The sequence below is a fragment of the Quercus lobata genome, chromosome 5 (assembly GCF_001633185.2).
Source record: "Quercus lobata isolate SW786 chromosome 5, ValleyOak3.0 Primary Assembly, whole genome shotgun sequence".
NCBI lineage: Eukaryota > Viridiplantae > Streptophyta > Magnoliopsida > Fagales > Fagaceae > Quercus > Quercus lobata.
The window spans coordinates 87,955,202-88,183,011 of NC_044908.1; the positions used below are offsets into that span (position 1 = coordinate 87,955,202).

Below are 227,810 nucleotides of genomic sequence, written 5' to 3' on the forward strand. Positions count from 1 at the left end.
TTCTTTGTGCCTGAAGGGATCCGCGCCTATTGATGGTTCCTGAGGCTCTTTGCTTCTCATCCTTTGTCGTGGTCCTCTCTTTCTTTTGGATGCTTCTCTCTTTTTTTTTTTCTGGGCTTCAAGATCCTTTGGGCCTTTCTCTTATTCCCTCATGGGTCTCCTGTATCGACTACTTTGGGCTTAGCTTGAATTTTTCTTTTGGGTTTGACTTATTCTTTTTGGGCTTATTTCACTATGACCCTTTTTAGACCTCAACAGTGATCAAAAGATTAACAACAAGAGAGTAACCCGCTCTGATACCACTTGATGGTTTTTAGACCCCTTAAAAACACAATTGGATTAACCTAGGTAATTAGCCAAGTTGTTACTTAGTTCAATTTTAACAAAACTAGGTTATCACAATCAAACAATCATATCATGCATAGCAGTGGAAAGATAAATAACACAAAGATATGATCACCCAGGAAACCAAACCGGTAAAAACCTGGGAAAGATTTAACCTAACTATCCTTAAGGTAAACTTGAATCCACTATCTTGAAAGAATCAAAGTTCATACAATAAGACTTACAAGTCCCCACGCTCAACTTCTTATTACTACCCACCAGTAAAACTTACTGACATGACCATGTGCGAGCTCTGAATCCACAGACTTCTTCTTTCTTGGATTCACCACCAGATACAAGCACACCTACTTGTGTTTCTTTAAACTTCAGTAGCAACAACTGAATTGATTATCAAGGTGTAGATAATATCTCCTCCTTGAAAACCCTAAGTTTGTGTAAAGGAAAGCTCCTCTATGATAGGCCACAATCTGAATGAGCCCTTGTGATAGAAATTAATTAATTAAATAGCCAAGTTATTAATTAATCAATTTATCATGCAAACGCGCGATAGCACAAACAAATCACCAATAAACTAAATACGCAGTGGAAAATAAATGACACAGTGATTTGTTTACGAACGGGGAAAACCTAATGGCAAAAACCTCACGGGGTGATTTTCAGGTCACCACTCCCGAAACTCCACTATTATCACAACAAGTGGTTACAAGTAAAGGAATCCAAGTACCTTACCAACCTATAGTTGAACCCTTACCCCAATACCCAATTGAACTTGTTCTGTAGTGACAGTTTCCCTTTCAGATGCACGACTCCCAGTATGTGACCAACCAATTGCGCGGATCCCAGTACGCGACTTCAATCACCAACTAAGAAGGTTGTTGGTTGCAAAGTTCTTCAGTTCATCCACACGATGAAGATCAAGAAGATGTTTGGTCATAAAACCCTTTGGTGCACATACACAACAACTTCTTCAAGAGAAAGAGATGAACTAGGGCAGGAACTTCGTCTCCAGTCACAATTTGCTTGAACAGAGTTTTCTCAAAACTTGTACAACTTGTAAACACTTTGACGGCCCTAAAACTGATCCTTTTATATGTCTAGGTTTAGGAGAAAAGAAGGCCCAAAGACATATTCATGGATCCCAAGAAAATCATATTGAAATTCTGAAAATCTTAAACCGCGACAGATAGCAGGTGTCAAGCACACCGAATATAGAACAGCTTCCTTAAGCTCGATAGATGCAGCTGTCGACCAGCTGTTGAGCTTTAATGATTTTGCACTCTAAACTTGTTTTCTTGAACAGACTTGAAAGCTTCAATACTTCATCTTGAAACAAGGTTTCTTGAAGTATTTAAAACATCCTAAATCTACCCAAATACAAGTAAAGTGCATTTTGTCAAAGGATAAGCCAATTACATAAAATCATGGCATATGTTCTTAACAAGTGAAACACATATGTCCTAACACTCTAGATCTCACAAAAGATTTACACAAACAGCAATATGAGCAACACTAAAATGTGGCTAATGTTTTCCTTTTATACTTAGGACAAATTAGAAAACTCTAAACGTTTTAAACAAACTAGGGCTAAGATGGAAATCTGCAAAAAAATGCATTCTGCCCGAGATTCATTCAATCGATCTGGCCTAAGCTTCGATCGATCGAGCCAAGCCGAAATGCACAGTAACTTCTGCATTAGCTCGATTCCAACTTTACATAAAAGATACAACTTTGAGCAAGTCTAAACACGACTAAACATATTGTTTTGATCATGGTTTGCCAACAATGGTAATGAAACCAATATCAGTGTACCCGCTCTGATACCAATTGTAAGTTCAAAAAACGTGTACAAAAACACCTTTGAACGTTTAGACCCCCAAATTACAACTTAATCAATTCAAGCAATATGTCAAACAACTAGTGTGCGGAAACTTAACATATGCTATCATACGAAATTGATTAAATACTATCTAAGCCACAACAGATTAAAATCCACAGCAGATAAATAAAAGGCAAAGATAGAGAGGAAGGAAGATGCAAACACAAAGACAACACACGATGTGTTATCGAAGAGGAAACCGAAGCCCTCGGCGAAAAACCTCTCCGCCGCCCTCCAAGCGGTAATCAATCCACTAGAAAATATAGTTGGGATACAAGGACAGCAATAGACCCTCCAAGCCTAATCTACCCAGTGCACCTAAGCCTTCCAAGCTTCTTGCTCCAACGAGGTTGCGCCGAACCTTTTTCTTTTCTAGCTTTCCGGATTCCGCTACTAGACCGTAGCATCAACCAATGAAGATTGGCTCCTTCCTAACTGCTTCCCAGAAATCCAAACAGCAGTCTCACAATGATGATGATGGTGAGAACCTGGTTTGGTATAATGCCTCTCAAGGATTTGACAATGGAGAGGAAGAGAGTTGAGGAATTTGAAGAGTCTCTAAGGTATAGATTGTGTGTGAATCAATCTAGTTTTTCTTTAGGGTTTCTCTCTCAAAATTCTCTCTGGAAGCTCTCCTTCAATCGTGGGTAATAGGGGTATTTATACTGGAGTGGAGAGGAATGTGAAACGTCAGGTTTTTACAAAACAGGGGTGGCTCGCGGCTTGACCTCGCGGCTTGACTAAGTCGCGAGATAACCGTATGGCCAGTTGTCCTGTTTTGTCCTGTAGTGCTCCAGCTAGCATGACTGTTCATCTTCCAGCATGCTTGGCACGTGTGCTGCTTCTGGCGGCTTGCAGCCGCGAGTCACCCGCGAGTCCCAGCCGCGAGTCTCTGTTTTCTTGCACACTCTTGAGCAATCTTCACTCTATCTCACTCACTACCCTTACATCAAACACACCTAAATACAGGGTTACTAAATGCTGATTTACAAGCAAATTTGGCACGGAATAAAGCCAATTAGATGGTTGAATAAATTCAACCTTACAATCTCCCCCTTTGGCTATTCCGTGACAAAACCCTAAAACAGACTCTAGACTTAACATGTGAGTTAGGAACAATTGAACAAAACTCACTCACACCTAACTCTAGAAGCTGTGATGCACTTGAATCATATGAACATAATACTCCTGAAACACAACAATACACCATGATCATTGTAAGCAGAAAATTATAAATACATATGAAACAGGCAATATGTGATTAAGCAAAGATGGAGTTAAGACACAAACCATGGCTTGATCAACCAAGTGAACACCACAAGGTAGTGATCACAGTGCTCATTCACACTTGGAATGAACACAAGGACATACAAGTTAACAAGCACAAGGCAAGACACTTGTATGCTCAACACTCAACCAATGCATATCACACAAGGCATATGCATCTAGGAACAATCCTACAAGGGCACAAGAGTGACAGTACATAAACCAAAATGCATACCATTTAGATTAAAGTACTGAATTCAACATAGCATAAAGGCTGCAATAAGCAAGGTACATACCATAAAGCCTACAAACTATGCAAAAGACATAAACCCTAAAAGCTTACACAAGCACATGGGTACAAAACACAAACATCCTGAATAACAACATCAAAATATTTTAAACAAAAACATTAAATAGTACCCAACAAGCATAAACCTAAAACCATAAGTTTAGAGGATAAGACTAAAAACAAAAGTATGACAGAAGTATGTGTGTATGTGTGTACTCCCCGTGTATGTGTGTACTCCCCCTATCACTATGCACACTTCCCTTTGAACTTTTCTCCCCCTTACTGAATGCTCTCCCCCTTTTTGTCACGAATAGCTAAAGGCTCTCGTCCAACTTTCGTTGAATATCATCTAGCTGATTCTCCATAGTCTCGAGACGCATTTGAACATGGTTGTTTGTGGAGTAGAGAAGTGCCACAAGCTCATCAACGCGTTTCTGAATATGCTCAAGTACACTGCCGACTCTATCAGTATGAGGAGCAGTCGGTGCTTGCGGAATATTAGCCGGTGAAGCTTCAGGAACAGCACGTGATGTAGATGTGGTATGTGCAGGTGTCTCTGAGTCAGGGGCAGATGGAGTAGCCGGAGAGATGTGAGCACTCCTTGGTGATTTAGAGGAGTGACTTCTGCTAGCTTGAAGAGTGAACAAGGAAATGGGACATTGACGAGTCAACATTTTTCCATCTGCAGGAGGAATAATGCCTTCACGAAGAATGAGCCTCATGATGAGACTGCAAAATGGAATAACTCCTCGAGCTGCAGATCGACATGCGGTCTTCCTCAAGATGTAGTAGATGTGAGCACATATGTCAATGGGAGCTCCTGTAATAAGGTCACAAAGAAATAGAGCTCTCCCAAGATTGATGAATGTAGTGTTGGACAATGGGTAGAGATTGGTGAGCATGATCAACTTCAGTGTGGTCAGCTCGGGTGCAAACTTTGCGGTGCTGATGGAGGTTCCTACACTGGATACTTTATGATCGTATCCTAGGATTTGTAAAATTTCTCCAACTTCTGGATTTCGTTCATCGTAAGTAGTCATATTCACATTCTGAGGTCTGGTGATGTTGAGAAGATCTGCGATGGAGTTTGGGGTAACACAAAACTCTGTTCCTCTCACCCAGAAAATGAGTTCAGGTCCAAGATCAGTTGCATTGGAGAAGCATTCTTTGACCAGCTCATCCATTGGATCATCAAAGTTCCCGAACAAGTTTGCTCAATCTCGTTTCTCAAAGATTCGAGGGATGAAAGTGGTCCCTAAGGTATTAAACTCTACCACCCGTTCCACTATAGTGGTTGACTTGTCAAACACGTTTGAGTAGGCGTGTGAGTTCAGAGGAAGTCTGAACCTATCCTCATTGGGGTCTTGAGAAGCCTGAGATGATAGACGTGTCCTTTTGGCAACTGGTGTTGCTGGTTCATCAGCAACAATGTCTTTACCCCTGGAAGATCGACGAGACATCTGCAAGAGAACAGGCCCACAGCAAAGAACCAAACAACAATACCACACAAGATAAATGTCAACAAGATTCAGAGTAAACAAAATTTCAATATTTAAACACAAATTGGAGATATTGCAGTCTCAACCCAACTACCAACAATACACAGGAGCACAAAATGATAGGTGCAGCAATATGGTGATAGTGCACAAAGACATAGATGGACAAAACAACTAACAACTGTCACTGAGACAGGTTATCAAGACCATGATATGCAAACAGATACAACATTCGAACATTTAGAGCAGATAACATAAAATACTCCACCAGAGATATGAGCAAGGAAAAATATTTCAACATGAAGAACCCAATCAACCATACTAGAGTACAAGGTTGAGATACAAACACCCAAAAAAAATTCAGTAACCAATATCATTATCAGAAACAATGCTTAAGCAAGTGAAATGAGTAAGTCAAATAGACACCAAACCCATTTAACAAAAGATTTTCAGACTCAATAATAGGCAAATATCAGAACAATGAAAATCACATTTTGACCGTTCAACATGAAAACAGATGAGAACAATATCAAACAAGACCCGCCATACCCATTTCATAAGAGAGAAGTATTTCGTACACAATATCAACCCAAACAACAGCAAGAAAAACCAGGAAAAGAGAAAATGAGATTGAGAAAGCAAAAACCCTTACCTTTTCTTGATGATTTGGATAAGAAATGAAGCACCAATGAGGTTTGAAAATGGATTCACAGAGTGTTTGGAAAGGAGGAAGTTTAGAGAGAAGATGAACAGTTACAAATGTTCGAGGGAAAACTGAAACAAGTTTTAAAACTGCTCCTGTTTCTGCCAAACACGCGAATTTCGCGACTGGATTAAATCGCCACACAGTCGCCAACTCAAGCCGCCAAAGCACTCAAGAACAAAATTTTGAAAATTTTTCTAAGTGTTTTTCGCGACTGGAAGGTCTACCCGCGAGTAAGTCGCGAGCTGAGCCGCGAAAATCTCTGAGTGAACCTCGCGACTGGACCTTCCACTCGCGAACAAGTCGCCAAAAATGACCAGCGAAGATGCGACTGAGGCTCGCGACTTGACATACCCGCGACTGAGCCGCCAAAACAGGGCAAAACTGGATTTTTGAAATTTTCAGATTTTTCAAACAAAATACTTTCCAAAAACACCTAAAACACTCAAAAAATTTTTTGTGCTTGAATTAACAAAGATTGAGCATGTGAAAACACATTTCATCAAGTACAATCACACAAATGAATATGGCATTTATTGAACATAAACTTGTGTGTTGTGTGTGGATATCAACAATGAGATAGTCCTTCGTCTAATGTGAAGCTTCAATGATCAATTCAACCAAGGCATACACAATTAGCACTAGATCATATGACCCATCTCAATTATAGAAATATGTATATATGACCTCCCACAAAACTTGATAACATGATTTGGAGCTTTACATTTGACTCCACTTTCAATCATAACAATTGATCTTTTTGATCTTTTGAGTCAATCACCTCTCATTGTGAGAGTGATATATGATATTTCACTTTAAGGAATAAGCCTTTGGCTTTTTGAATAAACATTCACTTCAATATAAGGTCGCTTACCCTTTTTCCTAGTCAAATACTAGAATGTGCGACAGGCTTTTGCAGCTCAATATCTCTTTTCATTTGGAGATTTACATTTGGTGAGCTCTTTTTAACAAAACAAAAATAAAGAGTGGGAAGATATATAGACACAAGTCTATGCAAGTCTCAAGATCAACAAAACCATTCACTAATTATTCATGACAAGTTTGAAGATCTATTTACAACAATCACAAAGATTTCAAGATTTTTCCCACAGAGATATAAGTGCATGAAAACAAGCAATGCTCGAAAATGCACAAAGCCATTAGCACAAAGGTACAAGGCAAAACAAGTTTTGAGACAAAAACTCAACAAAGTCAATCAAGCTTTTTGATTTTCTAATTTTTATGTGGTTTTTGGATTTTTGACACAATAAACAAAAAGATTGATACGACAAAATTAAATATATTCACAAGTAGACAAGCAAACAATCAAACAGCAAAAATAGCAAGCAAAACAAACAAACATAGTCACAAAGCATAGGAAGTATTAATGCATCGACATGTTGTAATGCTTATGCATGAGTACCCTTATTCACCCTCACGTCACTTGCGTTTGGGGTGATTTCCTTATAGGATTGGGTACGGGAGTTAGGGCTTTCAAACCTTCGTGAGAAGCTTTCCAAGCAGTTGGTGAATGCACCAATCATCTTCATCACGTTCATCATTCCGGGATCACCATTCTGATCTCTAGATTGATCTCCAGCCCAAATTCTTCTATCATTTCTAGGTCCTCCTGACCTTTGAGGAGTTGCACTATTCTTTGCTCTCAGCTTTTGGCAATTTGGTCGAGTATGCCCTTGAAGTCCGCAATAGTGGCACACATAAGTTCCTCTAGGACCTCTTTGTGGTCGAGGACGTGACTTGGCACGAGATTCAGATCTGCCTACAAACTGATTGCGAGGATTTAACATCCGTTGGTTCACCAAATTCTTCTTCTCCTCCACCTCGAGCTTCTCACCAGTAAGGTTAGCTACAACTGGAGCTTTAGCCTTTACAAACTTCACTTCTTTATTGACATTTCCAGACGAACTACCTCCTCCGGTATATCCCAATCCGGATTTGTCTGAAAAGCTCTTTTGAGATGAGATAACATCATCTAGCTTCTTGGTGGTGACCCTCTCTACTCTAGCATTTGCCTGCACAACCTCACTCTCAAGAAATCTTACTTTTGTGTAAGCTTCGGACAACTCTCCATTCAGAGTTTCTATCTCACATTTGGCCTCCCTATATCGGATTAGGAGACTTTTGTAGTCCTCCTCAGCCTTCTTCATTTTTCTGACAGCAGCCTTGGCCACCCTTGTGTATTCCCCGGACTTCTCCAAGAGTGAGTTATAATTCTTCTGAAGATTCGCTGTGCTTCCATCTTCTTCAGCATCCGATTCTTCAACAAGTCCTAGTGATTCATCATCACTATGTTCTCCAAGGTCTCGCACAAGCAAATACAGCTCATCTGAAGACTCAACATGAGCAATAGTCATAAAAGCCGAATAGTTCCCCTCTCCATCACAGCTCTCTTCAGACTCTGAGTCAGACGAATCCGAGTCACTCAAGGTCGTGGCATACACTTTACCTTTCGATTTCAAATAATTCGGACATTCCTTCTTGAAGTGTCCATGCCCGTTACATTCGAAACAAGTGACACCTTGTGTAGGTTGGGATTCTTTTCCATCTTTCCTTTTGAATTCCCTTTTCTCCCTTCCAGAAATTTGGAATTTTCTTTTATCATCAAATTTGCCATTATTTTTGAATTTCAAAAACTTTTTGAAATTTTTGACAAGGTATGCAACATCTTTGTCAACCACATCTTCTCCCGATGAGTTTTGATCTTCCACCTTCTCATTAATGGTCTTTAGAGCAAGAGATTTACTCTTCCGTTGATTGGGCAGCGACATCTCATAAGTCTGCAGAGAACCAACCAGCTCTTGCACTTTGATGTCATCGAGGTCCTTGCTCTCTTCAATTGCTGTCACTTTAGCTCGAAAACTTTCCGGCAATGATCGAAGGATCTTCCTTACAATCTTCGAGTCCTCCGTTTTCTCCCCCAAGTTGAACTTGCTGACAACCACTTCATTTAACTTCCCATAGAAAGAGTCAAAAGACTCATCCACACTCATTTTGAGCTCCTCAAACCGAGTGGTCAGCATTTGTAACTTGGTGTCTTTCACTTTCTTCGTGCCTTCATAGGTAGTTTCCAAAATCTCCCATGCTTCTTTGGCCACGGTAATATGAGAAATCCTGTAAAATTCATCTGGAGACACACCACAGAAAATAGCATTGAGTGCTTTACTGTTAGCATTAGATGCAGCAAGTGCTGCCTTATCCCATGTGGATTTGGCTGCCTCTGGTTTGGTCCAACCAATCTCAACAGCATCCCAAACAGATTCATCAATAGAACACAGAAAAGCTCTCATTCGAACCTTCCAAAAAGCATAATTACTACCATCAAAATATGGAGGTGCATTTAGGGATTGAGACCTATCCATCTCAAAAGGGAGTCAAGGATCACACAATGGTAATGAAACCAATATCAGTGTACCCGCTCTGATACCAATTGTAAGTTCAAAAAACGTGTACAAAAACACCTTTGAACGTTTAGACCCCCAAATTACAACTTAATCAATTCAAGCAATATGTCAAACAACTAGTGTGCGGAAACTTAACATATGCTATCATACGAAATTGATTAAATACTATCTAAGCCACAACAGATTAAAATCCACAGCAGATAAATAAAAGGCAAAGATAGAGAGGAAGGAAGATGCAAACACAAAGACAACACGCGATGTGTTATCGAAGAGGAAACCGAAGCCCTCGGCGAAAAACCTCTCCGCCGCCCTCCAAGCGGTAATTAATCCACTAGAAAATATAGTTGGGATACAAGGACAGCAATAGACCCTCCAAGCCTAATCTACCCAGTGCACCTAAGCCCTCCAAGCTTCTTGCTCCAACGAGGTTGCGCCGAACCTTTTTCTTTTCTAGCTTCCCGGATTCCGCTACTAGACCGTAGCATCAACCAATGAAGATTGGCTCCTTCCTAACTGCTTCCCAGAAATCCAAACAGCAGTCTCACAATGATGATGATGGTGAGAACCTGGTTTGGTATAATGCCTCTCAAGGATTTGACAATGGAGAGGAAGAGAGTTGAGGAATTTGAAGAGTCTCTAAGGTATAGATTGTGTGTGAATCAATCTAGTTTTTCTTTAGGGTTTCTCCCTCAAAATTCTCTCTGGAAGCTCTCTTTCAATCGTGGGTAATAGGGGTATTTATACTGGAGTGGAGAGGAATGTGAAACGTCAGGTTTTTACAAAACAGGGGTGGCTCGCGGCTTGACCTCGCGGCTTGACTAAGTCGCGAGATCCAGTCGCGAGATAACCGTATGGCCAGTTGTCCTGTTTTGTCCTGTAGTGCTCCAGCTAGCATGACTGTTCATCTTCCAGCATGCTTGGCACGTGTGCTGCTTCTAGCGGCTTGCAGCCGCGAGTCACCCGCGAGTCCCAGTCGCGAGTCTCTGTTTTCTTGCACACTCTTGAGCAAACTTCACTCTATCTCACTCACTACCCTTACATCAAACCCACCTAAATACAGGGTTACTAAATGCTGAATTACAAGCAAATTTGGCACGGAATAAAGCCAATTAGATGGTTGAATAAATTCAACTTTACAATTTAAAACATCCTAAATCTACCCAAATACAAGTAAAGTGCATTTTGTCAAAGGATAAGCCAATTACATAAAATCATGGCATATGTTCTTAACAAGTGAAACACATATGTCCTAACACTCTAGATCTCACAAAAGATTTACACAAATAGCAATATGAGCAACACTAAAATGTGGCTAATGTTTTCCTTTTATACTTAGGACAAATTAGAAAACTCTAAACGTTTTAAACAAACTAGGGCTAAGATGGAAATCTGCAAAAAAACGCATTCTGCCCGAGATTCATTCAATCGATCTAGCCTAAGCTTCGATCGATCGAGCCAAGCCGAAATGCACAGTAACTTCTGCATTAGCTCGATTCCAACTTTATATAAAAGATACAACTTTGAGCAAGTCTAAACACGACTAAACATATTGTTTTGATCATGGTTTGCCAACAATACATATTAGAGTTCTAAATACATAAAAACCTAAGTCTTTAGAACCTAACAGGTTTTTTCGATTAAAACACTGGATTTTATGGTTTTTATTGGACCAGTTGAAGGTCCAGTTCCTGTTTCCTCTTTGGTAGCCTGCTACTAATTTTGGTCATGCCCTTCATTAAAAAATCTATAATTGTTTGTTATTACAGGTGATGAATTTCAGTAATTAATTTGATTGGAATCTTAATAAGAAGTTCTTATTTACAAGATTTGTGATTTATTGTCTTTGGATAACTTATATATTATATATATTTAAAAAAAAAAACTCAAACCCACAAGATTATAAACACCAAGACTACTTCAGTTTAGTTCCCCTATATTTGATAGCTAAAATTATGAATATGCACAATCCTTTTATGAAGGACAAGGTTTGTATATTTTATATTACCCTTTGCTCATAATAAGTAATATATAACAGTGTATCGTATATGTTAAAGTAATTTCAAAAGTACGTAAATTGCTTGGATTAGAGGAAAAATTATGTATTACTAGATGACTTATAAGATAATATTTCTCAAGTGTTAATAATCTTCTCCCGGTAACTGTAAGCTTGCTTAATATATGTCATAATATCAATAAGTTCACTTTGAGAAGCAGTTGTTACAACATTTTAAGTTTTCATGTTTGTCCGGACCTATAACCAAATCATCATAGCTTAAATTAAATGACTGGTGCAACTAAAATTGAAGTGTTGTTTGTTGGTCCAGCTTCATTCCCTATTCATGAAAATTAATGCCCTTCAACTTTGTACAATTGTGTCTATTTCTGTAGCCTAAATGCATGGTCCCGTCACCCATGCACGTTTTTGTAGAGAAACACTTTTTCAGGAAGAGAAGCACATTAGCCATGGTCCATGACTTCTTTTGCTGCAAAGGTGCGTAATTCATAGGCATTTGTCCAGCACTGCATTGATATAAAAAATAATAATGATATTGCTCGTTATAAATATAACAAATTAGCAACATCAAATGCTACGCTTCCATTTTTATACAATAAATATATAGATTGTGCATGATCATAATAAATATTTGATACCAAAACTTATGAATATGCATAATCTTTTTTGAAGGACACTGTTTGTATATTTGATATGGACAAAATCTAGTTACAAAATTGTTTGTAGAACCTTACTCAATATCTTTTTATTAGAGGTGAATTTTGACAAATCCACCATTGAATTACATATTCTTCTTATATCCTCTATACTTGTAAATTTCAAGAAAATTAAAGATCGCTAGCTATGTCATCAATAAATTTTTTAAATTACAAATTTTTATAATTTAAAATTATGTATAAAATATAAGTTTATAGATAATATAGTAAATAATATCCAATTGACACAAAATTTGACATGTGTATTAAGAGCGTAAAGAACATGCAACTCGATGATTAGATTTTCAAAATATATAGTAACATTATTTTATTGAGTGAGTTTGTAACCTTAAGCTACAATCAATTTTGTAACTAAACTTTCTCCATTTGATATTACCCTTTGCTTATATTATAATGGTGTACAGTATATGTCAAGTGGTTTCAAAAGTATGTAAATTGCTTGGGTTAGTGGCAAAATTGTGGATAATATTGCTCAATTGTTAATAATCTTCACCCAGAGAGCTTGCTTAATATCATATCAATGAATTCACTTTGAGAAGAATTGTTTCAATATTTAAATTTTCATGTTTGTAACTACTTTGTGTGGATCTGTAAAAAACATCATCATAGCTTGAATGGCTAGTGCAACTAAAATTGAAGTGTTGTTGCTCCTGCTTCCCTGTTCGATCTTGTGTGGACCAACAACGCTTTTTTTTTTTTTTTTTAAGTAGTAATGGTTTTGGTAAGCAGAATATGGACTGGTAGAAGTTGGAAACTATGAGTCTATGAACATGATGAGCTATCCTCATTCCACAATACAGGCTGTAAAATATAAATTCTAATTAAAATTGATATGGATATTACCATCACATTGGAATACTTCATGGCCCACATATTCTTAAGATTTTGTTAACAGATATTCTTACCACATTTTTTAGTAAACTATTTTAGTAAATTTTTTAATTATCAAAAAAAAAAAAAAATCAAGTGCAATACTTAATGACCAATATTTTCTTTTTACTCGAATAAATAAAGACCAATAATAACATTTAAGATGACGTACCAAGTTAACGATACCATATATCATATCCTCAGTAAAGACAGAAATTATCTTAATAAATAAATATTAAATGTTTTCATTATTCATTGAGACTGCAAGTTCGTTATAAAAGCCAAATAATATGAGTGAAGCAGCACAAGCACACCTGCTATTGAGGATTGTATAAATTTAATTTACTCATTAGTCATTGTTCTTAGGCAATAAGGGTTGTCCATTACTAAAAAGTGAAACATCCCGCAGACCCACACTATTAGAACATTGGCCTGTCACCATCAATGAGCTATTCTAACATCTAAATCCATAAGCTACTTAGATAAAGTTCTATCATATTCATAAATGCACAAGTCTATATTAATACTTAAACACAATTGCTACTAATCAACAAGTTTCATTCACATTTGCAAAAAATTAAAAACACTCCCAATATGAATTTAACCCACCTTATAACACCTTGCAAGCCACCCGCTTGCTCCAACACAACAACTCATCACAAAACAAATTTTCAACATCACAACTATAATGCTTACAAGTATTGAAATTGAATAAAGGAACACAATTGCTACTAATCAACAAGTTTCATTCATATTTGCAAGAAATTAAAAATACTCCCAATATGATTTTAAACCACCTTATAACACCATGCAAGCCACCCGCTTGCTCCAACACAACAACCCACCACAAAACAAATTTTCAATATCATAACTATAATGCTTACAAGTATTGAAATTGAATAAAGGAACACAATTACTACTAATCAACAAGTTTCATTCACATTTGCAGAAAATTGAAAACACTCCCAATATGAATTTAAACCACCTTATAACACCATGCAAGCCACCCGCTTGTTCCAACATAACAACCCACCACAAAACAAATTTCCAACATCACAAGTATATATAGAGTTTTATAAGTTTTTAACTAAAATATACTTACTTTGCTTAATCATTTATTCAAGGATTGGAAACATGGACTCATGCGGATCAATCAATAGTCCCAGCAATACAATATGCTGACTCAAAATTCAATTAACTAATATTTAGAGAAGACAAAATATAAGGAATTTTACATATACTTTATTATATTTTATTAGATCAAAAAACTTGTATCAAAATATATTTTGTAAAAAATAATGCGAGAATAAATTTTTAAAAAATTATATAAAAATCAAACAATTTAAATAAAGTTTTAAAAAATGGACAAACAATCAATACATAATCAAACATTTGAACTGCTCCAGAATAAAAAAACAACAATATTCTAATATGATAAAGGAAATTAGTTATCTGTCAAAAGCTCCACTCAAATTGAATAGTCAAAAATCAGAATCCATATTCACATTAAAAAATAATTTTTCTGTAGTAATCAACACTCTAGTATAAAAGATAACACACAAAATACCATAGGTTGAAATTACACACAAAATAACCATGTTCCTTCTGAAAATTGTTAAAATAAATCGCATAAAAACTTTGCAATTCCACTAATTTGACACAAAAATCAGATTATAAAAAAAAAAAATATATATATATATATATATATATATATATATATATATTTTTGAACGTTGAAGAAAGGAAATTACCGATTCGAGAATGAAGCAACGAAGTCGAAGTTCGGTGAACGGTCTAAGGAGAGAGTGCTGTGAAGGCGAACAGTCGCCGATTCGAAGGAAGGCGAACGGTCGCCGGGAAGGCGAATGGTCGCCGATTTGAAGGAAGGCAAACGGTCGCTGGGATGAAGGAAGGCGAACGGTCGCCGGGAATGCGAATGGTCGCCGTTGAGCTTAATCGGCGATGGTTGGCTCTTAATGGAGCTTCATCGGCGACGGTTTGAGCTTCATCGGCGACGGCTAAGCTTAATCGTGACGGTGGGAGTTCAACGGCGACGGTGGGAGCTTAATCGCGACGGCGCCGTTGAGCTTAATCGCGACGGTTTGGCTCTTTGTTTTTTTTTTTTTTTTTGACTGAAATATGGCTTTGAAAACTTTGACGGGGTGTGTGTATCACTGCTTAACCCATTTGAAAACTTCGTTTTCGCTGTGGAAACGTGGAAGGCATTTCTAAGTTTTTGGTAGCTAAGGTTCTGAGATGGCCAAGCAGAGAAATGAAGGGTTGAGTGGGGTCTATTTGAAAAATTGAAAGATTTGATTTTGTTTTGTTTTATGGTTTTTTTTTTTTTTTTTGGTTATAATGTGATTGGTGGAAATTAAGGCATATTCTATTATAAGATTCAAGAGAGTTCTTTTTTTTATACGTGGGGTGGGCAGGTAGAGTTTGTTGAGAGTACGTGAATTACGAGAATGGTGTTGTGGTGAGGGGACTTTTGATTTTGTGAGTGAGGGTAGATTTGTCAACTACTTAGATATAGTGCTCTGTTGAAAAAAAAAAAAAACTCTAAAAGCTTTTGGTGCATGTGCTGGGTATTTAAATTGGGATTTGAAGTCTTTAGTGACGAATTTCAGTTTCGTCACTAAAGATTGGGCTTTGTTAAGATATTTAGAGACGAAATTCATATTTCGTCACTAAATTATACTTTTAGTGACGAATTATGATTTCGTCACTAAAAACATATAAGTGCACAACTATTATTATTTTTAGTGACGAAAAGATTTTCGTCACTAATTCTTCCTTATAGTGACGAAAGGATTTTCGTCACTAATACTATCTATAGTAATACCTACAGTGACGAAATATTTCGTCACTAAAAATTTCAATTTTTAGTGACGAAATATTTCGTCACTATAGATTAATTAAATTTGCGCCAAAATTTCCCTCTATTGGCGCCCATTTTTCAGAACACAATAGTGACGAAATTTATTTTTCGTCACTAAATATTATAATTTTTTTCATTATCAGTGACGAAATTCATATTTCGTCACTAAAGCTGTATTTTTAGTGACGAAAAATATTTCCTCACGAATTTTCGTCACTAAAAATACATTTTGTTGTAGTGCCTACTCTCTAGCAGGTAGAAATCACACATCTATTTGTGCAGATGATCAGTGATATGTATAGGGAGACCCCAGGTCTTTTAATTGTCTTCTTCCCTTGCTTGTCCCCACATGTACATGATTTATTCGATGGCAAAGATTTTCCAAAAAAGTTGTCCCTACAAAATACCTATTAGATAGGGAACTGTCGGCTTAATTGGTTCGTGGGAAATGGATGCCCTTCAAGTTTTAATTTGTCATTCATGAGAAATCACACTCATCTAATATAACTAGTTAATCATATTAAGTGGCTGAGTCGAATTATTCTTTGGAAGGAATATTCAAACTCTAAAACTCTCACTTGATATACTAAAAAGCATAAATTGACTTAAAAATTATTGACAAATAAATTAAATTTAGATTTTATCATATAAGACCACTTTAAGAGAAGAGTTCTAAAATGACCATTACAAAATGTTACAGCATTGTTAGAGCAAGTGAAGTGTCAATCTAGCAAGTGAAACTCTCTCAAAAAACAAAAAAAAAAAAAAAAAAAAAAAAAATCTACCATAGATCAACATAAAATAAAATAAGATTATATTGAAATAATACAAAAATTGGCATAGAGCTTTCAATCAATTAAAGCCAACATGTACATTTCAATTAGCTTAATTGGTAAAGTTTCTGATAATTGAATAAGAAATCTAGAGTTCAATCCCCCCTTACACCAAAAACCGATTGGTATCTTGGTTTGATGATAAAGAACTATTATTAGAAGCGGACACCATATATTGAAACTCTCTAAAAATAAAAATAATAATAATAAAGTCAGCGTGCAACTCGTTGGCTTGAAATTTGAACCCCAGTCCTTACCCCCAACCTCACAATAACTAATACTTGTGAAGTGATCATCACGCTAATGATATATGGTTGATGAACATTGCCATTATTGATACCAAGATGAACTTTCCGCCTAAAGAAAAGTTTGGCTAAAATATAAATTTGGTCTCTAAAGTTTACCAAAAAATCGTGTTTCTTTGCTAAACTTTAAAAAATTCTTTTTTTATTCTTAAACTATTAAAAATGTTTCACTTTTTGTTCATAAATTTTTATAAAAAAAAATTAAAATTTTTTTATTACTAAACTATTAAAAAAAAATTCCTAGTTTTACTTCTAAACTATTGATTTTTTTTTTTTTTTTTTTACGAACTTTAGGAGGAAAAAGACTTTATAAAGATTAGAGAAAGAAAAAAACTTTTAATAAAGTTTAGAGACTTTAGTCGGTACTTTTGCTTTTTAACTCTAGTTTTTTCACTCAATTATTTTGAGCCACTTCGTAGACTTTAGTAGCACTAGCACAGCCACTACTTTTAATAAAGGAATCCAAAGCTGTCCTAATAATGGAACTCATCAATTTTTTTTTTTTATGATAAACAACAATCTATATATAAATATATATATATAATAGATGGAATTGAGAGAAACTCAAATTAAAATTTCAAATTAGAGTTCTAATTTTGCACCATATGTCCTAAATGATTTATTCTTAAAGAGTTTTATTTCTTAATTTTGGAATCAAATATGGGACCATATCACAAATATTCATCCAAATGAGTTATTGTTGAGGACCATTTTTTTGGCCCATGTGGCATTACTTCATTGGCAACTCATGTCACATCAACATATTATTGATTTTTTGGGTAAATCTATTTAAAGCCCAAAATAATCTCATACCTCATTCAACTACATGGATTGGGCTCACATGGCGCGCAAGATCCTTACTTCAAAATGTGGATTCATGGTCCACATTTCCTCTTCATCAATTGGGATCATAACCCCACGACATTATCAACATCAACATATAGATTGGGCTTAGGCAATGAATCAAAGCTCACGGCCTATATTACCTCTCTTACACTCATGGTAAGCGGCTTCTTCAACAAGAGCCCATATTTACACAAAATAACAACAAAACCCAAGGTATGTCATCTCATTTTCGGCTTATGACCCAAGCTCATAAGTCTTTTTGGGGAAATTTTGGGAGTCATGGTTTGGAGGGCCAAGAGGTATGTTCAGTAAAGCTCCTGCGGTTTAAAGTTGATAAAAGAAACATGTTGCTTGGCATGTCTTCTCCAACTCCCTAAACTCTGACGAGTCCGTGTGTAGCAAGTAACATATGGTAAGCATCTCTTATCACATAGTACCTTAAATGATAAAATTCTCCATTGCTCTTTTCCTAAAACTTAATATTCATCATGTGATAAATACTCAATATCTCCAGCCATCTAATTGCTGGGTAACTGTTCATTCAATCCGCAACTGTTGTTATACAAATTTAGAAACTTCATTATATTATTCTACATAAATCTCATTACTTCTTTCAGCTAAAATCCAACTCAAACACATGGCCTAATCTAATTGGCTATCTTTAATCTCCAACTATATACAAAATATTCATGATATCTCTCATACCCAGCTGCTGTCTGCCATAATCAGACCATATATTTCTCTGCCAGCTACCAGAGCAGAGCATTAAATACTCTTCTTGCTCAGCAAGATTATGTCACAACACAATAAGGCCCTGACCAAATCTCTAAAGCTTCCTTAGCCATCAACCAATCCTTCTATTACTTGCTAGAAATGTGTTATAATGGAACCTTGCACCAAAAACACAAACACCCGAAAAGGAAACATTTCCAACTAACCCCAGCAATGCACAGCACTTGACACCTACCTGGAAGTGATATAATTAGTCATTTAATGTTGAAATCCCAGCAACCAGCTATTATACCCAAAATAGCAAGATACTCTTGAAAGAGATCTTACCATTTTTCAGTTAAATCCATGAAATGACCTCCTCAGCAGTCTAAAATCACCCATCTGACCTCATTGGCTTCTACCTAAAGCAAACAACAGTCTTATGACAGCTGTGGTAGCTGTCTCATGATAACTATTACAGCTTTTCCTGACAGCTGGGCCAGCTTTTTCATGATAACTATCACAACTTTTCCTGACAATTGGGACAGCCTTTTTCAGAATAGCTATGACAGCTGACCCAGCAGCATGAACATTACTAATTTTTCCACATTTGGCTAAAACTAAAACCAACTATTAAAACTACCTTTCTCTTGCTAAAATACCTTCCTTTTCTATTGCTTTTTCCCCAGTAGCTCTTACCCGAAATAGCCAAAATACCTTAAAACTAAACATACCTTTTTCAGCCAAATCTTAAGATGGATTCTTTGAAGATTCATTGCTATTTGGGATAGATTTTGGCTGATATTATTTGTTTAAATACTCCTTTAAACTCAGCTAAATGGGACCCTTCATCAACACCTCAAAGGGGACACCAATGGAAGAGAACTCTATGAAAAACTTCTCTATTCTCTCTCCCTCTAAGGATCTTCTTAAGCTCTTAATGAAGTACTGAGCTTCTAGGTTTTTAGTTCCCAATTTAGAAACTAAACTCTCTAGCCTTTAACCCATAAATGCCCTTCATAAGTCCTCATACAATCCCAGCAGAAAATTCCAGCAGCTTTGCTAAACACACTACAACACTATTACCCTCTTAGACTCATGATCTCACTCTCCATATTTTGAAGATACATATGTCTTTCTGCTTATATCTCTAAACATCTCTTTCTTCATTTCTCTTATACAATCTCATACACACTTACTACACCATTACATATTACACACCACAACTCTTCTAAGCTCCACTCTCATACTCTCTCACTTTGAAATTCTATTGTTTTGCTACCTATAAACACATCTCGATACACTTCTACATCTATCTTACTACTCCTATCTCCAAATACCTAAACACATCTTCATACTCTTCTCTTACAAAATCTTTCCTCTTGGAAAGCAATCTCTACAACTTCTCCAGTGGTTATAATCTCATATTTTTACTATCTTTAACCTCCATATCTCTCATACTTCCATATATCATACATATTACAAATACTACATCCCACAAAACATCTATATCTTTTACCATCTCCACACTTCTCAAGAGATATCAAACACTCATACTAAAAGCCCTTCTCATGGAAGGCATGAACTTCTATTACTAAAGCCCTTCGCCTAGAAGGCACCAAGATCTCATATCAAATCCCTTCTCTTAGAAGGCACAACTACTTCTTACAAAAGCTCTTCTCTTAGAAGGCACAAACTACTTCTTACAAAAGCCCTTCTCTTAGAAGGCACAAACTACATCTTACAAAAGCGCTTCCCATGGAAGGCAACACTATTCATAACTTCACAACAATTAAAAGAGCATTGTCAAAGGTGAAAACTTATTTAAGTGCATGATAAGAGGGGCAAGCTTAACCAGCCCTTACACACAGCTGGACATACTCTCTCTCCCTCCAGTTGCACCCATCTTTCCCTCTCAATCTTGAAGTTATCATGGCAAACTGCCTCTCTACCGCTAGCGTCACTTTGCTGGGATATTATTAGCTCACTAATGCTACACAGCTAGAGCTATAAACCATACAAAGATAAATGACTTTGCTTCCTTATCTTTAAATTTATATCATTAAGTACATGATTACTTTACTTTTGAATAAATACTATATTTCAACTGTTATTACAACTACTAATCAAAGCTATCATATCAAACACATATTACATATTTACTCAACATTTATCGTGATTCTTAGATTTTGGCCTTAATAATTTTGTAGGCTTAAAAATACGTTGGTAGCCATTGGACCACATGGCCCAATGTTGAGTCTTAGAGGCAACTCCCCAAAAAGAACCCAGGCCTAGTAAAGTCACCCTCCAATAGACCACATGTGGCTGGGAAACTGAAAAAGGCCTCCGAACAGTTATTAACTACAAAAACCAAAGAGTCTAAAATAAATGAATCTTAAAAAAAAGTGTTTGACAATAATTAATATATATATATATATAGATGTACACACTCAATTTTCCACCAATGATTTAATCAAGGAAAATGGCTAGAATGATCATCCATGTACGCCAAAAATCATGATTGCATTACATGCATCAATTTGTTCTTGCATTACATGCATTAAATCATTCATTGCATATCACCAAAATGATCTTGAGATTCTAACGATCGTAACGGTGTGTTCGGTTTCCAAATTGGACCATCAGATCGAAAGATATCGCATGATCAAGTTTGCACAGTCAGCATGTATTGTGTCTAGATAGAGTTGACCACGCATAATTTGTAAGGTTGAATTTAATCAACCATCTTGTTAGCTTTATTCCATGCCAAATTTGCTTGTATTTCAGCAATTAGTAACCTTGTATTTAGGTGGGTTTGTTGTAAAGGTAGTGAGCGAGATAGAGTGTTGAATACTCAAGAGTTTGCAAGAAAACAGAGTCTCGCAGCTAGATCTCGCAGGTGTCTCACGGCTGCAAGCTGCCAAAAGCAGCACACATGCCAAGCATGCCAGAAGTTGAAGCGTCATGCTAGCTGGAGCACTACAGGACAAAATAGGACAACTGGTCATTCGGTAATCTCACAGCTGGATCTTGCGCTCAGTCAAGTCGCGAGGCTGCCAAGCCGCGAGCCAACCCTGTTTTTAAAAACCTGACGTTTCACATTCCTTTTTCACCCTAGTATAAATATCCTTTATACCCACAAAAGAAAGAGAACTTCCAGAGAGAATTTTGAGAGAGAAACCCTAGAGTAGAACAAGATTGATTCATCCACAATCTTTACATTGGAGACTTTTCAAATTCCTCAACTCTCTTCCTCTCTATTGTTAAATCCTTGAGAGGCATTTTACCAAAACTTTTTCTCATCATATCCATTACTGTGAGAGGGCTGTTTGGTGTTCTGGGAAGCAGTTAGAAAGGAACCAATTTACATTGGTTGATACTATGGTCAAGTAGCGGAATCCGGGAAGCTAGAAAAGAAATAGGTTCGGCGCAACCACATTGGAGCAAGAAGCTTGGAGGGCTTAGGTACACTGGGTAGATTAGACTTGGAGGGTCTATTGTTGTTCATGTATCCCAACTACATTTTCTAGTGGATTGATTACCACTTGGAAGGCGGCGGAGAGGTTTTACACCGAAGGCTTCAGTTTTCTCTTCGATAACACATCGTGTGCTATCCTTGTGTTTGCATCTCTCTTCCCTTTATCTTTGCCTTTTATTTCCTGCTGTGGATGTGATTTTAATTAGCATAAATTGTTTACCAATTCTGTATTAAGCTTTTTTTCATGTTCCGCACATTAATTGTTTGATTTAAAGCTTGAATTGGTAATTTGTAAATTGGGTGTCTAAACGTTCAAGGGTGTTTTTACACTATTTGAACTTTCACAATTAATTTAAATTAATTATGATTGGTTAAGCAATTAAAATTAATTAAATAATTTTGTGATTGGTTAATAATTAGTGTCTAAAATAGGATTGCTTGCATGGGAATAAAGGGATAGTTGGATAACAATAAAATTGTGGATAATCTGAACTTTATCAAGATTTATTTTAGGGTATTTATTTACAAGATAATTGTTCCTGAAAAAGCTTGAATTATCTAGAAAAGAGATAATAATAAATAAATAAATAAAAATCTTAGACTAAGGATGAAAACACGTCTAGGTGCAAGGATCGAATCAAAAAACCCTAAAATAAGAGTCCAAAATACACCCAAACACGAAAATGCAATCAGCACTCAAAAGTGCCATTTGACACTTTTGGAGTGCCAACATTTGGCACTTTAAAAGTGCTGAATTGCACTCTTTTCGGCTTTGACCCAAATTTTTTCGGTTGTCAATAAGGCACATCTTTTTCGACCTTTTTGCAGAAGGACGAGTCCTGATTCGCATTCTAAATGTCTGAGCTATTTTTTAGAGATTTCTAGCCTCTATAAATAAAGACTGGATCTCATAATTCAACACACTTTTTTTTACACTCTAAGAGGCACACTCTTTTAGGCTCTCAAATTGATCATGCTTTCTGATCCCCTCTCTGATATTTTCTATTGAAATTAGGGATTTAAGGTTTCAAAGATAATTGAATAAATTTCTTTGAACCCTAAAATATACTCTCAAAAACAAGAAGAGTGGTCCATGCAAGAGGTTGTTTCTGATAACCCTTTTTCTTTATGCTTTTCTTTTAAGATGAGGCATGTTTTTTATCCATAATCATTGTTTTATTTAAAGCATGATCTTGATTTCTTTTATATAATTGTTATGATCTCTTTCTTAATTTCAATAATCTGCATATAACCAATTCTTTTTCTTTAATTAAAAAACAAATCTACATCTTCCTTAGATGTAAATATGAATTTTTCTCAAATTAAAAACTGATTCGTATCTTCCTTAGACACAAATCTGATTTTTTAACATATGCAGATTTTGAAACAAAGAAAAAGATTATGCATGATTGTGTTTATGGTTGTTTGCTTTGTTAGGTTCATATAGCATAAATTTTTGTTATGAATGAAATTCTCTTCAAAAAAATCTTTTTCATATTTTTAAACATATAAAAACAAATCTGATTTTCTCTGTTATCAAAAACCTTTTTTTTTTGTCATCACAAAACAAATCTTATCTTTTACAAAGTTAAAACCATTTTTTTTTAATTCTCAAAAATAGATCTGATTTTTTACAAACCAAAATCAATTTCTTTTAATCACCAAAACAGATCTAAATTTTCTCTCCAAAAGCCACTTTTTTATTATTGCAAAACAGATCTAGTATTTTTAATGAATCAAATCAATTTTTTTTTCATCACTAAAACAGATCTGAATTTTTCTAAATAAAGAAGAGGATACATTCATAGATAAACTTATGTGATTTAATTTTTGTTTCACAAGTTCAACATATCATTCATAGCATGCATAAAAAAGGTACATAGGTTACAAGAGTCTAGAAAACTAGACTCTGACTGGGCGGCATGGGTGCTTATCCCATTCTATAACCTAGCCCTCGAATTTAGGTCTTTGGATAAGTAGTTCTAAGCCTTTTCTTTTTATTTTTATTTTGGGTAGAATGTAACTAGGACAAAAAGCTATGTATTTTTGGTATATTGTAATTAGGACCCAAAGTCATGTAATTTTCAATTTTTCAAACATGTATTTTTTATTCAATCAATGAAAAGAAACTATTCATTCATGTATTTTGTAATTAGTATTTTTTTTCTTATTTTTTTGTATAAAAAAATAAGTGGTGACTTCACACTACTTACCCAAAAAAGAGAGGTACCCTAAAAAAGCACACCTAAAATCTCTCTTTTTTTAGAGGCACTTTTGCGGTCTCTCACAGTAGACAATTTACATTTTATTTCTAATAATATCCTTACAATTTTTTTTTTTAAGATTTAACAAAATATAAAAATGACTATTAATAGTATTTAAATTATATATATAAGAATTATATTATGCATTTTATTGTATATCTTTAAGTGTATCCATGTATATTTATATATATATATATATATAACTAGTGTGTAACCCCGTGCATATGCACAGATACATTTAAAAACAAAACATATATCTCATTTAGAATCTAATTACATCTAAACTCTTCTATTTTTGCACTCAATAATTTAATTGCCACAAAAATCAAAAAATTAGATGGAACACATGCACAAAATTGAACTCCAATTAAAATTCAATTTAGAATCTAATTGGATTTATATTTTTTAATTTTTGCACCTAATAATTCACTTGAAACACAAATTTAAAAATTATATGAGACACGTGGTGCAAAATTAGACTTCAGTTTAGAATTTAATTGGATTTTCTCTTAACTTTGGCTATTAATATATATATATATATATATGACTTATAAACTTGAATTGTTTTTAGTTATACAAAAAAAGGCCCATAAATATAAAATCATTCAAAAATTATATTTTTATGGTTTACTTATATTGGACTCCTCATTTTTTACACTAAGTTAACTCATTTGACACAAAAATTAAAAAACTTAGATTAGATGGGACACATAGTACAAAATTAAACTTTAATTGAAATCCAATTTTTACATTGAATTAACTCACTTGACACAAAAATTTAAAGACTTAGATTAGATAGGACACATGGCGTAAAATTAGACTCTAATTTAATTCCAATTTGAAATCTAATTAGATTTTCTCTCAGCTTTATCTATTATTATTTATAGATAATGGATGAAGTTGAGAGAAACTCAAATTAGAGTTCCAATTTTGCGCCACATGTCCTAAATTATTTATTCTTAAAGAGTTTTATTTCTTAATTTTAGAATCAAATGTGGGACCATATTATAAATATTCATCCAGATGAGTTATTAAGTACAAAAACCAAAGAGTTTAAAATAAATTAATCGTAAAAAATATGTTTCACAATAATTAAAAATATATATATATATATATGGACAATTTACATTTTATACCTAATAATATCCTTACAAATTTTTTTTAAATATTTAACAAAATATAAAAATGACTATCAATAATATTTAAATTATATAGATAAGAATTATATTATGCACCTTATTGTATATCTTTAAGTGTATCGATGCATATGCATGAGGTTACAAGCTAGTTTTTATTAAAAAAAGAACCCGAAAATAGTAGTTAAGAAACCAAAATTCTAACATGCTCAATAGTTAATACATCGCAAAAAACCAGAAGGGGTAGAACCAATAACAAAACAACCTGAATAATTGTTTTTTAAAAATCATGAGACCAAAATATGAGTAAGTGTATCGATGCATATGCATGAGGTTACAAGCTAGTTTTTATTAAAAAAAGAACCCGAAAATAGCAGTTAAGAAACCAAAATTATAACATGCTCAATAGTTAATACATCACAAAAAACCAGAAGGGGTAGAGCCAATAACAAAACAACCTGAATAATTGTTTTTTAAAAATCATGAAACCAAAACATGAGTAGTTTGATTTGCCTTTCTTGAAGCTCATTTTAAACTGAATAAATTGAAAAAAAGCAACCAACTTGGTAGTGTCGAAACTCATCAATTGTTAAATCTTGTCAATTAGAAGTAGTATATATACGTACATGTACATTTTTTATCAGCATGGACAAAGCGTAATATACTATGGGGCTTTTTCTTTCAAAGTGCAAAAGGTAATCAAAAAGTCTCTTTTTAAATTTTTTTTTTTTTTTTTTTTTTTTTTTTAAGTTAGCACTAATACTAGAAGCATAATATACTATCAAGAAAGTAAGCAATGCTTATAATCTTTCGTAACAAACATTAAAACCTCCTCTAGTTCTTTTTTATTTTTGACGAAAATATTATTTTAGTCCCTACATTTTAAGGTTAGAGGCAATTTAGTCTCTATATTTTGGTAATAGTCAATTTAGTTTCTACTATTTTCAAGTTGTAGTCAATTTGATTCCTATCGTTAACTCATTAACATAAAATGCTTATGTGGCAAACGGTGTGCATAGTTGGCACATTTAATACTGACGTGGCAAATAAAATAATTATAAAAATTCAATAAATATATTAAAAATTCTACATCAGCCCTAAATTTCAATTTTTAATTTTAAAGATTAAAAAAAAAATAGAATCTCAAATTTTCTTTGCATTGCACTTTCTCAACAACCAAACACAAAAATACAAATATCATATTCGATTTTAGATTGACAAAAAAAATTGATATACACAATCAGTCAATACATCGACACAAACACCCATTTCTTAAGCCACACCACAATATTCATAACCCATTAAACTTGTTGCTTATCCCTATCACAATCTCAATCACAAATGAAAACAACCAAAACTATAGCTAACAACCCACACTTCTTAAATCACCAAACCAACCCCAGTTTGTTAATCTTGAACCCACGTGTCTCCATAGATTACCAGATTGAAGAGAGATAGAAAAAGCTTAGTATTTGGAATCAAGTTATAGGTTTTCCGATTGAGTTCACTGGTGTTGCATCCGGCTGCCGCTAGCCACACTGTGCCATCAACCTAATTCAAAACACCATCGGTTTGGTGTTTTGAATTGGGTTTTTGGGGTTTTGATTTCGGTTTTGGTTTTGTTTAGAAATTTGGCCACCCTTACAATCTGAGATTTGTCCCCATCAAAGCCATTGGATTGGACTGAACACAAAGACACCAACCTGACTCATTCTGGGTTTGTTCTTTTTTCTTTTTTTGTTTTCGTTTGGTTATCGGGAAAAATTTGCTAAATCTTTTTGTGTTCTAAAATTTCATGTTCTTATTGGTTATTTATGATCTTCTCAATTGTATAAAGGTGAGATGTCGTTGAATGTATTTGTGAATTCAATGATTTAAAGATAGAAAATCAAGAAAATGTTTTTGTGTTTGGCTGCTAAGAAAATCTGGGATTGCAATTTTCTTTTCATTTTTAACACTATGAAATAAAAATAAAAAATTGTCTTTTTTCCAAATTAAATGCTAACACGGCATTTAAAAATATTTATTAAATGTTATTTTGATTATTTTATTTGTCACGTTATCATTAAATATGCTAATTGTGCACACTATTTGTCACGTAAGTATTTTTCATTTATAAATTAATAGTAGAGACTAAATTGACTCAAAAAAAATTTGACTACTACCAAAATGTAAGGACTATCCAATAAAAAAAAAAATGTAGGGACTAAATTGATCTTAAATATAAGGATCAAAATGAAGTTTTTGTTTTGTTTTTTTTTTTTTTTTTCTTTGCTGTCTCTCTCAACGATAATTATCTCATGGACATAGAGGGGGCCCACTATATTGTTGAGCTGGAGCCTTTGTCTTACAAATTGACAAAAGCTCCATAGGCAAAGCTCCATATATGCCAAAACAACGAAGTGTTGGTAAGTGTCGGCGGCTTTAAGGACTTTGGTCAGTTTTGAAAAGAATAGCCTAAATACGTGAATAGAATTTACCCAAAAATAGAATAAGGTAGTAAAATATTTTCCAAATCCTAGCAAGAATAAAGCCTAAATTTGAAGCTAGGGAGACAGTTTTGTTGTTGGTTGTGTGCGGCGGCTTTAGCTTTCAGCTCAGTTGCTTGGCAGTTAATGGTTTTTTTTTTTTTTTTTGTTTTTTATGTGTGCATCCAGGTATGGACAAAATTATTTTGTTTTAAATTTTTTTAAGAGCTAGGTTGTTTGTTTTGAGTAAAATTAGTTGGTTGAGTTTAATTGTTTTTAGCTTTACTATTGGTAATTTTTGTTGTTGGATAATATTTTTGGGCTTGTTTATTTTGTTTTAGGTTTTAGATTTTAGATTTTAGATTTTAGATATGTCCTTTAAAAGAAGGAAAATGCTAGCATTACTAACTTTTTTACAAATTATTAATGTGATGAGTGGTTAATTAGTAAGTAAAAATGTGATATAAGCGATGGGCTTATATGCAAACCAAATAAAAATTTACTACTTCAACAGTTTGTAAAAATGTTATAGAAAATTTTGTGGCTATGGTAGCACTCTTAAAAGAATCAATGATAATGTTAAGGGGACAAAGTGTGATTTTATAGAACAGAATTGCTAAAATTGGTGCCTATGCATATATTAATTTTTAAAAAAAAAATTAGGGGGGCCATTGCCCCCTTTGTCCAAGTCTCTCTCCGTCCCTAAATCCTAACCATCATTGGTACATTTGTATTTTACTTTACTTTTTGATTGACTCAATTAATATGAGGCCCTCAATAACACAACAATCTGTATTTTCTAGTATAATTACATCATCTTCCTATGGTTTTATAAACTAAAATGGCTAAAACAATCTAAAAAGGTTTGGTATTCAGTTTTTATCGGTTGAATTGACGATTTCTATGGTTAAACCATCGGATTTTATGATTTTTCTTGGACCAATTGAAGGTCCGGTTCCTGTTTCCTCTTTGGAAGACTGCTACTGATTTTGGTCATGCCTTTCATTATAAAAATATAATTGTTTGTTATTATAGGTGATGAATTTTGGTAATTAATTTAATTAGAATCTTAATAAGAAGCTCTTATTTACAAGATTTGTGATTTCTTGTCTTTAGATATTTTTTTTATTATATATAAAAAAAAAATACTCAAATGGTATCAAAGCTTTTGTTAGGCCTCTAGACAATATCTACACAATTAGGGTGTGGTCATTACAAATGGTATCAAAGTTATGCCCCAACTAGAAGTGTGGGCCCCAAATGCGAGGACTTATGTGCCCGTAAGGGGGGTGGATTGTGAATGACCAAAGAGAGAAGCAATTTTGCTAAGTCTCAAATCGCTTAGGAAAGCACATCGGGATGTGCTAAGTGTTGGGTTACACGTGTGAGTGAAGTCCCACATTGAATAAAGATGAGAAGAATGAGTGGTTAATATAACATAATTGAGTACATACCCATTGGGCTTAGGCCTTTTGGGTTAAAGTGTGTCTCTATATGTTATATTAATTACTCAAGGAAGCTCCCCAAGGACGTGCGGGGTTCCCATGGATGTGCGTGCGGGGTTGACACGTGGTTCCCATGGATGGCGTACGAGAGACTCATGGATGATGCATTGATGAAGTGAAAAGCCCATTAGGCAAGGGGGAGTAAGTAGGACTTGTTCATGGCCCATAGAGAGGTCTTGAAGCCCACAAAGAGGCAGAGACTCACACGTGAGGGGGAGATTGTTGGGTTACACGTGTGAGTGAAGTCCCACATTGAATAAAGATGAGAAGAATGAGTGGTTAATATAACATAATTGAGTACATACCCATTGGGCTTAGGCCTTTTGGGTTAAAGTGTGTCTCTATATGTTATATTAATTACTCAAGGAAGCTCCCCAAGGTGTTTATCTCCCCGACACTAAGGAGTGATCTCCCTTTTAATTTGTAGAGGTCTTTTCTCCACTCTATGGTTCAGCTTGAAATTTTGAAACTTTAGTTTTCATTTTTTTATTTTTTTTTAGCATTTCTCTCTCAATTTCAAATTTCTATCAAGCTAAGCAATTGAATAATTGAATATCAAATATCCTAGCCATTGAAGCAATTGAATATCTAGTAAAAAAATAATTTCGATGCAAATTTAAAATATCAATAAGAGCAAGACCTTATTGAAGATTTACTTATATTTCACCTATGCTGATAAGGAAAGATTTACAAATTTTAGAATTTAAAAGGGATTACAAATTGGAAGAGCAGAAAGGACTACGAATAGGAAATTCATTTGGTCACATTTGCTTTCTTGGTGAATCACATGTTTACTACTGTTTTTGTCTTCTTGTGTCGGCAGAATCATGTTTGTCAAATTTACCTTGGTGAAATGTTTTCACCTTTTGTCAATCGTGGACTTTTGTCACATACTTTTGAAGCTTTGTCATACCACTTGTCTTTTTATAATTTTTTTAAAGTAATTCTTAAAAAATGATTAATTCTTATGGGAAGTAGAAGATAAATTTTTAATTTTTTTTTATTTTATATATCTTAATTTTTAAGTGGGGAATGAATATTCTAACTCTAAAACTCTCAATTGATATATTAAAAAGCATGAATTGACTTAAAAAATATTGACAAATGAATTAATTTAGAGTTGATCATATAAGACTGCTTTAAGAGAAGAGTTCTCAAACCGCCATAACAAAATGTTACATTGTTTTTTGCTAAACATATAATGAGATTTTGTTGTATTACTAGATTTCCTCACGAAGACTTGTTTCACTCATTGGTTAGTTAGGTGAGTGGTGAGGAACCAAAAAATAAAAATATAAATGGGATGGAGCTTTCAATCAATCAAAGCCAACGTGCAACTCGTTGGCTTGGAATTTGGAAGCAGCTAGCCGCGACAAATTTCCATTGCATAATGGCCATGGCCTTCAATTATTGTGAGTAAAATTTTTACCTTAGCGTTCCAAAAAAAAAAAAAATATATATATATATATATATATATATGATACTTTTTACTAAGAAAAGATCTTCCAAATCCTAACCATCATTAGTACTTTTTGTTTTTTTACTCTACTTTTTGCATGACTCGATTATTATGAGGCCCTCTATAGATTACTCACAGACTTTAGTAGCACAGCCAATCTGCATTTTCTAGTATGTATGTGGTTTCTTCTTTTGTCAATAAATCACATGGTTTTAAAAACTTAAATAATTAAAATGTTGAAAAAATTTCTGATATTTATTTTTTACCATTTGAACTGACGGTTTTTTCGGCTAAAACATTGGGTTTTTTATGGTTTTTGTCGGACCAGTAGAAGGTTCAGTTCCAGTTTCCTCTTTGGCAGTCTGCTACTGAATTAGGTCAAGCCCTTCATTAAAAAATCTATAATTGTTTGTTATTACAGGTGATGAATTTCGGTAATTAATTTAATTGGAATCTTAATAAGAAGTTCTTATTTACAAGATTTGTGATTTATTGTCATTAGATAATTTTTATATAATATATATTTAAAAAAAAAAAAAAAAACTCAAACCCACAATATTATAAACACGCAGACTACTTTAGTTTAGTTCCCCTATATTTGACAGCTAAAATTATGAACATGCACAATCTTTTTATGAAGGACATGGTTTGTATATTTTATATTACCCTTTGCTCATAATAAGTAATATATAACGGTGTATCGTATATGTTAAAGTGATTTCAAAAGTACATAAATTGCCGGAGTTAAAGGAAAAATTGTTTATAAGTAAATGACTTATAAGATAATATTTCCCTAGTGTTAATAATTATTAATCTTCTCCCGGTAACTATACGTAAAGCTTATTATATATCATAATATCAATAAGTTCACTTTGAGAAGCAGTTGTTTCAATATTTTAAGTTTTCATGTTTGTCCGGACCTGTAACGAAATCATCATTATTGATGATGCCATAAAATCACCAGTAAGCTACACGATACTCGCACTCTTGAAATAGCGACCTGCAAGAAGAAAGAAGTGATCTAATAGAGGGCCCCAGTGTAGTGCCAGCCAAATACCCTCCGAAGGTCAAGTTAGAACTATTTTCAACTCTAGAGTGTTAGAGAAGGGTAAATTATACGTACCTTGATTTGTGAGGGTATTGGGGCTTTTATAGTAGTAGAAGGTTGGCCTCTCTTCCTTGATGTAGATGTCTTTTCCTTATAGGAATCCTCTTGAATAATCCCAAACGTGATGGACAAGACTTTTCCTTGTAGAGAGGGTCTTTCATTAATGCGCGTATCTTCCGGAATTCTTCTTGTACTAGGATTCCTATTTCCTTTGGGATTCTACCGGGATTCAGGCATGTGTAGCAAGTATTTTAAGTTGGGGTTTATGCTATGCCCTAGGCTCACCCATTGTCGGCCCATGGGCTAGGATTCGTCAAGCTCAACATAATAAAGGTCCGTCATGCCAATTTTTACCCCTTCAGTTGCCCCTTTCACCCTTTGGTTCGTCATGCTTGAGTGGGCAGACCAATAGGGTGACGGTTCAATATTCTTGGGGTTGATGGTTTAAGGTTCTTGGAGTTGACAGTTCTCCAAGAGGACGACGAGGACTGCGATCATTTGTTGACAGGTTGTCAAGCATTTATGAGGTCCGACATGTGTCACTTTTTGATTGGATTTTCCCCCAGATCGAAGCGTCGCTTTGTCTTCCGTGCACTTCACATATATATATCACACTTCTCCTCTTTCATTTCTCCACTTTTCAGATAAAACATATTGACAGAGCACCATCATCAACCTTGTCAGAGAGCGATCCGTCGAATATTTGTATCCGTCATCTATACAACCGTCGACCTTCAGTTACTCAGACTTGGTGAGTATTATTATTTTTTACAAGTCCTACATTTGTACTTTCATTTTTCTAGACTTTTATACACACCCGTCATCAATCCTAGATCCGTCAGTCTTGGGTTTTGTCATAACTTGTAGGCAATGTCTAGTGCGTCAAGTAATCAGTCAGTAGTTCGTGACAGGGCGGATTACGAGGAAGTATACCCGTCTAGTCATAAAGACCAAGAGAGTCCAAGCGAAGAGAGGAGTCCGTCCGCCTCTTCCTCGTCCTCAACAAATAAGGATATGGAGATGGCTGAACCAGAAGATACTTCTGATGACAGGGAGGATCAACCATTGAGATCTGTCATTGGTGCTAATGGACTTAGAGAGTTCATCATGCTACTAGAGTAGACGGTGCATAAATTCACTTCCATCATCAACAAGAAACACTTGAACACATTCAGAGCTAATTTTCAAATTCCAAACTACATTCCAATCCGTCTACCCTACATATCAGAGAAATGTTATTACAAGAGGGTAGAAGATGTCGAAGTGTACAAACAGATGCTGAAGGCGGGACTTAGGTTTCCGCTAAGTACCCTGCATAGAGAGCTTCTAAAGTGTTTGGGTATGTTCGCACCTAGATATCCTCGAATACCTAGAGGGTCTTCATAGCAATGGAGATTCTTTATGGTGCTATGATAGATGGTGCGTGAATTCCTTCATTGCTACCGTCCAAATGAAATTGACAAGTCAAGGGGAATGTATAGTTTTGCTAGTAGGAGTCCGTTGTTGAAGGTCATATATGAAACAACCGACTCAAATAGAGACTGGAAGAGTCGTTACTTCTTCTTAGAGGGTGACAGGTGGATGGGTCGTCCAAGGGAGACAAAATATATGCCCGTCGACACAACCTAGGGAGTATTAAATCCATCCCATATGCATTCGTCCTAATTTGTAGATTCTTTTCATATTCACTCAGTTATGATTTCTCTATCTCTTTTGACCGTCCATTTCTTCTGCAGTTAAACGGCGTCCACAAGTTAGTATTGAGGAGTTTAGTTTTCTTGAGAAGATTTTTTCAAAGACCAAGCCAGAGGAAAGGACTTAGGCGAAGTTGGTAAATCCAGATACCATCCATTGGAATTGTAACGGTCCTGAACCCACACCGGAAGCCGTCAGATATAATGCCAAAATTAATAGACATAAGTCCGTCAATCCTCATCTTGCATAAAAGGCTTTAACCTTTTTAGTTGATAACTTCATCCGTCCTTCTTTACAGAGATGGAGGACGCTAAGAGGAGGACGCTGATCAAATCTCAGGCTACAAAAAGGAAGGAGTCTAGCGAAGTGGCTCCTAAGGGAATGGTTCCGTCCATTAAAAGGAAGCAGCAACCATCCAAATGGGACCGTCCCCATAAGCAACAAAAGGTCTCTTTGGAACCCATCGTGGGGTTAATGGTTGAAGGTACGAAGACCATCACCCGAGCAAAGCATGGGTCAAGCAAGGGATTAATGAAGGCCTCGTCCACTAACCAAGAGAAGCCACCTCCTCTCCTTCATGACAACTAGATATGCCCTAGAGAAACTTTCATCTATTATGATGTCAGAGGACTACGAGGATTTGAGCAATCACTCGATGAAGGCAATGGGGGAGAAGAGTCTTTTTGTTGTCGCACAGGTAATCTTTTGTCCGTCAACTTACGCCCGTCTACTCCATCTAGTTTTTTGTCTAACCCTTCTAATTTATTTGTTCCAGTCCCTGATTATGATGAAGGGCCTAATGGATGGGTGCCTTAACTGTGAGACGGCTCTGGAACATGTGCAAGTAAAGGCAGAGCAGACAGAGGACGAACTGGGTTAACTTAACAAGTGGAAGTCCACTATGGAGAAGAAGTTTGACCTTTCAAAGCAGGTGAGGAAGGATCTTGAGCAAAAGATGGATGAAGCAAGGAAGGCCCTAGAGGTCAAAGATAAGGAGATCCAAGACCTGAAGGAAAAGCTCCGTTAAGCCAAGGAGGCAACAGTCCGAGAATATCATGACTCCGATGCCTTATTGTCCCAGCTGGGAGAATCATACCTACAAGGTTTTGATGACACGATCTGTCAATTTAAAAAAGCCTATCCTACCCTAGATGTGTCCATGATAAAAGTTGACGACCAAGTCCAGACGTCTGTTATGCCCGTCGCCTCAAAGAATACGGACAACCTTTTTGTTGAGGATGCAACCCCAAGCGACAGAGAGTCAGCCCAAGCTCAGAATGCCCAAGATGCCGGCCCTAAAGAGTAGAAAGAAGACCCTTTTTTTTGTATATTTGAAAATGACCCATCATTAATTTTGTGTATTGAACAATTGCCCTTCGAGGGTTTTACCTGTCATTAATTTTGTGTATTGAACAATTGCTCTTTGAGGGTTTTACCCGTCAATGTTGTTTTATTTCTCAACTTTTATGCCTGCTTCATATATCTTTATTATTTGTATAAATCTCCGTCCTCTCCAGTTATCCATTATACGGAGAACTGACCATCTTTATGGACATGTATAATTTTAGTTTTTGGATGAACTGTCCTCCTTGAATACCTAAGTAGTTTATCCCACTCTTCCTTGTGGACTTGGAAATTTTCACCTTATAGGATGACTCGTGCAGTTGATGGGCTTGTATCCGTCCACTTATGTTAACTTAGAACTCGTCATTATCTGTCCATTTTATGGACTAGTTGTCATCCATCTGGATTGCTCCGTCCAACTGGTGGACTTCGCTATTTTTACAGGCTTAGGGGTTTCATCTGTCCGGGACTACCCGTTCAGTTTGTGATTTTGTTCTAACTGTCATTTTTATTGACTAAAGGAGTTTTCACTCGTCAGGGATGATTCACCTACTTAGTATACTTTATTTATCATCCATCCATTTTTATGGACTTTGACTATCACCTGTCTAGGATGATCCATCCGTCTTTGTGGATTTTGATAATAGTTTCTAATCTATGGATGGTCCGTCCATTTTGTGGACATGGTGAATATTTCCACCCTATAGGTGATCCGTCCACTTTGTGGACTTTATAACATTTCCACCCTATGAGTGATCCTTCCACTTTGTGGACTAACATTTCCACCCTATGGGTGATCCGTCCACTTTGTGGACTTTATGACATTTCAACCCTATGGGTGATCCGTCTACTTTGTGGGCTTGGTAGATATTTTCACCCTATGGGTGATCCGTCCACTTTGTGGACTAACATTTCCACCCTATGGGTGATCCGTCCACTTTGTAGACTTTATGACATTTCCACCCTATGGGTGATCCTTCCACTTTATGGACTTTATAACATTTCCACCCTATTGGTGGCCCGTCCACTTTGTGGGCTTGGTAGATATTTCCACCCTATGGGTGATCCGTCCAATTTGTGGGCTTGGTGAATATTTCCACCCTATGGGTGATTCGTCCACTTTGTGGACTTGGTAATAATTCCCACCCTATGAGTGGTCCATCCACTTTTTGGGCGTTGTTTTCTCTTGTTCACTTTTGAACTTTGTGAGAATTCAAATAGAAAAACACGGTTGTGTCTGAATAATTCCTCTTTAAAATAAAAAACATTTGTAGGGAAAAAGTACCTGCCCCCTTCGGCTTAAAAAGGTACAAAATATTGTAGCAAAAATTGTTAAAAGAAAACTAGTAAATATAGCTAAAATTAATAAACTGGGAAATTAGGGATCATCGCTGCTCTTCATATTATCTCTGCTGGTAGTATTTTCGTAGGTGCTCCGTGTTCCATGGGTGTTGTAACTTTTGTCCGTCCATCGTCTCGAGATGGTAGGTGCCCTTCCTCTGCCATGACGAGATCCTGTATGGTCCTTCCCAATTGGGGCCGAGCTTTCCTTGTGAAGGATCTCTAATGGCGCCTATTACTTTCCGTAGTATAAGATTTCCGACCTGAAAGTCCTTATGCCTCACATTGGAGTTGTAGTGTTTCGCCATGAGATTCTGATAACGTGCCAACCTTTACTCTGCTGCTGCTCTGACTTTGTCCACTAGGGGAGGCACATGGCCTCTTCATTCTTATCCTTGTCGTAGCTCTCCACCCAGTAGCTTGTGAGCCCCACTTCTGCGGGAATGACAGCTTCACTTCCATATGCTAGTCGAAATGGTGTTTCTCCAATGGGTGTTCTTGCTGTGGTCCAGTATGCCCATAGGATGCTTGGTAGTTCGTCTGGCTAGATACCCTTTACCCCCTCGAGCCGGGTCTTGATTATCTTGAGCAAGGACCGATTTGTGACTTCAACTTACCCATTAGCCTGCGGGTGTGCAGGCGACGAGTAGTGATTCTTGATCCCTAGCTCCGAGCAGAAGTCTCTGAATGCGATGTTGTCGAATTGCTTACCGTTGTCAGAGACCAGCACTCTGGGTATCCCGTACCTACATATGATATTTCTCTAGACAAAACTTCGGATGTTCTTCTCCGTGATGGTGGCTAAGGCTTTTGCTTCTACCCACTTAGTGAAGTGGACTATGCCAACTACCAGGAACTTTTGCTGCCTGACTGCCATCGAGAATGGGCCCATGATATCTAGTCCCCATTGTGCGAACGGCCAGGGTGCCGTCATGGGGGTCAGTTCTTCGGACGGTTTTCTAATGAAATTGTTGAACCTTTGTCACTTGTCGCAGGACTTGACATAAGCTTGCCCGTCCTTCAGCATTGTAGGCCAGTCATATCCTGCTCGGATCAACTTGTGTACTAATGATCGTGCGCCTGAGTGGTTTTCGTAGATACCCTCGTGGACTTCTCTCATTACGTAATTTGCTTCCTCGTGGCCTAAACACATTAGGTACGGTCGAGAGAACCCTCTTTTATATAAGACATCTTTCATCAGCACAAACCGTGATGCCTGGACTTCAACTTTCTTATGGCGCCCTTCTCGTCTGGTAGCACGCCGGTTTTCAGATAGGATATCAATGGCGTAGTCAAATTGCATTCAGAGTCTACTTCCTGCACACTTATTCTGTCATCGATAAGTGAGGAGAGTTGAATGAATGATAATACCTGTTCGGGGATAAGCATAAATTCGGTTGAGGCAACTTTTACTAGATGGTCGGCACATTCATTTTCTTCCCTTGGGATTTGAACGAATTTGATTTCGAGGTCACTGATTTGGTATTTTACTTCTTCTAGATACCTCTTCATTCTATCGTTCTTACACTCGTAGTCGCCATTGATCTGACTCGTTACCACCTGTGAGTCACAATGTATGACCACGTTTTTCACACCTACAGCCTTTACGAGGTCTAGCCCTGCCACCAAGAGTTCATATTCTGCCTCGTTGTTGGTTATGGAGAAATCTAGCTGGATCATACACTAGATCTTATCTCCCTCCGAGGTTTGGATCACCACTCTGGCTCCTCCGACTCGTTTGTTTGAAGATCCGTCTGTATAAATATTCCATTGTTTCTTCTCCTCTACCCCCTGGCCGTCCACGATGGTGAATTCGACGATAAAGTCAGCCACTACCTGCCCTTTCATAGCCGTTCGTGGACGGTATTGTATGTCAAAATCGCTAAGTTCTACTGCCCATAAAGCCATTCTTCCTACTGCCTCTGGACTACACATAGCTTTTCTCAAGGGCTTGTCTATCAAGACAATGATAGTATGCGCTTGGAAGTATGGCTTAAGTCTTCACACCGTGATTATCAACGCGAAAGCCAGCTTCTCCGTCTAAACCTCTCTTTTGTCCCTCAGAGCGCTCAGTTAGTAAAGTAAACTAGTTTTTGAGATCCATCTTCCTCTCTTACCAAGGCTGCGTTTACCATGAAATGGCTAAATATAGGTAAAGCTCTTCTCCTGGCTTAGATGGACTGAGCAACGATGGGGATGAAAGATATGCCTTTAAGTCGTTAAATGCCATCTGGTATTCATCCTTCCATTCGAATGATTTCTTTAGAGTGCGAAAGAAGGGTAGACATCTGTCCGTCGCTCTTGAGACGAACTTGTTCAGGGCTACGACTTTTCCATTCAAACTCTGGACCTCCTTAACCGTCCTTGGTGGCTCTAACTCCATTATGGCTCGTACCTTCTCTGGGATGACCTCTATACCTCTTTAGGACACCATGAATCCCAAGAATTTCCCCGCTGTCACTTCAAATGCGCACTTGTTTGGGTTCAGCTTCATGTTGAATGATCGGAGTGTGTCAAAGGTCTCCCTGAGGTCATCTAGGTGATCAACTTCACACGGACTCTTTACCAACATGTCGTCAACATAAACTTATACGTTCCTGCCAATCTGGTGCGCAAAAATATTTTTCATTAACCTTTGGTATGTTGCCCCAGCATTTTTTAGTCCAAAAAGCAACACCTTGTAGCAAAATAATCCCTAGCTTGTAACAAATGAGGTCTTCTCTTGATCAGATTTGTCCATCTTGATCTGGTTGTAGCCAGAGAAAGCATTCATGAAACTTAGGAGTTGGTGTCTCACAGTTGAATCTACCAAGGTATCTATCCGTGGGAGCGGGTAGCTGTCTTTAGGGCAAGCCTTGTTGAGCTCTGTGAAATCTATGCATATCCTCTAGTTTTTGTTGGCCTTTTTAATCATGACGATGTTTGCCAACCAGTTGGGGTAATATACTTCCCAGATGAAATCTGCCTCTAGTAATTTTCGAACTTCCTCAGCTATGGCCTTGTCCCGCTCTTGGGCGAACACTCGTTTCTTTTGTCGGATTGGAGGGAATGAGGGCGGTATATTTAACTTGTAGACCATGACTGAGGGGTCAATTCCTGGCATGTCTTCGTGACTCCAGGTGAACACATCTTGGTTATCTCTGAGGAAAGTCATGAGCGTTTGGCGCACCAGCCAACTAGCTAGTGTGCCAATTCTAGTCGTTCGTTCCGGCCGTGTGTCATCAAGGCTCACCTCTACCAGTTCTTCAACTGGCTCTACTAGTGCTCGTTGCTCTCCGATACACATCATTTGTTGTTGATCCTCCATCTCTAACATGACAATATAGTATTCTCGTGCTGCTATTTGATTTCCTCGCAGTTCTCCTACCCCATACTCCGTCGGGAATATAATCATCAAGTGGTATGTTGAAGTCACCGCCTTCCAAGAATTAAGAGTGGGTCGTCCGAGAATGGCATTGTAGGTGGACTAGCAGTCCACTACGAGAAACGTTACCTCCTTAGTGATCTACTGAGAATAGTCACCTGCCGTCACAAATAGTGTAATTACACCCAAGGGGAACACCTTCGTTCCCCCAAATCCTACGAGTGGGGCATTTGTTTGGGTTAACTGTTCCTTGTCAATCCTTATTTGCTGGAATACTGGGTAGTATAGGATGTTTGCTGAGCTGCCATTGTCGACGAGGACCCGATGCATGTTATAATCCCCTATTTGCAAGCTGGCCACAAATGCATCGTCATGAGGATGGTGAAGTCTCCGAGCATCATCCTTTGAAAATTCGATAACGGGGTTATCTATTCATGGCATCTTAGATATAGATCCTGTAAGTTGGACGCTATGGACCATTCTGAGGTAGGTTTTGCGGGCTTTTTTGGAAGATCCGGCAGCGGTTATACCCCCTACAATCATTCTTATGTCCCCTATAGGTGGTCTAGGGCATTCATTCTCCCGTCATGGGGCCTACTCTTGGGGCGGATCGGTTCTTTCCTTATTGATGAACCTCTGTAGCTTCCCTTGTTTAATAAGGGCCTCAATCTACTATTTCAGATCATAGCAATTGGCTATGTCGTGCTCGTGGTCACGGTGGAAGTAGCAATACTTATCCCTTGGCCTCTTGTTGGGATCTCCCTTTAGTTTACCAGGGAACGTCAATGCTCCTTCATCTTTGATCTACATCAAGACTTGATCTATCGGGGCGGTTAATGGGGTGAAGTTGGTGAACTTCCCAGTGGGGGGTCTAGGGCGCCTTTTATCTCGTTGATCTCCGGTTCTAGCAATCTTTCGCCCTCTATCCTGTCGTGTGTCCTCCTGTCTTTCCCTTTTCCTGGGCTTCTTCTCGCATGCCAGCAATGCATCTTCCACGTTCATGTATTTGGTGGCTCTGTAGAGTACGTTCGAAATGGTCTTTGGGTCATTCTTGTATAAAGAAAACAAAAACTTACCCTTCTGCAATCCGTTAGTGAATGTAGCTACGAGTATTTTATCATCCTCTTCGTCAATTGAAAGGGCCTCCTTGTTGAAACGAGTTATTTAGGACCGCAGCGTCTCATCTTCTCGCTGCTTGATGCTCATTAAGCATGCAGTGAACCTTTTGTAGCTATGTCCTCCAATAAAGTGCGAGGCGAACTGGGTGCTCAACTCCTTGAAAGTATTGATAGAGCTTAGTGTTAATCTACTGAACCAAATTCTTGCAGGGCCCTTCAGCGTCGTCAGGAAGGCCCTACACATGATCTTGTTTGGTACCCCTTGAAGGTGCATCAGGGTCTTGAAAGTCTCTAGATGATCGAGGGGATCCTTGACCCCGTCGTAGCTTTCAATCTAGGGCATGCGAGATTTTTGTGGCAGGGGGAATGAGTTGACCGAGGTAGTGAACGGCGAGTCGGTTCTGTTTACTAGGTCATCAAGATCATTGGACACTCGTCCCTTCAGGGCATTCATCATGACCTCCATCTGTTCCTTCATCGCCTGCATCTCTGCAACAATAGGTGGAGGGGCCGAATCCATAAGGGATGGAAGGCTCATGTTTTGCCGCTCTGGTCTGCTTGGGGTTGCTGCACTCTAGCTTCTCTTGGTCCCGTCGTTCGGCACTGGTACCTTCTTGGTTTTCCTCCTGAACATTATGTCCTACATCCCTTTGGCGTAGCTACTCCTCCAGATCATGGTTCTGTTTTGTGAGACGTTCTACTGCTGCCATGAGAGTTTGGACCTGCCTCTCTAATGCAGTAGATCTTGGCAGCTAGTCTCCTTGAACGTTGTTGGTGGTAACCATCGAGCGAGTAATTACCATGCAACTCTTATGTCCGGGAAGTGATAGTCTGGCTAAACTCGACGTTTCCCACAGACGACACCAACTGATGATGCCGTAAAATCACCAATGAGCTACACGATCCTCACACTCTTGAAATAGCGACCTGTAAGAAGAAAGAAGTGATCTAACAGAGAGCACTGGTGTGATGCCGGCCAAATACCCTTCGAAAGTCAAGTTAGAACTATTCTCAACTCTAGAGTGCTAGAGAGGGGTAAATTATGCGTATCTTGATTTGTGAGGGTATTGAGGTTTTTATAGTAGTAGAAGGTTGGTCTCTCTTCCTTGATGTAGAAGTCTTTTCCTTATAGGAATCCTCTTGAATAATCCCAAACGTGATGGACAAAACTTTTCCTTGTAGAGAGGGTCTTTCATTAATGCGCGTATCTTCCGAAATTCTTCTTGTACTAAGATTCCTATTTCCTTTGGGATTCTACCAGGATTCAGTCGTGTGTAGCAAGTATTTTAAGTCAAGGTTTCTGCTATGCCTTGGGCTCACCCATTGTCAGCCCATGGGCTAGGATCCGTCAGGCCCAACATAATGAAGATCCGTCATGCCAATTTTTACCCCTTCAATTACTTAAATTAAATGACTAGTGCAACTAAAATTGAAGTTTTGTTTGTTGGTCTTGCTTCATTCCCTTTTCCTGTGTGGACGGTGGACCTGCTGCTTTCTCTATGTTCAGGAAAATTAATGCCCTTCAACTTTGTACAACTGTATCTATTTCTATAGCCTAGAAGCATGGCCCCATCACCCATGCATGTTTTTGTAGGGAAACACTTTTCTAGAAGAGAAGGCACACTAGCCATGGCCCATGACTTCTTTTCCTGCAAAGGTGCATGATTCATAAATAGGCATTAGTCCAGTACTATAATTATATAAAAAATAATAATGATATTGCTCAATATAAATATAACAAATTAGCAACATTAAAGGCTATACTTCTATTTTTATATAATAAATATATACATTGTACAGGATCATACTATCAAACCTTGAACATAATTGGAACAATTAAGCTATTTGGTTTAATGTTCGAACATGTTACCATGCAATCACTTTTCCTAGAATAAGATTAAACAAAGAAAAAAAAATTGACTGTGTTCGAAAAAGTTTTAGTCAATCCGTTGATGCTAGATTGCCATTCTTTAAGGGAATAAATTTGCACCCTTACCATCAACCATAACTTTTGGTGTAATGGATAAGTGATTGGTCCTATCAATTGGTATTAGAGCTAGGTCATGAGTTTGACTCCCTTGTTGTGCATGTGTAGATGTTGGGTTTGGGGGTAGGATTGTTGGGTAGAGACCTAATGGATCAAGTCTAACATCCTACAAAGGCAGAGGCTAGATTGTGCCAAGTCTCAGTCGATCCGTTGATGTTGGGCTACCACCTCTTAAGGGAATAAAATTGCACCCTTATCATTAGCTATAGCTTTTGGTGTAGTGGGTAAGCGCTTAATCCTATCAGACTGGATCATTGGTTTTATGCCAAAAATCAAGGTTAACGACTTTCTATCCTTATCCTTTACATTTGATTTTTTTAATGCTTGATTTATATTGAGACCATCACAACTCAAATAAAGATATTACTAAAATGTTGTAAGCTTTTTTTTTTTTTTTTTTTTTTTTTTTTGGAATTGACCTTTTCCTATACTAAATTCTACTTGACGGGTCCTATAAATAAGATGGTTACCCCTAAGTATATATTTATTATCCTCTACAGATCTTTAGAAATTTTTTTATTTTTTTTTAAGAACTGTTACATGTCTTAATTTAAGTATTGAATTTCTTATATTTTCTATTAAAAAAAAAAAAAAGGAAAGAAACGAAAGAAACAAAAACAATTTCACTGAGGAAGCTAGAAGGACTATGGTGGAACTGAATTTTAGTGTCCATCTTGGCATAAATCCTATTCCTATTCATTTTTGTAAAAAATGAAGCTAGAAGGACTAGGATTTAAAATGTAGTTTCACTTTTAGTTTTCATTTAAGTATATATTGAACCACATTATTGGGGCATGCGCCTATTACCATATTGCAACCCGATCGTTAACTATTTTATAAGAAAAGTCAAATAAATACAAGACATATTATAATTTGTGGAATAGAAATTGGAACATAAAAAAAATGTATTGGAAGTTTGGAACACAAAAGATAGTACAAAGTATTTGTATTCGTTAAGTGCCAGTAATTTAAAATGTTCCAACATGTAACCACTTGACCACTTAGTAGCTTAGAAAAAATTTTGTGGGTTACAAGAAGCTCAACTGATATTTCTAATAATTGCATAGATTTGTGACTAGTTGACTTAAAAATTATTGACAAATAAATTAAACTAGAGTTGATCATATAAGATGGCTTTAAGAGAAGAGTTTTCAAACGAAGAAAACAAAATGTTATAGCATTTTTATAGCAAGTGAAGTGACAATCTACCATAGATCAACATAAAATAAAATTATATTGATATACACTACAACTCAAATAAAAAATATTTTAAAATTATAATGAGATTTGGTTGTTACTAGATTTCTTCTTGAACTACCGTTCTTGAGTACTTGCTTCACTCGTTTTTTTTTTTTTTAATGAACACTCATTGGTTAGTTAACTTTAAGACCTTCAATTATTTTAAGGCCCAGTCTATGGACATTATTATTACCAGTACCACTCTATGAGCGCTTTACTTTTTTAAAAATAAAGTAGTGGCTGGCAGGTGCTTTCAATTAAGATCAGTCAACGTTATGTGGCCCAACTCTGTCCTCGTAATTTGTAGGGTTTTAAATTTTATTGTGAATAAAATTTTTACCATAGCAGGGTTAAAAAAAAATAGGGGGTAAATATTTTTTACAAATCTTGAGGTTTAGGCTAATATCAACCAAGTTTAAAATTTTTAAAAACTTATTAATTTAGTTCTTAAAGCTAATTTATTCCCTTAAAATTGTTAGGCTATTTTGTTATTTTTCTCAACTATTTTAGGAACTAAGTTAACTTTAAGAACTAAATTGATGAGTTCTAAAAAGTTTTAAACCTGATTAAAATTAGCTCAAATCTCAATTGATGTAAATAAGATTTACCCAAAAATATCCAAAAATAAAATATGATACTTTTCACCAAGAAAAGATTTTCCAAATCCTAACCATCATTGGTACTTTTTTTTTTCTACTTTTTACATGACTCAATTATTATGAGGCCTTCTATTAGATAATGCTACTATAGACCCAGATGGACCTATCGCCATGATTCTACAGCAACGTTTTATAATGCCGCTATAGAATACACCACAATAACTCATATGGATTTATAGTAGCGTTTTTAGGATCTATAGTGACGTTTTTCAAATGCCACTATAATCCTCGTTTTTTGTAATGCTAAGCTCATTGTCACTTCTTTATCATTAATCAAAGATTACCGCCTAGGAGTTCAACTGTTGGTCTAAACACCCATCTCTATAAATTAATTATGCGATGTACCTTGATCCAAGCCTAATTATCTTTTGGGCCTCGGATTTACACCCCATACACATAGTTTATAGTAATTTTAAATCTCAAAAAGCAAGAAAAAATATATTTTTTAAATGAAAAAGGTAACATAAAATATAAATAAGGTAAACTACATATTTGAGTCTCTCTCTGTGTGCATGCATGGCTATGCTTTTTCTTTGTATAGACAAAGCAGTAAGCTTAATTTATTATTTACTTAGGTATTCAAAATATCCAACAGTTTTTACACCAAATCCTTATTAAATTTCAAATATCATGGTAAATTCATGTTAAAGTACGATTATAAACTTTTAATTTAAGTTGTGATTATGTGAAATAGCAAGTTATATTTTTGGTAGAGTTGATTTTTATTTTTTATTTTTTTAAAATTTGGAAGGGGAGGGAATGAGTGTGGGTCTAACGCTGAGTAGCAAATACAATACCGTTGGAGTGGAGTGTAGAGTTAAAATAATATATCTTACAGAATACTGTTGTTCCCACTTCTCATGTAAATGTTCATTACATAAGATTATTGACTACATAAAATGTTGTGACATGTTACCCTCATGACTTTGCCTTAAAATGGTCAAAATAGATTTTTTTTTTTTTTTTTTTAAAGTAGTATATGATATAGAGAATTATTAAAAAGTAGCTGGTAGAATTATGTTAATTTTCAATTTTCTATGTAAACGTTCCTTACATAAAGACCAATGACTATATATAATGTTGTGACTAGGGATGGCAATGGAGCGGGGCGGGTTTGAAGGATGGGGTCTTCGCCCTTGCCCCACATGCATTTGTCTTACCCCATCTCCGCCTTGCCCTGCATGACGGGGGAAATTTTCTCGCCCCATTCCTACCCTTTGGGGCCCCGCAAAGCCCCGCCTCACCCTGTAAAATGCTACTTCTTGTTAATTTGCCTAAAACTATTACAATTGTTTTTAACAAAACCTATTTTAATAATAAAAATATACTTGAAATTACAAATAAATTTATCCCACCAAATCAAACTAATTTTTAGCAAAAATTGAATAATATTATTAAAGTGGTTAACAAGACAATATCATAACAAAAACAAAAATCTCATAATACAAAATTAATGATTCAACAGTATATAAATTTGTTTATAATAAAGACAAAAGCAAATATTAAAATTGGTACCTTATTTCCAACCTTTTTAGAGAAAAAAAAGAGGTAGAAAGCCTTGTTGGTTAGAATAAAATAAGATAATGATATGTTTGTTTAAATAGTAGGGTTTTAGGGTATGAAAAATTTACAATTTAACCCTTATCAATGGGGGGGGGGGGATGTGGAGGGGCGCTTTGGGTTGTGTCTAAAAAGTCTAAACCCATTCCTGCTCTGGCCCATGGTGCGGGGCTAAAATCTCACCGCATCCTAGCCCCACCACCTTTGCAGGGCGGGAAAAATCTGCATGTGGCGAAGCAGGGAGGGACGAGTCAAGCGAGGTGGGGCAAAATTGCCATCCCTAGTTATGACATGTTAGCCTTGTGACTTTGCCTCAAAATGGTAAATAAAAAGTAATATATGATAGCAAGAATTATTAAAAAGTAGCCAATAGAATATATTAATTCTCAATGTTCTATGTAAAAAAGTTCCTTAGTTTTTTATTTATTTGAACTTAACATATATCTTATTGTACTTATTGTTTCAGAAACATGATGAATGAGGCTTGTAATTGGGGCCACAAGTAACAAGCTTATAATCAAAAGTTCATTAAATGAGTTATTTAAACTGAGGCAAGAGCATATTGGTTTTATTAATGACAACTAGCCAGTAATTAATATATAATAACATGGATTTGTTTTCTCATTTTGTGTGTGCAGCTGGTGATATATTGAGAAACAAGAACCCTCCACCATCTACGCATCAACAGCTCTAACCCAATGCAAAAGGAAAGTGAAAACTCATTTAGTGTGTAAAACACTTATGAATGTTTAGACCCTCAAATACAAAATTTCTAAAACAAGCTTATATTCAAACAATATATGTATGGAATATGAAATATAAGCAATACCCAAATATGCAAACTACTCTAAGCCATATTTTAATCACAGCTCAGCAGTAATTAAAAGTAAAGAGTAAGGGATAGAAAGAAGCAAACACAAGATAACATCGGCACGTGTTATCGAAGAGGAAACTGAAGAAATCAGCGAAAAACCTCTCCGCTGCCCTCTAAGTGGTAAAATGATCCACTAGAAATTCAGTTGGGATATATGAATAGCAATAGACCCTCCAAACCTAATCCACCTAATGCACCTAAGCCCTCTGTGAAGATCCTTTTTGGATAGTACCCAGGCCCAAGTAGAAACAAGGATCCTGGGCCCTTTAACAAGGATCCTGGGCCCTTTACTTGCTGTTTTGGTGGATTGGGCTTGGTTCACCGCAGCTAAATGGGGCTAATTACAAACCAAGTTGTGCGCAAGTCACATAAAGCTCCTCAAGACTAAAATGTGATTCCTTCTAAGTAATAAAAAATACCATTATAAGTGTTTTAGTGTCATAAAATGACCATTTACTCTTACAAAATGAGTAAAATAAATATTCATAATATTCACATTGAGAAAGAGATTGAAATAGAATATTTAAGGTTTACCTTTTATTGTATAAACATTTAAAAGAGTTCCTTCACTTGGTACCCCGAACGTACTGTCATGGGTCCCGGGGTGTACTAGGCCTGTAAGAACCCAGAATCTCTGGTTTTATGAACTATATGATCTTTCTCCATGCTTATTATGCAATAGAGTTTTGTCCTTTCCCTTTACCTCTATAGGTCCTACATAAAAAAACACACTATACAATACACATATCTTCAAATAATTGTTAGTTTCTTAAATTAGGATATACATTTTAATATATATACATATATGTAAATAAATTTCATGAGAATGATTCAGCCACGAGGATCTTGACCCCAATTCTCACAGACTTAGTGCTTTTGCACAAGACTTATGGGATTCGAAACTCAAGTCCGAGTGACTTTACTTGGGCATTGTCTTCCAAGATAGTTAAGTGAGAAGGATTTTTATGGGAGAGAGTGATATTTGATGTGTGCATGTTTTGGCATATGTTTCTTTGGAGGCTAAGTGTGTCCAAGGCCCAAAGTTGAAGTGAGGACCCCAGTAAAAAGACTCAGCTTTTGGCTAAGTAAAAGGAAAACTAGCAAGCTAGAATATATGTATTGAACAGCAAGAAAGTAGCAAAGGAAAATAATGTAATAAAGAAACACACGAAATAACTATTAAGGATCCTCCAATCACTATGAAATATTTCATTATTTTTCTTAATTATGGATTACAATGTGCTCACTAAGACGTGTTACAAGGTCCAAATAAGCTCAAAAATTACAGACTTAGATTGCTATCTAAGCCTCTAAGACTTGCAAAATTTGAATCTCTTTGGATCCAAGTATGTTCTATAGTTGCTGTTTCTAGGATACCGGGCGTTATTTTCTACTTTTTTTGAGTTTTTGACAGAGTTTTCTCAACGATTCTTGTTGTAATTCCCTCTTACTGAATTCCCCTTTTAATGTTAGCTGTCTTCCCCTTTTATAGTGTCATTTTAGGGTTCAGGATACCATTGATTCTCCCCTTTTGGCTCCCTGAGTACTAGAGCCACCGTTATGTCAGCCACTTTAATGGTTGGTTCTTTCCCTGTTTCCGATAGTTTTCATTCTTTAGTATTGTTTCTCTAAAAGTCACTTGCTGACTTTCCATTCGGGGCATCCTTGTGCAGCTAACCTTCAATCTCTCTTCTTTCAAGGCTTCTTACTTTTCAAACTCAGCTTTTGGTTATCTTTCCTTGCTGTCATTTTTCTCAGGTGAGCGGAATCCATTTTTGCGGGGTTAAAGTTTTTACCGGCCACTTCCCCTTATAGTTCTTCATTTTGGGTTCCCCGAGGTACCAGCCTTTTGTTCATAAATTGTCACTTTCCAAGCTCTCTAGTTCTTTGTTGCACCACTGGGTGCTTAAGAATGACATATCTGTTCTTCGTTTCTTGTATTTTGTGGTACCCCTCTTGAGCTGTCTCAATCCCACGCTATGCTACACGTCCCGAGGATCCCGAGCCTCTGGGTATCCTAACCCAATTCTTTCACTGGATTTTGCTGGATTTTTAACAGCCTTTTTGCTAGAAATCTGAACATACATAAGGCCTTGATGTTGATTCTTCTTGCTGCATATCCTTCGGCCTAGCTGAGATCCTTACTGCATGTCCTTTGGTCTTACCCGAGATCCTTATTGCATGTCTTCTAGTATTGCCTGAGACCTTTGCTGCATGTCCTTCAACCGAGATCCTCTTCTTTTTTCTTTATTATTTCTTTCTTTTTCCTTCTTTTTGGTACTTTGGGCCTTCATGGTCCTTCTTAATTTCATGAATTGGGCCTTCTTTTGTTAAGGCCCATGATATTTCCTTACTTTTCATGAAATGGGCTTTCTTGTGAAATTTTGGCCCTCAACACCCTCCAAGCTTTTTGCTCCAATAGGGTTACGCCTAACCTTATCTTCTCTAGCTTACCAAATCCCATAATTAGCCCATTGCATCAACCAATATGAATTGGTTCTCTCTTGAACTGCTTCCCAAACACCAAGAACCTTCTCACTGCTATGAATTTGGTGAGGTAAGGATTTGGCTTAAGATCCTCTCATGGGTATGACAATAGAGAGGGTGAGAGTGGAGGAATTCGGAGAATCATATGTATAAGATGGTGGATGAATCAATCTTGTTGTTTTCTAGGGAGAACTCAAAATTCTCTCTGGAAGCTTTCTACATTTTGTAGGTATAGGGGTATTTATAGTAGGGTATGAGATGGAATGTAAAAAGAAATTTTTCAGCAAAACAGGGTACACTGGTGAGTCACTCACGATTGGGATGAGTCGCGAGTTCCAGTCACCAGATAACAGAATGGCCAGACTATACCTTTTGTCCTGTAGTGATCCAGCTATCCTGACCCTTCAACTTCCTACATGCTCCACACGTGTGCTACATTCTGGCGAGTCACCACTCGCGACTCAATCATGAGATCCAGTTGTGAGTTACCTCTTGATGCACACACTTGATCAATTCTTCACACTCTCTCACACATAACCCTTATATTATTCCTACCTAAATACAAGGTTTCTAAATGTTGAATTACAAGCAAATTTAGCACGGAATAAAGCCAACACATAATTGAATAAATTCAACTTTACAATCTCTCCTTTTGGCTATTCCATGACAAAACCCTAAAATAGGCTCTAGAATTAAAAATGTGAGTTAGGAACAGTTGCCAAAACTCACTCACACTAATTCTAGATCTGTGAAGCTCTTGAACCATATGAACAAGTCTCCTAAAAACAATATCACAAAATGCACTCATTAAGTTTATTATAAGCGGAAAACTTAGAATGCATATGGAGCAAGCACAATACGATCAAGCACAATACGATCAAGCAAGAATGAATATGACAATGAAGCATAACTTGACTATACAAGAACAACCACTATTAATAGTGACTACAATGAACATTCACACAGTGAATGAACATCCGGACATGCAAGCAAATAAGCTAAATGCAAAGTATCATTTGCATGTCCAACACTCAACTGATGCAAGAACACTAAAGCAATTGCATCAAGGATACAAGATCCAACAAAAGCACAAGAGTACTAAAGAAAGTGCAAAATATTAACTAAAAGTACTAAGCTACATAAGCAAAGGTACATAAAAATATAGTCAAGTACACAACATAAGCTTAAACTATGAAATATGAATGTAGACTAGTAATAGCATCAAAAAGATTAGAAAAGCTTGTTGTTTGATTTGCTTGCTCCCCTTTTGATTTAGCTCTCTCCCCCTACCATGAACACCGTCTTTGTCTTTTTGTCATGAAATAGCTAGTCATCATCTTCTTCTAGCTTTTTTTGGATTTGATCCAATTGAGTTTGGAGAGAGGTAAACTTTGTTTCAAATCGGGTGTGTTGAGAGTGCATGATAGTTGTGAGGTGACAATTTCGTGTTGATGTCTTGCATGGAAGCCATGATGTTATCCAACTTCTCATCATAGAAGTGTGAGCTAGAGCTTGTATCACCTTGAGGAGCATTGCTCTCTTGCTTGACCTTCTTTCAGCTATGGCCTATTATAGCATTGAGAGTGCTAATGTTGATTGGTCTTTGCTTAGGTTGAGGATACTCATCTTCCAATGTGGATACTCCTTTTAGCTTCAATATCTTTGTGATGAGGCAACAAAATGGAAGATAATTCCTAAAGGCCGTCCTTTCAGCAGTTTTGACCAAAATGTGAAAGATATGAGAGCATACATCAATCTCTTCATCTGTAATCAAGTCATGAAGAAATAGAGCCCGACCAAGATTCATGTGACCAGTGCTCGAGAAAGGATACAGATTATGAAACATGATTGTTGTGAGCAACTTCAACTAGGGAAATAAAGGTGACAGACTAATTGATTTTCCATTTGAAGACACATCCAAATTTTCTCCAAAAATGTCGCAAAAAAATTCAGGGTCCAGGTCCATATCATCATACACTGGTGGTTTTGCAAACATTGGTCGGTTGATGTTCAGAATGTGAGCAAGATATGAAGGCATTATAGTGAAGTCCTTTCCTCTTACCCAACATCATAGCTCGTCCCCATCAAAGATAGCATTCACATAAAACTCTTTCACAAGCTCTTCATAAGGATCTTCAAGATTCGATAGAATTTAATTCCAATCCTTAGAAGTGAACCATTTTGGAATGTTTGTATGAAGAGTAGCTTGCTCAACAACCCGTTCAATCACCATGGGGGCATTTTTGAAGCAGTTCCAATATGCTTGATATGCGGTGTATGATCTGAATCAGGTGTCATTGAAAACTCCAGTTGAAGATCGAGTTTTCTTTGACTTAGGGGAAAAACTACTGAGGTCAATGACTGGTTCCTTCCCTTTGTTGCTGCTTCCTTTCACTTCTGACCTTTTGAAAGGAGACATCTTTAAGCAAAGATCATGAAATAGCAAAGAGCAAGATGAAAACAAATGGCAACAAACTTGATTAGCAACAAGTTAGTACCAAAAACATAAACTACTAATTAAACCCTAAAAACTGAAAGTTAAAGAGCAATTCAAAAAAAAAAAAAAAAAATTTGACATGTGAAGATGCTAAACATTAAAGCATGATATAATCATGACATTAGTCACTCAACATGTCAAAGATTGTGTGTGTGCGCATCATATGAAAAAGTGTGCATATAATAGGCATGAAAACATGCAAGGGGCAAAGTGTGAAACACATAATCATTAGTTGTTCCAAATAAGGAAACATGATTATCCCTAAATTTTGTACTCAATGGAGTCCAAAACTACACACAAAAACATATAAATAGACATTTTATCAACAAAATGGTATGCACATTATAAGGTTGAATTTAATCAACCATTTTATTGGCTTTATTCCATGCCAAATTTGCTTGTATTTCAGCATTTAATAACCCTGTATTTAGGTGGGTTTGTTGTAAGGGTAGTGAGTGAAATAGAGTGTTGATTGCTCAAGAGTGTGCAAGAAAATAGAGACTCGCGGCTTGTTCTTGCGGGTGGCTCGCAGCTTCAAGCCGCCAGACACAGCACACATGCCAAGCATGCCAGAAGGTGAACAGCCATGCTAGCTGGAGCACTACAGGACAAAACAGTACAACTAGCCATACAGTTATCTCGCGACTGGATCTCGCGACTCAGTCAAGTCGCGAGGTCAAGCCGCGAGCCACCCCTGTTTTGTGAATCCTGACGTTTCACATTCTCTTCTCACCCCAGTATAAATACCCTTTATACCCACAAATAAGAAAGAGCTTCCAGAGAGAATTTTGAGAGAGAAACCTTAAAGAAAAACAAGATTGATTCACCTACAATCTATACATTAGAGTCTCTTCAAATTCCTCAACTCTCTTCCTTTCCATTGTCAAATCCTTGAGAGGCATTTTACCAAAACCTTGTTCTCACCATATTCATTACTGTGAGAGGGCTGTTTGGTTTGCTGGGAAGCAGTTAGGAAGGAACCAATCTACATTGGTTGATGCTATGGTCTAGTAGCGGAATCCGGGAAGCTAGAAAAGAAAAAGGTTTGGCGCAACCTCGTTAGAGCAAGAAGCTTGGAAGGCTTAGGTGCACTGGGTAAATTAGGCTTGAAGGGTCTATTGTTGTTCATGTATCCCAATTACATTTTCTAGTGGATTGTTTACCGCTTGGAGAGTGGCGTAAAGGTTTTACGCCGAGGGCTTTGGTTTCCTTTTCGATAACACATCGCATGTTGTCCTTGTGTTTGCATCTTCCTTCCCTTTTATCTTTGCCTTTTATTATCTGCTGTGGGTTATGATTTTAATTTGGCTTAGATAGTTTATCCAATTCTATATTATAACTTGTGTTCATTTTCCGCACACTAGTTGTTTGACATAAAGTTTGAATTGGTTAATTTGTAAATTGGGGGTCTAAACGTTCAAGGGTGTTTATACACATATTTGAACTTTCAATTGGTATCAGAGCGGGTACACTTGTTGTGGTTTTATTACCATTGTGTGATCCTTGACTCCCTTTTGAGATGGATCGGTCTCATTCCCTAAATGCACCTCCATATTTTGATGGTAGTAATTATGCTTTTTGGAAGGTTTGCATGAGAGATTTTCTGTGTTTTATTGATGAATCTGTTTGGGATGCTATTGAAATAGGTTGGACCAGGCCTAAGGAAGCTAAATCTACATGGGATAAGGCAGCACTTGCTGCATCTAATGTTAACAGTAAAGCACTCAATGCTATTTTCTATGGTGTGTCTTCAGATGAATTTCACAGGATCTCTCACATTACCGTTGCTAAAGAAGCATGGAAGATATTGGAGACCACTTACGAAGGCACGAAGAAGGTAAAAGACACCAAGCTGCAGATGCTAACCACTCGGTTTGAGGAATTAAAAATGAGTGAGGATGATTCCTTTGACTCTTTCTATAGCAAGCTGAATGAGGTGATTGTCAACAAGTTCAATTTGGGAGAGAAAACAAAGGACTCTAAAATTGTAAGGAAGATCCTTCGATCATTGCCGAAAAGTTTTCGTGCTAAAGTCACAGCGATTGAAGAGAGCAAGGACCTTGATGACATCAAAGTCCAGGAGCTGGTTGGTTCTCTTCAGACCTTTGAGATGTCGCTGCCCAATCAATGGAAGAGTAAATCTCTTGCTCTTAAGACCATTAATGAGAAGGTGGAGGATCATGACTCATCGGGAGAAGATGTGGTTAACAAAGATGTTGCTTACCTTGTAAAAAATTTCAGAAAATTCTTGAAATTCAAAAATAATGGCAAATTTGATAATAAAGGAAAATTCCAAAGTTCAAGAAGGGAGAAAAGGGAATTCAAAAAGAAAGATGGAAAAGAATCCCAACCTACACAAGGTGTCACTTGTTTCGAATGTAACGGGCATGGACACTTTAAGAAAGAATGTCCGAATTATTTGAAATTGAAAGTCAAAGTGTATGCCACGACATTGAGTGACTCGGATTCATCCGACTCAGAATCTAAAGAAAGCTGTTATGGAAAGGGGAACTACTCAGCTTTTATGACTATTGCTCATGTTGAGTCTTCAGACGAGTTGAATCTGCTTGTATAAGACCTTGGAGAACATAGTGATGAAGAATCAGATGCTGAAGAAGATGAAAACACAGCCAATCTTCAAGAGAATTATAACTCACTTCTGGAGAAGTCGGGTGAGTACACAAGGGTGGCCAAGGCAGCTGTGAGAAAAATGAAGAAGGCAGAGGAGGATTATAAAAGTCTCCTAATCCGATATAGGGAGACCAAATGTGAGATAAAAACACTAAATGGTGAGCTGTCAGAAGCTTACACAAAAGTGAGATTTCTTAAGCAAGAGGTTGTGCAAGCAAATACTAAAATTGAGAGGTTTACAACCAAGAAGCTAGATGATGTTATTTCATTGCAAAAGTGCTTTTCAGACAAATCTGGGTTGGGATATACCGGAGGAAATAGCTCATCTGGAAATGTCACTAAAGAAGTGAAGTTTATAAAGGCCAAAGAATCAGCTGATGTTGGTCCTACTACTGAGAAGCCCAAGATAGAGGAGAAGAGAAATGTGGGGAACAAACGGTTGTTGAATTCCCGTATTCAATCTGTGGGCAGGTCTGAATCTCGAGCCAATTCTCGTCCACGACCACAAAGAGGTTCTAGATCAACTTATGTGTGTCATCATTGCGGACTTCAAGGGCATACTCGACCAAATTGTCAAAAGCTGAGAGCAAATAATAGTGCAACTCCTCAAAGGTCACGAGGACCCAGAAATGATAGAAGAAATTGGGCAGGAGAACCATCGAGAGATCAAAATGGTGATCTCGGAATGATGAACGTGATGAAGATGATTGGTGCATTCACCAATTGCTTGGAAAGCTTCTCACGAAGGTTTGAAAGCCCTAACTTCCATACCCAATCCTATAAGGAAATCACCCCAAATGCAAGTGACGTGTGGATGAAAAAGGGTACTTATACATAAGCATTACAATATGTCCATGCATTAATACTTCCTATGCTTTGTGACAATATTTGATTGATTGCTTATTGTTTATGTTGATGGTTGTTTGTTTGTCTATTTGTGCATATTTTTGGTTTTTGTTTTTGTTTTTGATCAATCCTTTTCTTCGTGTGTCAAAAATCCAAAAATTACATAAAAATCAGAAAATCAAAAAGTTTGATTAACATTGTTGAGTTTTTGTCTCAAAACGTGTTTTGCCTTGTACTTTTGTGCTAATAGCTTTGTGTGCATTTTCGATCATAGCTTGTTTCATTGCACTCATATCACTGTGGGAGAAATCTTGAAATCTATGTGATTGTTGTAAATAGATCTTCAAACTTGTCATGAATGATTAGTGAATAGTTATGATAATCTTGAGACATGCATAGACTTGTGTCTATATATCTTCCCACTCTTTATTTTTGTTTTTGCTAAAAAGAGCTCACCAAATGTAAATCTCCAAATGAAAAGAGATATTGAGCTGCAAAAGCCTGTCGCACATTCTAGTATTCGACTAGGAAAAAGGGTAAGCGACCTGAAATTAAAGTGAATGTTTATTCAAAAAGCCAAAGGCTAGTTCATTAAAGTGAAATATCAAATATCACTCTCACAATGAGAGGTGATTGTCTCAAAAAGGATCAAAAAGATCAAATGTTATGATTGAAAGTGGAGTCAAATGTAAAGCTCCAAGATATGTTATCAAGTTTTGTGGGAAGTCATATATACATATTTCTATAATTGAGATGGATCACATGATCTAGTGCTAATTGTGTATGCCTTGGTTGAATTGATCATTGAAACTTCGCATTAGACTAAGGACTATCTCATTGTTGATATCCACACACAACACACAAGTTTATGTTCAATAAATGCAATATTCATTTGTGTGATTATACTTGATGAAATGTGTTTTCACATGCTCAATCTTTGTTAATTCAAGCACAAAAAGATTTTTGAGTGTTTTAGGTATTTTTGGAAAGTATTTTGTTAGAAAAATCTGAAAATTTCAAAAATCCATTTTTGCCCTATTTTGGCGACTCAGTCGCGGGTAAGTCAAGTCACGAGACTCAGTCGCGTGTTTACGGGTCATTTTTGGTGACTTGTTCGCGAGTGGAAAGTCCAGTTGCGAGGGTTACTCAGAGATTTTCATGGCTCAGCTCGCGACTCTCTCGCGGGTAGACCTTCCAATCGTGAAAAACACTTAGAAAAGTTTTTCAAAATTCTGTCTTTGAATGTTTTGGCGGCTTAACCTGGCGACTTGGTGGCGACTCACTTCAGTCGCAAATAACGCATGTTTGGCAAAAATAGGGGCAATTTTTAAATCTTTTTCAGTTTTCCCTCGAAATTTTGTGACTGTTCATCTTCTTTCTCAACTGTCTCCTTCCCAAACACTCCGTGTACCCATTTTCAAACTCCATTGTTGCTTGATTTCTGCTCAAAATCTTCAAGTAACAGGTATGGGTTTTCTTTCTTAAACTCTTTTTTACTTAATTTTGTGTTTTTCCCTCTTGATTATTCGCGTTTGTTTATGTTTCTAAGATGGGTTTATGTTTCGGCTACTTCTCTATGTTCATGCTTAGCTTGTGGATGCCATTGCTTGAGTTTGAATTTAATTAAGTTGTTGGTTTTGTTCTTCATCGGGTGCTTAGCTAGGGTTTGTTATTTATTGGTTACTCATTTTATCTGATCTAATGTTGATGAGTTGATTCAAAATGTTCCTATTGTAGATGTGGGGTTTACTGTGCTGAATGTGCCTGCTCTATTGTGTGCATCTATTGGGAGCATTTGTGAGTTTTACTATGCTGATTATGAGTCATGTCACTCTCATCATATTGTATGTCTCATTGACATATATCTGTCTTTAGGATGTTTTATGTCTCTACTTCTTTAATACTCCCCTGCATTTTCCCTGTTGTTCTTGTGTTTCCTCTTTTAGGCTTGTTTATCCGTGTGGTTGATTTAAGTAGCATTAAGTTTAAGTGTTTAAGTTTATCTGTGTGGTTGCATTTTCTTTTGTTAACTATATAGTACTGATTTGTTCTTCACATGTATTGCTCTATGTTGTTGTGGCCTCTTCTAGTTGTTCACAGATGGCATCTTCATCCCTAAAGAAGAAAACACTTGCAAAGAAGGCAGATAAGAGAATGAAAATGGACCCTAACTTGTTCAGGTCTGTTTCCCACTTTGAGAGATACAAGAACTTCTTCTTAAAATCATGAATTATTCAAGAAAGCTTTATGGATTTGGAGGATTTAAGGAACACTTTTATCCCCAGTTGTTTTGAAGGGAGAGGATGGGAAAAGCTTCTGAGTGATCTCCATGTTGTGTGTGAACCCCTGATTAGGGAGTTTTATTCAAATGCTATGATAAGGGAGGATGATCTAACCTGCTGGGTTAGAGGTAAAGAGTTCACTTTGGATGCACATGACATTGATGATGTGCTAGGTCTTAAAGGATTAGAAGATCAGGAGTTTGTCAATTACAAATATAGGATTGTGTCTATTGAAACTATTCAACAGAGGATAGGTGGACAAAAAGAAGGGAAATGTCTGAATACCATAGCTTTTCCAGTGGACATGAGATGTCTAACTATAATCATGATGTTCAACCTATATCCCATAAGGAAGTTGACTACAATCAACTATGCAAGAGTAATTTTTCTGATGGATCTTAAAGAAAAGACATTCATTGACATCAGTTCCCACATATATGACACTATTGTGGATGAGACTAGAACCACTTCTAGGCCAAAACTGATCTTCCCTAGTTTGCTGATGAGGATCTTTAGAAAGAAAGGTGTTCCAATCCCTCGAGACATCAGTCCCATGTCTACACCCTCTGCAATTAACAAGTTAACCTTCAAAAGGATAAGTGTTCGGCTTCCAAGTGAAGAAGATGAAGGTGATGAAGGAGAAGGTGTCCCAATGGAAACTAAGGTAGAAGAAGTAGGGCATGCATCAACCTCAACACCCAGGAGGAGTGGCAAAAGGACTAAAGCATCAACTTCTTCAAATACACCTCTAGATGCATTTCAAGTCGTTCTGGAACGACTTGATGGAATCAGAGGGGTCCAGACTGAGCACTCTGAGAGGATGAGAGCCATGCAGAACTAGATTGATATTTTATCTGCAAAACTTGACAGCTTCACCACCCAGCATGGACAGTGACCCTTTGGCCATTCCGGTCAAAAAGGGGGAGATATTATTTTTGTTGATGAGACAGAAAAGCAGCTTAGCTCTTAAGGGGGAGTAATATGTTGAGGGGGAGCAGTCAAAATCAGACATTATCTTTCTATGGTTATATTTCTTTGGTTATTTAGTTTTTTTTTTATGGGCTTGATACACTGTGGTTTTTGGTGTATTTTTGTTTCTAACTCTTATCTCATATACTTGGTTTACTCTTTATATATATTGTTGATGTTATTCAGCTTATGTTGTTATATTGTGTTTTGTACCTGTTTTGTACCCATGTTGCTTATGTAAGCTTTTAAGGTTATGTTTTTATGCATAATTTGTAGGCTTTATGATTTGTACCTTGCTTAATGCAGCCTTTTATGCTTTGTTGAAATTAGTACTTCTATCTAAATGTCTTGCATTTTGTTTTAAGTACTGTCACTCTTGTGCCCTTGTAGGATTGTTCCTAGATGCATATACTTAGTGTATTATGCATTGGTTGAGTGTTGGGCATACAAGTATCTTGCTTTGTTCTTGTTAACTTATATGTTCAAGTGTTCGTTCCAAGTGTGAATGAGCACTGTGATCACTACCTTGTGGTGATTACTTGGTTAATCAAGCCATGATTTGAAACTTCACTTCATCTTTGCTTGATCACCTTAAGCTTGTTCCATATGCATTTCATGCTTTTCTACATACAACGATCATGGTGTATTGTTGTGTTTCAGGAGTTTCATGATCTTATGATCCAAGTGCTTCACAGCTTCTAGAGTTAGGTGTGAGTGAGTTTTGTTCAACTGTTCCCAACTTACATGTTAAGTCTAGAGTCTGTTTTAGGGTTTTGTCACGGAATAACCAAAAGGGGAGATTGTAAGGTTGAATTTAATCAACCATTTTATTGGATTTATTCCGTGCCAAATTTGCTTGTATTTCAGCATTTAGTAACCCTGTATTTAGGTGAGTTTGTTGTAAGGGTAGTGAGTGAGATAGAGTGTTGATTGCTCAAGAGTGTGCAAGAAAACAGAGACTCACGGCTTGTTCTTGTGGGTGGCTCACAACTTCAAGCCGCCAGACGCAGCACACATGCCAAGCATACCAGAAGGTGAACAGTCATGCTAGCTGGAGCAGTACAGGACAAAATAATACAACTGGCCATACGGTTATCTCGCGACTGGATCTCACGACTCAATTAAGTCGCGAGGTCAAGCCACGAGCCACCCCTGTTTTGTGAATCCTGACATTTCACATTCTCCTCTCACCCCAGTATAAATACCCTTTATACCCACAAATGAGAGAGAGCTTCCAGAGAGAATTTTGAGAGAGAAACCCTAAAGAAAAACAAGATTGATTCACCTACAATCTATACATTAGAGTCTCTTGAAATTCCTCAACTCTCTTCCTCTCCATTGTCAAATCCTTGAGAGGCATTTTACCAAAACCTTGTTCTCACCATATTCATCACTGTGAGAGGGCTGTTTGGTTTGCTGGGAAGCAATTAGGAAGGAACCGATCTACATTGGTTGATACTATGGTCTAGTAGCGGAATCTGGGAAGCTAGAAAAGAAAAAGGTTCGGCGCAACCTCGTTGGAGCAAGAAGCTTGGAGGGCTTAGGTGCACTGGGTAGATTAGGCTTGAAGGGTTTTATTACTGTCCATGTATCCCAACTACATTTTCTAATGGATTGTTTACTGCTTGGAGGGCGGCGGAGAGGTTTTACGCCGAGGGCTTCGGTTTCCTCTTCGATAACACATCGCGTGTTATCCTTGTGTTTGCATCTTCCTTCCCTTTTATCTTTGCCTTTTATTATCTGTTGTGGGTTGTGATTTTAATTTGGCTTAAATAGTTTATCCAATTCTATATTATAGCTTGTGTTCATTTTCTATAGACTAGTTGTTTGACATAAAACTTGAATTGGTTAATTTGTAAATTGGGGGTCTAAACGTTCAAGGGTGTTTATACACATATTTGAACTTTCACACATCACAACACAAAACATAGTATAATGCATGAGCATGTAATAAAAACATGTAAAACAAGCATTATACCATCATTCTCATCAAAACCCATACATCAATTTCATAAAAAACAACAAAAACCCATGTTCTTCAACCATATTTCAATATTTCAACACAAACAACAAATCCATTAAAACTAATACTTTAAACTTGAAATAAAGTAAAAAGGAGTGAAAATCCATACCTTTTCTTAGATTTGGAGTGGAGATTAAAGATGAAAATGGAGGTTTTTGGATTGAAATGGGTGGTTTTGAGAGAGGGAGAGGCGGAGAAGACAAAGAGACAAGCACATGATGCGAGGGAAACTGAAAAGTTTTTGAAAAACTATCTGAGTTTTAACCCTATTTTTTCAAAAAACACGTGATTTTCGCGACTTAACTAACTCGCGAGTGAGTCGCCAAAATCCCTTGAACTCAGATTTTGAAAAATTTCTCTGAGTCTTTTTCATGACTGGGACTTGCACTCACCAGTGAGTTGCGAATGCCTCTGGATGAACTCGCAACTCGCAAATGAGTCGCCAAAAAGTCTAGAACCTAGATTTTGAAAAATTTTCTAAATCCTTTTTGAAACTTGAACTCTTACTCACCAATGAGTCGCAAAGCATTCTGGGTAAACTCGCGTCTAGAGCTTTGAAAACTCGTGACTCGCGAGTGAGTCGCCAAAAGGTAGAGTTGAAATTTTTTTGGATTTTTGTGAAAATTTTAAAACAAAACACTTTCCAAAAACAACTAAAATACTCAAAAAACCTAAGTGCTCTTATGCATGGAGGAGTATTTTGCAAGCATGAGAGGTTATTGAGAAAAGGGCGATATAGAAGGTTGGCAATGGACAATTGATAGATGTGTGGCATCATAGGTGGTTGCCAGAACCACACCACAACAAAATCATCTCTCCAAAAGTCAACTCTTCAATACTGTGGGTTTGTGACTTGTTCCTACCTGCTACAAGGGTTTAGGATCTAGGCAGCCTTCGCGAGTTTTTTTCTCCCATAGGAAGCAGATATGGTGAGGAAAATCCAGGTATGTGAGGATTGGGAGAGGTTATTTTGATTTGGCCATTAACCTCTAATGGTGGATATAGTGCTAGGAGTGCTTACCGTATGCTTGTAGACATTGAGAATCTCTCTATGTCGAGTTGATCCTCTCCTGCCAACGCTAGTTTGGTTTGGAAGAAAATATGGAAGGTGCGGGTTCCTAATAAGATTAGGCATTTCATTTGGCTTGCTGCTAAGGACTTTCTACCCACCAAATAGAACCTGCACGCTTGGCACATCCCATGGTGAAGTTTGTGATGGTTGTGGAGATCGCACGAAATCGATTTTGCATTGTTTATGGCTATGCGATCAAGCCCGTTCAGTTTGGATGTCGAATTCGGTGTTTAATTTTCTGGTTCAGACGAAGTGCTGAACCTTCTTTGACTTACTGGATGTACTATTCAGTGCTGGGTCGAGTTTCTGTTTAGCTTTGTTTGCCAAAGTGGCATGGTGTTTATGGTAGTGTCGCAATAGAGTGAGGGAACTTCAACCTGCATAGCTGTTACATGAATTGGGGGACAAAGCGAGGATGCTGGTTGCTGACTATTGGGATGTGCATCCTCAGGAGCAGCGTGTGCCCATTTGTCACCCATAGGTGTGTTGGTCTCCTCCACCTGAAGATTGCTACAAAGCTAACTTTGATGCAACTTTTTTCGAATGATTTGTTTCAGCAGGAGTTGGTGTAGTATATCGTGATCATACAGGGTAGGTCATTGCAGCTTTACATCAGAATATTGGCTCAATTTAGTCAATTGAAATGGCTGAAGCTTTAGCGGCTCGAAGGGCAGTGCTTTTTGCAAGGGAGCTAAGCTTGTTTAGAGTAATAATTGAAGGCGATTGTCTTCAGGTTATTCAAGATTTTTTGAATTGCTCTATATGCTGTCATACGCTATTTGGCCACATCATTGATAAAACCAAGCGACTTGGAGGAATGTTAAGGAGTTGTATGTTCTAGCATGTTCGACAAGGAGAGAATAGGCTAGCACATAGTTTAGCTAAAAGTGTAGTTTTATTTGTAGACACTGATGTGTGGGTAGAAGCTCTACCCGAGGATGTGGGCTGTTTGGCCACATCATTGATGAAACCAAGCGACTTGGAGGAATGTTGAGGAGTTGTATGTTCTAGCATGTTCGGCAAGGAGAGAATAGGCTAGCACATAGTTTAGCTAAAAATGTAGTTTTATTTGTAGACACTGATGTGTGGGTAGAAGCTCTACCCGAGGATGAGGATGGTGTTTTCCAATCAGATTTACCTTGAGTTCTTTTGTGTTTGGTTTTGTTTCTTAATAAAATTTCGCTTACCTTTTTCTCACCAACAAAAAAAAAAAAAACACTAATTGTTGGAGTAGAGTGTAGGGTTGATATATCTTACAAAATATGGATGTTCCCACTTCCCATGTAAATTAACATTCTTTTTTAATTATCAATGCTACGACATGTTACTCTCGTGACTTGACCTTGAAATTGTAAAAAAATTGAAAAAAAAAAAAAGCGGTATATGATATCAAGAATTATTATTATGATTATTATTGTTATTATTTGACAAAAAGGATAAATCTTGGCTACAAACTTGTAGCCAAACTTTGTCCTATCAAGAATTATCAAAGAGTAGCCAATAGAATATGTTAATTCGCAATTTCTATGTAAACATTCTTTACATAAGACTAATGACTATATGAAATTTTTGGTAATTTAGGTTTGGGGGGGTATTTTGGTAATTTTTAGGTTTCAGGGGTATTTTGGTCATTTTATAGGTTACAGAGTATTTCGGTCATTTTTTTTTTTTGGTTTACGGGGTATTTGATCTTTTTTAAGTTTCGGGGGTATTTTGGTCATTTTATAGGTTTCGGAAGTATTTCAATCATCTTTTAGGTTTGGAGGGTATTTTGGTAATATTAAGTTTTGGGGGATATTTTGGTCATTTTATAGGTTTTAGGGGGTATTTCGGTCATTTATAAGTTTAGGATGTATTTTGGTAATTTTTAGATTTCGGGAGTATTCTAGTCATTTTTTAAGTTTCGGAGGTATTATGGTAATTTTAAAGTTTCGATGGTATTTTGGTCATTTTTTAGGTTTCATGGGGTATTTTGGTTCTTTTTTAAGTTTGGGGGTATTTTGGTCATTTTTTAAAAATTTAGATTTTTTGTTGTTTATATGAATTTTAGATGGGTTTTAATGGGTATTAATGAGTTTATCTATTAACACCCATATAATTAAATAACCTAATGAGTTATTACCCATTTAACCCAAATATTCAAACGGGTTGGGTTAAGACTTATCCAAACTAGGTGAGTAATGAGTGAATTCATGGATATGGATAAAAATTGTCATTTGTACATATAATACATACACTTTCTCTTAAAAATACATACGCATATTAAATACTCAATTATGTTTTTTCACTTTTTAAAATATTTTATTAGAAACATAGTACCAAATATATAGATACATCTATCTATCTATCTATATTTATTTGCATTATGAATACTTTACGGTTTAAATACAACACTTTTAGTTCTCACATTATTTTCAGAAACCTCTATATTATCTAAAAAAAAAAAAAAAAACAATATTTTTAAAATCCAATACCCAAATACCTAAACATGGCTGCCAAATGCGTAATCGTCATACCAGACTCTTAGGGGTCATTTGATAACGTTGTTCTAATAATATTATTTGTATTTTTTGAAAATTCGTATAGGTAAAAAAATGTGTGAAAACGCGTATAATATTGTTTAAAAATTGAAAATATATATTTAAACACATGTACCAAATAAGCCCCTCAATGTCTCTGCAACTGTCCCACAACCATATATGGGTATTTTCGTCAATTTCACCCACAAATAAACCAATACTTCGGTTCTGTTTGGTAGTTTTCGCGGACCAAAATAATCACTTTGGCCCCACCCACTCTCTCGGGGTTTGTGCTTTACTTTATGAGTTCAGTGGTAAAAAAAGATTGTTAAAAAAAAAAAAAAAAACCTGGTCGTTTCGTTGTCCCTGGTCCCTACTACTTGTTACTTAATTTAACGTTGAATGGAGTGTCCGAGTGGAATCTATGGGTTTTTCCATTCATTTCATTTCATTTATAAAAAGCTGGAAAGAAGAGCATTATTAACAGCAACTTTGGCGTAAAAAAATAGGATCACGACTTTTAAAAAATTATATATAATAAAAATTAATTATTCTTTATATTTATTTGTCAAAAATTTTCCCGTTCGGTGGGAAAAAAGACAACAACACAGCACCTCTATATTAGGTAATTATTCTCCTTCAGGTCTCCTCTGTGCTCTATCACACTTCCATCCTCAGTGATTCTCAAAAAAAGACATCCAACCTTGAACAAGACTTCCATCCTCAGTTATGGCTGATACTGTGCTTTATGATCTCGTGAAGCAATCGGTTTCCATCGCTGCTCAGCTGGCTCTACAAGAGATGAAGCTGCTTCTTGAAGTTGACAATGAAGTCGAAAACCTTCAACAGAATTTCCTAAAGGTCCAGGTGATGCTTAGCAAGGCCGAGCAAAGTCAAATGACGGACCAAGGTGTGAAGCTTTGGTATGAACAGCTGAAAGACGCGTACTACATGATGGATGACGTGTTGGACAGCTGGAAGACTGCAAAGATCAAATCAGAAATTCAGAAACAAGAAGAAGAATCAGCAGAAAATGAAGCTGATGGTAACGCTTCTGCCTGGAAGAAGAAGGTATGCTCCTTCGTACCCTCTCCATCAAGTTGTTTTAGTCATGAGATTGGTCACAAGATAAAAAAACTGAATAAAACATTAGAATATATTCTCAATGCCAAAGAGGCATATGGTATTGACTTGAATAGTCAGCCTAATGTAGCTGAGCCATCAGAAACTACGTCCTTTGCTGATGTTTCTAAAATAATTGGCCGTGATGAGCATAGGAAAAATCTTCTGGACAACCTATCAGGCATGGGTAGTCAAGAAGAAACCAATCCTCGTGTCATCTCCTTGGTGGGCATGAGTGGTATTGGAAAGTCAACTCTTGCCCTACTAGCCTTTAATGATCCTGACTTTAAAGACCATTTTCCTATAAAAAGGTGGATTTCTGTTGGTAAATCTTTCAATAAGTCTAGGATTGCCCAAGCAATTATTCAGGCGGTTGATCCTAACTTCATCCATAATATTCCTACATTGGAAGCTCAATTGTGTAAAATTAGAGATTCGATTGCAACCAAGAGGTTCTTTATTGTCTTAGATGATGTGTGGACTGAAGAACCCACAATGTGGGAGCCATTTAAAATTGCTCTCAAATTTGGTGCTCAAGGTAGTAGAATTTTAGTCACCACACGCAATAACAAAGTTGCGACTATGATGGAGAGTTCCTCCGTAATCATTTTAGATGAATTGTCCACCGATGAATGTTGGTTGATTATTAAGAAAATGGCATTTACTGATGACAATCAAGAGCAATGTAGGGGTCTAGAAGACTTGGGAAGAAAACTAGCAGATAAGTGCAAAGGACTTCCACTCGCTGCAAAGACTCTGGGGAGTCACATGTGTGGCAAGAGAAGTGAAGCAGAGTGGGAGATGGTTTTGCGCAGTAGTTTGTGGGACTTAGAAGATGTTGTAAAAGGTCGAATTTTGGGACCATTGTTGTTGAGTTATCATGAATTGTCCTTTGAAGAGAAACAATGTTTCTTATATTGTGCTGTGTTTCCAAAAGACCACCTCTTTGATAGATTGGAGTTAGTCATCCATTGGATGGCACAAGGATATATCAACCCAAAACCAACTGTGGACATGGAAGTCATTGCAGAACAATACTTTGAAAATTTAGCCATGCGCTCCTTTTTCCAAGGTTTTGAAAAGGATGACAATGATGGTAGAATTATACATTGCAAAATGCATGATATTGTGCATGACTTTGCAAAGTCAATGACAAAAGATGTATGCTTCACAATTGACAGTGAGGATGAGGCTGGGAAAGATGTTAAAAGGGCTCTCCAGTTGTCATTAGTAGTTAAAAGAACAGTAGTTAAAAAAAAGATTCCTAAGTATCTCTCTAATGTGAAAAATTTACGCTTTCTCAAATTGATTTGTAGGTCCTCTCAAACTGTCCAACCCAAATTATTTCACAATTTGACATGTCTACGGACATTACATTTGAAAGTTGAATCCATTATGAAACTTCCAAATGAGGTGGAACGTATGATACATTTAAGATATCTCAAGTTATCTTGTTTTTCTATAAAAGAATTGCCAGAAACTATATGTAATTTTTGTAATTTACTAAGTTTGGATATTAGTGAGTGTAGTGGTCTTAAGAAATTACCGCTGGGGATGCACAAACTAATTAGCTTAAGACATCTTAGTCTTTCTAGAGAATCTATAGTATTTCCAAAACGGATTGGGGAGTTGATTTGTCTTAAAACATTAAGTGATTTCAACATAGGTGGTAAGGATGATAAAGGATGTAAACTTGGAGAATTAAAAGATTTGGATCAGCTTGAAGGGACTCTTCGAATACATTTGTTGAGAAATGTAGATGTGGGTGAGGCTGAGAACGCACAGTTGGAAAGAAAGAAGCATCTCCGTGGTTTGGAGCTAGATTTTGGCTTTGTACCTAAATGGGAAGAACAAGAGCAAAGAATGAATAATGATGAATCAGTTCTGAAAGCCTTAAAGCCAAATCCACTCTTGGAATCTTTTACCATTATGTACTACAAGGGCCCCACAGAGTCCATTAATCAGATGATGTCCTTGGCCAAATTGAAATTGCTTGATCTCAACTGTTGCTATAACCTTGAGTGTTTGCCTCCTTTGGGGAAGCTGCAGCTCCTTGAATCATTATTTATTAGGGAAGCAAAAAAATTGGAAATAGTTGGAGATGAATTTTTGGGAAGAGAATCCAAAAATGACATCATATTCCCAAAGTTGAAGTCTCTCATATTTGAGAATTTGGACAACTGGAAAGATTGGCTAGTGGTGGGAGGAACAAGAGAAGAAGAAGAAAAAGATAATTGTTTGGTTCCTATGATAATGCCATGTCTTCATTCCTTGTCAGTTATGGGTTGCCCCAAGCTAAAGTCGCTGCCAGACTTCCTTCGTACTGTTCCATTAAAGGAATTGCAGATCCACAGTTCTACAATTCTAGAGAAACGTTGCAAACCAAGGAAATGAGAGGACTGGCCAAGATATCTGAATGATGATGCTGCAATAAAAAGGGAAATAAAGCCACCTTTATTGCTGTTTGGAATGGTTTTAGCTCTTCGTCTTTGCTTGATCTTTCACCTCTCTCTCCCTTGCAATACTCTCCAGGTTTGTATTTTTTCTTTTTTCTTTATAGGAAATATTATTGCAATATTTATCTGTTCTTGATTTGATCATATTATGGATATTAATAGATCATGGCTGTAAGTTAATTTAAATGGCGGAGGAGCTCGTCATCAAGATGATGATCTTGACACCAACATGACAATATTCAGACCTTTCAATGTTGTGTCTGTGGCAGCTGAAAAATATGTGAGTAATCAGTTCAATAGTGAAAATTATTACATACTGTGGATTGAGTGTCAAGTCTTTTATTTATTTATTTATCTCTTATATTTGTGTTCTTGAATATGAAAGAATGAAATATTTAAAAATGTGAATCTCTTTCCTCTCACTTTTGCTTCTATTCTTGGTAATGAAACATTTTACCATTAATGCATGAAGTTTGTATGAACTTTATCAGACAAATTGTTTTAAAGTATAATAATCTACATTAAGAAATCACGAAGAAAGTTTATTGGAGGAATTTTTTTTTTTACTTTGCATATGCCCTTATTCTTTAATATTTAGATTTTTCTCTATTTTACTCTATTTTGTATAATTTTTTTTCCTCTATCAAAATTTACACTGTCCTACATCTCATTTTATTTGGCTTCTTTAGGTGATGCTAAATGCCATACAATTTGTAGATTACTATGCAATTTACACAAATTTGACATGGTTAAAAGATTCTGACATCCAAAAAGAGTTCACCAATTTGATACTCTTGGATTGGTTTCTGCCTTATTATTGATAGTGTTTGACCTAGATCTAAAATTCGATGTTTCAAAAATAAACGATCAAATGGTATCAACCAAAGAGGTCTCTTTGTGAACATAGGGAGGATAAATAGGTTTTTACTCTTGAAATACAGTTTTGTTGACATTGATGGCGGTGAATGACATCCACTATGGATGCTTGCCTTCGCATGTCACAGGGGGATCTGATGCCTCTAAAATTGTTGGCAGCATTCAAGACTTAGGCATTAATCAGATCAACTTGTCTGCCATTTTCATTCATAGATCTAGATTTCAATGTACATTGTTGCATCTGCTTTTCAAACGACTCCCAAATGTGGAATTCAAAATTATCCTTGTTTGATTTTTTCTCAGGTTTACATAACAGGAGGAGATGCTAACTTAGAATGGGACTTATGTGATATTTGAGGTAATGCAATTTCGTGGCTTTGAAACTGATCTGTAGTGCTAGAACTGATCTTAGAGTGACGGAATATGTGGGAATTTTTGCAATCACATTACATTTTTTTTTTAAAAGGGCCGATGTTTAATGCAGGAAAGTAGGTGTGGTCTTTAATTGCAATTGCAAAAATATTGAAGACAATTGATAATGACATTCTAGTACTACTCAAGGCATACTCAACTCCAAAAATTTGTTGGTCATATATGCCTATCTTCTGAAGCAAAAGTTTGATTTGATAATGAAACTGTCTCATTATGGGTATTATCCTCTTCCCAGTTCAAATTAGTGATAGATCCTTTGGTTTTGATACTATTATTGAGAAGGCTCAACAAGCTACTCACGCTGCCAATGTTAAACCAGAAAGCATTGAGGATGTATCAGTGTTGTCAAGTTAATTGGCCACTACAATGGTGAGCTTCATTGCTTTGCATAGCTATTTTAATAGAATAAAAATGTGATGCGTGGAAACCTGTTGGGTTTGATCTGAAGCTATGCTTAATGTTATAGTGAAATAAGCTAAATATTTTCCTTACTAATGAGTAAGGAGAAAACTATGAATATTCAATGAATATGGCTAATAAACAAGGTCAATTATTTAAGACATTTTGATTCCATAATTTCCATTTCTCCTTTTTTTCAAAACCCATGATATCTATGCTTGAATTGGGGATTTCTTCATAACTTTGGAGCGGTTTAAGTTTGATTGGCTCCTCTTTTTCCCCTTGCATCCTGTATTTTTATAGTTTGGCTTACTTGTAATTTGAGCCATGTATGATTTGTTATTTTTTATTTGATTTATCAATGATTCATTTGATTAATCTTATCCCCAGGTTCGCTTGTTCTTTACTTCTATCCGAACAAAATCTTAAGCATCCTTAAATGATCATCTTTGGTCAATCCAGGTCGCTGACTTTGGCACGTCCATCTGGTAATTACGCCACCCCAGTCAATTTAGTGTTCTCATCCTGCTTACACCTTTTTTTTATTTAATTCATTTTAAAAATGCTGTTAATTACCAGTGGATCAAGATTGCAGACAGAAAGGTTCTATTATAGCAATCACAGATTTTTTTGTTGTGCAGGTCACTTTACCAAATGGAAGAAGATGGCTATAAATCTAGAATATATAGGTTAGTTGTTTTTACATTTGTCTTTCAATCTCATGGGGAAATTATAAGTCTTTGTTTACTTGTCCTGCAGATCCCAATTACACGATCAGTGTTGTTCCAACCAATGTATCTGTTAAACATGATCAGTTATTTAATATTTACATATAGCTTGATTGAGCTCATGGAAACATGATCAATGAAGTTGTAAGTGGGACTACTAGTTTATATTCAGAAGTTCATTAAATGATAGATGAGCTCATTCAACTAGGGTGGGAGCAGATCACTTGTAATATAATATGGGCTTGCTTGCTGATTTTGTGTATGCAGCAGGTGATTGAGAAACAGATCTAGATCATGATAAGTGACAGGCTGTGGGCAAGGCTACTCTCTTCAACCAATCTAAAAACCAAAAATGCTCCACCATCTACACATCACCAGCCTCACCCTATGCAAAAGGAAAGCAACGGCTATCAGTCATCAAAACCATTATTTGGTATTGAAACTCTCATATTGGATATTATCCTTTTTCTATTTTTTGGGTTATAAATTATCCTTTGGTTCTGACACTACTGTCAGGAGGCTTAATAAACTATTCATTGAGCCCTTGGTCAATCATAAAGCATTAAGAATTATACCGGTGTCGTCAAGTTAATGAGCTGCTACAGTGGTAAGCTTCATTCATTTGCATAGCTATTTTAACAGAATAAAGAGTTGACACTTGAAAAATTATTTGATTGGTCTGAACCTGTACTTTACTGTGGAAAAGAAAGTTATTGAAAATAGAGTTGTAATCGTGTATTGATTTTGTATTTTTAGTGATTAATTATGCGTTAGAGCATTGAATACTCTCAAAATAGAGAATTAATTTAGTGAAAAGTCGATTGGCCTTCATTTTTTGTTGTTACAAAATCTGTGGATGGAAAAGGATAATGAAAAACGATTCATGTCCAACATTCATTATTAGATATTTTTATGGGCACAGTGATCCTAGAAGTTGGAGTAGAGTTCATGTTTAGTACTACTATATAATTTTACCTGCAAATCCTTAAAAAATGGTCCTGTGCTATTTGTTTTATTCTCTTGTACTTACATTTTTTTTTATTACTGCAAGCTGAACTCAAAACTATATTCCTTATGGGTAAGGATATCTTGCTTAGGAGGGAGTGGTCGTATGGCACCATAATTTCCATTAACAAATTTAAGATTTAGCTCACATAGTTGTCTCCACCTTGCAAACAGTTCCAATTTATTTCTTTTATAACATTCATGTATCTCATGATTTTACTCATTGGGAGTAGCAGGAGATGGGAGCTCAGGATGGACCTCAGTGGTTTGTAAGGTAATGCAATTTGATTTAGCATTATTGTTGGTTTTCTATGTTGTGGCCTCGTGGAATTAAAATTTGAGTTTTTTGAGATCCTTAATTTTGATTAGACTGGGCTATGTGATATTCAGAAGTTACTGCATAATGATAATTTGAGGATTTGGAATTTGTTTAAAAGATTACTCTTTTCTCAAAGTTGTTGAGGCTGGACTTCCTAAATCATTGACAATGTCACATTAATTGGAATTCTGGAATTTTTTATGCTACAAATGATTTGCCAACTACAGGTCACATCTAGTTCATCTCAAGATAATCTCAATCAGGTTGTCTCTCATGATTCAGATCAAAAACATTCCCCTGGATTTTACAAATAGCATAAGACTATTAAATTAACGCAAACCACTTACAATGGATAAGGAAGGAAGATCAAGATCAATCACAAAGAGAAAACCCATCTGGGTGGTCACGGATTCAGTTGTGGAAAGAAACATGCACAAGCCCAACACTACCCGTCATAATGGAAATTGGGATGACAAGGATGACCAGTTCTCAGACATTGCCTCTCTAAATATGGTACGTGATATATTTTTCCCAAAACTTCTTTTTTGTTAATTCAAATGGCAGATGAATACTTATTTTTGCTTACCTTACACATGAAAGTCTTTGATAGATATGTTTTGTGTTAATAATTATATCTATATATGCGGGGTTACTTTTATGCTCTATATTGTGCTTAGGACATAAATAAATCATTAAATTGCACTTTTCTATTTTTTTTTTTTTTTTTTTTTTTTTTTTTTTTTAAGTGTAGATCAGTTTGGAATAAAATTAGGTAAGAGCATCCAGTTGTTGATTGGTGGGGTTTTTTTTGGATTTTTGCTGATATTCCCTTGCATTCCTTCATTTGTTGGCTAACTGTCATGGATAGATTTCCCACCTTGTGACAGACTGGTTGCTAAATGGGGATAATTTTTTGATCTCATTTGTGTGTTCTGCCTGAGAAAGTTAGCATCTAGAGATCACATCTGTTATGACTGTTCTTATGCTAAAAGGTTGCAACAGTAGTTGTTAAGGTTGTGTTTAGTCAGCAAGAAGTTTGTGAATGGAATTCTGTGCCTTACGCTAAGGTATTTATTCCTTGAAAGGCACATTATTCAGAACTAATGATTGCCGGTTAGCTTGGGCTTGAACGCAGTGATAGAGTTTGCAAGGGAGTCATTCATAGTGAAGAGAACATCTTGTGCAAAATAGAGTCATATTTGACTGCTGGGGTATATCAGCGCCTGTTATAGAGTAGTTGTGTTGATTGTTTCTATGTTTTACAGCTGTTTGTTGTTTGTGTGGTGCTCTGGTTTAAAGTAGCTATATTGGATGTTCTATGTTCTGCAGTTGTTTGCTGCTTGTACTGTGTCTAGGTTGAACTCTTTTATAATATCTTCATTTATTTTGAATTTAATCTCATAAACAAAAATAAATAAAAGAGTGTAATATTAGTCACCCAAAACTAAATCATTCTGATTATTCTTTGGGTTTCTTGTATGATATAAATGCTTAAAATTCCAAATTCCTTTTAACATCAAAGCTGTCCAGGAGTTGCCAGGCCTGAATTGGTTTTGCATTTTTTGTGCAAGATTGATATTTATTCTAGATCATTGTCATTGTTGTCTATTATGATTGAAGTATTTTATAATTATCTTCTATCAAACTTCTTGGTTCAAACCTCTAGTTGTTGCTTGTTACCTAGAATGACCCTTCTAAGGCAGACATTGGACTTCTGATCCCCTCATTTGCATCTGCCTCCAAGAAATAATGCATGTGCAAAAATCCACTCAAACCTGAAGCAAGGTTTATAAGAAAGAAGCCATAGAAACTGATAATGGCAATTATAATTACCAAACAATTTTACCAAATGCTTGGGTGTGACAAATCGAAGATTAGCTCATCAGGGCTCGTTTATTCCTGTTGGCCACGTGAATCAATCCCCATTTACAATAAAGTTCAGTGAGCACTTGGAGATGCAAGCAAGGATCCTGAACAGTCAAGGAAGTATGTCTTTCCTTTTTGCATATTAATATTGCCAATGACCAATCTTCTCGAATTGTCTTATAAATATCGATTTGTTGCTTTTTTAGGTTCTCCGTTTGTCACACAATTGTTTAAACTCCTTTCTCTGCATTAATGTGCTGGTATGGTTGTCATTCAAGACTCAGATAAAAGGGCTCATTAAGCTAGTTTCACAAGCTGTGTTTGAAGTTATAAGCATGGAAAATTGGGTTGTGCTCTATAGCCAATAGTGGTGAGTTGTATTGTGATGATGACTTCAAAAATTGGCCTCCAGTTATCCTTTGAATGCTTAATGTCCTCTGTTTCCTTCCTGTCATCAGGCTTACATTGAAGGTTTGCATTCTCTTGACTTGAACATACATTTATGGATTATACGTGCACAGAACCTTTCTTGTTTAGTTATCACGTCTTTCTTTTGCCATTCAGTTGCCCATGCCATTTGCTGAGTTTGTGCACTGTCAACCACTTATTTGCAGTATAACTGAAAGTTAATCATATAAGTTTTGGGTTTTCTTACTGCATTTCTCATTTAATTCAGGAAGCTATTTCCTTTTTATTAGATTATTAATACTATCTAAAGTAGAACAATACAAACCTGTAATTATGATTATGAATTTCTATATCATTACAATAAAAATGACTGAACATCATTCCACCATGTGGTTGTTTAAGTTTTAAATCATGGTTAAGAAGTTGCAATTTTTAACTGGATTAAGTGGTCTAGTCCAAAATTTCTTTTTATGTATTGTTTTTCCCATTTCAAAAGAATATCAATCTCTTATTTTACACCATCATGAATTGTAGATTTAATTGAATTTCGCCCATCTTGTAAATTTTCCTAAATATTTATGGTATTCTTTGGGCTATAGTCCATATAATGTTTCATCACAATAAAGTTATTAGATACAAAATACAGAAAAATAACCAAGATATTCAATATGGTACTCCCTATTGAAAATTTGCTAGAATTGATGGGTAGGGAATCAAATTCAAAACACCATATTTATCTTTTGATGGAGTTAGAGAAGCTTGCAAGCACCATGGTTTTTCTAGAACGGGTCCTTATATACGGGATACCACCTTTTTTGATATTTGGATAATTGTGCAAATTTTTGTGAAACTCACAAACAAACAGGTTACAAAAGGCATGTTGAAAGAACTTCTTTAGAAACTCCTTGTTGTCTAGATCACAAACTAGCTACAATATTCTAGGAATATGTCTGCACTCTTAATCGACATTTTCTAGTCTCAAGACTCTCAACAGATTTTGAATACGGAGAATAAAATTCCCCATTAATTACACAAGACCCTTTTCTGCACTTTAGTTTGAAGTTTCTTGCAGGGATCAATCTACTGACTTTACATAACCATTATAAACTCAAACATTCATCTGCAACCATATGTGATATATTGGCAGCTTAGGCTAGTTCATACAAAATGGCTTTCGGCTGTTCCCTCTCAATACCTTCACTCCCCACTACAAAAATATTTCTTTCCAAAAAACTCCAGGGCTTTCAGCTGCTCCTTGCTTTTTTGTACAACTCTTTTTGAAAACACAAAGTTTCATCTCTGTATCCTCACCTGATTAAATATGTCAAGCCAAACACATAAAGATGTTTTCTTTTTTCTATCCTTTGTCTTGAATCATTTACTTTCTTTGTAAAATTAATGCAGTCAATATATTGGAGAAATAAGGTTTATCAGTGACACATGAATAGGAAACTGGGCAATTGGTATTGAGAAATCATGTTTTTAGTGTTGGCTTAATTTAGTGACAAGAGTTGTCTGTAATGCTTTTTATTGTTGATGTTTTGTTTCCTGGGTTTTTATGCTATTTGGGGTAGAGTACTTGAGCCTCTCCTTGAAGTTTGGAAGCTGCATCAACTAGAGATCTCACAACCTAGATGCGACCTAGCCTGCCCACGAGATCCACGTGGCAGGTGTTTTGGCTGAGAGTGCCATCACGCACCTCGCTACCATCTCGCAACCTTAGGAGGCAACCAAGTCACGAGTTGCACAATCTCTGTACTCTGTAAATGCACCTGTCCACTGCTCATCTGCCAACATACACACACAATTGTGAGGAGTGGCAAGAGGCTACAAATAAGGGTTGAACAAACCCTAGAAATGAGAAGTGTGTGAAGATATTGAAGCCAATCCATTGTATGAAAAGAGATACTCCTTTCCATCTTTCATAGTTTTGATTGAGATTCTGTAACCACCATTCTCACCCATACACACAGAACCTATGAGTGAGTGAATGGCCATGGAAACTTGAGAAGCCATATCCAAAATCCAAATTCTTTGGTGGCTTTCCATTGGTGGCTCAATGGTGGTGACTCTAGGAAACTAGGTGAAGAAAAGATTCGGCAGTGTTTGTTGCTAGCTGGAGTTTGGAGGCCTCAAGTACACAGGAAGATGTAGGCTTGGAGGGTTTGTAATCATCGATGTACTGCAACAATTCATTCTAGTGGAGTTTTCCAATAGGTGGTCGGTGGAGAGGTTTTTTTGCCTAGATGATTGGGTTTTCCTCTTTGAAAACGTGTCTCAGTATTTTCGTGTGGTTTGTTTATTTTCCGCATTTTCATATTGCTCTTTACTTGCCTTAGTTTGGTATATATCTTGGTTGCAATATGAAATTTGGCTAAACACATATACTAGACTAATGTGTTAGTTTAGTAGTAAAAGTGATTAAGCCGTAAAACTTTGTGTTAAAGGTTCTAAACATTGTGCTTGGGTTAATATTGCATAATTCAGGTATTATGCAAATCTGTATGTACCTCTTTCCATATTTTTATGTTTGATTGTGAACGACTGGTTATCAGTTTATCATTAAAGGGATTGGTAGTGGTTTTCAATGTAGCAGAATTTTTATTATTATTATTATTATTATTGTTATTATTATTATTTTGTGTACAAGTACATGATTTTGTCAAATTTCATTTTTCTGATCATTAATCACCCAACTTAAATATTGCAGGTGAAAGAAGTGCAAGAGTGTAAATAATGTTCAATCAGCCAGTGGTATATGAATGCTTTGGTTAATCATCTGTTTGTGATTCTCCTAACAGTTCAGGAGGCTCTTAGCTATATGATGACGTGAGAAATCAACAATATTAGTTGACGCATCTGGTGCACTTTTTGGCCTATTGGGAACCATGCTTTCGGAGCTTCTCACTAACTGGGCAGTCTATGCAAATAAGGTACATATTCTTTTTGCTCTTTATGTCTTTGGCTGGTAAAAGTCACTCTGAGACTCAAATCTAAGATTTATTGGATTAACTTAAACATGTATACTTTTAGTTTGTGAGAATAGGTCTTGACTCCTAAATATTCAGTGTGCAGCATTTGTACCTCTCCTGCTCATTATTTCTATTTATTTGGCCCTTGGGTTTCTACCTCATGTGGACAATTTAGCTCGCAAACTTTCTCTGCTCTTGGATTACAGCTTTTGTCCTCTTTAAGTGTTGGGTAATTGGCTTAAAACTTTCTCTGCATTGTCATTTTCTAGTTTTAAGTATCTACAATGGAAAAATGATCCAGCCTTGGCTAAATTTTTTCTTTTCTTTTGTTTTATCAACTCTAAAAAAATTGGCAGATATACATATGGATGTGTTAAGCATCAGTCAGAAACCGTATAGTCTGCCTTTCTAGAGCATCAATCAGCTGAATGATTATGCTATGTCTATTCTTTAAGCTTTGCAAGTATAACAGGACTTCATTTCTATGGATCCAAATACCAGTGTTTGCAAGTTTAAGGCAAGTAGGGACTTGCATACTGTGACAAAGGATCTTGACAGTTTACACCTCCCCTTCTGAGTTCGGACATTTCTTCTGGATCATTGTCAAGTTTGGAAGCTGGCCAGCTGGCAGATTGTGCCGCCTCTTCTTTTATATAGAGGAAAATCTAATAAGGGATTGTACATTGTATTTAAATTTTTTAATGCCAATCTGATAATATTTTTGAAGTATTTTTCATGTGTATCGTTTTCATACCTAAGATGCATTGTATTTCTTCAAGATTTAATGCAACACAAGGAGTGGCATTGATCTATAGCTTCATTTACGGGCACCCTGAACATCCGTTAATTACCTCTTTCAGATTCCTACAGCTTATAGTTGCTTCATTTTGGCACACCCTGAACATGTGTTAATAGTCTCTTTTAGATTTCTACGGAAATTGCTTCCATCCCCTGGAAACCTTGAGATCCTGAAATTTTTCTAGCTAATCATTGAATAGGGAACAATACAGATTTTATAGCTCATCCAGAGTCTAAACACCACAAGCTGAATTAATGTAATAATCTTCGAATCAAAAGTAATATTTGATGACAGAACGGAACCATTAGTAGAGAAAGTTGATTACAAGTGAAACCAACATTATAGAAAAAGTCCCGTATCTTTAGCAACAAAGTCTAAACCTCTGCTCATTATTTTTATTCCCTTCACTTTTCTATCTTTAGCACACGTAATGAGATATACATGCTATCTATATAAAACCCATAGTTTGGCCATATTTGTTTGCTAGGAGTATCTAAAATTTACCTACGGATTGAGATTGTTCAAAAACTGACCCAGGCGACCTAAGAATGTAATGGTTGGCCACTGCATCTCAGAAAAAACCAAAGAGTACTATATTACCGATTTTTTATTGGATTATTGCCAACAAAACCAATATCTAATATCTACAGAATAAATAAAATATTTCCAGCCTCTAAGCAAAGCTATGAAGCATAATATAATATGGAATATTATGCAGATGAAGTGGCCATATCTGATACGGGGCTTTTAGTTTTGCACTTAACTTTCTATTCGAAAAATTGATAGGAATCCGAAATACAAATGGATGATAAAGTTTAATCCTACACTATTAAAAGTTTGTCTTCTACTTTAGTAATTTAACAACATGACTAGTTTGCTACCATACTAAAAGGTTAGAGAATAAAATGACACAATACCTAACGATAGAGCTAAGCAACGAGGCCCCAAATATGCCGGAGGACAAGAGAGAGGAAAAGCCACCTACTCTGTTAGTAAATGCATGCGAACAAGCATATTAGAAGCAACAATTGAAAAGTCAAGTAACTAGCAGGGATTGTCCATGAAATTTCTAGTTTAGATCCCTATAGTAACTAAGCAGTAAAATTATCAATTAATTATAAATTTATTTCAATTTAAGTGATCCACAATATAATTATACTTCAGCACAGTTTAGTATATGCCACATCATAAAACAAGGCACTGGAAATACACCAATTAAAACACACTGGAAATAGTATACAGTTTTTAAACAATTAAAAGACACTGGAAATGCATTGATAATCAGTGACATTTGCCTCACCTTATTAAGTAGTCTACATGGTCCTGTAACACCAAAATTACGATAAGCCATACTGCCATGGTGTTTGACACGCTAAAAAACGCTCGGGTCCCATAGTGTAGGCTGCTCACTCATGCATTAGATGAGGCATGCAAAGTCAAGCCAGAACTATTTAACTTTTATTCTGTTATATGATCAAGTTTCATTGCCATTTCAGGTGTAATATGATTCTTCCAATCTCCAACTTTACTTTTCCTAAAAAAAACATCATTTTTAGCCACCAAAACATCGGTTCTAAATTGTGTAAATCCAGTTTTATTCACCTCCAAATTCGACATGGTCTCAAAACTACGTTGGTTTATGTAAAGTTGTGATTTCCAACTAACCTTTGTTGGCTTTAATTCCATGTCAAATTTAATTACAATTTCTTCAATCATTTCCCTATATTTATGTGGGTTTATTTGTAAGGAATGAATGTGAGAGATTGGTGAAGAATCAAGTTTCAAAGAAGAATTAGTGCAGTTCGTGACTAGCTCGCGAGAAGCTCACAAAAAGAGTAACCCACGAAAGGCCACTTGTGAAGCACATGACTAGAAGCTGAAGAGTAATACCAGGCTGTCAAATTAGCAAGTACTTCGCAAGAAAAGCCATCTTGCAAAGTACCCGCGAAATTCTGTTTGGCAAAAAGAAAAAGTGTTTTACCAATTCTTTACCCACACTATATATACTCTTATTACCCACGAAATGTAAGGAATGCTTTTTAGAGAGAAAACCCTAGCAAAAACACTTGAGAGTTAGAGTTGTTATACCCACAATCATCTATACATTTTCAATTGGTTTTCCTTTACTCCTACCTCTCCAACTCTACATCCTTGAGAGGTTCTTAGCTCAAACACTTATCTCACCCAATCTAAGTGTTGAGTCAAGTTTTGGTGCCTTTAGGAAGTATTGGAATGAGCCATTAAGTGGCGGATGCAATCAAGCTGAATTGCAGGATCTAGAAAGCTAGTGAAGACAAGACTCTAAGAAGTCCGTTGGTAACGGGAGCTAGGAGGGCTCAAGTACATGGGATAGACTAGGTTTGGAGGGTCTTTTGTTATTTGTGTACTCCAACTTATTCACTAGTGGATCGATTTTGACTTGAAGGGTTGCGGAGAAGTTTTTTGCCTAATTCTTCGGTTCCTCTTCAATAACATGTCTTGATGTTATCTTGTGTTTGCATCTTTCTTCCCTACTCTTTAATCTTTCCTTTTATTGTACATTGTGGTTGAATATGACTTAGAGTAGTGTTATCGATTTATTGCGCATATTTACTCTTGTTCCGCATTTTGTTAAGTTAGAGTAAAAGTAATCTAGCCGTAATTTTAAAATTGGAGTCTGAACAAGCATTAGGGTTTTCACACTAATTTGAGCTTTCAATTGGTATCAGAGCAGGTACACTTTTTGGATTTCATTATCCTTGTGTAATCCTAGACCCTGTTTGAGATGGATAGATCTTAGTCCCTCAACGCACCTCCTTACTTTGATGGGAGTAACTATGCATTTTGGAAAGTATGTATGCGTGCTTTTTCTATGTGCTATTGATGAGACCGTTTGGGATTCCATTGAGAATGGTTGGGTGAGACCTACAATGACTTAGCTATGCAATTCATTAGCCACATAAGCATTTTCAATTAGTGAGTTAACAGTAGGAATAGTGGCAACTTTAGGAATTTTTTTCAAGGTGTTCCTCAAGAAGTATAAATTACACAATCTAATAAAAAGAAAAAATTATATATTGACAACAACAACAACAATCAATCAATCAAAAAACACGCAAATACATAAAATTTTACAACTTAAAGCTTGTGGAGTTCAGCTGTGGTTGTTGTTAGTGTTGCTGAATAGGGATGGACGGCGATGTCTGAGGAGAGTAAGTGAGTTTCTTTTAGCCTTTAGGTTTGATTTAGTTTTAGTTTAAATTGTTTAATGACTTGTGAATCCACAAGGCACTGAGGTAGTGAGGATTTTTTTTTAATATTTGTTGAATTAAAAACATAATCGTGTTGTTGTTGGAGTAGTGATAGTCTTAGTCTGAGATGAGATTGATCTTGTACTGGGCTTTTCTATTGGCATTTGGTTTAGGCCTTGTTAGTGATTTTATTATAATTTTCTTTTCCCAGATTTTCGTTCAAGTTTTTTTTTTTTTTTTTTTTTTGGGTTTTTTCCATGGTTTATGAACTAGTTTGGTGAAAGAACTGGAAAAATGGATTGGTTACTGGTTTGTTGGTCGGACCGAGATCCGACCGATGGTCGAACCGGTAACATCATAAATAATATAATTAATAAAATTTTAAATTATATAAATAAAAATATAATAAGTTTATTACTAATAATATGATAGCAAAATGTAAAAACATAATATTTAGTGACACTTTTCGTGTAAACTTAATCAAATTTCCTTAGAATGGACAATCACATGTTTAATTATAATCATAAAAATAAAAAGTTTATTTTATATATATATATATATAATGAATTAATTGATGTTATATAAAAATTAAATAACTTTTTAAGTTTATTCACTTAATTAACTAAAACTACTATTTTTTCCTAATCAAAATTATCGGAAAAAAGAAAGAAAAGAAAAGTAGTTGTATAATGAAAAAAAGCTAAATTTACATGACTTTGACCAATTAGTTGTATAATATATATTATAATGTTTTTGAGGAAAAGTAGTCGTACAATGACAGTGTGTCAAGTAAAGCAAAATCTAAAAGTAAAGCCGTAGTATAGACTTAAAAGTATATAAAAGTATGTAGTTCTTTTTGCTTGAAAGACCCTAATATATTGTTAAGTTGCTCAAATTATGGACCAAAATTTAATTTTATTGGCATAAAAAAATTCAGGGTGTTCCCAATTATTTTTTTTTTAAAGGTAGATAAATATAAAATTTTAAATTATTATGTATAATTTTTTTTTTCAGGTCAGGGTGGTCTTGGGACCACCCTGGCCATAAGGTGGCATCGCTCTTAGGTAGGAACTAAATTGACTGCAAGTTGAAATAACAAAGATCAGATTGACTTCTATCATAATATAAGGACCAAATTAACTATGACCCCAAATATAAGGACTAAAATGATATTTTCGCTTATTATTTTTTTAGAATCATCAGAATTTCTAGTCATTATTATTTCCTTAATTGATTACACCAAAAACCGATTGATGTCTTGGTCTGATAATAAATAGTATCAGGAGCATATGTCATAGGTTGAAACTCTCTAAAAAAAATTATTATTTTTTATTAATGTTATTTATATTGTTAAATGAAATAAAAAATAGTATTTTTTTTAAAGAATAATTAAATTTAATAGAGTCATGCGTTTTTCATGCGCTTGAATTTATAGTTGGCCTAATCTATTTTTTTTTAATCTTCTAGCTGCAGAACCAGCTAACTATGTCACGACACGGCGACATATTGGTGCATGCTAATTGTGGCCTAAAAAGATAATCAACTAGCCTTCTGAAAATGATGTTTTACAAATGAAAATATCCATTTCCATATTGGAAGAATATCAAATTATCAATTGCATTCTATGCGATGGATCTATCAATTCAAAAACAGTATGGGCGTAGGTAAATTTCATTACATGGGAATCCGGTGTATCTAAATGTCCATTTAAAATTTTAAAAACACATCATAATCTGATAATCTATATTACTTTGAAACAAAAGAACCTCGATCTTGTCACACTGTAACATTTTCTTCCAGGTTATATTTTAGCTTGTGTTTAGTTACACTTTGGGACTGAAACACAGCATTAAAAAAAATAAAAAAAGAAAAAAAGAAAAAAAAGAAAAGAAAAAGAAAAGAAAAAAGAAAAAGAAACGGTATTGAAACATTTTGAGTGGAGGCCATGGCCCCTCGCTTGATTTTTATTTTTTTCAAATAATAGAGATAGTTATATTATTTTAAAATATATCATATCATATTCTATATAATAAAAGTTTGATCTAAAAGTTGTGGTTGAACCAAGTAGATATCATGTTTAATTTCCAAGTTATTGCACCAAATTATAACAATTTTAAATAAAAGCTTAATTATTTTTATCAATTTTAAATAACAGCTTAATTATTGAGTGACAAAAATGTGAGAATGTTTTTTGATTTGTTAATTAATGTATTTTTAAATAAAAAATTTCAACAAAAATCACAAGTCATTTGGCCCTTTGAAGGTCTTGAAAAATTAAAAGAAAATGCAATAGCACATAGAAAAAGATGTGTTGTCCAAAAATGAAACAGAAAGCCAGAAACCTTGTTGGCTATCAATGCCAATGGTACTATAATTTTGTTCTTTAATATTTAAATATTTTAGTTGTAACTTCTTCCACTGTTCTCTTTGGTCTTGTTTACTTATATCTGAACAATTGTCAAGAATCCTTAAAGGATCATCATTGGTCAATCTAGGGTGCTAAGTGGAGCACAGCCATCTGGTAGGGGTAGCTAAGAACCTAGGTCAATTATGGTCAATTATTATTCTCATTAATGATCTTATTTCTTTCCAATTAATGTTCTTATATCTTTCCAACACATTTATCTTCCATTAATTCTTCTTAATCAAAACAGTCAAATAATTTTGTAGCTGAAATAATTTCGTGCAGGATTCATGGCAATGTATGCTAATTGTGATGTGGACTGTTGCTTGATTCCTGAGTCACCCTTTTACTTAAAGGAGTTGTTGGACAATTTGGGAATAAGCTAATCCAGGACAAGATTCTGCTGCTATCTAAAAAATTTAAGGCATAGATACGAGGATGTATTGTCTTGTTTGGTGTTGAATATGTTGTTTCCATGCCTGACAATTGTGCACAGATCACCATTGAAAGTTAGTATACAAAGAACTCGGAGAGGAGTATTTGTGTAGCAACTAATTTTTTTTTGATTCTCAACTTAAAATTCATTAAACTGAAAAGGACTTCATACAAATTACATCATGCTGCACTTGTGCAGAAACTATAGGTGGGGTATCTTCCACCCAAATGACCCTATCTATTACAGACTTGGCATTTCTTGCCAAAATATGAGCTGCAGAGTTTGATTCCCTGCAATTGTGAGACACATTCCACGCTTCAAAACATCGAAGATCCAATCCTATGCCTTCTATTACATGTTGGATGCTACTTGGTACCAAGCTTTGATCACGAATCGAGCTGACCACAGTTTGCGAATGACTTTCAATAATAATCCATTTGAGGCCGAGGTCCCACGCAAGCTGTACCCCATCTTCCACTGCCTTTGCTTCTATCTCTAGTGCATCCAGAGGCAGGTCCCATCTTTTGCTCATTGCTCTCATAATTTGTCCCTCTTCATTCCTAATCACCACCCAACTTCCGCAACAACCAATCTCCCTAAAAACTGTACCGTCTGTGTTGATTTTATACCAGTCCTGACTAGGAGGAGACCAAGGGCGTGTGGTCTTAGGGGGAGGCCTTAAATGTGGTTTTTTCTCCTGTTTGATTTCATCAACATAGTCAACCACAGACCAGATCAAAACCCCATTATCTTTGCATTTCCCCTCATGAATTACCACGTTTCTATTGCTCCATAACCTCCACGCTGTCACAACAAACATGATCCAATCAACCTGCAGATGAGAATTCAATGTCTTCCATACTATATTTATGAATTCATTTAGTGGATCTTGCAACCATGGTAGCTTAATTTTAGTTCCACTCCAAATTGCCTTTGCATAATGGCACCCCCACAAGATATGACCCAATATCTCACTTTGTCCACACAATGCACAACAATCTTCGCTTCCTACGCCCCGAGTCATAAGCCGATTTTTGGTAGGGAGGATGTTTTTGCAGGCTCTCCACATAAAATGCTTAATTTTATTTGGGCAATTCAGCTGCCAAATTAGCTTCCAGATGGACCTCATCTTTGAACTATCTGAGCTGCTTCTTGTTTCAGATCGAGTATTCCTTTCTTTCAGCCATTTTTGGGCAACCATATAAGCACTCTTAACTATAAACTTTCCAAGGGTGTTCCATGCCCACATAAATTAATCTTCAGGCAAATGAAAGCTAACTGGAATTCCTAAAACAATCTCAGCTTCATGAGGGAGAAAAGTGCTTCTAACCTTAGTTATATCCCAGTTTCTTCTATCAACATCAATCAGGTCCGAGACATGCACTGCTTCATGTTGGGGTTGTCTTGGGCTGAAAACTTTGAAGGATTCTGGTCTTGGGATCCACTAATCATCCTAGATATTAACCCTTTGTCCATTACCTATGTTCCATCGAGACCCCTTCACAATAACCTCTTTTGCTGCCATAATGCTCCGCCAAGCAAAAGAGGGTCTTCGGCCCAACTGAGCATGGAGGAAAGAATCCTTAACACTCTATGCACCAAAGAGTTCGGATTTTTCAGTATTCTCCATCCTTGCTTGGCTAAAAGGGCTAAGTTGAAAGCCTTAAGGTCCCTAAACCCCATACCCCTCTCTGCCTTTGGTGTACATAATTTCTCCCACGATATCCAAGCCATTTTTCTTTCCTTTTCCTTCTGCCCCCACCAAAAATTACCCATCAAAGAGTTCAGGTCCCTACATAATGAATCTGGCAGCTTGAACACACTCATTGTGTATGTAGGTATGGCTTGTGCAACGGCTTTGATGAGGACTTCTTGGCCTGCATTGGATAATAGTTTACCTTTCCACCCTGCGATTTTTCTTCCCACTTGGTCTTTAATCCGGTTAAAGGCTTTTCTTTTCCCCCTTCCAATAGTGGTGGCAGCCCAAGATACTTTTCATGATGCCTAACAATCTCCGCCCTGAACTTTCGCTTCACTTGATCCTGAACATCCCCACTTGTGTTCTTGCTGAAATATAAGGAGGTTTTGTCCTTGTTAAGCTTCTGGCCCGAAACATGCTCATAATCCTCCAACACCTTCAACACCCTGCCACACTCCAACACCGAAGCTCTACAGAAGATTATACTGTCATCTGCGAATAACAAGTGTGAAATACTCAAAGCCCCTCTACTCTCTGCCACCCCTTTAATATTCTCATCTCTCACCTCTTTTTTCAACATTGCTGACAGCCCTTCAACACACATTAAGAATAAATACGACGAAATAGGATCCCCTTGCCTCAATCCTCTTGATGGAACAATTTTTCCTTTTGGTTCCCCATTTATCAAAACTGAATACGACACCGTGCTAACACACAACATCATTAACTCAATCCACTTCTCATGGAACCCCAATCTCCTCATTATGGCTTCAAGATACGACCATTCGACCCTATCATAGGCCTTACTCATATCAAGCTTCACCGCCATTAGCGCTTCCTTGCCTTTTCTTCTCTGATTAATGCAATGCATCGTCTTGAATGCGACAAACACATTATCTGTTATAGATCTACCAGGTACGAAAGCGCTTTAAGATTCATCAATCACCTCCCTTAGGATTCTTTTCAACCTATTTGCCAGAACTTTAGAGATAGTTTTATACACCACATTACATAAACTTATAGGCTTGAACTCAGTGATTTTTTGGGGGGAAGCAACCTTCGGAATGAGACAAATATAGGTTTCATTAAGCTCACAGGGCAACACACTGGAATTTAAGACATCCAACACACAACTGATAACATCAGCGCCAGCAACATCCCAATACTGATGAAAGAATAAGGGTGACACACCGTCGAGGCCTGGAGCCTTTGTTAGGTGCATCTGCTTCAACGCTTTCCAAACCTCCTCTGCCTTAAACACTGCCAAGAGCTCATTGTTCATATCTGAAGTGACCTTTAGGGATATTGCTCCCAGGCTTTCTGCAAAGTTGGAAGGAAAGTCTGACTTGAAGATATTTGCAAAATAATCTAGAATTATGGTCTCAATACCCTCTTGATCATCTGTCCACTCCCCATTCTGATTTTGCAGCCCCTCAATTCGGTTTTTTCTTCTCTGTTGGCTAGCTATGGCGTGAAAAAATTTTGTGTTTCGGTCTCCCCACTTCAGCCACAATGCCCTAGACCTCTGCTTCCACATAATTTCCTCTCTTAACAGGACCTCATTGATTTCCTTTTTCAAACACTTGATATCCTCGGCTTTGTCTAGCAATCCATTAATGGCTTCAAGTTGTTGGAGTTGGTTTCTTTTCATCTTCAAGTGTTATTAACATTCCTGAAGACCCTCCAATTCCAACGTCGATGTTGTTCTTGGCAACTTTTCAGTCTATCTGTGATTTTATACTTCGAATCCCTTCTCAAAGGATCCCATGCTTCCACAATCACCTCTCTGCACCCAGATTCCCTAGTCCACATTGCCTCAAAGAAAAACCTCTTTCTTACTGGTTTGTGGGGTTGTCTCCAATGTAAAAATAGTGTTAACAAGCAGTGATTAGAAATGGACATTGAAAAGTGGTGTACACTTGCCTCAGGAAATAGTTTGATCCAGCTCTCACTTGCCACCATCCTATCCAATTGGAGTTTTGTTCTCTGCTCCCCTGCCCTTCCATTACACCACATGAATCTGTGCCCCACAAACCCCAAATCAAAGAGGCCACATTTGCTCAAGCACTCCCTGAAATCCTCCATTTGTCCTGCATCTCTTTCCGGTCCTCTGAGCTTTTCATCAGATTGGGAGATTTCGTTGACATCCCTAAACACCACCCATGACAAGTGACTTTGTTTTTTCAGAACTTCCATCAGTTGCCAGGAAATAAATCGTTTGGCTGCATCGGGTTGCCCATAAAAACTGGTAGCACGCCAAGGAGCTAATGAAGAGCTTTCGTGGATCTCGACGTTGATGTGTGAATTGGACCAGCTCTTGAACCTCACATCTGTGCCCTCCCTCCACAACATTGCTAAACCACCGCTTTGACCATCACTAGGAACCGAAATACCCTGAGTGTATTCCAATTTATTTTGAATTCCTTTGATCCTACTCATACTAGCCTTTGTTTTCGACAAGAAGACCAGCAGGGGTTTTTTCATTCTCACCTCGTCGGTGAGTGTCCGAATTGCCAAGGAAGACCCTAGTCCCCGGCAGTTCCAAGCTATGACATTCATGTGGCTCGGCGATGCTGCACCGCAGCCACCGCCACACCGCCAACCATTTGCTCCTCTCTATTCTTATTTTTGTTTTGTCCCTTACTACCTTTTCTGCGTTTCAAGTCGCATATGTTAGGGTCTAATTCCTGAAGTGGAATTAGACCTTCACGTTTTCCATTAGTTGAGTTTCCTTCTTCCCGGCCTGCCTTAGCATGTACTTCACTTGCTAGCCTTTTCCAATGCCTACTGGTTGGGCCCAAAGTCTCTAAAATCCAGCCCTTATTTTCATCAAAACTCATGGCTATTAGGCCTAAGTCCTTACTTTCAAAATTTGGCCCATCATCATTAAATTTGGACACATGGTTTGGCGCCTGCATTGAGGCATTTTCTTTCTGAGCCTTGTGGTTATTCACTGACTTCACTTGCATGTCTTCCATTAATTCCGGTTTGGCCATAGGCTTTTCTATGCTTGACTTCCCCAACTTAGTTTCCTTCTCCTCAACCTTTCCCATCACCTTTTGAAACTTTCCAATCTCATGAAAATCTTCTGACATGGGCACAGGGTCAACTAAACCCATCATACTTCAAATGGGATAGCTGTCTTTCTGACATGACGTATCGTGCACCTGACTCCGACCAACCACCAATGCTTCCTTTACCATGTGTATCAGCTCCACCGACTTCATTGTAACAACCGCTGTTGCCCTGGGTTATTGCACCCCCACACCACCGTAACCTTGTTTATTCAGCTCCCTACCACCCCACCAGACTGGTTCACCCCTTAGCCATGCACCATATTTAAGCTGGTTTTCTTCTTTCAACTTGCTTTGATCCTAATCGTCAATGCAGTCCTTAAGGGCATGATTAAGAAACCCACACCTGTAACAGAAGTTGGGTAATCTCTCGTATTTGAAATTAACCCATTTTGATTCGCCTCCTTGGATAGTGATCTTCCTCCCATGCACTAGCTGCCTTGTTACATCGATGCACACACGAACACGTAAACATCTACCCCACTGCACCCTTGAATCTAGCACGTCCACCTCTAGCACCGGCCCTAAGCTTGAACCAATAACCCACCCTGTTTCTCTCATTCTGCTTTTTAGTGGTAAATTATAGATCTGAACCCAAAAGGGGACCCATTTTAAATCTATCTCCTTTGGGGTTAACTCCCCTTCAAATTCTTGGATTATAACTAGTTGCTTCTCATAACTCCAGGGGCACATATCCAACACTTTCTTTTTGTCTTTCACATTTCCAAACTCTACCAGAAAAACTGGACGAAATGGGTAATTAGCCATAATTTTCCAACCATTTAGTTAGTAGTTTTAGTTACAAAACTATATTATTTACTAGCATCTCGAGTCTTTTAGACTCGATTTTGGCCTATAAATCGAGCATCAAAGACTCGATTTCTATGCTCTAATTACTTCCGATGTGGCATATTTTTCCATGTGGCTACATGGAAATCGAGTCTCTAAGACTCGATTTCTAACCCTTATAAATAAAAACAAATCAGAGAGGAGCACCAGAAGAAAGCAGAGAAAAAAAAAACCAAAAACAGAAAGAGAGATCGAGATCGGAGTGGGTGGCTTCAGATCGGCTACAATGCAAGCCCAGGCCGCGCACGACCCATGCAGCGCGAGCCCAGGCCGCGCGAGCCAGCTCTTTCTCTCCCTCTGATCTGAGTCTTTCTTTGCCTCTGAGCTCTTTATCTCCCTCTGATCTGAGTCTTTGGGATTGAGATTGGGATTGGGATTGATGTGTTTGAGATTTCTTAAATTTGTTTTTGGGCATTTCGGCTTATCCATGAGACTTAAAATTTTTAAAAATTTTTTTGGTTTAGAAATCGAGTCTTAGAGACTCGATTTCCAGGTAGGCTCCACGTGGAAAAAAATCCACATCGGACGTGATCAATCCATAAAAATCGAGTCCCAAAAACTCGATTTATAGGTCCTAAATTGAGTGTTTTAGACTCGAGATGCTAATAAAAAAATATAGTTTTCAAACCTTAACTACTAACTAGATAGTTGGGAAAATTAAATTAGTTACCTAGATTCCCCCAGAAAAACTTCCTCTTCTAATTCAGAAATTTGGACCCCTTTGTTGGGTTTCCACAGCATTCTCAAAATTTTTTCTGAGAGCATCCAGGTTTATACTTCTCTGAGTCCAAATCTTCATGATAGCACAACACTTTCACACAGCTCTTGCTGCTTTCGTGCTCGTACTATCTAAATCTAAACTAATATCTTCTTCCTCCGTGAACTTTAGTTTTTTCCACAGCTCTTCAAGTTCCCCTACCATAGCTTACTCTTCCTACTACGCTCTTCCTAAATAGATCAGTACCTAAACGTGCGCCACTAACAGGAAAGAGGGGAAAAACGGGACTCCCCACTACCGCTACCTCACACAATGGAGGTCATCTCACCTCTTGCAAGAAACTACAAGACACACTACTGCTGCTACGCACCTAAGCGCGAGAGCACCTGCTCCGTGCTGTAGCAACTAATTCTAACTTCAAGCCTTGGCTATAATTTCCTTTGTTTTGCTTTCAGATATGGTAAAGACCTATAAAGTAATTTAGAAACTGCTTAAGGCACCCCATTTTAATTAGACTAGAATATTAAATCTAGTAGCCTACAACGTGGTGAATTGGTTGTCACTTTTTTCCATTTGGCAACATTTTAGAATTGTCAGTGCTTATACAACATGCAAATGTAAGAACCATTGATTTCATTGTAGGAAAATTATGTGGGAGTTAATGATTGTCCCCCCTCCCCCCTCCCTCGGCAAGAAATTCTAATCGTAAAGATGAAAAGTTCTTCCAAGTAATCACTAATCATAAGGTCAGTAATTGTTAATGTATGAATCTTCTTGCTTTAGTTTTTAGGGTTTAATATCTACTTTGCTAATTATGAATGTTTTGTGTTGTGGATTTAGGAGGTTGAATATAGAAGCATATAGATTTCTTGTGAAAGTTCAATTTTGTGTATAAACACCCTTGAACATTTAGACCCCCAATTTACAAATTAACCAATTCAAGCATTATGTCAAACAACTATTGTGCGGAAAATGAACATAAGCTATAATATAGAATTAAATAAACTATCTAAGCCAAATTAAAATCACAACCCACAACAGATAATAAAAAGGCAAAGATAAAAGGGAAGGAAGATGCAAACACAAAGACAACACGCGATGTGTTATCGAAGAGGAAACCGAAGCCCTCAGCGTAAAACCTCTCCGCCGCCCTCCAAGCGGTAAACAATCCACTAGAAAATGTAGTTGGGATACAAGGACAACAATAGACCCTCCAAGGCTAATCTACCCAGTGCACCTAAGCCCTCCAAGCTTCTTGCTCCAACAAGGTTGCGCTGAACCTTTTTCTTTTCTAGCTTCTCGGATTCTGCTACTAGATCGTAGCATCAACCAATGTAGATTGGTTCCTTCCTAACTGCTTCCCAGCAAACCAAACAACCCTCTCACAGTGATGAATATGGTGAGAACAAGGTTTTGGTAAAATGCCTCTTAAGGATTTGACAATGGAGAGGAAGAGAGTTGAGGAATTTTAAGAGACTCTAATGTATAGATTGTTGGTGAATCAATCTTGTTTTTCTTTAGGGTTTCTCTCTCAAAATTCTCTCTAGAAACTTTCTTACATTTGTGGGTATAAGGGGTATTTATACTAGAGTGAGAGAGGAATGTGAAACGTCAGGTTTTACAAAACAGGGGTGGCTCGCGGCTTGGCCTCGTGGCTTGACTAAGTCGCGAGATCTAGTCGCGAGATAACCATATGCCCAGTTGTCCTGTTTTGTCCTGTAGTGCTCCAGCTAGCATGACTGTTCACCTTCTGGCATGCTTGGCACGTGTACTGCGTTTGGCGGCTTGAAACCGCGAGCTACTCGTGAGAGTAAGCCACGAGTCTCTGTTTTCTTGTACACTCTTGAGCAATCAACACTCTATCTCACTCACTACCCTTACAACAAACCCACCTAAATACAGGGTTACTAAATGCTGAAATACAAGCAAATTTGGCACGGAATAAAGCCAATAAAATGGTTGATTAAATTCAACCTTACAATCTCCCCCTTTAGCTATTCCGTGACAAAACCCTAAAACAGACTCTAGACTTAACATGTGAATTGGGAACAGTTGAACAAAACTCACTCACACCTAACTCTAGAAGCTGTGTAGCACTTGAATCATAAGATCATGAAACTCCTGAAACACAACAATACACCATGATCATTGTATGCAGAAAAGCATGAAATGCATATAAAACAAGCTTAAAGTGATTAAGCAAAGATGAAGTGAAGATTCAAATCATGGCTTGATCAACCAAGTGAACACCACAAGGTAGTAATCACAGTGCTCATTCACACTTGGAATGAACATTTGAACATACAAGTTAACAAGAATAAAGCAAGATACTTGTATGCTCAACACTCAACCAATGCATAATACACTAAATATATGCATCTAGGAACAATCCTACAAGGGCACAAGAGTGACAGTACTTAAAACAAAATGCAAGACATTTAGATTAAAGTACTGATTTCAACATAGTATAAAAGGCTGCAATAAGCAAGGTACAAGCCATAAAGCCTACAAATTATGCATAAAAACATAACCCTAAAAACTTACATAAGCACATGGGTACAAACAGGTACAAAACACAATATAACAACTTAAACTAAAGCAAATATAACAACTTAAACTGAAGAAGAAAGCAGAAACACTCCCCCTTAGGTAATATCCTCCCCCTCTGATCAGGCCTATCACTCCCCCTTTTTGTCATGGAATAGGCTATATATCCTCTTCTAGCCTTCTCTGAATTTGATCCAATGGAGTTTGAAGTGAGGTAAACTTCATATCCCATCGAGTGCTGTGATGGTGTAGAGTAGATGTGAGTCCAGACATCTTTGTATTCAACTCATGTACAGAGGATACAATGTGATCAAGTTTTTCATCAAGGGAGAGAGTGCTGAAATGAGAGCCACTATGAGATGCGGAAGGTTCTAGTTTGGCTCTCTTCCGACTGTGTCCAATGCTTGCGTTGAATGTACGCATGTTGATTAGACTCGGTTTCGGGAGAGGAGATTCATTTGCCATTGGATAAATTCCCTTGAGCTTCAAGATCCTTGAAATGAGACAGCAGAAAGGAATGCACGTTCTGGAATCAGTTCGTAGAACCGTTTTGCGCAAAACATGAAAGATATGAGCACAGATGCCAATTTCTACATCAGAAATTAGGTCATGAAGAAAAAGAGCACGTCCGAGGTTCATATACCTAGTGCTTGATAAAGGGTACAAATTGTGAAACATCACAATTGTAAGCACTCTCAGTTTTGGAGGAAGAGAGGAAACACTGATGGCTTTTCTGTTGGGTGAGAACTCCAAGTCTTGTCCAAGACTTTCCTTGAGAAGCTCCTCATCAGGACAAATATCATCATAAACCGGTGAGTGTTGAAATATTGGTCTGTTGATGTGAAGGATCTCTGCCAAATATGCAGGAGAGACTGAAAAGCTCTTTTTCCTAACCCAGCACTTAAGTTCATCTTCTTCCACAATCGCGTTAGCATAAAATTCCTTTACCAAATCTTCATACGCGTCATCCAGATCAGAGAGAAGGTAATTCCAATCCTTGTGAGCAAACCATTTCGGAATGTCAGTGTCATGAAGTGATGATTGATCCACAGTTCTTTCTAGTAATGGTGTAGCATTTTGGAAATAATTCTCATGAGACTGATAGGCTGCATAGGATCTGAACTTGTTGGGATCGAATCTCTTTGATGAAGAACGAGTCTCTTTTGTTTGGGGTGAGTAGTCATCAACATCAATGACGTGTTCCTTCCCTTTGGAACTACCTCCTTTCACAGCTACTTTCTTGAATGGTGACATGTCTAGTTTGAATCATGAACAGAGGAAGTGACAGAACACAATCCAACAGACATTATTAGCAGTGGGTTAGAGGCAATTTAGGGATAATGAAGAAACCCTAATGACTAGATGAAAATGACCAGAGAATAGCAATGAGGGACAAAAATGGCCCAAATGTAGCTACACAGTAGAGTGGGTCAGATTAAAACCACACAATTAGCATAGTAAAACACACATCCAGCACAGGAACATTTTGAATCAACACATCAACAACGGATCAGACAAGATGAGAAACCAACAAATAACAAACCCTAGCTAATCACATGAGGAAGACCAAAACCAATAACTTATTAAAGCTCAAACTGAGTTAATAGCTTCCACATGCTAAGCATGAACATAGAGCAACAGCTGAAACTCAAACCCATCTCAAAAACATAAACAAAAGCGAAAAATCCAGAGGGAAAACCACAAAATCAAGTAAAATAGGGTTCAAGAAAGAAAACCCATACCTGTTACTTGAAGATTTTGAGCTGAAATGAAGCAACAATGGAGTTTGAAAGTGGGTGCACAGAGTGTTTGAGAAAGAGGCAGTTGAGGAAGAGGGAAGCTCTCATAATTAAAATCTATACTTGCTAATTATGTAGTCTTAATGTTATAGGGTTAGGTACTTGCTATTTATGAAGTTTCTTTGTCAATATCTTATGCTTGTTCTGTATCAGAGCCAAAGTCTTTCTTAGCATGAAAGAGAAAGTATGGGAAGTGACCGCCAGTAGGGATGAAGTTATTATCGATACTTTGGCTTCATTAGTTGGATTAGGTAACAACTGCATAATCTCTTTACCCAGAACAACATTATTGGAAGTGAACTGAATTTCTAATTGGTTTCTTGTGACTTCTATGCTCTCTCATGTTATTTGTGACTTCTATGCTCTTTCATGTTAATCATGTTTCACTGAAAGAGTTCCCTCCATTCCCACCTCCCCCACCCCCAAAAAAAAAATAATAATAATAATAATAAGATATAGGTCATTACAAAACACAAAACAAACAGAAGTGCTCTATCTCTCTTCCTCCCCCTCATGGCAAAGTGACTACGCATAATCACTTTAGCTTTAATATATCAGGACACAACGGTTATGTCCTGTTGTACGTGCAATAGTTGAATTGCGGATTAAGAGGTCTAGTCCAACCTTCCTTTTCCGTAATGTTTTTCTAATCTCAACAGACTATCAAACTCTTTTTTTCAATCATCTTGAATTGTAGATTTATCTAAATCTCTCCCATTTTGTAAAATTGGCAAACTTCTATTGGTTTGTTTTTGGACTCGAGTTCATATAAAGAAATATTTACTACAATATTCAAAATCCTTTACTCTATTCCTTATTGAGAATTTGCTACATCTGGTGCGTGGAGAACCAAAACACAAAAAGAGTCTATAAGAGCTTACATGTGCAAATTATTAATGTTGTTTGCTAGAAAAGGGAAATATAAGTGTAGTTTGCGTGCATTGTCAATTGATAGAATCATTTTGGTTTCAAACTAAAAGTTTCCATCGGAGTTGCAAGAATTAACATAATCAATTTGCTTATAAATATTGTTTTTTCTATTTTCTCCTTTTCTTTTGTCATGAATCCCTAACCTTGTTTTTAAAATTTTGCAGTCTAAACCTACTGGAGAAGTACATTTTACACTGGTGAAAATTTTTAAGTAGGGCTGCTCCCCAGAAAGCCTTGTCTTACAATTTGGCACAAGATAGCTAATTGATGAAGCTCAACAGGCAAAGCTCAATAACGAAGCTCCCTTTTTTATTCGTCCTTAATAATTGACCTTGTTTATAAAACTCTATGCTTAGTTCATGGATGCAACAAAAATTGATAGATGATGCTCCATTCAACATGATGAATGTAGCATGTTATGGATGTCAAGCAGTTATGCATAAACAAGAAACTAAGCAATTGCCTTTGTGTATCTGTAAATTATGCTTTCCAAATTTTTATTTTGAATGTGAATGACGTTTATCTCCATCCAATCAAATGCTTGTGTTTGTAGCAAAATTGATTTGTATAAGCAGAATGCTTTTGTTAAATTTCACTTTTCTGATGATCAATATCCTAAGATAGTATTGCTATTGAAAGAAGTGTTAGTATTAATAATCATTAATAAGCAAGTTGCTTGGTTCATGTTTGTTGTGCTTTTGTGTGGACTTGCTAGCTTGTACAACTAAAATTCAAGTGCTGGTGGAAAATTTTGTCATTTTCTAGTGCTTCCTCTATAAAACCTTTTCTTTTAATTATTGACTGTTTTCCCGTTGTCAAATATATATGCCACGTCCATGAGAAAGTTGTTGTATATATAGGTATATACATGAATAAGTTATAATAATAATGTTTGAGTTTGGAGAGTATTGTTTCATAAAGTGAAAATTCAAGTTTTGAAATTTTCTAATTGAAATTTGAAATAAAGGATTTTCGAACGGTCGAAGCTTTTACTCGATCAATCGATCTAAGTGAAAACTGTTCACAAGATTTGAAACCTCTTCAAACGTTTAGAACAGTTATCAGAAAATTCTGCAGAAAATTTAGTTTTACGAGTTTCGAATAATCGAGAGTTCCTTTCAATTGATCGATCGATTCCAGTTTGATCGATCAAAAAGAGCATTTGATCAATCGAAATGAACTCTCGATCGCTCGAAACTCGTGAAACTAAATTTTTTGCAGAATTTTTTGGTAACTGTTTTGAATGTTTGAAGATGTTTCAAACCTTGTGAATGGTTTTATGAAACATTTTAACTTTCCGTATGTGTCTTTTGGTGAAACATAACCTTATGGGTATAAATAGAGCCTCTAAAAAAAGTATCTAAAAATTATCCTGATTATATTGTGGAGGTGGGTGTGGGTGTGGGTTTTAGCCCATTTCCATCTAGAAAGGCCTACGTTATTATTCACATAGCAGTTTGTCCGACTCTCCATATGTAAAGTGTTTTGAGTTCCAAAGTTCATATTATAATGTTTATAAGTGATATATAAATAACTGTGTCTATTTTTTTTTTTTTTTTAAGAAAGAAGTAAGGTAACGTGGAATAATATTTAAAAATAAGATAGAGATAGTATCCTAAGTTTTAGGCTGAATGGAAAAGACAAAAAATAAAAAAATAAATAAAACCTAAAACTTAGGAACTGGTTAAATTATGGACAAAGTTTAGCTACAAAATTGGGCTACAACCTAATCCAATAAAATAAATATTACTACATATTTTGAAAATCTAACTGTTGAATTGCATATTCTTTACACTCTTATATTTTATGCATAATTTTTAACTACAAAAATTAACAATTAAAAAAAATTTATTGATGGCATAGCTATTGATCTTTAACTTTCTTGAAATTTTGCAAGCATGGAGGATATAAGAAGAAGATGTAATTTAATGGTGGAATTCTCAAAATTCACTTCCAATAAAAAGATATTGAGTAAGGTTGTAACCTTAGGCGACAACTAATTTTGTAACTAAATTTTGTCCTTAAATTATTTTTTTTAACCAGTGTGTGTTTTTTAATTTAAAATTATTTAACTAAAAGATAGGGGTATTTTAAAGAGTTTAAAATTTGTATGATGATATTTTAGTACATAAAATATTTGAAACTCAAATAAAGAATCCTATTATTAATAGTATAATAGTAAATGGTATAGATATAAATATAGATAAACACACACTATGAGAGTGAGCAATATTTTGATAGCATGATGACTCTATTGAGAACTTCGAGAGTTCAATCCAAATATCTTAATTATCCCTTTCAATTCTTAAAAAAATTCACTTAATCATTATTGTGGGGGCCAGTTAGCTAGAAGGTACTATTAAAACTGTACGAATTAGGGTCTATGGCCTAATCCGAGGATATTTACTAATACGAGGATGGTCAAATAAGGTTATTATGGGAATGGTAGAAGAAGAAGAAGAAGAAATAAGGATTGTATACGATAACCCAAATATGTCCGAGGAGAAAAGTCATTTCAGAAATAGAGATCCGAAGTCAATAGGAATGTCCTATCATCATGAACATCCTTCGTGGTTGCATCATGGTTAGAAGTCAGACATTGGATAAGAGAAGAGTAGAAGGATGCAACAAATATCTACAAAAGCTGCTACCTCCATATTAAATGCATCCCAGCTAACTTTCTGGCCGCATTAATGTGGGGGTGATACCTGAACAGTGGTGAAGCAGCCTTACAGCTGCTAGTTGAAGGTTCTGGGAGGTATTGGATGGGACAAGAAGGAGTTCCTAGAACCTAACCTACACGTGTATGGTAGGGATGATACCAAAATTATGATGTATATCATGGAAAGGTGGCCTAAAAAAGAAGGAGATCGAAAAACTAAGAAATCTTTGTAATAATCCTTTAAACTCTTGTAACCTTGATCATCAACTTGATATTATAACATAACTCCTCGGACTGTGCCAAGGACATATTTTCTCACTTTACTTGTGTTTGATTCTCTTAGATAAACAACTGTTATTATCTTTCTTACCGAATAGAACTAGTTCTTTCACCCACGCTCTACAAATTCATTATTTGGGCTCGTTGGGCCAAAATCCAATCCTGTATTAGGTCCAATCCAAATTCAGCCCCTATAATTGGCGTCGTCTGTGGGGAGGACTTGATCTATTCTGAAGGTATTTCGAGTGTAATGTATAGAATAGAAGAAGTAGGTCCACACCAAGCAGCGATAGGTCCACACCAGATGGATGTGAACCTACACCAAGCAGAATCAAGGGGGTCTCAACATAGCAATCCATTTTTGAACCTCGAACAAAGAGGAGATCGTGAGGGAAGTGTGCAAGCAGCTCATACTAGTAAGAGCTAGTCTCGAGGGAAGAGCCGTGTTTCCCATGCAAAGAATGATAGAGACATGCAATGTGAAATCGATGAGTTGAAAAGGGAATTGCGCCACGCATGGTGAAGACGTTCATCGCCCAACTCCGAGCTGTCCTCCGAGGAGATAGATGGTGCTAGTTATAGACCAAGATCCAAAACTCCGCCCAACGAGTCTTTCTCCTACATCGAAGAGTACCACCACAAACGTAAATATAAGAGCCCGCCCGCAAAGGCCTAGGGAACGATGCCATGAACAAGGCATTGAGTTAAATTTCTAAATCACACTTCACACGAAACATAGAAGGCGCGAGTCTTCCTCGGTGATTCCATCAACCTACGTTCACCATTTATAATGGTCGAATAGATCTGGTGGAATATGTCAGTCACTTCAATCAGAGGATTGCCATTCATTCCAAGGATAAGGCTTTGGTGTGTAAGGTCTTTCCGTCTAGTTTGGGCTCCATGGCAATGAGGTGGTTCAATGGTTTGAGGGCGAATTCCATTGAATCCTTTAAGAAGCTCACCCGGGCCTTTGGCGCTCACTTTATCACCTGCAATAGGGTTCCTTGACCTTTGGGTTCCTTATTATCTATGTCCATGCGAGAGGGGGAACCTTTGAAGACCTACTCAGATAGATACTGGGAGATGTTTAATGAAATAAACGGAGACTATGACGATGTGGCCATTAGTACTTTTAAGGTTGGCCTCTCAGCCGAGCATGATTTGAGGAAATCTTTGATTGGTAAGCTTGTTACTAGTGTGCGTCAACTTATGGATCAGATTGACAAGTACAGAAAGGTAGAAGAAGACCAACTGCAAGGGAAAGGAAAAGTTAAGGTGATCCCTCAGAAGAGGAGGGATTTCAGGTCGGACCGGTACAATAATAACTGACCTCGGAAAGACTTTGTTGGGCAGCCAAGATCTGCCAACACCCAGGTGGTTAATGCTGTATTCCGAAAACCAGTACAACAGGTTCTGGAGAAGATTAAAAATGAGCCATTCTTCAAATGGCCGAATAAGATGGCAGGAGATCCTATGAGGCATAATCAAAGCCTTTATTGCTAATATCATCAGGACTATGGACACACTACAAAGGATTGTAGAAACTTATGGGACCATTTAGACCAACTAGTCCGGGAAGGGAAATTAAGGCAACTCTTGCATCATTCTAGTGGCCAGGGAAGCCAAACGGGTTCGAAGTTTCGGGGAGATGCTTCTTCGAGACTCCCTCTAGGAACGATAAATGTCATATTCGTTGCCCCAGGGAGGACCAGATCTTGCCCTTCTAGAGTAATGTCAGTATCTCTTTACCCAGCTGAGGAATCTAGTTTAATGCCAAAAAGAGTCAAGATGGGCATCCCACTGGTGTTAGGTTTTTCAAATGAGGACAAATTTGGAACTATACAGCCTCACGATTATGCTTTGGTGGTTACACTTAGAGTTGGTGGGTATGATATGAAAATGGTGATGATCGACTAGGGCAACAGAGCTGAGATTATGTATCCTGACCTATATAAGGGGCTCAATTTAAACCCTGAGAATTCAACAGCCTATAGTTCTCCTCTGGTGAGTTTTGAAGGTAAAATGGTCATTCCGAAGGGTCAGATCAAACTACCCGTGCAGATTGGCTCAGATGTGGTGGACGTGAACTTCACTGTAGTAGATGCTTTCTCTCCATATATGGCCATTATGGGCAAACCTTGGCTTCATACCTTAGGAGTTATCTCCTCCACTCTTCACCAGAAGGTGAAATATCCCTCTGGAGGCTAGGTTTTGGAAATATTAGGAAGTTAGTCTACGGCTAGGCAGTGCCTGGTAGCGGCCATCCAACATCGGCCCGAGGCTGAAATCTCGGCCACTGCTGATAATGGTTTATAGCAATCAGAAACTCCGACGTTGCCCTTCAATGGACCAACTGATGAAGTGAAATGTGAAGATCTAGAAAAAGTGATTGTTGGCGATGATCCGGAGAAGTTTTTTCAGGTTAGGGTTCAACTGCCTTTACAGGAGAGGGAGCAATTGGTTGAATTTCTTAGAAAAATATTGACGTGTTCGCGTGGAGCGCGTATGAAGCCCCAGGTATAGATCTAAGCTTTATTTGTTATCATTTGAATGTTAACCCTTCCATCACTTCGAAGAGACAACCACCTCGGCGGTCGTCCAAAGAGCATGCCGATGCTATCAGAAATGAGATAACAAAGCTCAAACAGGCAGGGGCTATCAAGGAAGTTTTCTATCCTCAGTGGCTAGCTAACACGATGGTGGTGAAAAAGAAAAATGGGAAATGGCTTAAGTGTGTGGACTTCACAAATCTCAATAAGGCTTGTCCAAAAGACCCTTTCCCTATGCCTCGGATAGATCAGTTGGTGGATGCGACGGTAGGCCATCCTCGGATGATTTTCTTGGATGCCTTTCAAGGATATCACCAGATACCACTAACACTGGACAATCAGGAAAAGACAACTTTTGTCACTCCTACTAGGAACTATCATTACAAAGTGATGTCCTTTGGTTTGAAAAATATAGGATCTACTTATCAGCAGATGATGACTAAAATGTTCAAACCACAATTGGGTAGGAGCATTGAAATCTATATTGATGATATGGTGGTAAAGAGCAAGGTGTTGTCTGAGCATGTGGGAGACCTTACGAATATTTTTAAAATTCTGAGGAAGCATAAGTTACGTTTGAATGCTTCCAAGTGTTCATTTGTGTAGGCTCGGGTAAGTTTTTGGGCTACATGGTGACTCACAGGGGAATTGAGGTGAATCCTGATCAGATTAAGGCCATTAACAGCTTGCAATCATCTCGAAATCCCAAGGAGGTCCAGAAATTGACTAGGATGACTGCTGCTTTGAATCAATTTATATCCAGGTCAGCAGATAGGTGCAGACCCTTTTTCCTTTTGCTGCATAAATGGAAAGGATTTAAATGGACCGAGGAGTGTGCTGTAGCATTTCAACGGCTTAAAGAGTACTTGTCTCGGCTACCCATCATGTCTAGTCCTGAGGTGGATGAGGTTCTGTTTGCCTACTTGGCGGTAGCCTTTCATATGGTAAGTTTTGTTCTGATATGAGTAGACAGTGGCATAGAACGGCCAATCTATTACACGAGCAAGTCACTTCATGAAGCCGAGGTACGTTATTTACCACTAGAGAAGGCTATCTTGGCAGTAGTGCATACTACACAAAAACTTCCCCATTATTTCCAGGCACACACTGTGGTTGTCTTAACTCAGTTTCTACTCAAGTCAATACTTCAGAGTGTGGATTATACCAGGAGGATTGCCAAATGGGGGACAATTCTAGGGGTTTTTGATATCCAATATATGCCTCGGACCTTTGTAAAAGACCAAGTCCTCGCTGACCTGGTAGCCGAGTTTGCTAAACTTCCTGAAGAAGTAAAGGTAAGGCAGCATGGCATGGATGAAAAATCGGTTGGCCTGATCTCCACACAAGACCCGTCATTCTAGAAAGTATATGTGGATGGAGTAGCAAATCAACGGGGATCGGGAGTGGAGCTGGTTCTGGTAACTCCTAAGAAGATCACCATTGAAAAATCATTGAGGTTGGGGTTCTCGGTTACAAATAATAAAGCAGAATATGAAGTTTTGTTGATGGGAATGGCGATGGTCCAGAAAATGGGTGGAAAGGCAGTAAAAATGTTTTCAAATTCAAGACTGGTCGTAGGCTAGGTAAAGGGGGAATTGGAAGCCCGGGATGCCAGAATGCAGGAATATTTGGGTCAAGTTAGGTGCATACAAACAGAATTTGAATCTTTTGACTTATCGCATGTTACCAGAAGTGGAAATACCCATGCAGATTCCCTGGCTGCCCTTGCCACTTCCTCGGCACAGGATTTGCCTCGAGTAATACTTGTCGAAGACCTATGTACCCCTACCCCAATCAAGAGAGACTTACTCCAAGTCCATCAAATCAAGGTAGGGCCGAGCTGGATGGATCCTATACTGCTATTCCTTGAAAAGGACATATTGCCTGAGGAGAAGTCAGAAGCTGAGAATTACTCCTGGAAGAACTACATGAAGGAATTTGTGGAAGTCACACAGGAGGAAGATTTTATCTCACCGAGCCATTACTCAAGGATACTAGTGACCGGGCATGCAAAAGGAAGTACAAGAGTATGTTAAAAAATGTGATCAATTTCAGAGATTCGCACCAAACATTCATCAACCTGGAGGAGTTCTTAATCCTCTTTCTAGCCCTTGGCCTTTTGCTCAGTGGGGCTTGGATATTGTGGGTCCTTTCCCTAAGGCAGTAGGAAATAAAAAGTATCTATTGGTCGGCACAGACTATTTCACCAAATGGGTCGAAACTGAACCTTTGGCTAATATCAGAGATGTAGATGTTAAGAGGTTTATTTGGAAGAATATCATTACTCGATTCGGGGTTCCCCATACTCTCATCTCGGACAATGGCCTTCAATTTGATAGCAAAGCTTTAAAGAAGTATTGTTGTGATCTGGGGATAAAGAATAGATATTCCATTCCAGCCAATCCACAAGGAAATGGGCAAGCTGAAGCTGTCAATAAGGTTATAATGAATGGACCTAAAAAGAGGTTGGACGATGCAAAGGAAAGATGGGTGGAGGAATTACCACATGTCCTTTAGACGTATCGAACAACACCTCGCCAGTCAATAGGAGAAACCCCTTTCTCAATGACGTATGGGGTCGAGGCTGTGATTCCTCTAGAAGCTGGTTTCCCAACGCTGAGAACAAATGCATTCACTTCAGACGGCAATGATGAGCTGTTAGAAAAGAGTCTAGATTTGATTGAAGAGCGAAGAGAGAATGCAATAGTTCAACTGACCTACTACTAGCACAAGCTCAAGCAAGGTTATGATACCAATGTAAAACCAAGGCTGTTAGCCCTAGGAGATTTGGTATTAAGAAAAGTTTTGGGTAATACCAGGAATCTAGCCTGGGGAAAGTTAGGGCCTAATTGGGAAGGACCGTATCACATCACTTCGGTAGCAGGAATAGGTACGTACTATTTGGAGGATCTAGATGAAAAAACTGTACTCTATCCTTAGAATGTAAACAACCTAAAAAGTTATTACTATTAATAAAAATAGTCTTGTTTAGTTCCTTTTTAATTCATTCCAATCATGTATCATGTGTTTCCCTATCTATTGAAGTATTAAATAGAAACTAAGTCATGTCAGGTTCCTTGGGCCACAAACTTAGTGGAAATTAATACCATTTGACATCTATTAAAGTATTAAACAGAAATTAAGTCATGTCAGGTTCCTCGGACCACAGACTTAGTAGAAATTAATACCTTTTGACATCTATTGAAGTATTAAACAGAAACTAAGTTATGTCAGGTTCCTCGGACCATAGACTTAGTAGAAATTAATACCCATTGACATCTATTACAGTATCAAACAAAAACTAAGTCATGTTGGGTTCCTCGGACCACAGACTTAGTGGAAATTAATATCCTTTGACATCTATTGAAGTATTAAATAGAAACTAAGTCATGTCAGGTTCCTCGAACCACAGACTTAGTGGAAATTAATACCCTTTAACATCTATTGAAGTATTAAACAAAAACTAAATCATGTTAGGTTCCTTGGACCACAGGCTTAGTGAAAATTAATACCCTTTGATATCTACTGAAGTATTAAACAGAAACTAAGTCATGATAGGTTCTTCGGACCACAGACATAGTGAAAATTAATACCCTTTGACATTTATTGAATTATTAAATAGAAACTAAGTCATGTCAAGATCCTCGGACCACAGACTTAGTGGAAATTAATACCCTTTGACATCTATTGAAGTATTAAACAGAAACTAAGTCATGTCAAGATCCTCGGACCACAGACTTAGTGGAAATTAATACCCTTTGACATCTATTGAAGTATTAAACAGAAACTAAGTCATGTCAGGTTTCTCGGACCACAGACTTAGTGGAAATTAATACCCTTTAACATTTATTGAAGTATTAAACAGAAACTAAGTCATGTCAGATTCCTCGGACCACAGACTTAGTGGAACTTAATACCCCTTAATTTCCATTGAAGTATTAAATAAAAACTAAGTCATGATAGGTTCCTCGGACCACAGGCTTAGTGTAAATTAATACCCTTTGATATCTATTAAAGTATTAAACAGAAACTAAGTTATGTTAGGTTCCTCAGACTATAAACTCAGTGGAAATTAATACATTATGGCATCTATCAAAGTGTTAATCAAACATTAACTCAAGCATTTAAAAAAAGCAAACTCTTGATTTCCTCTCTTAGATCACAAGGCTTGTTATCACCCAGCAAAGATGTAAACTGAAGTAAGCCCATGATCATCACTTAAAGCATTTTAAGGTGCCCTGGACTTCGCTGTTGTTTGGTCAAACGTTTGAATATTTTCTTAAAGTTAGAAAACTTGTTAGAATTGATAGATTCAAAGTATGTCTTAATAGTACTACAAATTTAATAGTTTTGATCCACTCTGATTACCAATTAAAAATATATATAAACTTTGTTTTCCCTTGTGTGAGCAACTTTGCACTTTTATGGCATATGGTTATATTCAAACAAAGAACAGTCAAAATGAAAATTAAATAATGAAGAAAATAACCCATACAAATTTGAGAAAGTAAAATGCATATTTCATTAAGACATGTCTTAGAAAAAAGAAATTTCATTATAGAAATTGTAACTACATTACAAAATGATGATTCATGGTTTCAATTTTATCTAAAGCTTATCCTTGGAGGTCTTGCTAGCTTGTTTAGCTGCTTCAGTAGGAATCTCCTTTTCTTTCTCTTTGGGGGCTTTCTCGACAGGCATGGTAACTGAAGCTCGGAACTGTTCAAAACCTTGGGAAGCTGCCCCATCTCTTAGAACCTCTGTAGCCTTATTCAAGGAGATTTCCTTGGGAGCTTCAATTCTTTTGCTTGCTCTTGCTGATTGGGAGGAAGAGGATCCTGAGGCTGTGTTTCTTCAATTAGGCTAGCAACTGTAGAGGCTGCTTCACCTTGAATGGAAGGAAGGTCCGAGGCTCGTATGGCTGATGGGTAGTAGATGTTTTCTAGTCTTCTTAGCTCAGAAGAAGCCTCAACCCCAGCTCGATTGAGGGCTTCATCCCAAGTCTGAACACAGTAGGTTCGACACACAGCAGGGACCTCTGCCTTAAGGGTTTCCTCGGTCTCGGCTACGCCAACGTCGTAACCATGTTGCTCAGCCTCATCTCAAGCCTTCTTGGCCTCCATTTTTGCCTTTTCAACCTCATCTTTCAACCTCTCGGCTTGATCTTTAAGCTTTTGGGCTTCTTCTAATTTCTTCTTGAGGGCAGCTATTTGCTCTTTTGAAGAAGCCAACTGTTCCTTGGCATCACAGAGGAGCTGCCTTTGATCCTCAACCTGCCTTTGAGCATTGTTATTGATTCCGTTCTGTTCCAGTCGGAACGGCCGAAATTTTTCGTACCGGTATGCAAACTGGTACCGGAATACCCCATATTCCACCTCAGGTCAAATTTCGGGCCGTTTCGGTCCATTCCGGTCATTCCGGCCAATTTCGGCCGAGATGTAAATTTCGACCGGTACCGGATTTGGCCTGTTATTAACTTTTTTTTTTTTAAAAAAAAAAAAGTTATATTTGGGAGTTCTTTTGATGATGAATTTGATCCTTCTCTCATGGATGATGATGAGGAGGAGGAGTAAATCTTGTATTATTTGATATTTAGTTATTGTCTTGTAATCTTCTTATTGTGTGATGTTAAATTGATGTTATATTTCAAGTTATCGATATTTAAGACTCAAGAGTTAAGACTAAATGATTTGTATTATTTGATATTTAGTTATTTATTTATTAGAATTGACAATTTTATATTCTACAAGAATATATATAAATTATCTTTTAAGAACTCCGAAACACCCTGAAACAGTCCGAAATCGGCCAATACCGAAATATTCCATTCCACTAGACAAACTGAAACAAGGTTCGAAACGGTATTAATAACAATGCCTCTAAGTGCTCTCCAAAGCCGATTCAGCACTCTTTTTGGCCCTTTCCTCCTAAGTCGGTTTATTCCTAAAGTCTTTATTGGATTGATCGGCGATGTTGAATGACTCCACAGCTGCTACGCACCTAGCCCTCTTGTCGTCCAACAGCTAATAATAGGAAATGGTTATCTCCTCAACCCTGAAAGTAACTTGGACAGCCTGAAAGAAAAGGGTTAGTAACCTTACAAAAAAAGAAAAAGAAAAAAAGGATAGCATCATACCATGTCCAGATATCTTTTGAGGTTAAGGAAAACCTCATTCTTCCTGATAGACCGCAGCTCGGCCATATCAGTGGGGAGTAGTAAAGCCTCCTCCAAAGCTGAGGCCACATGGCATCTAGCACCTCCATTAAAATCCCTGATGGATGCATTATGCCTCAAGGGTTCACCATTAAACATTGGGGCTAGAAGCCAAGCTTGAGGCTCAGGTGGCTGATTATCTCCCCTCTCCACACCTTTCTGCCAAGTTTGGCCAGTCTTTTGTTGCTTTGCAGCTCGTTGGGTCTCGTCTTCATGCACAGGGAGAGATCTCCCTTCCTCCACTACCTCCTTGCCTTTCTACTCTCTCTTTCTTTTCGGGTCAGTAGGTTCAGGTCTAGATGGCATAGACGGCTGAGGAGGAGGAAGAGGAGATTTGGGAGGAGGAGGGGAAAGTTTGGGCTAAGTGGATTTCCCCGGTGCATCTTTTCCAGGCTGGGACTCTATTAAGTCCATCAAACTTCTTTTGAATTTCCTTTGGATACCCATTTCGTTTGAAGTGATGACGTCTACTTGTTGCTGGTGGTCAAGGTCAGCCGATGTACTTTCGGGAGATAGAGGTTGGTTGAACACCTCAAATTCGTTCGAGGAGTCCGACAAAGCTACAATCCCCTTTGAGTTTTCTTTTTCTTACTCCTCTTCCTTAAGAACAGGTTGTGATGAGTATGCTCCTACTGAAGGGATGCCCATAAAGAGTGGTTGAGTAAATGGTGTACCCTCAGGAATTGAAATACCCTCAGGAACGACGAACCCTTCATAGGCTACACTAATATGGGGGAGGCGAGGATTGTTGGCTTTTATCACACACTTGGGGGCTTGAAATGCAAAGGAAGTGGGTGTGTACCTAAGGATTATGTGCACTGCTCGTAATTGACCGTCGGCTTCGTTTAAGAACACCTCAGACCGTAGAATTCTATCTAGGTTCTCTCTATTGACTAAGTTGAGCTGAGGTTTGGTAGAACGTCTGTCTGCAAAATCATTAAAATGGAAGGAAATTTTGTTAGAAGTAGAGATAGTGTGAAACAAAAGAGAAATATAAGCCAAGGTGCATAAATTTATGACTATACCCCCACCTGGTGTTCTCTCCTTAGTTGGACAGGGTAGGCCATCATGCCATTCCCCAGAAAAGATTAAAAAATCCTCCTTTAGCCCATTGTTTGATGTAGGGAGGCATTGGATTAACCTTACTTCGGGATATCTTGACTTAAGGTAATATCCCTGTCTCGTCAAATGGTGTAGGTTGTATACCCAGTCCACATCATGGTGGATTAAATTCAAGTTCATTTTCTCGTTTAGGGCTTCTATACTCCCTAATACCTTGAACATATTTGGGGCGCATTGTGTGGGAGATAGTCTAAAGAACCTAAGATAGTTCCTTGTGATATTACCCATGGGAATGGTCATCCCTCCCTCTATGAAGGCGATCATTGGGATGACCACCTCTCCTTCTTTCCTTGCATCTGCCCATTCCCCTTGGGCAGCGTATTTCATGCCCACTGTTGGTGGGATCCTGTACTTAGCCCTAAACCTTTCTCTATCCTCCTCGGATTCAATTAAATGCTTGAACTTACCCATTTTCTAAGAAGTTTTGAAGAGAAATTAACAAGGTTGAAACAAAAACTAAGAGTGTTCGAGGAAACTTACAGGTTTGAAAAGAAGGTCCTCGGATAAATTTTTAATATTTGTAGACGCACAGGGAAGTGAGAGAGAGTGACAGGTTCAGTGTATGAGCTCTAGGACTGTGTGATTGTTGAAAGTAGGAAAGATAATTGATTTGAATAGCTATTTATAGTGGCACAGAAGTTACAAGCGGGAAAATTCCTGCTTATAAACCCAGGAAATCCTCCACTATTGGATTTGCATCCTGCAGTTGAATGTGGGGGACAAGAGTGCTGCCAAAATTTAATGATGGCGTGTTCTGGATATTGAAGCGTTAGGAGCATGCTTTAAGCAGGTAAAAAGGCATTTGGGAGTTCGAGTAAACAGGGTATAACCATAAACGGGATGGGTTGAGGATATCAAAATCCTTCTTTCCTCCAGAGGAGTTGAAAAGCAAGATTTTGAGGGGTTATTGTAGGGGTCAATTAGCCAGAAGGTACTATTAAAACTGTACGAATTGGGCCTATGACCCAATTCGAGGATATTTACTAATCCGAGGATGGTCAAATAAGGTTATTATGGGAATGGTAGAAGAAGAAGAAATAAAAATTGTATACAATAATCCAAAATATGTCCGAGAAGAAAAGTCATCTCAGAAATAGAGATTTAAGGTCAATAGGAATGTCCTATCATCATAAACATCCTTCAAGGTTGCATCATGATTAGAAGTCAAACATTGGATAAGGGAAGAGTAGAGAGATGCAACAAATATCTACAAAAACTGCTACCTCCACATTAAATGCATCCTAGCTAACTCTCTGGTCGCATTAATGTGAAGGTGATACCTGAACAGTGGTGAAGCAGCCTTACAGCTGCTAGTTGAAGGTTCTGGGAGGTGTTGGATGGGACAAGAAGGAGTTCCTAGAATGTAACTTACACGTGTATGGTAGGGATGATACCAAAATTATGATATATAGCATGGAAAGGTGGCCTAAAAAAGGAGATTGAAAAACCAAGAAATCTTTGTAATAATCTTTTGAACTCCTATAACCTTGATCATCAACTTGACATTATAACATAACTCCTCAGATTGTGCTGATGACATATTTTCTCACTTTACTTGTGTTTGATTCTCTTAGATAAACAACTGTTATTATCTTTCTTACTTAATAGAACTAGTTCTTTTACCCACGCTTTACAAATTTATTGTTTGGGTTCGTTGGGCCAAAACCCAATCCTATATTGGGTCCAATCCAAATTCAATCTCTACAATTATTGTTTTGATAATTTTATTTAAAAGTTCTTTCTATAGTATCTTATCTTTTAAAATATTTGTCATCTAGTGAAGGAGACAACAACGAATAACACAATCATATCATATCATATCATATACATATGAGATTGATCACAATACTGACCTAGGTGACCAACGGAGTCTGCCACAAAGCAACACAAATCTATATATTTGAGGGAAACCAATGAGGAGAGTCAAGTTAGATTACAGAGTAACCCATCATCCTATTCCTTAGATGAACAATAATGGTTCCAAAGAAACTCTGCACATAAAATTGCATAATTTAAGTGGGTAAGAGCATTCACATCAGCTCTTGTATAATTGTGTATAAATGTGTAAAATACACATTTGGACCATTTTTACACATTTTGAAGCAAAAAATGCACTGCATCAATCTGTGTAAAATCATCTAAACTCATGTATAATTTTGGACGAGCTACAGTACCCGTGTAAATTTACACGGGCACTGTAGCTCGTTTATAACTTAAAATAATATTATATGTACAGTATTATATGTACAGAAACTCATTTTCGCTCTTTTTTTCTCTCTCATCTCACTGAGCACACCAACGCCTCTCTCACTCTCAGCTTCCCTCTCCCTCTTGAGTTCTTCCTCTCATATTCTTTTGCTCATTCTCATCACTGAATTCTTTTGCTCATTCTCATCACCATGGGAAATAAAATGTGATCGGTTGAGGAGTTTTTCAGTTCCGGTGAGGAGGGTGGATCATTGGGTTGACGGAATCTTCTCTATTGACAAACGTTGGGGCTGATTTCTCTAAAAAAGGTATGGGTTTTTCTCATTGAGATTTTAGAGTTTTTTGGTTTCAATCAAGATTCTTGGGAGTTTCTCTAAACGAATTTTTTTGGGGGTTTCTTGTTTCAAATTTTTTTTGGTTTGGGGTTTTTTTTTTATGGATTCTTCGGAGCACACCCGAAGTTATTTTTGAGAGCTGGTGTGCTGTTTTAGTACCTCCATGGGATAGTTCTACATAAATGAGTTTTAATTTATGAACTTTGTTCTTGATAGGTCAAAAAAGTTTCAATCTATGTTTTAATTTATGAACTTTGCTCTGTTTGATGTTCATAGTTACAGAGTTCTAGCTGATTTATTGTATGGATATTTGGTTGTTAGCTTTATTGTGATTACCTTGTATTTGGTTAGTTAGCTGCTAAGATTTTGTGCCTGGTCAGTGTGTATGTATAATTGGACTTGGCTGTGTAGTTTAGCTGGTTTTGTCAAGTTGTTGTTTGGGGTAGCTTGCCCTGTATTGTAGCCTTTGGCTGGTTTGAGAATAGAAAGAGATGAGGGCTTCTTTGTCCAAGTTCTTTAGTAGTTTTTCTTTTACTACATTTTCAGATTATGTATATATCACATGCTTAGAGTCATAGATAAAGATAATTCCAAGACATGCCAGTTCTCGTTGGTTTAGGTGGTAGTGGAACTTTAATTGAGATATGCAACAAAAAGTCTCTGGTTGTTCTTCTTGAATGAACACTCTGATGACTTGAGAGACTTTCAAAAAAAGACAAGTGAATACTAAACAATGATTGTTAACTGATTTATTAATTTTGGGACCCCCTTTGGGGGGTGGTTATGGTGATAGATTGAATGAAATTCTCAACCCCTAAAGTTTGAAATAATCAAATCTTTAAGTTAGGTAACTGAATTTGAAAGCTCTTTCAAAAGGGTCAACCTCAACCTCAACTGCAAAAGTCTTAGTAACAACTACTTCCATGCTGGTAAACATCTGTCTCTCTCAAAATTCCTAGAACTGCAGATCATAAGGAATTTAGTACATAAGGTAGTCTAGAGATGTCTGCTGTGTTAAGCTATATGATATTAATTTCAATTTACAAATATTGGAGACACATTATTTATTCCCTTGGTGATTTTTTCTGTTTATTACTGTTCTCCATTTATAAGGATCAATGTTCTCTATGGATAACTGGTTCAAAACCTAGGCTTAAGGCACGGAAAAATGAAATTCAGACAAATGAAATTCCTAGATGGCATAAGCAAAATGGCTTAGCAAGGCTAAACTAAAGCACAGAGAAAGACAGCAACTTAGACAGACAGAGCTGCCCCTTTCTCTTTCTCTTCATTTCTCAAACTTTGTCTACTCTTCTTCTTCTTCTGTATTTCTATCACTCCACTTCACAAAAGCTCCCACCAACAATTAGTCAACTTTTCAACCTCCCAAAAGGTAACGATCTCTCTTACTCTCTCAAACTTTTGTTTCAAGTTTGAAGCTTTTTTTTTTGATCCGATGATTATGTTCAATTTCAAGCCCAAGTAACACATGCACATGCATCTACTTCTTACTCTTATGAGTTTTATTTTGCTAAAAAACTGTGATTTGTTTTCAACAATGTGTACATAACCTTAATGTTGGTGTTGGTACTGTTTGTTCACAGAAGTTGCAGTTTTTAGGCTCAGACTTCTATGCTAATATGAAATAGAGAGTTGGGTGTTCTTTAGATTTTGGAGAAGTGGGGGGTATTTACTATTTTTGTGAGGGTATATAGTGTTGTTTGGTTAAAAGGGGTTGTAATGGAAGGAGGGTAAATATGTTGGTATTGAATAAGCTTTAGTGGGAAGTAGGAAGTGGGAACACTATACAAATAATTATAGTGTTGTATCTAGAATGTCATCTTGTTATGAGTTTTGTGACCTCCATTTTATTTTTAATGAGTAGAATATGATAATATGGCATCTCATCTTAGATACAGCCTAATAAACTACTCATTTTCCCCAACCAAAAAGAAAGCCATATAAATGCTGTGGAACAGGACAAAGAAGACTAACGCTTAATAGAATCAGTATTAGCACTAAGTAGCTGCAGCTAGAAGCACCCACCAACAAGGAGATGGCGATTAGGAGCTCCCTACAGTGTCCAATCTTCAATTGATTTAACCAAAAATAGATCACTGGAAGTATTTTTTTATTTTTTTATTTTATACTAAATAGTTGTTTCTCTAATTGGTTGCTTGTATGGAAAATAAAAGGAATTTAAGTTTGGAAGAGAAGAAAGTTTGGAATAAAAAGAAAAATATTCATAAAGAAAAGATGTAATATGTACATTTCAATATAGGAAGGAATTTAGCATTTTTATCTGTGAATTTAGCATTTGATATAAACATTTTAGTACCATGCATTCTTTATTGTATTCTTTTAAATTTCATTCTTTTACACATGGATTTTGCTAAAATTTATTTGCAATATGGCGGCTGCCCAAGTACTTATTAAAAAAAAAAAAAAAATGATGCCTAGCAAGTTAGAATTCCATGTGGGTTTTATCTTGTGTTTGAGGTTTGAGGTTTGAGGTTGAATACTTATTGTTTCTATGGTTGAATTCCATGCTCTCAATTCTGTTGCTTTGAGGTTTGATTTTCTTGTGTTTGTACATGAATTGGTCAATGAATTAGACCATAAGGGTGCTTGGTTATGAATTAGACCATAAGGGTGCTTCATCTATGCTTGGTTGTGGTTGAATTCCATGCTCTCAATGCCTTTTCTTTTTTGTTTTCAATTTTGTTGCTTATTAGTGCTGCTTCTAAATTACTTTGGTGTTTGTTAGGTGATGGACTCACAAAATCAAAATCCCTTCTTCCTTGACATTTTACAAGACAATGAACAAGGTTTTGAGTCTTTTGACAGCAGTAATTTGATGTCCACTCCGCATTCAGACGTCAATGTCCATCAATCTCCACCCCAAGTTGAAATGGGACAATCTATACCCCCTATTGCAAAAAAATCAACTACTAAGAGAGGTTGTCAACGGGGAATCAACTTCACCATAGATGAAGACATTAAGCTAGTGTCGGCGTGGCTTAATGTTAGCTTAGATGCCGTGACATCGACGGACCAAAAACACACAACATTTTGGGAGAGAATTTGGTCTACCTTCCACAATGACAAGAAATTTAACCGCACTAAGGATTCTTTAAATAGTCGGTGGTCAACAATTCAAAAGGAGACCAACAAGTTTTGTGGATGCTTGGCCCAAATTGAGAACCGGAATGAAAGCGGTAAAACTGAGCATGACAAGGTATTTAAACTCAACATTTAATATGTATTGTACATCAAAACACTTTTAGTTTTATGATTCTTATGTTTTTTAATTTTATACTTTTGTAGATTGAAGATGCAAAAACTATGTATCAAGTTAATTGCAAAAATGCATTTCAATTGGAGCATTGTTGGAGAATTTTGAGAAACGAAGCTAAGTGGTTGGTTCTAAGAGATAGTTTGAAGGCCCACACAAGACAACCAGCCACACGACCAGCCACACAACCAGCCACACAATCCTTTGCAAGCTCAATAAATGTAGATGAAGATAATGAAGAGATGAACTCCGGCGAAACCTTGGAGAGACCTATAGGCAAGAAGGCCGAAAAGGAGAAATTAAAGAAAAGAAAGAATTGTGATGACGTGATCCCAATACTTTCCTCCCAATTGGACGAAATCAAGGAAGAAAAGAGAAAAATGCATGAGGAGAAAAAGGAAAGTATGCGCATTGCATTAGAAGAACGAAGAGAGGCAATGCGCATTGCATCCGAAGAACGAAGAGAGTTGATTCGTATCAAGGAAGAGAAGAATGAAGTAGAAAAGAGGAAAATGGAAGATGAACTTATGATGAAAGATACAAGAACTATGGATCCTGAGCAAAAAGAATACATTCGTCTACGTCGTTTGGAAATCTTGGAGAGGTTAAGGTCTAAATATGCATCACAATGGAATATTATTATTGACAACCAATTTTTTGTATATTGCAAAGATACTAGCACATAATTTTTTGTAGTCTTTACTTGTGCAAGGAAATAGATGCAATGTTGTAAATTTTGTATTGTGCTGGTTGTACTTGCTGATTTTATTGGTTGTAAATGTTATTTGAATGTAAATATGCTATTTTATTGGTTGCTAATTTTATTAGTTGTATATGCTATTTTTCTGCACTTTCTCAGCAGGTAGCTGTACTTGCATTGTGTCATTTTTCTGCATAAAAATCATTTGTTCTGCAGTGTGATTTTTCTGCATAATGTGATTTTTCTGCATAATTATTTTTCTGCATAGTGTTATTTTTCTGCATAGTATCATTTTTCTGCATACTGTTATTTTTCTGCAGTGTTATTTTTCTGCTTACTGTGATTTTTCTGCATAATGTGATTTTTCTGCATAATTATTTTTCTGCATAGTGTTATTTTTCTGCATAGTGTCATTTTCTGCATAGTGTTATTGTTCTGCAGTGTTATTTTTCTGCATACTATCATTTTTCTGCATAATGTGATTTTTCTGCACAATGTGATTTTTCCGCATAGTATCATTTTTCTGCATAGTATCATTTTTCTGCACAATGTGATTTTTCTGCATAATTATTTTTCTGCATAGTATTATTTTTCTGCATACTGTTATTTTTCTGCAGTGTTATTTTTCTGCATAGTGTCATTTTCTGCATAGTGTTATTGTTCTGCAGTGTTATTTTTCTGCATACTATCATTTTTCTGCATAATGTGATTTTTCTGCATAGTATCATTTTTCTGCACAATGTGATTTTTCTGCATAATTATTTTTCTGCATAGTGTTATTTTTCTGCATAGTGTCATTTTCTGCATAGTGTTATTGTTCTGCAGTGTTATTTTTCTGCATACTATCATATTTCTGCATAATGTGATTTTTCTGCATAGTATCATTTTTCTGTATACTGTTATTTTTCTGCATAATTATTTTTCTGCATAGTGTTATTTTTCTGCAGTGTTGCTGTGATTTTTCTGCATAATGTGATTTTTCTGCATAATGTGATTTTTCTGCATACTGTTATTTTTCTGCACAATGTGATTTTTCTGCAAAATTATTTTTCTGCATAGTGTTATTTTTCTGCATAGTATTATTTTTCTGCATACTGTTATTTTTCTGCAGTGTTATTTTTCTGCTTACTGTGATTTTTCTGCATAATGTGATTTTTCTGCATAATTATTTTTCTGCAGTGTTATTTTTCTGCATAGTGTCACTTTTCTGCAGTGGTATTTTTCTGCATACTGTTATTTTTCTGCATAATGTGATTTTTCTGCATAATTATTTTTCTGCGTAGTGTTATTTTTCTGCGTAGTGTTATTTTTCTGCATAGTGTTATTTTTCTGCATAGTGTCACTTTTCTGCATAGTGCCATTTTTCTGCAGTGTTAAAAATGACCAATGAGCAGGATAGTATCTAGTGTAAGTTTACAACTAAACTTGAGTTGACAAACTTACCTAAGGGTTTGTCAACTTATATAGGGCTTTTTGTTGTCTCAATTTTTTGGAAACTTAGTAATATTAAACTTAGAAAATTTCAAATTCCAACGAAGGTTCACATTAAATAAAAGTAGTAATGCTTAGAAATTTAGAATTACAAATTCCTACAACTGGCCTTGTAGTTGCCATAGATGCTCAACGAGATCTGCTTGAAGTTGAGAATGAATTCCTCTATCTCTAATGGAATTATGACGTTCAATAAACTGCATAAGGTTACAAGTGGGATTATGTGACACCGGTTCGAGTCCATTATCGTTGATTTGATCATAATCAAAGTCATTTGCTCCAAGGTAAGTATGTCGTTCATCTTCAACGATCATATTATGCAATATTATACATGCCATCATAATGTCCTTAAGCGTTTCAAGATGGAAAAAACGTGCAGGCCCACACACAATTGCAAATCGCGCTTGAAGTACTCCAAATGCACGTTCGACATCCTTCCTGACCGCCTCTTGTGCGGAAGCAAAATGTTGTCTTTTACGGTTTTGTGGTGCTGGAATTGTTTTGACAAATGTTGCCCATGATGGACATATACCATCTGCAAGATAGCACCCCATCAAATAGTTATTACCATTTATCGAGTAATTAACCGGAGGAGCACGCCCTTCAGCAAGCTCAGAAAATACAGAAGACCGCTCTAGGACATTGATGTCATTGTGAGACCCCGGTAACCCAAAAAATGCATGCCATATCCAAAGGTCATACGACGCCACGATTTCCAAAATTATCGTTGGATCACGTGTATGACCAATATATTGACCTTTCCACTTACTTGGACACTTCTTCCATTTCCAATGCATGCAGTCGATGCTCCCTAGCATTCCTGGAAATCCACGATGTTGGCCAACTGCTAACAACCTTGCAATGTCATTGTTGTTTGGTGACCTCAAGTACTCTTCAAAAAAGATTGAAACTACCGCTTTAACAAATTTTTTTAAGCTTTTTATTGCAGTGGTTTCTCCAATCCTTATGTATTCATCCATGAAATCAGCCGACACTCCTAAGCAAGCATTCTGATTGCAGCGGTCATCTTTTGAAGGGAAGACAACCCGAGTGTGTTAGCCGCATTTCTTTTTTGAACAAAGTATGGTTCAGTAGCTTCAACTCTTGAATGGATACGTAGAAAAAGAGAACGACTCAGTCGAAACCTCCTTCGAAATACATTAGGAGGATACACTGGTGTTTCAGCAAAATAATCATGGAAAAGCCTATCATGACCTTGCAAAGGATTACGCCAAATAAACCTGTGAGGTTGAACCGAACGACGACGTGATGTTGATTCTCTTTCATTCTTTAATTCTTCTATGGCAATAGCTAGAGTAAGTTCCGTCTCATCATCATCAGAAGATGAGTCAAATGGAGGCTCATCATTTGGAAAAATAAAATCAATGTCATAATGGAAATCCATTAAGAGAGAACAAAAACTAAATGGAATAGATAATTTTGTAGAAGTGGGTGGAAATTAGAGAGAAAATGGTCATATTTATAGAGCAAGAATGTGACTTGAGTTTGAATTTCAAAAATTTGACCTTTAGGTTTGAATTTACCATTGGGTTTAAAGTTAAAAAATATGACTTTTAGGTTTGAATTTACCATTGGGTTTAAAGTTAAAAAATATGACCTTTAGGTTTGAATTTACAATTTGGTTTAAAGTTAAAAAAAATATGACCTTTAGGTTTGAATATATCATTTGGTTTAAAGTTTAAAAAAAAAAAAATGACCTTTAGGTTTGAATATATCATTGGGTTTAAAGTTAAAAAAAAATATGACCTTTAGGTTTGAATTTACCATTGGGTTTAAAGTTAAAAAATATGACCTTTAGGTTTGAATTTATCATTGGGTTTAAAGGTTAAAAAAAAAATGATCTTTAGGTTTGAATTTACCATTGGGTTTAAAGTTAAAAAAAAAAATATGACCTTTAGGTTTGAATTACCATTGGATTTAAAATTAAAAAAATATGACATTTATGTTTGAATTTACCATTGGGTTTAAAGTTAGGTTTGAATTTACCGTTTGAATTTCAAAATTATGACCGGTGGATATAACAATAAAAATTATGACCGTTGGGTCAAAAAAAAAAATGACCGTTGATCAGAGACATCGATTCAACAGCATCAATTTGGTCACCGATTCTAGTAATACAGTGGTCGGAGACATCGATTCGGCGGTGGTCGTCAGAGACAACAATTCGGCGGCGGTCGTCGGAGACATCGATTCGACGGCGGTCGTCGGAGACACTATTACAACAATCGGCCCACCGGTGATGGCGGTACAATGGTCGGAGACACCAATCCGGTGGGCCATTGGACCTCCACCACAAGCGGCTCTATTGGCCAAGCCACCGGTGTTGGTAGTTTACTTAAAATATAAGTTTAAATTAAAAAAGTATAACCATTAGGGAAAATAATAAAAAATTGATGAATAATGAATATTTTATTGAATAGTCTTGTAAAATAGATAAACTGATGTGGGTGTTTTGTAAAAGTAATGGTGTAAAATAGAAAAAGTAGGTTTTTCGTGTAAAATAGACGGAATCTTTTGCACGAGCTGATGTGAATGCTCTAAGACGTAAGAGGTACCATCCATGTCACGTTCAAAAAATTGCATCTCAGTTCCGAGGGAAGAGTACTTTTTTTTTTTGGGTAAATACAGAGAAGAGTACTATACTACCCATTGTTTATTGGATTATTGCCAACACAACCTTCAAATATGTGCTGAATAAACTGGGCCTTCTGGCCTGGTGGTACTTGGTCTCCTTGTGACCTAAAGTTCAGGGGTTCTATCCCCTACATAAATACTTACCCAGCAGAAAAAAAAAAAAAAAAAAAAAAGAATATGTGCTGAATAAATAAAATATTTCCAACCTCAAAGCAATGTTATTTTAGAACTACTCTATTACCAATAGGCAACGGAAGCATAGAATAACATAGTATATAAATACAGTTGGATGATAAAAGTTAGTACTACACTTCTAAGGTGAAAATATCATTTTAGTCACTACATTTTAGAGTTATATTTAATTTGGTTCCTACAATTTGGTAGCAGCAAATTTGGTTCCTCTTATTGTTCAATTTAGTTCCTACCATTAACCTCATATAGAATATGCTTACGTGGCTAACGGATTATACAGTTGGCACATTAGATGCTTACGTGACTATTAAAATAATAATAAAAAATTAATTTAACATCTAAAAATTACTAAGTCAGATTTAAATGAAAAAAAAAAATCTTATAATATTTTTAAGAAGAATTTGTTTTCCTGGGTATTTCAATTCTTAGTCTCATTTATTTTTCTTCTAATTTAATTTCTCAAATTTTTTTTTTCACTTCAAATTGAAATTGTTCTACAACATTTTGTGTGTGCAGATCCGTACTAACAAAAAATGAAAAACACAAAAGTCAAATCAACTTTTAAGATGGTAAACTGTTGTTGGCTTGAAATATAATAGGACAACATCTCCCAAAAAAAAAAAAAAAAAAAAAAAGAAGAAGAAGAAGAAATATAATAAGACAAAAGCTAAATCCAAAGAGTGAGGATTATTTTTTTTTTTTTTTTTTTTTTTTTCAGATTTGAAAAAAAAACACTTTTTTTTGAGCTTATGTGTAAATACTATAATAGCATATTAGGTCATCTCCGTATCATTTGTCTTTATTATTAAGTTTAGATACCCATTAGTTTTCTATATAAGTTAGATTTGAACCAAAAAAACCACAAAACTCAAGAATTTTTATGTACAAATATTTTTTTTAAAAATAAAAAAGTACAAATATTAATATTAATAACAACAAGGTTTTTTGAAAATAAAAAATCAATAAAAAAGTACAAATATTAATATTAATAACAACAAGGTTTTTTGAAAATAAAAAATCATAAGAAGATTTTTTATTTTGATAAGAAGATTGTAACTTTATTGAAAAGAAGATAAATTTAATACATTCTGAGTTGCAGCCGATTTGATCATATAAGAATTTTTCTCCATCCAAATTACAAAATCATATGATAAAGATAAACTAAATAACAAAAGAGAGATGACATAATTAGTTTTGTAGAACTCTAGCAAAAACAGATAAAAGAAAAAAGAAAAAAAACAGTTTTGTGGAGAGGTAGATTAAGATGGCAAAATATAATTGGACAAGTGACATGGCATCTTTCCCAATACATGGAACACCATTTCTACCCACAACAACAACAACAATAGGTAAAGAAATAAAATGGAATATGCCTTACTTTTGAACCAACAAAAAAAAAAAAAAAAACATTTTCCTATTTGCATAGGAATTTGTCAGATTGACTGATATCCAATAACATATAAACTCTTCTTCCACTGGTGGAGTCAAGTCGAGATGATAAGTATTATATAGACTCGAAAAAACAAATCTTTATCATATAGAGAAATAGATAGAAATACAGAGTCATTGAGTCTAACTCTACCTCTATCACTTCCTATTTACTACTATTATTTATATTAACTCTACGCCTGTGTTTTTTTCTAATTTTTAGATCTAAGTTTCGCACTCACATCAAATTTTGTTTCATTTTCACAAAACCAATAACGCAAATCGTACTCGTCTCTCAGTATTGCTCTCATTGACCCACCGTGCCAAAGGTACTCTCTCTCTCTCTCTTTCTCTCTACTCAATACGTTGTCGTTTTTGCTTCTTAGATTCCTCTCTCTCTCTTTCTCTGACTTTAGATCTTAGAATTTCGTGATGTTACCTAGGGTTTTTCGTTTTTCAATTTCGGATCTTTTTGGGTTTTGGTGATTCATGTTTGGTTTCCGAGAAAAAAAAAATTGAGGTTTTAGGTAGGAAATGATCATTTGTCATTTCAATGAATAATGTATATTGCTCTGTTTGGTTGTTTGGAAAATGAGTAAATATAAAAAAAATGATTTTTTTAAAGGTCTTTTAGGTTGTCTCATTCTCTCGGAAACCAAAATGAGCATTCGAATTGTTGTTATGAAATTAGTGTGAATTTCAATAGTGTAAAAAGTGTTAATTTCTGGATTACATTGACATTTAATCTAGTTTGATTCTTTTATCATTGTTTTTATTTTCTAATTTTCTGATTCTGCGTTTATTGAATGTAAGTTTGAATTTTTTGTAATTGAATTGACATTTAATCTAGTTTGAAATTTGGACGCTTTTTAGCTCATACATTGCATTGTTTCACAAATTCAGAAGTAGGATTTTAGAATCATAGTTTAGCTTAAATGTCAATTTAATTTATGAAGTTCACGATTTTCTGGATTGTTTATGATGGAATTGTTGGTCTTAGCAGGTCATTCAAAATTCAGCGGCCAAGCTCGGGGGGCGACTTGCCCCAGTTTCGGAGGGTAAATTCAAACACTCTTACAATGTTCATGGATAACGACGTTGAAGGTGGTAATCTTGGGCCATATGCTGACAGGCCGAGGGTTTTCCCCAGCATGCGTAGTAAAGTTCACACCCCGTTGGTAAATACAATTCAATACAAAAAAGCCTGTTATGGGATTGAACCTGTATCTTCATTTGTTCTTATTTTGTGTGAATTGGTCTCATTGTCAGATTAATATATGATCACTTGTAGCAAAGCGTATTTGTTTTTCTTGGGGTGTAAGATTCATGTATGCTTTTTATTCTTAGTGGACTACGTTTAGGACTTTTCTTCTTTCATTGTGCTTATGATTTGCGATTGGTATGATGGAGCTGTATTGTGTTAAACAGTATTGCATTGCTAACAACCTTTGTCTCTCTCTCTCTCTCTCTCTATCTCCATTTTTAAATTTATAGCTTTTCACAGACAGAACAACATGGTGCAACCTTTCATAGCTTTGAACTAACAGTGCAACTGTGCTTTGTCAGAGTTAGACAAATATGTTTTTATTTATTTTGTTAATTAGATACTCCCTCCATCCCATATTGTTGGTGTTGTTTAGAAAATCCAACTTTTCAAGGGAACATCATGTAATGCAGTCATTCAAATAAAAGGGATCAAGTTTGAAAAACTTTTTGAATGAAGTAAATGATAAGTTAGGAATATCAATATTATATATATTGACTTTTTAAAGAGGACTACATTTTGAGACATCCCAAAATGGAATGAAGAACTAATGATTTGAGGTGGAGGGAGTAGTTAAAACAATGGGGGAGGGGGGATTTTAACCCTGGCTCTTCTTGCAAAAGAGAGCAGACATTGCCACTAAGCTACATGGCTCTTGGCGTTAGAGTTAGATAAACTATTGTAACTAGTTATAGAATAACTATTTTTCCTAAATGTAATGACAATTTTGCAATCTTTTACGTTGGAGCAAAAACTTCTCCAATCATTGTTTTTGTCTTCTCCCTTTGTATTATTAGCTTCCTTTTCTCAATATATCTTACTAAGTGGTTGCTTGCAAAGGATGAGGGGCCTCCTGAGATGGTTCAGGTACATCATCTATTTTCAGTTTCTTCTGCTCGTGATGTAATTTGTCTTTTTGTCTGTATGTTTTCACGGTAATTATTTTTGGTAGTAGATCATAAATTTTTTGTTTAATTTTTGTTACTATAATTTCAATGGGACTTTTCCAGGATCATCGATTTTCTATAGCTTCTATGTATAGTCTACATGCATGGAGGCTACGATGTATCATGCAGACTTGTAATTTGTTTCTATTTTGATTTTTTTTATAGATACTGTTGATATGTTTGTGCAGAACATTTAATTATTTAAAGGTTCCCTTTATGTATTTTTGGTATGTAAAAAGGAGTATTATTAAAATTATGAAAAAAAAGAAAGTATTATATAAATAAGTGAACTCTAGTAATAACAACAAAGAATGATTTAATAATAATAATAATAAATACTCTTTGGTTGGAATTGGGTTTCCCCACTGTTGTGTTCTGTCAAAGCTCACTTGACTCACTGGACCAATCATTTAATTTGTTACCATTTAACATTTGACAACCCATGCTGCTGTTGTGGAGCTTCAGTATGCCTTTAGATAGTCTTCTAAGATGCAAGGTTTCATATTATGGGAAGTTGTTCTTATCCTGCATCTTTGATTTGTCATGTTCTGGCATGCAATGGGGGTTTGGAACATGGCTAAATGTGTACCTTTCTGGAAAAAAAAATATATATATATATATATATATCTGAAATTTTATATTAACTGTAGTTTGTTTATCTGTATTTAATTTTCCTTTCAATGGAGAAGAATGTACATAGGAGAAAAAATTTTATAAAGCTTTTCATAAAAAACGCATAATATCCTTGTGGTTTCATATTTCAAGGTTGTTTAGTAAGGTCCAAATAAGTGCATGGGGCATTGAAAAGTGCAGGTGGTGTCCTCAGCTCTCCACATGCTAGGGTGTTTGCTGACAAAGACTCCTCATGGTGTTGTTAAGTATGCCAAGAGTTGTGTAGCTTAATGGCATTGAATAGTCTCCTTTATGAGAAGAACCAAGGTTCGAATCCCCCTCACCCACTTCTTATAACAAATATGACAACTTTAGTCTCCTGTAAGCATACAGGATCACATCCTATAGTAAATATGTTTTCATTGCCATTAATAAGTTTTAAGATTTAGCCTATGTAGTTGTCTTCACCTTGCAAACAGCTCCAATTTATTTCTTTGATAATTATTTGTTTGTGCATCTCAAGAGTTTATTCATTCAGAGTAGCAGGAGCTCAAGAAGAACTTCAGTGGTTTGTAAGGTAATGCAATTTGATTTAGCATTATTTTTGGTTTTCTATGTTATGGTCACATGGAGTTAAAATTTGAGATTTTTGAGATCCCTAATTTAAAGTGGACTGGGCTATGTGATGTTTATAAGTTTCTACACAATGATAATTTGTGGATTTGAAATTTGTGTGAAAGGTTACTCTTCTCTGTAGGAAATTTGGAGGACTACCCCCAGATTTTTTTTGGCTGGACTTCCTAAAATCATTGACAATTGTCACATTAATTGGAACTCCGGTACTCTCTATATGCTTCAAATGATTGTCAACTAGGTCACATCTAGCTCATCTCAAGATAATCTTAATCTGTATGGCACTTATGATTCAGATCAAAGACAGGTCCTCTGGATTTTACAAATAGCATAAGCCTAGCAGATTAACACAAAAAACTTGCAATGGATGATGAAGAAAGATCAAGATCAATCTCAAAGAGAAAACCCATCTAGGTGGTCACAGATTAACACTACTAGTCATGGTAGTTGATATAATTTTCCCTTAACTTGTGATTTGTTTGTTCAATTGACAAATGAGTCCTTATTTTTGCTCCTTATTGTAAATAAATTGCTGTTTTTCTATTCATTTTGTTAATGTAGATCAATTTGGAATAAGATTAGGTAAAAGATTCCATTTGTTGATTGATGGTGTTTGGTTTGGATTTGTATTGCTATTCCTAAGCATTCCTTCATTTGTTGGCTAACGTTCATGGATAGAATTCTCCCTCATGATAGGGTTGCTAAATGGGGATACAATTGTGATCTCGTTTGTGTGTACTGCAAGAGAAAGCTGGCGCCAATGTTGGGCTGCGTAACATGGGTATCTATCTCAAATATAACCATTAGTTTATTAAAAATTAATTGTTCTTACAATGTCCTATAATCTGATGTGGAGAAACATGTTGGACTGCTTACAACGCCCAAAACTCATGTTGGAGATATAAAGTTTCCTGGAACATAGTGATAAATATTAATGTTGTTTGTATTTTCCATGTATTTTAAACTTACTTTTTTTTTGGGTCATTTTCTTGAATGTTATCGTGTCAAGCTGTCATTTATGTCTAAAGAGATATTCATGTATTTGGAGAAGTCTAAAATCGATATAGAAGGAAAATTTACAATTCCTTCCTCTGTCCCTTGTCCTACAAATTGATGGGCAAAGGATAAGCCTTTGTTTGCTTGTTTTGCAGATCCCAATTACATGATCTGTGTTGTTCTGAGCAATGCATTTGAATAGTGTATTCAACCTTCCTTGCACACAAGGCTATTCATGGTTCAGTGGCAGGGTATATGGATTTGCAGTTGAGCCTATTAATGGGAGACATTCTTATATTCCATTTCATTTAAGTTTCTTCTTGGTTGGAAATTTTTAATCTTCCTTGCTCATGTCTAGCTGTCTCTGTGAGCTATATGTATGTGTTTGTGGGTTTGCACATGTATATACCCTTTGTGTACCCTTTGTGTGAGATTATGCTTCTTGCTACATTATACATGTCCACAATGGCCAATTGAACAAATGTCCATTCATTCAACCTTTAAATATCTTGCCTGCTTTACACATAGCTTGTTGCACCTATTGATCTGGAAACATGATCAATGAACCTGTAAGCAAGTTTATATTCAAAATTTCATTAGATGATAGATGAGTTCATTCAACTGGGGTAGGAGCACATTGGTTTTATGATTGGCAACTAGCCATTAATATAATATGGACTTGTTGCTCATTTTGTGCGTGCAGTGTGCAATTGAGAAATAGTGAGAAACAAAGCAAGGTCATGATTAGGGGTGGCAAATGGGCGGGTTGGGTCATAAATGGGTTGGGTCATAGATGAGTTGGGTGTATAATTATCCATTTATCCATTTATGACCCGTTTATATATAAATTAATTATCCATTACCAACCCAACCCATTTAATTAGTAACCCACCCATTTAACCCAATATGACCCAAATACCTCTAAAACTACTTGAATACCCTCTTGACCTCCAAAATACCCATAAATACCTAAAATGATGCAAATACCCCTAATCTTCCAAAATTACCAATATAACCTTGGACATCCAAAATTATCCCCAAAATCTCTAAAATTAGCAAAATACCCATACAACCTCTAAAATAACCAAAATACCCCTAATATCTCTAAAATGACCAAATATGCTTAAAACCACTAAAATGACCAAAATACCCCCTGAAACCCAAAAAATGACCAAAATACCCTCAAAACTCAAAAAATAACCAAAATACCCCCGAAACCTAAAAATTACCAAAATACCCCCCCAAAACCTAAAAAATGACCAAAATACTCTCAAAACCTAAAAAAATGACCAAAATACCATCAAAACCTAAAAGTGACCAAAATACTTCCGAAACCCAAAAAATGACCAAAGTACCTCCAAAACCCAAAAAATGACCAAAATACCCCCAAACCTAAAAATTACCAAAATACCCTTGAAACCCAAAAAATTACCAAAATACCCCCAAAACCTAAAAATGACCAAAATACTTCCAAAACCCAAAAAATGACCAAAATACCCCTGAAACCCAAAAAATAGCCAAAATACTCTCAAAACCCAGAAAATGACCAAAATACCCCGAAACCTAGAAAATTACCAAAATACCCCCCAAAACTCAAAAACTGACCAAAATACCCCCAAAACCTAAAAATTACCAAAATACCCTCGAAACCCAAAAAATTACCAAAATACCCCCAAAACCTAAAAATGACCAAAATACCCCTAAAACCTCAAAAAATACCAAAATACCCCTAAACGTCAAAAAATACCAAATATCCTTGAAACCCAAAAAATGACCGAAATACCCTTGAAACCTAAAAATGACCAAAATACCACCAAAACCTAAAAAATTACCGAAATACCCCAAAACCTAAAAATTACCAAAATACTTCTGAACCCTAGAAATTTACCGAAATAACCCTAAAACTAAAACACGATAGAAATGCCCTCATAACCTAAAAAATGCTAAAATACCCTTAGAATCTAAAAGATTATCAAAATAACCCCGAAACCTAAAAAATTACCAAAATTCCCTCGAAACCTATAAAATGAATGAAAGACTCTTGGAACCTTTAATTTGTCAAAAATATCCTTGAAACATCCAAAATACCCCGAAAACTCTATTTCAGTAATTTTAGATGTTTTAGGTGTATTTTGGTCATCTTACATGTTTGGGGGCATTTTGGTCATAATTTGGGCTTCAGGGGTTTTTATCGATAATTTTTTTGGTTTTGGGGTTATTTTGGTCATTTTTTTAAGGTTTTTGGGGGTATTTCGATCATTTTTTAGGTTTCAGGGTATTTTGGTAATTTTTTTAGGTTTCTGGGGTATTTCAATTATTTTTTAGGTTTTAGAGGTATTTCGGTCATTTTTTAGGTTTATGAAGTATTTTGGTAATTTATCAGGTTTAGGGAGTATTTTGGTAATTTTTTAGGTTTTGGGTGTATTTTGGTAATTGTTAGGTTTTGGGGGTATTTTGGTCATTTTTTTTGGTTTTTGGGGTATTTTGGTCATTGTTTTAGGTTTTGGGGTTATTTTAGTCATTTTTTAGGTCTTGGGGTATTTTAATCATTTTACAGGTTTCAAAGGTATTTTGGTCATTTTTTAAGTTTCGGGGGTATTTTTGGTAATTTTAAGGTTTCAAAAGTATTTCGGTCATTTTTAAGGTTTAGGAAGCATTTTGGTCATTTTTTGGGTTTTTAGGGTATTTTGGTAATTTTTGGGTTTTGGGGATATTTTGGACATTTTAGAGGTTTTGGGGGTATTTTGGTCATTTTTTGGGTTTTGAGGGTATTTTGGTTAGTTTTTGGGTTTTGGAGATATTTTGGACATTTGAGAGGTTTTGGGGGGTATTTTGCTCATTTTAGAGATTTTGGAGGTATTTATGTCATTTTGTGGGTTTTGGGGATATTTTGGTCATTTTTTGGGTTTCGAGGGTATTTTTGTCATTTTTTGGGTTTTGGAGGTATTTTGGTCATTTTTAGGTTTTAGGGGTATTTTAGTCATTTTTTGGGTTTCAAAGGTATTTTGGTCATTTTTTGGGTTTTGGGAGTATTTTGGTCATTTTTTGGGTTTCAGGGGTATTTTGGTTATTTTTTGGGTTTTGGAGGTATTTTGGTCATTTTTAGGTTTCGGGGGTATTTTGGCCATTTTTTGGGTTTTGGTGGTATTTTAGTAATTTTTAGATTTTAGGGGTATTTTGGTCATTTTTTGGGTTTTGGAGGTATTTTGGTCATTTTTAGGTTCGGAGGTATTTTGGTCATTTTTTGGGTTTTGGTGGTATTTTAGTAATTTTTAGGTTTTAGGGGTGTTTTGGTCATTTTTTGGGTTTCAGAGGTATTTTGGTCATTTTTTGGATTTTAGGGGGTATTTTGGTAATTTTTAGGTTTCGGGGGTATTTTGGTCATTTTTTGGGTTTCAAGGATATTTTGGTCATTTTATTGGTTTTGGGGGTATTTTTGGTAATTTTTAGGTTTTGGGGGGTATTTTGGTCATTTTTTAGGTTTCAGGGGTATTTTGGTCATTTTTTGGGTTTTAGGGGTATTTTGGTTATTTTTTGGGTTTTGGTAGTATTTTGGTCATTTTTTAAATTTCAGGGGTATTTTAGTCATTTTTTAGAAATTTAGATTTTATGTTGTTTATTTAAATTTTAGATGGGTTTAGTGGGTATTAGTGGGATTATCCATTTAGACCCATCTAATTAAATAACCAAATGGGTCTTTACCCATTTAACCCAAATATTCAAATGGGTTGGGTTAACACTTATCCAAATAAGGTGGGTAATGGGTGGGTTCATGGATATGGATAAAAATTGCCACCCCTAGTCATGATAAGTGACATGATGTGGGCAAAACTACAGTCTGCAACCAATTAGTCGAGTTTCTTGAAGACTTGGACCATATAGATGTCCTCGATCGGGGATAGAAAGAAGGGATGTACCACAAATTTTATCAATAAATAGGCAAAACCATTTGGAAGCAACAAGACCTAAGCATATATGAGTTCCTAAAGATGTCACGAGGAAATAGTGAGGAAGAGCCACCAACTCTTAGATTGGAACAACCATATTAGAAGAAAAAATGGCTGAATAAAGTGACTAGCAGCACTGTCCAATTAGAGTAACTGTTAATTTGATGTTTTTTGTGTTATTGTATCCCTTTGTTTTTTCCTCTATGTTGATAGTTGACACTAATTATGTAAAGTATGTCCTCTGAAATCTTGCGGTTTGCTCTAGCATTGCTGATTCGTAACATTTTTGTGTGAAATACCTGATTCGAAACATTTTTGTGTGAAATTGTCCTATGTAGATGGGGCCTACTTGAGCTTCTTGACACAATACTTTTGAAAAGAACCACAGTATATTATTTTGAATATATAAAGTAATCTGAGTATAAGTGCTTATCTTTTGAAAATGGCCTTGAGCATCCGTATATGCCTTGGAAAATTTTGTCATTTTCTAGTGCTTCCTCCATAACACCTTTTCTTTTAATTATTGACTGTTTTACTGTTATCAAATATATGTGCCACTTCCGCGAGAAAGCCACATTCCTTTGCTTTGAAGGCTACAAAAGCAATTCCATCTGTTAAGACTCTGATAAATAATGGTACAAGTCAACCTCCTATCTTTAGAGTGTAGAGTCATTCCCAATATGTATATTGTCACAAAGCAAATATTTTACCCCCAAATTTTATGCCTTATGTCTTTCAGAATGAAACTTGGAGACTTTCAGAATATGGATCACTGCCTTATGTTGTGAAGAAACCTCTTCCAATGTCACTCACAGCTTTTGCCTTTAGGTGATACTCTAGTCTAGTATCAATGATCTTTTGTCATTTAACCCGTAAATTTTCAACAGATTGCTAACAAACAATGAGATTCTCTAGTTGATTATGTGACGCATTCTAAATGGACTGTTCCTTCTTTCCTTTCTGGGATTTATTCAAAACAAGTGGCTTTTGGCCGGTAGGAATGTTGTTTTAGCAAGGAGTTTTGTTACTTGGTAAAATCATCTCCACAAACCTTTTTCCACTATTCCTTGTAATGACCTTTAATCCAATCTCCAAAATCAATGGAGCTTGCTGCTTTGATTGTAAATGAGGATGCCGGTCCATCTGGATCTTTGCCTCCAAGGTGTCCCATTACCAAATTTTAGTTTATTTAGTCAATTTAATATTGGTTCATTTTAGTTTTTTTCTTTTAAAAATAAAAATCTTTTTTTCCCTTATATACTCTTGGGTTGGACTATGCATCGGTAAAAGATGCAAAAATTTTGGTTTGTCTACACACATGCCAACTCTAATCAATCTCTTCAGGATTTATAGCCACCCCAACATTTTCACTCTTTGAGACCAAAGCTTTTGTTGTTGATGATGATAACTGTTCTAGCAGTACAATAACTACAATAAATGCGAGCTCCATTTTCATACCTGATAGTACTTAAATTTATGGTAGGACTTATTATTCTTGTGGAATACAATAAATGCATGTTCCCTTCTCTTATCTGATAGTGATTAAATTTATGATGGGACCTACTATTCTTGAGTGATGAGATGTTCTTAGAGCATCCACAGCAGATATGGTATTTGTGCTAAATGCTATAATATGGCACATTTGGCACACCAAATACCAAAAACGGAGTTTTATCAGATGTGTTAAATGTGTCAAACTTTTGTAACATTAAACAGTACCCTTACAATTTTGGCACGGTACAGACACCGAATGGCATATGGTTTATTACTTTTTATTCATCTTTATCTCTCCTCACAATCTGTCTCTCTCTCCCAACCGGTTTTCTTTCCTCTTCAGATTAGATTCCCAGCTCCTCCCTCAACCTCAAACATCTTCATCCTGTTAGGTCAGAGCAACATGGCTGGCCGTGGCGGTGTAACCAAACACCACAAATGGGACAGCATCGTTCTCGCCTCAATCTCGCCCTCCACCATCTCGCACACTGCCGGATCTCTCTTCTTTCTCTTGCGATGGTTGTGGCGGTGTTTTTTAGGGTGGTTGTTGTGGGTTGTGTTTGATGGTTTTGTGTTTTTGGATGGTTGTAGTGGGTTGTGTTTGGTTAATTTGAGTCGTGGTTGGCTAATTTGAGCGATGGTTGGTTGATTTTGGGATTTGTGGTTGTGCCGATCTCTTTGGTTGTGTGTGTGTGTGGTTTTTTTTTTTTTTTTTTTTTTTTTTTTTTTTTTAAGGTGGCGTTGGTGGATGTGGGTTTGTGCCGGTGGTGGCTAGTCGATGTTGTTGCTGTTGCTGGCCGTTGTTGCGGCAGTGGTGGATGTGCTATTGTTGTTGAGGGTGATAATAGGGAGGAGATAATATATTTTTTTAACGTATAGTAAATATTATTTTAATGTATAGAATTGAATAATAAAACATCTGATAAATGAGATGTAAAATGATGTGGTAAAATAATAAAATAGGCTTTTAGTGTGTCAAAATGACATTTTTTATATCACATCTGCTGTGGATGCTCTTAGAGTACTAAATAGGGTGAATTGCAAATTACACCCTTAAAGTTTGAGAATATTTGAAATTTATACTATAAAATATCAGAATTTAGGGGGATAAAATTCAAACACCTCAATACTTTAGGTGGTAAAATTCAAATTTTGAAATGTCAAGCTATAAAATCCAAACACCTCAAATTTTGAGGGGTATAATCCATCATGCGCACTTCGTGCATGTAATGATGCTTTTTAATTTTTAATTTTTGGATTTATACATTTTACTCAAGGCAATTTTATTTTATTTTTTTTTTTAAGAAGTTGTATTAGTACTTGACTACTAATGTGAGAGAAAAATGTGGAGGTAGGAAAAAAACAGTTTAGTGATAAAAAAAAAATTGTACATTTGTGAAAAAAAATGCAATTATATTTTTATATTTTTTTCAAAAAGAAGAAGTTGTATTAGTACTTGACAACTAATGTGAAAAAAATGTGAAGGTAGGAGAAAAAATTATTTTTTATTTTTAATTTAACTAAAATTAGGAGTTTAATTTCTAATTTTATATGTCTAACCCTATGATTTAAGCCTTAGAAATGAATGAATTTGAGGGTATTTTTGGTATGTAATTTGAGGATCCCAAACAGGAAAAGCCTCTTAAATAGTAGTGTAAATACACCAATTAAAATAAATTGGAAAATAGAGTCAGAACAATTAAAAGACGCTGGAAATGCATTGATACTCAATGACATTAGCCTCATAAAGTAATCTACAACTACAAGTGGTCCTTACACCAAAATGATGAAGATTCATGGTGTTTGTGATGCTAAAAATAAACCTAGTCCCATATTTTATTTGTTTCCACACTCAACTACTTTCATGAAAGCCATGCAATAAGTGGAAACTGCTCGCACATGCATTATGGACGAACCCAAAATACGTTACGCATTTATGGCGAGCATTTATGCCAAAGAGTAATAGATGGAGCAACAAGAAAGAAGATGTTACACAAATCAAAGTATCAGTTGTAACATATTAACTGTTACAAATGAGAATAAATACAAAGATTTATTGCTCATTATAGACAAGATGGCTATAAAGCTAGAGAAGAATAGAACCAAAGGGTACACAATTCTAATCCCAAAAATACTCCCAAAGTTGAATTCTATTGTGATATTCTAATTGAATTCCATCTGACTTAATTATCGGAGGGTTTTTGACACACATCACACCGTTGTATTTCTTTTTCTTTGTTTCACATCTTATGGCAGGTTTGTCTTTGGATGAATCAATTGTTATTGTCCATCCACGTAGACGAAGAACTCAACTGATGATTTTTGGCATCAACAATTGTCACTTCAATTTTTTTAAATGAAAATTATAACATACAAGTAGAGTGAACGTTGATTCTTTTTTAATTTCGCTTATTTTTGTGATACCGTTTTACTAGTATTGATGCAATTGCTCAGTTTAATTATTGATAAATGGAGTGTTTTTTCACATATGAATGAACTCAATCAATGATTATATCCCAAATCTGTTCAATAAAATAATCCTACCAATTGAACTTCATTATTTGTATTCTTGAATTGAATGTGAATGAAAAACAGTTTTGAAATTGCTCACTACTTCGGCTTATGCCTAGGCTAAGAGAAAAATGTAGAGTAAATGGCCTGCTGCAAACTACATTTGAATAAGGTAATAAAAGGGGGCCGGAGAATGGCCCAGCCTACCTTGAATGGGGAATGAAACTGAAAGGTAACCCCTAGAACGGGCATCTTTCAAGAAGAGTAATTGTGGGCCTAATATAACCCAAAATAGCACAGAAAAGGGGAAAAGCCCAAAACAAATCCGCTGCAGAACGACCTGGGCAAATCTGATGCAGAACAACTTGGGCAAACCAAAAAAAAAATAATAGAGCCTTAGACCCTTCCATTTTTTTATAACCCAATAGAGAAAAATGGGCCAGTAAAGGCCCACACCCTTTTCTAAAAAGGGATAAGAGCAAACTTATCATCCTCATTAGAGAGAACACGCACGAAAGACAGAATAGACAAAGAAGGCAGAGAACGAGAAGAGCATGACCAATGGAAAAGCCAAGATCTGAGAATGTGCAAGCAAGGAGGTGCCATTATTCACGATTATTTGATCATTTATATATTGTTCTTTAGTGTCTTGGAGTATTGTTTTGTGCACAAACTGGTTCATAAGGCTCATTTAGTGAAGAGAACCAGGCTGAACTCCCACAAACTTAAACAGCCTTAGCCCAAGTGGTCCTTACTCCTTAAGGTCTTCTAGTGCAGGGAGTCTAGATGTTTTGTTTGCTACTGATGTTATAACTATTATCAGGGAGGAACAGCTCCTCGATTGACGGATTGCTTCCTTTTCTGTTTTGGTTGTTCTTCTGTTTGTGGTTTTAATAAAATTTTATCTCTATCAAAAAAAAAAAAAAAAATGATAGGGACCTGTCAGCTAAATTGGTTAGTGAGAAATTGATACCCTTCAAGTTTTAATTTGTCATTCATGAGAAATCACACTCACCTAATCTAACTAGTTAATTATGTTGAGTGGCCGTGTTGAATTCTTTGTAGCAGATAACAACGGAGCTCGAGAATTGATGCTTATTTGATGCCATAAAGATTCAGGGGCTGCTTATCCCTTAAAAGGCTTCCAAATGAAAGAAGACTTTTATTATCTTGTTTTAAACGATGTCACCTGTGGATTTGTGTGTGGGTCATTGGTGCCAAAGAAAATCATTTCTAATTTTAGGGATGACAATTTTGCTTTGATTTGCCGGACCTACACCACCTTATAGAAATGCTGAAGTCGAGATGGGGTGAGATTTTTGCCTTGCAACCTAAGGTGGGGTAAAGATGGATTTAGGCTTGTCCTGCCTTGCATATATTTACAACAATGTCCATTTTTATTTCAAACAAGTCGACTATATCCAAATGCCAACCGACTTTTTTGAAATAAATATTATATATGGAACAAGTCGACTTTTTCCTACATATATATACACACGTAGCTAGGGAATGGACTTTTCAAACAAGTCGTTTATTTTATTTTGATAAGAACATGATCATTTATTTTCAAACAAGTCAGTTTGTTGTCTCTACACAATTTTCCTCCAATCATGCTTAGTGGAATTATAACAGCCTCACCCAATTGTGTAAATATTTTATTTTCAAACAAGTTGTGTTATGTATAGGAAGCCCTAAGACCCCATCTTTTGATTGTCTTCCTCCTTTGTTTGTTCTCATATGATCATTTATTTTCAAACAAGTTGTTTGTTGACCCTACACAATTTTCCTTTAATTAGGCTTAGTGGAATTTACACAATTTTCCTTCAATCATGCTTAGTGGAATTATAATTTAAAATTTTGATTTTCCTTTTTTAGTGTTTTTTTAGCAGTTATTTGTCAATTTCAAATCTCTATCAAGCTGAGCAATTGAATAATTGAATATCCAGTAATCGAATATCAAATTTTCAAATTTCCTAGCCATTGAAGCAATTGGACATCCAGTAATTAAATAATTCCAATGCAAATTTAAAATATCAATAAGAGCAAGACCTTACTAAAGATTCACTTATATTTCACTTGTATTGATAAGGAAAGATTTACAAATTTTAGAATTTGAAAGGGATTACGAATTGGAAGAACAGAAAGGATTACGAGTATGAAATTCATTTGGTCACATTTGCTTTCTTGATGAATCACATGTTTATGACTGTTTTTGTCTTCTTGTGTCGGCAAAATCATGTTTGTCAAATTTACCTTGCTGAAATGTTTTCACCTTTTGTCAATTGTGGACTTTTCCATTGTTAGACTTTGATTAGTAAGGAGAAGGACTACTGTGGACCTGAATTGTAGTTTCCATTTTGGCAACAATCCTTTTTTTTTTTTGGGTAAAAAATGAAGCTAAAAGGACTAGGACTTAAAAATTAATTTCACTTTTAATTTTTAATTAATTATATATTGAACCACATTATTGGGGCACGCACCTATTACTGTCACATGGACAAACATGCTGCAACTTGATCGCACAATTTTCTGTGTTTGATTTTATGTTTTACTAGTTATTTATTTTATTTTATTTTAAATTTTAACTATTTTATAAAAAAATCAAATAAATACATGACATATTATAATTTGTGAAATATAAATTAGATTATAAAAAATATTAGTAAGTATTATTTGTATAGGTTAACTGTCAGTAATTTATTCATTAAAAAAAAAAAAAAAAAACTGCCAGTAATTTAAAATGTTTCAACATGTTACCACTTGACTTAGGAAAGATTTTTAAAAGGAAACGAAAAAGAGGATCCATTCACGTTGCCACTACGGACTACCTTATAAGAAGCTGATATGAGAAATCACGAAGCACAAACTCAAGCGCACTATTGCTAATTTCTACTTTCTGAATCACTTTCTGTTCATTTCTTGCTGTGTTATCAATCCAAACTTAACTTTCAGTCTCCATTAACTATGGCTGATGCACTACTTACTGATCTCTTTGAGCGGTTGGCTTCAATCGCTGTTCAGCTGGCTAAACAAGAGATCAAGTTGCTTGTTGGCGTTGATGAAGAAGTCCAAAAGCTTTAAGACAAGCTCGGATTCATCAAGGCAATGCTGGATGATGCCGATAAAAGACATGCAGTGAAGCTGGATACTGAGAAGCTTTGGTTAGAGCAGCTCCAAGACAAATACTACGATATGGATGACGTTTTGGACACCTGGAGCACTGCAAGGATCAAAGCAGAGATAGAGAAAAAAGAAGGAAAACCAGCTGATGTTAACGCTCCTGCTGTTGTGAAGAAGGTATGCTCCTTCCCATCTCCATTATGTTGTTTTAACCTTCCACTGCGTCATGATGTTGGTCACAAGATTAAAAAACTGAATGAAAAATTAGATGAGATTTTCAATGACAGAGAGAAGTATGGGATTGACTTTAACAGGCAACCTGAAGTAGTTGAGCGACCGATAACTACATCCTTTCTGGATGAGTCCAATATAATTGGTCGTGATAACTATAGGGAGGAGCTGTTGAGCAATCTCTTAGGCGTGGGAGTCCAAAGGAAAGAAAACCCCGTGTCATATCTTTGGTGGGCATGGGAGGTCTTGGAAAAACCACATTGCCCAAATAACCTACAGTCACAGTGAGGTGAAGGCCCATTTTGATAAAAGAATGTGGGTTTGTGTTTCTGATCCTTTTGATCAATGCAAGGTTGCCAAAGCAATCATTCAGGAGCTTGACCCTAAACATGAATCCCTTAATAATACTACTTCTACATTGCAAGCTCTATTGCGTATAGTTTGTGATTTGATTAGGGACAAGAATATAGTTTGTGATTTGATTAGGGACAAGAAGTACTTTCTTGTCTTTGATGATGTGTGGGCCAAAGACTCCACAAAAGAGTCTGAAAAGTGGGAGCCTTTCAAAAATGCTCTCACATGTGGTGCCCAAGGTAGTAGAATTCTAATCACCACACATAATGAGGTAGTTGCGCACATGATGGGGAGTGCCAAAATCGACATAATCAATTTAGGGAATTTGTCAGCCGAGCATTGCTGGTTGATTATTAGGAAAAAAGCATTTTTTGATGATAATATAGATCAACATAAAGATCTTGAACCTTAGGCAGACAACTAGCAATTAAATGCAAAGGCTTGCCACTTGCTGCAAAGCTTATGGGGGTTACATGTGGAACAAGAGAAGTAAAGAAGAGTCAGTGAAGGTTTTGGAAAGTAGTTTGTGGGATTTAGAAGACGTTGAAAAAGGTCTTTTGGGACCATTGTTGTTGAGTTATTATAAATTGTTCCCAGTTGAGAAACAATGTTTCTTATTTTGTACTGTCATCCCAAAAAATCATGTCATTAGTAGATTTGAGTTAATCATCCATTGGATAGCACAATGATATATCGGCTCAAAAGGAAATATGGAGATGGAAGATATAGCGGAAGAGTACTTTCAAAAAATTAGCCATGTGATCATTTTTACAAGATTTTGAGAAAGATGAGATGTCTGGTAGAATTGAAAGTTGCAAAATGCATGATATTGTGCATGACTTTGCCCAATCAATCAAGATAAATGAAAGTTTTGAAATCAATGGTGATAAGAATTTGGAAATAGATTGTAAAAGTCTTTGCCATTTAAGTTTAGAAATTTCAAAAGAAATGCAAATTCTCGAACTTGTTTGCCGTGCAAAAAATCTACGCACACTCTTTCTTCATTCTCGTGAAAGGGACTATGAGTTTAACATGCACCTATCCGACTCATGCCATCATTTTAGATGTTTACGAACATTAATTTTGGATTGCCCATTTACGATTTTTCCAGATGCGGTGGAAAATTTGATACATTTAAGGTGTCTCCATATGTATGAGAATGTTGAAATAGAAGAATTGCCTGAAATCTTATGTAATCTTTGTAATTTGCAAACTTTGAATATTGATAATGGTGAATATTTCAAGAAATTACCACAGGGGATGGGTAAACTAATTAATTTAAGACAGCTTAGATTTAATACAAATGATAGCTGGTTCAAACTAAAATTTCCAAATGGGATTGGGAAATTGACTTGTCTTAGGACATTAAGTGATTTCAACAGAGGTGGTAAGGATGATAAAGAAGGATGTAAACTTGGAGAACTAAAAAATTTGAACCAACTTTGGAGGGAGCTTTAAAATGCATGGGTTGGGAAATGTGGTAGATGTAGGGGAGGCCCAGAATGCACAGTTGAAGAAGAAGATACATCTCCACGATTTGGAACTAGATTTTCTCGATGAAGGTCAATTCGAAGAGAAAGGGGAAGAGAGTAGAAGAAGAATGAAGAGTGATTTAGCAGTTTTGAATGCCTTAGAACCACCTTCACACTTGAAAAAATTATCAATTAAGTGGGTCATGAGCACCGCAGTGTATACTAATTGGATGACGTCCTTGACCAATTTGAAAAGTCTTGATATCAATTGGTGCATTCAGCTAGAGTGTTTGCCACCTTTGGGGAAGTTGCCGTTACTCAAAGAATTAAATATACGGCGTGTAGAAAATGTGAAAAAGTGGGGAGATGAATTTTTAGGAATAGAATCCGAAAACAAAAGCAAGAAAGACGACTACCACATCATAAATATATTCCCAAACCTGAGAGTTCTCGAAATTATTTATTTGCCGAGCTGGGAAGAATGGATTGGCATGGGTGGAAAGAGGTTAGAAGTGGAAGAAGAAAAAGATAGTGGTTTCGTTTCAGATCCAATAATAAAAACAATGCCACGGCTTGAAAGCCTGACAATTCAGGGCTGCCACAAATTAAAATGTCTGCCAGACTACTTGCGTACTACTCCATTACAGAAATTATTCATTCATTACTGTCCAATTCTCAAGCAACGTTGTGAAAGAGAGATAGGAGATTACTGGCCCATTATTTCTCACATCCCAACCATCGGCATACGGTAAAGTAACGATCAACCCCAGTTTGATTCAAACAATCTGTCAGAGGTAACTCTCCTTCTTTTCTTCCCTCGTCTTCTTCTTTTATTTTTAATTTTGCAACGTAATGTTCATCCATTTAAAGTTGATATATTTTATCAGATTACTCAAATTCACAAACCCACTGCCACCAAATCATTCAATCTCGTATGCCCATTAATTATTTCCAAATCTAACGTACTTATTTTTTCTTTCTGGGCATTCGTAATGTTCTTTATATCTATAATTCCCATAAGCTGAAAATTCGTTTTGCTTAAATTTGATAAATTTTTTTTTATAATTTTGGTCCTTGTTGGCCCAATCTTTTATTAGTATGGGTTTTGATTAAAATTTATTTTTTCTTGTTCATTTTTGGTTTGATATCATAATATATGGGTCTTGCAAGTTTTGTTGATTTTCCGAATTTAGATTAATCTGACACAACTCATGTGCTTTTCTTTTGGGCATTAGCCATTAGTATGAGGATGATGGGGCTGGTATGAGGCGGATGAACAAGTGGAAGTAGACATTGATGAGGGGGATTCGTGAAGCGGACAGATACATATTATGAGATTGGGTAGTAAGAGCAAGCATTATGAACATTATGAACATTACATTTAAATCTGTGTCCATATTGCTACACTGTGCCTCTTATTCCTGCTTACCGCTAATATTCCTATGTTGGATTGACTGTTTCAATCCCATTGTGTGTTCAGATTAACAATTATAGTTATCAAAACTACTTTAGCTGTTTGTTGATTGGTTTCATTGAATTTTTGTGTGTTTGTGCGTCAGGGGTCATGAATTTTATCTACAAGTAGAGTTTTTTTTGAATGATGATACTGATAGAGAAGAGGAATATAAAATTGAAGCTTGGGGTGACCTTAAATCTCCCTTTTGCAACATTATATTTACTCTTACGTTAGAGCCAAAAGGGTCAATTCCTCCCTAGCCTTACAGTGCAGGTTTGTGTGCTTTATTGTTTTTGTATCTACTCTTCTTATTGTGATATTTTACTGGTCCTGATTTCAATTCCATGTTTTGATCATACTACTTGATTGTGGCAGTGAAATCAATTTAAATGGTGGAAAAGCTTGATGCAAAGATGATCTTGACATCATAAGGACTACATCCAGTACCTGCAACACTGTTCATGTTGAGCTGAAAATTATGTAAGTGTTGTTGGATCTTAAATCCCATTCTAACATGGTGAATCTTTTAATCGTATCTGTTACCAAATCAATTTTTTAAAATGAAAGATATACATACATGTGGGTTGAGTCCTGATTTTTTATTTTTTAATTCATATCTTATAATTGTCATATCACTTGTTTTGGTGTTGGAGAAATTGTTCAGTTTTTTGTTGATAAAGCAGTTTTTTTTTTTTTTTTTCACTTTTGAATGAACAAAATACTTTTTTTTTTAATTTAAATTTATTTTGCTTTCCAAACTTGCACCATCCAAAATTTCAATTTTTTTTGTTTTTTGTTGTTGTTGTTGTTGTTTTTTTTTTTTTTTAATTTTTTTAAAATTAATGTAGAATGATATGCAATTTACAAAATACTATACAATCTCCAGAAATCTGACCTGGTTATGAATTATGACATCCAAAAAGAGACTAAAAATTTGATTTTACAGATCAACTTTGGGATTTGTACTTTAATGATGATAGTGTTTGACACAAATATGAAATTTGATGTTGAAAGAATACATGATCCAAATGGTGTTGACTAAAGAGGCCTTTGTGCTCACATGAGGAGGATATGGAACTTTTATGCTTGAATTACATTTTCTCTGACACCAAAGGTAGTGAATTACATCCATAAACAAGCTGATATCATTCTTGGTGCATCATGAGGTCCATAGTAATTTTTTACAACATTCAAGATTGGAGCATTAATCAGATCAACTTGTCTATTCATTCGTAAATCCAGATCTAATTGTACACTATTGTGTCTTCTTTTGCCCATATTTGAAATTGAAAATTATTACCATCTCATGTTCACTCAGGTCTGTGTAATTAAAGGAGGCGGAACCCAGGAAATGGCTTCTATGATTTTTGAGGTAATTTAGTTTAATTTGGCATTGACACTGATCTGTACTGCAGTAAATGCAAACACTCTTTTATAACCCAAATTTGGAGAGTAATGGGATATGTGGATATTTATGCAAAAATCATTATTATAAAATTGAGATGGAATGATTGCCAATCATGTTATGCGATTTTTTATAAAGCCCTGTTTCATGCAGGAAATTAGGAGGGGTGGGCTTACGGTTGAGGTAGAAATACCGAAGACAATTGATAATGGCATTCTAGTACTCCTCAAGGCATGCTCAACTTTTGAGCTTTGATGGTCTTATATACCCATCTACCATTGCAAAACCTTCATTAGGTTATTAATTATCCTTTTGGTTTTGACATAACTTTCAGGTGGTTCAATGAACTATTCATGCAGCCAATGTTCAATCATAAAGATTTAGAGTGGTTTCAGTGACATCAAGTTAAAGGGCCACTACAGTGGTAAGCTACATCCATATGAATAGCTATCTTAACAGAACACTTGAGAAATTTTTGTATTGATCTGAACCTGTACTTAATTGTTGAAAAGAAAGTTCTTCAAAATTGGGCTATAATCTTGTATTGATTTTGTATCCTAAGCAATTAATTACTAGTTAGAGCATTTTATACTCTCTAAATAGAGAACAAATTTAGAAAAAAAGACAATTGGGCTTCATTTTTTTTTTTTTTTTTTTGTTACAAAATCTGCAGAGGAAAAGGGGTAATGAGAAACAATTCAGGGCCAACAAACATCGTAGATGTCTTTTAGGTTACAGTGATCCTAGAAGTTGTAAAAGAGTGTTGTTTTGATTATTATTGCATGCTGAACTCAAAACTATATTCCTTATGGGAAACCATAACTTGCATAAGAGGAAGTGGTCATGTGGCACACTAATGAGGACACTAGGTGGTGTTAGTGGCACGTTGGAGACTGTCTAAAGCATTAAATTCCTTTTTGCATGTTATATCTCCTTGAAATAGAGATTTGACTTTTAAGATTGATATCTATTTTGGAGCATTTTAATTGTTGTCCATTGCGATTTAAGTATTTTATAAATATGCCATCATTAAACTTCTTTCTTTGAAGTTCTAAATTTCTAATTGATGCTTGTAACCTTGAATAATCCCTGTGTGGAAGATGTTGGGCTTCTTATCCCTTACCTTGCAAATCTGCCTCCAAGAAATAATGTGTGTGCAAAGCCCCACTCAAACTTTATGCAAGATTGATAGAAAGAGCCCATAGAAACTGATAATGGCAAACAGAATGGCGAGGCCAATGAAGTTAAAGATCAAATCATCGGGGCTTCTTTATTTCTCCCAGCCAGAAGAAACAATCCCCACATTACAAGGAATTTTGGAAAGAACTTGGGGATATGAACAAAGATTCTAAACTGCCAATGAAGTTAGTCTTTACTTTTTGCATATTGATATAGCCATTGACTAAATCTTATCTAATGAATCAATTTGATGCTTTATTTTGTTCTATATTTGGCACATAATTGCTTAAAATTTCTTCTGTCTTTCACGGCATTTATATCTTAATTGTGGTTGTCATTCTCAACTCAAATCACAGATGAGGATCATTAAGTTAGTCGCACAAAGTTATAAGCATGGAAAATGGTGTTGTGCACTATGGTGGAGAGTTTTATAGTGATGATGACTTGCAAAGTTGGGCTTTAGTTTCATCATTTGAAGCCTTAATGTTTCCATTTCCTCCTCATCATCAGGAAAACATTAAAGGTTTTCCATTTTCTGATTTGAACATCTATTTGTGGTGACTATGTGCACAAAACATATGTTCTTAGCTATCCAATCTTTCTTTTGCAGTTCATTGCCCATTGTGTTTTCTGAGATTGACCTCAGGCAACCACTTATTTGCAAAGTACCTGAAATTGAACCGCATGAAACTTTGGGGTTTTGGTACTGCATATCTCATCAAACACAGGTAGCTATCGTTATTTTCTCACACAAAATGGCTTTGAAGATATTCCCTCTCAGTAACTACACTCCCCACTACAATAGTATTTCTTTACAACAACTCCAGTGCTTATTAATCAGACACAAAAAACAACACAGAGTTTCATCTTTGTATCCTCACCTGATTAATATGTCAAGCATTGCTCATAAGTATGTTTTTCTATTTTCTATACTTTGTCCTGGATCATTGACCTTGTTTGTAAAAATTAATGCAGTTAAAACCTATTGGAGAAGCACAGTTTTATATTGGTGAAAATTGTTAAGCAAGGATGCACCTCAGATAGCCATGTCTGACATTCTGGTGCAAGATATATTTGATAAGCTCCATTGGTTGCAAAGCTTCATATGTTAGAATAACAAAGCTCCCTACCTATCTGCCCTACATCATTTACCTTGTCTATAAATTTTTATGCCAAGTTCATAGATGCAACTATGCTGAGCGATGAGGATCCATTCAGCATTGTGAGTGTAGCTTGTCATGGATCTCAAGATGAAATGAGGTCAACGAGTGATACACATGAATTGGAAACTATGCAATTGATGTTATGCATATCTGTAATTACAATTTTCCCTATCTTTTTTGTTTGAATGTTAATGGCTGGTTATTAGGTTTATCATTCACTATAGAGGCAGGTGGTGGTTTCTAAAGTAACAGAAAAAATTGTTTGTACAAGTGCATGATTTTGTTAAATTTCATTTTTCTGATCATTAATGACCTAAGATAATGTTGCAGGCGAGAGAAGTGCTAGTGTGTTAATAATGTTCAATCAGCCTGTGTGGTATATGAATGATTTGGTTCATCATTCCTGGGTGATTCTCTAAACAATTTGGGAGGCACTTAGCTATCTGATGACATGGGGCATTCAATCAGCCATTATTCTTACTAGTACTTGAGCTGTTGGCACGTTATTAGAGTCGAGTCAGTGTAAGGCTGAGGCAAGCAGGGACTTGTGCGCTGTGACAAAGGATCTTGGCAGTTTACACCTCCCATTCATAGTTCTCACATTTTTTTCTGGTTCATCACCGAGCTTTGAAACTGGTCAGCTGCCTATTGTGATGCCACATCTTTTATACTCATGGCCCGAAGTGGTAAAGCAGCACATCAAAATATATAAAGGAAAATCTAATTAGGGACTGTACATTGTATTTACATTTTTTATGCCATTCTCATACTCTTTTCAAAGTATTTTTCATGGGTATCATTTTCATAACTAAGATACATTATATTTATACAAAATTTATCGCAACACGAAGAGTGATATTCATCTACAGCTTCATTTGAGCACACCCTGAACATGTGTCGATAATCTCTTTCAGATTTCTACAGCCCTATAGTTTTTTCATTTCGTCACACCCTGAACATGAGTTAATTGTCTCTTTTAGATTTCTATATCCTATAGCTTCCATGCTTTGGAAACCTTGAGATACAAAAGTATTTCTAGCTAATTACTGAATGGGGAACAATACACATTTTATCACAGGCTGAATTAATTCAGTAATCTTCTATTCAAAAGTAAGAATTGATATCAGAACAGACCATTAGTAGAGAGAGTTAATTACAAGTGAAACCAACAGTATACAAAAAGTCATGTATGTTTAGGAACATTATGAAATGAAGTCCAACAAGATGCACGGCTAAAATGAATACCGAACTGTCTACTTTCACATGGGAACAAGAGCTTCAAAGTAGAAGCTGAAATTATTGAAGAGAATTGACTCGTGAGTAGTGACATTTATAGTCAACCACAGTCCAGAATATAGCAACACAGGATTTGTTTACTGGATTAAATAAGAAGGCATCGTATTCGTACATAAACCGTATTTGTATCTCAAAGAAAAAAAAAAAAAAAAACTAATTTTTCTGGCCTCTGGATTCTATCGTTTAATAACGTCGTCAAATTTAGTTCAAAGGAAGTTTCATTTATAGTCGTTGGTGTACATCTCATAACAAAAAGACAAGCCCATGGTTGTCTTACATGTTCCTGTGCCGTGTTGGTGTACACACCTGAAGATGAATAGAACATTAATAAGTAGTCTTCAATTTCTTGAAGCAAAGATCATGGAAAAAGGATGGAATTACATTTTGTGACCTGTGAATTGTGATATTACAATTGCACTAGCAACAACATTTTGGCCTTTGGACAGACCTGGACCGATATATTATATATGTCAAGAGTCACTACCCATCGGCTCCACTTGGAGCCCAGGGGTTCAAATGAACCCCTGAACAGGCAATAAAAAATATTAAATATAATTTTTTATTTTTTTATTTTGACCCCTTAAAATAAATATTAAAACACCTTACCATAATTTTTTTTTAAAGCCCACCTGAAATAGGCTTGAATATGATCCTCTTAACAAATGTAGGACTTTTTAAACAAAAAAAAAAAAAAAAAAAAAAAACAATTTGATCTAAAATCTAGAAAAATAAAAAATAAAAAACCCAACAATAAAAGTAGAAATATGTTAATCTTTAAAATTTATAAAAATGCTAGATCTTAAGAATTTTGAAATAAATCAATCAAATGAGAGATAAGTGAATGAATGATTGATTGGTTATATACATTAAAGAGATGTAGCTTGTAAAATTGATGATGAAGATATATTGCAACGATTTCAAAATAAGAAATCTTGTAGAAAGCAAATGTAAAACTTTATATATTGGTTATATATGTTTTTTATTGACCCTCTTGAAAATAATGCCACTGCGACCCAAATTAACCATAAGATATATATTTTGAGCTTTTTGAAATCGGGATTGAGATCCAGTGCAATAGATAACCATGCAATTAACCATGGTGTGTGAGAGAGGTGAAAAAATAAAGTGTAAAAGTGAAATGGTAAAAAGTTGAGAGTTAAAAAAAAAAAAAAAAAAATTATTTAAGGGTTGAGATTAAAAGTGAATTTTTGTAACTTTTAAATGTGACTTTTGCAACTTTTAATCTCAACCGTTGATGTCCTATTGTATGGTGCAATTGCCCTAACTATTGCACCAAATCTCAATTCTTGAAATTGATCTCTTCCTACTTTAAATGGTTATACATGAGTTTCTAAAAATATATATATATATATATATATATATATATAAAATAAAATAAATATACATACCAAGAACTTTGTAGTTTAATTAATTGACACTTTCTGATGTTTCCAAGACATCAAGGTTCAAATCTTCTTTCCTCCATTATAACAATCAAATTATCAAAAAAAAAAAAAAAATCACAAATCTAATTTCAAATCCCCTACCCAAATATTTAATTATAAAAATTAAAAAAAAAGTAATTACACAAGTTAATGAATAATTTAAAACTATAAATACTATAGTATCCCGGCATTGATTAAAATCCTTTGATTCTATCCCAAGAATTTATCTTGGCAATTACTCGTTATCAATATCAAACAGACAAACATAGACCCAATTTTGTTTGGGCTGAGCTCATTTTAGAATTACATCTTTTACTCAGCTCTCACTCAAAAAGTATCACATGAACGGACAAGCTACGCAAATTTCGTTTCTTGGAGAGATAGAGAGAACATTTTAATCGAATTGCATGGTTAAGCTCTATGTTTGGCTGCACTCATAAAATGGTTCAAAGAGTAAGTATAGTTTCTTTTTTAATTGGAAGCATAAAATAATATGAACCCTTGCATAATTAGTGAACAGATTTTTTTAACAGTATGGGCAAACTTTCATCTCTTGATCACAGCATATCCAACAAAGCTTGAGCTTAACAAACGTCAGAAGCAATATTAATGTTTATAGTTATATCCCTTACGTAAGCGTAAATGTCCATTATTTTTTGACTGCATCCAAAAAGCTTGAAGCTGTTAACACATAAGAAGCTCCTTTGGCTTTCACTTTTTTCTTTTCTTATTCTTTGCATTATCTCTGTGTGTATGGTTGTGCTTTTTAAAAAAAAAGAAAAATTAATTAACAAAGCGGAAATATTCGGTTTAGATAAGAAGCAACGGTTATACTCTTAATTCCTTACTTAAACGTTTCTTTCTTAACAGCACCCAACAATATATAATATTTGGCTTGTTTGTTTCAATGTATAAGGATCTTATCTAGTATTAAAAAATTGTCGTTAAATTTACTTCAAGGAAATGTTATCGTGTACAATTTAGTCGTTCATGTACGCACCTCATAACAAGCCAAGCCCATGCTTGTCTTAAATGTCCCTGTGCCTTGTTGGTGTGTCTTCTGTTTATCATCTTCAATCTTCTCTTGATCTCTGTCCTTTCTCTCATTTTCTTTTTGGTAAAAACTTTGGCGGCTTGCTTGAAGGATACATGTGAACTGCCTGAAGATGGATAGAAGTATACAACATTAATAAGTAGTCTTCAATTTCTACAAGCAATAACGATCTTGGAAATGGATGGAATTACATTTTGTGACTTGTGAGATTACAATTGCACTAACAACATTTTGGGCATTGGACAAACCTAGACCCATGTATCATAATATATTTCACGACCTAAATCCAAAAGATACTCACACTATAGTCTCTCTCTCTCTCTCTCTCTCTCTCTCTCTAAAATTAAAAAATAAAAAAAAGAAAGAAAGAAACACACTAATCCATTAATTATTTATTATAATTAATCAAAAAAAAACTTTCATGCTTTTTTATATTTAATATTTTACACATATATCCACAATTAAAACGAAAATGTTTATATTTTAACATCTAAAATTAAGTGGATAAAAAAGAAAAAGTAAAAAAAGAGAGACGTGAAAAAACCTATGTGAGAGAAGCCCATTTCAAACAGACAAACATGGACCAAAATGTTTGGGCTGGGCTCATTCTAGAGTCCAACCCCATTTTAGCCCACTTTAGAATTTTACATTGAAAAAATTGCGTCATTACCCATAGTATGGACCTAGGCTGGAAAGTGTTGATCCATTAAAGCCTATTAGAAGAATATGGAGAATCCTCGGCCCCCTCCTTAACATTGTTCGTACCCATTGATTGAGACTTTGTTCAATATTGAGGATGAATGGGTTGGAACTGCATTAAGGCAGTTCTAGACATATATCTCTAATGCCTTAGAAAGACTCAGCCAACAGACATTATGTTCCAGCCTGACGTTGCTTAAAGTTACCGTAAGGCAGTACGTACATTTGGTAAACTATAATAGGTACTGTAATATAATAGTTATTTTTACAGTTTAACTATTTAATAGTTTGGTTATATTTTTATTACATAGAATAGTCATTTCTTATGAAAACAAATAATCATAAAAAAAAAAATTACTCTTTCAATTTTATAAAAAAAAAATTTAGGAAATATAATTATATGAGTAAAATATTTCTTAAAATATATCTTAATTTTGAAGAAAAAAATACTTTCATTCCATTGTCTTAAGGATTCTATTATTATGTTGTCACCAAACAAATGAATAGTAATAAGAATTACACTACAACATCTTTTATTCCCTGAAATACCTATTCTTATTCCCATGTAATTACCGTTATAGTTTACCAAACATGCCCTAGATGTAAATTGAACCCAATCCTATATATATATATAGTAAACACTACCACTAAATTTTTTTTACTTCTTCACAAATCTAGACTAATAAATGATAACTAAATTATAGTTAAAATTATATTATTTTATCTAGTTAGATAAGATGATTTTCATATAAAAACTAATAAAAAATAGATTCACAAAATTTATATTTTTAAAAACTATACATAATTTGTGCTATAAAAATGGAATATTTATACTATCAATAAATTACAAATAATAATTCGATATTTGTCATCTTATTTAAAAATTTATCAAACTCAAGTTTTTTACAATTTTTTTCAGCAAAGCGGCATAATTCATATGGGTTTTTTCCACTTGTAGAATGAAGGCAATTTTTATTCATTATACCATGAATTAATATATACATACATATATATATAGAGAGAGAGAGAAAGAGAGAGATGGGTTCAAGTTACATCACTCAATAACTTGTTAAGCATCCACATTGGTGGTGCCAAAAATTTAGCAATTTGGCTGCACAAAAAGTTACTTTATCTATTTTATCATCTCACTTTACAAAACATCCAATATTAGTGATTTTGTTTTAGTATTGAATACAATATAATAATATAAACAACACAATAAAATAATATATCTACTACAATAAATAATAACCACCACTAACGACACAATAAAATAATATAAAATTTTATATATATATATATATATATATTTTTTTTACCATCTTAGCTACAGTGTACAACCATCTTTGGCTGTGCACTATAACTCAATAGCCAAATTTTTTAGCTTTCCCTCCACCATTACAACATGGTTTTTAGTATTAGTAGTGCTAAAAATAGCCATGTGAATTTTTAGCACCACTAATGTTATTGCTCGGTAAAAAATTCATTCAGAAACTTCTAAATATCAAATAGACAAAAAAAGAAAAAAAGACCGGTGTACTTCTTAGGAACATACATAGACGAACGTCAGGAAACATAGTAGGGTAATTGCCTCTCATGGTGGTTAATTAATTCAAATAGTTTACTAGTTACTTGTTGGCCAACTTATGATCAATAATACTGTTTTCTAAATAACGTTTCAGTCTTAGTAATTTGATACTTTTTCTTTGCAATGTTTGACTTCCATAAGAAGAATTTTAACTTAAGGTCACAGCCCGTCTGTATAGGCACCGCATCAAGCTTTCAAAAAGGTAAGCTGTCATGTATAGGCTCTTTTATAAACTAACACTAATGGCCTATATGGATGTTTATAAAAGGAGGGGGAGTAGAGTAAAGGGAGGGAGAGTTATTCAATTACCTTGTTTGGAAGTTTTTTAAGGATGGAGGGTAAGGGGTTTGGAGGGGTTTAGAGGGGTTCCAATTACCTCTAACCTCTTATTTTTAATTCCCCCAAATTGGAGAGATTTGGAGGGAGAGTGGAGTAGATAAATTATTAATCAAATGAATTCTCCCATTTACCCTTTTTAAATTAACAAAATTACAAATTGATTATATAAATAATCTTTGTTTGTTTTTTAAGAAAATTTAAGATGAATGAAAAAAAAAATTGAATCTCAATCGTCTAAATAGTGACTGTTTCTGTGATTGTTTTTGGCTGATTTTCAGTGTTCTTTTGGCTTTAGAGGTCCAAAATTTCACTATTTTTCACGATATATTTCTGAACTTCAATTTATTTTTTATTTGTTTGGAATTGTGTTCTGGATCGTGTTTTATCAATGTGCACTGGTACTTTTAGCAGTACTCTGCTCTACTCTGTTTGGACTCTGAGAAAACAGAGGAAAATGACAGAAACTTGTAGTTAAAAACTGTTATGTATACAGGTTTTTTACAATTACTTACTTGGTTGCCTTGGATTGAAATGTTTTATTTTCTTGGGAAAGCAAGTTAGAGTGTTATATATGGCCAAGAATTCCTAGTTTGATTCTTGAGAAAAAGAAATATGGCCGAACAGTATCTATGTTTGTGTCTCATGGTAGTTTTCTTCTCGGCAACTTTGCCTTCACAAGCTAAGGCATTTACCAATCCACTTGAAGGTAATTCTGTAGATACCTTTTTTTTTTTTTTTCCGTAATTCTGTAGATTCCTTTTTTTTTTTTTTTTCCTTTAATTCTAGTTCTTGATTTTCTTGCGTTTTATCTTTCATTGGATTCTTTTATAGGAAAATTGATATAGCTTATGTATTTTAGTGATAATCTGTGATTAGAATGTTCTTTATTCTCTATTTCATTAATGAGAAAATGGAGGAAAATTTTAATTTTAAAACAAATCAAATAAGGGTAAATTTGTCTATTTAAATCATTTCCTCTCTTCTTCATTCTAATTTTTAAAACATCCAAATAAGAAAAATGGCTAATTACTCCCTTCCCCTTTACTAATTTTATAAATATCCAAACAAGTTAGAGGATAATCACTCCCCTCTACTCTCCTCCCCACTACTCTCCTTCCCTCTACTCCTCTCTACTCTCCTTCCTCTCTAAACTTCCAAACGGGCCATAAAACTAGAAGCATAAATATTCCATAAAAATGTACATATTTTAAGAGCAATGGCAAACTTTTATCTCTTAATAGCATCCAACAAATTAGCCTTGAGCCTCTCTCTGTGGGCATGTATGGCTGTGCTTTTCTTTGTATAGACAAAGCATTAAGCTTAATTTATTATTTACTTAGGCATTCATAATATCCAACAGTTTTTGCACCAAATCCTTATTAAATTTAAAATGTCATGACAAAATCATGTTAAAGTACGATTATAAACTTTTAATTTAAGTTGTGATTATGTGAAATAGCATGCTATGTTTGTGGTAGAGTTGATTTTTATTTTTTATTTTATATAAATTTGGAAGGGGAGGGGATAAGTGTTGGTCTAAGGCAGAGTAGCGAATACAATATCATTAGAATAGAGTATAGAGTTTAGAGTTGATATATAATATATCTTACAGAATACCGTTGTTCCCACTCCTCATGTAAAAGTTCATTACATAAAACTATTGACTACATAAAATGTTGTGACTTGTTACCCTCATGACTTTGCCTTGAAATGGTCAAAATAGATTTTTTTTTTTTAATACAAAAAAATATGATATAGAGAATTATCAAAAAGTAGCCAATAGAATATGTTTATTCTCAATTTTCTATGTAAATGTTCCTCACATAAAGACCAATGATTATATACAATGTTGCAATCATGTTACCCTCGTGACTTTGCCTTGAAATGGTAAATAAAAATAATGATATAATAGCGGGAATTATTAAAGAGTAGCCAATAGAATATATTAATCCGCAATGTTCTATGTAAAAACGTTCCTTAATTTTTTATTTATTTGAACTTTACATATAGCTTGCTGTACTTATTGGTTCAGAAAGATGATGAATGAGGCTTGTAAGTGGGGCTACAAGTAACAAGTTTATAATCAAAAGTTCATTAAATGAGTTATTTAAACTGAGGCAGGAGCATATTGGTTTTATTAATGGCAAATAGCCAGTAATTAATATATATAATATGGATTTGTTTTCTCATAGAGAATAAGTAATATAGAGAGTTCATAAAAAAAAAAGTAATACAGAGAATTAGTAAAAATAAAAATAAAAAATAAAAAGTGAAATAAAGGTTGAAGATTGACAGAATAATATACTGAAAGGTAACATCTAGAAGGGACTTCTTCCAAGAAGAGTAATTGTGGGCCTGGAATAGCCCATAATACCATGAAAAAGGAGAAAAGCCCAAAATGGATCTGCTGCGAAACAACCTAAGCAAATTTGATAAAATAGAGCCTAAGACCCTTCCATTTTTATAACCCAATAGGGAAAAATGGGCCCGTAAAGGCCTAAACCTTTTGTATAAAGGGATAAAAGCAAACCTGTCTTTCCACATTAGAGAGAACACGCACGAAAGATATTTGGTACATTGTGCTTTATCTTGATTAGGTGGCAAATTAATCTTTTTTCTTTATAAGATTCTTTTTCTCATGCGACGTTGCTACTTGCTTGGGAAAAGAGCAATTACATGGTATATAATGCCAAAAGGATATAGTTTTCTGGTTTGGTGGTGGGTTGTGCTTCTTGTTGATTAATTTACTTGTATAAAAAAGGTCCGTAGTCGAGTCCACTTGTTGGTATATTTTTCTCTTTTTTTTTTTAATTAACAATAGCCACTTGCATATTAAACAAGTTGCTTGCCACCTAATCATGAAAAGCACAACTATTTTCAAAAAAAAAAAATGAAAAGCACAACTTACATAACGGTGTGGACTACTTAAAGCACTCACATATATAAGTTCAACTGGGTATTGGTTTTTAGAAATATGGACTTGCTTTCTCGTTTTGTGTGTGCAGGCTGTGATATATTGAGAAACAAAAGAATCCTCCACCATCTGCGCATCAACAACTCTTCCAAATGCAAAAGGAAAGCAATGGCTTCATCATCAATGTAAACGCACATATGTACATAGGGAATGGACCCTACATAATTTTCCTTTAATAATGCACAGTGGAATTATAACAACCCCACTCAAATGTGTAAATATGTTATTTTCAAACAAGTTATGTCATGTATAGGAAACCCTAGGACCCCTAGCTTTTGATTGTCTTCCTCTTTTGTTTGTTCTCACGTGATCATTTATTTTCAAACAAGTTGTTTGTTGTCCCTACACAATTTTCCTTCAATCATGTTTGTAGGAATTCACACAGTTTTCATTCAATCATGCTTAGTGGAATTATAAGGGCCCCTACATAATTTCCCTTCAATCATGCTTAGTAGAATTATATGGACCCTTACATAATTTTTCTTTAATCATGCTTAGTGGAATTATAACAACCCCACCCAATTGTGTAAATATTTTATTTTCAAACAAGTTGTGTTATGTATAGGAAACCCTAAGATCCCTATCTTTTGATTGTCTTCCTCCTTTGTTTGTTCTCACGTGATCATTTATTGTCAAACAAGTTGTTTGTTGTCCCTACATTTTTTTTTTTTAAGAAAAAAGTTGAATATTTTATCTAATGAATAATAATGTTTGTACATGATTTGTATTTAATTATTTTATATAAAAAAATTTTAAAAGTATAAAGAGAAAAATTATTTAAATAGAAAAAGAGTATGATATAGCTGATGAGATGGCTTAATAGGAACATAGTAATATTAAATGCTACGTCTCAACTTTTAGATATATATAAATATAGATTAGTCATTTAACTTGTGCAATGCATGGAAATAACTATTGAATGAGTTTCAAGAAAAAAAAATAAAAAAGACATTATTTTTTAGTTTGAATAGTAAGCAAAAATGCATAAAATTTTTTTTAAAAAAAAAACAATATTGAAAAAAAATGGTACAAAGTTTTATTAGTTAGGTAAAAGAAAACAATGTTATTTTATTTATTAGTAGTTTTTTGTGAGAAATAGTAAGGAATAGAATATTGTGTATCTAATTTAGTTTGTGTAATATATAGGTATATATAAAATAGTTTAGATATATATATATGTATATATATAGATTAGTCGTTAACTTGTGCAATGCTGGAAATAACTATTGAATGAGTTTCAAAAAAAAAAAAAAGGCATTATTTTTTAGTTTGAGTAGTCAGTAAAAATGCATAAAATTAAAAATAAAAATATATATATTGAAAAAAATGGCACAAAGTTTTATTAGTTAAGCAAAAAAAAAACAATGTTATTTTATGTCAAAAGGTGCCTTTTGAAATGTCATAACTCTTCAAATTTGATAAACCAAAAAGTGTTTATTGAAAAATCATCACCCTTTATATTGAATATATCAAAGATACCTATTAATCGAAAATGTACCTATTTAATGAAAATAGGTCTATTGAATGAGAAGTGGCAGCTTAAACACATGTACTACAGCAACGCCCTAGGGTTGTCCTGTTGCTAGGAAAGTCTCCCTCTGGAAACTTCACCTAGCCAGTGACATTGTCGTCCCTTCCCAGCGAAGGTGAGTTTAGTCCCTTGAGATAACTACGTTATCCCAAGGCTTGTGGGTTTTTCTTCAGGGGTCTGGGAAACACCTAGAATAGTTTTTTAATCTCTAGAACACCATCAATGGAGGACATTACAAAACACTGGAGCTCGCTTTCCCTCTTTGAAAAAGAAGGATCCGGCCTCCGTCTGCGAAAGGAGCAAGCCATAGAAGAGTTCGCCATTGTAGCTAGGTTCCTCACAAAACGTCCTCTCAATATTGAAGCCATAGCCAATACTTTCACTCCTCTTTGGAGATCCAAGTCAGGTTTTAAAATAAAAAATCTAGGTAACCATCTGATGCTTTTCTCCTTCGATAACAGGGGAGACATTGATAGAATCATCAAGTCAGAACCTTGGTCCTTTGACAAACATTTAGTGGTATTAACCCAATATGATAAAGATACAACCCCCAACCCCATAGAAATGAAGAAGGTAGCTTTCTGGGTTCAAGTTTTTGATATACCTGTTAGGTTCCGAAACAGAGAAGTTGCAGAGCAGATTTGTGAAGCCATAGGAACCATCATCCACCCCTCTGATGCCCCTGACAGTGACGGTGGCAGCTTCATCAGAGTTAGAGTTTTAGTTGATATTTCTCTACCTCTATGCAGGGGCAGACTCATCACGCTGGAGAATGGCAGAGAGCACTGGGTTTCATTTAAATACGAACGTCTACCTAACTTGTGCTATTGGTGTGGGCTCCTTACCCATGGTGATAAAGACTGCAATAAATGGATTGACAGTGAAGGCTCTCTCCAACAAAAAGATCAACAATATGGCTCCTGGCTAAGGGCCCCGCCTTTTCAAGCTTCAAGAAAAAATGTAATAAATGTGCCAGGTTTTTTTGCAAAGGAAAACATGGAAAACTCAGGCCATCACTCACCGGATCCGCCCACTCAACCACCCACAACGGCCACTGAAATGGCCTCGGTACCCACCCCTTCTCCTCTGTCAACTTTTAATGCAAATGACTTCAAGATGTCCAATCCCGAAAAAAAAAAAAAAAAAAACAAAAACCCAAACACACATAACACATATCATATTTTTTTATCCTTTACCTTTACCCATCAAGTAGATGGTTGGTTAATGCTCCCTAAGCATATATTTTTTATCCTTTACTTTCTTAGTTGTTTTTTATTTTTAAGAACTGTACAGATCCTAATTTAAGTATTGATTTAAAATTTTGAAAAAAAATAAAAGAAGAAAGAAAGAAATGAAAAAATGAAAACAATTTCACTGATGAAGCTGGAACGACTATAGTGGTACAGAATTGTAGTGTCCATTCCGGAAAAGACCTGTTCATTTTGTTGAAATGAAGCAAAGAAGAGGACCAAGATTTTAAACGTCATTTCCTTTTACATATCCTGATCAATGCCCTTTAATTAGTAAGTATATATATATATATATATATATATATTTTTTTTTTTTTTTGCTGAATAATTAGTAAGTATATATTGAACCACATAACTACCGTTGTGTATTGGGGCACGCGCGTATTTACTATCACATGGACAAAGTCAAAGATGCTGCAACTTGGTCTTTTAAGTAATTTAAAATGTTCCAACATGTACGTACCACTTAGCCACTTCCTTATAAAAAGCTGAACATGAGAAATGAAGAAGCACAAACTCAACCGCACTATTGCTAATTTCCTACTTTCTGTTCATTTCTTGCTGTGTTATCAATCCAAACTTAACTTTCAGTCTCCATTAACTATGGCAGCTGATGCACTACTTACTGATCTCTTTAAGCAGTTGACTTCAACCATTTTTCAGCTGGCTAAAGAAGAGATCAAGTTGCTTGGTGGCGTTGATGATGAAGTCCAAAAGCTTCAAGACAAGCTCGGATTCATCAAGGCAATAATGGACGATGCAGAGGAAAGACATGCAGTGAAGCAGCGTGCTGAGAAGCTTTGGTTAGGGAAGCTCCAAGACAAATACTACGAGATGGACGACGTTTTGGACACCTGGAGCACTGCAAGGATCAAAGCAAAGATAGAGAAAGAAGAAGGAAAACCAGAGATAGAGGAAGAAGAAGGAAAACCAGCTGATATTACCACTCCAGCTGTTGTGAAGAAGAAGGTAAGCTCCTTCTTCCCATCTCCATCATGTTGTTTTAACCTTCCACTGCGTCATGATCTTGGTCACAAGATTAAAACACTGAATGAAAAATTAGATGGGATTTTCAATGACAGAGAGAAGTATGGGATTGACTTTAACAGGCAACCTGAAGTAGTTGAGCGACCGATAACTACATCCTTTGTGGATGAGTCTAATATAATTGGTCGTGATAACTATAGGGAGGAGCTGTTGAGCAACCTCTTGGGCGTGGGTAGTCCAAAGGAAAGAAAACCCCGTGTCATATCTTTGGTGGGCATGGGAGGTCTTGGAAAAACCACTCTTGCCCAAATAGCCTACAATCATAGTGAGGTGAAGGCCCATTTTGATGAAAGGATGTGGGTTTGTGTTTCTGATCCTTTTGATCAATGCAAGGTTGCCAAAGCAATCATTCAGGAGCTTGTCCCTACACATGAATCCCTTAATAATACTACTTCTACATTGCAAGCTCTATTGCGTATAGTTTGTGATTTGATTAGGGACAAGAAGTACTTTCTTGTTTTTGATGATGTGTGGGCTAAAGACTCCATAAAAGAGTCTGAAAAGTGGGAGCCTTTCAAAAATGCTCTCACATGTGGTGCCGGTAGTAAAATTTTAGTCACCACACGTAATGAGGAAGTTGCGCACATGATGGGGAGCGCCAAAACCGACATTATCAATTTAGGGAATTTGTCAGTCGAGCATTGCTGGTTGATTATCAATAAAATGGCATTTTCTGATGACTATGGAGAGCAAAGTAGGGATTTAGAAGAGTTGGGCAAACAACTAGCAAATAAGTGTAAAGGTTTGCCACTTGCTGCAAAGATTCTAGGGAGTTACCTACGTGGCAAGATGAGTAGAAAAGAGTGGGAAAAGGTTTTGCACGATGATTTATGGAAATTAGAAGATCTTGAAAATGGTCTTTTGGGGCCATTTTTTTTGAGTTATTATGAATTGTCCTCGTCAGAGAAACAATGTTTCTTATTTTGTGCTGCCTTTTCAAAAGATTATCAATTCAATAAATTTGAGTTAATCATCAATTGGATGGCACAAGGATATATCAACTCAAAAGGAAATATGGAGATGGAAGTTAAAGCAGAGCACTACTTTGAAAATTTAGCCATGCGCTCTTTTTTTCAAGACTTTGAGAAAGATGGGAATGATGGTAAAATTGTAAGTTGCAAAATGCATGATATTGTGCATAACTTTGCAAAATCAATGGCAAAAGATGTGTGCTTCACAATCAATTATAGTGGTGACAAGGTTGAGAAAGACTTTAAGAGGGCTCGCCATTTGTCATTAATAATTAAAGAAACATTTCCTGAATTTGTCTATGAAGCGAAAAATTTACGCTTTTTAAATTTGGATTTTATTTCTTCTCCGATTGTCCAACCCAAGTTATTCGACCATTTGACATGTCTCCGTACATTACATTTGGAAGGTGAGTCCATTTTGGAACTTCCAAATGAGGTGGAAAAATTGATACATTTAAGATTACTCAAGTTATCTTGTATAAAGATAAAAGAATTGCCTGAAAGTATATGTAATTTATGTAATTTACAAAGTTTGGATGTTAGTGGTTGTTGGAAACTTGAGAAATTACCCAAGGGTATAGGTAAACTATTTAATTTAAGACACCTCCTGATTGATGGAATAAGAATAAAATCGTTTCCGAAGGGAATTGGGAGATTAACTTGTCTTAAAACATTAGGATACTTTCCTGTAGGCGGTAAGGGCGAAGAAATATGTAAACTGGGAGAATTAGAACATTTGAACCACATTCAAGGGAAACTTGAAATATACGGGTTGAGTGATGTGGTAGATTCTGGTGCGATCGAGAATACATTGAAGAAGAAGAAAGACCTCCGTGATTTGGTGCTATATTTTAAGACATTAGAGGAAGAGCCAGAGGAAGAGGAAGAGACAGAGGAAGAGGAGGAAGAGGAAGAGACAGAGGAAGAAAGAAGAAGAAAAATGGAGAAAGATGTAGCCATTCTAAATGCCTTAGAGCCACCTCCCCGCTTGGAATCTTTACATATTGTTTCTTATAAGGGCACCACAATGTATCCTAATTGGATGATGTCCAAATTGACCTATTTGAAAAGCCTTATGATCGAATTTTACCCAAACCTAGAGCAGTTGCCTCCTTTGGGGAAGCTGCCGTTGCTCGAAGAATTAGTAATAGATATCGCTCGAATGATTCGAAAGGTGGGAGATGAATTTTTGGGAATAGACATAGAAGAAGAAGAATTATCAGAATCATCCAAAGACATCATCATATTCCCAAACCTTAAATCTCTCGAATTTACCCAAATGGACAGCTGGGAAGAATGGAGTGGGATGGGAGGAACAATAGAAGAAGAAGAAGAAAAAGATAATAGTGCTAATGCTTTTGTTACTAATAATACTCCAAAAATTCAAATAATGCCACTTCTTCATTCCTTGCAAATTGGGTGGTGCTACAAGCTAAAGTCTCTGCCAGACTACCTGCGTAATACTCCATTACAGGAATTGCATATCTATGGTTATGAGGGCACCGCAATGTATCCTAATTGGATGATGTCCAAATTGACCTATTTGAAAAAACTCTATCTCGACGAGTGCCCAAACCTAGAGCAGTTGCCTCCTTTGGGGAAGCTGCCGTTGCTCGAAGAATTAGAAATAAGGGAAGCTCCAATGATTCGAAAGGTGGGAGATGAATTTTTGGGAATAGACATAGAAGAAGAAGAATTATCAGAATCATCCAAAAACAATAACAACAAAGACATCATCATATTATTCCCAAACCTTAAATCTCTCATATTTAAATCTTTATGGACGTGGAAAGAATGGAGTGGGATGGGAGGAACAATAGAAGAAGAAGAAGAAAAAGATAATAGTGCTAATGCTTTTGTTACTAATAATACTCCAAAAATTCAAATAATGCCACGTCTTCATTCCTTGACAATTTGGGATTGCGGCAATCTAAAGTCTCTGCCAGACTACCTGCGTAATACTCCATTACTAAAGGAATTGGAAATCTGGGTATGTCCAATTCTCAAGCAGCGTTTCGAAAGAGGGATAGGATCTTACTGGCCCAACATTTCTCACATTCCAAACATCCAAATTGATTTTAAATATGTGCAAAAAGACGGTCAACTTCCAGACAGACAGCATTGATTGATTCAGAGGTAAATCTTCTTTTCTTGCAAAACTATCCTATCAAATATATAAATACATATATGGATTTGTGCAAATAGACGCAATTAACTTAACTTCTAAATTTATCCCATCAAAAACAATTAATTATAATACCAAGCACGTCCCTTGATAAATTTTCCCAATATCACAAACACACTACCACCACCAAATCATTCTATTTGTTTGGCTTGTGATCCTTGTTGCTCTAATCTCTCAGTGCTATGGTATGGGTTTTATTATATTTTATTTTTCTTCTTCATTTTTTTGTTTAATATTATTATATGGGTCACTGTGGGTTTTGTTCATTTTGGGTTATTTAAACTAATCTGACAGCTGGTATGCTTTTCTTTTGGACATGCATGTAGATGCATGATGATAGTGACCAGATGCATGTAGATGCGGAAGAAGCTGGAGAATCATCATATAGCTTCTGTGAGATTTGTCCGGAAAGGAAAGATAGTGACCAGATGTTCAAAACTGAGAGTTGTGTTCACTCATTTTGCTCTGATTGCATTGGCAAACATGTTGCCACAAAGATCCAAGAAAGCATAACCGTTGTTACTTGCCCTGGATTGGACTGCAATGGTGTCATAGAACTCGATGCTTGCAGGGCAGTGCTTCCGAAAGACGTGTTGGACAGGTGGGACGAGGCTCTGTGCTTCCGAAACACTGATGATGTGGTTGAGGTGGACAAGATTCAGGGCAGTAATCATGAGAAAGACGATGGGGCTGGGTTTGAGGCGGATGAACAAGCGGAAGTAAACATTGATGAAGGGGATTTTTAAATCTGGACAGTACAGGGCAGTTGACATGCACAGAAGAAGACAGATACATTATGATGAGACTGGGTGTTGAAGAAGACAATGAATGAGGAGGTCAGATTCCCTTTTAAATTGTTCAATCATTACCTTTAAATCTATGTTTATATTGCTACTCTATGCCTCTTATTTCTAGTTACCTTTAATATTTCTTTCTTGGATTAATTGCTCGAATTCCATTGTGTGTTTAGATTAGTGATTATACTAGATAAAACCATTTTAACTTTTTTATTGATTGATTGATTTCAATAAATTTTTGTTTTTTAGCTACAAGTAGAGTTTTTTCTAATGATGATGGCAAGAGCAAAGAGAGATATAAAGCCTTTGCTTATGAAAATCTCTCCAAGTTTTTTCCTAATATAAGATGTTCTTCTTGTAATATCGGGATTTTTCAGAAAATAACTACAAAACCCAAACTATTTCATTAGTTAGGAAACGTTTGAAACTAATTTGGAATATAACAACTCGAGTTCAGAGGGGACGATTTCCTGGGTTTTTTATGCGAGAAATCGAGTTAAAAGAAGTCGACTTCTGCGCCTAGAAAACGAGTCCAAAGGACTCGGTTTTAAAGCATGGAAACCGAGTCCCTTGCACTCGGTTTCAAAGCCTGGAAATCGAGTCCATTGGACTCGATTTCTACTCTTTGAAAACGAGTTCAACAAACTCGTTTTTCAGGCTTAGGAACCGAGTCCTTTGCACTCGATTTCCTTTTATAAACTGCCAGCATCAGTTCCATCAAACAGCAGCACTCCCATCCAACAGCATCCCACAGCAGCAACATCACGTGGGCATCACAGTTCCCCCACAGCAGCTTCAGTCCCCCAGCCCTCCACGTGTCTGTGGGTCCCAGCTGCTGTCCCTCTTGCCGTGGTATGTTCTCTGTATTGTGAATGTCTTCCATATATCAGAAGCATCACAGTTCCCCCACAGTAGCTTCAGTCCCCCAGCCCTCCACGTGTCTGTGGGTCCCAGCTGCTGTCCCTCTTGCTGTGGGAATAAGTTCTCTGTATTGTGAATGTCTTCCATATATCAGAAACTCAGTCTATATTCAACTCACTCACAGAACACTCTCTATATTCAACTCAGTCTCTGTATTGTGAATGTCTCTCTCTTGAACACCCTCTATATTCAACTCACTCACAGAACACTCATCACACAACATTCTCAGGTAATATTTTTACAATATTGTGATTTGCTACATTTTTTTTAAAGAAAAATTTAGAACATATTAGGAAAAGTTTTGTTTTTCTTATTTGTTAGTGTAAATATTGTGATCAATTTATTTGTTAGTATATTGTGATTATTTGCTAGGTTTTTTATAAAGAAAAATTTAGAACATATTAGGAAAAGTTTTGTTTTTCTTATTTGTTAGTGTAAATATTGTGATCAATTTATTTGTTAGTATATTGTGATTATTTGCTAGGTTTTTTATAAAGAAAAATTTAGAACATATTAGGAAAAGTTTTGTTTTTCTTATTTGTTAGTGTAAATATTGTGATCAATTTATTTGTTAGTATATTGTGATTATTTGCTAGGTTTTTTTTAAAGAAAAATTTAGAACATATTAGGAAATGTTTTGTTTTTCTTATTTGTTAGTGTAAATAGTGTGATTAATTTATTTGTTAGTATATTGTGATTATTTGCTACATTTATATAAGATCATGAATCTACTTAAGAAAAAATATCTATAATGAGTAGTAATTTAATGATTAATTGTTGGGAATATTTAGTAAATAATTGTGATTAAATTACAACATATTGGGGAACTTTTTTTTGTTAGTGTAAAATATTTTGATTAAATTACAACATATTGGGGAATTTTTTTTTTTTTTTGTTAGTGTGAATATTGTGATTAAATTATTTGCTAAGTTTTTTTTTAAGAAAGTTAATATTGTGATTATTGGGAATATTTAGTACCAAATATTGTGATTATTATGTGAAAATTTGAGTACTCTAGATATGCAATTTTTTCCTTTTTATTTTTATTTTTTCATTTAAGAGAATATATAAAACTTTTTTGGCTAAAGGTTCGAAGCTCAAAATCTTATAAATCCAATTATTTTTTATTTTTTTTAAGGAAGTTGCAACAGTAAAATTGTAACATGAAATGGTCATGACCATGACCATGACCATGAATGAATGTGTAAGGATGGTGCAGCACGAGCACGTATAGTTTGTGAAAAATTTACAAATATTTGGTGTTGTTACCATTTGTAACATTCCAAGTTAGGAAAAAAGGAGCAGACTTTAAAAATAGAAAGAGAGCAAACACTGTCCATTTCCATAGCCCTCTAGGATTTTAGGGGATTAGATATTGGCAAAAAGAACGGAGTCATTAGGGATTTTTTTAGAAAATAACTACAACTATTGTGATTATTGGGAATATTTAGTACCAAATATTGTGATTATTATGTTATTACAACATATGGGAATATTTGTTTTGTTTGTTAGTGTAAATATTGTGATAATATGCTAAGTTAAAAAAAAATTAATATTGTGATTAATTATTGGGAATATTTAGTACTAAATATTGTGATCAATTGTTAGGAATATTTAGTACTTTTAGGTCTTTCTCATGGATATGAAATGGATTATGAGTTTGATACCTAAGATAGTAGTCTTTTTACCATAAATTATTTCAAGATATATTTGTTTAAGATTTGTAACAGAGATTTCAATGGATAACTGGTTGGTATATAATATTTTTGTTCATCATAAGTTATTTGAATGGGTTTTGAAAGTCATGCCCCTAGAATGATTTAGAATTTTCAAAGAATATGAAATTGGTAATTACTATTTTTGTAAGATTACTAAAGGTGAGTATATGCAAATTTGGTTGAGGTTAGTATTGTTGGCATTTCATACGCAAAGTTTTGTGATTGATGTTGATTGAGCGTTATAAATTTGTCACTAACACAATTGCACTTGATGATCTATAGGTTGACAATGATCTATATAAATATATACTACGGTGGACCCCTTAGCAATGCCAACCCTTATGATGGAGTCTCATTTCAAGGTCCGGGTATCCAGTGCTACTATATGATGATACGCCGTAAGCTAAAGACCCTGAATGAGCTGAAAGTAAAAATTATGGAAGAGTTGCAAGTGAACCCTGCTTTGCATGACATACATATTACTTCCCGTTCTCCATATGAAGTCCTCAATCAATGCATTAATTACAGATATATGGCGATAACAGAGGACAAACATGTGAAATTCATGTCTAGTAAGATGGACAAATGGAAACAAGCAGCAGATTTTGAGTTATACGTCACTTTGGAGCCTCGTGCAGAAGTCGGCGTAGAGGACGAAATTGTACAAACAACTACATCTCTACAGTTTGCAGTCCTAGATGATCAATGCACCACATTAGGAGGCTATACACCCCCTTTTCAAGAGACACCAGTAACAATTGAGAGCGAACCTGGAAATAGATATGAAGATCAATTTTGTACACATCGAGGTGAATCCTCTACAGTTCCAGTAGTTGAAGATGAAGATGAAGACGAAGACTGTTCTGGGGAAGATGGTGAGGATAGAGATGAGTATGAAGAGAGGATTGACGATGGTGACTTTGACAGGGGTCTTGATGACCATGAAATTACTCACATTCCTCATGTTGATGATATGGCTGAATGTGATGAAGATGATGAGGACGCTAATGCTAGAGTTCAGCATGTTACAAATACGACCCTTGTTTATGAACCTCCTGCCTCATCATTTTATGAAAATACTTGGGAAAATATGGTTGATCCTGAAGTTGGTCAGCAAGCATTTGGTTCTTGGAATGCAGACATGAATTTTGCGAAAGGGTTGATTTTTGCTAATAAAGATGCGGTGAGACGTGCATTAACAATTTACGCCGCAAAGCATAACAGAAACTTTGTGACTAGTAGGTCGACCACAAGTAGACTGTCTGTGAAATGCAGCGATGAATCATGCATGTGGTACGTTGGGGCAGTTGTGAAGCCTGAACTCGGACTATGGATGGTCACATCTTATAGGGGTCCTCATAGTTGTATGCCCCTTGCCACAGCCCTTGATGGTAGAATGATGGATTGTAATTTTCTAGTAGAAGAATTTGTTCCATTGTTGAAAGAGAAACACACGGCAACAATTTATCACCTCAGACATTTCATTAAAGGGAAGTATTATGGGCATATTCTTTCTTACTATAAGATATGGGATGCGAAACAACGAGGTATTGCAAAGATATTTGGGGATTGGGAAGAGTCTTACCAAAGGTTGAGAAAGTTATTGTTTGCATACTGGGATCAAGAACCTGGCACATGTTTCTGGTTTCACACCATACCTAGGGACGAGTTCGGTGATACAATATTGCGCTATATATTTTGGGCTTTCGCTCCATGCATTGCAGGATTCAGACATTGTAAGCCAGTGATCAGTATTGATGGGACCCATTTGTATGGTAAATATCGAGGGGTGTTGTTAATTGCAATGGCCACCGATGCCAACAACAAGGTTTTGCCTCTTGCCTTTGCCGTTGTGGACAAAGAGTCAGGGTCTAGTTGGGGGTGGTTTTTAGAACGCCTCAGGAATGCACTGGGGGATGTGATAGCAGATAAGGACATCTGTATAATTTCTGACCGACATAAGGGTATTCAAAGTGCAATTGCAAACTGGCCTAGACATGATGATGGACGACAACGAGTAGTTCACAGATATTGCCTTCGACATGTTGCTAGCAACTTCAACACGCATTTTCAGGACGCCACTTTAAAGTCATTAGCCTTGAAAGCGGGATATGCTACTCAGGAATCTAAATTTGAGTTGTACATGCAACCTATCAAGGAAGCTGAGATCGAGGCCCTTAGGAAGAAACGGAGAACCGAGCGGCAGGAAAGTGAACCCGACTCATCCATCATGCCATACACATATCTAATGAACGAGGATCTAGACAAGTGGACCCAACTACATGATGGTGGATACCGTTATGGGGCTATGACAACCAATGTCTCGGAGTGCTTCAATGGAGTACTCAAAGGTGCCCGTGGCCTACCCATTGCTGCAATGGTTGAATTCACTCATTGCAAACTTGTTGCGTATTTCCATGATCGACACAAAGAAATTACTCATGATCTCTCATGCGACAAGGTATGGACTAAATATGCCTTAAAAATCTATGGACACAACCTACAAAAATCAATTTCACACCAACTAAGACCGTTTCATAATCTGAATGGTATATATCAAGTAATTACTTCATACAACATCTATAGCTCTGGAGGGGGAAACCATAGTTATGAAGTAAATGTAATGGCCAGAACATGTGGTTGTGGAAAGTGGCAAATGAAAAAGATCCCTTGTTCACATGCAATTAAAGCTCTTCAGTACTTGGGGCAAGATGCGACTGCATATATTGACCCATGTTATAGTTTGGTGAACGCCATTCACACCTACTCACATGCATTTGTGGTGCCAAAGTCAGATTCATTGTGGAGGGATGTGGATGGTCCAAAGTGGGTGCCTGACCCAAAACTGTTGCGGGGCAAAGGTCGACCTGTGACGTCTAGGATACGAAATGAGATGGATGGGGTCCGGCGAGAACCGGGAAGCCGGAGGCCAGATTCTGACTTGAGGGAGATTCAGCAAAAGCAGAGCTGTGGACTGTGTCATCAACATGGGCATAACCGTAGAAGATGTCCGCTTTCTTGTGGGGCTTCGACAAGCAGTAATAATCCAAACTAGGTAAGTGATGCTTTTATATAAAATGCCATGATTGTATCAATTAGCCAAGTTGCATAGATTAGTACGTATGTTTTGGGTTTTGGTATCTAACAACAATATTTGAATTTTTGCCAGGCATGCAAATACTCGAGTTTGGAATGGCATTGTAGATGTCAATTGGGGTTCTCTTTATTATGTATTTGAACTTACTACTGGGTTGTATCCACACAATTATTATTTTGTTTGTCACTGAATGAACTTGTAATCGAAGTATTTTATATCCAATGTACCTGTTTCTAGATTGTGATATTATGACTGTTTAATTTTGTCTTTCAATTTTAAATCCCCACAATTTTGTAGTTTATATTGCTTACTACTCACTAGTTTAATTGTGATGATTGAATTAACTTACTGAAATGAACTTTAAACAGTACATATATATCCAGGCCAGGAACAAATTTTGTCAGAGTGATGTGTGACTTGGACGGTTAATTTTCAATGAATTAAAGGTAGCACTGTACCAAACTTCAACTTCAAACCTTACAGTTACAGACTACAGGACAAGCTAAATGGAGAATTGGGTTTTGGGAATCTCCATCCCCTTTTTCATATATGAACTAGTCTTGGCCTTGTTAATAGAATCTTTCACAATGTGATAAAGTGAAAGAACACCTATTGGCTATTGCTTAATATTGTCTTTTCTCAGCTGGACGGTACCACTGCCACATGGAGAAGAAGGGACAGCCATCGAGGTCAAGTAGAAAGCAATAAAAAAAAATTCAAGTTATCTCAGTAGAACTACTACCTTACTAAAGCCGCTGCCATAGACAAATAAAGTACGTAAAAACAAGATGAAAGAAATGATCCATATGCTAGCAGGACAGGTTGTGGTACTAGACCAAATTAGATGTGTTCAACAAGTGGGTGGTCCTTTTCTTTCCCAATATCCCTGGAAAATATTTTGTTTCTTCCCCTAATGTTTCATTGTAAATTTTAAGGTTGTTTTTTTCCTCCTATTATAGTTAATTATAGAAGACCAAAAAGAGAAATGGCAAGAGAGCTCCACGTAAATGCAATAGCCTCATTATTTAGGTAAAAAAATAAAAATAAAAATTTATTTTATTTTTTTGGGGAGAATATTATTTGTAAGGGTTCTTTTGCTCCCAAAAAAAAAACATAAAAAGCCTTTATTGAACCCAATGTTCACAATTCTTAACTATGATTTTTCCTGAATGCTATAGACACACACACATCCTTCCCTTCCCCTTCAAGGGGTAATATATATTGTCAATGAATTATCAACCCTTTGATTATTCGTGCTTTGAGCATTGATGCTACAACTTCCAATTGAAGCTTGGTCAGTACCATCAGTGCAATCATGCTCATTCATCAAAAAACAACCAAAATGAGAAACAATAAACACCCCAAGGAAACACTTATTTCTGAAGACACTCGTAGGAAATTTCCCACCTCAACATCCATGCAAACCCGACTATGCATTTATCTAGTGAACAGATTATTGTCTATCAAATATATCAATTACAACCTCCCATTTGTCTGATTTTTTTCTCCATTTTAAACATTGGTTATTTTATAAGGAAAAAATAAATTCTAACAATTTGTGATTGATAGAAGCATCAATGGAACAGAAAAGGTGAAATAGATGACTTTCATTTATCAAATTAGTATCATTTCGGTAAATCTCAACATAATTTAAAAGCTGTACATAGAAAAATCCTTGTACAAGCTATGCAATTCACATACAAAGCATTACGCAAACCAACATACTGATTATGAAGAGGCTATACGATCATACATAAGATCTAGCTAAATCCAATCCATTTAACCAAGGATGGAACAAAGTGACAAATTACATATAAAAAACAATCAAATTATATAGCCAAAATGGATAGATGCTACACAGCTACACTATTGTTGCTTATAGTAGCCACTTTGCTTATATACCTTACTTTCTCACTATGGTACCGCTCCATCAACTCTTGAAAAGAATGTTTGTTGTTGATGGACTACTCTATATCAGCAAATGATGATGCACAGGCAATGAACTCCTTCACACGCTCTTGAAAAGGTGTATAATGAACTAATAGACGATCCAAAACGATAAAAGTAGATTCCACCACTTGTGTCATGGACTCGTGTTGAAGCGGATTCATTGATTCAAGATGGGTAAGAAGCTGATTTTGAAGAGGCAACACTGTCTGCTCAAGCACATCCACGTTTAAAGTTGTTACGCTACCTTTACAACACTGTCTGCTCACTTGTTGTCCCTATGACCATAAGTTTCTTCCCCTGACAACAAAGCACACAAAATGAACTAGTAATGAGAACTTCAGGAAGGTCAGAAAATTATCATTCATCAAGTCAGATATCACAAAACTACTAAAGGAAAAACATGTCCCAAAGATATCAGAAAATATCACACATAAGGCTGTCGATGAATGCTCTTTGTACAGCCAGTGATGGTGACAATATGGAGCTGAATAATCCCAAACAATAGACCAGACCAACTTCCGCCACTACATCAAATAGCATTAGGATTTTATGCATACATGTAGCTCCCAAAAAAAGAGTACATAAGGGATAGAACCCGTGCTCATCCTTTCACTCAGTTATGGGGGAGGAGATCCCAGATCTTAGCTACGCTTTCAAAATTTGTAATCTACAATGAATTCAGTGTTTTTTTTTTTTCCCTCATTCATGCTAGGTAAGACTCAGCGAAGTTGTATGTGTCTAAGAGGGGTTTGAAGAGTGGAGACTACATTTTCAATATGGCACTAGAAAGATAGCATGACCATAGTTCAGAAAGAAAATATAACAATTTTAAAAGTGGATTTCACAATTGCTACCACTTTGAAACCATTGACATCTTTGTGAACAATTTATATCTAATTCTATAGGTTTTGTAACTACCAACATGCATAACACATGCACTACAGTTGGTAATAAAGAGGGAATTTCCATACTGCCTATGATCCAAATCATACATGATACATCAACCAAAATATTTTGAACCTGAGGTGTAAAAATAATAATAATATTAACCTTCATATAATAATAATAATATATGATGTGACCCAAAAAAGTACTGCATTTACATCACAGGGAAGGAGGGTGGTTACAAGATTGTGAATTGGTAAAAAACATCGAGGACTCAATTGGTTGGAAGTTATTTCTCCCTGTTCAAAAATTGGAGATTTTCAGTGAAAGTAGTCTTTTGGGAAGTTTATTCAAGTAGAAAAAATTTCCTAGTGAAAAGTTTTATTTCTTAAGTGCTGCTAAATCAAATATTTACCTCAACAGATGGTGAACCACCCAATGCAGAACATCTTATGTCATTTATTTGCCCATCAATTTATCAATATTCACTTCTAGATTTAGTGTATCTTATCATACCTGACATATCTTGAAAAGGTGAATAGAATCCTATGAGTTACACTCAATTCAGATATAAACAAAGGGTCTAGTTAACGGGTGCCCTTTGGACATTTGTTAATGGACCAATTTAATACTCATTTTTTATATCACTTTTATGGAAAATATAAAAAGTTGTCAAAAAAATTAAGTACTTTTTCTTTTCCCATTAAAAGTATTTATAAATGTTTTCTAAACCAATGCCTTTAGAGCATCCATTAACTTTTCCTATAAAAATATATATCCACCCCTTGCAATTATACAATTTGAATAAAGAATTATTCTTCATGAAATTCACTGATAATAATATAATAGGAAATTGTAAGAACAGTCCAGCCAATAAAGACAAAGAACAACGAAAAACCTTTGGAGGAAGCCGCTTGAGTAGGACCAGTAGTGTCTGAGAGATTATATTTGAAAAACGAGGCCCAATGGCAACATACTCCAATAACCTGCATCAACAATTACAGTAAAATCATCTAAGGAACTTCTTCATTATCATTAATAGATGAAAAACGTGCTGGAGAAAAGCAGTACAGCTTCATTCAATTCACATCAGTAGATTTACCTTTCAATGTCATCAAGAACGATGATGCTTAGCGGTGACTTGTATGCATCCTCAAATACCTGTTAAAGAATATCATTATAAATAAGTCTTCAAAATTTCCTCCCAATCACATAAACTAAAGAAAAACATTAAAAAGTATATATATTTCTAGTGTAAATAGACAATAAATAATTGATAACTCTGCAAGTGCAGTATAAACTTGTCTTAGATACATCAAATCTCAATTTAGACTTGGAACTGGTTCTATCACATAAAGGAGGGAAAAAAATCTTTTAAAATGCAACCAAGAATGGTCAAAGTCTTTGGACCTGTTTGGTAAGTGAAACCAGTTTTCAGTTTTCAAAAGGTTTTGCAAAATTGTGTTTCAATACATGCTTTCTCAACCAAAACAAAACTTGGTCTGTTTGGCATGAGATTTTCACTCAAAAACTGGTATTAATACTCATCTAATAAAAATTTATCACAAACCAGCCTCAGTTCTAAACTGAGATCTGACGCAAACACACAAAGGGAGGAACAAGAGAAAAACAGAGAGGAGGAGGGGTCAGATTTGGATACCCAGATCTGACGCCACAGCAACACTTGGGATGGTGCTCCACCGCCATCACTGAGAGTTCTATGGTGTGTGTGAGAGAGAGAGAGAGAGACAGACAGAAACAGAGGAGAGAGAAATCAGGTTGAGAGGGAGAGATCAGAGAGAGGGAGAGAGAAAGAGAGGAATACGTAAGAACAAAATTTATTATCTTAATAATAACTTTGAAAACTGTTGCTCGAGGTGTTCTCAAAATTCAGCACTTGAATCCTCTAAAGTGAAGTCAGATTAAAGACTCCTTGCAAAATATTGTTACCAAACAATTAGATACTAGAAACTATAATTTAAAAACTGCTTCCAAACGGGCCTTTGCATTTGACAAACCTTGACAATCTGTGCACACTTAGTGCTTTCGTGAAGACCAATCATTGATTCTGCTGAGACCTACCCAAAACATGGCAAAATTTAGAAATAGGTATAAATGGAAGGGACAGTAGAAGAGACTGCAAAAATTCCTTCAAAGTAACAAGATAGATATCCAAAATATAGGGCAGGGAGCTTACTATCTTGACATATGGAAAATCACTGTCAATGCCAACAGTAGCTGCTAGTGCGGTTTTACCACTGTCCAAAAAGGGTAAGATTCAAAAAAGATGCAATTAACAAAGTCAATTAAAATAGAGAAACCATGCATACCTGCCACTTGGGCCTTCCAGAAGACAAGTAACAAGCGGACCTTCATCTATCATTCCTAGAGACCAAAACATTGCAACAATTTAAACATTCAACACATGGTCAAAAGTATTTGTATAATAAAGTAAGAAACAATTTAAGAATCACTGCAACTTTTTCAAAGAGATCAATTTTGGACACATTAAACAGCATCCCCCCCACCCCCCAAAAAAAAAAAAATCATATCCTTAAGTTTCACCACTAACAGTTGGTTGTAACATAGAAAATCATTAAGGGTGTGGTTTCTTGGGGCTAGGTGTAAGGGAGATATTAGATTAAATTGAATTATAAATCATTTGGTACTTTAATTTTCTAAGATCCACACAACTGCAATACCTTTTCATGAGTTTGACTATCCAAGCCAGCCTAAAAAATGTTCTAGTATGGATTATGTTCTCAATATATTATAAATTTATATATATATATATATATATAGACACACACAACTCCAATCAAAACCTGGAGGCAAATATAATTTAGATATAATCGTGTCTCCATTTAACAGTCACTTCAGCCATATAATAGATGAATAAGTAGATATCATAAGCATATCTCACTAATGGACATACCAAGCTCTTGAAGGTTCACATCAGGAGCAAGAAAAGAACTCTCTTTCATCTTGTTTGTATGAATTTGAAGAATCTATAAGCGACCATTCTCATCAGGAAGGCTTATCTCAATTTGAACCTCCAAGCGGCCTGGTCTATAAATCAAGAATAAACAAATTAATAAATGACTTTTACAGTAATTACACATGCACCCAACAGTTTTTGAATCCATGATCTCACCCTCCACCTCGCATTTTGCAAGGAAGGGCAGTTTGAACTAGAGCTCATTGGCAGGAATAAATAAATAAAATTTATTGGACTTTGATTTAGAGTCCAACGTTGACTAGTAGTTGCTACAACCTACGCACATCAATGTTAACTAGTAGTTGCTATCCATGCTTTTCATGACATAAAACAATTTAAGGTTGCATGGACAGTTACGCAACACAGAAGAGGGAGAGAAACAGACCTTAAAAGGGCCTCATCAAGTAAATCTTTTCTGTTTGTCATTCCAATAAGCAAGACATTATTTAAAGACTCCACACCATCAATCTGAAAAGTAAATAGTCTTTTAGTTATTAGCAGAGAATCACTCTGATTTGCAAGATTGTAAAAGCAATTGAACCTCTAACTAACCTTTGTAAGAAGCTGGTTCACAATACTGTCACGAACACCTGTACAATCTCTAGTTGAACCTCTTGACTGCAAATGCAAAATGAGAACATGCATTGAGCTCTTTCCATTTGCTAAAAAACTTGGATTACATAACCAGACAACCTTAAATCTAAAAATTGACATTGTTTCTTTGACATATTAAACAATGCAAACCTCCGGTGGAAATCTAACCATGTAGGTGTTACCAATGTGTTCTTGTGCTGTAGCTTTTAAAATCATACTAATAATAGCATGTTCGCTTAGAGGTCAAGAAGGGAACTAGGATTCAAGTTAATATATACATAAACATATATAAATATATTTTATGTCCAAAGGCCTACTCATCTACAACTCTTAGCACTATGTCAGTTAGGCTGATTCTTTGACTCTTAATACTCATTCTTGGAATGTCATTATTGTTCATTAAGACAACATAAAGAGTTATGAAACTATACCAAGCATTTCTAACCGCATAAGGAAGTTAATCTATAGATTCCGCACACCTTAGATATTCAAATAAATGACACTCCAGGACATTCAAGAACAATAGATTCAGTCAGAGGAAAATGCTAATTAACTAACTATAAATACATGCATATATATATATATATATGTGTGTGTGTGTGTGTGTCAATCAAAAGCAACAAATTGATGTCACTATCAATCTACTGGCAGGGGGAAAAAAAAAACGTTAACAAATATTTGAAGAATCATGTACCTTACAAATAGCATCAATTTCATCAAAAATTATGACATGCAGATCACTTTGGTCCCCTGAAAAGGAAAAGAACATGATGGCATTAGTGATCACCAAAAGACCAACCTAGGAATACGCCTGCTATATCTCCCTTACCTCGAGCTCTTTGATCATTCTCAGCATCAGCAAATAGATCCCTAACATTCTTTTCAGTTTCACCAAGTTATTTGTTCAAAACTTCAGGGCCGTTAACAATCTGTAACAATTTGTCACAAAAAGGGTAAAAAATAAAAAAGATGGTCCATAAACTGCAAGAATAGATTTTCACCATCTTATAGAATGTGAAGCATAGAATACTTATAATTTATTTGTTTTTATAAGTAATATAAATTTTATTGATAAAAAATTACTTCATCATCACAATGATGAACGTTAAGTAATTAAAACAGCATAGAATACTAATAATAATTTGTTGCTATAATAGAAAGAATTCAGACATGTTTAGTTAGCTTTGGAACCCGAAAACAATGTTCCAGCATCAAAATGAAAAGTATGCACTAGCAATTGAGCATGTGCTCAAATGAAAATTGAACACACCAAAAGACCCAGTGACTATTGATATTTAAACCATGACATAACCGAAAGTGGATGGATGGATGTGCACTAGGTTTTATGTTGCAAGAAAATAAAATAGAGATGACGTTGCCTGCCTTCTCATATAAGATATATCTTCATGAGATTTTGTGTCAATCATGTGCCTGAGAAGCATTTCTGCTTGACAAATTAAAGAAAAAGAGTGCGATTCATCGTGGTCATCATTTCCGGATAAATATTGTATGTCTATGGAATAAAGTTCAATGTCAGTCAAATAGTAAGTGAACTCATGGTCTATGCTTAAACAAGACTAGAAATAATCTTAAACATTTGATATTTGTTTTTTGAATTACTAAACCAATTCAACTGCAACACTACCAACCTAGAGATAGTTAAAAAGCTTCATTCTACTCAATTTTGTGCATTAGATGCTTGTTTTGAAACTTCATACACCAGTTTTAAAAGATGAACTCAAAGTCTTTAGGTCAATGAAATTATGGAATTACAATAAACAAAATGTACAGAACAAATCAATTCTTTGCTCATTGCAAAGTAAAAATGACAACGCTAAATTTTTTAATAAGATTAGCAGGCCATGTAAATGGTGGGCCAACTTATGAGCCTTGAGAAAACACTAGTTATAATTTCATCAAGGTCTAAAAATATTATCAAAATCATTTGTCTTTATACTTAATATTACTATATTGTTACTGACAAGAAACATTTATTAAAACTTTCTTTGGTTCTTACTTATAAAAAAATAAAAAACCTTTCAATGGCTCAACTCTCCCTCTCATTTACGGGGACAGGGGGAAGGTAAACAAAAAAATAAAAGAATAAAAAAAATAAAAACTCTTAATTCTGAAGATGGAAAATGATAAGGTGTTAGCCTCATAAAGCTATAAGTTTTAGCATTTGGTGAAAGACTGAAAATATATAAATAAAATTAACCATATACAAACCTTTGGTTCCCTTCCATTCAACATTTTTCCAATTTGACGAGCCATAAGTGTTTTGCCAGTACCAGGAGGCCCATAAAGCAACATACCCTTCACATGCTTAATCCCCAATCTAGAAGACGAAGAAATTTCCAGGTAAGAGCATGTTATGGAAATAAAACAGACTAGAAGAATTAATGCATAAATGACAAATACGGTATATTACTTATTTGTCACATGGGGAGGGAAAACACGCGAAGCGTAGGCTCTTCGAAATATATCTGCAAACTCTGCACTTAGACCACCTATACCAAGTGATTGAAGATTAAACTCCTTCTGCCTGAAGATGTTGCTACTGGCTGCCTCACGCTGATTGACTATCTGTAAGTCAAAATATAAGTTACTGAATTTAATTTTTGACATCAAGTTGATCAGCCTATAATTACTCTGAGCAACTGTGATCTGTATAAACGCTTATTAGGCTACACTGATCATGTTATGTTCAACAGAGGAAGAGGTAAATAATTAAGGGGAGATGCAAGTGTAAAAGAGATTTTGACTGATTTGACATGGCAGCACCTTCTCCAGCATGCATTAAGCATGAAAGAAATATCAGGTACAGAATCCACCAATCTAATAGCATTGATTTGTTAATTATGCAAACAAACAAATGATGAAAGAATTTTTGAATTTGTTGTTAGGCTTTGTTTTTTACTTTGCTTATTTTGCTTCTTTTTTAAGCAAATAAAGCCACCACAAATACGGTATATGGTATAGGCATATACTAAACCAACACTACATTCATAGAGCTGATGAATGTTAGTTCCTTTTCTCTATGATATCCAAACAAGGAAATTAATATTCGGTGGGAGTTTAAATAATGGAACGATAAACCCCATCATTTTAGATTTTCCGTAAAATATGAATTCCTTTATCTAAAGCCAATATAAAGGAAAATATATTCAATCACAAGACCAAGGGCTTCATTTAAGTTTTGCTAACCTCATCAAAAGTTAATCCACCAATTTTTGAGACACTTCCACAAAATGAAAGATCAACAATCTCCTTCCCTAATCCATAAATCTCAAATATCTGTGCACCACAATAACTATAAGACCAGAAACTAGTAAGTGGAGTTGCCAACATGACTGCATACATTATGAACTTAAAAAGCACAGCTGTAAACTGACCTATTTAAAACAAAAAAACATACAATGTGGACCATGTAAATCAAATAATTATTGTGGCAGAACTTATATAACTGACTACAAAATATATATATATATATATATAAATAAATAAATAATAAAAAGAGTTAATACCTAGAAAGCAATGAGATTCCCATTTTGGAAAGAATTTTGAGAAGACCGGTTTTAACAGCCTGAAATAATTAGAAACAATCAGTATAAAATAGTAAAGCAATGGAATAGAGCAACATTTTTTTCTATTGAAACCATAGATAAACCAGAAGTGGATAATTCTTAAGGTGGAACTCACTAAAATTAATCATCAAGTTTTAACGCACTTGACATAAGTGCCTGGATTGAATTGGGCCAACACACGCTATGGGAACAATATTACATGAATTGCATTAGAAAATTACAGCAAAATATTTGCATCCCTAAAATATTCCTTCTAATATTGATGTACTGACCTTGCAAAAGTTCTTTTGAGCCTGCTCAATTGTTACAGTAGGCATCTTTCCATTCCTCATCAAATTTACGGTTTTATTACTCAGACGCCACTGTCGGCATGTTTCTAGTGCCAAGTATGGACATATGGCACTGAAAAAATAATTCAAGAGATATAGTGTTAAGCATTTTCAAGATAAAAAAATAGACATAAAAGTATCAACAAGCCCAAATAATGGAATCAAGATGAAGAAGAGGATTCTGATTCAGAGTGATGTAGAACCCTCTAAGATCTTTTCATAAGACAGTTTGGTCAAGCATTAACACAACCAAACGTGCATGTAAAACAGGAACAGAAGTTAATATACATTGTTTAGCAAAAAAAAAAAAGGAGTTTCTGCTAGTAGTGAACTAGAAAAGTTTTTGTTCAATGGTCATTTAACTAAATATGATTCTTTTTAACTTAATAAATTTAACTCATGCTCACAGTAGATATAAACTCTCAATGAGCTAAAAAAAGGATTGAGATATAAAAACAAAGATAACTTCAGGATGAATACAGAGGTAAGGCGAAAGTTTTTTACCAGCACATCAGAACGGTCTGACAGAACAAGCAGTTGGGAACCATTTCGAACAGCTTCATCAGCAGCTTCACTATATATATTTAGTGTCTTTTCCAAGGAACCATCAACTCCTTTACGAATATCAAAAAATGTTGGCAAAACTTGAGGTTTCAAAGAGGGATCATTTAGCAAGGACTCAAGCTCCCCTTCATTCAGTACGGGACTGGACAAAATAACCTGCTCCATGGCAAAAAATTATAACGTGCAGTTCAAAATTTGAAAACTGAAAGCATTACATTATCATTTTACCTAAAAGTCAATTCAAATTAATTGTTAAAAACACCATTAATATGGCAGAAAGAGAGATCCTAACAAACCTGTGAAGCATTTTCAGGTCCAACCTAGAAAGAGTGAGGTGTTTTCTAAGCTAAGTGCTGATCATCACTTAGGGTCAGAAACTCCAATTCTCGAGTGTCCTCCTTTGTTTCTTGATAAACCCACATCAAATAATTAGGAATGTTTTCAAAGCATTAAAAGAATTAAATAAATAAAAAAAAAGTGATTTCAGAGAGCAAGAGAGAGAGAGAACCTCTATGGGATGCTAATCCTAATGCATTTTACGCTTATGCTGTCTCGTATAGTGTCTGGTATGTGGGGGAGGGGGTACTACATCTCCTTCGTGAGGCTCCTCACGTTGCTGCAAAGATGAAGTTACAACCAAACAATGGATTACATGAATTCCAATACCAACCATAACAGTAGTTACTCGATATTTATTACATTAAATGATTTGTCATACCGTGGGGCCAGCGTTGTGTCCTGCTTTGTGACCACCTGTCCCACAAGGAGGTGCTTTCATTGTACGTTTAGGTCGACCTTGTGGGGGTGACTGTAACCCAACAACCTGCTCATTCTCAACATGCACAGCTGGTTGTTTTGCTTGACTCCCAACAACTGCGGGGGAGGATGGTGTAGCAAATGAAATGTGAGTGCCCGTACTCATGGGATCTATATGTAGTCTAGGAGTGGGCATGAATGACATGGAGTGACTATGGGGCGGTACATGGTCTATATGACGAATGTTGTACGATGGGGATTGCGTGTGCATGACAGGAGGGGTTTGATTGAAATCAGGGCCGAGATCAAAGGATGGTGGAGTAAATGAAAGATGAGCAGGATCAAAAAATGTATGTGAGGTGTGTGAAGGGATCTCGGGGTGAAAAGATGCATGAGTAGTGGGTAGAGAGATATCTAGGTTAGAAACTACATGAGCAGTATGTGGAGGGATCTCTGGGGAAGGAGATGCATGTGGAGGTGGAGGGAACTCTGGGGCAGGAGACGCACGTGGGGGTGGAGGGAGATCTGCCCTACTGACAACCTGATGGGATGCAGCACGCTGACCATGGCTATGGCTGGCACGAGTTGAGCTCGTGCTTGGTCGTCCAGTATCTTCTGGCGCTTCTGGATTTGCCCCATCGATATTTTCCAACGGAAGTCGAGCAGTTATACGGTGAAGGCGTTCCACTGTCTTAAGTACAGCTGAAATATGGTTGTACTCAAGACTGCCTACTGTATAAAGTCTCAACAACTTCTTGTGACTGGCAACCTGAAAGTAAATAAATACAATTAGTACATCATACTGAAGTTCCTGATACGCAACAAAAATTGAAAAGAAAGGTCAAAGCAATTACCATAATAATAAGTGAAGCCGAAGTGTGGTCGACGAACCTCCAAGTCACCCTATCGTACCAATCGAAGTATGGATGAGCAGGCGACATATCACCCTCTAGTCGTGCTCCAGGACATAGAGATCGTGCTCGAGTATTCCATACTCGGATATGGCCATAATGTCTGTCCCTCCAATTCACCTCCATCTTCCCCCTCAAGTCTATGGCATGAAGGGCTTCGTCAGTATCAACATATAGGGGGGGTTCTTGTACCATCCCGAACTGACGAACAACACGGTCCGGTGTATGTTTCTCTACTAGCCAGAAACATACAAGTGGTACCCTCGCCGTCCATACATCCCTTCCGGCGACACAAAACGCAGGCAGGTGGGCTAATTCAGTTTCATATGGTTGCCACACCACCTAAAATAGTCAAATCAAAGGGCAGCACATTATGCAATGTTCCATATCTATGAGCTCTTTTACATTTATAAATACAATAGTCATAAACAATAGAATAAACACAATGTTGGTACCTGCTTTGGATGCATACAATCTAAAAGCTGACGGTACCGGACCAGACAGATTTCGGCGGGGCTATTCAAGGTGTTCACAACCCACACAGTCCTACAATTGCGAAAGAGGGAGTCAATACTTGGAATTGAGAATATGAAGTAATAAACAACAACAAATGATGGGCAATCGTAAATTTAACAGTACATACCACTAAGATTATACTAATAAATGATTATCTAAACATATGATTAGTGGTGGAGCTAAAAATTAATAAGACTTATATTATACATCAATCATAACATATGACCTCCGTGGTTGTCAAACGATATATAAAAAACATAAATAAAAATCCTATTAATGAGTCACAATTAGAAGAATATCAAGGTTAAAATTTTATTTTCTATGTCTAACAATGTGTTTAAAATTATGGATATATTTCCAATAGAGAAAATCGGTCAAGGAAGAGACTTACTTAATAGACAATGGAGAAGGTGCAAATGGTGGGCCATATGCACCATCTGGTGGGAGGTCCATCCTTGGGCACAAAAAAGGGAATCTAACCCATGCCCAATACTGAACTAGCAACAAAGCCCCACCAATCTGACTAGCACCTCTGTCGGTTGCCCTGCATAACTCTCTGTACAGCCATGCAAGGCAAGCGCTCCCCCAACTGTACTGAGGTGGATTCCGTAGGTTCCTCAGCATTTGCAACCACATTGTATGCACCCTATCACCAGACTTGTCGGCGAAAATTGTGTCTGCCAGGAGTGCTAGGATATAACACCGTGCATATTGATGCACAACCACCTCTGTTGCATCATCGGGCAACCCTTCGTCAATTTTTTCTAGTAGCTTCTTTATTTGGATCCTTTGTCCTTGAAGCGTGGTGCCAGTAGTAGCAATCCCAAGCAGACTCTGACATTCATCTTTCCATTTCAAGTCAGTTGTTCCAACAATTGCCTCACCATCGATTGGAATCCCGAAAAGAACCTCCACATCTTGTAATGTGATCGTTGTCTCACCATGTGGCAGGTGGAAGGTGTGGGTTTCAGGCCGCCATCGCTCAACGAAGGCCGTGATCAGGTTATGATCAATCTCTCTACCTGGGGTCCTATACAGCCCCTCTAATCCAACTCTCTTCACAATGTCGACGATACGATCATCCACCACTATCCGGCGTCGTTTTCGGAACTCGTCATTACGACCGCGGCATTTCAGTGGCCCTGGATCCTGCACATGATAGAACTATGGTGATGAGATGCAATATGCCATAACCTTTGTATATATGATTGTAGTTATTGATCCCAAAAAACAAAAATAAAGCAGTTATGAAGGGAGCTTAAAATATCAACCCCAAAAAGAAAAAAAAAAGAAAAAAAAAAGAAAAAAAAGCAACAACGGGAGAAAAATAAAAGGATGCAATGCATTTTATACATTTGTCTAGTAATGAAAGGCTTCCCATGCGACCAGCCTATTGCTGCCTCTAAACCAGGAAAAGTCAAAAGGCTTCTTAAAGCTATTTCATTAATTTAAGAAGCTTTAAGTAACTATCTTGGAATTTGGTTGTATTTCGTTGTCATAGTTGCTGATTTGTGTTTGTTTTCCCTTAAGCTCTGTTGTTGTCCAACCCTTGAATTTACTTAACTAAGTATTTTAATGCAAGTAAGAAACTCAAGTGAAAAGGGTCCTTAAGGATTTTATTTGATTTATGACAAAAGCTTGTCTTCAATATGATTCATTAAGCTAGGTTTGTTACACAAGTTGTAATTCCAAATGGATTCCTAAATATAAACTTCTATGTTTTGCTTTTGGAACCTAAGGATCATATCCGTTTGACATGATATGGAAAATAAACAACCTAAATAGAGGAAAGTAAAAGAAACTAGAGGCAAAGGCTAGTGTTCTCAATAATAACAATAAAAATTACTGCAACAACCACAACCTGAACAACTTCTTGCCAAGCAACAATAAAATTATCACAGGTCACATTGCTTCAAACAAAAATAACTCTTATGAACCTAGGATTGCTTTGTTCATGTACACCCACACTAACAGTCAACCAATCTAACTTAACCCAACTAATGCGCATGACCATGCATTGAAAGTTAGTAATACCATTGACACTTAAAATTTCAGAAATGGGAAGAAAAAAAAAATCAACATAATGTAGAAGGATAAGATGAGAATATTCAGCAGGTGGTCGGTTTTAATTTTTACCTTGCCTTCCCAAACAGCGCACGCTCGATGTGTTTTTATAAACCTTAACACCGAATCGTCAGCGGGCCCAGGACCAAACTCATCAGGGAGCTGAGCAGGAACAGCAGCCATACTGCACGAAGTTTAGGGAGTCAAGAGTAATATAATCACATGTTAAATTGGCAAAGAAAGTGATGAACAAGAAAATGATTCAGTTTATTTTGACAACAAGCAGATGGTCCTCTTTACTCATAAAATTATTTTGGGCTACAATGAAGTTTTACAAAAGGTGACAAAAAGAATGAAGGAAAATCATATCTGCGTTGATTAATTTGGGCTACCCACATAGTTGGCCCTACTATTTTCCCTCCTACCAAATGGACCCTACAGTTACGTGCTACATAAAAGATCTGAAAAAATTAAAAAGGGGGGAGGAGTTTGTGGGGTGGGTTCTGAAAAGACTTTCTAAAATTGATTGTCTGAACTCACAACAAAACATCCAAACCAGGGTACAATGGTGAACAAAGCCTTTACCCTACCACCCCAACACAAGTAGGTACGAAAAATCTCATTTCTACACTTCATCCTACCAAACATAATGTAAGAAATCATAAAATCATTTCAACATTGCAGCATTGCCTGTGTAGATTCATGTGAAAACTATGCAGAAGAAGTGAAGAACCCAGATGTTAAAAATAAGACAATATAATGCAAAATTTAAATACCAGGACAAAAAATAAATAAATAAATAAATAAAAAATCTTCAATAACAGCAATGTATATAGTAAAGCAAATGAACAAAGGTAACAAAGCAAACATGGCAGCCAAGATTTGAAATGCAGCAACATAGTAGAATCATTACCTGCAATATCACTATGCAACTACCTTCTCTAAAAGCTTATGTTGTGAAGCCTTTTCAAGCCTATTCCTGCAAGGTATAAAATGCAATTAGCACCTCAAATATGTATATATATGGATGAACATCATTTCTATGCTTATATAAAGAAGGAAGAAAGGAAAATAAATTTCTAGATAGACATTTTAATATATATGATGAATTTCATATTGTAATATTTAGGAGAGCCTTTTTTTTTATAAGAATAATTTTATTGAAAAAAAGACTACATACAAAAAGCACAAAGCAGCCAAAACAATACTATTATAAACAGTATAATAAATTGATGCACAAGGTAACTACATGACACCAATTAAACATCTAACACGTCTACATTCATAACACTATCTAATGTTTCCAACCCAATTTTCCATTTTACAAGACGTTTAAACTTAACAACATATTATGCTATACTTGGAGCCAACATCCATCTTAGAAGATGCCAACCAGTTTGAATGTTTAGGATGACAATATCAGCATTCAGCACCTCTATCAGGCAAATTACTTCAACCACCATATAAAAACATAATAAAGGAATCGCAAAGTACACACATATACAAATACTTAAATCATGCTCTGAGGTACAAGTCATAATAAAATAGATTCTATTCATTTAAACATTTCTTCAAACATATAGTACTCATACTTTATACAAGAATACACAGATAATTTTCTCAAGCATGAACCGTTTCTAACACATGACAAATCAACATAATGAAACCCCATATTAATTTGATGATAGATCGTAGTAGAAACATGATCCAAGGCTATTCATTATTTTGGTACACAACAAAAACCAAAACTCACCACTCAACCAATGCTTTCGCTGAGATAAAAACTCCAAAAAAAAAAAATTCTTTAACATAAGACTCAAACTTTTCTTACTAATTTTCTTTTGCTTTCCTGCAGTTTCTCGGCTGCCAAACAGAGGGAAAGCCCAATACTTGACATTAAAAAGTTGGAAAATAAGAAATCGGTGAAGTAATAGAAACGTACCTAAATGGAAATTGTTTGTGAAAACCAGACGGCGACGGGAAGTCAGAGACCGGAGCGAGATGGAGGGCCGACGGCGACGGAGCTCAAGAGAGGGAATCAATGCGATGGAACGGCGACGGAGCTGAAGAGAGGGATGAGTGCGACGGAACGGCGACGGAGCTGAAGAGAGGGATGAGTGCGACGGAACGGCGACGGAGAAGGACGGAGCTGAAGAGGACTGAGAGTGAGAGAGAGAGAGAGAGAGACAGAGTTTTTTGAGTGATGCACTGTGAGTGTGGGAGGGAATGAGAGTTTTTTGAACTAAAGAGTTTTTTTTGAGAGTACTGTAAGTGTGGGGAGGACTGAGTTTTTTTGAGACTGTTTTGAATGAGAGTTTTTTTTTGAGTTTTGTTGAGAGACACGTGTGGCAAAAGAATAGAAATCAAGTCCAACGGACTTGATTTCTGTGTAGAGAAACCAAGTCTTAGACTCGGTTTTTATACATACAAACCGAGTCTAATAGACTTGTTTTTTAAACACAGAAATCGAGTCCAATGGACTCGATTTCTATGTGTAAAAACCGAGTGTATTGAACTCGGTTTGTATGCATAGAAATCGAGTTTATTTAACTCGATTTCTATGTGTAAAAACCGAGTTTGTTGGACTCGGTTTGTAAGCATGGAAATCGAGTTTATTTAACTCGATTTCTGTACGCCCATTTCCCACGTCAGTCACTGCAAAAAAGGAAAATCGAGTATTCTAAACTCGATTTTACAACCCACAAATCGACTCCAATAAACTCGAATTGTTAGAAACCAAAATAGTTTGAAACGTTGGCTAACTAATGATATTGTTTAGATTTTATAGTTATTTTCTAAAAAAATCCTGTAATATCCTTTTGTTCTTGATTTCAATTCCCTTTTTTTATTGGCTTGCTTGTTATTTGAGCTATATATTATTTGTTATTTTTTCTTTGATTTATTACTAATTCATGTGATTAATTTTAACCATCTTGATAAAAAGATGTTTTTGCATTTGCCATTTTGGTGAAATAAAAAAATTAAACCCTAAATACGTTCCTACTATTCCATGTTAATGTCAATATTGTCTCCCTTATTCAGGTGATTCAGTTTGAACCTCTTTCACTTTTCTCCGTGCTATTCTTTACTTTTATCTCAAACAAACTTAAGCGTCTTTAAATGATCATCATTGTTCAATCTAGGATGCTAGCTGGGGCACATCCATCAAGTAATTATGCTGCCTAGGGCAATTCTGTTCTCACTGACTTTATTCTTTTTGAAGTGTTTCCCTGCATTAATTCTTCTTGATCAAATCTGCAAATTTTAAAGAGAATCAATCTTTCTTGAATTAGCTTCACCAAATTATTGTAGGTTAGAAAATTTTATGAAAGATCCATAGCAATGTACGTTTCCCTTGTTAGCTAAGATGTGGAGTGTTGCTTGATTTGTGGAGTCTACCATTTTATCTTGAAGGAGCCAGTGGACTGTTTGAATTTATTGTGAAAAGACAAAGAAAATGGGCACATGATTATAGTAATTGTTGAAGTTACAATACTTCTTCTTGAAATAATGCATACAAAAGACTAGCAGGACATGAGTATGTGGATATCTTAGGGGATTTAGGTTTGGATGCTAGGATGTAAGTCTTGCTTTGGAGTTAACTGTGTTGTTTTCCATGCTTGGAAATTGTGAACATCTCGGTTTTGAAATATAGTAAAGAAAGAACTTGGATAGGATTATTTGTGTAGCTACTAATTCTAACTTTAAGGTCTGTCTATTATTTCCTTCATTTTTCTTTCTGACATGGTGCTAGAGACGTTAATGTAATTTCAATTGCTTGAGTTGCCCCTTTTCAGTTTAGCAAAGCATAAATGTAGCACTAGAACATGACAGTTCCTTCATTTAGGAACTGTCAGCCTCTATACAAGATGCAAACTTAAGAACCATTAATTTGGTTATAGGTAAATTATGTGGCACTTTACATTTTTTTTTTTTTCCAGTGAAACCTTTAAGGTCCCTAACACTTTTTTTAGTTGTGTATCAGATTGAGTTATTTTTTGCTTTCTTGATTTGATAAATAACGATTTTGGTGCATTGTGATGAACATGGTCAGAGCAGGGGTTACACAATGATATAAAAGTTATTTTTGGGTGCTAAGATTTAAAAATTAAAAAGAAAAGAAAAGATTTAATGGAAAATCTCTACACCCATTATCTTGAGCTAAAAATAAATATAAAAGCAAGGCATTGAGAGTAGTTTGTAGTAAAATAGTATTTGATTAAATGTAATATAGTTTATTTAGCAAGTTGGTCTGGTGGAGTGCCTATCAGGAAAGATGTTCAACATGAAGTAAAGGGGGAACCACCTGTAACCTGAGCAGGATTTTGAAGATGAAAACTTGGTCAAACACGGTGAGGTTTATCCATCATGTTGGCCTTCTGGTGTGCCTATTAAGGAAATTGTGGGTTGCATCCGCATAGAGAAAAAGAACCAGGAATTGTTGTTTGTGTAGATTCTTTTTTTTTTTTTTTTTTTGCCCATATAAAAGTTCATTCAAGGGAAATGGTTTCAGAAAGACATTGTACATGAGGTCAAAGAAAAACATGATTATTGTAGTGTAATTGAATATGGTTTATTATCAGTTAATAAAGAAAAACATGATTCTTTATTTTGGCTATTTAGAATAATGTGACATAAATCTTATGCTTTTTTTTTAGGCATGCCTGTGGATTGATGATGATCAAGATAATGAATCTAGGCAAGAAATCAATGACAAAGATTATCTGGTTAAAGTATGGAGAAAGATGTAGCCATTCTAAATGCCTTAGAGCCACCTCCCCCCTTGGAAGTTTTAGTAATTGGTGACTATAAGGGCACCACAATGTATCCTAATTGGATGATGTCCAAATTGACCTATTTGAAAAACCTTACTCTCAAAGATTGCCCAAACGTAGAGCAGTTGCCTCCTTTGGGGAAGCTGCCGTTGCTCGAAAGATTCTATTTAGGGAATGCTTCAATGATTGGAAAGGTGGGAGATGAATTTTTGGGAATAGACATAGAAGAAGAAGAATTATCAGAATCATCCAAAAACAATAACAACAAAGTCATCATCATATTCCCAAACCTTAAATCTCTCAAATTTGAAGATTTGAAGGAGTGGGAAGAATGGAGTGGGATGGGAGGAACAATAGAAGAAGAAGAAGAAAAAGATAATAGTGCTAATGCTTTTGTTACTAATAATACTCCAAAAATTAAAATAATGCCACTTCTTCATTCCTTGGAAATTCAGCGGTGCTACAATCTAAAGTCTCTGCCAGACTACCTGCGTAATACTCCATTACTAAAGGAATTGGAAATCTGGCAATGTCCAATTCTCGAGCAGCGTTGCGAAAGAGGGATAGGAGATTACTGGCCCAACATTTCTCACATTCCCAACATCAAAATTCATTATATATATGTGCAAAAAGACGGTCAACTTCCAGACAGCATTGATCGATTCAAAGGTAACTCTTCTTTTCTTGCAAAACTATCCTATCAAATATATAAATACATGTATGGATTTGTGCAAATAGACGCAGCTAATCAACTTAACTTCTATATTTATCCCATCAAAAACAATTAATTATAATACCAACCACGTCCCTTGATAAATTTTCCCAATATCACAAACACACTACCGCCACCAAATCATTCTATTTGTTTGGCTTGTGATCCTTGTTGCTCTAATCTCTCAGTCGTATGGGTTCTATTATATTTTATTTTTCATGTTCATTTTTTTTTGTTTAATATTATTATATGGGTCATTGTGGGTTTTGTTCATTTTGGGTTTTTTAATCTAATCTGACATAGCTGCTATGCCATGTATGTAGATGCATGATGATGTGGCTGAGGTGGACAAGATTGAGGACAGTAATCATGAGGGAGATGATGGGGCTGGGTTTGAGGCGGATGAACAAGTGGTGGAATTAAACATTGATGAAAGGGATTTGTGAATCTTGATAGTACAGGGTAGTTGACATGCACTGAAGAAAACAGATACATTGTTATGAGACTGGGCAGTAAGAGCAGAGTGTTGAAGAAGACAAAAAGTTTGAAGACGATGAGGGAGGAGGTCAGATTCCCTTTTAAATTGCTTGAATATTACCATTAAATCTATGTTTATATTGCAACTTTATGAATCTTATTTCTAGTTACCTTTAACATGTCTATCTTGGATTAATTGGTTTAATTCCATTGTGTGTTTAGATCAATGACTATACTCGTTAAAATATATTAACTTTTAATTGATTGATTTCATTAAATTTTTGTGTGGGCATGTGTGGGATCATTAACTTTTAGCTACAAGTAGAGATTTTTTGAATGATGATGGCGAGAGCAAAGAGAGATATAAAGCCTTTGTTTATGAAACTCTTTCCATGTTTTTTCCTAATATAAGATGTTCTTGAATAGAGAATATAAAGCCTCTATACAAGTTGTAAGTTTAAGAACCATTGATTTGGCAATTTACATGCTTTTTTTTTTTCCAGTGAAATCTTTAAGGTCCCTAACACTTTTTTTAGTTGTGTAGCAGATTGAATTTTTTTCTTTTCTTTTCATGATTTGAGAAATAATGATTTTGGTGCATTGGGAAGAACATGGTAAAAGCAAGGCTTAAGCAATGATATAAAAGTTGTTTTTGGGTGAAGATTAAAAAAAAAAAAAAAAAAAAAAAAATGGTTAATGGAAAATCTCTACACCCATTATCCTGAGCTAAAAATAATATAAAAGCAAGGCATTGAGAGTAGTTTGTAGAAAATTAGTATTTGATTAATTGTAATATGGTTTGTTTAACAAGTTGGTCTGGTGGGGTGCCTATCAGGAAAGATGTTCAACATGAAGTAAAGGGGGAACTGCTTGTAACCTAAGTAGGATTGTGAAGATGAAAACTTGGTCAAACGTAGGTGATTGGCTGAGCTGAACAGTACAGGATGATTGTCATACACTGAAGAAGACAGATACATCTTATGGGACAGGCTAGTAAAAGGAAGGTGTTGAAGTGGACAAAGACTTTAAAGACGAATGATGAGGTGAAATTCCTTGATTACTTTGCATGATCATCATTTTCAATCCGTGTTTATTGCTACTTTGTGCCTATCATTTCTGGTTAGCGTTAATATTTTTATCTTGGATCAATTTTTTGAATCCAATTGCGTTTAGATTAATGATTATAGTTGTTAAAAATATATTAGCATTTCATTGATTGGTTTTATTGAATTTTTGTCTGTTTGTGTCAGGGATCATGAATTTTAGATACAAGTGGAGTTTTTTTGAAGGATAGAGAGAGAGAGAGGAGGGATCTAAAGCCTTTGTTAACTCTCATTTTTCTAGGATTTCTTTGACTATTTCTTCAGAACCAGAAGGATCAAACCCTCCCTTGCCACTCTTAGGATTTGTGCTCTATCCTTGAGATGGAAATGATCATTATAAAATAGAGACGGGAATAATTGCTAGTCATAGCACGTGGTTTTAATAAAGCCCTGTTTCATGCAGGAAATTAGCAGGTTTGGGCTTACAGTTGCAGTGGTAGTGTACTGAACTCAATTTGAATATTTTGTCTTCTTCTGAGATTGTCCAACCCAAGTTATTCGACCATTTGACATGTCTACATTCCTTATATTTGAAAGGTGAATTCATTCCGGAACTTCTAATTAATAAGGTGGAAAAATTGATAAATTTAAGATACCTCAAGTTATCTTGCTTTGATTTTAAAGAATTGCCAGAAAGTATATGTAATTTACAAAGTTTGGATGTTACCGAGTGGAGTGAACTTGAGAAATTACCTCAGGGGGTGGGTAAACTAATTAATTTAAGATGATGAACTTGAGAAATTGCTTGTTTGATGATGATTTTGATGAAATTGGAATAAAATTGTTTTCAAAAGGAATTGGGAGATTAATTTGTCTTAGAACATTAAGTTACTTCCCTGTAGGTGTAGGCAGTGAGGGTGATGAAATATGTAAATTGGCAGAGTCAGAAAATTTGAACCACATTCAAGGGAAACTTGCAATAGTAGGGTTGAAAAATGTGGTAGATTTAGGTGAGGTGAAGAATGCATTGAAGAAGAAGACCCACCTTTGTGCTTTTTATCTATTTTTTAAGAGCAATAAAGAGATAGAGGAAGAGACAGAGGAAAGAAGAAGAAGAATGGAGAATGATGTAGCAGCTACTGTAGTGTAGATTAATATTATATCATTTATATTTTGATTAAATTTGATTTTTCATATTATTCATTTAAGTTACAATATTATATCAATATGGGTATTGCAAGTTGTCTTGATTTTGGGTATTTATTAGACTAATTTGACATATAACTTCTCTTTTTGGGCATGTAGTTGGAGAATAATGAAATATGAAGATATAGAAGAGGAATTTAAAAGCCTCTTTTCTTTTGTGGATGTTTGGTTCTTTCTTCTCTCTTTTGCTTCATAACTTCATTCTCACCTCAGAATTAAAACAACTAAACCCTCCCTGCCTCAGACTTAATGACTTCAGCATATGATATTGTAGTGACCCAAAAGGGGGGGTTTTGCATTCCATGGAATCCCACATCGCTTAGGGAAGCACATGGGAATGTGTTTATAAGGAATGACCTCCCTTCAATGTGCAGAGGCCTTTTCCCCAGCGTAACCTGGGGAAGAACAAAACCGTGAGGGGCATGGACCCTAAAGCGGACAATATCTACATAGTTGGGGTGGGGTCGTTACAAATGGTATCAGAGCCATGCCCTAGCCAGAAGTGTGGGCCCCACACACGAGGACGCGTGTGCCCGTAAGGGGGGTGGATTGTAGTGACCCAAAAGGGGGGGTCTTGCATTCCATGGAATCCCGCATCGCCTAGGGAAGCACATGAGAATGTGTTTATAAGGAATGACCTCCCTTCAATGTGCAGAGGCCTTTTCCCCAGCGCAACCTGGGGAAGAACACAACCGTGAGGGGCATGGGCCCTAAAGCGGACAATATCTACACAGTTGGGGTGGGGTCGTTACAGATATAATACTTTAGCACTTTAGCATAACCGAGAGCAGGTAAAACCACAATAGAGAGCAGCAGATTACTTTCAAAATTATAGCACCGACTTCCCAGCTCCTACCAGAGTTTCTGTGTGTCCAACTGCAATGAACTTATGAGACTGTCTATAGCACCTTGCTAGTTCTCAAATTTTACAACACTTACGCCCTGCACTACATGGGGGTGATATTTTACTGGAGAGGAGGTTGAACTTGTAGGGAGTTTTTATGGATTATGGGAGTGAGATTGCCTTGGTTGGTGATTTGCTAGTTACAAGTCTGCCTACTATTGAGCAGAAACCAGATCAAACCTAGTCCAAAAGAAAGATGTGTTGGCCAAGGATGATGAAAAAAGTCAAAAACCTCGATGGCTATCAATGGTACTATAAAATATGTTCTTTTATTATTTAAATCTTTCAGTTGTAACTTCTTCCTCTATTCTCTTTAAAATGTTGACTTATATCTGAACAAATGTCAAGAATCCTTAAATGACCATCATTGGTCAATCCAAGGTGCTAAGTGGGGCACAGCTATCTGGTAACCTAGGTCAATTTTTATTAGTGTTGTCACTAATACTCTTATTTCTTTCTATTTAATGTTCTTATATCTTTCTGAGCTATTTCTCTTCCATATATTCTTAAACAAAGTTCCTAAAATCAGCTTCACCTAAATCTGATAGTTGAGATATTTTCATGCAGGATTCATAGCAATGTAAGCTACTCTTGCTAATAGTGATCTGGACTGTTGCTTGATTCCCGAGTCACCCTTTAACCTTGAAGGAGCTGGAGGACAATTTGAAGAAATAAATTAAAGAAAATGGATACATGGTTATAGTAATAGCTAAAAAGTGCAGGAAAAAAGCTTTTTTGTAAGCATGAACACCAAAGACCTGCAGGATTCTTTTGCAAATAAGCTACTCCAGGATGTGAGTCTGGATATATCAAAATTTTAGGTATGGGTGCTAAGATGTATTGTCTTCCTTTGGTGTTAAATGTGTTGTTTGCCTTGCCTGGCAATTGTGAGATCATCTTTGAATGTTAGTAAAGAAAATACTCGAAGAGGTGTATTTGTGTAGTAACTAATTCTAACTTTAAGACTTGGCTACAATTAACTTTGTTTTGCCTTCAGTCCTTGTAAGACATATAAAATAATTTCAACTATTTAAGGCACCCCTTTTGACTAATAGTAAATTTAGTTGCACACTACAACATGGTGAACTGGGGTCCTTAGCTTCCATTTGGCAACACTTAGAAGTTTTCAGTCCTTATACAACAAGAAAACATAAGAACCAATGATTTAATTGTAGGAAAATTATGCAGGGGTTCATGAGAAATTCTTTGAAGTAATCACAACTTTTTTGCTGCTCAATATCAATTCATGAAATTGAAGATGGCTATTAGCCTTCAATTTTTAGGTTAGTTTATTTTTATCTTCATATCATTTGTTTCTTTTGTGATTTTTTCTACAATCTGATGGACAAAAATAAGACTTCTTTTGCTTGTGTTGCAGATCCCATGTACATGCTGTTCCAAGCAATGCTTCGGATAATGTGTGTTAAATCCCCCTAGTGCACAACCATTTGTGGTGCAATGGCAGGGTATACGAGCTCCTATTAATGGGAGACATGCTTAGATACCATTCTATGTAAGTTCCTTCATGATTTGAAATACATTCATATTTTCCTTTGATTACAAGCATATATTCAAAATTTCATTAATTGGTAGATGCAGAAAAAACAAGCTTAATTTAGGATGCTGGTTCTCTTTAGTAGTTAACTCCTATTTCCAACCTTGAATGTTTTGTCTCATTCAAGAACATCTTGCAAAAAAGTTCCATTCTCTTTCTGCCTCATCCAATCTAAACATCACACAGAAGGCTCTGTGTACAAATGGATCACTTCTGCGATGCAGCAGAAACAAGTTTAACCTGGAATGCTGGTTTCTATAATAGTCCATCTTGTTTAATAATAAATGAAAAGTAAACTGGGCAATTTATTACTAACACCTTTATGTAACCTTGTCTATGATTTTGATACTGTGAAACATTTTTTTTTTTTTTTTTCAAGTAACAATTTTTTTAAGAAGAAAGAAGGAAGCTCTCATAGCTCAAATCTATGCTAATCATCTAGTCCTAATGTTATAGGGTTGGGTATTTGGTATTTATCAAGTTTGTAAGTCAATATCTTATGCTCGTTCTTTGTCTCGGAGCCAGAGGTGTTTCATAGCATGGAATAGAAACAACTGGCAGTAGGGATGAAGATATTATGAATACATTGGCTTCATTAGTTGGATTAGGTAACAAGCACAAAATGTCTTTATCTAGAACAACATTCGTGGAAGTGAACTTAATTTCTTATTGGTTTATTGGGACTTCTTAGCCGTCTCATGTCAGTCATGCCACACTAAAGGAGTTCTTTCCATAGTTTGGTTTATTTCCTTCAAGATTGGGGTAGTTTCAAAACACAAGACAAACAGAAGTAATCTTCTCTCTTCCTCCCCCTCCTCTGTTTTAGGCAAATTATGTTTGTCCAGAACTCTTCCTGCCTTTTCTTTCTCTCTGTGGTGGTGTTGTTACTATTAATTGATGTTTTTTTTTTTTACCATGAATAGCACCTGTATCCGACCAAACAAAACCCACTTACTTTACAAGGGAGCTCTGAGGGCGAGCACTTGACATATGAGAAAGGATTCTGAGCTACCAAAGAAGTAATTCTTCCCTTTGTACATATTACTATTGCCCCAAATTTTTCCTACAAATATTGATCTAATGCCTCATTGGGTTCAGTTTCTTCTATCTTTCTCTCGATTAATTTGTTGGTATGTTTGTCACTCATGATTTAGATCACTGACAAGGTTCATTAAGCTGGTACCACAACCCATGTTTGAAGTTTTACGCATGGAGAACGATGTTGTATACTATGAGGGTGAGTTTTATAGTGATGATGATCTGTAACATGGCATCCAATTTCATTCTTTATAGCCTTAGTGTACTCTGTTTTCTCCCCATCATTCTGTTTACGTCGATGGTTTGCATTTTTTTTCTCTGGATTTTAAGTATCTTGAGCATGTATTTATGGTGGCTGTTCATAAAGATCTTTGTATTTTAGTAATCAAATCTTCCTTTTGCAGCCCAATTGCCCATACTATTTGTGGAGTTCATGCACGGTCTGCCACTTATAAACTCTGGGTGCAGGTATTGCATAGATTATCTAGTAAAGGTAACTATATATGAGGTGCTTTTCTTATGAGGTGCTTTTCTATTAGCCTTTTCATATTTCCTAAGAAATAAATACTATAAATGTGTAACTATCTTTAGTGATTTCTATATTATTACTATAGAAATTTCTCAACATCTGCCTACCATGTAGTTATACAACAATGACAAAGCCTTAGTCCCAAAATTTTGGGGTCTATGATGGATCCTCCTACCATGTGGTTATCTATGTTTTCAATCATCTTGGATTGGGTAACGTGTAAATTTATAAATTCCATAATCATCTTTAGCATATATCTAACTGGGCAATCCCTTCAGGCAAATTGACTACGCATAATCAGCTTTAGCTTTTATATAACCCATTTATACCACTGCTATGTCCTGCTGTGTGTGCAATAGTTGAATTGCTGATTAAGAGCTCTAGTCCAACCTTCCTTTTTCCATATTGTTATCCAATTCAACAGAATATCAAACTCTTATTTTCAGTGATCTTGAATTGCAGATTAATCTGAATCATGCCCATTTTTGTAAAATTTTTCCAACTATTATTGGTTTGCTTTTGGGTGCAAGTCCATATAATGTTTAATTACAAAAATGGTCTTAAATTCAGCATGACGAAATATTTGCTACAATATTCAATATCGTGTACTCCACTCCTTATTGAGGATTTGGTACAACTGGTGGGTGAGGGATCAAAATACCATAATGATCTTCAAACGGTGTCTAGAAGAGCTTACATGTATAGTGTATTAATGTTGTTTACTAGAAAAAGGGCAATAGAATAGTAGTTAGCCCACTATGGAAAATTGATAGAATAATTTTGGTTTCAAAGTAAAAGTTTCCGTTGGAGTTGCAACAATAAACATAATCAGTTTGCTTATAAATATGTTTTTCTATTGTCTACCCTTCATTGTGCTGAATCACTGACCCTGTTCATAAATTTTGCAGTGTAAAACTATTGGAGAGGCACATTTTATAGGGGTCAAAATTGTTGAGGAGTGATGCACCTCAAATAAGCTTGTCTTACATTCTGATGCAAGATAGCTAATTGATAAAGCTTGATAGGCCCTGCATACGTCAGATTAATGAAGCTCCCTTTCCCTTTGTCCTGATCATTGACCTTATTTATAAAGCTCTATACTCAATTCATGGATGTAAAAGTGCTGATAGATGTGTCTCCATTCAAAATCATGAACATAGCATGTCGTGGATGTCAAGAAGAAAAAATGTCAAGCGGTGACACATGAACAGGAAATTAGGCAAATGCTTTTATGTATATCTGTAAGTTCATTCCAAAGAATTTGTTGTTTAAATATGAATGCCTGGATAAAACTTTTATTGCTGTAAGGACAGGTTTTGATTTCAAGAGTATGTAAATTGCATGTGTTAGTGGCAAAATTGATTTGTATAAGCAGATGCTTTTGTTAAATTTCATTTTTCTGATGGCTAATATCCTAAGACAATATTGCTGCTAAAAGAAGTGCTAGAGTGTTAATAATCTTTAATAAGCCAGTCGCTAAAAAGCTATCAACAAAGTGACCTTTAGAAGCAGTTGTTTATATATTTTTAAGCTTCTCATGTTTATTATTCAGTGAAAAAAAATCATGTTTGTTGTGCCTTTGTGTGGACCTGTAAACAAATGATAAAAAATGTGCAACTAAAATTCAAGTGTTGTTGCTCCTGCTTCCCTTGTTGTTACATAAGATTTAGATAGGGACCAGTCATCTTGGTTCATAAGAATTTGATGTCCTTCAAGTTTAATTTTTCATCATAGCTAGAAGAATTGGCCCACGCTTTGTAGAGAAACACTTCTCTTGAAGAAAAGTAGACATGCGTGACGCCGCCAACGCGGGTGGAGGCTCCGGCTCGGCTCGCAACACGAAGATCAAGACGGAGAATCAGAGCTCCTACGCCGGAGCTCCGAATCCATTCACGAAGATCAAGTATAAAAATAATCTTAAAGTTTAGAAGTGATTGATTCAATGATTTGAGAATAGAAATGGTGTTTGTGGCATTTTTAAATCTGGACAGTACAGGGCAGTTGACATGCACAGAAGAAGACAGATACATTATGATGAGACTGGGTGTTGAAGAAGACAATGAATGAGGAGGTCAGATTCCCTTTTAAATTGCTCAATCATTACCTTTAAATCTATGTTTATATTGCTACTCTATGCCTCTTATTTCTAGTTACCTTTAATATTTCTATCTTGGATTAATTGCTCGAATTCCATTGTGTGTTTAGATTAGTGATTATACTAGATAAAACCATTTTAACGTTTTTATTGATTGATTGATTTCAATAAATTTTTGTTTTTTAGCTACAAGTAGAGTTTTTTCTAATGATGATGGCAAGAGCAAAGAGAGATATAAAGCCTTTGCTTATGAAAATCTCTCCAAGTTTTTTCCTAATATAAGATGTTCTTCTTGTAATATTTTTTGTTCTTGATTTCAATTCCGTTTTTTTATTGGCTTGCTTGTTATTTGAGCTATATATTATTTGTTATTTTTTCTTTGATTTATTACTAATTCATGTGATTAATTTTAACCATCTTGATAAAAAGATGTTTTTGCATTTGCCATTTTGGTGAAATAAAAAAATTAAACCCTAAATACGTTCCTACTATTCCATGTTAATGTCAATATTGTCTCCCTTATTCAGGTGATTCAGTTTGAACCTCTTTCACTTTTCTCCGTGCTATTCTTTAAATGATCATCATTGTTCAATCTAGGATGCTAGCTGGGGTACATCCATCAAGTAATTATGCTGCCAAGGTCAATTCTGTTCTCATTGACTTTATTCTTTTTGAAGTGTTTCCCTGCATTAATTCTTCTTGATCAAATCTGAAAATTTTAAAGAGAATCAATCTTTCTTGAATTAGCTTCATCAAATTATTGTAGGTTAGAAAATTTTATGAAAGATCCATAGCAATGTACGTTTCCCTTGTTAGCTAAGATGTGGAGTGTTGCTTGATTTGTGGAGTCACCATTTTATCTTGAAGGAGCTAGTGGACTGTTTGAATTTCTTGTGAAAAGACAAAGAAAATGGGCACATGGTTATAGTAATTGTTGAAGTTACAAAACTTCTTCTTGAAATAATGCATACAAAAGACTAGCAGGACATGAGTATGTGGATATCTTAGGGGAATTAGGTATGGATGCTAGGATGTAAGTCTTGCTTTGGAGTTAACTGTGTTGTTTGCCATGCCTGGAAATTGTGAACATCTCGGTTTTGAAATATAGTAAAGAAAGAACTTGGATAGGATTATTTGTGTAGCTACTAATTCTAACTTTAAGGGCTGCCTATTATTTCCTTCATTTTTCTTTCTGACATGGTGCTAGAGACGTTAATGTAATTTCAATTGCTTGAGTTGCCCCTTTTCAGTTTAGCAAAGCGTAAATGTAGCACTAGAACATGACAGTTCCTTCATTTAGGAACTGTCAGCCTCTATACAAGATGCAAACTTAAGAACCATTGATTTGGTTATAGGTAAATTATGTGGCACTTTACATTTTTTTTTCCAGTGAAACCTTTAAGGCCCCTAACACTTTTTTTAGTTGTGTATCATATTGAGTTATTTTTTGCTTTCTTGATTTGATAAATAATGATTTTGGTGCATTGTGATGAACATGGTCAGAGCAGGGTTTACACAATGATATAAAAGTTATTTTTGGGTGCTAAGATTTAAAAATTAAAAAGAAAAGAAAAGATTTAATGGAAAATCTCTACACCCATTATCTTGAGCTAAAAATAAATATAAAAGCAAGGCATTGAGAGTAGTTTGTAGTAAAATAGTATTTGATTAAATGTAATATAGTTTATTTAGCAAGTTGGTCTGGTGGAGTGCCTATCAGGAAAGATGTTCAACATGAAGTAAAGGGGGAACCACCTATAGCAGGATTTTGAAGATGAAAACTTGGTCAAACACGGTGAGGTTTATCCATCATGTTGGCCTTCTGGTGTGCCTATTAAGGAAATTGTGGGTTGCATCAGCATAGAGAAAAAGAACCAGGAATTGTTGTTTGTGTAGATTCCTTTTTTTTGTCTGCCCATATAAAAGTTCATTCAAGGGAAATGGTTTCAGAAAGACATTGTACATGAGGTCAAAGAAAAACATGATTATTGTAGTGTAATTGAATATGGTTTAGGATCAGTTAATAAAGAAAAACATGATTCTTTATTTTGGCTATTTAGAATAATGTGACATAAATCTTATGCTGTTTTTTTAGGCATGCATGTGGATTGATGATGATCAAGATAATGAATCTAGGCAAGAAATCAATGACAAAGATTAGCTGGTTAAAGTATACAAGATTGAGGACATTAGTGATGAAGAAGATGGGGACTAAGGATAAGGACTTATCAAAAAAGAAGATTAGACTAAGTATAAGAAGGTTTTTTGCGGAGCTGAACAGAATAGGGCGATTGACATACATAGAAGAAGACAGAGACTTTAAAGACGAACGATGAGGTGAAATTCCTTGATTACTTGCATGGTCATCATTTTCAATTTGTGTTTATTGCTACTTTGTCCCTATTATTTCTAGTTACCTTAAATATTTATATCTAATTGTGTTTAGATTAATGACTATATTTGTTAAAACTATATTAACATTTTATTGATTGGTTTTATTGAATTTTTGCACGTTCGTGTGTCAGGGATCATGAAGTTTAGTTACAAGTAGAGTTTTTATAAATGATGATAGTGAGGGATATGAAGCCTCTGTTATTGAAGTTTGGGGTGACTTTAACTCTCCCTTTTTTAGGATTTATTTGACTCTCCCCTTAGAACCAGAAGGATCAATCCCGCCCTGCTGCTTTCCTTGCCACTCTTTGGGTTTGTGTTCTTTCCTAGGGATAGATACGATCATTATAAAATAGAGATGAAAATGATTTTGAGTCATGGTACTTGACTTTTTTTAACACCGTATTTGATGCAGGAAATTAGGAGGTGTGGGCTTATAGTTGCAGCGGTAGGAATACTGAAGACAATTGATGATGGCATTCCTGTACTCCTCTAGGCATACACAACTCTAAAATTTGATGGTCATGTATATCTCCTAATACAAAACCATGATTTGATATTGATGATGACTTCAAAAATTGGGTTTTAGTTTCATCATTTGAAGCCTTAATGTCTCCGTTTCCTCCTCATCATTAGGCATTCATTGAAGGTTTGCCTTTTCCTGACTTGAACATCTATCCGATCTTTCTTTGGAAATTCATTGCCCATAGTGTTTGCTGAGATTGTGCTTGTGCAGAGTCAGCCACTTATTTGCAAAGTACCTGAAATTGAACCATATAAAACTTTGGGTTTTGGCACTTATGTGCTGAGATTGTTTCTTGTTAGCCTTTTCATATTATCTAAAGTAGAGCAATATAAATAGTGGCAGCCCAGGCTAGTTCATACAACTACTCCCCACTACAACAGTATCTCTTTACAACAACTCCAGCAATTATTCATCAAACTATTGCCAAATCCTTCTAGAGAAGGAGCATTCACATTGAAAGAACAAATGCTCCTTGCTTTCCGTACAATTGTTGCAGAAACTAGAGTTTCGTCTTTGTATCCTCACCTAATTAATATGTCAAACTTTGCTCATAAGTATGTTTTTCTATTTTCTATCCTTTGTCCGGAATCATTGATCTTGTTTGTGAAAACTAATGCAGTTTAAATCTATTGGAGAAGCACAGTTTTATATTGGTGAAAATTTTTGAGCAAGGATGCACCTCAGATAGCCATGTCTTACATTCGGGTGCAAGATATATTTGGTAAGCTCCATTGGCTGCAAAGCTTGATACGTTAGAATAACAAAGCTCCCTTTCTCTCTGCCCTATATCATTTACCTTGTTAATAAATTTCTGTACTAAGTTCATTGATTGCAACTATGTTGAGCGATGGGGTACTATTCAACATTGTGAATGTAGCATGTCATGGACGTGAAGAAGAAATAAGGTCAACCAGTGACACATGGATGTCAAGAAGAAATAAGGTCAACCAGTGACACATGAATTGGAAACTAGGCAATTGGCATTATGCGTATCTGTAAGTACCACTTTCCATATCTTTTTTGTTTGAATGCGAATGACTGGTTTTCAGGTTTATCACTATAGGGGCAGGTGGTGGTTTCTAAAGTAATAGAAAAATTTGTTTGTACAAGTGCATGATTTTGCTAAATTTAATTATTTTGATAATTAATGACCTAAGATAATATTGCCGGTGAGAGAAGTGCTAATGTGTTAATAATGTTTCGTCATCCAGTGATATGTGAATGCTTTACTTCACCTTTCCTTGGTGATTCTCCAAACAATCAGCCATTACTTTTTCTGGTACTTGAGCTGTTGGCACCTTATTAATCAGTACTATAAATGCTGGGTTACTTTTACGCTCCTCATCATGCCTAGGAAGTATTTAATTGATTCTTTTCTATTGATTTTGAATTTTGTTAATGTAGATCAACGTGGAATAAGATTAGGGATTAGCATTTAGTTGTTGATTGGTGGGGTTGGTTTTGTTCTCAGCTGCTATTTGCAAGCAATGCCTTCAATTCTTGGCTAACTGTTATGATAAACTTCCCACTCCTGACTTGAAAGAAGAAACACTACTACCTGCACTGCACTGCACGGTGGGATTCTGCTTTTGGACTTGTTGGCAGTGTCAAGGAGGGAGCAAAGAATGCAGAGAAATTCTGATGGTATTTTATTTATTTAGAGATCTTGGTAAAAATATATTTGTGTTTTCGCAATCGCAGCTCTGAAAGTGGAACCAAACACACACGCACACCCACACAATAAGGGTTTATAAGGGGCAAAAAAGTAATTAAAACCTAGACTATTCAGAAACCAAACCTCTCAGGCCTCCTCCTTCTTCTTCTTCAGACTTTCAGCGGTCAAAAACCACTACCAACAACAACAGTTTCAGGCAAATGCAATATTAATATTAATAATGCACCCAAAACCACACTATCAAATTCAACAGTTTCAGGATCACATCCTATAGTAAATATGTTTTCATTGCCATGAATAAGTTTTAAGATTTAGCCTATGTAGTTGTCTTCACGCGAACAGCTCCAATTTATTTCTTTGATAATTATTAGTTTGTGCATCTCAAGAGTTTATTCATTTAGAGTAGCAGGAGCTCAAGTAATGCAATTTGATTTAGCATTATTTTTGGTTTTCTATGTTATGGTCACATGGAGTTAAAATTTGAGATCTTTGAGATCCCTAATTTAAAGTGGACTGGGCTATGTGATATTAATAAGTTTCTACACAATGATAATTTGTGGATTTGAAATTTGTATGAAAGATTACTCTCTCTGTAGGAAATTTGGAGGACTACCCCCAAAGTTTTTTTGGCTGGACTTCCTAAAATCATTGACAATTGTCACATTAATTGGAACTCTAGTACTCTCTATGCTTCAAATGATTGTCAACTAGGTCACATCTAGCTCATCTCAAGATAATCTTAGTCTGTTTGGCACTTATGATTTAGATCAAAGACAGATCCTCTGGATTTTACAAATAGCATAAGCCTAGCAGATTAACACAAAAAACTTGCAATGGATGATGAAGAAAGGTCAAGATCAATCTCAAAGAGAAAATCCCATCTATGTGGTCACAGATTAACACTACTAGTCATGGTACTTGATATAATTTTCCCTTAACTTGTGTTTTGTTTGTTGAATTGACAAATGAGTCCTTATTTTTGCGTGTGCTTCAGAAGTAAATAAATTGTTGTTTTTCTATTCATTTTGTTAATGTAGATCAATTTGGAATAAGATTAGTTAAAAGATTCCAGTTGTTGATTGATGGTGTTTGGTTTGGATTTGTATTGCTATTCCTAAGCATTCCTTCATTTGTTGGCTAACGTTCATGGATAATTTTCTCCCTAATGATAGGGTTGCCAAATGGGGATACAATTGTGATCTTGTTTGTGTGTACTGCAAGAGAAAGCTGGCGTCAATGTTGGGCTGCATAAGATGGGTATCTTTCTCAAATATAACGGTTAGTTTATTAAAAAATAATTGTTCTTATAATGTCCTATAATCTGATGCGGAAACTTATAGTTAGCCATGATTTATGGAAAACACACATCATGTTGGAGAAACATGTTGGACTGCATAAAACGCCCAAAAATCATTTTGGAGATATAAAGTTTCCTGGAACATAGTGTTAAAAATTAATGTTGTATTTTAAACTTACTTCTTTTTTGGTCATTTACTTGCATGCATGTTATCTATAGTGTGCATGTTAGACAAGTGTCAAGCTGTCGTTTATGTCTAAAGAGATATTCATGTATTTGGAGAAGTCTAAAATCAGTATAGGGGGAAAATTTACAGTTCCTTCCTCTGTCCCTTGTCCTACAAATTGATGGGCAAATGATAAGCCTTTGTTTGCTTGTTTTGTAGATCCTAATTACATGATCTGTGTTGTTCTGAGCAATGCATCTGAAATGTGTGCTCAACCCTCCTTGCACACAGGGCCATTCATGGTTTAGTGGCAGGGTATATGGATTCACAGTCGAGCCTATTAATGGGAGGCATGCTTACATTCCATTCCCTGTAAGTTTCTTCTTGTTTGGAAATTTTTCTTCATTATTCATGTCTGGCTCTCTGTGTGAGCTATATGTATGAGTTTCTGGTTTGCACAAATGTCCAACTGACCTTTAAATATCTGGCCTGTTTTACACATAGCTTGTTGCACCTATTGATCTAGAAACATGATCAATGAATCTTTAAGTGACTACAAGTTTTTATTCAAAATTTCATTCAATGATAAATGAGTTTTTACAACTAGGGCAGGAGCATATTGGTTTTATTATTGGCAACTAGCTGGCAATATAATATGGACTTGTTTGCTCATTTTGTGCTTGTAGTGTTCAATTGAGAAACAAAGCAAGGTCATGATAAGTGACATGATGTGGGCAAAACTACAGTCTTCAACCAATCAATTGAGTTTTCTTGATCGCGGGTAGAAAGACGGGATGTACCACAAATCTTATCAATATATAAGCAGACCCATTTGGAAGTAACAAGATCTAAGCATATATGAGTTCCCAAAGATGTCATGAGGACATAGTGAGGAAGAACCACTTGGAACACCATTTTAGAAGCAAAAATGGCTTAATAAAGTGATTAGCAGCACTGTCCAATCAGAGTAGCTGTTAATTTGGTGTTTTCTGTGTTATTATATCCCTTTGTTTTTCCCTGCATGTTGATACTAATTATGTCAAGTACGTCCCCTGAAATCTTTGTGGTTTGTTCTAGCATTGCTGATTCATAAGATTTTTGTGTGAAATTATCCTATGTAGATGGGGCCTACTTGAGCTTCTTGACACGATACTTTTGTAAAGAACCACTGTATATTATTTTGAATATATAAGAAATTTGAGTTTGCACACGTATCTTTGAAAAAAAGGCCTTGAGCTTCCATATCTACCTTGGGAAATTTTGTCATATTCTAGTTCTTCCTCTATAAAACCTTTTCTTTTAATTATTGACTGTTTCTTGATATCAAATATGCCACTTCCATGAGAAAGCCCCATTCCTTTGCTCTGAAGGCTACAAAAGCAATTCCATCTATTAAGACTCCGATAAATAATGAAACAAGTCAACCTCCTATCTTTAGAGCCATTCCCAATATGTATATTGTCACAAAGCAGATATTTACTGCCGAATTTTCTGCCTGTCTTCAGGTTCCTTCTCTAGGACTTGTATGACAACATCTTGCTTAGCCTCTCGAGACTTAGGTGATACTCTAAGTAGTCTACAACATTTCAAAAGAATCTACCGATCACTTGCTTAAGTTGTGAAGAAACCTCTTCCAATGTCACTTTGAGAAGAATTGTTTCAATATTTAAATTTTCATGTTTGTAGCTATTTAATTTGTGGTCCAGTAAAAAAATCATCATAGCTTGAATGGCTAGTGCAACTAAAATTGAAGTGTTGTTGCTCCTGCTTCCCTGTTCGATCTTGTGTGGACCAACAACACTTCTTTTTATTAGTAGTAATGGTTTTGTTCAGCAGAATATGGACTGGTTGGATGTTGGAACCTATGAGTCTATGAACATGATGAGCCATCCTCATTCTACAATAGACACTGTAAAATATAAATTCTAATTAAAATTGATATGGATATTACCATCACATTGGAATACTTCATGGCCCACATATTCTTAAGATTTTGTTAACAGATATTCTTAGCACATTTTTTAGTAAACTATTATAGTAAAATTTTTAATTATCAAAAAAGAAAAAAAAAATCAAGTGCAATACTTACTGATCAAATTTTTTTTTTTTGATGGGACCAATATTTTCTTTTTACTCGAATAAATAAAGACTAATAATAACATTTAAGATGACGTACCATGTTACCGATAACATATATCATATCCTCAGTAAAGACGGAAATTATCTTAATAAATAAATATTAAATGTTTTCATTATTCACTGAGACTGCTAGTTCGTTATAAAAGCCGAATAGGAGTGAAGAAGCACAAGCACACCTGCTATTGTGTAATCTATTTCTCACTTTGCTCCTTATTTTTGTCATTCGCATTCTGTTTCTTTATTGTATTCTTAACTTATAACTTTCAGTCTCCATTAACTATGGCTGATGCACTACTGTCACTAGCTGCTGATCTCTTGAACCAGTTGGGTTCAATTGCTGTTCAGCAGGCTCAACAACAGATAAACTTGATTGTTGGCGTTGATGAAGAAATCCAAAAGTTTTCTGACAGTTTCAGAATTGTCCAGGCGATGCTCAATGATGCTGAGAAGAGACAAAGCACGGAGGCAGCTGTGAAGCTTTGGTTAGATTAGCTCAGAGACATGTACTACATGATGGATGACGTGTTGGACAAGTGGGACACTGCAAGGATCAAATCAGAAATTCAAAAAGAAGAAGAAAGAGCTGTTACTAATAGCAATCCTGCTGCCCTGAAGAAGAAGAAGGTACCATGCTCATTCTTCCCCTCTCTGTCATGTTGTTTTGGTCAAGTAGATAACCTTTCTCTGCGTTATGAGATTGGTCACATGATAGAAAACCTGAAACAAACATTAGATAACATTCTCAGAGACGAAGTGATGTATGGGTTTGACTTGACTAGGCATTCACATGTAGAAGTTGAGCGAACCCCAACTACGTTCTTTGGGGATGTGTCCGATATGATTGGTCGTGATAAATATAGGGATGAGCTGTTGAAAAACCTGTTAGGCGAGGGTAGTCAGGAAGAAAGGAATCCTCGTGTCATCTCATTAGTGGGCATGGGCGGTATGGGAAAATCCACTCTTGCCCAACTAGCCTTCAATCACCCTGATATACAAGCCCATTTTCAACAAAGAATTTGGGTTTGTGTCTCTGATCCATTTGATCAGTGCAAGGTTGCCAAAGCAATCATTGAATATATTGAGGGTCAATCCCCCAACATTACTGAATTGCAAAGTCTATTACCTCACATTTGTGATTTGATTGGAAAAAAGAAGTTTTTTCTTGTTTTGGATGATGTGTGGACGGAAGAGTTCATAAAGTGGGAGCCATTCAAAAATGCTCTCAAATGTGGTGCTCAAGGTAGTAGAATTCTAGTCACCACACGAAAAATCAATGTTGCGGAAATGATGGAGAGTTCCCACATGATCAATTTGGAGAAATTGTCATCCGATGACTGTTGGTTGATGTTTAGTAAAATAGCATTTTCTAACAAAGATGGGATCTAGAAGAGTTAGGCCGAAAACTAGCAAATAAGTGCAAAGGCTTGCCACTAGCTGCGAAGACTCTCGGTAGGCACATGCGTGGCAAGAGAAGTAAAGAAGAGTGGGAGAGGGTTTTGTACAATAATTTGTGGGAAGTAGAAGATATTGAAAAAGGTCTTTTGGGACCATTGTTGTTGAGTTATAATGAGTTGTCCTTGTCAGAGAAACAATGTTTCTTATATTGTGTTGTCTTCAAGAAAGATCATCAATTCGATAGACTTGAGTTAATCATCCATTGGATGGCACAAGGATATATCAACTTAAAAGGAAATACGGAGATGGAAGATACAGCAGAAGAGTACTTTCAAAAATTAGCTATGTGTTCTTTTTTCCAAGATTTTAAAAAAGATGAGAATGATGGTAGAATAACAAGTTGCAAAATGCATGATATTGTGCATGACTTTGCATAGTCAATGACAAAAGAAGTATGCTTCACAATCAAAGGTAATGAAGAGGTTAAGAGAAACTTTAAAAGGGCTCGACAGTTGTTATTAATAGTTGAAGAAACATTTCTTGAGTCTATCTATGAAGCGAAAAATCTACGCACTCTCTTTCTTCTTTCTCATGAAAGGGACTATGAGTTTAACATGCACCTATCCAACTCATGCCATCATTTTAGATGTTTACGAACATTAATTTTGGATTGCCCATTTACGAAACTCCCGGATGCGGTGAAAAATTTGATACATTTAAGGTGTCTCCATATGTGTCGGAATGTTAAAATAGAAGAATTGCCTGAAACCTTATGTAATCTTTGTAATTTGCAAACTTTGAATATTGATAATGGTGAATATTTCAAGAAATTACCACAAGGGATTGGTAAACTAATTAATTTAAGACAACTTAGATTTCATACAAATCATCGCTGGTACAAACTAAAATTTCCAAATGGGATTGGGAAATTGACTTGTCTTAGAACATTAAGTGTTTTCAACATAGGTGTTAAGGATGATAAAGAAGGATGTAAACTTGGAGAATTAAAAAATTTGAACCAACTTCGAGGGAGCTTTAAAATGCATGGGTTGGGAAATGTGGTAGATGTAGGGGAGGCCCAGAATGCACGGTTGAAGAAGAAGATACATCTCCACGATTTGGAACTAGATTTTTACGTTGAAGATCAATTCCAAGAGAAAGGGGAAGAGAGTAGAAGAAGAATAGAGAGTGATTTAGCAGTTTTGAATGCCTTAGAACCACCTTCACACTTGGAAAAATTATCAATTAAGAGCTTCATTGGCACCACAGTGTATACTAATTGGATGACGTCCTTGACCAATTTGAAAAGTCTTCATATCGATGGGTGCTGGCAGTGGCAGCTAGAGTGTTTGCCACCTTTGGGGAAGTTGCAGGAATTAAACATTCTTGGCTGTTCAATTCTCGAGCAACGTTGTGAAAGAGAGATAGGAGATTACTGGCCCATTATTTCTCACATCCCAACAATCAACATGTCGTAAAGTAACGATCAACCCCAGTTTGGTTCAAACAATCTATCAGAGGTAACTCTCCTTCTTTTCTTCCCTCATCTTCTTCTTTTATTTTTAATTTTGCAAATTAGACGAAAGTTTTAAGTTTAGTTAACTTCAACTCTCATCCATTTAAAGTTGATATATTTTATCAGATTACCCAAATTCACAAACCCACTGCCACCATATCATTCAATCTCGAATGCCCATTAATTATTTCCAAATCTAACATACTTATTTTTCTTTCTGGGAATTTGTAATGTTCTTTATATCTATAATCCCCATAAGCTGAAAATTCATATTGCTTAAATTTGATAATTTTTTTTTTTTATTTTATGGTTTTGGTCCTTGTTGGCCCAATCTTTTAATAGTTTGGGTTTTGATTAAAATTTATTTTTCTTGTTCATTTTTGGTTTAATATCATAATATTTGGGTCTTGCAAGTTTTGTTGATTTTCCGAATTTAGATTAATCTGACACAACTAATGTGCTTTTCTTTTGGGCATTAGTATGAGGAGGATGGGGCTGAGGATGAGGCGGATGAACAAGTGGAAGTAGACATTGATGAGGGGGATTCGGGAAGAGGACTAATACATATTATGAGATTGGGTTGTAAGAGCAAGCAAGGTGAGATTCCCTTATTCCTACTTTACCGCTAATATTCCTATTTTTGATTGACTGTTTCAATCCGATTGTGTGTTCAGATTAACAATTATAGTTATCAAAACTACTTTAGCTGTTTATTGATTGGTTTCATTAAATTTATGTGTGTTTGTGCGTCAGGGGTCATGAATTTTAGCTACAAGTAGAGTTTTTTTGAATGATGATACTGATAGAGAAGAGGAATATAAAGCCTCTTTTTTAAAGCTTGGGGTGACCTTAAATCTCCCTTTTGCAACATTATATTTACTCTTACGTTAGAGCCAAAAGGGTCAATTCCTCCCCAGCCTCACAGTGCAGGTTTGTGTGCTTTATTGTTTTTGTATGTACTATTCTTATTGTAATATTTTACTGGTCCTGATTTCAATTCCATGTTTTGATCATATTACTTGATCATGGCAGTGAAATCAATTTAAATGGTGAAAGAGCTTGATGTAAAGATGATTTTGACATCATAACGACCACATCCAGTACCTGCAATACTGTTCATGTTGCAGTTGAAAATCATGTAAGTGTTGTTGGATCTCAAATCCCATTCGAATATGGTGTATCTTTTAATCTGATCTGTTACCAAATCAATTTTTTTAAATGAAATATTTACATACATGTGGGTTGAGTCCTTATTTTTTATTTTTTAATTCATATCTTATAATTGTCATATCAATTGTTTTTGTGTTGGAGAAATTGCTCAATTTGTTTGTTGATAAAGCAGTTTTTTTTTTTAATTAATGTAGAATGATATGCAATTTGCAAAATACTATGCAATCTCAAAAAATTTGATCTGGTTATGAATTATGACATCCAAAAAGAGACTAACAATTTGATTTCACAGATCAACTTTGGGATTTGTGCTTTAATGATGATAGTGTTTGACACAAATTTGAAATTGGATGTCAAAAGAATGGATGATCCAAATGGTGTTGACTAAAGAGGCCTTTGCGCTCACATGAGGAGGATACGGAACTTTTGTTCTTGAAATACATTTTCTTTGACACCAAAGGTAGTGAATTACATCCATAAACAAGCTAATATCATTCTTGGTGCATCATGAGGGGTCCATAGTAATTTTTTACAACATTCAGGTTTGGAGATTAATCAGATCAACTTGTCTATTCATTCGTAAATCCAGATCTAATTGTACACTATTGCGTCTTCTTTTGCCCATATCTGGAATTGAAAATTATTACCATCTCATGTTCACTCAGGTTTGCATAATTAAAGGATGCAGAACCCAGAAAATGGCTTCTATGATTTTTGAGGTAATTTAGTTTAATTTGGTATTGACGCTGATCTGTACTGCAGTAAATTCAAACATTCTTTTATAACTCATATTTGGAGAGTAATGGGATAGGTGGATATTTATGCAGAAATCATTATTATAAAATTGAGATGGAATGATTGCCAATCATGGTATGCGATTTTTTATAGAGCCATGTTTCATGCAGGAAATTAAGAGGGGAGGGCTTACAGTTGAGTTAGAAATACCGAAGACAATTGATAATGGCATTCCAGTACTCCTCAAGGCATGCTCAACTTTTGAGCTTTGATGGTCTTGTATACCCATCTACCAGCGCAAAACCTTGATTAGGTTATTAATTATCCTTTTGTTTTTGACATTACTTTTAGGTGGTTCAATGAACTATTCATGCAACCAATGTTCAATCATAAAGATTTAGAGTGGTTTCAGTGACATCAAGGTAATGGGCCACTACAGTGGTAAGCTACATTCATATGAATAGCTATCTTAACAGAACACTTGAGAAATTTTTGAATTGATCTGAACATGTACTTAACTATTGAAAAGAAAGTTCTTCAAAATTGGGCTGTAATCTTGTATTGATTTTGTATCCTAAGCAATTAATTACTAGTTAGAGCATTTTATACTCTCTAAAGCATTGAGGATCATGTTCTATGCTAAATATGTCTACTTTGCCATAAAAACATTTAAGATTTAGCTTACTTATTTGTCTCAACCTTGCAAACAGCTCCAATCTATTTCTTTGATAATTATTCATTTGTGCATCTCATAAGTTTACTCATTGGGAGTAGCAGAAGCGCAGGAAGGACTTCAGTGGTTTGTAAGGTAATCCAATTTGATTTAGCATTATTGTTGGTTTTTTTTTTTTTTTTTGGTGGTCCTGAGGAGTTAAATTTTTTTTTTTTTTGAGATCCCTAGTTTTGAGTGGACTGTGCTATGTGATATTTTGGAGTTTGAAATTTGTTAAAAGATTACTCTTCTCTGTAGGAATTTTGGAGGACAACCCTCAAAGTTGTTGCGGCTAGACTTCCTAAACTCATTGACCATTTCACAATAATTGGGACTCTAGTACTCTCTATGCTTCAAATGATTTGTCAACTACAGTTCAAATCTAGCTTATCTCAAGATAATCTCAATTGAGTTGTCACTTGTGATTCAGATCAAAGACGAGTCCTCTGGTCTTTACAAATAGCATAAGACTAACAAATGAACACAAACCTCTTACAATGGATGAGAAAGGAAGATCAAGATCAATCTCAAAGAGAAAACCCCATCTGGGTGGTCAAGGATTTAGCTGTAGAAAGAAATAAGCATGAACCTGAAACTACAAGTCATAAAGGAAAATGGGGACAACAAGGCTGACCAGTTATCAGACAATGACTCTCACAATATGGTACATGCTATACTTTTCCCTTAACTCATGTTTTGTTTGTTCAATTGACAAAAGAAAACTTATTTTTGCTTATCCTATGCGTGAATGTCTTTGATAGCTTTGTTTTGTGATATTGATTAATGCTATAAATGCTGGGTTACTTTTATGCTCCTCACTGTGCTTAGGAAGTAATAAATTGATGATTTTCTATTGATTTTGAAGTTTCTTAACGTAGATCAACTTGGAATAAGATTAGGGAAAAGCATTCAGTTGTAGATTGGAGGGCTTTGGTTTGGTTTTCCTTTTGGCTGCTATTTGCAAGCAATGCCTTCATTTCTTGGCTAACTGTCATGGATAAACTTCCCACTCCTGACATGGTTGGTAAATGAGGATACAATTCTGATCTCATTTGTGTGTTCTGTAGGAGATATCTAGAGTCCAGGCAAGCAGTTGAATGACTAGAATTCTGTCTTATGCTGAAATATTCATTCCTTGAAAGTCATAACTATTGTTTGCTATCAGATATGGCTTCAAGGCAATGCTAGAGTTTGCAATGTGTGCAAAATAGTAATTTTTGGTTGATGGGGTATATCTGTTTCTGTTTTTGAGTGAAAGTGTTATTGTTTGTGTGTTTTGCAGTGGTTTGCTGTTTGTGTTGTGTTCTTGTTTAAAGTAGCCACGTTGGTTGTTTCTATGTTCTGTCGTGATTTATTGTTTGTGTTGTGTCAAGGTTGAACTGTTTTGTGATATCTTTGCTTGATTTGTCTTAAATTTATCTCATTCTTAAAAAATAAAAAATAAATAAAAAATGTCTGTCCTACTAGTCACCCAAAAAAATCTATTCTGATTATTCTTTGGATTGCTCAGATGATATGTCTCATCCATCCCTTCTTTAATGGTTATAATTTTAAATACCTTTTTGCATGTTATATCTTCTTGAAATAGAGATTAGAATTTTAAGATTGATATCTATTTTAGAGCACTTTAATTGTTGTCTATTGCGATTTAAGTATTTTATAAATATGCCATCATTAAACTTCTTGCTTTGAAGTTCTAAATTTCTAATTGATGCTTGTAACCTTGAATAATCCCTGTATGGAAGATGTTGGGCTTCTGATCCCCTACCTTGCAAATTTGACTCCAAGAAATAATGTGTGTGCAAAACCACACTCAAACTTTATGCAAGGTTGATAGAAAGAGCCCATAGAAACTGATAATGGCAAACAGAATGGCGAGGCAGCTATACTAGATGCTTGGGTGTGGCAAATTAAAGATCCAATCATCAGGGCTTCTTTATTTCTCCCAGCCAGAAGAAACAATCCCCACATTACAAGGAATTTTGGAAAGAACATGGGGATATGTACAAAGATTCTAAACTGCCAACGAAGTTAGTCTATCCTTTTTGCATATTAATATTGCCATTGACTAAATCTTCTCTAATTGTCCTTCAAGAATCAATCTGATGCTTTATTTTGTTCTATATTTGGCACATAATTGTTTAAACGTCTACTATCTTTCATGGCATTTATATGTTATTGTGGTTGTCATTCTAGTCTCAAATCACAAATGAGGATCATTAGGCTAGTCACACAAAGTTATAAGCACGGAAAATGGTGTTGTGCACTATGGTGGTGAGTTTTATAGTGATGATGACTTGAAAAGTTGGGCTTTGGTTTCATCATTTGAAGCCTTAACGTCTCCGTTTCCTCCTCATCATCAGGCAAACATTGAAGGTTTTCCTTTTTCTGACTTGAATATCTATTTATGTTGACTATGTGCACAAAACATATGTTCTTAGCTATCCAATCTTTCTTTTGCAGTTCATTACCCATAGTGTTTGCTGAGATTGTCCACAGGCAACCACTTATTTGCACAGTACCCGAAATTGAACTATATGAAACTTTGGGGTTTTGGTATCGCATATCTCATCTAATACAGGTAGCTATTTTTCTTTTCTGTTAGCCTTTTCATATTATCTAAAGTAGAACAATATAAATATGGCAGCCCAGGCTAGTTCATACAAAATGGCTTTAAAGATATTCCCTCTCAATAACTACACTCCTCACTACACAGAGTTTCATCTTTGTATCCTCACTTGATTAATATGTCAAGCTTTGGTCATAATTATGTTTTTCTAGTTTCCATCCTTTTACCTGGATCATTGACCTTGTTTGTAAAAACTAATGCAGTTAAAACCTATTGGAGTAGCACAATTTTATATTGGTGAAAATTGTTCAGCAAGGATGCACCTCAGATAGTCATGTCTTACATTCTGTTGCAAGATATATTTGATAAGCTTCATTGGTTGCAAAGCTTCATATGTTAGAATAACAAAGCTCCCTTCCTCTCTGCCCTATATCATTTACCTTGTCTATAAATTTTTATACAAAGTTCATAGATGCAACCATGCTGAGCGATGAGGCTCCATTCAAATTCGTGAATGTAGCATGTCATGTATGTCAAGAAGAAATGAGGTCAACCAGTGTCACATGAATTGGAATTGGCATTATGCATATCTGTAAGTAACACTTTCCATATCTTTTTTGTTTGAATGTTAATGACAGGTTATTAGGTTTATCACTATAGGGGCAGGTGGTGGTGGTGGTTTCTAAAGTAACAGAAAAAATTGTTTATAAAAGGGCATAATTTTGTTAAATTTCATTTTTCTGATCATTAATGACCTAAGTTAATATTGCAGGTGAGAGAAGTGCTAGTGTGTTAATAATGTTCAATCAGCCAGTGGTATATGAATGCTTTAGTTCATCATTCCTGGGTGATTCTCCAAACAATTTGGGAGGCTCTTAGCTATCTGATGACACGACGCATCGAATCAGCCAATATTCTTATTGGTACTTGAGCTGTTGGCACCTTATTAGAGTCGGGTCAGTGTAAGGCAAGCAGGGAGTTGTGCACTGTGACGAAGGATCTTGGCACACCTACCCTTCAGAGTTCTCACATTTTTTTCTGGTACATCGTCGAGCTTTGAAGCTGGCCAGCTTGCCGATTGTGTAGCCTCATCTCTTATACTCATGGCCTGCCTAACCATTAGTATTGCATAACTGCATTTTACAAACACTGAGGATTGAAGTAGTAAAGCAGCACATCAAAATTTATAGAGGAAAATCTAATTAGGGATTGTACATTGTATTTACATTTTTTATGCCATTCTCATACTATTTTTAAAGTATTTTTTGTGGGTATCATTTTCATACCTAAGATACATTATATTTCTACAAAATTTATCGCAACATGAAGAGTGATATTGATCTACAGCTTCATTTAAGCACACCCTGAACATGTGCTAATAACCTCTTTTAGATTTCTACAGCTTATAGTTGTTTCATTTCCACACACACTGAACATGGGTTAATTGTCACTATTAGATTTCTATAGCCTGCTGCTTCCATGCTTAAAAAACCTTGAGATCCTAAAGTCTTTCTTGCTGATTACTGAATAGGGAACACTACACATTTTATAGCCCATTCAGAGTCTACACACCATAGCCTGAATTAATGCAGTATTCTTCTATTCAAAAGAAAGAATTGATATCAGAACAGAACCATAAGCAGAGGAAGTTAATTACCAGTGAAACCAACAGTATACAAAAAGTCATGTATCTTTAGGAGGGACTATGAAATGAAGTCCAATGACATGCATGCTAAAATTAACACTGAACTGTCTATTTCACATGGAACAAGAGCTTCAAAGTAGAAGCTGAAATTATTGAAGAGAATTGACTAGCGACATTATAGTCTACCATAGGCCAGAATATAGGGACGCAGGATTTGTTTGCTGGATTAAATAAGAAGGCAGAGGGGTTGTATTTGTATATAAACTGTTCAGCACTCAAATAATTTTTCCGTGTTTTGAAGCCAATAGAAGTAGTGATTTAACAACTGAAAAAAGAGATGTGTGTGCTGTTTTTGGGTTTAAATTATTTTTCTTTATATTTAACTTGTTATCTTTTATGGATTATTTTAAGCAACAAAAACTTGAATTTAAACAATTATTGATAGCATAGTTATTGATGTTTGATCACCTTGAAATTTTGCAAGTATAGAGAATATACAAAAAATAATGTAATCTGACGGTGGATTTATCAAAATTCGCATCTAATTAAAAAATATTGAGTGGGTAGAATTACTTAAAGTTATACCAAGTGTAACTTAAATTTATGTGAATTTTTATTTATTTATCGTGTTTAAATTTACTTCAAAGGAAGTTTTATTTGTAGTTTTGTAGCTTGCGCAAATTTGGTCATTGATGTACATCTCATAACAAGACAAGCCCATGGTTGTTTTGCATGTTCCTGTGCCGTGTTGGTGTACACGCCTGAAGATGAATCGAACATTAATAAGTAGTCTTCAATTTCTTGAAGCAATGATCATGGAAAAGGATGGAATTACATTTTGTGACTTGTGAGACCACAATTGCACTAGCGACATTTTGGGCATTGCAATAACCTAGAGCCATGTATCATAATATACTAGTCGCAGACCCACGCGATGCATGGAAATAAATAATTATTTTGTATTGTAATATAATATATAATTTTTTCTCTAATTTTTTTTGAAGATAACTTGTTATCCTTAAAAATTAAACAATTTCTATTCAGTCCAATTAGTTCTACTTCGTTCCCATTCGGTCCACTTCAGTCTAATTAGGTCTACTTTGGTCCAATTGGTTCCACTCGGTCCAATTCGATCAATTTCGGTCCCCCATTAGTCCATTTTAGAGTAATTGAGCCTTAAATTGATTCTTTTTGTAGGTTTTCTTTTCAATTTTAGCTCAAAAATTTATTTATTTTTCTTAATATTTGAGTTGAAAAGTATGACATTGTATTATATTTGGGCTAAACTCTTTAGTTTTGAGTTTAAAAATACAAAGAAAATACCAAAATAAACATTAGAAATTAGAAATATAAACCCTTAAAATGCAATTAAAATGATAAACATTCAAAAGTCTTATTCATCCACATTGGTTATATTCTATCCATTTTGTCTTCTTCGGTCCAATTTGTCCTATTCGGTCCCATTTAGTCTATTTTGTCCACTAAAATTCTATTCAATCCAATTCAGTCTTATTCAGTCCACTTCAGTCTAATTTGATCCATTTAGTCCACATTGGCCCTATTCAATCGACATTGGTCTTATTCTCCCAACTTCGGTCCATTCTATCTACTTTGGTCCTATTCGGTCCATTCTGTCTACTTTGGTTCTATTTGGTCCTATTTTGGTCCACATTGATCCTATTCGGTCCATTTTATCCACTTTGATCCACTTCAGTCCTATTCGGGCCATTCGGTTTTCTTTGTTCTATTCAGTCCATTTGCCAAATTTGGTTCTATGCGGGCCATTCTGTCTACTTTGGTCCTATTCTGTCCATTTTGTCCACTTTGGTTCTATTAGGTCCATTTTGTTCACTTCAGTCTTATTTAGTCCACATTGCTCCTATACAGTCCACTTCGGTCCAGCATGTCCACGTCAGTCCTATTCAGTCCAGTTCGGTCCATTCTATCTACTTTGGTCCAATGTGGTCTCATTCAGTCCTATTTAGTGTATTCGTTCTTATTCATTCCATTCGATTCTATTCGGTCCACCCTGTTCCTATTCGGTCCTATTTTGTCCATTTGGTCCACTTTGTTTCATTTGGTCCGTCCATTCAAATCACTTCGATTCATTTTGGTCTACTTCGATCTATTTTTGTGAACTTACATAATGGGAAAAAACATGTTTGGATTGAAAGCACCTAATCTAAATCCAAATTCAAATTTATTAAAATCCCACTTCAATCTAGTCTTTGTAATGTATATTTATTCAAGCTATCTCTTGTTTTAGATTTTATATAATATATTTTTTTTATTGACCCCCCTATAAAGTAATCCTAGAGCTCCCACTGCAACCCAAACCATAAGATACATATTTTGAGCGTTCAGAAATTGATCTTCTCCTACTTTAAATAGTTATACATGAGTTTCTCAATAGAAAAAAGAAAATAAAAAAATAAAATAATTGCACATATCAAGAGTTTTGTAGTTTAATTGATTGACAATTCTTTTTTGCCTATAACTCAAGTTCATGGAAATCGAGTTCCAAAATACCACTATAAGTCCTTAAAACGTCACTATAGGCTCCTTAAAAACGTCACTATAGGACTTAACTTGATTTTGAGAAAATCGAGTTTCGAAAGAGGTGCATTTCCTTAATTAGTTTGGGAAATGGGGCATAATGCTACTTTTTTTGCCCGAAAAGGGAATTTGCCAATTTTGTCCTCTACTTACCTCCATTGTAACTATCAAATTATTAACAATATATATATATATATATATATCACAAATCTAAGTTAAAATCCCCCACCCAAATATTTAATTATATATAAAAAAAGTCATTACACAAGTTAGTGAATAATTTAAAACTATAAATAATATATTTTCCCGCCATTGATTAAAATCCTTTTGATTCTATCCCAAGAATTTATCTTGGCAATTACTTGTTATCAATTTCAAACAGACAAACATAGACCCAATATTGTTTGGGCTGGGCTCAAAAATTGTCACATGTACGGCCAAGCTACCGCAAATTTCATTTCTTGGAATGGAATTTTTTTTTTTTAATCCAATTGCATGGCTACGCTCTATGTTTGGCTGCACTCATGAAATGGTTCAAAGCGTAAGTATAGTTTCTTTATTAAGCTTGCCCCAGCATTACTTTAAAGTAGAAGCATAAAATAATATGATCCCTTGCATAAATGTACATTTTTTTAACAGTTTGAGCAAACTTTTCATCTCTTGATCACAGCAATATCAAACAGATCTTAAGCTTAACAAACATCAGAAGCAATGTTTATAGTTATACCCCTTGCGTAAATGTCCATTATTTTTTAACAGCATCTAAAAAGCCTGAAGCTGATATGAGGAGCTCATTTGGCTTTCACTTTTTTTCTTTTCTTCCTTATTCTTTGCATTATCTCTGTTTGTATGATTGTGCTTTTCTTTGTTTTAACAAAGCGTAAATATTCTGTTTAGACAAGACACAATGCTTATACTCTTGATGTAGGACAGAATTTGCTATTTAATTTTTGTAATTATTCAATTTTGGTATTTTTAATGTAAAATTTGTTATTTTAGGTTTAAGTTATTTATTTCCTTATTTTTAGGTGCTTTTAATTTTTTTAGGTCAAATTTGATTCTTGTTATGATTAAGTATCAATTAGGAGTTATTTTAGAATATATTTATTTGTCTATCAAGTTTTACAGAGCCTTTAAATAGGCCCTTAAGTTTGTAAACGTTTTTTTTATAGATTATTATTAATAAAATTGCAGAATTTTTGTTTTTTTGTTATTAAATAGGCCCTTAAGTTTGGTTTTTTTTTTTTTTTTTTTTTTTTTGTGGATAATATCAATATATTCAAGTTCTCTTTTATTTTATATTTTTTTTTATAATTTATGTTTCTTGCTGCCCTCCTAAAAAATAATCTTGGAGTCGCCATTAAAGAAGATGGAAAAAGAATGGTGAATGATGTATTAGTTAATGTCTTGGAATATTTACAAATCCTAGACTACGTGGGCACCACATTTCCTAATTGGATGATATCATTATCCTTCACCAAATTAAATCTAGAGTTCAAATTAAAATCTAGAGCTTTTGCCTCCTCTGGGGAAGCTGCCACTCCTCAAATAAGCACTGTGTATGGTTTGCAAAAGGTTGGAGTTCAATTTTTGGGAATAGAATCCACGAACCAAAACGGCATAATAGTATTCCCTATGTTGAAGGATCTCTATGTAGAGAGTTAGTAAGAGTGGGAAGAATGAATTGATATTGGAGGAATGAGAGAAGAAGAAAAAGAAAAAGATAATGGCAGCAGTACTGTTACTATAAAAATAATGACACGTCTTAATTTCTTGACAATTTGGTATTGCCAAAAGCTAAAGCCACTGCCAGACTTCATTCTTACTACTCCATTACAACAATTGAAAATCCGGGGCCCTATACTTCTCATATCCCAAACATTCAAATTGATTTCAAGGATGTGCAAATTGACGGTCGACTCCAGTTGGATTCAGGCACTTCAAAGGTAACTTCTTTAATTTTTTTTTCCCTCCAAATATCAATTAAATATATCCTAATATTCAATGGATTAGATTGTCCAAAGAGAAAGGCATTTGTCAATTAACTATCATATTCATATTTTGGCCAAAATCAGAAACACACTGCCCACAAAATTATTCCATCTAGTTTCTAGGCGTTCATATTCTTTACTTATTTATTTATAATTCCCATAAATTTGATTTTTATTTTTATTTTTGGCTGTGATCCTTTTGGGTTGTCTAATCTCTTATTCTATTTAATTTTTTTTTTTTTTACTTGTTCATTTGTAATTTTATGGTTTAATATTATATGGGTCTTTGTGGGTTTACTTCATTTTGGGCATTTAGACTCTAATCTAACATAACTCTTTTACTTTTCTTTTAAAATGGATGATGATCAAGATTAAAGGCAATGAATCCGGGCAAGAAATCAATGATAAAGATGAGGTGGACAAGATTCAGGACAGTAATTTTGAGTATGAGGCGGATGAACAATTGGAAGTACACATTGATGAGACTGGGTAGTAAGAGCAAGGTGTTGAAGAGGACAGAGATTTTAAAGACGAAGGATGAGGTGAGATTCCCCTTTTCACTTGCATGAACGTTAACTTTTAATATCTGTTTATATTGCCACTTTATGCCTCTAATTTCTGGTTACCGCTAATATTTCTATTTTGGATTAATTGTTTGAATCCCATTGTCTGTTTAGATTAATGATTATAGTCGTTAAAACTAGATTAGCTTTTTATTTATGAGTATTATTGAATTTTTTTTTTTTTTTTTTTGTGTGCTTGTGTGCGATCATTAAATTTTTGCTATAAGTAAACTCTTTTGAATCATGATGGTGATAGAGATGAGGGATATAGAGCCGTTGTTTTTGCAAGATTGGGGTGACCATAACTCTCCATTTTGCTGCATTTCTTTTACTCTCGCCTTTGAACCAGAAGGATCTGTCCCTCCCTTCTGCCTTCCTAACCCCTCCATATATGTATATTCAAATTGTAATATTTTTCTGGTGTTGATTTCAAATTTTCAATTCCATGTTTTGATTGGCTTACTCGGTTGTTATTTTGAGCTATATATGATTTGCAATTTTTTCTTTGATTTATCACTAATTCATGTGATTACTCTTAGCAGTTTATATTAAAAAAAAATGTTTTTGCATTTGTCATTTTGGTCAAATAGAAAAATTGAATCCTAAATATTTTCCTACTATTCCATGTCAATATCAAACCTCTTTCACTTTTCTCCTTGGTCTTCTTTACTTCTCATCTTTAAATGATCATCATTCGCAATCCAGGACGCTGACTGGGCACATCCATCTAGTAATTCAGCTGCCCAGGTCATTAATCAAATCAGCCAAATTGTAAAGAGAAACATTGTTTCTTGAATTAGCTCCACCAAACTCTTGTAGGTCAGAAACTTTTATGCAAGATTCATAGCAATGTATGTTACCCTTGTTAGATGTGATGTGGAGTGGAGTCACTCTTTTATCTTGAAGGAGCTGATGAACTATTTGAATTCATTGTGATCTAGTTATTTGCGAGTTACATGAATGTGCCTGTGGTTTGCGTATCTCTATCCCCTTTTGTGAGTGCAATTCTGAAATTATGATGTCAAACATGCCCATAATTGTCCATCAGACAGAGTTCCACTCTATGATGTCAAGAAATTGAACTGACTTTTACAAATAGTATATGGCATGATTTTGTTAAAATTATTTCTTTAAACATAGCTTGATTGACCTCTTCATCGAATCTCTTATTCATTGACCTCTTTATTTTGGGTATTTGGAACAATCTGACATAATTCATATGCTTTTCTTTTAGGTATGCATGTAGATGGATGATGATCAAGACAATGAATTCAGCCAGGAAATCAATGGCGAAAATGATGTGGTTGAGGTATCCAAGATTGAGGACAGTAATGATGAAGAAAATGGGACTAAGCATAAGGATTTATCAAACAAGAAGATGGGACTAAGAATAAGGTGGATGAAGAAGTAGAAGTAGGCAACGATGAGGGAAATTCACAGAGCTGGACAGTACAGGCCGATTGACATTCACTGAAGAAGTGGGATACATATTTTGAGAGTGGGTAGTGAGAGCAAGGTGTTGAAGATGACAGAGACTTTAAAGATGAAGGAGGAGGTGAGATTCCTTGTTTAGTTGCATGAACATTACCTTTAAATCTCTAATCTCTAGTTACCACGCATATTTTTATCTCGGATTAATTGTTGGACTCCCATTGTGTCTTTAGATTAACGATTATTGTTGTTAAAACTATATTAGTTTTTTGTTGATGGGTTTTATTGAATTTTTTTGTCAGGTATCATGAATTTTAGCTTCAAGTAGAGTTCTTTAGAATGATGATACTGATAGTGAGAGAGAAGTGAGATATAAAGCCTCATTGACTGAAGTTTGATGTGACTTTAACTCTCCATTTTTAGGATTTCTTTGACTCTCACCTCAGAACCAGAATGATCAATTTCTCCCTGCTGTCTCCCTTGCCAGTCTTCGGGTTTGTGTTCTTTACATGTTTAAATTCTCTTATTGTAATATTTTTCCTGTATTAGTTTCAATTCCTAGTTTTGATCATATGGCACATATAACTTGATCATGGCAGTGATATATTTAAATGGTGGAGGATCTCAGCATAAAGATGTACTTGATATCACAGTGACAAAATCCAGTCCTGCAGTACCGTTTCTGTTGCAGCTAAAATGATGCAAGTGTAATTGGGTCTTAAATTTCATTCAAACACGATAAATTGTTTAATATTATAATTGTCAATTCATTTTGTTTATATGAAAACATTTACATACAGGTGGATTGAATGCTGCTTCTTCTTTTTCTTTTCTTTTTTTGTTTAATCTCTCTTATATTTGTCATATCATTTGATTGTTGTTCATGAAATTGCTCAGTTTGTTAGTTGGTTTAGCATAGAGTGTTTTTATTTATGACTTCTATGCTGTCTCATGTCAATCATGTCTCACTCAAGGAGTTCCCTCTGTTTTTTCCCACCTTAAAGATATAGGTAATTACAAAACACAAGACAAACAGAAGTGCTTTATTCCTCTTCCTCCAACTTCCTCTGTCCAAGATAAAGTATGTTACTTCTAATTGATGCTTATTATCCAGCAACAAGAAACAATTCCCACTTTACAAGGGAGTTCCGAGGGCTAGCACTTGGACATACAAGCATGGATTCTGAACTTCCAAGGAAGCATTTGTTCCCTTTGTACATTTTAATGTTGCCCCAAATTTGTCCTTCAAGTACTGCTTTGATGCCTTATTAGGTTCTATATTTGGCATGCTGTTGGTCAGTTTTGTTCTATCTTTCTCTCCATTAATCTTTTGAATTATAGTTTTTTTTTTTTAAATTAAAATTTTTGATATATTTTTTAGTGTTTCAGATTGTAGGGTAGAAAAAATTGGGTTTGAGAAAGTTTATTTAAAATTTGTAAGTGTAATTTTCAAATTCTATATACTTTTTAATGATACACAAAATGTTATAAATAAATTTCATTAAAAAATGAATATTTTCGCTAACTTACCTTTTGAATTCCTTAGAAAAGTTTCATTGTTTTCATTTTGGTATAATAGAAATTATATATATTATATTTGTGGTTGTTCCTATAATTAATGAAAATATGATTATGAAAAACATTACTTTTTATTAAACTAGTAAGTTACCCGTGCGATGCACGGATAATGTTATAATATTTTATGTAAAATGATTTTGGAAAATGTTATACATGTATTATAGCATAATTGTTATAGAACTTTATTAGTAATGAGTTCATTATAAAAACAACAATTATAAATTGCATACATATATCTATTATAACTATTGAACTGAAATAATGAGAAACAAAAAATAAATTTAAAATATAAAAAACACTCCTATTTTAACATCAATGTTTAATCAAATCCTATTAAACCTCAAAATTAAAACTAAAAATTCTAGTGAGTGCAGTTAGTGCCAAATTTGCCAAGTTTAGATTTGAAAACACTCCGTAATTTTTTGTAAGTATCCCAAACTAATATTAACATGACCATTTGCAATATGCAGTCATTTGAAAGTCACAAACCACAATGGTTAAAAAGTAATTCCAACATATAAATTTCCCTTAAAGCTTTCAAATCTTCAATCCTTCATCATACATAGAAAACTTCATTAATTTTGCATGCCTTAAAATTATAAATTATTATTAATTAAAAAAGAAAAGTTCCTTCTAGCTGGAACATTAAAAATAACATCCCAAAGGAAACAACAGGGAAAAATAAAACTGGCCTTAAAGAGACATTCCAATTCTGATGACACATTTGTGATTTTGGCAAAGGTGTAAACTGTGGAGAGAGAGCAATTGGATTTGATGGGATCCTTTGCCATTGCCTTTGTCATGGGATTTCGTAAACTACTTTTTTATCTGTCTGTAATTCCAACAAAAAACCCAACACGTCGAAATTGAAAACTCTAATGTTAGATTGATAACAACATAATTAAAACCTAACCCTTTATTGATTTACACAAAAAAAAAAAAATTTATAATAAATCAATTTAGTTAATTTTTGTTAAAGCATTGTATTTGTGTTCCCTCTTATTTACCCAAGAATGCAATCACTTTTCTAGAATAAACTTTCAAAAGGGGAAAAAGAATAAAATTTCAAACCCTTACTCATCATGTTTGAACTTCACAGAGTCAAGAGATTTGCCTTAGGAGTACCCGTTTGAAGCACAATCCATCAACATTTTGAGTTATAAAAGCGTGTAGCTAAACATTTTAGAAAAAAAATTTAAAAAGGAGAAATGTAAAAAAGAAAAGAAGAGAAGTGATTGTAAAAGTTTTACCTTGAATCTCTCAGTTCCTCTCTTTCTCAACCACATAACTCCAAAACTTTCACAACAAACAAATCACCACCACATCCAAATGAATTGGGCCATTAAAGCAAGACACTGCTAGGATTAAGTAGAGCACAACATTCATAAAAAATTGAATACAAAGTGTTGTGACTTCTGAATCTACATATAAGGATTGGTTAGATCCCTAAAATAGTACAATTCCTTTTTCTTATTTCTTGTCTATTTAGTACATGATGTACAGAATACTGCAATCTGCAGAATGTTTGTACATACATGTCATCTTAGGAGGAACTCACATTTGCCATATTCAAATGTGATGAGAGGCTCACTGCAAATCTGTAATGGGAGATGAGTAACACGTGCAACTTTTTCATCTAAAAGCCTTTTAAAAAAGGAACGTCAACCACAGTTTTTCTCATTATTGTTTTGTTTCATTCTCTTTCCAGTTTCTAAGATCTAACGTGACCTTCTTCATCTTCTCTGTCCCCAGTATCACCATTGACACCACAGAGGCAGAAGCACCAGTTTTTTTTTTTTTTTTTTTTTTAAATCAACAATGAAGAACTGCACATTGCTAACATAGATTTCAGTCCATACCTTATCATCATATTGAGAAGAATAACTGAAAAGATTTCACAAACCCACCATATTAGCCAAACTGAAATACCAAAAAATTACAGAGCATAAACATGCGAGAAGGTAATGAAAGAAAATTTTCCAAAACAAAGATTTAAGACTTCTTTCTTGGCCATAAACTTCACCTTTTGAACCACAAAACAAAGAGATCCCCACCCTTTTTCAGATCACCGTCCACCTCCTCAGGTTAAAAGCATCGGCTTTGGGTGGTGGTGTTGCGGGTCTGGGTTTGAGTTGCAAATCGGCGGTAGTGTGGGTGACAATGGTGGACATTTGGGCTGTCTGGTGGCGGTGGTAGGTGGTTTAGGCTTTCAGTTTGGCTAAAATGGTGGGTTTTGGGTTTTCAGTTTCTGCTGTGAAATTTTTTAAGTTTGGCTCAAGAGATGATGGTGAAGTTGCAGATTTGTTTGGTGATGGTGATGAAGATATGGTGGTGATGTCGCAGAGTGAAGAGGAGAGGCAAGAAAGATGAAAAAATTAAAGAAATTGTTAAGACTTTTGTTAAGACTCAGGGCTAGAAGTAAGCTATAAAGCCTAAAATGTAACTTGGATAATTGCAAGGGGCGGGCAAACGAAGGGTTAGACGCAGGGCTGAATTAATGGTATACCTGAAAGTTTAAACGTTAGAGGAGTGAGGAGGAGTAATACAGATGAGGTGTAATAACTTGAAACCAAAAAAAAAAAAAAAAAAAAGGAAGATGGATGGCTTAAATAAGAGCTATAGAAAACGCCACTTGGCAGAACCTCATGCACTCTCGCATGAGGTCTCTGCTTTTATATATATATTGATTAGTATAAATTAAAAAAAATAAATTTAATGAGACCATTCTAAAAAAATTGTTACGCACAGGCCGGCGACTAGTTAAACAATAATATGTAAGAATTTTTCAGCATCTCATAAGCACTAAGCAAATATGCTTACATAAATTCATATGTTTGAGTTTGTGTGGGTTTCTATGAGAAAGGCCTCTTGCTTCCATACCTAGGAAAAAAAAAAATTGCCATGAAACTTTCCACTAATTACATTTATTAGACTATTCTGCAATGTAGTATGAAAGTTCCTCATGAGTAGGGGCACTCACATTGAAAGAACAAATTCTCCTTGCTTTTCATACAACTCTTGCCAAAAACACAGAATTTCATCTTTATACTCACCTAATTAATTAGTATGTTAAGCTGTGCTCATAAGTATATTTTTCTATTTTCTATCATTTGTCCTAAATCATTAATCTAGTTTGCAAAACTCATGTAGCGTACACCTATCGGAGAAATACAGTTTTATATTGGTGAAAATTGTTGAGCAAGGATGCACATCAGTATGAATAAAGCAAGTAATTAAAATCCCAATTATAATTTATTAGTTAGTACGGGTGTTATTAATGCAAAATTTTAATATTGATTGCGTTAAAAAAATGACAAGATAACTTTAGCACTATAGATAGGTCCTTTTTGATAATTTGCATCCAAACAACAATTTTAGACCAATGTTATTCAAACGCTTAATTGCATGTGATTTAAAAATAAACAATGACGTACATTTTTTACATTTTTACCAAATTCTTATTTTTAATTATAAAAATTATGTGCCCATTTAGTACGTGTGTTTAAACTTGAAAATACGTGTGAGTGAAAAGTGTGTAGATATACGTGTAATATTCTAAAGTTATTATTCTTTTAAAACACAGTTTCTAAAACGGACCCGTAGAGCCGTATGAGGGCCATTCAAATAATTGACTCCATCATATGCTAGCTTATGAAAATCCATCAAGTCTTGCATGCAAACAAAAGTTAAGCCAAAGAGTGGGCCATGTAAAACAATGAAGAGGTGAGGTGTGATTGTTGACCCATCATGCTAGAAGGTAAACGAACCCACCATGTTAACATTACATGACTGTTTTGGTTGGTGAGATTCCCATGCATGCATGGACTCACACATGTTGAAAATTTTTGTAGCAAATAAGTAAAACGTTTCAGCAAATTGGTCCAACTTATGTTCTCCATCTTCAAAACAAAATGCAATCGCACTTGGAATAGGATCAATGCACAAAGTGATGAAGAGCAACTGAGATCTTCACGTGCACTGCGACGATTCATCGCCGATGAAGCCTTGCTGGGTCAACTGTTGTGGCTGGATTTTAAACTGTGTTCATTAAGGGCAGTAGCTTGGCTAGGAGTAGGAGTGGCGCAAATTGATAAAAATTATTATACATTATTACCACTGTCAATATGGTTTATTATCAAAAATCAAACCAACTTAATACAGCAACCAACATAATATATGAGAATCCGAAATAAGCAACTGAAAATTGAACTGCAAAGAACCAAAGGTCAACGTGAAACAAATATATGAGCCAAAGATGGTAAATTTGTTAAATAATTTAAACTAAGGAATTTCAAAAAATCAAAGAAAAACAACCATCGGTACCTTGCCTAAAATAACCCTAATTAAAAGAGCAAAGGCTTTACAAATCAATGTCAAGCATATGTTCTTCCTAAATAAAAACCAATCAAACCACAATACCAAAACCTAAATCATATTTCCAAATTATAAATAAATAAAAAAAAAGAGAAATATTTCCTCTATTTTCATCATTCAGTAGGCTGCCTTTCCTCTATTTGGTTTCAATTGGAAAACTTAAATTTAGAGAAAAGAGAAAGAGGAAAGCAAGTGTACCTAGGCATTGGGTATGGAGTTTGATTTTCAATTGAAAATAATAACAGGTAGAGAATGAGTTGCATAATACAGAGAGGAAAATCAAAAGATGCAGTGGTGGCAATCCGTGGTGGCGGTAGCGGTGTGGGAATCTGAGTTTTGGGTTTTGATTTTGGGGGAAGGAAAGGGTGAGTTTTAGGTTTAGGGGAAGGTGGTGTTAGCGTGTGAGAAGAGAAGAGAGTTTTTTTTTTGGTTTTTAAGAAGTATTAGTTTTGTAATGTGTATTTGGTGGGGGAAATAATGAGAATTTTTGGGTTTTTAAGAAGTATCAATTTTGTAATATTTTCCTTTTTTATATTAAAAAAAAGGAAAATATTATTACACATCGGGTTAAAATTGTGAAATCGTATTTCAGTAATGTGACTTTGTGTATGGTGAGTGTGTAATAAAAAGACTGTGACTATCATTACCAAAAAAGAAAAATCACACGAGAACAAGAATTTTAACATGGTTTGGCCTAACAGCCTACACCACAATGAAAATTCCTTAACAGTTACATATTTGATATTAAACACTTGATTTTACAATGAACCCAATTTAGGATTTATATACTAGAAAACTGTAAGCTCCAAATACTAAGGAAAGGAAGGTGGAGTGTTAGTTTTCCCCAACCTCAAAGAAGAGGAATGTAATTACCCTCAAAAGATATAGACGCCGTCGTAATTGATGTAACAATAATTGTCTCAACTGGAGTAGCTGATGACCCAGACAAAGTTGAAGGATCGAGATTCCACCTAATGTACAATAATCTGTGCAGGCTGGAAATGTGGCTGGTCTTAAATAAGAGATTCACCTACCACTGTTATTGATGCAACCACAATAGTCTCTACTGAAAGAGTACTTGATGGCCTAGACAAAGTTGAAGGATGTCTCATCATCTATGACTGAAAATGTGGATTGTTTTAAATAAAAGGTACACGCACAGTTGTAATAGTCTATAGATGCAACCATCACGTCTAAACGGAAAGAGTAGTTAATAGCCTAGACTTACTGCCTAGACAAAATTGAACGAGGTCTCATCTGTTTAAAAACTAGCAAAGTGCGTGGGAATAATAAATGCTAACGAATGTTCTTAGAGTATTGGTTAATAATCTATTTAAAAAAGCTTTTATGGAAAAAAAAAATTTTATGTTTTGACAACTTTTTTCATTTCTCATAAAAGTGGTATTAAAACATTCCTAAAATGGATTGTTAACCAATGTCC

The 227,810-nt window shown here is 35.5% G+C and overlaps 10 protein-coding genes, 3 long non-coding RNA genes and 2 pseudogenes across 41 annotated transcripts; 11 read left to right on the plus strand and 4 right to left on the minus strand.

Moving 5' to 3' along the window:
- Nucleotides 1–65,156: 65,156 nt before the first annotated feature.
- On the plus strand, nucleotides 65,157–77,989 carry LOC115988408 (putative disease resistance protein RGA3). 21 transcript variants are annotated; one of them, XM_031111968.1, is made up of 13 exons: nucleotides 65,157–68,212; nucleotides 68,299–68,416; nucleotides 69,316–69,370; nucleotides 69,497–69,661; nucleotides 69,764–69,813; nucleotides 70,234–70,331; nucleotides 70,485–70,532; nucleotides 70,603–71,004; nucleotides 71,088–71,178; nucleotides 71,810–71,850; nucleotides 72,123–72,408; nucleotides 73,580–73,881; nucleotides 73,968–74,147. In XM_031111968.1, the coding sequence occupies exon 1, from the start codon at nucleotides 65,288–65,290 to the stop codon at nucleotides 68,072–68,074; it is 2,787 nt and encodes a 928-aa protein (XP_030967828.1). In that variant the 5' UTR covers nucleotides 65,157–65,287; the 3' UTR covers nucleotides 68,075–68,212; nucleotides 68,299–68,416; nucleotides 69,316–69,370; nucleotides 69,497–69,661; nucleotides 69,764–69,813; nucleotides 70,234–70,331; nucleotides 70,485–70,532; nucleotides 70,603–71,004; nucleotides 71,088–71,178; nucleotides 71,810–71,850; nucleotides 72,123–72,408; nucleotides 73,580–73,881; nucleotides 73,968–74,147. The 21 variants fall into 21 exon arrangements, 20 of the variants coding, with proteins under 20 accessions (XP_030967828.1, XP_030967833.1, XP_030967826.1 ...); XM_031111973.1 differs by having other exon boundaries at nucleotides 72,178–72,408; XM_031111966.1 differs by having other exon boundaries at nucleotides 71,813–71,850.
- A 9,373-nt stretch (nucleotides 77,990–87,362) lies between these two features.
- On the minus strand, nucleotides 87,363–88,268 carry LOC115991409. The gene has a single exon (XM_031115104.1). It carries the CDS (start codon nucleotides 88,266–88,268, stop codon nucleotides 87,363–87,365), a length of 906 nt encoding a protein of 301 aa, XP_030970964.1.
- An 11,334-nt stretch (nucleotides 88,269–99,602) lies between these two features.
- Nucleotides 99,603–100,484, plus strand: LOC115991410. Its single transcript, XM_031115105.1, has 3 exons — nucleotides 99,603–99,842; nucleotides 99,921–99,977; nucleotides 100,080–100,484. The coding sequence occupies exons 1-3, from the start codon at nucleotides 99,603–99,605 to the stop codon at nucleotides 100,482–100,484; spliced, it is 702 nt and encodes a 233-aa protein (XP_030970965.1).
- Nucleotides 100,485–116,579: 16,095 nt separating this feature from the next.
- LOC115991411 lies at nucleotides 116,580–117,886 on the minus strand (annotated as a pseudogene).
- A 2,938-nt stretch (nucleotides 117,887–120,824) lies between these two features.
- On the plus strand, nucleotides 120,825–125,939 carry LOC115991882. The gene is made up of 7 exons (XR_004092358.1): nucleotides 120,825–121,085; nucleotides 121,760–122,887; nucleotides 124,103–124,156; nucleotides 124,337–124,418; nucleotides 124,509–124,655; nucleotides 124,909–124,993; nucleotides 125,364–125,939. It is a non-coding gene; the product is annotated as an uncharacterized LOC115991882 (long non-coding RNA).
- A 10,326-nt stretch (nucleotides 125,940–136,265) lies between these two features.
- LOC115991412 lies at nucleotides 136,266–136,799 on the plus strand. Its single transcript, XM_031115107.1, has one exon. It carries the CDS (start codon nucleotides 136,266–136,268, stop codon nucleotides 136,797–136,799), a length of 534 nt encoding a protein of 177 aa, XP_030970967.1.
- A 25-nt stretch (nucleotides 136,800–136,824) lies between these two features.
- Nucleotides 136,825–137,277, plus strand: LOC115991413 (putative disease resistance protein RGA3). The gene has a single exon (XM_031115108.1). The coding sequence runs from the start codon at nucleotides 136,825–136,827 to the stop codon at nucleotides 137,275–137,277; it is 453 nt and encodes a 150-aa protein (XP_030970968.1).
- A 1,041-nt stretch (nucleotides 137,278–138,318) lies between these two features.
- On the plus strand, nucleotides 138,319–139,688 carry LOC115991881 (putative disease resistance RPP13-like protein 1). The gene is made up of 2 exons (XM_031115862.1): nucleotides 138,319–139,047; nucleotides 139,572–139,688. Exons 1-2 carry the CDS (start codon nucleotides 138,325–138,327, stop codon nucleotides 139,602–139,604), a joined length of 756 nt encoding a protein of 251 aa, XP_030971722.1. The 5' UTR covers nucleotides 138,319–138,324; the 3' UTR covers nucleotides 139,605–139,688.
- Nucleotides 139,689–141,631: 1,943 nt separating this feature from the next.
- On the plus strand, nucleotides 141,632–143,864 carry LOC115991884. The gene is made up of 4 exons (XR_004092360.1): nucleotides 141,632–142,562; nucleotides 142,734–142,900; nucleotides 142,988–143,105; nucleotides 143,353–143,864. It is a non-coding gene; the product is annotated as an uncharacterized LOC115991884 (long non-coding RNA).
- A 12,455-nt stretch (nucleotides 143,865–156,319) lies between these two features.
- Nucleotides 156,320–157,733, plus strand: LOC115991414 (putative disease resistance protein RGA3). The gene is made up of 3 exons (XM_031115109.1): nucleotides 156,320–156,592; nucleotides 156,755–157,576; nucleotides 157,707–157,733. Exons 1-3 carry the CDS (start codon nucleotides 156,320–156,322, stop codon nucleotides 157,731–157,733), a joined length of 1,122 nt encoding a protein of 373 aa, XP_030970969.1.
- LOC115991877 (disease resistance protein RGA2-like) lies at nucleotides 157,708–213,492 on the plus strand. Of its 5 annotated transcripts, XR_004092354.1 has the most exons (18): nucleotides 157,708–159,870; nucleotides 187,417–187,658; nucleotides 188,406–188,613; nucleotides 191,291–191,544; nucleotides 192,102–192,236; nucleotides 193,202–193,297; nucleotides 193,433–193,515; nucleotides 193,721–193,809; nucleotides 194,754–195,916; nucleotides 198,036–198,277; nucleotides 198,466–198,643; nucleotides 198,747–198,980; nucleotides 199,477–199,578; nucleotides 199,735–199,852; nucleotides 201,299–201,446; nucleotides 201,705–201,810; nucleotides 202,215–202,367; nucleotides 202,682–203,203. XR_004092354.1 is itself a non-coding variant. In XM_031115854.1 (2 exons), the coding sequence occupies exon 1, from the start codon at nucleotides 157,745–157,747 to the stop codon at nucleotides 159,857–159,859; it is 2,115 nt and encodes a 704-aa protein (XP_030971714.1). In that variant the 5' UTR covers nucleotides 157,708–157,744; the 3' UTR covers nucleotides 159,860–159,870; nucleotides 160,246–160,742. The 5 variants fall into 5 exon arrangements, 1 of the variants encoding a protein (XP_030971714.1); XR_004092355.1 differs by lacking the exons at nucleotides 193,202–193,297; nucleotides 193,433–193,515; nucleotides 193,721–193,809; ... (8 more) ...; nucleotides 202,215–202,367; nucleotides 202,682–203,203 and adding exons at nucleotides 191,912–192,006; nucleotides 192,804–193,192; XR_004092356.1 differs by lacking the exons at nucleotides 191,291–191,544; nucleotides 192,102–192,236; nucleotides 193,202–193,297; ... (10 more) ...; nucleotides 202,215–202,367; nucleotides 202,682–203,203 and adding an exon at nucleotides 188,821–188,968.
- LOC115991878 (serine/threonine-protein phosphatase 7 long form homolog) lies at nucleotides 165,006–183,596 on the minus strand. Its single transcript, XM_031115855.1, has 8 exons — nucleotides 183,549–183,596; nucleotides 182,520–182,585; nucleotides 181,679–181,790; nucleotides 179,934–180,691; nucleotides 179,482–179,572; nucleotides 178,970–179,368; nucleotides 178,734–178,884; nucleotides 165,006–165,296 (listed from the first exon to the last, which is right to left on the minus strand). The coding sequence occupies exons 3-8, from the start codon at nucleotides 181,787–181,789 to the stop codon at nucleotides 165,244–165,246; spliced, it is 1,563 nt and encodes a 520-aa protein (XP_030971715.1). The 5' UTR covers nucleotide 181,790; nucleotides 182,520–182,585; nucleotides 183,549–183,596; the 3' UTR covers nucleotides 165,006–165,243.
- LOC115991879 lies at nucleotides 168,099–177,765 on the minus strand (annotated as a pseudogene).
- LOC115991880 (putative disease resistance protein RGA3) lies at nucleotides 205,525–209,203 on the plus strand. Of its 4 annotated transcripts, none has more exons than XM_031115859.1 (7): nucleotides 205,525–207,049; nucleotides 207,525–207,642; nucleotides 207,799–207,975; nucleotides 208,078–208,183; nucleotides 208,508–208,757; nucleotides 208,881–208,934; nucleotides 209,121–209,203. In XM_031115859.1, exon 1 carries the CDS (start codon nucleotides 205,970–205,972, stop codon nucleotides 207,005–207,007), a length of 1,038 nt encoding a protein of 345 aa, XP_030971719.1. In that variant the 5' UTR covers nucleotides 205,525–205,969; the 3' UTR covers nucleotides 207,008–207,049; nucleotides 207,525–207,642; nucleotides 207,799–207,975; nucleotides 208,078–208,183; nucleotides 208,508–208,757; nucleotides 208,881–208,934; nucleotides 209,121–209,203. The 4 variants fall into 4 exon arrangements, with proteins under 4 accessions (XP_030971719.1, XP_030971717.1, XP_030971718.1 ...); XM_031115857.1 differs by having other exon boundaries at nucleotides 208,508–208,675; nucleotides 208,758–208,934; XM_031115858.1 differs by having other exon boundaries at nucleotides 208,508–208,675.
- A 4,481-nt stretch (nucleotides 213,493–217,973) lies between the features above and the next one.
- LOC115991887 lies at nucleotides 217,974–221,217 on the plus strand. Of its 2 annotated transcripts, XR_004092363.1 has the most exons (5): nucleotides 217,974–218,378; nucleotides 218,794–218,965; nucleotides 220,221–220,541; nucleotides 220,720–220,911; nucleotides 221,017–221,217. It is a non-coding gene; the product is annotated as an uncharacterized LOC115991887 (long non-coding RNA). The 2 variants fall into 2 exon arrangements; XR_004092362.1 differs by lacking the exon at nucleotides 221,017–221,217 and having other exon boundaries at nucleotides 220,720–221,008.
- The last annotated feature ends 6,593 nt before the right edge of the window (nucleotides 221,218–227,810 follow it).

Bases quoted from the DNA above. Each gene is read 5' to 3' on its own strand.
- LOC115991409 (XM_031115104.1), bottom strand. From the start codon at position 88,268: ATGAATGTCATAGCTTGGAACTGCCGGGGACTAGGGTCTTCCTTGGCA.
- LOC115991412 (XM_031115107.1), top strand. From the start codon at position 136,266: ATGCTGGATGATGCCGATAAAAGACATGCAGTGAAGCTGGATACTGAG.
- LOC115991881 (XM_031115862.1), top strand. From the start codon at position 138,325: ATGCATGGGTTGGGAAATGTGGTAGATGTAGGGGAGGCCCAGAATGCA. The intron at 139,048-139,571 runs TGGCCCATTATT...TTTTGGGCATTA, and splicing joins AAAGAGAGATAGGAGATTAC to GCCATTAGTATGAGGATGAT.
- LOC115991878 (XM_031115855.1), bottom strand. From the start codon at position 181,789: ATGGCTGCTGTTCCTGCTCAGCTCCCTGATGAGTTTGGTCCTGGGCCC. The intron at 180,692-181,678 runs GTAAAAATTAAA...TATCATGTGCAG, and splicing joins GCGCTGTTTGGGAAGGCAAG to GATCCAGGGCCACTGAAATG. The intron at 165,297-178,733 runs CAGAAGATACTG...TCAGAAATTATA, and splicing joins TGGGGCAAATCCAGAAGCGC to CAGATGTCCTTATCTGCTAT.
- LOC115991414 (XM_031115109.1), top strand. From the start codon at position 156,320: ATGGCAGCTGATGCACTACTTACTGATCTCTTTAAGCAGTTGACTTCA. The intron at 156,593-156,754 runs GCAAAGATAGAG...CTTGGTCACAAG, and splicing joins GGAGCACTGCAAGGATCAAA to ATTAAAACACTGAATGAAAA. The intron at 157,577-157,706 runs GTTTTGCACGAT...CCTTTTCAAAAG, and splicing joins GTAGAAAAGAGTGGGAAAAG to ATTATCAATTCAATAAATTT.
- LOC115991877 (XM_031115854.1), top strand. From the start codon at position 157,745: ATGGCACAAGGATATATCAACTCAAAAGGAAATATGGAGATGGAAGTT.
- LOC115988408 (XM_031111970.1), top strand. From the start codon at position 65,288: ATGGCTGATACTGTGCTTTATGATCTCGTGAAGCAATCGGTTTCCATC.
- LOC115991413 (XM_031115108.1), top strand. From the start codon at position 136,825: ATGTGGGTTTGTGTTTCTGATCCTTTTGATCAATGCAAGGTTGCCAAA.
- LOC115991880 (XM_031115859.1), top strand. From the start codon at position 205,970: ATGACAAAAGAAGTATGCTTCACAATCAAAGGTAATGAAGAGGTTAAG.
- LOC115991410 (XM_031115105.1), top strand. From the start codon at position 99,603: ATGCGAGAGGGGGAACCTTTGAAGACCTACTCAGATAGATACTGGGAG. The intron at 99,843-99,920 runs GTGATCCCTCAG...TTTGTTGGGCAG, and splicing joins AAGGGAAAGGAAAAGTTAAG to CCAAGATCTGCCAACACCCA. The intron at 99,978-100,079 runs GTTCTGGAGAAG...TAATATCATCAG, and splicing joins TCCGAAAACCAGTACAACAG to GACTATGGACACACTACAAA.